The sequence below is a fragment of the Sturnira hondurensis genome, unplaced genomic scaffold, assembly GCF_014824575.4.
Source record: "Sturnira hondurensis isolate 20B ecotype Veracruz unplaced genomic scaffold, ASM1482457v3 Scaffold0006413, whole genome shotgun sequence".
Lineage (NCBI taxonomy): Eukaryota > Metazoa > Chordata > Mammalia > Chiroptera > Phyllostomidae > Sturnira > Sturnira hondurensis.
In genome coordinates, this window is record NW_028079044.1 from 19,326,033 (window position 1) to 19,614,390 (window position 288,358).

The 288,358-nt window shown below is 42.8% G+C and overlaps 1 protein-coding gene and 1 long non-coding RNA gene across 2 annotated transcripts; both read left to right on the top strand.

Annotated features, from left to right (window-relative positions):
- The first annotated feature begins 80,024 nt into the window (after positions 1-80,024).
- On the top strand, positions 80,025-85,085 carry LOC118988910 (uncharacterized). Its single transcript, XR_005066872.1, has 3 exons — positions 80,025-80,105; positions 84,202-84,483; positions 84,850-85,085. It is a non-coding gene; the product is annotated as an uncharacterized LOC118988910 (long non-coding RNA).
- A 4,398-nt stretch (positions 85,086-89,483) lies between these two features.
- On the top strand, positions 89,484-193,928 carry TGFA (transforming growth factor alpha). Its single transcript, XM_037048140.1, has 6 exons — positions 89,484-89,808; positions 127,771-127,824; positions 172,025-172,145; positions 184,496-184,645; positions 188,056-188,165; positions 190,107-193,928. The coding sequence occupies exons 1-6, from the start codon at positions 89,769-89,771 to the stop codon at positions 190,112-190,114; spliced, it is 483 nt and encodes a 160-aa protein (XP_036904035.1). The 5' UTR covers positions 89,484-89,768; the 3' UTR covers positions 190,115-193,928.
- The last annotated feature ends 94,430 nt before the right edge of the window (positions 193,929-288,358 follow it).

Below are 288,358 nucleotides of genomic sequence, written 5' to 3' on the forward strand. Positions count from 1 at the left end.
TGTCAAATAGATGTTTGGTGCCATTTTCCTTCAAGACGACCCCCAAAGTTGGGTCATGGCTTTGGGAAATTGGGTCCTGAAGACACAGGAGAAGTGGTCATTAGGACTGACACAGGGAGGGACCCGGGTGCAGCCGGAGCTCAGTGCGAGGAGGTCCCAGTGGCTTTCCCAGGGTGGCGGCTCCTCGGCAGCTCCCTGTCACACCCGAGTCCCAGCAGCCGGATGAGGCCAGCTGCCATGTGCGAGTCCCCTCTCTCTAAGTCGTGTGGAGAAAATGTTGTGAGGGTTTAGGTGCTGGTGAGGGGTGTGCAACAGAAGAACCCTAAACTCCCTCCCTCCGGCAAATCACCTTGTATAACTTTAAGAAGCTCAAAGGCCAGATCTTCCCTTTCAAAGTGAATCAGAAGGAGAGTAGCAGTTGGACCAAGGACAGAGGGGCCACGTTTAAATATGTTGAAGCCCTTACAAAATGGAAATATATTTTGGGGACCCTGCCCTGACATTTCAACTCCGCCTCATTCCTCTTGGGCCTGGGCTGTGAGCGATTGTTGGGTCTCAGCAGTCAGCTCCCGGCGTCCGCCCCCAGGAGGAGGGGCAGTGCGCAGGGGCTGGCCTGGCTGGGGTGCCAGGGTCCAGATGGAGAGTGTGGTGTTTGCTAATGCTGTGGATGGTTTCAGTGGCATGTCTGTGTCTGACGGTCGTCTCCCTTGTACATACCTTGTCTGTGTTTGGGTTGTCCCAGGACTGTGGAGTTTCAAATAGGGGTTCCATGTAAATGCCCTTCCTGCTACCGAGATGCCAGCCCCCAGGTCACGCAGCCGCCCCGCGAATGGTTTGCCTTTCTCTATGCTGACACTTTTTGAGCCACTGATGTGCAGACTGATGATGAGTTTATTGGGCTTTTATTTTGCAATTTTATATATATATAAAACACACATAATATATCTATATATATATTTATGGGTTGGTTTTGTATAGTTTTCAGTTTGAATCTCTGAGCACCAAAGCTGCCCTTGGATTTTCAAGAGAACGTCCCAAAGCCACTTCCAGACCCTCACTTCTGCTTTGGTGTTTGTGATGCCGGGTGGTGTCTGCCCGTGGATTTCTGTATGTGTGTGCCGTTACCTCACCCACGGATACTACCCTAGTAAACCTGCCGTTCTTGGCCTCCCAGTGTGTGACCCGTCTCTGTCCACCACGAGGTCTGCCAACTCTCTGGGGAGCAGAAGCCAGAGCAGGGCTCCCTTTACGGAAACATCCCACCACACCTTTACCCTTGAAACCATTCCCTGCACACGGAAAGCTGAACATATGAATCACAGTTCTGATTGGGGAGGGAGGTGATAAAATGCTCTAGTCCTCCAAGAAGGCCAGGCCACGTGGACCTGCAAACAGCACTGTGGAGGAGGGTGGATTTAGGTGGTGGGGACCGGGGAGAGGGTTACAAAAACACTCATGCAGATGGTCCTGGAAGGGAAGTGGCCGGGACAGACTGGGGCTGGAAGGAAAAGGGGTGTCAGGCCAGAATCAGAGGAAAGGCAGGAAGAGCTAAGCAATCACTTCAAAGGGTGAAAGAGGAATGGAGATAGTAGGGAAGAGAAAGAAGAGGAAAGAGTCCATCTTGCTCCTCTCAGATCTTCTTTTCGCAAACAGGAGCCCAGGACTTCTTGCGGACCCACGCATGTAGGTCTGGTGTTCGTGTTTCACACATAGCACCACCTTCAGTCCCCCTAGACCCCCTCATCACCCATGTTACAGGCGAGGAAACAGGCTCTGACACACGGAGTTTCATGGGTTGCAGGTTAATATGTGGTGAAGCCCAAAGTCAACCCAAAATCTTCTTGGTAACCAAGCCCCTTACTCTTTCCCCTACTTCCCACTCACTGCCCACATGTGCTGTGCAAAGCCCCCCAAATGCAGTCTCGATCATCACTCCCATTACTGCCAGGTGACCCACTCCCCCAAAGCTGCCTCCTACACCCAGGTGCCCTGAAGCTCCCACAAGGAACCCGGCCCTCCCCAGGCCCAGGGCTGCCAGTGTTTCCTCTCCTGGAGTCGTGGAGCAACCGACCTGTAGACGACACCCCTTCTCAGCTTTGGAACCTCATAGCTGTGTGCACTGACCAGGCCAGGGACCCTGGTCGGTGTGCTGACCCCTTTCATAAAGCTGCATTGGGAGTGGCGATGCAAACCTGCAAGTTGAACTCTTCCTCCTCATCCTCCTAGATTCCCACTGCAGAGACCAGTGGAACACACACATGGGAGCGGGGTGCCCTCTACCTGCCAGAAATGCCAAGGAATGTTTTCAGAGTATGTAGCAGAGTGGGGACCAGCCCCACGCAGCGCTGGGGGTAGCAGGGCAGAAGTGGGGTGAGGCAGGGACACTGGAGACACGTGGTGGGCCTCAGTCCTGGCCACAAGAGCAGTATGTAAGGTGTGGGGCTCACACTGCGGGAACCCCATTTGCAAGGGATGGGGGATGGCTCAGCACCAGGGGCCCGACAGGCATCACAGAAGGGTGCCATGACCCCGAAAACCCTGGCTACCCTAATAATCATGAAAAAGGACCCTTCCAGCCGAGTTATTGTTGATTCTGCAGCTGCCACACAGATAATTAAATCTCCAATCTGATAAGATATAACCATTGGAAATAAAAGTCCTTTTCTCTTCCTCTGGGCCTTTTGGGACAGTGAGTCACATGTCTCTGGTGGGAGCCATTTTTAACCTGACAGAGCTGTCACTCTGTAAGGAATGAGCATGGAGGAAAAAATGTGGGAGTGATTCGGTCACTCAAAAGTGGGAGGCCAATTCGAGAAACTGGACGACGTGCTCCTCAATGAAGCTGAGTTACTGCAAGGAGCAAAAGGAAGGTTAAGAACATTTCTATCATTAATTTCGCAGGGAAGACCAGCCAGTCATGAAAAGGGAGCACTTTAAACCAAGAGAATTTTTGGCGATATATTTTAAAATGAGGCATAGGCAGTCAACAGCAGGTTGAGTAGTGTTGATGAATGAGCAGATAAAGATATGTTTAGACATGTGTAGATCCCAAGTCCACTTGAAAACAAATGAACCAATCATGTATCAGTATAAGTAAGTAACTTGAAGAATGGGAAATACATGGGGCTAACAAATGTCAGCGAGCAGTTAAATCAAATAAATGGATAGCTAAGTTTAGTTTTTCATACCCAATTTAACAAACTTAATGCAATTAGAATGCACACACATTTGGAGCAGCAGAGAGGCAAAATGCGCTAAATGTATCACTATTGACGAAAGGGACATAGCAGATTATTTAATTTTATTAAATTAAATTGTTAGATGAATGCATGTTCAATTATATATAAAGTTGTGAACTTAGATATGATTTATGAAATTTTAAAGAAAACTTCATTAAAAGGCAAAATAATTTCCAAACCATTGAAAAGTAACAATAAAAAACAAATCAATAGAAATCCAGCTAAGACGGAGTAATAGAGACTATATTTACCATACTTCTTAAAATAACCCCCAAATTGATAAAATATATGAAACGACGATATTTTAAGACACTTAAAACAGATCGTCCACCCAGGAGGCAAAAACTACCTGTTTATTTCCTCAGGCTGCCAGGCCACCTACTGCCACTACCAAAGAATTCCACAAGATGGCGACAATTACCTTCTTCATTTCCACTTCAGAAACAGTCCAGAACAGCAGTTACTTTCTTTCTTTCTTTTTTTTTTTTNACCTTCTTCATTTCCACTTCAGAAACAGTCCAGAACAGCAGTTTCTTTCTTTCTTTTTTTTTTTTTTTTTTGGCCCCAGCAGCGCTCTCATGGACCTGAGTCTCTTTTTGTCACCAGCAAAGGGATCCAGGATGAGCAGTGAGCCTCCATACTCACCCAAGACCTGAGAACCTATCTGATTTCTGAGCCCCCCTTTCCAGCACTCTCTACCCGGCTTTGAGTCTCCTCTCCTAGCCCGAGGCCGCGAGCGCCGGCCCCTAGCGCACAGGGTTCCAGAACTCCGCAGCCGCCCTGCACGCTGCGTGGACTGAATCCCGGCCCTCGGCTCATGATCTCTGTGCCCTTGGGCCAGCCCCTCAACTTCTCTAAGCTACAATTTCCTCAGCTGTAAAGTAAGGAAATAATCGATAAGGGGAAAACTTCAGAATTTGGGGAAAACTTCACTAATTTTTTATTTTTTAAGATTAATTTTGGGAAACTAAAATTTTCACTTCTTCAGACTTCAAATCTTAAAACTAGTGCCTGCGCATACACACAAGCACACACAGACACACCCACACACATAACACACACAACCGCATACATCCACAGACACACATATACTGTCATTCTAAATAAACTTTAAATTTATTCTCTCCTTTTCCAGTGTTTGAGCTGTTCAAAAGACCCTGTCTTCAGAGCAAGCAGCAGGAGTTCCTCTCTCCGGGGGGTGGGTGGGGGGGTGGGGGATGGGGGGGTGTCTTTCCCTTGTACAATGTCGGCATGCAACAAAGGTCACCCTGACAAACATAACTTTCTAAACTTTTGCAGGTGCAGGGCCAGAGTATAGTTGGAAGCTCACATACTATATATCTAAATACCAAGCCCTGGCTGGTGTGGCTCAGTGGACTGAGTGCTGGCCTGTGTACCAAAGGGTCTCTGGTTCGATTCCCAGTCAGGGCACATGCTTTGTTTACTGGCCAGATCCCCAGTCAGGGGCACATGAGAGGCAACTGCATATTAACGTTTCTCTTCCTCTCTTTCTCTTTCCCTTCCCCCTCTCTAAAAGTAAGTGAATAAAAGATCTTTAAATACCAAAAAGTTTTAAATCAAGATAAATGTTTTAAGTTAAAGATGCTCTATCCTCCTTCCTTTACTCATATAGACTCACAATGAGGTGGAAGGCCAGGTTCAAATTTAGAGTTCTTAGACTCATGGGAGGTCTGCAGAGAAAAGCGGCAGGGAAAGCTGATCCCCAGCCTCCAACCACCAGCCTGAGGCCTGTGACCTTTCTCTTCCCAGTGCCAGATCCATTCCTGCCACAAGGGGCCTTGTGTGTAACTGTGTGGACACCCGGAACTCAGGTGCAGACTCTGTCCATACCCTTGAGGCAAACAGCTGCCCTTTAGCAACTCTCAGTCCTTGGGAATATGAACTTGGCCAAGAACCTGTGCAGACACTAGAAGCAGGCTAGGAGCTGCTTGGGCAGGGCATTCTGGGACCTGGATAGACACAGCATGGGGCAGCACCACTGCGCATGTCCCCTTAACACTGCTGACTCCACCCCCATGGAGGGTGTGGCCAGAGACAGGGTCAGAGCAGACCCTCTGTGGTGCAGGGCCCAGGCCCGGGGAACCTCTTGGTGTCTGTGGCAGTATTGCCATCAGAAGTCCTGAGGAGGATCTGGAAAGCGATGGCTCCCCTCTGTGACGTTCCCAAGCTGGTGGTACAGTAGCCTCATTCCCAATAATTAAGCAACAAAAGCTTGCCCTGGGCTTGGGTGGGATGTGTTTTGTTATAACAGAGGAAGACAAACACTTAAGAAGATCTGGTCCTAGATGGCTGGTTACTTTGCCAAGTTAAGGGTGTCTGAGAGACACCAAAGCCTCCTTTTTCCCTCTCTGGGATCCAAACACCACGCGAGTCTCTTTCTGGGGCACTGAATGTAGCGGGACATGGATCCCACTCACCGAGCTAAAATCTCACTGGTGAGCAATCTCTGGTTTCCCCCCTCATTCTTGGGGGAACATGATAAATACAGGCAGGAATCTGGCCCCTCGGTTAGTTCACCATCCATCTGGCTGTCCCAACGCAGGGCCAGAAAACGGAGTTTATCAGATCACCTAGGAGCGATCCCGTGGAGAGTGCAGCTTATTTCCCACAGATTGCATTTTCAGGCGGCTACTTCCTGGTGAGATGAAGGGAGGCACCTTCGTCTTATCCTTCAGCTATCTCCCAAACACTGAGGCCACTCCTGGGAAAATAGCCTGGGTCTCTACTACCAATCTGTACGTTGCAATTCTCATTAGTGCCACTCTCAACAGTGGCGTTTGCTGACCTGCCCTCTAGTTCTGGGCCTGAAGCCTTACTGTAGTTGTAAATATCACCCGTGAACCATTACTAAGCTTGGGGCGCAGACATGGTCACATCTCTTATTTTCTTCCCATTGATTTTCTGTCTGCTTATGGCTGTGTTGGCAGGAGGGCCAGCATTCTGCACGTAAGGCCTCTGCCCCCACCCCCCACCCCCCACCCCCATCTCTAGACATGTCCCAGCACCCAGGGCAGGACTAGGTCTGAATCTGGCATTGGAACACTTGGAAGACAGACACGAATCCACCTCTGCCATTGCGCCCTTCACTGAGGCTCAGCACGGCTGTGAAACAGATCCCGGGGGCCCGACTGACCCTTGGCGACAGCTGCAGTGGTGTGCTGACGGAGCCTGACCCCCACAGGGACTCAGGGCTTCCCAGGGCAGCTCAGCCCCCATGGTGGAGGGGATCAGATATTTCTCAGACTAACTCAGAGAAGTAGAATATGAGAGCTGGAGGCAGTCCCTGGGGTCACATAGCTTACTGCCACCCCTCCTTATTCTACAGATGAGGAAACTGGGGCACAGAGGAGAAGCAGCTTGCCCAAGGTCACACTGCTACTCAGTGACGGAGATCCGGCAGGTGCCGAGAGTAAAGACGGCCTCCAGAAAAGTGCACATGTACACAAAGCCTTGCACAACGATGCCCACAGATGAAGAACGCGCCTGTACTTAGTGTGTGGTGCCCCTAAGTGCGGGTCTGCGTTGAACATGTCAAGTGATGAGCTGGCTGCCAAGTGCTTGAGAGGGGCTCTGGGGCCAGGCTTCTTCCCAGCACTTCCATTCCTAGCTGCCTGGTTACTTAACGTCCTCGCCGGTCAGCTGGAGGCCATAACTGTGCCCACCTGGTGGGCTGTTGCGAGTATTAAATGAGTTGATTTATTGAACGCTCCTAGGACCCTGCAGAACATATAGTAAGTGTCCAAGGTTGTCGTTCTATCACCAGGTGAACCCCTAAGTGGAGAACAACAGCATCCACAGTTTTTTAAAAGGATTTTAAAATCCCCGGGAGAATGTTTCATTTCATCTATTCAAGTTTGCAATTCGAAACCCTTCAAGCAATCACAAAGCAATTTACTTTTAAAGAAATCTTGGTTTGTGTCTTAAATTCTTACTAACGGCATTGCATATTCTGTAGCTGCTTTTGCAGAAAGTTGGACAAAAATATTAAAAGCAGCACGTGCTTCTGGATCCCAGGTCAGTTGATGGAGCTCTGTCTCCGGATTGGGGCAGCAGCCCACCCCTCCGAGACTTGCTGCACCTCCCCAGGCCTCGGGGGCACCTGCCACACTTGAATGCAGTCCCTTCATTCACATCCTTGTCTGAGTCGCTTCCAGACTGACTGCCCATTCCTCATGGAGCATACCGCTTGTTTCACACGACTTACAAGGATGTCTTTCGGGTCTGGCCCTAACAGAGCTGCCAACCTCCCAGCTGGACCCCTGACACCACCCTGTGTCCCTGTGCCCGCGCAGCCTACTCCACACACGTCCTTCAATGCTCGGAGCAAGTGTGGGCTTCTGCGGTTTGCCGCCCACAGCAGGGGTCTCCCCACCCTCCATTCCCTGTAGCTGCAGCACAGTGCCCAGTCAGCCCGAGTGGAGGGAGGAAGACCTGAGAACCCCAGGTGCTTAGACGGGCTGCCCCTGGGCTGACTTCTCCTGGCTGGTTACCCACAGGCACTCAGCTGAGAACTAGTGGTGCTGTGGGAGCCTGACGTCCCGGGTTGAAAGTGCACCGTCGTCAATTACACAATCAACCACGTTTTCAATAACAAAAGCCGAAAAGACACTTTGCATTCCACCTCCAGTTTTTTCCCCCCGCTTGTCCAATAACGTGTCTCATAGAATGCAACATGCAGCGTGGTAATATTTGCCTATTATCTTCCCACTTTGATGATTGCTTTTCCAGAACTGATTAAGGCTAGAATGGGTTGGCTTTCCTAGAATGAAGGGTTCAGAAGCCATTTGGAGGGGTTTGAAAGGAACAACTCTTTAATCTGTCTATGCTGTTCCTCCCACAGCAGCCAACGGAAGCCTGACTGAACCTTACCCAGGCACCAGCAGCTGGCAGCTGGACCCAGAGATACAACAGGCTGTGGCCTGGGGTGGAGGACAGGATGGCAGCCTGGACGGGCGCGGGCCCTGAGACTCCCCTTTACTTCTGTGGGACGTAGGACTTTTCCAGGTTCTTCTGCATGCTGGGTCTCATTAGGTTTTCTTAGTCTATCAGCCCTGGCTTTCTCATAGCAGCATCTCAACTTTCTAGGCAAGTCCGTCATTCTCTCCAGGCCTTGGTTTTCTCTTCTGCACCATGGGCCCCGCTGCAGCAGCAGCCCCTCCTGGCTAAGGCAGCCCCCGTGCACAACCTGGCCTTGGATGTGCTCCCTAAAAGCCACTATTATTATTACTACTTCCCTCATTTTTAACATAGTGAAACCAAGACTCTGCTTTAGGAATTTGCCTCAGAACCACCACCTGCACAGGGCTGAGGCCATCTCCTGCGTCCAGTCACCCAGTGCTTTTCCCAGTGAGCTGAGATGCCCTCGCATGGTGACAACCACACGGGCCCTTCTCCGTCCAGAGGGAGGAAGGCATAATTAGTGCTTTCAAGAGATTCCAGATGTTTAGATGAAGGGAAGCTCAGGCATGTCATTACCCAGCATTCTTGTCTTATCGCTGCCTTTGAAGTTTGTTTTGATGGATGAACATGGTGGTTTGCTTACGTCTGGCCCGTGGGGCCAGCCTTCTGGACTCTGGGCTCACCCTGCCTCTTGCCAGACCCTGGGTCTCCCCTCCACACCCTCCTGCAGCGAGCCACTGGGGCTCCTGCCTCGAAGGCCCACTATCTACATCAGTGCTGAGCACGGGTAGTGGTGGGCCAACTGGAAGCCCTCCCACTGCCCTCAGTGGCCTTTTTTGTACAAAAGGCTTTGCTCCCCTTTGCCCCTCTCCCTGCTGTGCTCTTTAATAGGGCAGAGCTGCCCGGGAGGGTGACACCAGTCCACAAAAGGCATGGGCTCTTACTTTTAGGAGGAGTGGAGCGACTTACGACACTGGGGGAGAAAGGAAGCAAGGGGTGGGGAGTAGGATTCTCAACACAAAGTTCTCCTCCCTCACAATTATGGGGAAGGCTGAATCATATAAGAGGTGAATCAGATATATTCTCGTGGCTTTTAAAATAAACACCAAAGGGCCAGCATGACCTGACAGCCTGTTCTTACCCACAGAGGTTTGTGGTCTCAAAAAGAAAAAAGAAGACAGCACATTCCAGCCCCAAAGATTATGTAATTCTAAAAGGGCGAGTCCATCATTCTTGCTCTTCCAGGGCAAGAGAGGGACCTGTGACCCTGGGCTCCTGTTTCTGAGTCATTGTGGGTCTGTTTGGGTCATTGTGGCAACTGCAGGGGACCAAAGCATGGGATGCAGGCCAGGCACCAGACGTCAGGACAGAGGTGAGCACGATGGGAGTGCTGTGCTGCCACCTGCTTTCCCGGCCTCCCGGCCACAGCTGGGGTCTTGGGATGTGGGGGACGCTGAGGCGGGAAAATGTGCCAACGCCCTTAGGCGCAGATGAGTGTTTCTGCGCCCAAGCACCTGCCCTCACCTCGGAGCTCGCGAGCACAGAGTGGAAGCTCACGGAGTGTGATGCAGGGATTTCAGGAGCCATGCATCTTTCACACTGACCTTCACTGACATTGAAAGCCTGCCTCTCATTTCTCACTTATTGTATTTGGCTCTCAAAGGAATCTTTGGTTTTCAGAGCCTCTTTTAAAATGCAGACTCACCTGTAAGTGGCAACATTAAAGTATCCTGTCAGCAAGCTGGAAGAGCTGTCTTTCTGGGGACGGGGCTGGGTGGAGCCAGACCATGCAGCCGGGACAGAGGGGCAACGCTGTGACCTAGTGTAAACCTTGGCTCAAGCTTTATCTGAACGTGGGGTCATTGCAGAGGTAGTTAGCTATCATCGTCGAGTCGTACTGGAGTAGGGTGGGCCTTTAATCCAATATGATTGCTGGCCTCGTAAAAAGAAGATGTGCAGATACAGGGGAAACATGTTATGCGAAGACACGAAGACTCCCAGACACAGAAGGAAGAGGGCCGTGGGAAGGTGGGGGCAGAGATTGCTGTCAGGCTGTCATAAGCAGGGAGCTCCTGGGCCATCAGAAGCTGGAAGGGGCAGGGAAGGATCCCCCCCCCCCCAGAGCCTTTGGAGGGAGCCCGCAATGCCCGCACGCTGATTTTGGACTTCCAGCCTCCAGAACCGCGAGAGAATAAATTTCTGTTGTTTGGCAACCCCCCTCCCCCATGCGTAGCACTTTGTTACTGCAGCCCTACCACACTGATGCGTACACCCACTTCAGTGCCCGCTCACCAAGGGACCTGAACAAATGCCGGCTCCTCCCAGGGATTCTGGAAAATGCGGTGGTTGGACTAAATAAACTAGGATCCTGCCAGCTCTGTTTAAGGGTCGTTCTGAGGTTAGGAAGGCAGATCATTCACTCAACGAGTTATCTTTGTGTGTTCTGTGCTGGGCTTGGGGAGGCGAGCAGGACACTGCTCTCTGGGAACGTACGGCCTTGTCTCTCCAAGAGAAGGTGAGTGTATTAGCAAAGACTGGCCGTGGGCTAAGGCTGGGAGGAGCCTGGGCCCCTGGAAGGCCCCCAGTCAGGTCCTGAGGAGCTGGGAGGTCATCCAAAGACTGAGAACTGGACTTCCACCCAGGAAATGCAGGCAGGGAAAACTAAACGGAAATCAGCTACGTGAAAAATTAAGATCCCTGTTCAGAAAGGTGTTTAACTTGCATTAAAGTGTCTTCAGCAAACACAATAATTATAGTTCTACTTTTCTTGCCTGTGATCCTTCTCTTCATTCTCCCATATATTTTATATAGGGTGTAGTTCTTTAAAATAATAGCACGCTTTAAAAACACACACCCGTAGAAAAATAAGAGCTGGTTTTTGGGGGGTGAAGGGAGGCAGGACTGTTGTTTTTTCTAAGCCTTACCATTGGGCCAGGGCAGCCAGGAGAAGGCGCCACCGTGTAGACAGGCAGCCAGGAGACCTGCAAGCACAGGTGCTAGGAGAGGTAGGTTTTAAATTGAATTTCTGTCTTAGCAGTAACATAGTTTCAACCATCAAACCGAGCTTAAGTATTTACAACAAAATACGATTCCCTGTTCCACTTCCCCCTTTGCACGGTTCCCTCCCCAAAGGCTACGTCTGCCAACTGCTGTTCACCTGGGTTTGCTCATTTCCAGGTTCCTAAATACCAAGCATGTGCTGTCACATTTTGCTCTGTTTCTTGTAGATGCTGCTGTCTACTGGCCTCCTATTATCGTTGTTGAGAATCTATATCTCCTACCCCACCACCACATCCCTGCTTCCTGTCCTCTTCATCTGCCTGCGTAGGTACGATACAGTCCTTAGATCAATAGTCACTGTTTACACAACGTGCTTACACAAATATTATTCACAGTTGAGCATTCTAGTGCACTGAGATTATGTTTCCTTTCTTAATTTATATTTTATCACTAGTTAATAATTGCCTTGCTTTTTCATTTACTTTTTTTGTGCTTAATTGTTCATTCCACCCACAACTTCCAAAAGTCTCTCAGAACATTTTTCTACAAGGCCAACAACATCAAGAAATCTAATTGCTCCTTTAAAAAAAACATTGCTGCTGGAACCATCCCCATGAAAACATGCTTTCTCGTTTCCGAGCTGGTTGCTCTCTAGACCTGCTGCATAGCTATCTTCCTGGGATTGGCTGTTGAGAGTGCCCCTCACCTTTAAAAAGGGTGCTTTGCCTCGGCCGGTGAGGCTCAGTAAGATGGGTGTCATCCTGCAAACTGGAAGGCCATTGGTTCGATTCCCAGTCAGGGCATAAGCCTGGGTTGCAGATTTGGTCCCAGGTCAGAGTGCATACAGAAGGCAACCAATTGATATTTCTCTCTCACCCCAATGTTTCTCTCTCTCTCTCTTTCTTTCTCCCTTCCCCTCTCTCTAAAATAAAAAGTTAAACAAGAAATTAAAATGGTGCTTTGCTGACTTCTTCTGAGAGCTGTGGCCATGGCACCTTGTCTCTGAAGATCCTGTCTCTAAGCACCCACCCCCCCAAATGCCTGTCTGGCAGCCCTTTCATTTACCATGTGACCTGGTGTTTTTGTTGTCTCTGTTTCTCTTTGAATAGAGTTTACATTTTTTGTTTCTCATTCTCTTTGTGGCTTTTGGACAAATGCCAGGAAGAAAGAGGGGAAAGGTGACTGAACAACCACCTTCACCCCAGACCTTTTTTAGGCCTGTCATTGCGCAACCTCATGTTTACTGAACTCCAGTCAGGTCTTCCATTTATATCTCATGTTTTGCTCCTTCTGATTTTTTTCTTTCCCTTTCCCCCCTGTTGTTGCTGGTTTTTCCTCAAGAATGTGCATAAGAGGTAAACTTTCTATTAGTCTGATTCTGCTGAGAAGTAGATTTCAAGGTAGGATTAAGTGTCCCTGCATGAGGAAAACTAGGGAAGAAGCGGGGTGAGGCCTGGGGAGCCGTCAGCCCGTCAGCCCGTGGTGCAGTCTGGAGCTTGAGTGACGGAGGGAGGGAGAGAGAGCAGGTTGGGTGGGAGTGTTCCAGACTGCCATTTAGTCAAAGGATAGGCTTGGCAGGGATGTTGGCGAGTTCCCTGTCTCCCCAAAACAGGCTTGCCTTAGTGTTTCGCTACATTCAGTTGCTGGCTGAGAAGTGAGTGTGTCGTGGATTTTAGGCTCAAAAGTAGGGCCCATGTCAATTGTACTTCCTGTAATCAGAGCTGTACAAGATGTATTCTTGTGGCAGACACACTTTCTTTGCCGGGCATTTATAAGAATGTTTTATGTCAGCCTGACATTCGATTGATAGTTTAGCAAGGTACAGAATTCTAGATGCAAAATCATTTTTCCTTATAGGGGTGTCCAACCTTTTGGCATCTCTGGGCCACCCTGGGAGAAGAAGGGTTGTCTTGGGCCACACATTAAATACACAAACACTAATGAAAACTGATGAGCAAGATAAACGGTTTTAGGTAAATTTACGCTTTTGTGTTGGGCCACATTTATAGCCATCCTGGGCCACATGCAGCCCACGAGCCTCAGGTTGGACACCCCTTCTCAGATCTTTGAAGGAGTTGGATCCGTTGTCTTCTAGAACCCCGTTGTTGGGGAGAAGTCTGGTGGCAATCGGACTTGGAGTTTTAAGAATGTTACTTTCTCAGTCTTGCCCCCTCCCCTTCTCTCCCCTTCTCCCTCCTTCTCCCTCTTCGTTCTGCTTCCCATTTCCCTCTCCCGGCTTTAGGACGTGGGAAGGGGAGAGGGGAAGAGAAGGGGAGGGGGAAGGTTGAGAATCTTTCCCCACCCTGTCTCCAGTGTGGAGAAATTCATGAAAGACGTGTGGCAGTCCTCATCATGTGACCTTCTTAAGTCTGAAAACTATGTTTCTTTTGGACCCTGGGAAAGTTTCTTATACTATTTGTTGGATCCACTCTTCTCTGGATTTTTCCCCGCTTCTGGAACTTCTATTAGATAACTCACTTTCTGAATCGATCCTTTAAGGCCTTTTATCTTTTCCCCCAACTTTCCAACTCTTAGACTTATGTTCAATTTCTCTGGCTTTATCTTCCAGCTATTCTATTAATGTTTTTCTAATTACCTCTCTGATTGTTCCTTCACAACAGCATCCTGCTCTTGATTGTGTCCACACCCATCCGATGTCTCAAAAGCTCTGAGCACATTTATTAGAGAGTTGTTTGCTTTTATGTTTCCTTCTCTTCACTGAGTTAGTTACCTGGAGTTTTTTTTCTGAGGGATTTGTTGTGTTTGTAGAGCTTTGTCATTTCATGCTCAGGTGTTTGTCTTCTCCCCGATGATTGTCAGTTCCTACTTAATGATGGGAATGGTGCTGGTTTCTCTCTGCAGCTGCTGTGGGTTTCCTTGCTTCTGTAGAGGTGTGTCTATTTTCCTCCCCAGGTGTCTCCTAGGAACGGGTGCTGCCTGCTGCTCTGCAGCCTTGGTGGGCCTCAGCGGCAGGCAGGCTGAAGCGGCACATAGATAGCCAGATTTGAAGCCGAGATTCCTCTAGGGCCTAAGTGAAGGGCCTTACTCACCAGTGCGGGACCCACCCTGGGAGCTGTATTTGGCCCTTGGAAGTTCAATATCTTTAGAGAAAAGGCCTGTAGTTGTTTGTTTTTGTTTCCAGCCTGAAGAAAAATACTGGGCTTCCTATGATCTCTTTCTTGGCAATAGAGCTGAAGAGGGAATGGGAGAAGGAACCCCTGTGAATCAACTCTTTCATTTTGTGAGTCTGCTCCTCTCCCCTGCCCTCTGTCATGCCCGCCAGCTGTGGCCTCTTCCTGGAGCCCCTGGGTTTTCTTGCGGCCATTGGTCTTCTCCTTTGCTGCCGCTCCCTCCTGCATATTCTGGGATGCTTTACTTTCTCTTTTCACCTACAAGAAACTTGTGAAACCTCTCACCTACCAGTGGTCCTACCAGTGCAACACCTCTGGCAGGACCACTGGTAGTTCTGGTAGTTCCTTGTTTTTGTCCCTTTTGATGACAATGTTCTCCAATGTGCCTTGGCCACTCACTTGACCTCGTTACCACCATAATGTCAGTTCCAAGCATCTACTTCTGACCACCAGCTGAGTATCCAGCTTCCTTCTTCTAGGACTCCAGCTCCGGTCATTCAGAGCAGGCCTTCCAGGCCACGGACCCTACCACCTTCGCACTGCTCCCCAAGTTCTTATTCCTCTTACCCAGCTGAAAGGCCATGATCCAACCCTGTAACCCCCTAAACTCCCTTGTCCTCTATCTCTTCACACTGTTCAGCTGGAAAAACCCCAAACCTAGTTAAATCCAATTCTCTGCCTACTTTAACTGAACCCACGTGAAAGGTTTAGACTGGATATAAACAGAAAACCATGCTGACTTGGGTTACACTTATAATTTTGATTCTTTCACACTTGTTAGTTTGTTTCATAGTCCAGACCGTGATGTATCTTGATGAACGTCCCTGTCACTTGGAAAGAATGTGTGATTTGCTGTTGCTGGATGGAGTTTCCTATCAATATCAGGTCAAGTTGGGCATTTGTGTTAATCGAATCTTCTAGACTGTAGCTGATTTTCTGTTTACTTTTTCCATCAATTACTGAGAGTGGAGTATTAAAATCTCCAACTATAATGTGGATCTGCCCATTTCTTCTTTCAGTGCTATCAGTTTTCTTGGCATTTCCTTTGAAATTTTGTTGTTAGGTGTGTACACATTGAGGGTTGTTATGTCTTTGTGTTGAATTGATCCTTTATCATTATGAAGTGTCTTTCTTTATTGGCCTTACTGATATTCTTTGCTCTGAAGTCTTTGATAATAATATAGCCACTTAGGCTTTCTTTTGACTGCTATTTGCCTGGTGTATCTTTTCCCACCCTTTTACTTTTATTCCATCTATATATTCATTTTAAAAATGGATTTCTTGTAGAGGGCATATAGTTGAGTCTTTAAAAATTAAATCTGATAATATCTCCTTCTTAATAGAGATGTTTAGACTCCTTATATCTAATCTAATTATTGGTATGGTTGAGTTTAACTCAACGATCTTGCCAATTGTTTCCTGTTTATCCTATCTGTTCTGTGTTCCTCCCCTCCCCGCACCTTTTCCTGTCTGCCTTGGGAATTTTTTTTTTTAAGGATTTGATTTTATCTCCACTATTGGCTTACAAGGTCTGTCCAGAAAAAGTCAAGCCATTGTTAATAAAAAGAGAATGGTTTGCACAACATCAGTGTAACCTGGAAGTGAAGGAAGATGGACTGGAATGCACAAGTGTGAACAATGATGACTTCTCTGTGTACGAGTCAGTGGGGATGGTAGATGCCGCTGAGTGAGCACGTGCACTGTGTGGCCATCACATTCAAAATGACTGAGTGAGTCGAGCAATGAATCTGCATCAAATTTTGCATTAACCTTGAACCCTCCTCCCCAGAAACTATTCAGATGATTCAGAAGTCTGCAACTATGGGCAACTGGTGACTGGCAGCTTCATCACAATAATGCACCCACTCACACATCATGTCTCGTGCATAGGTTTTTTTGGCAAAACATCAAATTACCCAGGTGACTCAGCTCCTACAGCCCAGATTTGGTGCCCTGTGACTTCCAGCTTTTCCCAAAACTAAAATCACTTTCGAAAGAGAAGAGATCTCAGACTGTCACTGAGATTCAGGAAAATACGATGGGGCAGCTGATGGCAATTGGGAGACCTGTGTGAGGTCCCAAGGTGCCTATTTTGAGGAGGACTGAAATGTCATTGTCCTATGTACAATGTTTCCTGTGTCTTCTTAAATAAATGTCTCTATTGTTCCTACTACATGGCTGTATACGTTCTGAACAGACTTCACATACTTCTCTTTAAAAAGTATTTAATGGTTGCCCCAGAGTTTACAATGTATGTTTTTAATTTATTGTAATCCACTTCTAAGTAACATTATACCACTGCATGAATGGTGTAGAGCCTTACACCAGTGTACTTCCAATTCCTCTCTCTGATCCTTGTGCTATTTTTGTCTTACATTTCACTCTTACACATTTTATAAACCCTAAAATACAGAGGTCAGCGAACTACAACTCCCAAGTCAGCCACGCATTTTTGTAAACAACATTTTGTTGGGACAGAGCCATGTCTGCCTGTTGACGTGCATCTGTGGCTGCTTTCACGCTACAATGTCGGTGTGGAATGGTTACAGCAGAGGCCAGCTGGCCTGGGAACCCAAGGTGTTTACCACATGGCCCTTTAATAGAACGGTGAGCGCACTGCACTCTAGAAAATTATCCTGTAGAGCAATTAAGAATAACTTTAGCTTTCTTTTAGCATTTCTGGAGCTCTTGTTTATTTTTTGTGTTCCCAGAGTTTCTATCTGGTATCATATTCCTTCTGCCTGGAGAACTTCTAACATTTCTACAGATCTGTTGGCAATGAATTCTCTCAGCTATTGTTTTCTGGGGAAAAAAAAAGTTTATATTTTGCTTTTGTTTTTCAAAGACATTTTCACTGGTAGAATTCTGGATCGACAGCATTTTTCTTTCCGTATTTTATTATGTATGTATGTATTTATTTTTCACTCAAGACCACTGCATTTACATTCCCCCCCAATTTTTAAATTAAGTGTATTGGGGTGACATTGATTAATAACATTATATAGGTTTCAAGTGTACAACTCTATGCTACATCGTCTACATATTATGCTCACCACCCAAAGTCAAACCTTCCTCCATCACCATATATTTGGCCCCCTTTACCTTTTCTACCTCCCCTCCCCCCCTTTTCCTCTGGTAACCACCACACTGTTGTCTGTGTCCATGAGTTTTTGTTTGTTTGTTTTTCTTGCTTGTTTATTTGTTGCTTTCAGTTTTGTAGCCACGTATGAGTGAAATCATATGGCCCTTGACTTTTTCTGTCTGACTCATTTTGCTTAGCACATATACTCAAGGTCCATCCATGTTGTCACAAATGGCAGTGTTTCATCTTTTCTTATGGCTGAGTGGCATTCCATTGTATACATGAGCCACATCCTTATCCAATCATCTACTGAGGGACATACACTTCAGTTGTTTCCATGTCATAGCCCCCGTGAATGCTGCAATGAACACAGGGGTGCATATATCTTTGTGAATAGACATTTTCAATTTTTATGGATAGATATCCAGAAGAGAGGTTGCTGGGTCATATGATAACTCAGGTCTTAATTTTTTGAGAAATCTCCATACTGGTTTCCATAATGGCTGTATCAGGCTATAATCCCACCAACTTCCAGTATTTTAAAGATGTTGCTCCACTGTCTTCTGCTTGCATAGTTTCTGATGAGGTTCTATTGTAATCCTTCCCTTTGTCCCTTGAATATAACACGCCCTTTCCCTCCCTTCCTCCCCATCAGCTGCCCCATCCAGTTTCTCTCTTCAACAATGGTTTTCAGCAATGAGACTACGATGTGTTCAGGTGACTTTGTTATCATTCATTTGGTGTTTATCCTGCTTGGTTCTCTGAGTTTTTGGATCTACAGTTAGATGTGTTTCATTATTTTTATGGAATTCTTGACCACTGTCTCTTAAAATATTTCTTCTTCCCTGTTCTCTCATGCTTCTTCTTTTGTACAAAACAGATGTCTGGGGACCTGTTCACACACAGCCCCTGGTCACCTGCCTGCATGGAGATGGGCATTCTTCAGTCTCTCGCTTGCCTTTTCTCTTTCTCAGGACCATCCAGTGGAAGCCTGTGGGGAAAGCTTATGAGTGAGTGCAGACTTCCCTTGGGTCTAGAGCACCCAGCTAATGTGAAGTGATACATTAGCTTGCACTTGGCCTTTGGCAGTTGGTCAAAACTTAAGCTTATTTCTTCCCTACTTACCTGTAGACCCCTCTTTTCCCATGTCCTGTCTCAGGTGATGCAGTCAGTGAGTCCTGCCTCTTTTCAGAACACCTTATCTCTTTTTGGAATGGCAGTAATCTGCTCCTTGGGATCTCAGCTCTCTGATGGTTTCAAGGTAAGTTGTGACCATGTAGCAGGTTAGGATGGGTGACGTCTGTAGCTGTCTACGTCCTAAGCGGAAGTGGCATCTCCACAGACTATTCTTTAAATCCATAGCCTTTACTGCTGCTGGACAACCCTGCTCTGTCTCCTTGGGGTAATCATTCTTTCATTTTCCTAGATGACTATTTCAGACTTCTTCTTCTCTCTCCCTATGAAGTCACCCTGATGAATTTGCTTCCCAATTTGCTGATAAAATCCAAAGACATCTTCCACCGCCAACCATGACACCTCTCCACCTCCCTGTGTCTTCCCTCCGCCTGCCCGTCTGCTACAGGATGAAGGGCCTGTGACCCGAACACCACCGTATTGGTCCATCGGATCTCGTCAGCTCAAGGATGCCACTCCAGCATGTCTCCTTTCTCTCTCTCGTCGTCAGTGTTCCCCTCTTTGCTGGACCATTCTCACAAGCAAACAAACATTTATGAATTCTTCCATTAAAAATCCCGAATATTGTTTTCACGTGTCTCTTTAACTACTTTCCCTTTTCTTCTCCCATTTACATAAAACTTTCTCCAAAAAATCCACAAAAAACAACTTTGCCTATATTTACATCCCTCTCCTTTTCTCTTGAACTCAGTCCTACTGGGCTAAATTCAAATTCCAGGTTCATGAAAACTGCTCTTGGAGAGATCACCAGTGCCCCCTGAGTTGCTAAATCTGGGTTCAATTCTCAATTCTCATTTTACTTAACTTCTCTGAAAGGCGAATATATACCTCAGTTTGTCCAGAACATCACTTAGTTTATACTTGTTGTCTTGGCCTAGTTATTAAGAGCGCCCCCTTCTGCTCTCAAAAGGACTCAACATTATATGAGGAAATACATGGTCACTCTACTGTGATACATTTGATACATTTGATTGCTCCCTCTTTCTTAACACACACTTTCTTTATTTAGCTTCTAGACACCATTTTCCTATTATTTTGCCTTCATTGTTGGCTGTAAAATCTTACAAAATCTGGCCCCTCATTACCTGTCTGATCCCATACACTATTACATTTAGTTATGCGATTATTTGATTAATCCGTGTGTCAGCTCTCGCCGTAACAATGTTTACTGTGACTTACAGCCCCAGTAATTTATTTCCATGTAGAGTGGTTATGGTTTGGCGAGGGTCACTGGGCCAGGCTGGACTCCAGACTTCTGGTTGGCTTCAGAATTGCTCAATCTGCATCTTGCTCACTCCTCGGTAGTCACACTAGCATCCCTGCTCTTCCTCAATATGTCAGGACTGCTTCCTCCTTATGGCCTTTGCATTTCTGTGCCTTCTGACTTGAGCAGTTTTCTCTCGGGTATCTGCTGGGCTCACTTCCTCACCTTTGACTCAGTGAGCATGGATTGATTCAGAGGGGCGTGTGTATGTGTGTGTGTGTGTGTAAATGTTGGCTAATCTTGGTGCTTCGCTATTTACCTGTTTGTTGCACAGCAGTGATTAGCTCCTTACTTATTAGATTATGTCAATGTCGATAATCCTGCCTTCAACCTCATAAATTCTTTAGGGATAGCAGTGTGCCCCCCAAAAAGTGTTTTCAAGACACCAAATTGGATTTGGATGAAAAGTAATGCAAGCAGAATTTATTACTCTGACAAATCTAGGGTAGACATTTCTAATTGGTCAGTGCTTTTGTAAAAATAATAGTTTATTTATTTATCTTTAGAGGGAAAGGGAAGGAGAGAGGGAGAGAAATATCAATGTATGGTTGTCTCTTGTGAGTCCCCTGCTGGGAACTGGCCCGCAACCCAGGCCTGTACCCTGACTGGGAATCGAACTGCGATCCTATGGTTCGCAGGCCCGCGCTCAATCCACTGAGCTACACCAGCCAGGGCTTAATTGGTCAATGCTTTTAGTTAAGATGCATTTACCTGCCAAATAGAAAGAGATGAGAACATAAGTACCAAATTAAGTACAATTGACCAATCTGCCATTGCTGGTACTAGAATTTTAGCCTCGAACAGCAGCATCAGCTCCCTTCCAAATTATGCTAGGTATACTACATAACAGACACTATATTTGTGTATTTCACTTTCTCGTAATAGTTGGGCTTCATTGCCATTTTTTAAGATGGAGGCAGGCCCAATAAACTTCTTTTGAACTTTCTAATGCTCTCAAATTCTGTTCCTATACACTCCCCAAAGTTGGCAATCAAATAACTAAAAATATTCCTTGATACCAGCAGAGGGCGCCCTCATTGTGCTTCTCTTCAGGAAGTGCATTCCAGAGCTCAACTTTGAGAAGCATTTGCCTGGGGTTTCTGGTTATCGTATTTCCCCAAGAGGCACCTGTTTGACTGGCATTTCCTGGCATGCACCCATCTTAGTATATTTTTTTGTTGGTTGAGTTTGGCTTGAAGGGAGGTTTCAGTTATTCATTACTTCACACTATCAAGTAAGTTCAGGTTTCCTTAGCTTGGAAACCAACCTAAGCAGAGAGATGAAAATAAACATGATCTTGAGTAACTCTACATGGGTATTGCTGTTATACTAATAGAGTGTTAATTAGTAAAGAGTGCTTAACTTTTTTTCTGCCAATTTAAACAAGCTGGCTTTGTTTTTGGCAATGGGCCCTACAATTGCACCTCATAGTGACTTGCAAACGTTAATTAAATACTTCAGTGCACATCTAAGTAGTCGGTATCCTCAAGCCCTTTTCCAGGAGGTGGAAACAGATGCCTTCAGCCAGTCTACAACTTACCTAAGGTTAACACCCAGCTAGAGTCAGAATTCTGAGAAGGGCTCTAGACTCTGTGCACCCTCTTCCCCAGATCTCTCTAGCAAGTCATCGTCTTTCGGAGGACAAGTACACCTCTTCCTTTGCCAGCAACTCCAGCATCAGAATTTTCCAGGACAGTGCTGGTGTCTTGAGCCCTGCCTACTTGTCCCTATTGATACATTATGACCTGTCAGGTCCCGTCTGCTCCTTTCTGTTTCAGAAAATGTGATCTTCAAGAGATCACAGCATTTGGTGCCCAGACCTCACCTGGACTTTTCACAGTAACTACTGCACTTTGAGTGCATCCCTTGCAGCTGTCTAATGTCCTCTTTGAAAAGAGAGGCTTGGTCTTTCTACCATGGTGAGGCCCAGGTTCTCATGCATGGAGCTTAGTGCTCGAATGTGGGAAATACTCAAGCTCTGTGAGGACTATAGGGTTTCTTTTCTGAGTCGGTTATTCTCAGAGAACAAATAGCATAGGGATCCCAAATCAAGGAGGTCCCCCATGCATTGCACGATGGTGTGACCAAGGGCAACTGCTTGTGCTCTGCCCTTCCTGGAGTGCAGTGGCTGACAGGCAGGCTTGGCCAGTTTTGTAGAGAAGGGGGTGGAACCACCTCCCATGCCCAGACACCAGGCAGCCTAGCTGCTGGGAATGAGCCTTGCAGAGTATCGGGCTCAGCACTTCCGTTCTGTCTACCTGGACACGTGCTGCAGCTGCAAACCCAGAGACTGAAACAAACCCTGGACTTTACTGCCTGGTTTCCAGGTGTGATGTCAGGCTGACCTATCCAGCCGTGACAGGCATCTGAGAGCAAGCTGATCATTCCATTCTGCTGAGTTAGTAGAATATTCCCAGAAGAGGTTTCACACTAGGTGAATCGCATAACCTCAGGATGTGGTTAGTCAGGTAGAGCTCACACCTGGTTCCTCTCCCAGGAAAGTGCCCCATGAGGACCCCTCTATCTTTAATTCTTGAAGCAAGGGGAAGTCTCAGGGGAATCCTAACCTCCAGCCCAAGGCTCAGCAAGGCCTGCAGAGCTGGAATAAGAGATTTTCTCTTCCTGGAGAGCCATGTGCCTGCTGTTAGCTTTCTTTCACCTGCTCTCATTGCTTTCCTTACTTTTCTAAGGCACAGCAGAACCCCATGAGTAATTAACCCTTCATAAACTGCATCATCAGATTACGGCTAATATGGGATTAGAGCATTTAGCTGAAGCAGCTCAGGTGTGTAAATATGCTTTATGGGTCGTGGAGCTTTGGGGGTGATATCCTGTATGGATTTCCTGAGTCATCAGCAAAACATGCAGGTAGATAAGAGATCCTTGGGGTCCTTCCCGCCACTGGGTGCCTGAGCCTTGCCAGAAATGGGAAGTAGCTGACACACTCTGAGTGTCTACACAGACAGGGGCTGGACTGGGGGGTACAGTACGAAGGATTGAACTCATTGTGGAGGTCATCGGACAACAGCTCAATGGCCAGACACCTTCCTCCTACACAAATTAGGAGCAAGTTTTGCTGATACCATGTCACTCAATTGTCCCCCCTAACCACTCTGGAACCACAGATTCTTTGAGTGTTAATGACACAGAGGGTTGGAATGTGTCCCATTCATTCTGCTACTGTGTGTGTTGGGCCAGAAGGAAGGAGGGAAGAGAAAGAAAAATAGGAGAGGAAAAGAGAGGCTCCTGGAATCTACTAAACAGAATATTGAAATCCCGAACTTGGATATCACCTGACGACAACAGGTAGAAACAATGACAGATCTAGGGGTGGTCCCTGGGATATACCCAACTGCATAAATAGTGTGTGTTGACTTATAATCATGGTTACTGTGTAACACAATTCATAGTGCAAGTCACCATGAAATGCTGGATCAAAAATATTTTCAAATGCATGCTTTCAAGAAACTTTTTAAAAAGCCTCTAGAGGCCCCAAACAAACAGCAGGAATCCAGAGAGGTGAGAAGTAACATTATAGTGGCCCCAAGGGCTTATGATGATTCCCTATGACCTGGAACTTCATTTGTATGGCCACATTTAGATCAGAATGTCCCCAGACTGGAATGTGATTATGGTGTTGGAGACCTAAATAAAGTAGCAACTCCCAAGGGCTGCACCATTAGTTACAGGAAGAACAAGAGAAAATTTTGATGCCACGAAAAAGACAGTGCCCTGACGGGGGTGACTCAGTTGGTTGGGTGTCATCCTGCAAAGCAAAAGGTCTCAGTTTTGATTCCTGGTCAGGGCATATGCCTGTGTTGTGGATTTTGTCCCTGGTCATGGCAAGGCACAAGACAACGAATCAATGTTTCTCTCTCATATCAGTGGTTCTCTCCCTCTCTTTCTCCTTCCCTTCCCCCCTCTTTAAATAAATAAATAAGTAGATAAATAAAATCTTTAAAAAAAGAAGAAGAACACAGCAAGAACATATGTCTATCTGTTTTCGGCTCTAGGCAGAGGGAAAAGAAAAAGATTTGAAGAAGGAGGAGGATAAAAAGAAGGAAAAGAGAAGAAGGAGGAGGAGAGGAAGGGAGGAGGAGGAGGAGAAGGAGAAGAAGGCAAAGAAGAAGAAAGTCTCTCTCTCCTAAGAATTTATAAATAAAAGCTGGCCTGAATACAGTTTGGGGCCAGAAATCACACTATCCCGATGGTTCAAAGATCCTCAAGTAATGATGCATAAGTATTTAGGGGAAAATTTACTGATACCTGCAACTGACTGCAGTGCATGTAAAAAATAAGATAGATTCATGGATGGACAGATAGCTGCATAGATATGCATATACATAGATGTATAGATGCATAAGCATGCACCAAGCATGCTTTCATTTCAAATGCAATTCATTTAAAAATCTTTAAAGATTTTTAAATCTTTATTATATTTTTCTATTACCATTTAGTTCCCTTATATCCCCCTCCCTCCGGCAATCACTACACTATTGTCCATGAGTCCTTTTCCTTTTTACTCAATCCCTCCACGCTCTAACCTCTCCCAACCATGCCACTAGCTGTCATCTGTTCTCCATCTATGAGTTTGTTCATTAGATTCCACATGAGTGAAATCATATGGTATTTATCTTTCTCTGACTGGCTTATTTCACTTAGCATAGTGTTCTTCAGGTCCACCCATACTGTCACAAAGGGTAAAAGTTTCTTCTTCTTATGGCCAAGTAGTATACCATTGTGTAAATGTCCTATAGTTGTTTTATCCACTCATCTACTGATGAACACTTGGGCTGCTTCCATATCTTGGTGATTGTAAATAATGCTGAAATGAACATAGGGGTGCTCATGTTCTTTTGAATTAGTGTTTTAGGTTCCTTCAGATAAATTCCCAGAAATGGGATCACTAGGTCAAAAGGCAGATCCTTTTTTAATTTTTTGAGTTCTCTCCATACTGCTTTCCACAGTGGCAGCACCAGTCTGCATTCCCACCAACAGTGCAAAAGGGTTCCCTTTTCTCCACATCCTCACCAGCACTTGTTTTTTGTTGATTTATTGATTATGGCCATTCTGACAGGTGTGAGGTGATATCCCATTGTGGTCTTTGTCTCTAATGATTAGTGACATTGATCATTTTTTCATACATCTATTGGCAATCTGTATGTCCTGTTTGGGGAAGTGTCTAATAGGTCCTCGACCCATTTTGTAATTGGACTGGTTTGTGTGTGTGTGTGTGTGTGTGTGTGTGTGTGCTGAGTTTTGTAAGTACTTTATAAATTTTGGATATTAACCCCTAATCAGATGTATTGGTGAATATGTTCTCCTATTCTATTGGTTGTCTTTTTATTTTGTTGACAATTTCCTTTGCTGTGTGAAAACTTTTTAGTTTGGTGAAGTCTCATTTGTTTATTTTTCTTTTGTTTCCCTTGCTTGGGGAGACATATCTGATAAAAATTTTCTGTGAGAAATGTTTGAGTTTTTGCTGCCTATGTTCTTTTCTAGGATGTTTGTGGTTTCAGGTCTAACATTTAAGTCTTTGGTCCATTTTGAATTTATTCTTGTGTACGGTGTAAGTACACGGTCTAGTTTCATTTTTCTGCATGTATCTGTCCAATTCCCCCAACACCATTTATTGAGTAAACTGTCTTTAGCCCATTGTGTGTGCTTCCTTCCTCTGTGGAATATTAATTGACGGTCACTAATATAAAGGTGTGGGTTTAGTCCTGGGCTCTCTATCCTGTTCCATTGATCTTCATATCTGTTTTTATGCCATTACTAGGCTGTTTTGATTACTATGGCCTTGTAGTATATTTTCATATTAGGTAGTGTGATTCCTCCAACTTTGTTCTTCTCTCTAAGGATTGTGGTTGTTATGTGGGGCCTTTGTAGTTCCATATAGATATTTGAAATATTTGTTCTAGTTCTGTGAAATATGTCATTGGACTCTTGATAGGAATTGCATTGAATCTATAGATTATTTGGGGTAGTATGGAATTTTAATTATGTTAATTCTTCCTATCCATGAACACAGTATGTTCTTCCACTTATTTTGTATCTTCTTCAATTTCTTTCTTTGGTTCATATAATTTTCTGAGTAGAGGTCTTCAAAATCCTTGGTTAGGTTTATTCCTAGGTATTTTACTCTTTTTGAAGCAATTGTAAATGGGATTGTTTTTTAATTTCCCTTCTGTTAGTTCATTTTGGCATACAAAAATGAAGCTGACTTCTGAATATTAATTTTGTAGCCTTCTCTGCTGAATTTATTTATCAGTCCTAGTAATTTGTTGGTGGAATCTTTGGGGTTCTCTATGCACAGTATCATGTCATCTGCAAATAAAAACATTTTTTACTTCTTATTTTCCAATTTGGATGCCTTTTATTCCTTCCTGTTGTCTGATTGCTGTGGATAGGACTTCCAGTACTATGTTAAATAAGAGAGGTGAAAGTGGTCATCTGCATCTTGTTCCTGACCTGAAGGGAAACACTTATAGTGTTTGACCATTAAATATGATGCTGGCCGTGGGTTTGTCACATATGGACTTTATGACATTTAGGTATGTTCCCTCTATTCCCACTTTGCTAAGAGGTTTTTACCATAAATGAGTGCTGGATTTTATTAAAAGCTTTTCTGCATCTATTGATATAATCATATGCTTTTTATCCTTCCTTTTATTTATGTGGTGAATCACATTTATTGACTTGTGAATGTTGTACTGACTTTGCATTCCTGGAATAAACCCCACTTGACCCTGGTATGATCTTTTTGATGCATTGCTCTATTCAGTCTGAAAATATTTTGTTGAGGATTTTAGCATCTATGTTCATCAGTGATATTGGCCTATAATTTTCTTTCTTCATAGTGTCTTTATCTGGTTTTAGAATTAGTCTGATGCTGGCCTTGTAAAATCAGCTTGAGAGTCTTCCCTCCTCTTGAATTTTATGAAACAGTTCGAGAAGCAGAGGTGTTAGTTCTTCTCAGAATGTTTGGTAAAATTCACCTGTGAATCCATCTATCTGGTCCAGGGCTTTTGTTTGTTGAGAGGTTTTTTTTTTTTTTTTATTACTGCTTCATTCATTAGGTAAAATGTGTCTATCTAGATTCTCTGATTCTTGTGTCCCACAGAGTTTGGATTGTTGTATTCTCATTTTCATTTGTTTCAAGGTATCTTTTGATTTCTTCCATGATCTCATTGTTGACCTATTCATTATTTAACAACATGTTTTTTAGCTTCCACATCTTCACATGTTTTTCAGTGTTCTTCTTGCGATTGATTTCTAGTTTTATAGCATTGTGGTCAGAGAAGGTGCTTGATATGATTTCAATTTTCTTAAATTTATTGAGATTTGTTTTCTGTCCTAGCATGTGGTCTATCCTAGAAAACGTTTCATATGCACTTGAAAAGTATGTATATCCTGCTGCTTTGTGGTGAAATACTCTGAAGATATCAATTAAATCCCTTTGATTTAGTGTGTCATTTTAGGCCACTGTCTCCTTGTTGATTTTCTTCCTAGAAGATCTATCCATTGAAGTCAGTGGGATGTTAAAATCCCTAACTAAGACTGTATTTCTGTTTATCTCTCCTTTTATGTCCATCAAGATTTGCTTTCTGTATCTAGGTGCTCCTACCTTGGGTCCATAAATGTTTACTAGGGTTATATCCTCCTATTGGATTGTTCCCTTTATCATATGTAGTGTCCTTTTTTGTCTCTTACTATAACCTTGGTTTTAAAGTCTATTTTGTCAGATATTAGTACTGCTACCCCTTTCTTTTTTTCTTTTCCATTTGCATGAAATATCTTTTTCCAACCCCTTACTTTTAGTCCATGTGTATCTTTCAATCTGAGATGTGTCTCTTGGAGGTAGTATAAATAGGGGTCTTGTTTTCTTATCCATTCAGCTACCCTCTGTCTTTTGGTTGAAGTATTTAGGCCATTTATATTTAAGGTCATTATTGATGGATACGTATGCAGTGCCATTTTATTCTTAGACTATTTTCCTCTCCATGCCCTACCCCCTTCCTATTCTTTTCCTTAAAGCAAGGCCTTTAGCATTTGTCGCAGTACTGATTTGGTGTTAACAAACTCCTTTAGCTTTTTCTTGTCTGGGAAGCTCCTTATTTCTCCTTCAATTTTAAATAGTAGCTTTTCTGGGTAAAGTATCCTTGATTGTTCATCCTTGCTTTTCATCACCTTGAATATTTCATGCCATTCCCTTCTGGCCTGAAATGTTTCTGGTGAGTAATCTGATGAGAGTCTAATTGGAGTTCCCTTAGAGGCAACTAACTACCTGTGTTTCTCTTGTGGCTTTTAGGATTCTCTCCTTATCTTTAAGCCCTGTCATTTTACTTATGATGTGTCTCAGTGTAGTCCTCTTTGGGTGCAACTTGTTTGGAACTCTCTGAGCTTCCTGGACTTGTGTAATTTTTTCCTTCACCAGATTAAGAAAGTTTTCAGTCATTATTTCTTCAAATAGGTTTTTGATTCCTTGCTCACTCTTTTCTCCTAGCATTCCCATGATAAGGATGTTGTTATGCTTCATGCTGTCCAAGATGTTTCTTAAGCCTTCCTTGTTTTTTTTTAATTCTTCTTCTTCTTCTTTTTNTTTCAGTCATTATTTCTTCAAATAGGTTTTTGATTCCTTGCTCACTCTTTTCTCCTAGCATTCCCATGATAAGGATGTTGTTATGCTTCATGCTGTCCAAGATGTTTCTTAAGCCTTCCTTGTTTTTTTTAATTCTTCTTCTTCTTCTTCTTTTTTTTTTTTTGCTGCTCTGCTTGATTATTTTTTTCCACTTTGTCTTCCAAATCACTGATTCAATCCTCTGCTTCATCTAACTTACTGTTTATTCCTTCCAGTGTGTTATTTATCTCAGATACTGCATTCTTTATTTATGACTTATCCTTTTTTATAGTTACTATATCTTTTTCATGCTGTTGAGTATCCTTATAACCATTATCTAAATTGTTCATCTAACAAATTACTTACCTCTATTTTATCTAGTTCTTCTGAAAAATTCTCTTGTTCTTTCATGTAACGTCTGTTTCTTTGTTTCCCCATTTTGGCTGCTTCCCATTTTGGCTGTATTTCCCACCTTAGATGTTGAACTAATCAGACTGACTAATTTGAACTAATTTAACTGAACAGCTGTTAATCTAATCAGATTGTAATCAACAGTCAGGCTTAAGCACTACAGGGCCGGGCAGAGTAATTTTTGCGGGCAGTGCTATTGCTTCCCCTCAGGCTGATCCCATTCAGAGAGGAGTGCTCTTCCTGAGAGAGATGGCTTCTGTGCATAGATCTTGGTGGCTGTTCCCTCAGTTCTCTCTCCAGAGCCACCAACCCCAGACTCTCCTCAAGCATCTCTATTCCACTCTGTGGTCCCTTTGTCAGCACGCAAGGTAAGTAGCTGCAAACAAAATTTTGTGCTTTATCCCTTTAGGAGTCTCTCTGACTCTATAGCCATATGTCTCTGGCCAACAGAACCCCTGCTGCTTTTCACTGCTGGATGTTATCTGGGTTCCTTTCTAGCTCTGGTGCTGTAGGCTGGGGAGCTCAGCTTGGGGTTTAGACCCCACACTTCTCAGGGAGAAGAAGTAGGGTCTAGAACTTCCGCCAAGATGGAGGCATAGGTGGAAACACTGTGCCTTCTCCCACAACCAAGTTTGACTACAACAAAGGTTTGGAGAATAAAGACACAGCCAAAGAACAGAAAATTGAATTATATGGAAATCCGACAACAACGAACTGTTCAACCGAGATGGTAAGAGGGGCAGAGCCAGCAGCAGAGCTAGGTCGGGCAGGAAAGATCCCCAGACCTAGGCACAGAAGTAGCCCAGACCCAATCAGGGTGTGGGGAAGACTGACCTCGGTCGCACATTTGCGCACAGTGAGACAGACTGCGCAAGCCCCAGGGGGCTAACCCAATGGTGGAGGGCTGACGGCAGTGGCACACTCGCGTGCAGTGGGACAAAACGCATGGGCCCCAGTGATGGTGGCAGCTGTGGTACCTGTGGGGGCTGCGGTGGGAGGTGGCAGATGGGACGCCATTGCTCCTCTTTGACCCCGCCCCCACATACAGCATCACAACCCAGCGACTGAGTTGCCCTGCTCTGGTAAACACCTAGGGCTCTGATCCTGCTATGTAACAGGCACGAACAGCCCAAAAGATGGCGCAAGAAGAACTCAAAGTCCCAGAGCCCATAACTCTCAGTGACCAAGAGATTGCCGGCCTCTCAGAAGCACAGTTAAAGACACTGTTTATCAGGATGCTCACAGAACTGGTTGATTATAGTCATAAATTAGAGGAACACATGAAGGCTAAACTAATTGAAATTAAGGGAGATGCACAGGAAACCAATAGTGATGGAAAGGAAACTGGGACTCAAATCAATGGAATGGACCAGAAGGAAGAACAAAACATCCCACCAGAAAGGAATGAAGAAATGAGAATTCAAAAAAATGAGGAGAGGCTTAGGAACCTCCAGGACATCTTTAAACGTTCCAACATCCGAATTATAGGGGTACCAGAAGGGGGAAAGAAACAGCCACGAGTGGAAAACTTATTTGAACAAATAATAAAGGAGAACTTCCCCAGTCTGGCAAAGGAAATAGACTTCCAGGAAATCCAGGAAGCTCAGAGAGTCCCAAAGAAGTTGGACCCAAGAAGGAACACACCAAGGCACATCATAATTACATTAGCCAAGACCAAAATGAAGGAGAGAATCCTAGAAGCAGCAAGGGATAAGGGGACAGTCACCTACAAAGGAGTACCCATCAGACTGTCAGCGGATTTCTCAAAAGAGACCTTACAGGCAAGAAGGGGCTGGAAAGAAGTATTCCAAGTCATGAAATCCAAAGACCTACATCCAAGATTGCTTTATCCAGCAAAGCTTTCATTTAGAATGGAAGGACAGATAAAGTGCTTCTCAGATAAGGTCAAGTTCAAGGAGTTCATCATCACCAAGCCCTTATTATATGAAATGCTAAAGGGACTTATATAAGAAAAAGAAGATGAAAAATATGAACAGTGAAAGGACAGCAAACTCACAGTTATTAACAACCACACCTAAAACAAAAGCAAACCAAGAGGACAGCTAGATCAGAAGTGGAACCATAGAAATGAAGAACACGTCGAGGGTTAGCAACAGGGGAGTGGGAGGAGAAGAGGGGAGAAGGCACAGAAAATAGCATAGACAGTAGGTAGAAAATAGATAGGGGGAGGGCAAGAATAGTAGGGGAAATATAGTATCTAAAGAACTTGAGACACGTGGTTATAAACTAAGGGGGGAGAGTGGTGGGGGAGGGAGTGTGCGGGTGGAGGGGAATGAAGGTGGGGAATAGAACAACTGTAATGGTATAATCAATAAGATATATTAAAAAAAAAGAAGTGGGGTCTATATCTCCCTGGCTGCTGAAATATTCCTCCAGCACTTCAGCTGCCACCAATGGCAGCCTAGCCAGCCCTCTCACATCTCCTCTGCAGTCTGTAGCAGTCACATTGTGATGTAGTGTTTTCTTCTGTCTGTCCATGGTTATAATGCTTCTCTCCAGCTAGTGTTCAGTTGGTGATTCAAGATGATTTGTCTACAATTTAGTTGTAACTTCAGATTGGTCCTGGGAGGACGTTAGTGCAGCTCTCATCTACTCTTTCTCCATCTTGGATCCCAAGAATGCATGTATTTTATTATCCCACAGATCAAGTATGATACATGGAGATCTTTTTGGTATTTTACAGATAAATACTCAATCATTATTGACATCCATGCTTTCTTTTTCTGCTGTTGTGTTTCAGGATTAAATTCTGCTACCTATAGTCCAGGGTTTTGAGATGTCAAGCATCTTACTTGCTTCTCTGTCTGTTGCCGAGTTTGTTATTAAGCCACTCTCTCCATTTCAAATCCACCTTTTTGTTCTCTGCTGTGTTGTGTTAGGACTTATTCATGATGCTTTAAATCCCCATTTCTTTAGATCTTCTTTAATGTCTTTCTATAGAATTTAATAACCTTCTCCATAGATATCTTACATATCTCTTTTATTGGATTTATTCTTAGAGACTTAATATTTTTAAATGCTATTTTAAATGTACTATGAGGATTTTTCCAAATATCTAGTTTACCAAATTACCAAAAATTAATGTTTTAAGTTTTGAACTTTTTTTCATAGATTTGGCTGCAAATATATTTTGTCTGTTTGAGTATACCAATTTAAAAATCTATTTTCTAACTGATCATCCCTTTTATAATTGTAACTGGTATGTCCCAGGACTCAGCCCATGATATATTTCTACTGATGCTCAAAATTAAAATGGTCCTCTGTCCCCATGATGCTTTACTGCAGGAAGTCCAGTGTTTATCTGGTTGTGTTCCTTCCTGCAAGCACTTCCAAGGCTCAAGCAGAGATAATTTCATGTTGCACAGATGTCTCCTGGGTGCTGATTGCTGTGGGCCCATGTCTCCTTCCAGTCAGCTGATGTGCAACAATCCTTCACCAGGACACTGCCCATAGGCTGCTAGTCTCCCCAAATTGGTTCCTGCTCTTGCCTGAACCACCTTTTGTCAAGTGGGAGCATACAGCCATCCTTTAATTTCTTGGAGTAGTGACTAAGCCTGGACTAAAGTTTCAGATATTGTAGTGGGTGATGGATTGGGGAGACAATGTAGAGAGCTGTGGTCAACTGCCCCCAGCTATGGCCCAGACTCAGAATCATACCTCCGTGACAGAGGCAGCGTCTCTCCACCACAATTTTACTGTTCAACTTTTTAGTTCAAACAACTATAGCAAGATCCAGAGAGAGGAATGGGTTCTTGAATCTCTTCTCTCTGAGATCTGCCTCCCTATTACTCATTTCCTATCCCAAGATGGTTGACAATGGAAAATTCTGCTTCATTTAGTGAAAACCTTATCCCATACCAGAGGTTGTGTTCTTCTGCAGTGGGCCCTAAGCAGACAGTCATGTCAGAACATAATGACACAGTGTAGGTATATGAGGCCTGTCCAGGAGGTAGCCAGCCATGTAATTTGAAAAATAGAGGCATTTATTAAAGAAGATACAAGAAACATTGTGCATAGGACAATGATGCCTCAGTCCCCTTCAAAGTAAAGTACCTTGGGACCTCACACCGTTCTCCCAATAGCCGTGAGCTGCCCTGTTGTATTTTCTTGAATCTTGTCAATAGACTGAAATCTCTTCCCTTTCAAAGGTGGTTTGCTGTTTTGGGAAAAGCCAGAAGTCACAGGGTGCCAAATCTGGGCTGCAGAGGGGCTGAGTCACCTGGGTGATTTGATGTCTTGCCAAAAAACTCTGCATGAGATGTGATGCATGAGCAGGTGCATTATCATGATGATGTTGTCCATCACCAGCTGCCCATAGCTGCAGCCTTCTAAATCATCCAAATAGTTTCTATGGAGGAATGTTCAAGCTTAACAGAAAAACTGATGCACATTCACTGCTCTACTCACTCAGTCATTTTGAATGTGTCAGCCACACAGTACACATACTCACTCAACAACGTCCACTGCCCCCACTGACTAGTACTGTGAAGTCATCTTTGTTCACACACGTGTATTCTAGTCCACTCTCTTTGGCTGCTAGTTTATATTGATGTCACGCAAACTGTTCTTGTTACATTAACAATGGCTGGATTTTTTCCAGATAGACCTCGTATTTTGGATTATTCTGTCTTAAATAATTCTGCACCGATGTGATGCATGTTATGGGGCATACTGAAGACTGAGATCAGTCTTCACTGGACAGTTCCAACCTGTTCCCTCACAATTTGTCCTGTTCCATTTGCCTGGCCCTCAGAATGGTCGGCTCTAGGTAGAACTATATTTGAAGGGAAGATGCTAAAACCCTGGGGAGAAGCTTGTTGTGATGGAGTCTAGAAACATGGATTGTAGCAATACCAACTGTGCTTGGACCATCTGTAAGGGGATGACACTGGAGACTGAGGCTGATGGGCTGATCTCATCAGGTGTGCATAGTGTCCACCACTGCTCTGGTGGTCAGAGTGCCCAGGGCCAGGGCAGCCCACCAGAGTCACTGCTCAGCCATGACCCAAAATGAAGGGCCACAGAACCAACTCTTAGAGACAGACAGAGAGAGAGAATCCAAACTCCCCTCTGGGCAGAGTGGGGCTCCTCATGGTCGGATACATACACAGGTTGGTGGGAGGATGGAGACAAGGTGCCTAATGACAGTTTTCAGAGTTCAGAATTGAGAAGGTGACACAGCCCAAGAGACCTTGCATTTTCCAGAAGCTGAGAAGAGTACTGGTCATAAGTGTCCTGGTACTCAGCATGGCTGACAGAGTGCTTTCCAGGTGTTCAACCCTTTCCTTCCACAGTGCTAGAAGGAAGGCACTGCTTTATTCCAGGATAAAGAGGAGCAAAGGCGGAGGGTGGCAGCCAGGCCGTGGCCCAGCTCTAACTCCAAAGCCCTTGCTCTTAATCCCTGCCGTATTCACTTGTCCATACAAACAAACAAACAAACAAAGGCAAAAACAATGAAGTGCTATTTTTAGTTATCGTATTTAGTAAAATTTTTAAAAAGAACATTTACTGTGGAAAAAGAAGCCTCGTATAATCATGAGCCCAAGCCCCCTAGAAATTCTTATATCCCAAACTTTGAGTCAGCAATTATGTTCCGGTGATTAAAGCCCCTGAAATTTACTGAAAAAAGAAAACCCCCTGAAATGTGGACAAGGTATGACTACTTTATATAATATCGTTTCCATTAATTCTCTCAGATATTTTAGCCACAAATAGGAATAAAAATTTTCTCAAATACTCATGCCCATCTCCATTTCATGTTTGCGGCATTGTCTTAGAACTTCCAGCTCTAAGTTACGTGGGTGTCATTGTTATCTGCATTCTGCCTACTTTTCGGCCAACCTACTAGAACTTAATTCCTCCAGAATGGAGAAGTTGCTCATTTGACTGGTCAAAACGCAGGAAATCTGTCTAGGCCTCGTGTGTTAATGGGCATGGTCACTGTCTGTCAAAGGGGTAGGCAGCCCTGCTCTATCTCCTTCACTTAATGCACCAGGATCTTAAGCTGTACCCTGCCCCACCCTCACTGAGGATTGGCCTGAGCATGCTGCTCATCACTTGGACTTCCCATGTGTGGAACTCATCAGAAAAGACAAGACCCCAAGACCAAGCCTCAGGCTCAGGGAGCACCTAAGCTGCCCGCTCCAGTCAAGCCTTGTCTAAAAAGGTCTGTCCTGGAGCATATTAGGCTCTGGTCCAGCTGTCAAATGATGCTTAAGTGCCCACTTGCTCTTTCTCCTTGTTTAACCAGCTCTTAGGAGCCTCATGGGGAGGAGTGATTGGTGAGATGGGACTCAGGCATCCCTTGGATATTCTGGCCAACACTAGCAATTTCCATTAAACCCCACTTATTCAGCTCATTTTGGTCCTGCCTGCAGGATTTCACTTTCGTCCCACGTGGCAGGATCAGAGCTGAGTCAGAGCCCCCTTCTGGCTGCAGCCATCTCTTCAGCTTTCTTCTGAGTGGGCACCACGTGGCAAGGTGGCTCAACTCCTGCAGCATCAGGCCTTCTCGGCACATCCTCTCCGGCTCTCCTCTCCCACAGTGAGTCCTGGAGCCATCACCATAGCTCAGGCTTCACCACGCCAGGGTGGCATCGGGCACTGGGGGCAAACCAGATCTTTTTGGCTCCTGCCCTCCCTCCCTCCTTTCTCTATTTTGGCAGGAATGGCCTGGACTTTCCTCCCTTGGTTGGGGGAGTGCAGGGGGTTAGAGGGAGATGGCTGCAGATTAGATTAAGTCACAAAAAAACAGACAGTCTGTAAAAGCTGGGCATGGTAATACCCCTCTGTCCGCATGCTGAGTGGGAGGGGTGGAGAGAGGGACCTGGGTGGGGTTCCTGCTCATTCCATTCCCTGGGCTGTGCCTAGGGTTGTGGCTACAGCGGTGCCCTGGTCAGTGTTCTGAGAGCATCATCCAGGGTTTAGAGGTGGTCGTGGATGTCTATTCCAAGTGTCTCCCTTACCCAATCCCACCTCAAAGGAAACAGGGGTACAACACTAGGAGAAAAACTAAAACTTAGGGGGGGAATCTTCAGAGGCTATCTAGACAGTTTCAAACAGCATGAATCACTATAAATTTGTCTTTGAAAGAAAAAGGTCTGGGGATCATAATGGCCCTGTGCATGCAGGGAAGGACAGTACCATGGCCTGCTCATTCCTGGCCCACCAATTGCAAACAGCTTGGAAGAAGCCAAGGCAACACTTGAAACGTCCAAAAGTGTGGGTCATGTCACTAGGCAAATTAATTTTTGGCAAATTTGTTCTCCTTTGGAAAGAAGCTCAAGTCTCTGGAAATCCTAAACACCTATTTTGTCCTGATTTTGGCAGGAATGTCTCATAAGGTTTTCTATTATTTTTGCTGTATTAAATAAATTCTATATTTAGATTTTTAAAGCAGTTTAATTAGTATTTTTATTTTTAACAGCATTTCTAGTTCAAGTTTCACTTCTCCAAATCTATTAAAAGAAATTGCTCTAGCATAAGGGCTTTCTTCCCCTATTACCAGAGCTTTGCAAGTGAGTCTCTCGGGAGGAGTGCGGGCATTTTGTGTTGGACCCCCCACTTGTTTGCTGTAACAACAACGTGACACGATCCGAAAGGAGCTAGTTCTATTTCTGTTGTGTTTGGTACATATTTCAGGGACCAGAAATCCTAATAAAGACCACCATTTTTGGACTGAGATTTAAATCTTAATTATCTCTGATATTGCAAGGGCAAATTTTTAACTTATTAATTTCTGTTACCTAGGAAAATCCAATAATAGTGTACCTATCTGGAAGCTGTCTACTTAGCAGATTATCATTCTGACAAGTAACTCATTGAAATTCACCATGAAGGAAAATTAAAATTAATGGCAATTTTCCTTTCAGCAGATTATGATATGGAGTTGAAATATCCATTTTCACTTCTCATAGCAATGAAAGCAAATCAAAATTTCCCTGAAGTTTGAGAAGGAAGAGTTTTTCAGTATTTGTCCCCTTTTCTGTGTTTGTTTTAATGCTTTCTACCTAGAAAATACTTCCAAACTCCTTTGTTCTCAATGACAGATTATGCCGTCATCCCGGCATACATTTTATGCCATTGGCCTGTGTCGTGTTCTTGAAAATAATGACTGCACCTCTTCCTTTTCCTGTCATCTATTACCAAGCATCACACAATGCCCACTGCCAAGAGGACCTTCTCTCCTTCCATGAAAGCCCAACAGAAGCCCCTGGGAACTCTGGGGTCTCTGAGCCAGGACTGGATATGTTAGAGCAGCATCACGTGTGAGCAAAATAGCTGGGCGCTCACCGTGGAGCCATGAGGCCCCTTAATCCACCAATGTGTTTTATTTCTTTGGGATTTTTTGTTCTCCTGGTCTTCTTTTTAAGATGCATGGGCTTCTGGGCACAGTATATTATGCTTTGAGGCTTAGTATGAACACCAAAGCCCAACCTGGTATACCTCGAGTCTGATTGTTTCCTCTATGTTCCATTCTCTAAGGTTTGCTAGGATTCCAAGAATGCCAGTCCTCCCAAGACTCCGCCCAGGAAGTTTCCGTCAATCTTGTCCAAAGGTTAGACAGTCAGTACAATACTCCCTGTCACCCACTCCCCGTTATCACAGGGCATATGTTCCAAGACCCCCGGTGGATGCTTGAAAGCAGAGAGAGTACTGAGCCCTATAGATACTATGTTTTGCCTTATGTATATGGTACGTATCTTTTCACTTAAAGAACACACTTCATAGCTTCTCATGGGCATATCCAAATTGNGGATTCCAAGAATGCCAGTCCTCCCAAGACTCCGCCCAGGAAGTTTCCGTCAATCTTGTCCAAAGGTTAGACAGTCAGTACAATACTCCCTGTCACCCACTCCCCGTTATCACAGGGCATATGTTCCAAGACCCCCGGTGGATGCTTGAAAGCAGAGAGAGTACTGAGCCCTATAGATACTATGTTTTGCCTTATGTATATGGTATGTATCTTTTCACTTAAAGAACGCACTTCATAACTTCTCATGGGCATATCCAAATTGCCAGTATCACTATTTTTTTTTTTTTTGCTTGGGGGTCATTAGTGGTAAAATAAGGAATATTTGAACACAAGCACTGCGATGCCACAGACCTCAGTCTGATAACCCAGAGTGCTGCTAAGTGACTAATGGGCAGGTGGAGTATACACCATGGACATGCCGGACAAAGGGATGATTCACGTCTCGGGTGGCATGGAGCAGAGGGCACGGGATTTCATCACACTGCTCAGAACAGTGTGCAGTTGAAAACGTATGAATTGTTTATTTCTGGAATTTTCCATCTAGTATTTTCAGATCACAGTTGACCATGGGTAACTGAAACCACAGGAAGCAAAACCACTGAGAGGGGGCACAAATGTACAAACCCTAACCCCGCGCAACACCAGACCCTGTCCTTGAGCAGCCATTACTCCGCGGCATATTCTCTTCCCCTTCTGTGCACACAACTCTATTTATGGGTGCATTTGCCAATGGCATTCCTAACTGCAATTTGCCTCGATGGTTTGAAAAGAATCTTTGATGGCAGAGTTGGAAACAAGTGGTCTTATTTAAAAAGATAAACAAGCATTTGGAGACTGCCTAGTATCATAGACATATGGCAGGAGCCATATAAAAACTTTGATCGTGGATGCACAGAACAGACTGACAGCTGTCAGAGGAGAGTGGATTGGGGTCTGGGTGAGAAAAGTGAAGGGACTAAGCAAAGAAAACATTCATAGACACAAACAACAGTATGGTGATTGCCAGAAGGGAAGTGTGGTGGGGAAGGTGGGGAGGGTACAGGAGGGCTAAGTGGTGATGGAAGAAAACTTGACTTGGGGTGGTGAACACACAATATACAGATGATGCATTGAAGACTTGTATACCTAAAATCTATATAATTTTTTAACTTTATTTATTTATTTTTAGACAGAAGGGAAGGGAGGGAGAAAGAGGGAGAGAAACATCAATGTGTGGTTCCCTTTCATGCTCCCTGTACTGGGGACCTAGCCTGCAACCCAGGCATGTGCCCTGACTAGGAGTCAAACCAGTGACCCTCTGGTTCACAGGCCGGCACTCAGTCCACTGAGCCACACCAGCCAGGGCTGAAACCTATATAATTTTATAGCCAATGTCATCCTAATAAATTCCATTGAAAACAACTTTGACCAAATCACCTCACTTATTTCACCTTAGAAACAAGTGTGCAAAGTTGATCGATTTTTACAGAAGCATAAAGTTCTAAACCTGCCCAAGTTCACTTGGATAATCAGGAACCAGGATCTGTGCTCCACAGCCCATGCTCCTACCATCACCAAGCTGGGGAAGTATTGGTAACTGCTCTGCCTGGTTTCAGGAATTGTAACTACCCCCATGGCTAAAGATGAGCGAGCGACCTCCAGAATGAGAGCCACAGGAGACAAAGCTTGTCTCTGGTAGCAAATGCTGCCTCAGTTTCCTCCTCTTGCCCCCAAAGCATGGTCGATGTTGATGATGGGTAAGACTCCTCACAGCGAGGAGCAACCTAGGCCAGACTCAATCACTTGGGAGGCCATCATGGAAGGACTCGGAGGGGCTGCAACAAAGAGCGAGCAATGGACCCTTGCCCCCTGGCTATGTGATATAGCTCAAGTCCTCATGTCCTCTGGGAGAAGTGCTTCCTGGCTCTAATCCACTTAAGCCTGAAAACCTGATGGGGAGGGGTGCAGCTCCTTGCCTTGCTAGAGTGGTATCCAGTATCCAGGGAGAAATCTGTCATAAGAAAGAATTCCTAAAAATCCTGTGAAACCTGCTTTGCTAAGAGTGTTTTCATTCATATGTTAAGGGTCCAAACAGGAAATGAGTATGTCTCCCAAAGTTTCTGCAAACCCCCTTTCCTGACAGACTCTGGCTCAGACTAAGCCCTCAGATTTCTTTGAAATGTTATCTACTGTTTGATTCTTGCTGCCCTGTATTCCCGTGTATTACAACCCAATAAAAGCCCCTGAAGGAAGGGGCTCAAGGCCTTTTTCCTCTGAGAAACTGGCCACCTCTCCTCCCCAAGCAGATCATGTCTTGGTAGTATTTACTTTCATCTGTGGTGGACGGGGGGACTTGAGGGCAAAGTCGCCCCCACAGGGAAGGTTAGACCTGTGAGTATAAGGCAAAAGTAGCCAAAATATCAAAGACTCAAGCAGACTGCTTTGAAGTAAAATCCAAAAAACTATGGACAGTTATAATGATGTGAATTCTTGCAGTAACAATAATAATTGTAAAAAAACAATGAAAAATGAGTGTGTGCCATGCCCTGTGCTAATTACATCATTACCATAAGGTGGGTGCTATTGTTTTTACAAATGACACTGAGAATAGGCAGGTTTAGATGCCTCATTCAGGGTCTCCAGTCTGGGTCTGTCTTTCTACCTGCAGAGGCTAGTGCTCCCCACCACTCTGCTCTCTGGCGTGTGGCTGTATCAGAGACACTACTGGGAGCACCCTGTGTGCGGGTGGGATTTCATAGGGAGCAAAACCGTCAGGGCTGGAATTTAAAGGGCTATTCATATCATAAGACCTCTCTGTTTTTTCTTTTTTTTTGAGGGAGGTGTTATTTTTTTAATCTTTTAATTTTTTTCATATTCTTTAATTGTTGTTCAACTACAGTTGTCTCCATTTCTGCCCACACACTCCCCCTGCCCCAGCCATGTGATATGTCTTTCTTTCCACCTGACATCACCACTAAGCCCTCTTTCATATCAAAGAATTAAGGTAAGAACTTCTGAAGAACAAAATTGATTGAACCCAGGTGAGTTTTCAGTTAAAAAACAAACAGATTTCCACTTTGGATAAGAGAAAATCCAACCCTTTAACTGAGGACTAGAAAAACTCGATAAGGCTTCAACACACAAGTTTTTTAAGGATACTTCAGTGAAAGATAAGAAATCCTCATTGGTCATTTTTTGGAAGATGCTAGGGAATCAACTCATTTCCTTTGCATTACAAAGTAACCAAACAGTTAACAAAAAGTTTCTCTTTTTAGAACTATTCCAGCTAGTAAGTGAAGAAGGCATGCAAATTAGAATATCATCATAAATCTCCATGGAATTAATGGATCTGGACAATAATTATGAATGGCCACTAACATCACAAAAAGAGACAGAATCAAGGTAAGTTTAAATGCCATAGACCTTACCATTCTTACTGAAATTCAGCCAATTTTTCTTGCATAGATGCACCCAGAGTTCTCAAAAGTCCTTGGTTTATTTCCAGAGTTTTAAAAATGTTAATTCTAATATTTTGTGTCCTTTTTGTCATCATTTTAATGGAAGGTTGAATTTTCTGAGGTCTTTATTCCCTTGGTTTCACTGATGTTACTCAGATTTGTTTTTTTTTTAACATGTTTTTGTCTAGATATTTCACAGTGAAGGAGATACGAAGTGCTCATATGAAGAGATACTCAGTCTCAATTAGGAAATGATGTCAAACACTTTTTATAGGCATTTATCATAAAACAATTATTTTAACTTGATATTAATATAATGTATGGTTCTAAAATGAATGAAATAAACATTAATATGCAGTCTCAAAAAGAAAAAAGGTGAAGAAAAAGTGCCTATATCTCTTCAGCCCAAAAACAGCTGCAGTGAATACTTGTGTATCAGTAAATTCCCTACCAGCAGTTTTCTTAGGCAAATAGATGAATGGGCTGATAACTGACTATAACAGAATATTCTAAGGGATAATAGCTAAAAACTTTTCAAATTCAATGAAAAATATAAATCTACACATTTGGAAAGCTCAGTGAACTCTGAGTATAATAAATTCAAAGAGTGCTACAACAAGGCACATCATAATTAAAGTGTTAAAAGATTTTTTTTAAACTGTTGAGGCTGGGTCTCATGTTAGGTGTTCCTGCTACAATAAACATTTTAAAATATTATTTATTTAGAATTAAATTTTTAAAGGAAAAATTAACATACTTGCCCTACAAGAAATACTAAAGGGAGTTCTTCAGGCTTAAAAAAAAACCCACAAACCCTAAGTATTAACACAAATCAACATAAAAAAAATAGGATTACCAGTAAAATTAACTTTGTGAGTAAATATAAAGGACAGTAAAAAATTTTTTATTTGTAGCTCTTTTTTCTTATTGTGTTAATAAGACAACTGCATAAAGCAATACATTTAAATCTATACTGACAGACACAAAATGTATAAACAGGTAATTTAAGACAGTAACAGTACAAGGGAAATATGGGAATGGAGTTTCATAGGAGCAAAGATTTTGTATGCTATTGAAATAAATTGGTGTTAATGAACTAGATTATTATAAATTAAGTTTCTAATTATAATTCCCAAGGCAACCACTAAGAAAATACAAAAAACTATTGTAGAAGAAATGCCAAAGTAATTAAAATATTACACTAAAAAATATCCGACATCAAGGTAGTAATAGAGGAAAAAAGAACAAAAATGACCCAAGATATAAAGAAAAGAAATAAACCGACAGACATAAACTTTACCTTAGCAGTAGTTACAGTAAATGTAAAAGGATTAATTCTCCAATTGAAAGACAGAGATTTAACTATATGCTGACTAAAAGAGACTCATTTTAGATTCAAAGACACAAATGGGTTCAAGGTACAGGGATGGAAAAAGATATATCATGCAAATGGTAACCAAAGAGAGCATGAATGGCTGTACTAATACCAGACAAAATAGACTTTAAGGCCAAAATTGTTATTAAAGACAAAGAACATTTTATAGTGATGAAAGGACAACCCATCAAGAAGAAATAGCACATTCACATATGAGCCTAACCACAGAGCCCCAAAATACATGAAGTAAAAATTGCTGACATTGGAGGGAGAAATAGATGATTCAATAATAATACACAGAGACATCAAACTTCCACTTTTAATAATGGTGTGGTATAATAAGAAATGTCTTTGGTTTTGGTAAAAAGCTAATAAAATTCTTGGAATTTCCTAGGTGATAAGACCGTCTTTTCTTATTAATAAGGAGCCTCATTTAAGAACACCTGAATGTATGCTGATGAAGTAGCTTGAGGCGGGATCCCTACATAGCCTCCCTCAGGATGACATTGGCCATCAGAAAGACCAAGTTATTATAGGGTTTGAATTTTCACCCCACTCACCAACCCCAGGCAAGGGGATAAATCCTAGAGATTAAATTTATAAAAACTCTTGAGCAACAAGCTTTGGTGAGCTTCTGAGTTGGTGAACAGATCCATGTGCCAGGAGAGTGGCATGCCCCAAATCCATGGAGGATGAAACTCCAGCACTTGGGACCCTTCTAGACCTTTCCCTATGTACTTCTTCATTCAATTCATCTACATTCTTTATAATAAACTGTTGAAAGTAACTAAATATTTCTCTGAGTTCTCTGAGCCACTCTAGCAATCTAATCGAACCCAATGGGGAGGGCATGGGAACTTCTAATTCTTAGCTGGTTGGTCAGAAGCACAGGATTCTGAACAGAAGACTGGACTTGTGATTGGCATCTAAAATAGGAGCAGTCTTGTGGGACTGAGCCATTAGTCTGTGGAATCTGACACAGTCTTCAGAGAGAGAGTGTCAGAATTGAGTTAAATTTGCAAGACACCCAGTCAGTGCCCGCTGAGAATTGAAGAATTGCTTGTTAGTGTTAGAAAATACTCCAGAAATGATTAGAACAGCTAGATAGGACAAGCATCAAGGACACAGAGACTTGAACAATACTATAGACAAACTAGACCTAATAGACATCTGTAGAACACATTACCCAATCATAGCAGAATACAAAATCTTCTCAAATGCACATGGAAAATTGTTTAGAAGGCACCATATGTCAGGCCATAAAAAGCTTAATAAATTTTTAAGGATTAGAATCATACAAAATATGTTCTCTGACCATAATGGAGCCAAATAACAGAAGGAAACTTGCCTATGAAGTTTTGGGATCCTCTTTCTCCCCACCTGCATCTGCCCCTAAGGTTCACCCTACCTCTTTGTCCGAAGGCAGGGCCTCTTTGGGTCTGCTGACCCTTTTGCATACTTGTACCACACTGGGGGGATGTGTCTCTATGAAACTGTCTTCAGGTCCAGCACCAAGAAGACTCACTCAGCCATGATCACAGCACTTCCCAGGTATCATGTTGGAGGTAAGTCTTCCATCCTCCAAGGCTACACTTGGAAGTGCCAGGCCCCAGCTTTCCCAGAGAGAGGCAGCTATTCAAGGCAGGATGTAGAAACATTCTGTGAAAAGTCTGAAGACATGGGGATATAGAAAGGTGATCTATCAATATATATAAGGGATTATTCCCATTATTGGAAAGGGTTGGGAAGGACATCAACCATGGAGGGTAGAATAAGAGAAGAAGTCAGAGTGGTACAGGAGGGACAGGTATGGAAGTTTTTATTGGCAGAGACAACTGGACCATGGTAGGGCCAAGGCTAATATAGGAGCATCAAGGCTTTGGATAGGCCTAAGTAGCAGAGGCCTGTCAAGGCACACGGGCCATGGTCCTGGTCAGCCACACGAAGTCCTTGCTCAGGGTTACAAATAGATTGTCATCTGGTGTCCCAAAGAGATATACTTGGAGACCACGTTGCAAGGGGACCAGCCCCAGGCCCTGATGATTGGGAAACAAGGTTCAGTAGCTTCAAAGAGTCTCACTTTCTGAGAGAATAAGCAATGTTTCTGAAGAAAAACTTCCAACACATCACCCACTTACAGTTATGAATAGAAACTGGTTTTAGACCTCCATCTTTCAGCTGTGGCTGAAACAAAAAGTCCACATGAAAAGCCAGCAAGGGCATTCCCATGTGTCTGGTAGTTGTGTAGCTTGATTAAAATTCCTCTGTTCAGTAAAGGTGTCTCGAGCACTTCCTTATCCTCAGCACGATGCTATCACTGGAGATGCAGCAAAGATGACTCAGAATTGTGAATCCTTCCTTAAAAATCATTGATTAAATATGAAAATAAGTGGGCTTAGTTGTTATTCCTTTTACTTGTACACATTTATAAATTAGAAAAAGGCCTTGGTCAGATCGGGTGTCCTGACTTTTGACTCAGAAAAAGCCAACACTTTCACACCCTCCTATGTAAATGATGTGTAAGGACTGAGGCCCAGCCTCCCGAGTTACCCGAGTCAGGGCAAAACCAAAGGTAAAAATGAGTGCTATCAGCAGGGAGCACCAAAGTTCAAAGTCAGTGAGCTGCACCTAGTCTAAAACCCCATAAAAGTTACAAACACCCCCCAGCCCCCAGGCCACTGGGCAAATATGCATTTATCCTCTGAGGTCATTTAGTCTCGAGCTACAACATTCTATGATGTCTAAATAGGCACTCTGAGTAGAAGGGAACATTACTTTATGAATTTCTTTGGCTATAATGGGAAGAGTATTAATAGGCTTCCATGTCACAAAGCCCAGGTTCTTATCCTAGCCCCACTGCTGGGATTTGTGGGGCCACAGGTAAGCTCCTTAACCCACCTGACTCCCACTTTACTATCTATGAAAGGGGAATGTTCAGACCTGTTTCACAGGTGTTGTGAAGATTTGGGAGGGGCTACTGGAATTTTCTCAGAAAACTAAAACTGTCTTTTGACCCAGCAATTCCACTGCTAGGATTATATCCTAAGAACCCTGAAATACCAATCCAAAAGAACCTATGCACCTCAATGTTCATAGCAGCACAATTTACAATAGCCAAGTGCTGGAAGCAACCTAGGTGCCCATCAGTAAATGGATGGATCAGAAAACTATGGTACATTTACGCAATGGAATTCTATGTAGCAGAAAGAAAGAAGAAGCTCCTATCCTTTGCAACAGCATGGATGGAACTGGAAAGCATTATGCTGAGTGAAATAAGCCAGGCAGTGAAGGACAAATACCGTATGATCTCACCTTTAACAGAAACCTAATCAACAAAACATACATATAAGCAAAATATAACCAAAGACACTGAAATTGAGAACAGGCTGACAGTGACCAGAGGGGAGAGGAAAGGGAATTTTAGGGGAAAAGGGGAAGGGTTTACAGGAACAAGTATAAAGCACACATGGACAAAAACTAGGGAGGGTAGAAATGGGAGGGAGGTAGGGAAGGAGGGATGGGTGGGTGGGCTGGGGTGGGAGTAAAAGACAGAAAACTGTAATTGAACAACAATTAAAATAAAATTAAAAAGCAAAAAGAATGTGTAGATGGCACATTTAAGAATAAATAAGTGCTATTCTTCTTCCTTCTTTAGTGGAAAGAGGAGAGGACCCTAGCCAAGTTAGCACCAATAGAGGACTCTTCACACTACCTGGGGAGAGACAGACCACCCTGGGCTCCTCTTACTGGATTTATTTTGATGACAAGTATCAGGGCTTCATCTAAGTAGAATGTAGTTGTACAATGGAGCTTTCAGCTGGAAAATACACAATTTGCTTCCCTCTCCCTCTGCCATCTCAGCCCTTCCCAGCAACCTTCTGAATAATGCATGAACTCCTCAGAAGGCTGTCTTCACTGTTCCTCCAGCACAATCCATGCTCCAGCAGAAAGCGGGTCATATATCTTCTCTCTTTAAAAACTGTCGTGTCTTGGAACACAGCCTGCCTTTTCTGGGTCTGGGCCTTTCACCTCCCAGGCTGACGTCAGTCCTGTTCTTTTTGGGGCTTTGCACAGACTGAATAGGGGTTCTGCAGTGAGTCCCCACCTTAGGGTTTTCAATGGCCATTTCAATGGTGTGGGGAGCAAGACAGCGGATGTGTCCATGGCACCAGCTGTCTTTGATTATGTGGTCCGAGAAACCTCGGGTCACCAAGCCATGTGCTGAGTTGGCAGGAGTTCATATAATCTAGAGTCCTGCCCCAAGTGGCATAAAGAGGGGCATTGTCTTGGCAGCAGAAGTGATGATTAGATGAATAAGGCTGGTATTGGCACTGCTTATTATTACCTGACCTCAGTTGGTTCTGTGCCCAAACAGTGAAATATAGGCAATTCATGGAATTCTTTCTTTCTTCCTCTCTTTCTTTCTCTCTCCCTTTGTATTTCTTTCCTTCTTTCTCCTTCCTTCCTTCCTTCCTTCCTTCCTTCCTTCCTTCCTTCCTTCCTTCCAATAATTATACAACACCAGCTATATAAGCATACTTGCTACCAGTGGTATTTGCAAATGGATATCTTACAGAACAAATTTTACATTAACATTTTTTTCTGTGTTGAAAGACCAATGTTTTCTTTCACCAAAAGTTTGTATCTGTCCTGGCCCACAAGTCACAAATTAAAATATGGCAGAGACTGACCTGTGAGTTCAGTTGGAAATCACCTTAGTTCTTTACAGTGGGGCTGCCACTGAAGGTTCCATATGTCCATCCTGAGCTGAGTCCTTAGAACAACCTTGATTAGCACCTACTCTCTTTCCAAGTCTTCAGCACTGTCTGCAAGCTTCCTATTCAATCAACCCCCTAGGTGTTATGCCAGTAGAGGACCTACCACTAACTTTATCAAGATAATTGAGGTAGATACCCATAAACTACTTCCCTTTTTTCCTACCTGTGAATTTGTTCACATATGCCCCCATCTTTACCTCCATCCCTCCAGACTCAGAGAACCAGGTATCTGGATTCGGGCTCAAAGCCAATCCTCCCTCTACATTCCTCATTGATTGTTTGCCTCTTGCATCTGGGAGCTTTAGTCCACTAATCTACTCCCCTCTCTCCTGTATATTCCAGCTCCTCTCTACTGGCTCTTTCCTTTCATCTCATAAGAATGCCAAAGTCCCTCCTACCTTAAAAGAAATAAATACAAAATCCAACCATATAGCTTCTTTCCCAGCTTCCTCCTTCCCTCTGAAGCCAAGCTTTGAGAAACAAGCCTTCACTTTTTCTTTCTACTCTCTCCCTCCCCACTTACTTCTCTGTGTTCAAGCTCCTGCCTTGACACTACGCAGCGACTGCTCTGGTAAAGGTTACCAGGCTTCTGGAAGGTTAAATCAAGAAGGTATATAGTCCCCATCTCTCTATGGCCTTTCCACAGAATTTGATGCACCAATCACTTCTGTCCTAAATTTTAGTTTACTTCTTGTTTCTACCAAGACAGCCCTCTTCTCCTCTTGCCTCTAATTAATTTCTCCTTTTCAGGGTTCCTCTTTTTCACACTGCTCTTCCACCTCTGTTCTCACCCATGTTATCTCCTTCTTTCACAATTTTACTACAGTGTGTGCTTAGGCCATTCAGACAAATAGAACCAGCCCTGGCCTCCCCCCATACTTCTTTATCCTAGTATGTAGAACACCTTAATAGGCACCCCAACTTGGATGATTATAGGGACTTCAAACACAGTGTATCTAAATCTAATCTTCTGCCCTAGCTGGTGTGGCTCAGCACTGGCCTGCGATTGAGCACTGGCCTGCGAATCAAAGGGTCACTCTCTCAATTCCCAGTCAGGGCAATTGCCTGGGTTGCAGGCCAGGTCCTCAGGAGAGGGGTGCATGAGAGTCTACCACACACTGATGTTTCTCTCCCTCTCTCCCTTCCCCTCTGCCTAAAAATAAATAAATAAAATCTTAAAAAAAATAAAACCAATCTTCTTTCTCCCCTTTCACAGACCTGCTCTTTTTCCTACATTCCCAGTCTTATAATACACCCACCATGTTAGGATCCTAAAGCCATAAACTTGACAGTCTAGATTGTTTTTCTTCGTTCACCACATTCAAATAATCACATAGTCTTGTCAATTTTATCTCTTAACTATCCCTAAAATTTTTTCTTTCTCACTATCTATCCTACCACTATCTGTTTTTGTCTCTACCAATCACTTTTTAATTTATTTGATTCCATTTAGGTCATGTTCATATATACCTGCACATTACTCCTAGGACAGTTTGCATTAAAAAAATCTTACTGTTTGGCTTCCATGTATGACAAGAAGAAAGCCTTTTTTGGTAAATATTCTGAAAAAGTTAGATATAATAAACAAAATCTTTAAATGAACCACTATATAAGTTTCACATCTTACATAAAAATTAACTCAAAATTTAATCATGGATATATTTTAAATACAAAATAAAAAACTTTCACCAACACACACACACACACACACACACACACATACATGAAAATCTTTGAGATCTAGGTCCAGGCAAAGACTTCTAAGATTTCACCCCAAAGCACAATTCATAAAAGAAAAAATTTATAAATTTGACTTTATCAAAAGTAAAAATGTTTGCTCTGTAAAAGACCCTGTTAAATGGGTGAAAAGACAAGCTACGGACTAGGAGAAAACATTTTCAAACTGCATATCTGACAAAGGACTACTATCTAGAATATATAAAGAACTCTCAAAACTCAACAGTGGGAAAGTAAATAATCCAATTAGAAAATGGTCAAGAACAACAGTGTGGCTATTACCAGAAGGGAAGGGGGGCTGGGGAAGGTTGAAGAAAGCAAAGATGTCAAATATATGATGATAGAAGGGTGTTGAGCATGCAATGCAATATGCAGGTGATATTATAGAATTGAATACTTGAAACTTACATAATGCTATTAACCAATGTCACTGCAATAAATTTAATAAACAAAGAAAAAGGTCAAAAGATATGGAGAAGCATTTTATTGAAGAGGACGTACAGATGCTACTATGAGAAGAGCATGAGTAGTTGTTCAATATCACTAGCCATTTGGGAAATGCAAATTAAAACCACAATGAGATGTCACCATCCACTTATCAGAATGGCTAGAGTAAAAAATAAAGTAACACCACAAAATGCTGACAAGGATGCAGAGAAAATGAATACATTGCTGACGGGAATAGAAAATGGTATAGCTACTTTGGGACAGTGTTTCTTTAAAAGTTAAATGTTCAACTGTCATCTGACCCAGCAATTATACTCACAGGTATTTATTCCAGAGAAATGATGAATTATTTTCATGCAAAAACTTGTACACAAATATTTATAGGTGCTTTATTTGTAATAGCCAAAAAACTGGAAACAACCTAGTTGTCTTTCAAAGGGTGAACGGTTAGACAAACTGTGGTGCATACTTACCATGGAATACTACTGCTCCTGCCTGAACATCTGGGTCCCCCGACAATTTGTATTAAAATCCTAACCCCCAGAGGTGATGGAGATTAGTAGGTGGGGCCTTTAGAGGGTACTGAAGTGATGAGAGTGAAACCCCATAAATGAGATTAGTACCTTTTAGAAAAAGGCCCCAGAGAGATCCCTAGCCTTAGTCCCTTCCACCATGGGAGGACACAGGGAGAAGGCACTGGTGTGGATGAGGAAGTGGAACTTCACGGGAACACAACCATGCCAACATCCCAGCCTTGGACTTCCAGACTCCATAATGGTGAGAAATAAATTTCTGTCGTTTATAAGCTATGCAGTCTTAAGGTATTTTGCTGAAGCAACACAAATGAACTAAGACAATTACTCAACAATACAAAAGGAATTATTAATACAGATACATGCACCAACCTGGATGAATCTTCAAAGTATTATGCTAAGAGAAAAAAACAATCCAGCCCTGGCTGGTGTAGCTCAGTGGATTGAGCGCGGGCCTGAGAACCACACAATCGCGTTCGATTCCCAGTCAGGGCACATGCCTGGGTTGCAGGCCAGTTCACAGCAGGAGACTCATGAGAGCCAACCATACATTGATATTTCTCTCCTTCTCTCCTTCCCTTCCCCTCTAAAAGATAAAAAAATAAAAATAAAAAAAAACAATCCAAAAAAGTTACATACTGTAGGATTCCATTTATTTCATAGCCTTGAAATAGCACAATTATGGAAATGGAGAGCATACTAAGAACAGGCTAAGGAGGGTGCTATGAAAGGGAAAATGAAGGATCCTTGTATTGATGGGGATGTTCTATATCTAGACCACATCCATGACAATATCATGGTGGTGACATTGTGCTATAGTTTGGCAAGATGTTACAATTTTGCCAATTTGGGGAAGTGGGTAAAGGGGATCTTTATGCATTTTTTCTTATAACTGCATGGGAATCTACCATTATTTCAAAATAAAAGGGTTAATTGAAAAATAATTGCAGTAAAGAAATTGTCTCTTCTCTGAGTCACTTTGGGGAAGATGGTTTCAATTTGTTGATCAGAGAAGTGGATGTGATGAAATGCTAAGGAAATGTAATAAAACAACAGAGGGAGGGAGGGAAAGAAAAAGAGGCAAAAAAAAAAGGCTAGAAAGAGATGGAGGGGCACAGAAAAGGAAGGAAAACTGGAGATATTTAGATTTAGAGCACTTGCCAAGGAATGGATGAGACATCTAAGTTTGGGCACAAGAAGAATTGTTTGGGGAGGATTTTAGAGATATTTACATATGATGTATTTTATAATCTTCTCTCTCAGATCTAGAAGAATACGTAGTAAAGACCTGCACTACTTATCAATCTTTTTTTTATGGTGGGGTTTGTATTTATTTGGGTGTGACATCATGACAATGGTATGCAAAGTGGCCTGGAATGTTCAAGTCATATTTGGTGGTTTGTCTTGTTTTCACTCTTGAAGTAAATTACCTCCCTCGAACTGTGATGAGGATAAACTTTCACAATGACCATGCAGTCGTTATACTCATAGTGAAAGGGAGAGAAGGCTGGCCCAAGAGGCTTTGTATAGTCCCTGGGAAGTCTCCTTCAAAAAGAAAGAAATGGCCCTGGCTGGCGTAGCTCAGCGGATTGAGCACGGACCTGCGAACCAGAGGATCGCGGTTCGATTCCCAGTCAGGGCACATGCCTGGGTTGCAGGCCAGTTCCCTGCAGGCCAACTCCCAGCAGGGGACACACAAAAGGCAACCATACATTGATGTTTCTCTCTCTCTCTCTCCTTCCCCTTTAAATGTAAATAAATAAATAAAATCTTTAAAAAAAAAAAAAAAGAAAGAAAGAAATGGTGGGGGCTATTCTGAAGCCAGGATCAGAACCATGGAGGAGTATGGAATTTTGGGGCCCAGATATGCGAAATGGTAAACCACACTTATGTGGCTTTATGTAAACTAGGCTAAGAGAAACTAAAGAAGTCTATCAGAAGGTACAGGCTTGGAATTAGTGTTAGCTCATACTGGGCATTAGTATTGAGTATATAAATATGCAATTTCTGCAGATATTGGGATATTCCATGGATGAGGAGGTCAATAGCAGACATTACTGGACATGTTCAGAAACCTTTTCTGGCTGCTGGGAAGCAGAAGGTCATGGAGGGACCGGTGATCACGCAGACCACCTGCTATCCCCCAGGTGTTCAGTCTGTGGTCGGACACTCCTCCAAACACAGCAGGCATGGCAGACCTGGAGGCTGGAAGTAGGGGAGGTTAAGAGGGTGTGCAAGGCCCAACCCTAATAATTAGCTGTGGGCACAAAGCCACAGAGACCAGCACTGTGGCAGAATGCCCACCAGCCCTAGAAATGCTCCACAGCAGAGTGGAGACGTGCTGGAATTCAGAGTTCATGGTTGCCTGTCAGGGGGAAGGGAAGTTGGGAACAGGGCCTGTGGTCAGCACCTACGGACTTCTGCTGCAGTTCATTCCAGGGCACAGCTGAGTGCTGTTTGGAAAGGCAAGAACAGCTGGCTCAGACAACGGAGGGACAATTAATGGTCAAATTTAAGAGCTAACTTAAATTTCCCCAGGGAGCCTGGTTTCTTGCTGTTGGGGAATCTAATTCAGAAGGTGCAGGAAAATCAGCTCTCCGGAGGGAATCTGGATGGAGTTAACCACGGGGTTGGAGCCCGAGGCGGAAGTGGGATGCGGACCTGAGCCCAGAGATGATACACAGTGATGTGACTCAGCCTGCTGAGGTCAAGTCCTGACAAGACAGGTTTGTTGGGTGAGAATGACAGTGGTAGATTGCTTTCATAAGAAAATACAGGGAAGAAAAAGATTTAGCAGGTAGTGGACAAGAGCAGGCATCTGAGCACTTGCTGGGAGGAGAAAGATTCTAGGGAACATTTTTAGGAAGTATTTTTGCAGTGTTTCATGCTGTGTAATGAACATCCTCCTTCCTGTTCTCGATTAGCCACCAGCAAATACTTATCAAATTAGTTTATTGAGAAGGCCCAGCTCACTGGGGTATAGACATAAGGGTTTTTGCTTTTTTCAGTAACTGCTCTCCAGCTATGTCACACTCCCCTTTCCACAGCTTGTCAAGACTCCAGAAATGTTAAAATATCACTTTAAATCATTGAAACAGTCTTGTTCCAGTACTGAAAATTGCAGAGCATGCTCAAGTTGTATGCCCAGCAACACGGAGTTGGGAAGTGAGCTGGGAGGGCTGGGGGACGGAGCCCACCTCTAGAGTACATTCTGACCCTTCACATTCTGAGCCCAGGCCCTGATGGGAAACAGGGAAGAGGTCCTTCTTGTGTCCTCTCTGTAGGTGTTGCTGCTTTTCTAGGTAACACTGATGGGAGGGTCAGGCACCCAAATGCTGTCCTCTCTCCTGTCTCTAAGGCTTCACCCATGCAAGTTCCCAGGTGATTCTCTCCTAAGAAATGTGCAGGGGGTCCCCTCCCCCAAAAGACTTCTCAAGCCCAGCCACCTTCTCTGGTGTCTACTGACCTTTGGGAAATTTTTCTAAGACAAATGGTAGGGGTGATGCTGTCTTGCGAGCACCTGTCTAGCTGTTCTGCATCTCTCTGTCACCCTTTCTCTTTCTCCAGGCTCCATCAGGATTAGAAGCTCTGTAGGTCCAAAGACACAGCAGAACTCAAAAAGAAGGAGAGGGACCCACCTTGGTGGAGGTGGGGATGATTCACATTCTCTCAGGTACCCTTGTCTCTCAAGAGGTGATCTGGAGGCTCAGCAGCCTTGGCTGCCCTGGCTCTGCCCTGTAGTGCATGGCCTGCTAACAGCAGAGGGCTTCGATTTCCTATTCACTGTGAGCTGCCACATTTCTGGGTCTGTGTGGCTTCCTTTCCATTGGACATCTGGAAAATGGTTTTCTTTTAAAATAAGGTCAATCCTTATTTCTCTACCTCTTTGATAGGCTAAGTATCTATTTCCTCTGTCCCATCCCACCCTGGGAATGTACATGTTTCTAGCATGTGTCTCATGATAGTAAAACGACACCTTTAAATATCTAACTCTCCCACATCAGACTATACATTCCCTGAAGATAGAAATTTGCTTTTTGATTGTCATGTGTTATGCCTACAATGGCTTCTGATTTGCGAAGACAGTCTATAGTGCTTGTTGATCCTTCACAATGAGGGGTATGAACAACAGATGCTTCAGTTTGGGGCACCAGCCTCTGACATCTTTGTACATTCAGGGCATGGGAGGTGAGGCCAGCCTTTATCCACTGAAGTTAAAGCCAAATACTATCCTGCTGGACCCTGGTGAGGAGAGCCCAGGTGGGTGGCTTAAGTTCAGCTATAAGGATGACCTACCCAGGATTTAAGCTAGAGGAAGGGAAGTCAACGTGGGGAGGCCCGCTCCCCGGGGCCTGGTGGCAGCAGCAGGACACAGGTTGGTCCTGTGTGTGATCTGGGCTAGTTTCTGGTGTCATGCCCCCTTCCCAAGCCTCACTCACGAGGCCTCCCAAGTCTATAATCTACCAAATATCCCTCCAAAAAAGTTAGCAGAGGGCTTCTCTTATGAGCCTGACTAGTACCCTTGTCAGTGGATGCTAATTTATCCTTGACTTTGAAAATATATAGGCATATGTATGTATATATGTATAAATATAAGCATATATTTAACTTAAAATTATATATAATCTAAATATATATTCCTTTATGTAGATTTAAATTAAAGTTAAACAGTAGTAGAATAAAATAGGATCTAAAACTTACGAGTTACAAAACAAAAAAGAGCAAATAAAAGTTGATCGGTATGCCAAAAGATTGGAAAAGGAGAGCAGAAATACAAGTTAGCACAAAATTAAAAAGCTAGAGCAACAGTATCTGCTATCCTAATAAATGTGACTGGACTACACTCCCCATTTAAAACAGAAGGGCTCCCAGGATTCAAAAGGATAAATCCAGCCTTCTTAGTGTGTGGTCCATTCTCAGATTGGCCTTCCTAACTTCTAACCCATCCTCTTTCAATTTGGAGAGGTTGAAAACTGAAAGTTACCTTTTTTCAAAGGCCTGCAAAGTGAGGGTGCTGTTCTGTAAATTAGGTTGGTCCAGTAAGATGCGCCTGAGGAAGGTGCACTTGAGGAAAATGACTACTCTGCTAGGTTGAGGTGAATTGGAGGCCACTGCCTTGCCGCCGGTTGATGGGAAACAAGTTTGGACAGACAGTGCTATTGGCGGCAGTGGAGCTGTGTTCCTGTGTCTGGTCACCAACTAGCACAGGTGAGCGGTGGCCCTGCTGGCAGCAGGAACACTTAGCTTCCTGACCCCACGCAGTAACTTGGAATCAGTAATGCAGTGAAGGCCCCCATCCCCACTCCTCCAGCCACCCATAACGTATCACTAAGCATCGAATTCCCTGCATTAAATCCCTTTCCATCTGAAACACATAAGGTGATTTCTATTTCCTCCACAAATCTCTGAGTGATGTACACTGTTCACAAAAGGCAGGCCTAAAATAAAGTGACCCATAGAGCTCTTTTTCAAAAGGATGACGAAAACATAGTACATTAATGAAAGCAAAGCAAAAACTAAAGTAGGGATGGCTATATTATTATCAAACAAGGAATTCAAGGAAAAAACATACAGAATATTATTTCAACACAGGATGCAAATCCCAAAGAAGATATAAGCTCTTGAATGCTTATATTCTGCATAAAATATCACCTAAATGTTAAAAATAAAAATCTTAGAAATCAAAAAGTAATTGAGAGAACTGTAATCTTATTGGTAACTTTTATCATTTCTTTTATGTGCACTTTGATGAATCAAGTATATATAGGAATTATTAATATAACTAATAAGATTTTCAAGATTTATAGTCTACAAGTACCTAATTAATATTCCTTGAAAATAGCCACAGGAAATTTATAAACTAGTTTAATATATTAGATCGTAAAAGAAACTTCCTTACATCCCTAGATGTAAACTCTCTTTGACCATACTCCAGCACAGCAAAAAATTAGTAAGAAAAATATTAAATAGTAAGATCTCAAAACCAGGAAATTAAGCAATGTTCTTCTAAAAATAACCCCCTGGTCAGAAAGGAAATAAAACATGTAATTAAATAGTGTTGAATGTAACAACAATAACAATACTAGGTTTCAAAACTTCTGGCATGTGACAAAGCTATACTCAGAAAAAAGATCATATTCTAAAATGAGATTATTGTTATTTTTACAAAAGGATCATGAAAAGAAATGAATTAAGTATTCGTCTTACGAAGGAAAGTTTAAAAAGTTATTTTCTTTGTTTGTTTATTTACTGTGCAGTTAGGGAAGGTGGTTTCACCTCTTTCCTCACCTGCTTCTACCCAACAGCCTTCATGGTTTGGATGTTCTTTTTTCTAGCTTCACTGAGATATCATTGACAAATACAAATTGATATATTTAAGTTATAAATTTGATGTTTTGATATATGTATACATTGTAAAATAATCACCATAATCCGGCTAATTAACATATCCATCAGTTTACATAGTTCCCATTTCTGTGTGTGTGTGTGATGAGAACACAAGACCTGACCTCTTAGTACATTTCAAGTGTACAATATGATATTATTAATTACAGTCACCATGTTGTGCACTAAATCTCCAGGACCCATTCATCCTGCATAATGGAAACTTTATACCCTTTGACCATCCCCCCAACCCCCCTCCCCCCAGCTCCTAGTAACCACCATCCTACTCTCTGCTTCTATGAATTTGACTATTTTAGTCTCGGAAGAAATGTGGGCTTTTTCAAATGTAAAGCAAAGCGGTTAAAAGTTACATTAATATGAAAGCAGAAATTAATTTATTGAAAAACAGAAAAGTGTTATTAATAACTCAGTCCAATCTGGTTTCTGTAAAACAAACAACAACAATAAATTAAAGAACATTCTAAAAGTCAAGGAAAGAGAAAAAAAACAATGCTCACCTATTTGAGGATCCTGAAAAGGGATTTTTAAAGTTACTGGAAAGAACTCGATAGAAGGAAGAAAGTCTGATTACACTACTAGTCCTTAAAGAAATTTTAAAAGTGTAGAAGAAAACACCCAGCCACAGCATTGGGTGGCGTATCTGAGACTCCTCTTGGGCATCACTTGGAATCCCCTGGCTCAGGTCTTCCCTCAGTGTAGGATGCCAGTGGGGTACTGCCTGCTCCACCAGGGTGAGAAGTAGTTCATGTCCTTAGGGCCAAGCCCCACCCAGAGTAGTGGGGAGCCAGGGGATATACGCTTCCCCATCCCCCACCCCTCTAGGAGCAAGGCTCTGAGCTGCAAGTTGTAAAGCTTCTCAGATTGTCCATCCGGTGCAAGCACCCTGTAGTGATCAGTCAACTGGATAACACAGCCTTCTTTGGACTCCTTTCTGTTTCACTTTCCTGTCCTTCCCTCATTCCTATCCCAACTCCTAGATCTACCTCCCAAATTAACAACCATACATGAACCTTGGTCTTAGGCTCTCTCTCTCTTTTTTTCCCAGTTGGCCTTTGACTTTATTTGTAATCTGAAAATCTCAGTTTTTACATTGGAGTATTTCATTTATTTAAGTTTACTGCAATTACTAATATATTTGTGATTCTATCAATTTAATAACTGTCCCATCTTTTTTTATTTTGGGTTTTTTTAATAATTATTTTTTTAAATAATAGTTTTAGGCTTATTGCAAAATTGAGAGAAGGTACAGAGATTTCCCATATACTCCTTGCATACCTGGGATAAGTCCCACTTGGTCACGCTTATAGTTCTCTAATGCATTGTTGGATTCAATTTGCTAACATTTTCTTGAGGACTTTTCCATCTATGTCCATGAGAGATGTTGCTCTGTAGTTTCCTTTCCTTGTGATGTCTTTGTCTGGTGTTAGTGTTATGGTAATGCTAGCCTCACAGAATGAGATAGGAAGTATTCCCCATGCTTTTATCCTCAGAGAGATTGTAGAGAATTGGTATTATTTATTCTTCAAATATTTGGTATAATTCATAAGTGAATTCATCTTGGCCTCCTGCTTTCTGTTTTGGGAGGTTATTAATTATTGATTCAATTTATTTACTAGCTATATAACTATTCATATCATCTATTTCTTCTTGTGTGAGTTTTGGAAGATTGCTGTCTTTCAAGGAATTGGTCCATTTCATCTAGATTATCAATTTGTTGGCATGGAGTTGTTCATAGTGTTTCTTTATGGCCTTTCTAACTAAATCCATGGAATCTGTAGTGATGTCTTCTCTTTTATTTCTGATATTAGTAGTTTGTATCTTTGCAATTTTTTTAGTTAACCTGGTTAGGGATTTATTGATTATATTGACTTTTTTCAAAGAATCAGCTTTTGGTTTTATTGATTTTCTGTTTTCTGCTGTAATCCTTATTGATACAGGGTGCAGCCAAGGGGGGGCCCAGAAAAGATTTGGAATGGTGTCCAGAACTCAAAGTGTACAGGAATATTGGAGGAAATATTAAGATGTCCTCACCCCCCCCCAAGGTGTCAGTTGGGGGAAGGGATGAATGGAGCAGGGCCATTGAGAGCTGTTTTGCATAGCAACAGTTTTGCAGCTAACCTCTGGAATGGTCATTTAACATATCTATAACCTTTAACTGGTTTCATAGATATGTTAAATAGCTGTGGCCAAGTTTTTGGGCCAGGGAGAAGTGAGTGGCGGCTACCCAGGCTACCCAGGCGGCTACCCAGGGAGAAGTGAGTGGCGGAATTGGGGGCTGCTTCTCTGAGAGAGTACCTTCAGGAGAGACACGAGGTTTCAGCAGAGTGAGGACCCCCTGTAGCCATTAGGAGAGAGAGCTACGAGGGTTTCAGCAGAGTGCAGACCCCCTCTTGGCCAGATGAAAGGGAAAACCATGCAGCTTTGCTAGAATGGAGATCCCTGAGGCTAGGTGAAGAAGAAAGACACATGCTTTCAGTGGGCCTGGAAAGCAGGAGAGACTTTGACTGGAACTTGGTACAAAGAACTCTTGCCAGTGGAAGGTGCCGCACGACTTTGGATTAGCTGGAGATCCTTCCTGGACAGGCAGGCGACACAGCTCACAGTGCCAGCAACCTGAAAAAAGCGGACGTGTGCTCTTTTCCTGATTTACGGTACCCGGAGTTGGGACAGTGGGAGAAGGGAGCGCTGTGTGTGTGTGTGTAGGTGTATACCCTTAAAGACTTTAATATTTTAAGGAAGGCATTAGGCCTGAATAGCATTAACTAAACATTTTGTTTCCTTTTCACAAATCTCTGGCATTGAGAGATGTCTTTCCAATTGGTGGCGGACAGAAGAGCCCAATAGATTTTAGTGTATCGTCCTTGGGAGGGACCCCTGTTTTCTGTAGCAGTTTTTGGCATCCCTTGGTGGGCCAAGTATTGCCCCACCTCGGACCCTTGTTCGGTAACATTATTTCTTTTCTTCTGCTCACTTGGGGTTTAGTTTGCTCTTCCTTTTCTAGTTTCCTCAGCTAGGAACTTAACATAGATTTTAGATCTTTCTTTTCTAACATTGCTCTCAATGATAAAACATTCCTTGTAAACACTACTTTTGCTACATCCCACAATTTTTGATAAACTGTGTTTTCACTTTTGTTTCATTCAAAATATTTTTTAATTTCTATTGAGATGTCTTCCCTGACCCATATGTTATTCAGAAGCATGTTGTTCAACCTCCTTGTATTTGAGGACTTTCCAGTTATCTTTCTGTTACTGATTTTCTAGTTTAATTTGATTGTGGCCTTAGAGCAGAAGGGGTATGATTTCTATACTTTTAAATTTATTTAGGTGTGTTTTATAGCCCATAATGTGGTTTATCTTGGTGAATGACCCATGTGAGCTTGAGAAGAAAGCATATTCTTGTTGGTTGAGATCTTATAGATGTCAATTATACCCAATTGGTGGAAAGTGTTGTTGAATTCAATTATATCCTTACTAATTGCCTGTCTGCTGGATCTGTCCATTTTTGATACAGGAGTGTTGAAGTCTCCAACTATGATAGTGGATTAATCTATTTCTCTTTTCAATTCTAGGTTCTGATTTTAGAAGAACCCAAGCTAAGACAATTGGCACTAGGAGTGGTTTTATTTATTTTATTTTTTATTTTTTGATTTTTTAAAATATATTTTATTGATTATGCCATTACAGTTGTCCCATCCCCACCCCCCGCCTTCATTCTCCTCCACCCTGCACATCCCCTTTAGTTCATGTCCATGTGTCACAAGTTCTTTCAATTCTACATTTCCCATACTATTCCCACCCTCCCCCCTGTCCATTTTCTACCCACCATCTATGCTACTTATTCTCTGTACCTTCTCCCCCGCCTCCCACTCCCCTGTTGTTAACCCTCCATGTGATCTCTATTTCTATGGCTCTGCTCCTGATCCAGATGTCCTCTTAGTTTGCTTTTTTTTAGGTGTGGTTGTTAATAACTGAGTTTGCTGTCCTTTCACTGTTCATATTTCTTAACTCCTTTTTCTTAGATAAGTCCCTACAACATTTCACATAATAAGAGCTTGGTGATGATGAACTCCTTGAATTTGATCTTATCTGAGAAGCACTTTATCTGTCCTTCCATTCTAAATGAAAGCTTTTCTTGGTAAAGCAGTCTTGGATGTAGGTCTTTGGATTTCATAACTTGGAATACTTCTTTCCAGCCCCTTCTTCCCTGTAAGGTCTCTTTTGAGAAATCAGCTGACAGTCTGATGGGAACTCCTTTGTAGGTGACTGTCCCCTTATCTCCTGCTGCTTCTAGGATTCTCTCCTTCATTTTAATCTTGGTTAATGTAATTATGATGTGCCTGGGTGTGTTCCTTCTTGGGTCCAACTTCTTTGGGACTCTCTGAGCTTCTTGGATTTCCTGGAAGTCTATTTCCTTTGCCAGGTTGGGGAAGTTCTCCTCTATTATTTGTTCAAATAAGTTTTTCACTTGCTGCTCTTCCTCTTCCCCTTCTGGCACCCTATAATTAGGATGTTGGAACGTTTAAAGATATAGGAGTGGTTTTAGAAAGTAGATTCTCAGGGTGGGACTTACAGATGGTCCATGCACTGGTCATACGGCCATCAGGTCCCCAGAGCTGGCTGTAAGTAGGTGGTAAAAACTTCTAACATGCATTGACATCACAATTACTAAAATTTTTACCTGTGGTTGACTAATGTGAATACAGTGGAGGTGATATGTTGGTTTAGGAATAGGGGTAGCACTTGAACTATTGAAGCCAATTGTAATTATAAATATTTTGAAGTGGTCTAGCTTTTTTTAACTGCATTTGAAGTCTTGAAAAAAGAAAATTATGGAATCAGGAAAGCCATCTCTCAATAAAGAAAACATGCTGCAAAAGCCAGATTGCTTCTATTGAAGCATTTAGTGAGATCCCCTCACTTCCAGCAGCTATAGAGCACACAGTGTAAAACATCAGGCCAGAATCTAATTGTAAAGATAACAACATAGGAAAGGAGACAGCACACATCCACAATAAGTGTCACATGTTAGAATCAGGACCCCAATATAGAAAGAATGACTCTGTCAGACACAGAATGGGGACATTTGGATGTATAACTCTAAGAATTTTGAAACCCTAGAATTCCCCTGGATAGTCTCCACTGGGAGAAGCAGCCACCTCCTGTTTACCACAGAGAACATCTCCTCCTGCCTGGAGACCTGGAAAGACCTTACTCGAAGCCAGTACCTTGCAATATGGACCCTTGTTAGAGTTATATATCGGCTGACAACCATAATCATGTGTCAGACGGCCAGAGGATGGAAATGTGGCTCTTCCCCCAAGAGGAATTGAAGACCCTGACTCATAGGTACTGACAGGAGCCAGGGAGCACACCTGGGAGTAGACTTTGAAGATATTAGACCTGGGGATGCAAAATATAAGGATGAATAGGGAGAATACATTGATACAGGGACTCACCAATGACTTCGGTTGTAATATTCTGAAAGGACACAATCAAACAATGTACTAGAGACTTATTTCAAGCCTTTAAGAAAAAAATAATGAAGAAAAAAATTTTAACTGGAATTTATAGTTCAGAGAATATAAATTGGAAAAGATTTTTAAAGTATAAAATAAAACTCAATTTATAAAATAAAACTGGTATGTCCTTGAAGGCAAAAATGACAATAAAAATTACAGACCAATTTATTTCATCAACACAAGGAGAAAAACCCCTAAATAAGGTATTAGCAAATATTTTGAATAGTATGTTTTTTTAAATATGCCACACCATGTTCAGATAAAGGTTTATTCCAGTCTCCAGTAGGACAATCAGAAAAAACAATATGTCCAGAGGGAAGATTTATTCCTGTGTGGTGGAATAACAGTAAACTCTGTCTTCAGAATGAATCTCTCATCTTTGGAGATAAATTGTTTTTCTGCTGTCTGTGACAAGGATACTTGAACTAATAACAGAGTGGTTAGCTGTGATGTTCTAAAACATATGTTTAAAAGTCTAGGGTTTCACTATATATAAGCAATAACTAATTCAAAATATCTGATGGAGAAAAGATTCCCAATGACGGAGTTACAGAAATTGTGACTCTATTTAAGAGTAAACTTCATATGAAATAAGCAGCTATTTGCCCAACTAGACAAAACCAGTTAAATAAAGGATACAATTTTTACCCTGGCTGGTGTGGCTCAGTGGATTGAGCGCAGGCCTGCGAACCAGCGGATCGTGGTTTGATCCCCAGTCAGGGCACATGCCTGGGTTTCAGGCAGGTTCCTGGCGGGGGACCCATGAGAGGCAACCACACACTGATGTTCTCTCCCTCTCTTCTTCCCTTCCCCTCTAAAGATATATAAAAATTAAAAATAATAAAAAGATATGGTTTTCAATAATTGGTCAAATGGCTAACCATTTGGTGGAAAAATCTTACTTTGCATGATAAATCAACATCATCACCAGATAGATTAAAGATGTGAATATAAAAAGTGAAACTATAAAAACCCTTAAGGAAAATAAACAAATAGCCTATGTATATGAGTATTTCTTTTGGGCAGGGAAGTACTTTCTAAGAATGATACCAAACACAGAAATTATAGAAGAACTAGATCATTAAATTTTGACAATATAAAAGTGTATCTTATAAAATAAGATGAATAGGCAAACAGCCATGTGGGGGGAAATATTTGTGACTTATACAGAAAGCAAAGACTTGATATTGTTTATATATATATATATATATTTATATATACACACACACACTCTTACAATCAACAGGAACAAGACAAATGATCCATCAGAAAAACGAACAAGGAGTATGAGCATACAATTCACAAAAGAAGAAATGCAAACAATTACTGATGGTAGAAAAATGGTCAAGGTCCTTAATAACCAGCAAAATACAAATTTAAAAAAGTGAGGTGCTATTGTGTACCTACCAATTTGATAAATACACTTTAGAAATGATTATAATAGCTAGAATTAAGGAACACGCGGGGAAATGAGTATGCTCATGGTCTCTTGGTTTGAGTATAACAGGCACAAACTCTTTGACGAACAATTTGGAAATAAATATAAAAATCCTGAATAATTGCTACAAATTTTTGAACCAGAAATTCTATATCTAGAGTTCATATCTAGGCCATTTGTATTAAGAATATATACTTTGACTTAAAAAAAAGATATTGCCCTAAAAATTATATTGTCAACGCAAAAACAATTAGAAGCAATCTAAAAGCACAACAATAGGGAATAAATTAACTCTATTAATATACATTGTATATGATACAACCCCATGCAACCATTGAAAATAATGTTTTAGAATCATACTTAGTGACTTGGAAATGCTGCATTATATTGGCAAATAGAAACTGGTTTAGCAAACAACATGTACCAGCTTTTTATTTTTGTAGAACAATATAATAAAATATGTGTTAATAGTAGTTATCACCAGCTTGTGGAATTCCCTTTTAATTTATATTATCTTTCATTTCTTTCTGCCTTTTCTAATTTGTTACAGGCAACATAGCACTTTTATAATCTAAATAAAACCATAAATGCTAAAAACAAACAAACATAAAAATGCTAGTTCAAAACCCCAAAGTGGTGAAATTCTCTGTGTTGGGGTTGTGTGCTGCCCAGGACAAAAATGGCAATAGGCAATTGAAATGAAGTTATTATTCTTGCATTAATTACTATTATTATGGAGGTACAATTGCAGTCTGTCAGTTGCCCAGTTCCTGTTATTATGTGAGTGTAAGTCTTCAGGGAGTCTTTGTGCCCCTCTGGCCTCTTTCATCAGCAAATCTCTGAGCAGCAGACAAACATCCCCTTCCGGGTGGATTAGAAATGGGGCAAAGACCATCTGGCTTTCAGATGGACAAACACAGTTTCCGAGAGAAAGGGAGATTTTGCATCCCAACTGCGGATTCTCTGGACATCATCTCAGGAAGCATCTGTCACCCAGCGCACTGATGTGTCCCTGGTACCCTGTCCTGGTGGAGTGCTATGCTCTACTTCTTTCTTATTGGGCCTTTCTAACAGTCAGCAGGCCCCTCCTGATATCAAGGAAAAATCTGCATCCCTGAGAGTCCCCTCACTGGCCTTGGTGAGAGGAATTGGGATTTTTTGAGTTGTTCTGATGCAGCTCTGGTTCTGCTGGAATCACCAGTAATTGTCCGTCCAACTGGACAATAGGAGCTATCAATCACTCTTTGGATCTATAGTAGTTCTCTGTGATCTGCCTTTTTATCTTTGTTTTTTTTTTTTTAAATTTAACAGCTTCATTGTGGTAAAATTTATATACCGTAAGTGTGTAATTCAATAAGTTTAGTAAATTTACAAAGTTGTGCAACCATTATCACAATCTAATTTTAGAACTTTCCCATCACTCCTCCCCCCCAAACCCTGTACCCACTTGCAGTCACTCCCCATCCCTCCACTCTCCCCTTCCTACCTGCACCTAGGTTTCTCTTTTATACAGGAGTCTACCGCTAGGCTGTCTCTTGATCATCTTTGAGGCTAGCATTTACCTCTACACTTTCCTTTTTTAAAACCATTTATAACACTGTTTCCAGTTCCTTCCAGCCCATTTTCTTAGGAATCCAGGCTAACCCAGGTTTAGAGTTTGCAGAGAGTTGAAGGTCAAGGAGATAACACGCCCTCACTATGCCTGACTTCTACTGAGCAAGGTCAACCTGCACCCACACGCTGTGTAAGCATCTTTTAAACTAGGTGGCCAACGTGCTCCTGAATGAGCATCTGATGTGATTTAGTCCAGTTTCCCGTGAGGCATTAAAGCCTAGTAGAGAGTGCGACCCTGATCTACCTGTGAACACTGCAGATAGTTGTTCTCTCTTTTTTTAAAAAGAAGCCCTCGCTTCTCACTCACCATAGTGATTTGAGGATAATGTTAGCCTCACATCACACTGAACTGTGAGGGTGTGAAAATTGAAGGCCAACAAAAGCCTTTCGAAGCCCATGTCCAGGGCATTTGGGGATGTGGTGGAGGCAGGGAGAATTTTGTAAGGATGCAACCATTGGGGTGGGTCCTAAAATGGAGATGTGTGACATAGCCAGTGCTTGCTTTCCCCCTAAGGTCTTTCGGGGAATGAAGCTGGTATCCTGTTTGCTGAATTCATAACGTGAAACAGGAGCCACCGAAGAAATGACTCCGTCCTGAGGAGTTACTTGTACCCTAGCTCTCTAACCAGAGACAGAAGTCTTAAACTGCGGAAATACAACTGTAGTATACTACACTAGCCATATCTTTCTAATTAATTCTGCACACCCAAGTTTCACGTTAATATCATCAAACTAATTCTTAATCAGCTGTCCACTTTAGCCCACCCCCACAAATAATTTTTGGTTATTTTTTTGAATTCTTATTCCACAAATAAGCCTGAAGCCATTATGTTTAAACTAAACCAAGACATTTAAGGTCTCTTACCCTCTTAATTTGTTGAAAGATCTTACCCCCAAATTACCATTACCCAACCTATTTCTCAGAAAATGCTTCACCCCTCTCCAAATCTGAAATTACTATTTCTGGGAGTGGAGTGGAGGTAAGTGATGAGGAAAGACTGTGAAATGTAGAAATAAAGCCCAAGAAAAGGCTTAAAATTCCTCTGGGGTTTACATCCGAACCAAGTGTCACCAGCCTCAAACCACCTTCCCTTCCTGTCTCTCTCTCCCCCCTTTCTTTCCTTTTCCTTTCCTTCCTTCCTTCCTTCCTTCCTTCCTTCCTTCCTTCCTTCCCTCCCTCCCCCCGTCCCTCCCTCCCTCTCTTTTTCTCTCTGCTGCTCGATGACATGTTTTTTTACAAAAATAAAGAGGCTTCTAAAAGAATGGAGAAACAGGAAATGATAGATCTAAAACTCTCAGGAAAACATGCGACACCAAACCTGAAGCTGATTTCCAAACAAAGTGTGTGACTGCTCAGCCCTACCCTCCTCTGCCCCCTCCTCTGCCCCCACCCTGCCCCCCACCCTGCCCCCACCCTGACCACCATGGAGCCTCCCTCACAGGCATCCCTCTTTCTCAAAGAGAGGAGAAAACCACTGCACACTCCTAATGTAAAACCACAGATTCTGATTATTTTAAAATGCTCAGAAAAGTGAAAATAAAGAGAATTTTACTAGTCCCCTGAGGGATTTTTAAGCCACTAGACTCTTACTTCTAGTTCCTAGCCAATAGAGCCATTACTATTGGGTGCCCTGATGCACACACACACACACCACACACACATGCACATGTGACAGCACCTACCCACACACTCTTCGTGCAGATGTGTGAGAATGAAGTGTGAGGACTTTCAGTTTTCAGTTGTGCATGTAGGTATCTTGGAAGTAGCCACTGCATCCTAACAAATAAAAAGTTGAACAGATGGAAAAATCACCAACTCTTCTTGGATCTCATAAGAGAGGGGAGGACACAGGGCAGCAGGCTGCCCCCCAAACTGGAGAGACAGACAGGCGATGCAGGGAGCCCTCACTTCCTGAGCAGACTCCCCAGCCAGAACCACCACAAGAACCAATGCCAGGGGAGCCTGAACTGTTGTTGACAAACTGCCGGAGGCTCAGGGTGGACAATTCTGAGACTTAAAAATCTCCGAGGGGGCCCTGTCATGGAAGGGGTGCACAATTTTGGAGATTTACCTCCTCCAGGCATACAACCATGTTCTCAGAGTAAATATTGGCGAAAAACACCCTCCTGCTTCCGGCAGGGGAACATGCCCATTTTTGAAATAGCCAGAGCGCTCTGTTCTTCTTAGCAAGACCTGTCATCAGGGGAAACAAGTTAATTGGCGGGGTATAATCAGAGCCTAACTAACCTGGGGGAAGGGAAGTACTCAACTCCAGTCAGCTCCAGACATCCTCTCACACCTAAAGTTAGAGAAGAAAATTTAAAACACTTGTTAGGTTCACAGTCCGGAGGCACAGGCTCACCAGAAAATGGAGACCTGATCGTAGGACAACAGAGGCCTCTTCTCCCCCTGCACCTCACCACCATGTTAACAAAGGCCTGTTTACAGTGGCTCCTTTTATTCGATACATCGTGTCCAGCTAGCAGAAAAATTACCAGGCATAGTAAAAGGCTAAAGCACAGTTCAAAAAGGCAGAGTAAGCATCAGAACCAGACATGGCAGTTGGGTTGGAACTATCAGACTGAGAATTTAATACAACTGCAGGAGACCAACGTTCTGCCATCCTAAAGCTGCCTTTCTGGGATATTGGCTTAAAGCTGTTTATTAAGAAATAGCAGACTCAGAATGAACCTTTGACCTTCCCCTCTTTCCTGCCCAAGAAATTCAGACAGAGAAACCTGCTTCATGGACTTGCCTCATTCTCCACATGATACCATAGCGGACTTAAAAACATAAAACCACTCCCAGGATTTCCAATGTCAGGCTTGGGGCTACCCTTTCCAAAGACATATCTAGAGATGCACCTAAATTCTTGCTCTCTGTCTTCCAGCTTGGAGTTTTCGGATTCTGCTCTTCACCAAGAACTCTATATCCAGTGCTGCCGAATCAGCTTGCTCATAGGAAGGAGAAGTTGTGAGTGTTATGCTTCCCATTGGACTACTGTGTTTGGGTGATGTATGGAGATAAAACAATTTACAAACTTTAAATATTCGCTTAAACTTTGGCAGGAGACAATTTTATTATTTGTTCATACACATGCATATATCACAGTAAGCATGAATACATGTTTACATACACACACACACACACGCACACACACACACACATATATATATATATATATATATATATATATATATACTTTCTTCATTGGCAGAGAAGCAGATACGAATAGTAGGACAATTGTTTCCAAGCTGCACAGTAAGACACAGATCACCTTTACGCAGCTGGATTAAGTGACATTATTTTTGAAACAACAGAATATGGGGGCAGGAGGATGTGGTAGAGAATTTATCACTGGACTTAGTGGACTGAAGAGGTTCTCTGGGCCCCAGTGATATGTCTCAGGGCATCTCTAAGTGTCAGCTCCCAGAGTGAAGTGACCATGAATTTTGATTATCAACTACTTTTTTCCCCTCTCAACACCAGTTACACGGACAGTTTAATAGGGAACTTTTCCCCATTAAAGATTCTAATACCTCACCCTTTCTGCTGTCGGGGGTCAAAGCAGGATTCTGTTGTAGTTATTCAGTTGCCCTTTGCATGCTAGCAAGCACAGTACCGCTACAGCATTACCAAAGTTGTGGCATCGGGGCACCCGCAGTTGAGACGGCTTTATGTTGGCAAGCACCAAGGCACGAGTATCTATAACCCCAGCAGGACTGTGGAGCTGATAGGAAATGTGCAGCACTGTGTGGACTCCATGTGGAAGTCCACATGGAAGCTAGATTATTTTTGCAACTATCCCACCTGAACAAAGACAAGCCACAACTCTAAAAGAGCTTGTCGGGTTGATGATAGCTTGCTATTAGCTGTCTGGGAAATACTGAAGTTGGAGTGACAGCAAGGGTATGATTCATCTGTTTAAAATAGCTTTTTATTTCCCCCAGAAATCCTGAGTCTGGTAGCAGTTATAACCTTGAGGGCCCTACTAGTCACACCCTCATCATCTAGCCCCACATGTACCCATCTGAATGCACAGAAGATGTAAGAAAGTTGCAGATAATGAGTTAGGTGTTTGACTTCAAGCATTCACTTTTAAAGATTATGCAGAATTCTAAATGCCAAAAAGTTGACAAGAATAAGTAGTATCGTGCAGATACATCTTGTCATGAGGCCACACCAAGAAGGATATAGCCACGGACATCTCGGTTGGCTTATACACACCCAACAAATGGAGCCAACACGTCGACAACGGAGGAGATTGAAAAAGGTTTCTTCATGTACTCCAGGTGGCCATTTATGAGGAGGGGTTGACAAGTTTGCTTGTTTAAAACATCAGGACACATGTAAGTCCACTGCCACCAGAAATGGAACAAAAGAGAGTACTAAGGTGTATTCGTAGACCAGTTAGAACAGGACAGGACACACTGAAGCTCTCACGAAGTAGACAAATTCAATTCATGCTCTACTAGCAATAATACCAACAGACTATGAGTTTCAAGAATTCTGGTCAAAAGTGACAGGATATAAAGAAGAAATAAGAACAGCCAATGACTATATTGAAGAAATGATCAACTTCATGAGCAAACAAACAAAAAAAGCAAATTAAAAGTTGACAAAGCTGAAAAAGACTGAAAAAAAGATCACAGAGTGCTGGTAGGATACAGAAATTGGTTGTTTATGTTTCGGGTGATAGCACAGCCTCCGTGGCTACCAGATTGTTGTTGGGGTCACTCTCAATTGCAAGCTACCATTGTGTTCAGGAAGCCCTAGTATTGCCCTTGGTACCCCAAACAGGCTTTAGAAGCCAGAGATGGCAAAACAGACTGGAGATACCCACAGGCACAGCCATCATAACCACCACAGACTGTTGGAGGTCCTCTGACCTTTACCTTGACCTTCATTTTTTTCTTAAAATGGAAAAAGTCTCAGAAAGGCACACAAACAATTCTAGAACCGGTGAGTAATATTTTTTTTTAAATTCAGTTTCTTTATTTGATGGTCCTAGTATTATCACAAAGGCCTATAATGTCTATGGTGATTTCCCAGAATGCACTGGTCTGGGGGGTATTTTTTAGCTTCAGCTGCATCACTCTGACTTAGCTCACTGATATCCCATTAGTTACAAACTAGATAACGATGTGTTTCTGTATCACATTTCAATGCTGTACAGAGCAAGCAGGCAGTTCCTGTGGGTGCTGAGGTTGACACAGTTGTGGTCTGAAGCACAGGTGGAGCCCCAGATGGGTGCAATCTGTTATTTACAGCTGTGTGATTGAAACTAAACCACCAGATCTAAAAACTTTAATTACAGCAGTGATAGTTTATCTTTTCCTGCTTATTTTCTGTGTGCGTAGGACAAAATGCTAGCTAATGAAGGAGATCTTTTTATTTCATGAAGGTTCAATTTTATACCCCCAGTTTAGGCTAGTATATTTAGCTGTGTACATGACATCCTTGCTTAGAAATCTAATATTAAACTTAGCTTGTTCAAAACAGACCCCCCCTCACCCCTCAAAAAATAGCTTGTTCTAATTCCTAAGCAACTAGAACAATGCCTGGTACATAATTGTCATTGTCTTCCCCATGCTAGTAAATGGCATTTACAAACTCCCAGTTTGCTCAGGCCAAAAATCTTTCTCAGACACTCATCAGCTGGCTGACCCCTATAATCAAAATTTCTCCAAACTCAAGCCCTTCTCACCAGCTCCACAAGATCACCCTGCTTCGAGTGACCATCTTCTCCTGCCAGCACCACTGCAAGTGCTTCCCACCTAGTCTCCCTGGGTGCACTTCTGTGGCCTATGTTTTGTTCGCCACACTGCAGCCAGAGTGAACCTTCTCAGATACAAATCAGGCATGTCACTCCTCTGCCTAAAGTCTTAAATTCTCCCATCATCTCACTCAAATAATGGCAAAGTCCTTACAATGGCCTAGAGAGCCCTACAGAGCCTCCCCCCACCCCATACATCTCTACTCCTCCCACTGCTTCCCATTCCTCTTCTGCTATTCCCCCATAGAAGGCAGGCATGCTCCTGCCTCAGGGCCTTTGCACTTACTTTCCCTTAACCTGGACCACTTTGTCCCACATATCGGCAAGGCTTACTTCCTCACCTTCTTTAGATCTTTGTTCAATATCATCTCTTAGTGAAATCTTTGCTGACCACCCTTTACTTTTTAAAAAGATTTTATTTATTGATTTTTAGAGAGAGGAGAAGGGAGGGAGAAACAGAGGGAGAGAAACATCAATGTGTGATTGCCCCTCCCAGGCCTCCTACTAGGGACCTGGCCTGCAACCCAGGCATGTGCCTGGACTGGGAATCAAACCAGCAACCCTTTGGTTTGCAGCCTGTACTCAATCCACTGAGCTGCATGAGCCAGGACTGACCATCCTTTTAAAAATAGCTATTCACCTCCCTTGTTTCCCCTCTCCCTTCCCTGTTTTACCTTTCACAATAGTACTTTTCACCATCATTTATTTACTGTGCCACTAAAATGTAAGCCACATGAGGGCAAGAATTTTTGTTTTTTTTTTCTTTTCTCTGCTGTGTACTAAGCAGCTAGAACAATGTCATGTACATAAGAGAATGAATAAACTTTAATATTTTCTCCACAGTAGTACATCAAACTGAGAGTAATCACCCTCTTTGAGTGATATCACCATGCTTTCAAATAATCAGAGTTCTATCATGGATTTATGTCTAATTTTATCAAGTTTCTTTCTTCATCTATTGAATTTTGTTTCTTTATCTTGCTACTACATGAATCATATTGATTTTTACAATGTTAAACCAAACTTACATTCCTGGAATAAATCTCATTTTGTCATGATATATAATTTTTTAAACACTTTCCAGGTTCTATTTACTGATTATATTTAAATGCTTTAATCTATTTTTGTCATAGACATTGATATAATTATCAATAGTACCCTCTTCACTCTAAATAGAATAAATTCACTGAGTGCCCAAATAAACACTACATTTTCTTGCATTTCACAGAATTTTTCATCTTTCTAAAATTTCCTCCTGGTTCTGCAATAGATTGTTTGAAAGAATCTTCAAAATCATGTTCTGTAAGTATTTTACATATGCCAGTTTTGAAGCATGAAGAATAGAATTTTTTCTTATCTTCAGCTAAGGTGAAAGCTTTCCAGACCAGATGTCGGCCATCAGTCCGTGTAAGTGTGTTGCCCTTGACCACACTGTCAATTCGCTGTGTGACAAGCATCTTTTCAGATTCCGACTACAAGGTACAGTGTGTGCCTGGTGTACAGGCACATGTTCAGTTTCTAGCAGGCGTGCACCTAACGTGGCTCCATGCAACCGAGGCAGCGCATCCTTCCTCCCGGTTGTCTCTTCCTCTGAACCATTAAAGGACCTGCAAAACTGCAACTGATAGTGCGCACTGCTTATTAGAGATCTTCCTGTCCCCACCCTGCCTGTAGTGCTTCACGTGTAAATATTGCACCTCCCAGGGTATAGTACAAAATTGCTGGTTCTCCTTCCTCCCACCCCTCCCCATGTATACACACTTCCTGACCAGTTATTTCCTGGGAGGTGCTACTTTCAAATAGATAGAGTATTAGCATCCTCCAAAAGCAGCACTGCTTAATAATACTGTATTGCATATTTGAAATTTGCTAAAAGAATGCATTTTAAAAGTTCTCATCATAAGAAAAAAATTTTTTAACTATAGAAGCTGACAATGTCAATCAAACTTAAAATCTATTGCTGTGATCATTTCACAAGGTATACAAATATCAAATCCTTCTGTTTTACACCTGAAACCAATATATGTGAATTATACATCAGTATATATTTTTTAATTTTTAAAAAGCCGCACTTCCATGGCATATGGCTAGTGTTCTAGTTCTCATGAACACTAGTGTTCTAGTTCTCATGACCTTGGATCTTGCTGTCTGTAATGAAAGGTAGAGGCAGCTGGCTTCCCGTTGACATCTATTATATGAGACATACTCTGCATAGGTTTGTACAATCTGATGTGAACCACTTTACAACTAAGAAAACTGCCTCCCAGAATCTGGTTAAGCCATTGATTGGGATGAAGTTTCTAGCATCCTTTTGAGTTCCTGTCTTTTCCTGTTTTCATAAATATCTTAAGTTGGGAGAGCCTGCCTCATACACTTTGAGCCAAACGGCACTTAAAACCAGACCTCATTTCTTTGTGGCTACCTGTTTTATACGTGTGATTAGATATGTCAGGGAGAAAGGCAAAATTCCAGAAGTTTTTGAAACCAGACTCTTTGTTTTGGGGTGGGCATGAACGGCATAAAGACAGGGAATCCAGACCTCAGAGAATGCTGTGATCTTGCTATTTACACAGGAGAGGTCACGACACTGATTTCAGCACAAAGAGACCCTGCCCTGGTCCCCTCATGGTCCTGTCTCTCCTGCCCTGGTCCCCTCATGACAGGGGGCCCTTTTTTAACGGTTGGGCCCCTGTTTTTCCCAATTATTTGAAACTTCCTAGGATGCACACCTCCACTTGCTGTGTTCTCGACAAAGTGAAAACTTCGGTCTTGATTGCTTGTTTCTCAAGTCTCCTTCCTGAGTTTATTCTTTCAAAAAGATTTGATAAGTTAGTTAAATCTGGAAAAAAATCAAGAGAAAGGGTGGTCTTTTAGGACCCACCAGGTATAGAAGTGAGCACTTGATTAAGGTGCCTAATCTGCAGGGGCTGAGGCCCACACCTGGTAGAAGTGCCTTTATTCTTACCTTGGAAAAAACCCTATTTTTCAGTAATTGAGATTTCAGACTTGCAGGGCTGATGTAGATTTTTCAAAAACATATTGGGCAGTGGAGTTTTCATGATTTTGCTTTGATAAAAGTTTCTGACAAGAGGGTTTGAGATTATTTAAGATTTAAGGAATCTTCATAGATTAATCCACTCATCCATTCAATGAATATTTATCGGGCATCAAGTACATTCTAGACTGTAGTAGGTATGTAAACTTCTAACAGGGGAAGGTATACATAAAACCAACAATTTTGGAAGTTCTGATGTAATTATAAATGTGGTATGGTACAATAGTTATGAATTTAGATGAAAGAAAAGTAATGTTACTTTTCCTAAGTTAAATATTGTTTACGAAGCCACTCTCCCAGGTTAATGATGTTATCCTTGAGCTGGTATCCAGGAAATGAGGGTCGGGCCCCATTCCTCAGGCTGGGTACCTCCCTCTTTACCTGACCTTTCTCTTGGCCCACATTGCCCTGCAGCGGGAGCCCTTCTTTCTTGGGGGTCCACTCTCTCTATCCAAGCTTGACCATTAGAGTCCACACCGAGGGGCCCAAGTTTGCAGACTTAGTGCCTGACCTCCACAGACACCTTAACAACTGTCTATTGGAGGTGTTGCCACGCGGGAGATGATGTGGCATGGTCAGGCTCACAGAATCAGCAACCTTCTCCTCTACGCCTGGTCCTTCATGGTTCCAATGCCCACCTTCACTCCCACTTCTGCCCAGGAGACCCAAGGCCTCCACATCTTCTGGAGATCCTTCCACTTAACACCCCCAGATACTTGTAAGCCCAAGAGAACCTAGTGAGGGGTGGGGTGGGGTAGAAGGGCATCCTTATCTTCTCTTTGGTGTTAGACAAAACTCCCTATGATGGGGACAAAGGAAATGCTGTGAGGCCCCTTTAGAAGCCGGTAGGATACTATCAGAGTCCATGTTTCTGTGTGGGAAGAATCAGAGGAGTCTGCCTGGAGAAGAGATATTTTGGCTGAGCTCTGAAGGGGAGTAGGAGTTAAGCAGGAATGTTTTAGACATAGTGGCTTGGAAGGGCATGTGTGTATGTGTGTATGTTTTGAGACAAAGGTGGGAAGTTCATTAATAGAATTAGGAGGATGACATTTTGATTGCGAGTAGAGCTTGGTGAGTAAGGCTACTTCACTCACATTTAAATATTGCTTACCTTCTTGGGACTTCTGGAGACACTCCTAAGGGAACAGGTCTTGTTTTTTACTTTCTAGCTGAATTCTTCAAGAGCCAGAAAATTCAGAGATGTCTCCCCAATTTTCAGTCATTTACAATGATCCCCAGAAGCAAATCATTAAATGTGTTCCAGACTCTCCTTTATTCTGACTTTGATGTCTTTCAAATCATTTACCACCAGCATACCTGTGAGGGCATGTTTGGTGTGTGACGATCTACACAGGTAGCACCCCTCCCAGAAGAAGGACATACTTGTCATTCCTCCTTCTCTTAGTCACTAGGTTCTCTAGCTCCTCTGTAGCTTCTTCTGGCTGTAATGGTTTCAAACAGTAGTTGTTGTTTTTTTAAAATTGTTCCTCTCTCTTTTTCTTACAAATTTTTAAAAATAATAAATGAGCAAAAACAGCTTTATCTCCAGAATTAAAATGTAGAACAAATGGGAAAATCATGGTAGTTAATTTTCCCAGGTTTGAGCCCCCACAAGTAATGTGCCCAAGCATTACATTTTCAACAGCCCTGCTGCATACACTTCATCTCCTCTAACTTGGTTCCACGTTTTATCTTCATTCCCAATTATGCCAATTCCACTGTTATTTAAGAAGAAAAGGCTTTCATGGTTATTGTTAGAAACCGCTCTTTAGCTTCCCCCAATAGCTAGCAAACTACACAGAGGGTGACGTGGAATAGAAGCAGTGTGATACAATTCATGAGAACCACTTAGCCCTTACAGGAATCTGGTTGCTAACATTTCTGTCATCTGTGACAATGACTCTTAACTTTTACTTACTGTAAGAAATGGGGGGATTCCTTTTTTTTATACAAGTAGTAAACAGCAGTCTCATCAGCCGAGCTGGCAGGGAGACTCCAACGAGGCCAAGGAGCTCTGAGATCTGAATAATTAAGAACCTAACAGGACCGTGTCTTTAATGCCTCTTTGCTGAGGGTTCTAGTAGTGTCCTCTCCTGGAAAGATAGCCCTGCAAGAGAGAAGCAATGACTTCTTTCTCACTTGTGGCGGATGCAATGGTCCTGGACTTGGAGTTCAGAAGGCCAGAGACACTTCCTAGTTGTGTGACTCCAGACAAATCATTTAGTCTCTCTGACTCTCAGATTATTCACTTGCAAAATGGTGATACATTAGTAGCTTCACCACATGTAATGTCGGGATCAAACAGTATAATGATTCAGAAGCTCTTTGCAAGTGGTACCAGGAGAGGGAAATGCTGGTTATCTCATTCAGTGTGATCCAACAGCAATACTGCCGAACCTGTCTCACCTAAGAGGTTCCGTCCTGGGGAATTCCAAGGTCTTGCCCAACTGGAAAAGTAGATAAATTGGCAGATGCCTACATGGCACCTGAATGGCTGTGATAGCTGGCAGGCCAGATTGCTAGGGATACTTAAGTCCAGGACACCACAGCAGGCACATTTGCCTTTAGATCTGGGGTGTGGTTTCAGAACACAGGTAAAGGCGGGGTCATGGGCAGACAGAGGATCATGCTGAGCTGTTTACTCCTATATTTGTAAACATGTGCCATAAGTTTATACGAATGCTCACAAGAAAAACTATTAACAACCAAAAGTTTAGTCATATGAGAGTAAGAAATAAAATGACAGCATCAAATATATTTTAACCAGAAGTCAAAGGATTTTTGTTGTTGTTGAGAATGTCATACACTCTAAAAGGAAAAAAAATCACATGAATCATATCTGACCAAAGGCCAACTAAATTTAACTTTTTAAATTAAAAAATGATAAGCCCTAGCTGAATGGCTCAGTTGGTTGGAGAGTCATCCTACGCACCAAAAAGTTTTGGGTTCAATCCCCAGTCGGAACACGTACAGAAGGCAACAATTATATTCAATATTTCTCTCTTTTTCTCTCTCTCCCATCCTCTCTCTAAAAATCAATAAACATGTCCTCAGGTGAGGATGGAAAAAGAAAGGGAACACAAAATGTTAATATACTCTCTTAAAACTAAGGACAAAATATGAAACCACACTCATTAAAATTGAATTAAAAATTCATTCGAATGCTTAGTTTCTCATAATATTGCTGGGTAAACAGAGGGAGAAGGGGAGAGATGGGGAGAGAGTAAGGGAAAGAGGGAGGCCAGTTCAGGGGCACCTGCAAGGCCGCATGGAGAGTAAGCTGAAACAGACTGAACATGGGGAAAGAGGACTCAACAGAAATTTCTAAAGCTAGTGCGGAGCCAAAGAAACTGCTCTTCACCAGAAGCATTGACCTTCAAATAAGGTATTACTGCCTTTGGTTTTCTGATTGTTTCTTAGAGGAATCACTTCTGCTCTAGAAATATCTCATCTACCTATTTTAGGAATAAATGCTTCCTTCCATTGGAACTTTGAAAAATTTTGGTGTAGGAAGGAATGGCTTAAGTTCCAAGAATTTTCGGTGTGTGACCTTAGATATATCTTAAAATCCATTGGCTTCCTTTTTTCTCCCTCTGTTCTTGCTGGTGACTAATAAAAACTCAGTACATAAAAAGAAGTAGAAATGCCCAGCCTCTCTGGACCGACTGCTTTGTGTCTGATCCTCAGAGATGCACCTCTAAACGGCATTGCTGGAAGGAAGGACTCAGGAATCCTTAGGGTCTGAAATAGGACAAACAAATGTCACTTCAGATATTTACCTCTGATGTGGTTAGTAACATATAAGATTTGACAGGACAGAGGATGATAACATGGATGTAGATTAGTGGTCTCACCTTTCCCCTTCCCATACTGTTCATATATATACCACACCCCCATCGGGGACATCTCTCATCACAAGGGGCCATTTTCAAACTTACCCTGCTAAAAGACTACATGAGACTCTGAGGGTAGAGTCAGATGTGGGGTGCAAAAGCCCCTCCTCAAAGTTTCTATGTCCACCCCTTTCAAGATTTACCAATACTATGGTAGTCACTCAAGAACAAGCCAGAATCATGGAGAGTGTTACGCTAAGTGAAATAAGCCAGGTGGCAAAAGACAAATACCATATGATCTTACCTTTAAGTAGAACCTAATGAACAAAATAAACAAATGAGCAAAATAGAACCAGAGGCATGGAAACAAGGAGTAGACTGACAGTGACCAGAGGGGAAGGGGGGGGCAGGTAATAGGGGAAAGAAGGGGGAGGGTCTAGTCAAGGAACATGTATAAAGGGCCCATGGACACAAGCAATAGGGTGGGGATTGACTTGGGAGCTGGGGCATGGGGTGGGGGAAAGCAATGGGGGAAAAATTGGGACAACTATAAAAAACATAAACAAACAAACAAACAAAAGAACAAGCCAGCACCCAACAGCAAGTCACTGGCCCTACAAGCTGTGCTTCCCAGTCCTGCACCTGCACCAGTTCAGCCCCCTCTTCCGGAACTGGGCCAATGCTACAACTGTCTTATTCCACATCAGGGGACAACTGTGGCAAGTCACAGCAGTGACAGCCATCAGGCACTGAGTGGTTTTCATGTATCAGGCTCTGATTACGCCCTTAATGCATTGTCTCATTTAATTTTCATTAGTGACTCTATGTGCTGAGTGTTACAAGTATCCCTATTTTATAGCTAAGAATCTTGACAATCAAAAAGGTTCAGAAAGTTGTCCTTGTGCCAGAGTTAATTGATAAATTGATGAATTGACCCTGAAGCCATGAAAGTCCATACAATTTTCACCACGGGCCTTCGCCAGTGGCCTTCTAGAGCCTATTCCCTATAGTTTCAGGCACAGTCTTCCAATGTAGAACCTTGACCTTGACCTTTATGATTTAAAGACTCCTATGTCTGATAAAATTCTTTGTAGGTCGAATTTCCTAATTTTGAATGAGCATCTGAAAGGCAAAAGAGTATCCAACTGTGTGGGAGTTTGGTAAGAGGGGAGGGGAGAGATGGCATGGTCAGGAACATGTGGGTGCTTCCAGCCTATAATGAGCTTATTGCAAAAGGTCAAAGGTCACCTGTTCCAGCTGACCAAGGTACGGGGAATGCCCCATTTCCTGGGAAATGAATGGACAATTCAGGGGCCTAGTCAGTCACTGCTACTTCTTAACCTTTAAGCCATAAATCTTTAAAAAAAGTAATAATAAACAAGGGAAGGTCTTTAAGACTCCATCAACAATCTAGTCTGGTTTTTATTCAGGGAAGATGCCAAAAAATCCCCAACTCACTACAATTTGTTTTTTTGTAAGAAACTGAAAAGAGGGAAAACTCAAATGTTTTTGCTGTCCTTCATTTGAACGTTTCTAATCCAAAGTAAACAGGGGACCTCTGTCCTTTGTGTTGGACAGTGGCAGACACAGGGCCCTTGTTGTAGGAGCCTGCTGTCGGCCTATCACAGGCTCCAGTGCACACTAAGGGCCCTGTGTCCAGGCGAGGAGGAGATGGGCCCAGGCAGCTTCTGATTCCTGCCCACGCTGGTGCGGCAGCACAAACAGTTGATGTTCAGACTTCATCTCTCCCCAACCCCCACGATCATCTCTACCTCTACAAAAGAAGAACATCCCTCTCATCTCTCATTCTCAGCAACTCTGAAACCCACCACAGTGTACTCTCGGCCTTTCTTTCTGAAAGAAATCAGTTTGTTTCTCATTATAAAAATAAAATAAATTCATTGTAGAATATCTGAATAGGAGAAGAAAAGTGAAGAATGGACAAACAATCACTCAAACCACCCAGATCTGTGTTAAGAATTTTGGTACATCTATAGCGTTTATCTATTTCTCTATGTGTGTATATTATATTTATGGGGAAGGGACAATATTTGGATCATACTGTACATTTCTTAGGGATGTATTATAAATAACCACCAAAAATTCAATTGGATTAAAGAATTAAGTGTAAAAGATGGTTCAATAAATATAGATGAAAATGGGATAGGCAAAAGTAGGTTTACAGTTGTTTCTATGTTCACAAGATTAATAAATAATAACACAAGAATAAAATCTGTGTTTTGTGTACTCACAACTGTCCAAGATTCTTTAAAAACTAGAAATCTATTGTTTCTTTCATATTCAATTTGCTTTAACAGAAATTCTTTACTTATTTTGTCAACTTTGTCTTGAGAAAATAGATTAACTCCAGGAATAAAAAAATTACTAAGACGCTCCTCCCTGAGGTGCTGAAGGAACCCTCCAGACACCGATCAAAGCAGGGCTCCAGGTTCCCGGGCTGCCACTGACTGTCATCTGGGTACTCGGCGCACATGTGAAAGAAGGCAGTTTTCACATGGTAAGAACAAAATTTTTTCAGTCCTTTTAGTTTTCCATACTTCTTTTTCAATTGTTCTAAAAGATACTTCATTAGTTTTAAACAATCTATCCTGCAACATTTCACTTCATCAGTTTTGCAGCATGTTTTATATTGTCCATGATTTTTCAAAATGCCCTTTTCAATTTTACCCACCCCTGTATTAGTTAGTATCAGATGTTTTTAACCTGGGTTCCATGGATAAGTTTTAGAGAGCCTATAAATGCATATCATAATATGCACAATTTGGTGTGTTGATATATATATATATATATGTATATATATATATGTATAGATGTAGATGTAGATATAGACATAGCTATAGGGGAGCGAGGTGAAGACTGTTTAGTCTTCATCAGATTCTCTAAGGCATATGTGACCCAAGAACTAACGTTTCATATGAACTTGCCTGGGAGAGAATAACCAATGCAGAAAACCACCTACTACACAGCTAGTAGGAATGATGAACTATTCTGTAGGGCAGTTTGGGCACTCTCATGTTAGTGTATCTGTGTGTATGTGAGTGAGAGAGAGAGAATTTAAATAGCCATAAAATATTATGAAATTAAAATAATGCAGAGAGCCTGGGGATTAATCAGGAAAAGAAAATAAAAAATTGTGATATGATAAAGCTATTATTTCAAATCAGTAGGGGAAAATAGCTAAAAATAATGAGCATGAAAAACCTTAAGATTCTTCACCATCGAATCAAATTTTATGAGAAAGTTATAGAATAGTGGTTAGATTAACATTCTTGTTTAGTTCCTGTCTTTAGTAGGAATGCTCCTAATATTTCCACATGAAGAGTTGTATCAGTCAACAGTGCAGTGAGTGTGGTGGGCAGGGGGTAGAGGAGGGTATAGGGGAAATAAATGATAATGGAAAAAATACAACAAATAAAAGAATTTTGTCCATGCTAATTTGACATAGGTATTCACTGTATTAATGAAGTCATGTATTTTTATTAACTAAGAACTTTTCTCACATCTATAGAGATAATTAAGTTTTATCTTTGATTTTAAAATGTTAAAAAATTGTTATTATGTTTGAGATGGATGTTATCTAGATTTATTGCAATAATAATTTTGTAATGTATACAATAACTAACCATATGTTGTATACCTGAAAGTAATATACTGTTATATATGGTCATTTATATTTTAACTTTTTAAATGTAATTATTTATGTTAATAAAATACTACCTGCACTAGTGGAAAAAACTGAACTTGGTCATAATATATTACTTTTAATAACATTTTGGATTTGATCTGTTATCATTTTGTTTACTTTTTTCATCTATTCTCTTAAATTTGATCTTTAGTTTCATTTTTACTTTTTGATCATTTTGCTACTTTTGTTAGTTTGAGATACCAGGGCTGCTTTCATTTGAAAAACTGAATTGGGGTACTTTTTATCCTTTTTTATGTTCTAGAACATTTTAAATAGCAAGAACATTAAATTCCTTAAGGACTAAAAGAAATATACTTTACAATGCATGGAAAAGGCATCTTTTACAGAGTAATTATTTAATAACTTTTCTATTTCTTCTCTGATTATTAGTGTTTTCAAGATTCTACTTCTTGAGTCGACTTGGCAAGTACATTCTCCTAGTAAATTTATTCATTTTAATGAGCTTTTCAAATTCTTTAAGAGTTATACACACTCCTTTCTTATACAAAACCTCACCCACAGGTTCTGACCCACTTCTCATTGCCCACACCGCACCTGTTAATCTTCTCTTTGTTCTTCACGATTAGCCTCACCATTTTTATTATTCATTTCAAAGACACTCACATTTATTCTCTGATTATTGCCTTTTCTAACTCATTATTTTTTGTTTTAATTATGACTCCACATTTCTGCTTCCTTTAGATTTACCTTTTCTTTGTATTTAAGTTAAATTGTCACTTCATTTAGTTTTATTATTTCTAAATAAGAAAAGAAAATTTGTGGCTACAAATTTCTCTTGGAATACCTTTGGCTGAATCCCAAACATTTTGATTTGAAAGAAATGTATTTATATTTGCAGAGTAGAAAATCTTGATTTGTGTATGTTAAATTAATTATATTAGATAAATTTTTGAATTCATCATAACCTTACTGAATATTTGTTCTTTTCAGGTGTCACAGAGAAATGCTTGGGTCACACAAACTGTATCCATTATCTATTCCTGCATAACAAAACACCCCCAAGGGTGAGCCCCCAAAACCACCCCCAAGTGGTTTGACACAGTAACATTTCCTTGTTATTCGTGGTTCTGTGAGTTGGATGGATTCCTTCTTACAGTCAGATTCAACTGGTGGGTCGGATGCGGGCTGGGTTCAAGAATGGTGGTTTGTCTCGCCTCCACGTGGCCTCTCTCCTTCTAGTAGGCTACTTTGGGCTTCCGCCCAAGATGGCGGAGGCAGTCCAAGGGAACAAGCCCTAATGCTCAACAGTCCCTGCTTGTATCATTCGCTTTGCTGAAGTCCTACTGACCTAAGGAAGACACATAGCCAAACCCAGACTCAGTGTGGGAGGGAACTGCACAAAAGCATGGGGACCATTAATGTGACAATCTGTCACACAAGGGGATAATTCACTGTTGTGGATTTCCCCATATTTCTAACAGTTTTGACCAAAATGATCCTGTTCATATATTAATTCTTTTTTGTTGTACATTTTTGTTTTCTCATAATTATACTACCTCACCAGATTTCTTTTGGTTTACATTTACAGGACAATGTACATTTTTTGTGTTTGCTTTTTATATCACTGTCAGGTGTGTTTCTTAAAAGTCTCTAGTTGGACCTTGTATTTTTAAAGTGGAGTCAAAACTATTCACTTTAATGGAAACATGGGGGTCTTTGTGCTTATTTCTACCATGTGATCATATATATGTTTTCTGACTTTTCCATTTCTTGCACTTTTTCTCCTTCTCTCATTATCTATTTATCTATCTATCTAATCTCTGTCTTTATCTCCTCCTTTTCTTCCTCAAGGAATCTGGATGTTTTAGATTCTGTTTTTATTCTATTACTAGTTATCTTTAAAATTTTTAAGTAAGTTTGTATATCTATTAAAAATTTTTACAGTAGCTATTAGTTCTCTTTAATTAAAGATGACATAACAAGTACATTTTTTCTTCCCTCCTCCGATACCACCCTGTCCTCCCAGTTACTACAATAGTAATTGAGGCCTTTAGATTTAGATTATTGTGATTTAATCCCAGCTCCTAATTTCTGTATGTACGTTCTCTTTCAAGAACCATCTTCAATGGTTTTATTAAATATCCAACCATACCTTCCACCTCACATAGCAGACCACCAACCAGCAGTAGCTCAGACATTAAGGACATTTAATAATGCTGTACAGAAAAGTGGGTGAAGGGAGGCAGGTACATTGTTGGATTAGCTGCTCTTCAATATGTTTCCAGGTCCTCAGTGGGCATCTCTCACATTCTTTCGACCTTCTCACCATCACAAGGTGGATGTCACATTCCAGGTATTTCATCCTCAGGCAACCACCTTCAAACAGGAAGAAAAGCCAGGCAACCTCACTTTCTATCTTGATCAAAAAGCAGACTTCTCCCCAAGAGGTCTACAGGAGACTTTCTCTGACTGTTCATTGACCAGAACTCAGTCACATGCCCAGCCCTAGGCCAATCATCAACAGTGTGTCAGGGCATGTTGTCAACCACACAAAACTGGAATCCTGTTGGTAAGGAGAAAATAAAAATTCATCTATTGGCATCCAACAGTAAGTGCCACAATATATAAAAAATGAAGAGTCAGGCTCAACATTAAATTTTACTGCTTTTATCAGTTCACTGATGTTCCTTTTATTACAATTTCCTTTACATTATTGAATTTATTTCCTTGACTAGAATATTTTCTGTGGAGCCTTTTTTTCAGTCATGGTGGTACATGAATTATTTGCTTTTTAATAGATGCTTGCCTAAAACATCTTAATATGAAAAATATCTTAAATATGAAACAGAATTTTAAGTCATAATTATTTTCCCTCAAAATCTCATGGATGTTGCTTTGTTTCTTTGACATTTATGTGACAAATGTCAATGTGACTTTTTCCTTTCAGAGGCAACCTGATACCTCTGCCTGAGTGACTCCATGAAGCAGACTTGGGCACTGCAACACTTGTGCATTTTGCATCCCTCAGCCTAACTCCGGGCCAGGAACATAACAAGCTTGTCATGAACCAATTGTCTGTGGAAACTCCTGAAAGAGCAGAGTTTTACCTTCAGATTAAATGATCCCCCCCCCTGCCCCGTGTAATGCAACCACATAGAGCGATCTGAGAGCTGGAGTGACCCCCTAACCATCATTGCCCCCTTGGCATGCTGTGTGCCAGACATCCAAGGTAAGCTTCCCATGGGATCCCTGTCTTGAATGCACCCAGTACCTGGGCACTTCCAGGATGCTTCAAGAAGATGGATGTTTGCCATTCCTGACTTTCCTGTGATTAATTTTTGTCTATAGCCCTTGCCACAACCAACCTTGGATCTGGTGGGGGAGGTCTTTCCCTTAAGAGACTTTTTTTTTTGTCCTGTGAAATAAATTGAAGGCTATCTAACCCTTCTTTCCAACTGGTATTATGTGCATTGAGCTGTATAGAAATTTGTTTAACCGTCTGGTATGTGGGTAAAATCCTTTTTTTTCCTCCTGTTTTGAACAGTGACAGATTTTCCGTATCATTATTATTTTTATTTTTATTTTTTATTTTCAGCTGTTTCGACGGGACTTTGGAAGAGATGCAGGATGGGAAGTCCAATATGATAGTCTGAATGTCCACCTCGAAATGGAAGTTTTCCTTGCATTTTTCATAATCTCTTTAGACAGAGCCCCTTTCCCCTCACAGACCTACAAAATGTACAGGCCCTTCCTGTCACTACTAATCCCTCCTATTTGGAGAACAAGAACATTTTCTCCTCTATCAGCTCTATGCTTCTTTTCTGGGCTCCGTATTAAAAATATTTGGGTTGTTCTGGGTTTGTCTTTCTCTGTCTCATAACTTCTCTTATATTTTTTCCTTTCTCTCTGAGCTTTGGGAAATTTTTTGGGTTTATCAGACAGACTAACCCATCACTGAAAAATAAATTATTGAGCCCCCTTCACAGCTCTCAATATTTCTTTGCTTTCTCCATCTTCAATTCTTTACATTTTCCTTTTCCTGTCTGTCCTTTGCTTCACTTGATCATTACTGGTTTTACTTGCCTAGGGATTTCTAAGCACTTGATTTTGGACTGTCCCCAAGGCACCCCTGAGGATTCTGGCGGGCAATCTTCCCAGTCTTCAGAATGTTGTGACTGTGACTGAGGCTGCTGGGAGGACAGCGTCAAAGACACAAGGACAGAATTGAATGCACAGCTCTTCCTCCTCCAGATGCGCTTCATGGAGTGGTTTGGTGGGAGCTGTGCTGAACCTGTTGGGTACCTCTAATGCACCCAGTCATCTAGGCAGTTCACGAGCTGTGAGAGAAGATAATGCCTTTAGTCGCAGCACCCTTGTGGTAACTTCAAGTCTTAGAGATTCAGCCTAGTGCCTTGACAGCCTGGAGCTGTTTGGACCACCCATGGAACTGTCAACCTCCAGACCTCAATATTGAGTGTTAGGGCCATCCTGTGATAGCCCTTGAGAATATCAAGGGATATCCAAGCCTCATATGCAACTTCGATGTGCATTCCCAAGGCAGACCTGAGAGCTGGGGAGATGGGAGATGTTAAGCAGGTCATACCAGTCTTTAGACAACAATGGCCAGGAATATCACCCCAGTTGCTGAGGACAAAGCAGATGCTTATGCCTCCTTACCCCACCCATTGTGCTGGTGATGAAAACTGTAAAAATAGACTAAGCATAAGGTTTCCTATTTTTCCTTCAGCTAAAGATAAGAGATACATTAATAGCCAAGTCTTCACAGTGAGCTGATACTTGGACAATACCTTACTTTGGATCAGATTTCTTTTCCTAAATCCCTTAACATATTAAAATCTCACTCTGCCTAAACATAGTTCTTCAGAGTCCTTTATAAAATCTCTCTCACTCTCTCTCATACACAAATGACATCTGACTTTTGCCCCCCTGCTGTGCTAGGAACCCGGTCCTGTTTTCCCTCTGAGCCCCACTGTCTGCTGCTGCCACCGAGAAACAACCTGCAGCGCACGGAAGCCCTCCCTGGTCGTGCTCTCTGAGGCTTGTCTGCAATTCCTGTAGTGCTGTGGCCCATGGCTGTCCTTCCTTCCTAAGACTGTCTAGGCTGTTACTCACCAACGTCTTGGGTAATTGCCGATCTGAACGGTGGCTGGCCTGAATCATTCAGGGAAGACTCCTGTGCTGGTTGCCCACAGTCATGTCTGCAGATGAATCGGGATGGAGGGGGAGGCTGATTACAGTGAAGAAGGGGACTCTTTAAACACACCTTTGTCATAAGTACATAGAAGAAAGGAAAGAGAAAACTAACAGTGGGACTTTACTGGCCTGAGTCAAACATAACATAGTTCTGGTTTTTTGCATGGGGAGGAGAAGCTGTGATTGGCTTGTTACAGCAGGGGTTCTCCTTGAGCTCAGAGCCAGGCGAAGCAAACATGTGTAAAGGCAGCCCGGGCAGATCCCTAGTGAGAAGCCCACCTGTTCATTATGCTCCATGTCCACACAGAAACAGGACCTTCAGTGGCCAAGCGAGACAGCTACAGTGCCCGTAGCTGAAGGAATGCACACACGTTTCTACATAGCTTCCAGGGCTACGACTGGAATTTCACTCAGCTCAGAAAGCAGATATTCCACACTGCTAAAATGCAAAAGCATCACACCACCCTTTAAGGAAAAAAAAAAAGATCTCTTGCTCTAAATCACATTCTGTAAAATTTTCCCCCACTGTTGTTACAGCACAGGCAGAGAAACGACTTCATGGCTCCTGTGGAACTATGTCTGGGAGGAAGGAGTGCTCATGTGCACGCACAGGCATACATGCACCAGCAGAGTTCTGATGTGGAGATGATAAAATAAAGGTCATGGTAGGAAATTGAGAGAAGGGAAAAGTGAGGGAGGAAGGAAGTGAAGAGAAGGAAAAACACTGAGGGAGTTTTCTTTAAACCGCAGCTAGATTTGTTGATATCGAGTACTCTGCTAAGCATGCAAAAAAGTTTTTGCAGTTAGTCCTCGCAGCAACCCAGTGAGTTTAGTTTTATCCTTATTAAAATGTGGAAACCAAGGCAGCGTAGCATAGATGCCGACACATAGGCCTCAGAACCAGCTCGTTTTGCTTTCAAAATTGGCCTCTGCCATTTGCTGGCTTTGTAACTCTGGGTAGGTTACTAAATTCTCTAGTTCTCAATTGTTTTTATGTTAAAGGGAGGTGAAATCTATCTCATGAGTTTATTGTGTGGTTTAATGGGATACACAAGGTGCCAGGGGCAGAGTGTTAACATTTTAGGATATTAGGTGCCCTCCTAGTCTTATAAAGAAATGCTCCAAATTGTTTCAGTTCACTTTACAACCAATGCTGTAGACATTTATAAAAGCCCAACCCTTGATTAGCCGTTGGACTTGAATAAATTGAAAGGTTTATAAAACTATAGATATGGACTGGCTCTTGAAAATGGTGGGGAAATCAACAATGTCCCAACATTAGAATGTGCTTTGATTTGGATGCTCTTTAGTTTACAAGATGGCAGATTATGTCATAAATTTCCAACCCTGACAGGGACATGCTCATTGGCTTGATTCTGCTGCAACTTTCCCCAACCCTTGACTTTGTGTGTAGGCAGAGAAGGGGAAACTGCTGAACCTGACTCTCACCAGCTTGGACAGCCAGACCTCAGCCGCAGTGAACTTGAGTGTGTGTCCCAGCAGAAAGCAAGGTGACAGGTTCACTCTGCAGTCCCAGTGGAGATCCTGGAGAAGAGGAGAACTTGAAGAATTATCGGTATCTTCCCTCTTGTAGCCACAGCCCGCTAGTCTATGAATGAAACAGATAAGCCATCAGAACAGGTCAAGACCAGTCTGAAGGAGATGGACATAGATGCTTGAAGGGAGACAGGGACTACTTACTAAAGAAACTATGCCCTGAATATGCATGGGTGTGGACATAGGTACCCCCAGGACTTGCCGTGAAAACCCTCGCCATGGATCATTAAGGGTTGAGGGAACAGCAAAGTATCCTCTGACATAGGTAGTGAAAGGAATGGTTTCTCAAAGTAAATTTACACTCATTTCAAAATCCCTTTCTATACTATGTCCTGCTAAAATGTTGAAGCCAATGGCCTGGTGCTTCCTGATAAAAACTAGGCCTCTGAGCCCATATGAAACAATCTTAGCAAAAGCAACCTTGAGACTCTGATCCTTGGGCTAAGGAAACAGCAGGAGATTTCCTCCTGCCCCCCACCAAGGAGAAGAGGTCTATCCAGCATAGCTAGGCTGGGTGGGTCAGGGAGAGGCTAGGTAGAGAGAATTAATCCCTGAGCTCAGGCATCTGCAGAATACCAGTGGTCACTGCCTCTTGGGGGCATACGATTCCCAGTGGACAGTCCCCAAGGAACCAAGGAACCCATGGGTCTTCCATTCTTGTTTAGGATGTCTTTCCTCTGTCCCCTCCATTTCCCTCGATTCTAGCACCAAGGGCCAGCTCAAGGCCACAGATCCTGGAAGGGCCATTCAGGTAGCTCCAGCACATCCACCCCTCTCTCAGGGAACACTTGTCAGCATGCTACCCCACTCCTGGCCTCAGCTGCCTATACCAGGGTAGGCTGGGGGTAGTGATAGATAAACAGGTGCCCCTTAAACAGAGAGCCGCCGTCATTATCAATCCCAGGCCAACATGTACGAAGACCTGCTGATCTTAATGTGCCTGCCTGAGCTTGTAGGATAGCTGTGCTCAGGCTGTAAGCGTCCCTAAAATCAAGTTATTCGATTGGATGGGGGCGCAGGTAAGCAACGTGGTTTAACACATTCTTCACTGATTCTAGGGAGCACTTTCCCTAGGCCAAGCCTTGGCAGGCAGCCGGATAAGCTCACAGGTCAGGTCGGTTCAAAACTGCTTTGGCGACCCCCTTCAGAGGCAGTGGGCACAGGTGATCCCGGCCCGGTGCTCTGCTCCGCCGCCTAGAGCCTAGAAGCTGTCACTGCGCCTGGGGACGCTTTGGCTCCGCAGCAGGCACCGACCCCTGGTTCAGAGGCCTGGGTCGCACTGCCCTAAGAGACTGAGGGTGGTGTTTGAAATCAGAAGCTTCCTGCCTTTTCCGTGGTCTGGGTGACAGGCTCCTGCGCTGGGCTCGGAGAGTCCCTGATCGCCCCGCCCCACCGCCCGCGCCCTGCTTGGTGCGTGTAGCGTCCCCGCCTCCAGCCCCAAACCCCCACCTCCTATGCCCTTAGAGGGGCACCCTCACTAGGGCTGGAGGGTGGTCCGCCGCGCCCTGTCCCCGAGTGGCAGAGAGGTGACGGCAACCGCCTTCCCATTTCCGCCTAGCAGACAGCTTAGTAGCCAGAGCGCTTGGGCCAGCTGAGCTCTTGGTCCTGCCTCCGCCCGCCCGCGTGGGGGCTGGCCTTGCCTCTCCCGCGCCTTTTTCCCCCCTGCACCGCAGCGCCTCTTCGCCATTCGGGCACCGCAGGTAGGGCAGGAGGCTGGAGCGCCTGCTGCCCGCTGCCCGTAAAATGGTCACCTCGGCTGGACAGCTCGCCCTGTTCGCGCTGGGTATGTACGCTGCCGGTTGCGCGTCCCCTGCCTTCGGCGACACCCCCCTTTCCCCTGTCCCCTTTATTTCTCTTTCCCGGGGATTTTCTTTGCCCTCTTAGAAGAGTGGAGCAAGGCGAATGCTTTTCGAGGGCTGGAGGCTGAAAGGCAAGGGGAGTAGATAGGGCTTACTAGGGATCTGGGGAGCCCATTCCAAAGAGGGCGACCGTCGAACACCCAGGCTTTGCCCGAGAAGTGGCCACCTGGGCCGTGTGTGAGAACGCTGCCCGGGAGGGGCAAGCGGTGTGTGTTCAGGCTTGAACTTTAATCTGCCGCGTCTGTGTGTGTTCACTTGCCCACACCTACCTGCTCACCGGGCTGCCTCCAAGCCCGTCTTTCCCCGCGTCAGTAGCTTGTCGACTCGCAGAGGGTGACCAGCGTCCGACCCTCCATCCAGACCTTGCCTGCTTCCCTTTGGTACCCGCCGCTTATCCCTGAGCCCCAGTAGATGTTCGCGGTCAGGAGCGGTGCCCTCAATCTTCTAACTTCTAGAGCTCTTGAGCTTTGGGGTAGATTCTGGATTTTTGTGCGGATTAATTGTTCTTTTAATTAAGTTCCCTTGGAGAAGTAGTTTAAGAGTCAGCCGAGGGCAGGAGTGAAACCCTAGACGGAGAGGTGCCAATTTCCTTTGAATTTGTTCTTGGACGGGAACAAGGTATGGGTGGGGGAAGGGAGGGGGGAGTTAACCCCCCCCCCCCCCCCCCGCATTCCAGGTCAGGTCGGCGGAGCAGGTGAGTTTTCAGCGGTGAAGTTCGCAGGTCGGTCTGTAAGTGCTGAGGGGCGCTGTGCAGTGCACCGCCTGGCCGGCTCTGAACTCTCCGGAGGCAGGTCTGTTCAGTGTGAAGATAGCGATTAACAGCCCAGGTGTCCTGATTATTGCCACAGCTTCTGTAAAATTAATTGTTCCGTGGATATTCCCTGAGTTTAACTCTGTAAAGCAAGTTGCTTAATACATCTGAGCCTGAGAAAGGCTGTGGAACACCTCCTCTTAAATGCCCAGAGGCACAGCTTTGCTCAGTTTCATGCACTGTTTCAGGGGGTTCATGGACCCGCCTGTAATCTAACCCATGAAGAGCTGTTTAAGAACTGCAGCAGACCGTGAAGGGCGGTTTGAGAACTGCAACAGACGGGCAGGAATCATCTGAGGGAGGCAGGGAGCAGTGTGGAGCGGATGCTCCTGCAGAAACTCACCAACAGGTGGCACGATTGTGGACGGTTGTTCTGATTATAGATGTGTTCGAAGCAATAAAACATTATCAATACAATAAAAGTCGTCTATATGCAACTTCCCTGTGGTAATTTTCTTTGAAAATTCTAAAAGTAAAAATAATAGCTTGAACATTTTTCTCTGTGTCAGGCACTGTGCTAAGTGCTCGACATATTAACTCACTTACTTTTCCCACCAACCTGATGAAGGGGGAATCATCACTCCCATTGTATACGAGGGGAAAATGAAGCCCACAGGGCCCACAGTGAGTTAGTAGTTGGGCAGGGATTGTTAAAATGCGGAAGGAATGTGGCTAGGAAAAGTCCACTAACTGTGGGCTCTGTACTCCCATTGCCCAGACTTGGGATTTTGCCTTGAGGAGAGATTATGTTGGATACTCTGGAACTTGCTGTTAAATTCTCTTGAATTCCTAGGACTTCATGGTGTTCTTAAATTATTCAGTGAAAAATTAGAGGCAGGAAATGACAAAAGTAAACAGTTCAGAGGATGCCTTTTGAAAGTTGTCTCCCCCACTCCCCATCACAGTGTAATTGCCCATGGAGACTGCATTCTTTCATCATTCACTTTTTCTTTTATCCTAAAAGTTCGACTTGATCTTTGTTTACTTCTTTAAGAAAAAGATGTATAAACTTAAAAGATTGATTAATATGTAAAAACTGACTCATATAATTCCAAAATATGAACAGTCTGGGGGGAAAAAGTCAAGCAAAAAGAAGGCAGGAGTAATTTACATCAGTGAGGTTTCTTTTTACTTATATTTCTTTTTTTGAAAAAGTATTTACTAGAACTTCTGCCTCCCATCTCACTTTCTACTAGACTACTAAATACACATTAGTGCCACGTGCATTTTAATTTGCACATTTCCTTCAGAGCTGCTTTCCTCTCTAATTTTCTTTTATTTTTTCTCTCTAATTTTCTTAAAGCAACAAAAGGCAGCTTCAGGCACATCTGCCAGGGTTCCATAGCTAACCAAGGTCTAGAAAACCAAGACCTATCCTTCCCCTTTGTCACAGGAACACTCTGAGAAGGAACCAGTTCATGCTCCTGAGTGCTTGGAACCTGAGCATTGATTGATGTTTTGGCAGAGAGAGTGTGGAGCCTGTTAATTAAGCAGCAGCCCTGGAAGAGCAGTCCAGGCCCCTGTGGTGGTGGCCCTCCGTGTGGTTTCCATGGCCGGCAGACCTCACAGGGGCTTGTCACCTCCAGTCCCATCTCCTCCTTCATGTCCAGAGAGTAAGATATGTAATCTTGGACAAGTTACTTCTCTTCTCCGTGCTTTGCTTTTCTTACCTCTAAAATGGTCGTATCAGTACCACTGCTGGATATATTTAATGAGCATAGAATGGTGCCTGGCATGCAGGAAGAGTTTCATCAATCTCAGTGCCATCGGGCTGTCACTGTTGTGAAATGAGCCCCACAGGATTTCATTGTGGGTTATGTCAATTCTGTAAGTTGGGAGAGGGTCTTACTTCCCTCATCCCCCTGCTCCCCACCTTCTCAAGCCAGAAAAACCAAGTGACTTTGGTGAATATCATTTGGCAGATGACAAATGCAAGTAAGTTTGGGGGTCCTTTTGGACATTTTGAATTCTTTAATTTTTTTGATGCAAAATATTTGTAGTCCCTCCATAACATTTAATGCTCAGATGTTTACTGAATTCAGTCCTAAGTTCCAGTTTTCTCATCTGTAGGGTTGGAATGAAATTGTACCCATCTCATAGCTCGTTAGGAGAATCAAATGAGATGAAAATATGGAAACTGTGTATAAACTATAAAAATAAAGGGTTACACACACAATGAAATTGATTTTATAATACAGGAATATGTTTTATAATCCAGAAATAAACATTATTATTTTTTCTGGTAGCTTTCAGAAGTAGGACTGGATGTCAGCCTAAAGAAGGACATCTTAGGACACAAAGTGTCACTAAGAACGTGTAGAGATGAAACAGGTCAGTCTCCCTGTGGCTTTGGGACTGAGACCAGTAGGGGGCATGGCGGAACATGTTTCTCCAGTACATGGAAATTATGTCTTTCCCTGCAGACAGTGGGGTTGGCCCAGGACACAGGTTTTCCTTATTGGGCAGGCATAATGAGGGAAAGTTCACTTAGAACAGGGCTTTCCAACCCCTCTCCTTCCTGTCTCTGGACTCAGCTTGAAGTACCACTAAGCTCTGCCTCCTGTCACCCTACCCGCTCTGCCCCCGAGCCCACTCCATGGAAAAATTGTCTTCCATGAAACCAGTCCCTGATGCCAAAAACACTGAGGATCACTGATAGAACATGGCCATGAACGTGTATATAGAAGGCTTTGAGTCTGAGTCTCCCATATTTGCTTTTCCAAAATTTGATTTCCTGGAGGTTTCTCTGTTATATTCAGTGTCCCCTGCACAGGGAACCTTTCTGGTAGACATAAATGATGCTTCATGTTACTATGGTAACATACAAAAAATAGGTGACTTATCCCATTAGCCCTATCTCTAAGGGCCTTTTGAAAGTGTGTTTGAACAGGGACCTACTCTTTGGGCTGCCCACTGAAAGAGGTGGGCAATGGGAAGTTGAGGTTGGGTCAGCCAAGTGGGAATAGCCTGGGACACTAAACTGGGCATTTGTACTTGGTCTCACATGCAAACCTCAGTCATATCTTCCACAGCAGTGTCCTCAAATCACGACCACCTGGAGGGTCTGGTAAACCAGGTTGCCAGGCAGGAAGAGTTTGCATGTCCAACTAGTTCCCAGGTGTGGCTTTGCTGCTGGTCGGGAGGACAGGGGAGGGACACTTGGAGAACCACTGCTCTTCATTCAGTTGCTATTAGGGAAGCTTCTCTCTTAACTAATTGCATTTTATCTAAAAGTACATTCTGACATGTTTAAATGCCACTGTGGATTTGTGAGCCATTATTAAAGGTACTTTTATAGCCTGTCTTGTTGACCAGAGCAGAGTGAGAACTCTTGCTGGGATCTCTTTATTGTTCTGAGTGTTGCTATACTTTCCCCAGGGGAAAAGTGATGATCCCATCTTCTTAGACCTAGGCTGACCAACGCTAATCATGTCACTTTTTTGGTTTTGGATTGTGAAAATTAACCACTCTTTTGCTGCCATTTGAAATACTTTTATTTATTTTTTAAAGATTATATAGATAGATAGATAGATAGAGGAAGGGAATGAGAAAGAAAGGGAGAGAAATATCAGTGTGCGGTTGCCTCTCGTGAGTCCCCTACTGGGGACCTGGCCTGCAACCCAGGCATGTGCCCTGACTGGGAATCAAACCAGCGACCCCTTGGTTCACAGGCTCGCACTCAACCCATTGAGCACACCAGCCAGGGCTCAAATACTTTTAAACACCTCATTTTAAAGTATTGCATTGGCCAAAAAGTCCATTACAGTTTTTTCCATAAAATATAAGACTTTTTACATTTTCATCAATAGCTTTATTGATTTGAATATTTTAATTATGTCTGCTATCTCCCACTATTGGGTTCTAGCAGTAAAGGGCAGGATGCTGCTAAACATCTCCCAATGCATAAGATAGCCCCACAGCAAAGAATTAATTAGACAAAATATCAGTAGTACCAAGAAACTTCGCAGACCACTTTTGTCACATTCAACTGTTCACAGCACTTCATACACTGCACAAATCGTTTTTTGCATTTCAGTTGTGTTTTTACCTTTCTTGAAATAATAAACCATAATAAGCTGAAATGTTGTGTATTTTCTTCCATCTTCAATAGTGAAATTGCTGCACAAAAATCTACCAGTTTTGATGGTTTTTTTGTTTGTTTGTTTTAATATTTTATTTATTTATCTTTAGAGGGGAAGGGAAGGAGAGAGGAAGAGAAACATCAATGTATGGTTGCTTCTGGTGCATCCCCTCCTGGGAACTGGCCTGCCACCCAGGCATGTGCCCTGACTGGAAATCGAACTGCGATCGTCTGTTTCGCAGGCCCATGCTCAATCCACTGAGCTACACCAGCCAGGGCTCAATTTTGATGTGTTTTTTTTTAAATGCACACTCATATGACAGCTACCACAATACAATCAAACAAAATTGTTTCAAATGAAGTTAAAAGATAACTAAGCACTACTAGAGCCATTACACAGGAAAAACATAACAGGCTTCTTGGCCAATCTAATATAAACTTAATTTTATGCTAAAGGCTAATATGTTTAAAATTACATCTGGATAGAGAATTGGGGTACTTTTATAGTGACTTTTGCTTTTGTTTTGATTTTATCAAACCTCCTACTCCCGTGAAATGTCAAGTATGAAAATCTTTCATAAAAAAGCCTGAAATCTAGTCTACCAGAACCATCTCTTAAGAACTCTTCAAGTACAAGGCACATGCCCTTTAGACCAACTCTAAATATCTGGGTAAAGTACTTTGAAACATTATAAATTGGTTATATCGAATATGATTAAATAAGTTATTACCTGGGCTTAGAATAATTGGAGGTTTATTGAATTGGAATTTCATGTATTTGCTAGTGCTTTTTTTTAAGTCATAAGGAACAATTTTCTTTCATATAGTCTCTCCTCTTGTCAAGTGAATTCTATATGCTCAGTACCTTTGCCTTTAATTTTTCACTGTCCCTTCACCTTGAAAAGTTTTCAGACTCCTCTTTTCTTGTACTTCTTGGGTGCTTGTAGATGGTTAGGGCTCCCTCAAGAAGGGATGTACACATAACTCCTTTGTGTAACATACTTGTACATAAAACTTTGTGGAATTCCAAACTGCTATTGCCTTGCTTTTGTTTGTTTGTTTTCATCTTTGAATATGTTAACGTTTCTGGCTGGAAACCTCAGCAGCAGAGTTCTGGCCCCTATGTGTGCTGCCATGGATTAACATTATTGGTACTTGCCCCCTCTTTTCTGCTTGTTTTCTGCTTGAGGCCAGAGACCCTGGGTCTTCGTCTCTGCCCTTGGCCCTTCTGAGCACAGGCAGAGGCTCAGCAGCGACCACTAAGCACTTCATGACACCTTTGGGTGCCCAGTGCTGGTACTCTATGGTTACACTCAATTGGAAACACTGGCCAGATGGTTACCATCAGTCCTGAAAATTACTTTATTATGATAAGGGTGATGGTTGCATTTATATTCTCATGACACCAGCACAATTAGTCTTTAGAGTAGTGTTTTAATGTTATTTTTTAAATGTTTTTAATGATTACAAAAACTTTTTTTTTTTTACTTCTAGACCATTTGGAAAATTCTAGAAAGCATAAGAGAGAAAAAATTTTAATGACCTATAATTCTACCACCCAAAGATAACCACAATTAACATTTTGTTATATAGCCTATGGATAAATGCATAGGGAGATAGTCTTTAATAGCATGTATATGAATTCCGGTGAATTAATTTGTTTTTGTAACTTAATCTTTCAGAACAAATGTTTTTTTATGTCATTAAACATTCATCCATAACATCATTCTGAGTTGCTGGGAAATAATCCCTGGACTGCATTTACCGTAATTTAGCCAGTTTTGAAGAAGCCCTTTTGACCATACAGATTTTTCTTGTTCCTCACTATTATGAACAATGTACACACTGTTGCTGGGAATATAAACTGGTAGGACTCTTTCTGAAGTCAGTGTGGCAACAGCTGTCAGTTTGAAGTGAGCATAGTTTGGGCTGCTAAATATGCAACAAAAAATGTAAAGGATGGTGACTGCTGACTTGTTTAGTGACAAGGTGCCATACACAGTGCTACAGTTACCTAAGTAATTCCCTAAATAGGATATTTTTGTGTGATACCACAATGATTTACTATGTATTATTTACAAGAATAAGAGTTTTTATGATACATTAAATTTTAAAAGGCATAGAACCATGTCTTTAGATAGTACCTTGGTGTGAATTACTTAATTTTTCATAAAAACATTTTAAATTCACAATGCCTAAATTCAAGGACAATAAATGATACAATAGACATTCTTGGATGTAAATGTTTGATATATCTTTGATTATTGAGGATGAAGTTTTAGAAATTGGTCTCTTCTCCCACCAGCAGTGTATGAATGCCCATTTTCTTGAACCTTCCATGACACTTGAGATTGGTTTTAACATTTCCCCACTTGATAGGAGAAGAATGGTCTCAGCCCAGTCTTCATATTCAGTATTTGTTAGGGGGGTACATTTGTTAGCCACTGTCATCCTGTTATTGGCATTTTAGCCTTTTCAAATTTTTTCTTATTGATCGGTCATCTTTTTTCTTTGAGCTTTGTACAACACTTCATATAAAAAGAATATTAGCCCTGGCTGGTGTAGTTCAGTGGACTGAGCCCAGGCCTGTGAAACAAAAGATCACAGTTCAATTCCCGGTCAGGGCACATGCCTGGGTTGCAGGCCAGTTCCCAGCAGGGCACGCACGAGAGGCAACCATACGTTGATATTTCTCTCCCTCGCCTTCCTTTCCCCTCTAGAGATAAACAAATAAAATCTTTAAAAAAGAATATTAATACTTTGCAAGTATTTCTCCCATTTATTATTTGTCTTTTGCTGTTTTGTTTATGGTATTTGACCTAAGGGTTTTTTCTTTTATTTTTAAGTAGCAGAAACTACAAATCTTTCCCCTGAAGCTTGCTACCTTTGCCTGTAGGTTTAGGAAAACCCTCCCTATGCTAAGATAAGGCAAATATTTACTTATTTTTTCTTCTAAATCTTTAGTGGTCTCATATATTATGTTGAACTATTCTATCTATAACATATTCAGTGTATGATATGAGGTACAACGCAGATTTCACTTTTTTAAAATAGTCAACCAGTTAATAGTCTCAATCACTATTTGTGGAATAATCTACCATACCTACTGTGGTTTGAAATTCTGTTTTTATTATATGCTAAATTCTTACAACTATTTGTATTTGCTTATGGAATTTCAGTTTGGTTCTATTATCTTACGGTTTTGCCCTTATTGTGAATTTGTTCATTCATGTATTCTGCAAATATTTATTGAGCACCTATTCTGTGATGGGACTGCTTGTGGATGTGGGGAAATCAGCTGAGAGTAAGACAAAGCCTGTCATGGAGCCCATGTTCTAGTGGGCAAGGCCTTCCTCCTGCGCCCTGTCCTCATTGGTTATTGCTGGTATTCAAAAGCCTTTTTGAGAGGTTTTAAAAAGCAAGGGAATATTTATTTTGTAATGGATTTGTTCCTTCTAATAGTCCTTCAATTGATTCTCTTAAGTTTCACAATTACATGATCATGTAATCCTGAATAATCATAACTTTGTCTCTTCCCTTTTAATATTATTTCTTATTACTTTTTCTTATAGTGCTGGCTTATTATTTTTCTCTCTTTTACTTTAATAACAGCACTGTTTAAAAGGCAGTAGATATCCTTGTAGTTTTCTTGATTTACTTATCATGTTTGTAGTAATCAACAGTTAACTATTAGGATGACTTTGTAGTTATGTATGTATGTGAGTTTGTATTTACGATGTGTATATATGCATATAAACTTACTATGTTGGTGAAATATACTTTTCTTCATAACTTACTTAAAAATTGGCATTTTGCTTTCTTTTGTTTTTTTAACGCAAAGGAGAAAATGCAAGTTTTCTTGTATTTTCTTGTCTTTTTTTTCTCCAAATGGTTTGAGGACTTCTATTAATTTGGTTATAGTAAAGCCATTCTTAAATTCCTGGAGTGAACCCTTTGTAGCTATGTGATATTATTCTCTGTATGCACTGCTAGATCTGATATGTTCTAATGCACTGGGGTCTCATTTTCTTTTTCAGGTTTTGATATAAGCATTATGTCAGCTATAAATTTTAAAAACATTTCATCTGTTCAATGCTCTGACATAACTGAAATACCATAGAAGTCAATGGTTCTGTGAAGGCTTGAAAGAAATTGCTTCTGAGTCTGGTTGCTTTTTAGTGGTCAGTTCAAGTTTTCTACCTCTTGAGTCATTTCTGGTCATTATTTTCCTCACAATCTATTCAACTCAGATTTCTAAGTATTTAGCACAGATTTACAAATGACCTCCTATTAATTTAAAGTTTTTCTTTTGCATCTTCATCCCCAGTTAATGAGACTTTACCAAATATGAAACAACGTAAGCACCTAGGCGCCCAAAATAAAATATTTTAAGTCTGTTTCTCTTGGCAATGATATTGTTTGGGGAAAAAAGTTTTTAATCATTAAACCAAATTTAAGTGAGAGCTTTTTATTTAATAGTGTTCCCAGAAGCCAGGGTAAATAACTAGTTTATTTGCATAATTGCATGTGCCAAAGTTGTTGTCGTAGTAATGCTATTTCTGATTTGAATGATGCATGACATTGTAATTTCTAGCAGAAGCTGCTAAGTATCTTCCTGTTGGTTCCTTAAGTGAGTTAAAACCTCTGGATATGCTGTTGTGTCCATTAGACTCTCTGATAGCATTTGGAATAAGAGGACCCAGGCCTGTGGGGGAGATTCTTGTTATTTGCTCATTGTTTATTTTTGTTTTGTTTTTAAGTTTAATACTTCTAGGTCAAATTATTGGATTGTTTCAAAAAGGCCATCTCTTCAGCTTGAGTTCCTTGGGCCTATGATCTGAGTTTGAATGAGGTCAGTCAGGAAACAATTCTCCTGGGTACTTAGAGGGTAGATGTACCTTGCCTCCTCTTTTGTCACTTCTTGCCAGGTCTGAGGCACTCTCTGTGTAATTAATGTACTTCCAAGGGGTACAGGAGATTAACCAGCTAAATGGTACACCTAATGTCGTGGCACAAAAGCAGCCAAAGCTGATAAATGAGAGGTTTGCAATTACACACTCTGCTCCCTTCCTCTGCGGGCCTTGGCAACCAACTGGGGAAACACAAACTTAGGATACTTTTCTTGATTGAAAGAAACAGCTCAAGGAGGGTGGGAGGAGGTAGAAGAGAGTAAAGGTGTAATAAATGGTGGTGGACATACAATGCAATATACAGATGATGTATTATAGAATTGGGCACCTGAAACCTATATAATTTTATTAACCAATGTCACCTCAATAAATTTAAAAATAGATAAATAAATAGAATTTAAAAAGAAGCAGCAGCAACTAAAGACCTGTAATTTTCACAATGGCAGTGGCTCTGAGGAACTGGCGCATGAACTGTGAAGAGACCTAAACTGTTCACCTCCTTTGGCACGAGCTCAGATAGAAACCCCAGGCTTCAGCATTTCTCACCTTGGGATGGCTCCTGGGTTATTATTTTCGCATTGGAGGAGCACATCACTGGGCCAGTGCATGCTATCCCCACCCCCGCCAGCCAACTGAAACAATGACAGATGTTTTTTGCACATAGCAGAACTTGGGTGTTACTTAGAGTCGCAGGGGATGAATCATAGGCCCCTGAACTGGAAGGAAGAAAGCGAGCCTGGGGCCTGAGCATTTTTTAGGAAGGTGACATAAACTCAGACATCACCCTGCTGGGGAATCCTTCTGGATCGGGACTCTGTCCGAACCTCATCAACCGTTCCCCTGCCCCCACCAAAACACAAAACGAGCACACGAGTCATGCCGGCCCCTGTGCAGGCCACTTAGTGCTCACAGAGCATGCACACCCTCTGGTTGCCACCTCCCTGGGCAGGCCATACGGGATACACCCCTCTGCCAGCCTCAGTCACACCCTACGTGTTCTTTTCCCAAATGAAATAGAAATCAGAATCTACAAACCAAACAATCTAAAAAACACCCCCAAATCAGACTCACCAGAGACATCCTCTTACTAGGTTTAACCAGCAGGTAGGTGTCCTACCAGATCTCATTCTGTGTACAGACACAGATATTTGTATGTTCACATTTCTCCTTCAAAAATGCCTGTCGGTAGCTTATGTTTCCAAATCTGCCTTTCACTTACAGTATATAGGGAAAACATTTCTGTGGCAATACATATAAATACATCTTATTAACCTATTACTTTTTAATAACTGTGACACATTCTATTATTTAACCATTATTGTTTATTTGTTCATCCCTCATTGATTGAGATGTAGGTTGTTTCAAACTTTTAAATATTCGAACCTGAAATGAAAATTCTTCCAGCTAAATTATTGCTAGCATCTTTCATTTGTCTTCTATAGACTATCCCCAGAAATGGATTACTAGGTGAAAGGCACACAATTTTTCAGCTACTCTCATGTTTTGACAATGTGCCCTCGCAGAGCAGCTGTGCAAATGGCTACTTCTACCACCCATGTGTGAATGCCTATTTATCACAAACTTGCCTATTTTCTAGACCCTTCTCATTATGTTGGCAAATGATATCTTACTGTTTTAATCTGTATTTCTTTGGGTAAGACAAAAGTTTGGTATCATTTAATGATTTTTCATGTTTGAGTATTTTAATTTATTTGCTTGTAAAATAGCTATTTCTGTCCTTAGACCATATTTTGGGTAGGTTGTTTTCCTATTGGTTTGTAAGCAGTGTTTAAAATGATATACTGAAAATATTTTCTTCACTTTGCCTTTTAAACTTGTATGTGTTGTGTTTGGATTAACAGAAATATGGTTGTTAGGGGTTTTTTACTTTTAAGGACTTAAAATCTGTTTATTATTCCTTTATGATTTCTACTTTTGCATAATACTTAGTCTTGGGGCAGGAAAGCATTTCAATGACTGTTTGATCTCTCATTTTCTCTTGTACTTTTACGTTGTCACTTGGGGTTTAAATTTCAGTTCCTGGGGAAGGCATTTTGGTGTAAGGTGTGAGATGATAATCTAACTCAGCTATTGTTAAATAATGATCCAGCTACTCTAACACCATTTGCTGAATAATTTATTCTCTACTCACTGATTTCAAATAGCACTTTTGCCACTTGATACATTCTTAAGAGTACCGGGTCTGTTTGTGGGATTTTTGTGCTGTTCCATTGATAGAAGGCTCACCCTGTAACGAACCGTTCTTTTGGGCTGGAAACGAGGCATTGCCCCAGGAAGTTGGGGCAGAAAACATCGAGAACTAGGAAGCAGACAGTGTATTACAGTGAATATAATTTGCTTCTCCATCTCATGACAGGACTTCATTTCCTTCCCTCCTAGGACATGTGGGAGGAAGAAACACTTGTGGTGATGGAGGAAATGAACATTTATGTGGTGGAGGAAAGAAGGAAGGATTACTTACCATGTCTCAATCCCTGGGGAAAAAGGATGTCTTATCTCATCCTTGGCTTGGTCTGAGACTGATGGGCATTGGGTCTTACTATACTGAAAGGCATGGTGAACCTGCTCCGCTCTCCTATTCTTTCTGAAACTTTGTGCTTTGCAGGATTTGGGGGTCATGAGGCAGACCTACAGTCTGCCATGTGACATTCTAGTTAATGGAGACTCTATATTTTCATGCCCCCTTCTCAAATGGGAGTGCTGTGGAGTACACTGTGGCATATCTGGAACCACAGATCAAACCTATACATCTCCTTTCATGAGGAAGAATTAAGAAATCTAGAAGGAACTTAGCTGGCGAGTCAGAACATTGTTTTTTATATTAAAACAAACTCGGATATGTGAATGAATAGAATGGAAGTTTGAAATACCAAAATTAGCTTTGTAAGACCTCAAATCCATTAGGGTGTTTTTTCCTTTGTTTTAGACTATGCCCCCAACCTCTATAGGCATGGATATGGGTTCCTCCTCTCTACCATTGTAGGGATTTTGATGAGAAAGTTTGAGAATTACTGTCCCAAATGGATGACTAATTTTTAGATTTTTAAAATAGAATAAGACATTAACTAAATCAAATATTATAACTTTATCATATTCTTCTTACTTTGGATTTAATTTTCTTTTCTTTTTGAAACTTTTTTCTAAGGTGAAAACTTAAATTATTGATGTTAGTTTTTTTTCTAATATGTTTATTCAAGGTTATAAATTTGCCTCTAAGCACTGCTCTCACAGCATCCCACACATTTGGATGAGTTGTATATCCATTTTTATTTAGTTCAAAATATTTTTTGATTTCTGAGATTTCTTTTTCAACCTATGTATTACTTAGAAGTGTGTTGCCTAATCTTCAGTATTTGGTTCCTTCGTGGCCTGAGAGCAGACACTGAATGATTTCTAGTGTTTTAAATTTGCTAGAGTATGTTTTATACCCTAACTATACCCTAGCTCCAAAATACAGTCTGTTTTGATGAGTGTTTATGTGAGCTTGAGAAGAATGTGTATTCTGACATTTTGGGGTGAGGCAGTCTATAGATGTCAATTATATCGAGTTAGTTGATGGTGTTGTTGAGTTCAGATATGTCCTTACTGATTTTCTGCCTGTTGAATCTGGCCATTTCTGATAGAGGGGTGTTGAAGTCTCCGATGATGATCATGGATTTATCTGCTTCTCCTTGCAGTTTGAGTCATTTTTGCCTTATGGATTGCAACATTCTGTTGTTAGGTGCATACACATTAAAGATTGTTATGTAACCTTAACATTCTTTAATAATTCAGAAGCTATTTCAAGGTCTCTCACGAGTAACCTGAAAGTCACCACGAGTAAACTCTCATCCCCACAGGGTACCTGTAATCATTGCAGAACTTCTATTACTATCTGTGAACGAGAAGTCCCAGTGAGTAGTTTTCTTCCTGACTTAGTTATGAAAAACTCTGCTCTGTTTTAACTTTCCTTGTGGAGAGAAAGAAAATACAAAAAGCATTACTCCCAGTTCCTGGACTACTGCTCTGTTAGGACCAGAGAGAGGGACCTCTGATTGAGGCCATCATTTAAGTAGGCCCTTATCTTGAACTTTCTGTAGGTTGTAAAAGGCTTTGGTGAATGAACTGGTTATGCCCCAGTGAGTACCTTAAAAGTTAGAGGTTTGTGCTTAGGAAAACTAAGTGTGATGTGAGCTTATTTTCTTGTGAAGTACCTCTTTCCCTACTATGGAAGAAAAAGAAAACTAAACTAAACAGGACTTTCAACCAAATTAGATTTTTCTGATTTCAAATAAAAGGCAGGACCTTTTCCCTTGAGCAGTAATAACAGAGACATTTGCAGTATCTCCACTGTCTTCCCATATACACTATACCCAAGTGACCGAACGGTGACTGTGATTTTTGTGAACTGAGCCCAATGTAACTTGGTTCTTACTTCACCTAAGGTAGCTGCTTTATTCACCTAATGCTATATTTTGTAGAGCCAGTGGTATGAACAAAAATAAGGTTTATCAGCTGAAAGTGAGGGGTGCTATTTATTCTTTCATTGAGGTTGTTTATTTTATTTTACACAGATTGTTTGGATTTTCTGCTGGCCGTGGTGATATTAATGCAGAGGGCCACAACCGAGCTCTTACCCCCCTGCCTCTGAAATTTTTATAGGTTGTGGCAGATGCAGACACACAGCTGTTTTTACAATACAATGAGATACACAGTGGGCACCTTGGGCTCCAGAGGAGCGTTCTTGGTGTGGCAGGGCAAGGCACTCTTTGAGGAGATAATGGCCACCACTTAGAACAGTGCCTGGACATGGTAATTTCTTCAAGTGCTTTATATGTTGTGAAACTCCTTTAACCCAAATCCTATGAGGTGATTATTCTCCTTTTGCAGATGAAGAAATTGAGGCACAAAAATGTAAAGTAACTCCCCCAAATTCCCACAGTCAGCAAGTGGCAGAATAAGGATTCGAACCTGGGATCCTTGTCTTCCCATTATTCTGCTTCTCTGTGTCAGTCAAGGAAGGTGCTGGGTGCTGAGGTGTCCGGAGTCACTCGAGTATGACAGCGCCACTTAGCAGCAGGCATTAGGCTAAATGCAATCAGATTTTCAGACAGCCACTCCCCTAAATATTTACCGTATTGAGAGTAATTGCCATGCAGGTAAGTGTCACGAGGGCTAAAAAGGAACTTTATTACTTCCCAGTGCTGTGAAGTATCATGAAGAAACAAGTGTGGGAGGCCATTTTTCTCTCCTGGAGTCAAGAGTTCAGATGTTCAGGATGCTTAACCACATGAGCTGTGCTACCTGACATTTTTTGCTGTGATCAGAGAGCCTCTAATAATAAATTCATTAATGGAGGTCTATTTGCATTTCTACCATATATTTTTTAAGGTGTTGTTTTTTTAAAGCTGTTGTTTTAAAGGATGATCTCTCCCATTTATGCCTGAGTGCCACAGCACTTGGGACCTCTAGTCTCTGAGGCCCTCTGCTAAGGCGCTGGCTTCATGTTCTCCTCACCCCATTCCTATACTTCCCCAGTCGATGTTTCTCCCAAATAATGGCCTTTAACATTTTTACTTTAACACATTTACTTCTTCAAAGTCCAACTAAAGATAGAATCTGTGTTAGCACATTTGCTGATAGCTGGCTTACTTTCAGACTCTTCACCCCCAACTTCAGCAATGATGTGCCCACAAACAAAACATAGGCATTTGCATCAACTTTATAGAACAGCTGATGAGGATGAAAATAGCATGTATTGTTTCACCTGTACTGGGAACTTTTTTCCTTCAGTGGGCAGCAGTTTTCATGGGCTTTGAACCTCTGACTAGATAGCTTAACATCTGGACCCTCAGGTCTGAGAGCAGTGCCACAGTGTGGATTCCACCCACGTGCATTAAAGGCGATTCCCCCCAGGTAGAGGTCAAGGAGCTGTGTGCATTGGCAAACTGTGTCACTAACACATGAAACAGCCAGTGGGATGGACCTCTTTTGCAATGAATGAGTGATTGTAAAAACACATGAGTTTTAAAAATCAATGTATTAATTAAAGGACCCTATTTGATAATCCTTTTTAGGACAGCCCATCCTTAATTTGTTTGTAAATCCAAATCATTTGCATCTCTGGTTTGCTTACTGCAGATGGCCTCCACTGCAGCGCGCCCTCCAAATCCCCCAAGTTGACTACTTGGTAGTTATGTAAAAACCCATCCTGCTGGCCCATGGGGGAGAAAATGCTGGTCTTTTAGGGAGCCAGGAAACTAAACTGTCTCCTGAAATTTGAACAAACACACAGATAATAGCTCCTTATAAAAATTCCATTGTTCTCAGAGTAGAGGGCCTGCCTGTCTTTTCCAAAGGCTTCTCCAAGCTGCCCCACAGGCTTCCTTGATCTTCACTTGCATCACCTAATCTCTAGTGACCCAGTATCAGACATTTCTTCTTCTGACTGGTGGTCTTTAATTGTAACATTCAGCAGGAAAAAGAAGAAGAAGGGTTTAACCTTTTAGAACAGAATAGTCCCGTTGGGACAAAATTTCTTCATCTTTTCAGTCTGCACCTCAGCACCCAAGGAATCAAAATTGCAAGGAGCTGGTGAGTGATCAAAAGGAAAAGACTGGTGAAATGAGCCTGCTGTTTCCCAGCAGTAAAGAAAATAAGTGTGCTTAATTGCTCATAGATGGGCTTCACCTACCAGTCAGGGAATGGCACTTTCCAGCTGTGTTCTTTTCTCCTCTGAGAGGAACCACCAGAGGCAGGAGAGGGTTCTGTTCACAGGCCAAGGATGGAGTCGGTCTGTCTAGAGGCAGCTCCCTCCGCAGAGAGCTCCCACAAGCCTTCCCTGCAGCCAGACAGTTTATCTGCACTCCTGGCCTTGAGAAGTGACCCCCAGGAGTGTGGGTATGTTTGTTAGGCCAGAAAACGGGGAATATACCAGTGAGCAAGGCAGGCAGCAGCTGCCTTTGTGATAGGAAGAAAGGGTCAGGTTGCCAAGTGCAACCCCTCCTTTGTGCGTGGTCTCCACCCCTGAGGATCCCACAGCCCCAGAGTCCGGTTCTGGCTCAGCCAGAACTGCCCTCTGGGGGCTGTGATGTCCTCTGACGCCACTGCAGAGCAGAGCAAAAGTGGGCAAATGGCCTCACTATTTGGCCTTGAAGATAAAGTCATTTAGTTTTGTGAAAAGGCATGTTTAGGCTCCCAATAGAAAACATTGAAGAAATCTGGGTTGTTCTAAACTACCTACCAACATGCTTTTCTTGGTTTTCTCCACTCTAGCCTTTCTCATAAATAGTTCAGTCACTGTTTTTACCTAAGCTGTTTATCACCTGATAATTTCTATTTTCAGAAATGACACAGGCAGAAATTTTCTGAAAATCTAGGGCTTTGTTTGTATAAAAACCTTTTGCCATGAGGAGGCGGAGAAATTGGTAGGAATAGCTATTGATATCCATAAGTTCTGCCTCCCTTCTTCTGGGGGAAAAATCCACTCACTCTGATTTTGCAGTCATACCAGCGGTGTCCCTGGATGACCTCTTGCTCCATTGACAGTAATTGTGTGTGAGAGTGTGAGTGTGTGTTTCATCCGCAGGTTCATTCCCTGCTTCATGGGCTTTTTCGTTTTCTTGCTCCTATTCTCAACTTCTGCAGTGCCTTGCACAAACCTGATATTTAATGGTTGGCAAATACATTTTAATTAATTTATTAACAAATAATTTACCCCCAAAGTCTCTCTTTACTTCTCTCTTCTCTTCCTCCTCCTTCTCCCCCACTTCATTTCCAAATCATCATGGACATAGCAACAGATATTTTATGAGCAGAAGTGGGAAGAAATAACTCCACTTTGTAGGCCAATTGTAACCACTTGGAAGTGGGTCATTAGAAGAATTTAAGATGCATCTGTGTCAGTGGGGGGGGGTGCTGTGATCGATTAGTAATGTCTGCTGTGAGCTCAGTGTGAAGGTGGTGATACATGTGCAGTATATTTAATAGTAGGACACTTTTTCTTAAGAATGGGAAAAAGACGTGTTTTCAAGAAATTAGTTGAAGATGGTCCCTCTTACATTACTTACTTTTCATGCCCTTATCAGTACACTGCTCCGATTTTTAAAAGGTGTCCCATAACCCTGATACCATAGTCGAAGTACCATGCAGTCCTGTTAGGCAAGATTAGCATCCAAGAAGGCAATGAAGGTGTGGACTGGTATGTCCTGTCATCACTTGGACATGGGTATTTGCCTCCCTCAAAGTAGGAAGCAGAAAACCACAGCTAATGCTAGTTGACGAAGCTCTGTGGTGACATTGTTGAACTACTAGCGGGAGTATTCTGGCTGCCCCCTGGTCAGAAAGGACACTGCCTTCTCTCTGTCTTAGAGGGAAGGGCCCATTTCCCAAGAGGATGGACAGCATGTGAGTGCTGCAGCTGAGTAGCCATCTCCGTGTCATTATACCCTCCTCGGGGGGGGGAGGGCACCTCTGTTCAGTTCTGTCCCACAGGCACTGTGGAGGATATGAAGCAAAGTAGAGAGCTGGGCTGTGCCCACAGGGACATAAGAGGTTGTTGCAGAGGCAGGACATTTAGGACAGAGGAACCCAGAGTGGAGAATAGCCTCTGGGTCTGTGTGTTTGCAACTTGCATGGGTTCTGGTCACAGGTCAGCACTGAGTCTGTTCGCTTTGCTCCTTGCCGGCTCTTCCCTTGACCCTTTTCTTCTAAGCCTGAATATATTAGTCCAGTCAGAGGCAGTAGCAGAGAGGACCAGAAAGCTCTGGGCACAACCATCACTATCTGAAGGCCTTCTTACCCTGGATGTCAAATGTATCTCCCAGGTAAGCCCAGGATTACCTTCCACTGAGATTCTTAGGGCCTATTGGAGATGACCCAGGACAGGACCTTCATTTCAGCTTGTAGCATCCAGAGGATCTCAGGGGTAGTGGGCAAGCCCTGGGTGGGATTTTATTAAAAGCTCTTTAGAGAACCTCAGGACCAAGATAAGACTGACTTGTGAGGATTTGACTCTTGTGGGCATTCAGCATGCTAATGGGTTTTTCTAGGCCTGTGTTCTTATATATTTATTCATTTGTTTGCTTTTTAATTTTTTGAGAGAGGTGGGAAGTCAGGAAAGATTTTTGAAGATATCCAAGTTTGAACTGGACTTGAGAGTTGAAGAAGGCCTAGGTGAAGAAAGCAGGGGAATCATGGAGATAAAGACAGGGTAAAGAGAAGAGTCCCTGAAGGAACAGGACTAGAGTGTGTGTCCCGTGTTCAGTCCTCCCAAGTTCAGCGAGTCTTCGGTTCTGACTGCATTCTACATCCAACACTTGTCATGTCCTTCCCTGCTCCCCCTCATCTTTCGCCTGGACTTCTGCAGTAGTCTACTCTTCACTCTCCAGTGTCCTGTTTTGCCTCTGGTAAGGCCTCTTCTGTTCTCAGTACCCTGAGTGGTCCCTTCTAATACATGCATCGTATACTGTTCCTCCTCTGCTCAAAACCTTCTGGTAGCTGCTCAACTTGGAATAATCTTCAGACTCAGCACTCCCCACGAGAGATGTCTGCCTTAGCCTCTCTCCAACCTCACTTCCCACCACTGTTCTGCAGCCACACCAGCCTTCTTGTTCGTCCTCAAACAGACTAAGTTCAATCCCACCACAGGACCTTTGTATTTACTGTTTCTTTAGTTATGGATGCCCTTGCTCCCGATATTTGCAGGACTGGATTCCTAATTTTATTCTTGTCTCTGTTCAATATCACCAGTTCAGAAAGAACATCCACAATGACTCTGATGATTATTTCTCAGAGAACTGTCACCACAGACACATTTTTATGGTGTCTTATTCCAGAATGAAAGACCTTAGATTCCACAAAGTCCTTATAAAGTTTTCACGTTCAAATAGGCATTCACCTGTTGTGTTCTTTGGTCCACACTCTCCAGACATCTCTGTGGAACTGCCTGGCAGGTTTGGATTGAAAAGGAACTGAATTCATTTAGCGAGTATGGTTGAGAACTGTCTATACACCAGGTCCTGTTTGGGCACCAAGAATACAGCAAACCAAGAAACACCACCTTTCTCCTATCCCCACTTGACCCCAAGAAGGCAGAAAATAAACTAACAAATGAACATACCATAAAATGTCAGGTTGCAGCAGTGCTGGGAATGGGGTATGAGCTGCTCACTTCAGTTCCCTGCTCATAGTTTTCATACTAATATGATCCAGGATATTTAAAGGGCCCCCAGTGCTGTCTTGTTCCTTTCCTAACTGAAGTATAAGGAAAGAGAGAAAGAGGAGGGTGGAAAATTTCTCTGTAGCTGTAGCTTCATTTCGATACGATAAAGGGTATGCTGGACACCTACTTGGGAGCCCATTCTTAGATGCAGCTAGAAGGTCAAGACATCAGATGAAACCATCTTTCTAGCAACTCTTACCTTCTGCTCCATCAGTCTCACAGCTGACGTCGGCTGGCACCAGACTGGAAATTGTATTGACTAGTCCTTAGCTGAGAGACAGCACGCCTAGGAAACATCACCTCTTTTACATTAGGGACCACCGGAGCAAGGCCAGTTGCCCTGAAATGGGGACACTGGATTTCTTTGATTGTTTCAAAGGCTGCTTAGATTCCTGGCTGTGTCTGTCAGCCTCTCTGTTGGAAGACCTCTCTTGAAGACCCTTCTCCCATTATTTCTCTCCTTCCTCCCTGTCAGTCCCCTCCCCTGCCTTCTCCCTGGCCTGTGATTCTCCTCTGCTCTCTCTCATTTGATGAGCTCCTCGTTTGAGAAGGAGGTGAAGGGTACCCAACCAAAGCTGGTCATTGCTCCTCCTGGAAGCCTGTCAATACTCAATGAGCACAGCCCTACAGCACATTCCACAACAGAGGAGAAATAAGTGTGCTTCTCACCCTCTAAGATTTCACCTGGCTAGAATTCCCAGTGACAGCAAGCCTGCCCAGGAAGTGAGCTCTGCTCTCCATCTTTACATTCTGCCAAGCTGATGGGCCAGTGATGATGCCCAGAGCTGTGGGACTCTGAAAAGTTGCCCAAGTGTCTCCTCTGTACTTCCAGAAAAGTCCAACCCAAGCTGTTCATGCCAGCTTGGCCTTCCTAGGAGGAGGGCACTGTACTTGATCTTAGGGAAACAGTAAGACTAGACAATTCAGAATGTGGAGAAAACTATATGGCTTCACAGTGTTGTGATTATTATCAGCTGGGTTTTTTTTTAAAGACTTTTCGAGAAGTTTCAGGTTTATAGTAAAATTAGTGGAAAGTACAGAGTTCCCATATACTACCTTACCCCACCCCATCCAATTTCCCTTATTATTAACATCTTGCCTCAGTGTCGTATATTTGCAACAATTGCTGGGCCATTATTGGTGCATTATTATTGACTAAAGTTCATGCATTTTTTTTAACTAAAGTTAAATGTAATTAAGGCCCCTAGTTTACATTAGGGTTTATTCTTTGTATTGTGCATTTAATGAGTTTTTTAAGTATTTTTATTGATTATGCTATCATAGTTTTTCCAATTTCTCCCCTGTATCCCCCCTCCACCCTGTACCTCCCAACCCTCCACCATTCCCTGCCCCCACTTAGTTCATGTCCATAGGTTGTACATGTAAGTTGTTTCAGTCCTCTCTTTCCTATACCATTTTTATCTCTCCCCATCTATTTTATGCCTACTAATTATGCTTCTTTTTTTATTTTTTTTTAGATTTTATTTATTTATCTTTAGAGGGGAAGGGAAGGGGAGAAGAAGAGAAACATCAATGTATGGTTGCCTCTCGTGAGTCCCCCACTGGGAACTGGCCTGCAACCCAGGCATGTGCCCTGACTGGGAATCGAACCTTGATCGTGTGGTTCGCAGGCCCGTGCTCAATCCACTGGGCTATGCCAGCCAGGGCTATGCTTCTTCCCTATACCTTTCCTCCCACTCCTCCCTTCCCCCTCCCCACTGAAATCCCCTGTGTGATGGCCATTTCTCTGATTCTGTTCCTGTTCTGGTTGTTTTCTTAGTTTTTCTTTTCTTTTAGGTTCATTTGTAGATAGTTGTGAGTTTGTTGTCATTTTACTGTTCATATTTTTTACCTTCTTTTTCTTAGATAAGTCCCTTTAACATTTCATATAATAATGGCTTGGTGGTGATGAACTCCTTTAACTTCACCCTATCTGGGAAGCACTTTATCTGCCCTTCCATTTCAAATGGTAGCTTTGCTGGATAGAGTAATCTTGGATGTAGGACCTTGCCTTTCATGACTTCAAATACTTCTTTCCAGCCCCTTCTTGCCTGCAAGGTTTCTTTTGAGAAATCAGCTGATAGTCTAATGAGCAACCCTTTGTAGGTATCTCTCTTTTCCCCTTGCTTCTTTTAGGATTTTCTCTTTATCTTTAATCTTGGTTAACTTAATAATGATGTGCCTTTTTGTGTTCCTCTTTGGGTCCAACTTCTTTGGGACTCTCTGGGCTTCCTGGACGTCTGGAAGTCTATTTCCTTTGCTAGACTGGGGAAGCTTTCCTTCATTTTTTTGTTCAAATAAGTTTTCAATTTCTTGCTGGTGTCAACTCCTTATGACACCCCTACAATTCAGATATTGCAATGTTTCAAGTTGTACCAGAGGTTCCTAAGTCTCTCTTTATTTTTTGAATTCTGGTTTCTTCATTTTCTTCTAGATGGATGTTTCTTTCTTTCTTTTGTTCCAAATCATTGCTTTGAGTTCTGGTTTCCTTCCTGTCACTGTTGGTTCCCTGAATATTTTGCTTTATTTCATTTTGAGTATCCTTCATCTGTTTTGGTGTTTTTTTTTTCATTTTTTGACCAAGCTCAATCAGATCTGTGAGCATTTTGATTACCAGGGCTTTAAATTCTCCATCAGATAGGTTGGTGATCTCCTCGTCCCTTAGCTCTTTCTGAGACTTTACTCTGTTCTTTCATTTGGGTATATTTCTTTGTCTTGGGTCAGCTGATTGGTTATAAGAGGGAGGGGCCTTAGGTATTCACCCAGGCAAGGCAACCCTCCTTGCTGTGCTGCCTGTGGGGTGGGGCCAGAGAGGGAATAGTGAGGCTCACCTGCTCCTCTCTAGCACACTTTCAACAAACTCTCAAACTCTGGTGTGAGATTGGGAGTATCTCCCACAAGGGCCACCTCAACTGCAGCCCTCAGTCAGCTCTGAGTGTCAGTTCCCCTTATTAAGTCAGTCTCTCGCACACAGCCCACTGAGCTCAGCACCCAGCCCCACCCTCATCATCTGCTGCATCACCATGGTCTTTCTGTGTCAACCCTCGCTGTCCTCCACCTTACTGGTCTGGTTGTTCTGCTTGACTTTTTCTTTAATTCCTTGGTTGTCAGAGTTTCCTGCAGTTTGATTTTCTGGCACTTCTGGTTGTTTACTGAGTTTAGATTGGTTGTTGTTCTCCTTTTGGTTGTGGGAGGAAGCAAAGGGTTTCTACCTATGCTTCCGTCTTGGCCAGAACTCCATTTTATGAGTTCTGATGAATGTGCAATGACCTGTATCCAGCACTGTAGTGTCCTACAGAAGAGTCTCACTGCCCCAACAACCTCCTGTGTTGCCTTTATTTAATCCCTCTTCCTTCTTTTTTCCAACCCTCAGGCAACTACTGATCGTTTTACTGTCCCCATAGTTTAGTCTTTTGCAGAATGCCATAAAACCGAAATCACACAGTCTCAGTCCATAGATTTTTCTGATTGGCTTCTTTCACTTAGTAATATGCATTTAAGCCTTCTCCATGTCTTTTTATGTCTCGATAGCTCATTTCATTGCTGCATAGAACTCCATTGTCTTGATGTACCACAGTTTATCCATCACCTACTGAAAGAAGTCTTGGTTACTTCCAAGTTTGGGCACTTATGAATAAAGCTACTATAAACATTTGTGTGCAGGGTTTTTTGATTTAAAAGATTTTGTTTATTATTTTTAGACACAGGGGAAGAGAGGAAAAAAGAGAGGGAAAGAAACATCAATATGTGGTTGCCTCTCATGCACCTCCTGCTTGGAACCTGGACCACAACCCAGGCATGTGCCCTGACTGGGAGTCAAACCAGCAACCCTTTGGTTCACAGGCCAGTGCTCAATCCAGTGAACTACGTCAGCTAGGAAAGTATGTGGGGTTTTGTATAGACATGAGTTTTCAATCATTTGGATAAAATCAAGGAGCTCAATTGCAGGACCATATAATAAGACTATGCTTGGTTTTGCAAGAAATCACCAAATTGCCCTCCAAAGTACTGTTCCATTTTATCAGCTGACTTTGGTTCCTACACCACTTTCATTGAGATGAATCTCATTTTTCTAGACAATTCTTCAACAATACACTGAATATTAATAACCAAAGACCCTTTTCTCACCGCACTCTTAAATGTGCAGGGCTTTAAATGTGCAGGGCTTCTACGCACATCCTTCTTTATGCCATCCTCCTATTCTTGCTAGAGCTGAACAATCTGGTAGAAAATGTCCTTTTTTTCCTGTTCTTTCTGTCTCTTTACTCCTCATCTCTACACTGTCTCCCACCCCCAAAGTCAAAGAGGTAAGTAAGGGCAGAGGGCAGCAGCCAGGTTTTTTTGGGAGATCCTATTCTTATTTTGCCCTGAAGAGCAAAGTGTTTTTCCTCAGGGTTTTTTTTCTGTCTTTAAAATGCTTTAAGTTGACACCACTACAAGGTATGTGATGTTCTCTGCCTCAAAACTGTGGGGACAGGTGTCCCTCCTTCCTTAAGGGTTTATCTCAGCAAGTGAGACTCTTCCTATACGACTAAGTGCTTTGGGGGCTTTTATGAACAGCTTTGCTATGTGTTGCCAGAACTCATGTTGCCCCAAGGGAAATACGTCAGCGGCCCTGAAATAAGGCAGTAGACCAAGGGAGAGTTTAATGAAACATCTCTCCTGTCAGTACTCTCCCTCCTGAGACTCCTAGGAGTCTCTCTGGAGCCCCATGGCTATAAAACACTGGGAGTGGGTTTGTTTGTGGCTTGTCAGTCTCATTACTTTGTAGGTAGGCTTTGAATTGTGCAACTCAAATACTTTGGGTTAATACAGAGGCAGACAGATGAACGTGAGAAAAGAGAACGTGAGAATTACTGAACGGCAAAGGGAGTACCTCAGTTCACCAAGGGCAGGCTGATCAGCACAGTTACTCTGCAAGTTTCCCCGAGACCATCTGCAAGGCTCTAATGAGTGGCCCTGTCTGTTTGTGTGACTACCAGCTTGTTTCATTTCCCCTGAGTTTGGGGTGCTTCTGCCCATTCATTTGGAGGTTGAATAACCTGTGGTTGAAGGGACTTTCCCTGTTGGGGCTCAGAATTTTTTGACAGAGTGCACCCTTAGCATTTCTTGCAGGACAAAGTCATGCGTACTACAGTAATTTGGCATCCCAGCTCTCACCCACTAAATACCAGGAGTACCGCCAACTCATTGTGACAATCAAAAACTACTACCCGCCACCCAGTCTCCAGATGCCCCTAGGAAGCAGTGCCAGCAGTAAGAACCCCTGGGCTACAGGCAGGCTGGTCAGGGTCTCCCAGTGAAAGCTCAGCCGGGGTGCCTCCTGCCCACTCATCCAGGCCCACTTCAGAAGCTGCTACCTGCACTTGTCACCCAGGCCCTTTCTCACCTACTCTCTCTTTCTGCTGCTGCCCCTCACTTTCAGGGCCCAGAGAAAAGAACATGGACATTGTTCCAGTCTGCAGCATGATATAGTTGAGAAATTGTGGGGATATAAAAACTTCATGGGGTTTTCCCCTCAACTGTGAAAATCTGCAGAAGGCACTGGAAATTTGTCTCCTCTCTTTGAACCCTGCTTCTCAATCAGTGTCCCTTACTGGGTCAAATAAGTTCCCCACAGGGTATTCTGTGGCCACCCCTGAAAACACAGTGCAATAGAAGCCTGACAGCAACAATCAGTATTGGCACAACACTGATCCCTCTGCCAGCACCACACCCCAGGCTGATGCCACATTGATCGAAATTCTGCCAAGTCACTCAGGTATTTATCTTGGCCCAAACCCCAAACTTCACAGTGCCTTCTGCAGGGTGGCTCTGAGGCTGACCTGAGTAACATGGTGGAAATGGGTGTTTGTCATCACCAAGCTATTCACGTGGAGGAAGTGGAGCAGAGATCAAGGATTGCTTATTTTTTTACCTCCTCCCTGCTTATAGCCTACTTCCAAGTCACTTGCAGGAAGTGATGTTTACATATGGTCTTGACAGAGGTGAGGGGTTGACCTGGCTCGGTTGGTTCTGCTGAGAAGCTACGTCTGCCAATCTGAGGTCCACACAGGCAAAGCCCCTACTGACCCTTGACCTAGATGATGGTAATTCTGGGACCCACAAGGCCAGGGGAAGCTGAGATGGGGCCAATGGGTCTCCATGTGGAGGGGGAGAGGGCTCATAATATCCAGTAGACTCCTCCAGAGCTGGAATTTGATTCCTAAATTTCCTGGCAGCTAGGTCTCTGCTCAGCTGATTTGCCAAGGGGACTGAGTCTTGAAGATGGAACCATTGTGTCTACCACTTTATCCTGGCCTTGTCTTAAGGCATCTCTCACTCCTTCTTTCCTTGGGGACTCTGGGAATGTCAAGTGTAGCCCCTTTCACAGCACCTTGATACCTCAACTCTGTGTCAGTTAGCTTGGCACAGCTGCTTGCAAACTCAGAGCTCAGCCCTGGTCGAGCCCGTTGGTGACTCAGTGGCCAGAGAAGTCCAGCCAGCTCGGATACATGCCCTGCTGCTCTGCATTCCCTGGAGGAAAGCCCTAGCCAGCCAGCACAGGAGCAGGCCCTGTGGAAGAGGAAGTCTGACTCAGTACCCAGCCCTTGGTCCAGGTCTTTGGATAAGGCTTGTTTAACTCTGCTGAAGACACAACTGCTGCCTCCTAACCAAAAAGTGTATAGCATAGGTCTGGGTGAGTGAGAGCAGACTCCAGGCCTTCCTTACCCAGAGGAGATACTCAGTGCATCCTGGTTAACTGATTGGTTGGCAGAGATATGTTGCCCCTATACACTATTTGCATTAGTGGCAGGGGTCCTCTCAGACCACCAGACCAGTAGACAACATTGTTCTGTAAGGCTTTGAAGTAGATGGGTAGTTGGGGAGAGTGGAGAGATGTGCGTTGGATCACCTTCTAGTCCTTAGAAACAGAGGTATCTTAACAAGGCAGCACCTACCTCCCCCTGCAAGGGTCTCTGGGGTTTTTTTATTTAGTCACTTATTTTTGCACACTTTCCTGGAAGTCAACAAGAGCACATGTCATCTTCTTTTACAGCTGCATTACTTCTCTGATGCCTATGCATGTGCATGTGGTGTCAACCCTGGGCATTAATTATGCTCTCAACTCTAAAGAACTCAAAGAATGTTACAAATATTCTCATTTTCCCCATGAAGTAGGGAGAGAAAGATAGTAATCAGTGCTCCTAAATCAGAGATGGTGGGAAATCAGAGGGACTGGATGACCTAGGCACCTGCCCTGATGCTGACACATGTCAGGAGATGAAATGTGAAAGTTCCATCTGCTGGAGTGGTCAGAAGAATGAGTGAGTGTGTTTAGGAGAAGCATAGTTCTCAGTATGCACTGCCCCACTGCCAACCTGCAGCTCCAACCATTCGATGCGCTCTACACCCCTTGTCACAGCCTGTCTTCTGCTCCTTGGGTATAGATCTTCCTGTTTACTCATAGTTTTCAGAAGGCCTACAAAATGAGTTAAGGATCTGAAAACAAAATGTTTCAGGGGTCCTCTAGGTGGTGACTAAACAACTCAGAATCACCCTGGCACTCTGGTTCAGCAGACGCACTCTAGGCTCAGAAGGACAACACTTCCCCACACTTCGTGGCCCTCTATCCATCCTAGTGAGACTAGTTAGTTAACATCGTTGTTGAAATTGAGGCAAATTTTAACTCACCACCCACTGGAATGATGGCACAGCTGGGTGTTTATAATGAAGTTTGGTGGAAATGGTTTCTGAGAGTTGGAAGGATTATTTTCCACAGGACAAGTTCATTGCAGATATTGTGAGAGAAGGAACTTTTACTCCTTCACTGTCTCAGCAGCACCTAGAACTGCCAAGTCGTGTTCGGTAAGCACCTGTTGAATGAATGAATGCATGGTTTCAGGTGTTCTTTTTGTTCTGCTATCAGAATAAGAACCAAAACTCAGAGTTTATAGCTAAGAGGGTCTTGGAGAGACGTGAGGAAGGGATTCCTGAGAATCCGCTGGTTTGTCGACTCCCCATGTGCACACTCTCAGTACTCAACGACCCCCCCACCCCCCAGCTCTGTGGCCTCTTAGAGAAATTCAGTTCAATGTATTAAAAAAACCTAACTAGGGACTTGTAGCCAAGATGGGGGTGTAGGTAGACACCCTGTGCCTCCTTGAACAACCAAAATTAAGGACAACAAAAATTTAGAAAAAAAAAACAACCAGAACTGACAGAAAATTGAACTGTACAGAAGTCTGACAACAATTATCCAGACTGGTAAGAGGGGTGGAGTCAGCAGCCAGAGGAGAGGGATCGTGATGGGAAAAGGCAGTGGCTGGTGACCCAGGCACAGCAGTTGGCAGACCCCAGGCATGGAGTGGCAATGAGCAGACCCAGTGAGGTGTGTAAGGCGGCTGGCTGACCAGGGACACACATTCATGTGCAAATAAAGCAGGCAATAACAGGCATTGAGACAGACTGTGTAAACCAGGGCCCCAGCCCTGGGAAATGAAGCCTAAAAGCACTGATTGAAAACACTTGTGGGGGTTGAGGTGCTGGGAGAGACTCCCAACATCACAGGAGAGTTCCTTGGAGAGACCCACAGGGTCCTAGAACATACACAAGCCCACCCACCCAGGAACCAGCACCAGAAGGGCCCAGTTTGCTTGTGGGAAGCGGCAGAAGGGGCTGAAATCCAAGAGAGCAGAGCAAGCACCATTGTTCTCTCTCTGACCTCACCCCCACATACTGTGTCACAACCCAGCCACAGGACTTACCCTGCCCTGATGAACACCTAAGGCTCCATCTCTCACTATGTAACAGGCTCAACCAGACCAAAAAAAATGGCCCAAACAGAAGAACAGATCAAAGCCCCAGAGCCAATACATCTAAGTGATCGAGAGATAGCCAACCTATCAGATGCACAGTTCAAAGCACTGGTAATCAGGATGCTCACAGAACTGATTGATTTTGGTCACAAATTAGATGAACAAATGAAGGCTACACTAAGTGAAATGAAGGGAAGTGCACAGGGAACCAATAGCAATGGGAAGAAAACAGGGACTCAAACCAATGAAGTGGACCAGAAAGAAGAAAGAAACAAAAATTCAAAAAAATGAGGAGAGGCTTAGGAACCTCCAGGACATCTTTAAACATTCCAACATCTGAATTATAGAGGTACCAGAATGGAAGAAGAAGAGCAACAAGTGGAAAACTTATTTGAACAAATAATAAAGGAGAACTTCCCCAATCTGGCAAAGGAAATAGACATCTAGGAAGTCCAGGAAGCTCAGAGAGTCCCAAAGAAGCTGGACCCAAGGAGGAACACACCAAGGCACATCATAACTACATTATCCAAGATTAAAATGAAGGAGAGAATTCTAGAAGCAGCAAGAGATAAGGGGACAGTCACCTACAAAGGAGTTCCCATCAGCTGACTTCTCAAAAGAGACCCTGCAGGCAAGAAAGGGTTGGAAAGAAGTATTCCAAAAGGCTAGGACCTAAATCCAAGATTACTCTATCCAGAGAAGCTTTCATTTAGAATGGAAGGACAGATTAAGAGCTTCTCAGATAAGGTCAAGTTGAAGGAGTTCATCATCACCAAGTCCTTATTATATGAAATGTTAAAGAGACTTATCTAAGAAAAAGAAGATAAAAATATGAACAGTAAAAAGACAGCAAACTCATAATTATTAACAACCCCACCTAAAACAAAAACAAACCAAGGAAACAACTAGAACAGGAACAGAATCACAGAAATGGAGATCACATGGAGGGTTAGCAACAGGGGAGTGAGAGGAGGAGAGGGGAGGAGAAGGTACAGATAATACGTAGCATAGATGGTTGGTAGAAAATAGGGTATGGGAAATGTAGAAGCTAAAGAACTTGTGACACATGGACATGAACTAAAGGGGGAATGGTGGGGGAGGGAGTGTGCAGGGTGGAGGGGAATGAAGGGGGAAAATGGGATAACTGTAATAGCATAATCAATAAAATATATATTTAAAAAACCTAACTAGGTGCAAGGCATTATGCCAGGTGGGAGGGTAGATATGAGTAGGCATAGTTCCTGACCACACTAGAAGGGAAGGCAGATAAGATGTAAAAACTTTCAAACTATAAAGCAGAATTGAATAAGAACCACTCTGAAGAAATGATTATTTCTGATATTTGAGTGAAGGTTTGAGAGGCAAATTTTACTTCCACGGGTAGAGGAAGGGGCCTGCCAACTTGAGAGACTGGCATAATACAGGGCAGGCAAAGTAGGTTCACAGTTGTTCAGATGGAAAGAGACAGAACTACAAGTAACAATACGATAGTTAATAAATAAGTAATGACACGAGAATAAACTGTCAACCTACTTTTGCCCTCCCCCTGTATTTATGGTAACCCTCTATAACAGCAGCTACCATTTACTTGCCACTCAACATACAACACCTTTCTCATGTGTCCCGTTATTTCACCTTTACGATAACCCTGTGCAGGAGATGGAGATCTTTATCTTGTTTCACAGTGAAGGAAACCAAGGCGCAGGCAGTGAAGCAGATGTCGCACAGCTGCAAGGACTTGAGTCAGGTCCCTAGTGGTGTGAGCCCAAGGCACCAGGTTCTGAGTGGGGGCAAGTCACATGCAGGGAAAGGGGGACAGTGCCTGATGGGAGTGGTGGGAAGAGCAGGTGGAAATGGGGTTCAGGACCAGGGCCCGCATGGTGAATCTCTGCTCTGGACTTTGCACTGGGTACTGTGAGCAGGGAGCCCATGGGGACTTTAGAGGAAAGGAGTGCTATGGTCCAGCATGTGCTTCAGGAAGGTCCCTCTAGCAGCAGGAGCAGAGGTTAAAAAGCCTTTGGCTGGAGAACCAGTTAGGCAGGCAACTGTTGTGATAGCCTGGGAGAGATGTCGGGGCCTGAACTTGGGCAGCAGCAGCCAGGATGCGGTAGGGGGATGGGAGGGGACAGAGGATGTGGAGGCGGGCTGTGTAGGAGGCCTTGGCTTGGAGACCAGGTAAAGGAGAGGGAGGGGCAGGGGATGGCTGTGGGGCCTTCATCCCTGCCCAGGAGCAGAGAGGAGGAGGTGGAACAGGTCAGGGGATGAGACCAGATGAAGTCATTTTTAAAGACGTGGTTTGAGGCATGGGCCTCTGCAGAGTGGCGGGGGTTGGAGACAGTGCTTAGGGAGCCTAGAGGCAGAGGCAGCGTCTGTGGACATGTGCGATCTTGGCACCACCCTTGGCAGCCCTTACCTTTCTGCCTTTGCTGTCATCTGGAAGACTCCATTTTTCCCTGATTTGTGTTCTCCATTTCATTTCCTTTCATCCTTGCAGCAGCTGTCTGAGGAGGTGTCATTCTTATTTATGGAGAAGGACACCAAGTTGAGTGAGACTAGATAACATAAACCAAGTAAGGAATGGCAGGGTCAGTATTTGAACCCAGATCTGATTTCAAGGCTTCTCTCTGCTCTGCCCTAACAGACCCTGAGTCAGAATTAGAAAGTGATAAAGGGTTGTGGGATAGGCACCATCTGCTTATTTCTTCTACCTGCCTGATCCCAAGGCTTCAGTCTGAACGCTTTGGTTTCTCCTAGCCACGGAGGAATTCAGATGGCTATGGAAAATACCTGTGAGCATTCAAGTAGCACTGGCTTATTTTTCATGATGTCCTCATCTTAGCCTCATTAAGATGGGCTTTGCTGCCTATGGTCATCCCATTAGGAAGGGCCTTGACCCCAGTGCATTCCCTCGTGGGTGGTGAGCTGCAATGTCCCACCAGGCCAAAATCAAGACCGCCCTGTCCTCACTTAGGCAGCACATGTACTAAAACTGGATGGCTGTGGAAAACAGAGAGAGGGGACCTAGTGCACATTTAGGGTCAGGTTTAGGATCTCTTCCATCATCTGATATTTGATGTAAATGCCATGCTAAACTGAAAGACAAGATTACCACAAACCGAGCACACTCTTTGAGATAAACACACAGCCTCCCTATTGCCTGATCCTTGTTCGAGGCAAGGGGCCCACCTACCAAGCGTTGGAAGGAGGCCAGTTTTCCCTGGTGGTGCTCCAGGGGCTAGATGGTGAGGGAAGATGGACAGCCCTGTATCTTCACAGGTGCTTGGAATTTAGGGACTGGGCAGGTCTTCTCACCCAGCTCTGGCATTTAAAGATAAAGAACCACACAGTGAGAGAGGTGAAGTAGCTTGCTAAAGATGAAACCATTCGTGGATGACCCTGGTCTCTGGGCTCCCTACTAACTGTCTTCCCCAGATCACAGAACATAAGTGGATTATATCCAGGCGAGAAGAGGAGGAGGTGGTCTTTTCCAGCATTTCTGTGTTCTGTGACTGTGTTCCACAGGATACGTGGGAACAAAGAGAGGCAAACCGGGCCCTGTCATATGAGTGGCAGATGTCTGTCACTCACAAGCTGGGTTACCTTGGGCATTTACTTCATCTTCTGTACCTCCACTTTCTTACCTCTAAAATGGGAGCATAATAGTACCTATGTCCTAGGACTTGCTTTGAGTATTGAATGAGATGGTGCAGAGCATGTAGTAGTATCAGGCAAATGTTGCTGCTGATATTACTAATAATGCCATCAGCCACAGTGACAATCCTAGGACTGAAAAATGTGAGGAGAGAGCTTAGACCACCAGTCAGGCCCCAGTTGTCTTCCCTTCACTGCCCACCACTGGCATAGAAATGTCTTCCTGGTTAGCGTGTCCCATGTCACAGCTGCGTTTGGGTGCCGGGCTCAGGACCTCACTCCTGTGGGTTTGGAGCTAAAAGCTGGCCCCTCCCTGCACAGTTGTTTTCCTTGATCCCTGCATCAAGCCCTGCCAACTGAAACACAACACTAATCCTTTCTAATAGTGTCTCGATAAGACTCCTTGGGTAGCAGGGTCGTCCTGTGTTTTGAAAGCAGTGTTCCAGATGCCGGGACGGTGAAAGAAAGAGCCCTCTGTCCAATGAGCCCATCTGCCCAAGGTGACTCATTCCTGGGTCACATGTTCCTAAACTCTCCTGGCCATTCCCAGAGTTTTCCTAATCCCGTCTGGCCAGTTCCTCGGGCCAGTTTCTCTGCTGCTTCGCCTGACATCCTCTGAGTTGAGTGTCACTGGAGTCTGTGAGCAGGAGCAAATGTGAACTGGCACTTTCCCCTTCAAGAGACACCATGATCTCTCAGAGGGCTGGCCTCCCTACACTGGTGCAATGGTGAAGGCCATGGCTGCTTTTAGCCACACTTACGGGTTTTGTCACGGGGGCAGGCTTGTGGTCTCCTGGTCCTCCCAGCTGCCCCATTCCCCTACCTGAAATGTGTTCCCTTTTTCTTTCTTCCTAATTAGATCTTACTCTGCAACCAGCATCTTTCCTAGCTACCAAAACCTCTTGCATTTAAAATACTGATTTTGGGGGGGAAGAGGGTATAAGAAGTCTAAATGGTAATGGAAAAAAATATGATAAAGATTAAACCCCAAAAATAAAATACTGATAGTCATATAATGTTGCAGTTTCTGCTATACAGTTAAAATCCTGCCATGTTTGCAAGTGAAATTTAATGTTCGAATGTAATCATAGGGAAGAGGCCTTAGAACCTGTGCCAGCAGGTCCTGGGTTCCGTGTGACCCATTTACACATGTTGGTGCCCTTGTGGCTACTCCATGGGTGTCCTCTGTGGGCCTCCTGCTGAGCTGCAGGGTTATCATCTTCTAGGGACCACCCACCACTTCCTGAGCTCCTGGCTCTGTCCCCCGTGACCCCAAAGCATGGTAGAAAGGAAGGGGGAATCCCAGCTGCCCTCCAAACACCCACACCCCTCTCTCTTGCCTGACTCCTGCATTAGTCCTTTGCCCGTATGCCTTTCCTCACCACCCCCGACATCCAGGCCATCCTTCATCCAAAAGGACCTGCTGCAACCTCTCTCCGTTCTCCCCACATCTGTGTGACACCAAACCTCACCCTCACCCCATAGTTAGAAGGCCTGCCTTAGGGCCCCCAGACAGATGAGATGTGGAGCCCTTGACTTTCTCGGGGGTCAGCTGATAACACAGTGGCATAGGTAAGAGCCAGGAAGCAAACACTGGCTGTGACAGAGGCCAGAGCCAGGCATGGTCCACTCTTCTGGAGTGACTGGGCACCGGGGCTGAGTGTCCACAGAGGAGATGGCCACCAGGCCAATGAGTGAGAGCGGACAGAGGGCGTCCCATGCTGAAGGCACAGCCCAGATCCCAATCCCTTGCTTGAGTGAGTGGCTGCATGGAGAGGTGCGGGCTGGGAGTGGGCTCCCTGCTCTGTGGTCCAGGGGACAGGGGGCCCAGCACCTCTCCACATCATTTCCCACTAACACACCTGCGAATGGGTTTCACCATGGCTCTGTGATGTGTACTCAGGAGATTAATAACCCAGCCCCTCTTTGACATTCTCTTTGCAGAAAATTCTTATTGCCTCTCTAACACCTGAATTATGAGCACTGCCACCTTTGTCCTCCCTTGAGGGCAGGCTGGGTTCCCGCTCCACTTGGGATGGGGCGATCAGCCTTTCATACTGTTTCCCCTCCCTGGTATGGGGCTTTCCCCTCACCTACCCCCACCTTCCCCCCACCCAAGTCTGTAATCCAGGGATTCCCCTCTTTGGAACTTTCTAAACAAAAAAAGGGATGTTAGCAGGAGCCACTTGAAAGGGATTCCTGCCCCAGAAGGAGGCTGTCTGGGTGGCCAGTGGCAGGCAAGGTCCAGCTTTGAAACTCGGGCAAGAGGAGCCTGTGGCTTCAGGCCACAAGCCTCCATCTGAACTGTGTGTTGTCTCCCTGGAGTCACTGGGTGTGGCAGCTGTCCCAGGGCTGTGCTGTCCCCACACAGGTGCTCCAGGGAAGGATTTCCTATGTTTCTGATGAGCCTCAGAGACTGCCAAGGCCCCGTGTTTCTGGAAGGCCTTCACAGAGCCGGCTTTCCAAGCACAGCCAGGGGGGCCAGCAGTCCAGATACCTGGGCTTATGTAGAGCAGCAGCCAGGGGTCTGAGCGCTCACACCCTTGCCTCTCAGGAGACCTTGCTCATAGTGGGGCGAACCAGAGGCAGTGGAAATTCCCACAAGGCAATGGGTCTGGCCTCTGGAAGAGAGGGATCAAGCTTCGCTGCTAGAACCCCTGCATTTGTTGTTTGGACTCATTTGTGACAGGCTGTGGTCAGAAGGACTGTTGTGTAGTGTGGTAGTAGGAGTTGGACAGACTTGAGTTTGAATTGGCTGCAGGAGCTTGGACACATTTCTTAACCTCACTAAGCCTCAGTTTCCTCATCTGTAAAATCATGTGTTTCCACAGGCTAGACCAGAAGGCTGCAGGCTGGGGTGGGGATGCCTACACCATGGGTTATTCTGAGGACCCCATAAGACAACACACATAAAAGCAGTGGGCCAGGAACTGGTACTAGCCCACTAAATGGTACTCAGCCACCTGAGAAGTCAAAGAAGCGAGCCCTAGTTTTTTGGCCTGGGGCCCTCTTAGGGAGCACACCACAGAGTGGAGGGAAGGCAGAGGCCTCACCGCGTGTCACAGAGCCCCAGCTGCGGTCATGCCTGAATGCAGGGAGTAGGCAGAGGCCCAGGGCTTTAAGAAGTTGTCTCCACGGGCGTGACAGGGTATGGAAAGGAACTCTTCTCATGTTTCTCAGATTATGAATAAAAACCCGGTGTCTTTCGTCTCTGGAACACGGTGGTTTTGCAGATTCTGATTAGCTGCCTTTACGAAACACCTTTATGATAGCTCACACAGGAGGAGCAGAGGGAGTGGCCATCCGCCCACCCTGGACAGGCAGTGGCCGTCTCTGCTCCGGCCTGGCAGCCGTTGCACAAGATGTGCTTTCTCGCCTGGGTTTAGTTCCAGCGGAGGTCTTCATGGAGCTCAGAAACTGTACTTTCCCCCACTTAGGGGATAGGCAGACAGGGAGGGAAGTGGCAGGATCTTTTATTCATTCAGGACCGGCCAGTGGCTCTTCTTGCAGAGAGGTATGCAAAGCATCCCCGTGTTGTTATGTTACTACATGTCACTGGCTGACTTTGGCCCTGAGTGGTTTGTGGCAGTGCCAGCAAAGTCAGTGTGACGGGTCCCCATCTGGCCATGCGGAACCACTAAGACTTCTTCCTTTGGCAGGAAAGCCTCACTTTAATGCTCAGTGTGCAGATCACAAACTCAGCCTTTTACATATGTCCAGGGGAGCCCTAAGAGCCGAGCTTCCAAAATCAGTGTCTACTGAGCAGCAAGAAGAATTGCACAGGGAAGTCATGGTGCTTTTACTGATTTTCTCTTCTTGCCCCCAACCCCCTGTTCCACCCCAAATATCCTGTCCAGGGGTGTGTAGGAGCCTTTGGGAAATCCATGCCAGGCCTCCTGCAAATGTGGTCAAAAGTTTTTGTGATGTTTGTCATTTCAGAGCCTAAAGAAAAGTTGGAGCATGATCGCTTCATCTGTTCTAAATGTGTTTCCCCAGTGAAAGTCAAGGGCTCATTTTCTACACCCCGAGTGGAGGGCAAAGGGGCCCTCTCAACCTGCCTGGCTGGTGGGGTTTGCCCCAGTCCTGTGCAGTGGAGGGGGTCACAGCAAAGAACGTGCTTTGTTGTTCGTATGACTTGATTCATCTGCCTTCTGGACTAACCCTTCGGTGGCCCAGACTCTGCATGGCCACCATGGCATCCTTTGCGTTTCAGTTTTAGGAAGTCATTGTAACTTAGTTCATGCTGATTGCATAACTCACAAGATGTTCCCTTTTCATTGGAAATTTGTTTCAGTGTTTCCAGAAACCTCCACTGCTGTAACGTCAGGGCACACAGGTCATCCATTGGCAGGGGCAGCTTCACGGGTGTGTGATTTGTGTAGCCACAGAGTCTCACACTCTGATGGGCCCTAAGCATGGCATTAATGCTGTGGTGGCAATCTTGACATTCTCAATAGTTTTGTCTTTAAATTTGTATCTCATAAGTGATGTGCAATGGGACAGTGCAGTGTGCACAGGAGCATGTGATCCCACCTATTACCACCACCTGCTGCCTCCCCTGTGCAGGACCTGGACACACAGAAAGGCAGAGGTTAGGTGCTGGCACCCCACGGCCTCTCAGGACAGAGCTTGGTGGCAGCTGTCCCTGTGCCAGGGTGACAGCGCTGCAGCATGCTTAGTGTATTACTATAGATAAGCACGAGCCTCTCCCCTGCCCTGATCAGGTACCTAGTACGTCCTGGTGCAGCGGTTGTGACATCCTTGGGGCTCCACAGTCGGCCTTTGGTGGGGCTCCTGGGCCCTGGGAAGAAGAAATACCTGACTAGACTTCCCTGCCTCCAGCTGGGTCACAGCATATCCACCCAGCTCCTGGCCAGAGGAGAGAAACGGCAGTCAGCGGTTCCAGGTGCACCTGCATTCTTTGTCGCTGGTGTCTCCTGTGCCCGTGAGGGGCTCTGCTCACCTTGCAGTTATGCTCATGCTGCAAAGACAGAAGCAGCATAAACACAAGCACAACCCATGACGTGCACAGTGATGTGAATGTGCTTAGTGCCGCTGAACTCAACACTGACAATGGTCAACACGGTTCGTTTTATATGTCATTGACCACAATAAAAAATATTTGTACTGTATTTAAAAACAAAAACAAGGAACATCATGGCAGGTGGAGAGAGAGACCTAGAAGAAAGGAAAAAGCTTTATCTTTAGTACCATTAAAGGCACTGGTTTCCTGCTCTATGAACAAGGGGCCCTGCATTTTCATTTTGCACTGAGCCCCCCAAATGATGTAGCCAAGCCTGCCTATTGGCCACCTTGTAAAACTGCCCAGTCTTTGCCTTTCCCCAGCCCTGCCCTCAAATCCTGAAGGTCAGGTGCTGCCGAACTGACTCTTACCTTTCTTTTCCCCCCACAGGTGTTTTGTTGGCTGTGTGTCAAGCCCTGGAGAACACCACGTCTGCCTTGAGTGGTGAGTCCCATCTCCTCATCCCCTCGCTGTGGGATGGCACATGGGGGTGCGCAGGGAGCAGACCTGGACTGGTTTGTGGGGCCCGGGGCTCTAAACTTCCTTCTGGGGCTCCCACCTGCTGGGCTTGTGCCCAGCTGTTCCCTGAGCCACCTCTGCCCTGCATCCCAGGGGCCAAGATCGTGCTCCTGGGAGGTCTAAACTGCAGGCCTGAGGGAGCTATTCCCCCCACATCCGTGTCCTCCCTGCTCACTCAGGGCCGGCCCCCTCCCAGCTCCCTATTCAGACTGTCGGTGTGGGCAAGGGTGCTAGAAAACAGAGTTGGCACAACAACCCAAGAACTCGAAACTAGCTCATCTAATAATCCATCCAAACAAGAGCTCAGATTCCTGAACCCTTTTGTCTGCCTCTGCCCAGTGATCTTTCTGTAGATACTTTCTGGTTTGTCTTTTGACATTTGAAACGTTTGGGAAACGTAGGAGGCAAACCGTTCATGGCCAGAGCCCTACAGAAGTATCCCTGTTCACATCTGCACATTGTTTTCAGCCTCTGTCCATGTGCGCTAATATTTCTACTCAATTAGTCATGGTGAGAAAGCTATTTTGATTCCTGCTTTTTAAACTCAACGTTTAGAGTCGTGTGTTTTTCCATGTTGCTAGAAAGTCTTAGGTTTTATCCTTCCAGAATGTCATGATGCTCCCTTAGAATGGACATGTGTGATTGAATTCAACATTCCCCACTGGGTATTTATGTTGCCTTCAGTTTGAGTTATGATGCTATGTCTTTGTGCCTAGAAGCTTTTTCCTTACTTTGGATACTTTCCTTAGGTTATGTCTCCAGGAGCAAGAATGAATATATTTATGACCCTTGGTGCAAATGGCCAGATATAGCTGTCCAAGTGCATATGAGCTGATTTTACACCAGAAATGCACGCATGAGCCCACCAGTCTCACTGTTCCCTCACTGACATGGGGCATGCTCCCATTTCCTGCAGTGGCCCCTGATCTGTCTTTCTCCCTAGTTATTTCAGGGCAGTGTCGGGGTGTATGTGTGTGTAAGGGGGTGTCACTTATGTATTCACAAATTATCTAACCAACCCACACACTGTCCTGGTGCTTTTCTCCTTTGCCAGACCTTTCCCTCCAAACACACTGGAGGTGATGCCTCCACTCCCACCGGCACCACTGCTTCTGCAGCCCCACAGCTCCCCTTGGAGCTATTATCCTTGGTGCACTTGAACCCTCGAGGTGCCCAGGCCACTTGGTGGTCCATGATGACACAGAAGACAATGCCTTTCTTCCTCTGTGTTGGGGCCCCAGGATGGAAGGGTGTGCCAGAGCTTCTGGGCTCCAGGACCTATTGGAGCTTCCATAAAGCAGTTTTTTCACTTTTTAATTACCTCCCACATCACAAAGGGTTCACATGTGAATATGTGGGGCAGGGGATAGCTTAGTAACAACCCCCCTATGCTGTTCTCAGATTCGTCCCAACCCCCTTCCTAGGATCCATTTACCCCCGGCCAGGTGCATCCTCAGCCCTTCCTGGTCCTCACTGTAGGACCTGGAAGGTGAAGGTGAAGGTGTCACTTACGGGTGACAGGCTGCAATGACGATAAATGCTGATGCTACCATCCGTGGAGAGGGGGTGTCCTGGCTCCTTTACACTCCTCCCGTCGTCATCCATTCACACAGATGAGAAAGGCCTTGGGGTGTCGAACCTGAGCCTACTCCCTCAGGTGTGGCTCCTGCCAAGGTCCTTTGTGGTTTCCCAGTCTTCCCTGGGCAGACATGGGAAGACCTGCTATCTAGAAATGACTGTCCCTGCTGAGGTGGTGACAACCTCCGTTTTACCTTCCCTTTCTGGACTTGCTTCTGTGAGAATGACTCTGATGTGAACAAGCTCCTGAGGTTCACTGTCCTCACTAGGATATATGCTCAGGAGACTAGTTGTCCCCGCTGTTCTGACAGGCTGAGTGCCACCCTGTGGCACAATGTGGAGGGTGAGAGCAGAGGCAGTGCCACAACTTCTAGTGTCCGAAGGACTTCAAGGCCCTGGAGTTGCTGGTCTGTGGAGAAGGGAGGTGGGGAAGCTGCTTGACCTGTGTTTAATGGGCTTCTGAGCTGTGAGAATTATGCCTGGAAAGGTTAATGGGCTGGCTCTTTCCATTTTTACTCACCCTTGACCCTGCTTCACTGGGCCCAGAGAAGGCTGGGCTAGGAGATGAATTCATGGTGTGATGACTTTGTCACAGCCACTTTGACACTGAATTGGGCTTGTTTGCTTAACTGTCTCTTCCTTTAGGGGTAGCCTTCCTGTCCTTGAACACTCCATAGGCCCTCACTACCACCACCCCAACTCTGTCCAGCTGGGTTAAAATCCTGTGGTGGGTGCCAGTTAACCAGGCGCCACCTGTACCAACCACGCTCACTGCCCCAGCACTGGAGAGAGAGAGAGAGAGAGAGAGAGAGAGAGAGTGTGTGTGTGTTACTCTTGGCTAATTCAATGAGCAAAACTATTTGAAAACATTTACTAAGGAAATCTTCATACACAGAAGCAGAGAAATATTGAATAGTAGTGAAATCAACCCCTACATACCCATCACCTGGCTTCCACAACTGGCATCCCTCTGCCATTTTTCTCTCGCTATTCTCCCATCTTTTTGATTTTTCCCTTGGCTGGGTTATTTTAAAGCAAAGCCCATTTGTGGATATTGCTTTTATCTAACAGATAGAGACTTTGAAGAACAAAACCGTAGTCCATTACACCACAAAGCAACCATGATTCTTTTTGCTGGATCCTCAAATGTAGAGGGTAGATGATGCCTCACATGGTTTTGTGCCACTTCCTTTAATTTGCATTTCCTTTAATGTCTTCATATTTTGCTTTCTACTTATGTGACTTTTATGTTGAACACTATTCTTGTAAAATGTGCTCATTTATATTCCGTGTGATTGACTCTCACACCTGAGCCCCAACTAATCCCTTACGCTCCGATATCGGTGGGCTCACTTACAGAACAAGCCATTTAGGTGTAAAGGTGTGGGATGTGTCATTTCAGGACAAAAGCTCCAAGGGCTTTACCTATGGCATAAATACGAAGGTCTCTTCACTGTAGGAGCTGATAGGAGCGAGAACAGTAGTGGATGCAGGAAGGGCCTGGCGCGTTCCTGAGTGACCGTGCAGGAGCAGGCTGCAGGCATGCTCAGGATTAAGCTCCGGCATGTTGATGGAGCAGCGTGGAGCGAAAGCTGCAAACTCCATGTGCCAATCAACGGTGGTGCCTGAGTGTAAAGAACAGGGACTGATCCCAAGCGGCTTTCTTGTGCTTTTGAAAGAAAGAAAAAGTTCCCTGGTCTTATTACCTGACAGTTAACCTTGGCCTGTGTTTTTGAGGTTTCGATGGTTTCTTCCAGTCTCCTCTCTCTTAGACCCTGAAATGTGGAGGGTAGATGATGCCAGAGGCATAGGAAACCAACATTATGGTTGTCAATAAATGTTTCTTCGACATCTACTTCGGGTGGGACTTGGAAGGAGGCACACCTTAGGCTGGAGGTCAGGAAACCTGGGTGTTGGGCCCAACTGGTCTTGGCTTTACCAAGTCCAGTTATTCATCTGGGCAAGTTATTCATCTGGTTCCTGTTTGGATCTTAAGTTCCCACATCTGCTGGACTTGAACCAGGAATGGCCTGTAAGATCTTTCATATGACCATTCTGTGAATTGTTGGAGGCTACTTGGAAAACTTTGTTGAGAAGGATTATTAGACTACCTTAGGGCTGCTAGGCAGTACAGTGGAAAGAAATAGGCAATGCCTGTCATGGACCCAAGGTAGGGAGGCGGTAGTATGACTATCATGCATTTAATTCTTTTGGAACCAGATGCTATTTTGCAAACAGGTTCTAACATTCTAGTTGACGAGACTATACAAAGAAGCATCTTCTCTATCTGTGTCCTGAAGGGGCCCACCGTACAGGTGAAAAGATAGCATGGGAACCCACGAGAGCCTCAGAATGACCTAAGCTGGGGGTTAGGACAAAAAAGGTGCATCTGTTTGGTTGTCAATTTGTAAAGCATGCAGAGAAACATTAGCTAGAGGCAGGGTGAGGGCGATGGCACCTACAGCTCAGAACACACCCTCCTGAGGAAGGACTTATGACCTCTCTTCAAAAAGCACCTTTTAACGCCCCTTAAAAGGGACAGAATGCACCCAGTTAAGTTGTTGGGTGGCTCCTTGCTTAACCCTCCTAAATATTGCACAGTTCCAAGGCTGCCCATCTGGTTCTCTTGTTTTCATGAGACTCACTCTAATGACTGAGGGGTGTGGTGAGGGCTTTGCTCAGGCACCTGCGAGCCAGGCTCCAGGCTCCAGGCTCCTCTCTGTTCTCTGCCTTGCACGATCACAGTGCTCAGCGTGGCTCTTTACACCTCTGAACCACTGCTCCTTCCTCTAGCCCGTGTCTAATGACACGGACGTGGAGTCAAGGAGTGTTTGAAGGCTTGGTTAATTTAGTGTCAGAGGTGGTGATAAAAGAACATGGAAAATTCACAGTGGTGTTATTCACAGGGAAGGTCACCATTAGCAGCTTGCTTGAAGAGGTAGTGGTCAGATTTGGTGGGGACTTTGGGCTTCACTTTGCTGAGAGGGTGAGTTTGGTCCAGAAGTGCACAGAGGGAGGGCAAAGATGATCATAGGAAAGTCTTAGGAGGTGCTACTTGTTTGGAAAACAGGTAGAACATGGGTCAGCCGGCGAGCCAGGGATCTGTTTATTGCTCATCATACCAAACAAAAGCTTCTCAGAATGAGAACTGCTTCCCCATTCCATTGTCTGGAGTTTTCCCATGTGGAGCTGCAGTCGTTCTAAAATTAGAAGGCTCACGTGTTCTGCCCAGGTACACGGTTCACTGTTCCAAATGTGTCTTTAGCACAAGAGACTTGGTGTGTCACAGTTTGGGGATACAAGCACATATATCTGTGTGTGCCGGGACTTGTTTCTGTGCTTAGAGGAATGTGCAGCCTTTGCAAAGGAAACTGTGCCAGGTCAGAAGGAAGGTTGCCTAGGGCAGGACGGAGGCCAGAGGATACAGAATCAGGGACCATGGTTCTGACTCACTAGCTATGTGACCTTAAATCTCCCTGAACCTCAGCTCTCCCATCGATACAATGAGGAGCAGCATCAAGGCAGTGTCTTTTCAAACTGTGACTCACAAAATCACCTTAGTGGGTCATGACCAACATTTTTTAATGGGGTTGAAATGCTTAGAGAATTTCAAAAGTAAGTGAATGAACTGGTCAACATAAAAAGTATATGCTGAAAGTATAATGATACTATCATTATATCTACTATTATTCACTAACTCAAGATGGCATTAGTTGTAAAATGTTCCCCCAAAAAAGAGAGAGAGAAAGAAAAAGAAAAAAATTTTTAAAGGGAAAAATAAATAAAATCAGAAAAAGGAAAAGAGAATTTCAGAGTGCGGTACATGATGGAAGGATAGGTATCGTTTCACAATGCTCTTGCTGTCATTACTGATGGATTCATATATTGACATTCTACGTCATTTTATGTGTAGGAGCAGTAACCATGTTGCACCCTTTATAACTTCCAGATTTGATTTCTTAAACAATTGCAGAGTAAATGGCATAAATTGTTCTAGACCTGTGCATTTCACTCACACACACCCCTAGCCTCTTACAGTCCTTATTCATTCCTAATTTGACAGAAGTTTTTTTAATGTACCCACCTTTATCAAGCAAGTCTTCCCAAACACTCAGCTTATAGTAGAAACAACAGCTCTTTCCTTATGCATTGACATGTCATTAGTTTACGTAATACGTAATTAAATTACGTAAATACAATGAGTGCAACTAGCATAAACAGGCTTGGGAACAAACACAAATGTCTTTTTGGTAAATATATGACTTAACTGGTAAAAACCAGAAATGGACTGGTGAACAAGAGTAGCCAACTAACCAAGCATTTGCATGCTGAGGATCTAGATGTTTTAGCAAAGCAGAGGAGAGGACAGAGTGGGTGAAGCAGGGGCTTAGTTTAAGTCAGCCTCGGTGAAGAGAGCGTCCACCAACTTTGAAAGAACAGGCAAGTGACACAATTCATGGATTTTTTTTTAAATCCAGGCCTCTGGAAGCCTTACTGTTCTCCCACTTTTAAGTTGTGACATTTATTTAGCACACATTCATTAAGTATTACCTCATGGCAGGCATTCGCTAGGCCCTGGAGATACCCATGAGCATTGAACAGGAGGCCTGCCATCACAGGACTTAGGGTCCAACAGGTAACATTGGCAATTTTTGCATAGCAAAGTAAATCATAAGCATAGACAAAGTCAATCTACCAAGATGGATTTCTCTAAAGAAAACACCTGTTTCTGCTATACTCAGACTTCCAATTTTTAATCTAAGTGACAAACTATATACCTATAATTCTCTTTGTTACATTGCATCATATTCAGTTTGGCCCATGGTGCTGGGCTGGTTTTCCATCTGACCATCGCTCTTCGGGGCTGCGATTGTCCATCTGTGAGGTTGGCAAAGAGGATATCTCCACCAGGAACCTTTTGTTGTGAGAGCAGAACCCACGCACACATCAGCCTTTTAAGGAGTCAGCTCTTAGAGAATCCATGGCGATGCTGAGCAGCCTGGCCATGGGGAGCACAGGAGCCAAGGTGACTGCTCAGATCTCGGCTGCAGCAGCTTGTAGCCATTTACTCCGTACCTACCACAGAGACCATACCAACTCATGTCCTTTTTGTGCCTCTTGGCTCAGAGTCTCAAGAGAGAATCAGATTGGTTGGTCTTCCTTGGTTGAGTGGTCACCCAGCAACTGTGGCAGGGCTGGGAGGAGAAGGCTGCAGAGTAGCAAGTGCCAAAGTGTAGCACAGGCCTTGGGCAGGGCAGAGTCCCTTACTAGACCTGGAGGAGGCAAAGACCAGCATCCTTAATCCAGACGGGTTTTTTGAATCATTGATTCAATCACACATTCATTGAGCACTTACTACATACCAGGCCCTGGTTTCAACAGACAAAGGGCCTGTTCTCAAGGACCTTCTATTCCCCTAGGAAAGATAGACATAATATTATATTCTAATAGATCAAATTGGCATATTTTTGAGAATGTCAATACTAGTGCTAGTGCATGTGAGGCGAGATGGCTACATATACCACTAATGCATGTAGGTTCTGTTTCCTGGGAAAACAGACAACAGCATAGCCTAGAAGTCTGCACTTTTAGACCTCAACCACATTTCGCTAAGGCCCGATGGGAAGGAGTGGAAAGATGTATGTCCTTGTAGGCTAAGGTGCCTTCTCCTGAAAGCAGCAGCCTGTCCCATCCCTGGGACTCTGGCTCCTCCTCAGCTGGATGGTGCTGGGAGCCTGTGAAATGGTTGAGTTCCAGGACTGACTTCCTAGCATTCACCCAGAAGCTTGGTAAAGAGAATCACAAACCTTGGAGCATGGGCCATCACCTTAAAGCATCCTCTTTCCTGTTAGCCTTGCTGTGGTGAGTTGGTGGCTTAGGGGTAAGGCATCAGCTTTGTTATCTGAGAGCCTGAGCCAAGTCTGAGGCCCAGCCTGAACGTCTGGTTATTTACTAATGAAGGGACCTTTAGCTTTTAGAATCCTGCCAGGCTCAGGTGTTCTCCTTAGCAGGCTCCGCAACATTTGATTTACAGATTCATTCTGAATCTCTCTTAGCTTTCCTGTCTTAAAAGTTACCGCCCACCTCCTGCATCAGAGTGTGTAAAGGAGGATAACTTCACACCACTGGCCATTTTATTACCAGTTTGCCTTGGCTGAAATGTTTCCTAAATACCAAACCAGGCTGATGCTAAACAAGGGACTGGCCAAGAGGAACCAGCCTGGAGGGCTTCTGTCCCCCTCACACACCCGGGCCTGCAGCCCGGGGATCAGAAGAACGTGCCTCCTTTCAGCTGTCACTTCACAGCCTTGTCAGGAATCTTTTTCTTTCTTTCTTTTTTTTTTTAGGAATCTTTTTCTTTCAAGGCTTTGTTTCATCCTGACTTTGGGGGGCTTGGGATATAGTGAAACATCTCTCTCAGCCTTACACAGTAGGTCTAGAATTAGGAATCTTGAAAGCAGAAGGTGTTAGGTCTCCTATGAAATCTGCCACAAGTGAATCTTACGGTGCTCTGAGGCACAACAAATGAAAACATAGTCAATCATGAATCACGAAGTAGGCCGTGGAACCTCTATAAAATTTTGGATCCAGCAGGCTTTCCACTTGATATCCTATTCAATAAATACAGCCCCGCACAGTGGAAAGCGCTAGAAAGCCGGTTAGAGGCACATCTCACTGAATGATACCCAGATTGTAGTTGTCACTGGGGGCAATGATTTCCCGAGGATTTAACCCTGGGCCAGCACTTTCCAGCCTTTTTCAGAATAAAGACCAAATGGAAACATCAACAGGGTTTGGGGTTTTGCAGATAGCCATTGTACCTCTAGCATTAAATTAAATAAAATCATCAAATTAAACTGATATACAAAAGCTGCTATAAGAACTCAGTACACTTCAAAATAAATTTGTATTTAATTGATCACAGTAGAACCCACAGAGTGATATATATGCTAATGTTTATAAAACTCACTTTATGCTGGGTACTGTCCTATATATTCTCATTTAATACCTACAAACCTAAGAAGAAGGTATTGTTATCAGCCCCATTTTACAAATTAACCCCCTTCGGTTGACAAAACTGAAGCACAGAGAAGTTAAGTAACCTTTGGCAGAACTGGGGTTTGAACCCAGGTACCTGCAGAGATCTAAGCCCTTCACCCTATGCTTTTAAAAACACGCACGGAGACACACGTCTGTCTCATTCAGACCACAGGTGTAACTCAGGAGGAGATTTTCAGACACCTTGCGTTAAGTAACTCTACGAGTCTCTTCTTTCCCCTTCTGCAAGACAGATTGGGAAGTACACTTTCTTGGGTGTTTAGTCCTCCATGCCACTAAAAATTAAACATACCTCTTGAAGCAAACTATGGTGTGTGTGTGTGCATGTGCATGCATGTGCACATGTGAGCATTCTTGTGTGTACATGTGTGTATATGTAACCTTTTATTTAATATTATATTCTTAACATGAAATTGTGAAATCTTCCTTTATACATTTATTTCTCCACCCAACAAAGACTGACTCTGTTCCTGTGGTGTGCTATGTACCAGGAGAATGACTGAGACATTATTCCTGCCCTTGGGAATCTCACTGCTCAGCAGAACTGTCTCACTAACAAATAACCACACTCGTGTGGCATGCCTGCTGTCAGTTGGGGACATAAGGCATGCCTGATGTATCATGGGACGAGGAGAGGGAATCCCAGTTTGTTCTGTGGGAGGCATCAGGAAAGGCTCCTCAAATGAAGTGACCTTGAGCAGAGTTTTGGAGGGTGAGATGAAGTTGATCAGGTTGACTTTGGGGGAGGGGCTGGGCACATAGGAGCTCAGCGGTGAGGCTGGAAGAAAGTGGTAGCCAGCTGAGGAAGGCTGTGCATGGCCTTTGTTCTGAAGTGTACGTACTATTATTATTGTAAATGCTTCCCTGAAATCTAGTCACCGATATGTGCTTCCTTAAAGAAAATCTTCCTGTAGATTTCTGTAAGATGGCAGTGTTATTTGGCCCATGAAATACAGAGGATTAAACCGACAGGGCTCTGAGTCACAGGTCCGTATAGGTAATTACTCGGTCTTCCCACCCTTGCGCTTTTGTAGGCACAGTGTTCCTTGTTCGCCAGCTGCTGGGATGTATATCCAGTGGGCGTGGTTTCTAGGTTAGAAATTGTCACATTATTCTCAGAGCTTCTACTTTACTTGATTTTAGATTCTCATTAGCAGGTGAGGGAATTGTGCCTTTTTTATCTATTTAAGTTTGGCTTTATAGAAAGGTGCCTAAAAATAAAAATCATTAGAATCAGATAACACAGTGGTTACACTAAATTCTAGAGCCACATGGCCTGGGTTCAAGTCTTAGCTGTGCCCCTTGGAGACTTCGACCTTGAGCAAATTTCCTAACCACTGCATACCTCAGTTACCTCATCTGTAAAGTCGCAATAACAACAGGGCCTGCTTCATAGGGTCATTGTGAGGACTAAAAGAGATGACTTATGTAAAGTGCTTGAATGGTGTCAGGTACATAGTAAGTTCTGTTTGTTAGATAAATATTTTCCTTTAGATTTACAAAAAGAGAGAGAAAGCAGTAACACACATGGAAGAAGTGGTATCTGAAATACCAGGATGGCCTGAGCCAACTGGTGGCAAGAATATGATTGGAGTTTAAAGATACATATGTCTGTGACAGAGTAAGCCACATGACTCAGTGCTCCAGGGCACGTGTCTTTGGATCTTAAAGAATGGGTCAGAGGAAGCCTCGTTCTGCCTGCCGGGAAGTAGTTTTGTTAAATGTGCTACTCTGGTAGGTGCCAGAAAATAAAGCTTTTCTTTTAGAATGACTGTACCCCAAGCCCTTCCAGTGACAGTTATGGGACATGTGGAAATATAGTCAGCCCCTTCGGTGACAATTATGGGACATGTGCAATAACGTGCTCTCCCCTGAGCAGTGAGCCTTAGGAGGAACAGAGAGCAAAGAGAGAAAACCACTGTGTGGAAAGGCCGAAGACCTGGTGAGGCACCAGGGGCAGCAAAGGAAGAGGGGGTCTTGGCTGCCTGTGCCCAGGGCCCAGCACATCTCAGGAGCACAGAGTGAAAACGGCAGTCACTTGAGTGAGAAAGTGACCACTTGCTACACAGAAGCCCTTTGACACTGTTGTTTAAAGTACAGATAGGTGGCTCTTCCTTCATGTGAAGAGTTCAAGGGAAGGTTGGTCATCACATATGGGAACTGTTTGTAGCTCTTTGTATGAGAAGAGTTCGTTCCAAATTCCCCTTTTGATTCCAGTGAGATGAGAATCTAAGTGGGAGCACGGGTTAGAATATAAACATGGGGAAATAATTAGATAGTTAAACAAAAAATATTCCTAATTGAGAAACTAGAGTTATTTATGTTAAGTGGCTTTAGGATGAACCATCAGACGAGGACATGGAAGAAAATTCTTTTTTTTTCCTAAAAGAGAAAAAAAAGGAAAAAATGTTCTATGGGACACTTGAAAAAGAAGATATTATACTGAAGGGATTTTTGGCCCAATTTGAGTTGACTTACTTTTCTGATTTTTTTCATTTTTTTCTGATTGAAACTGAGGGCTTACTGCAGAGGGCTGTACTGGGCATCAGAGATGGGCAATGGACAGCCCCTGCCCTCACAGCCCTTTAAGTAATAGGGGTGAGGAATAGAATTGCAACCTTTAGAACAGAATCAAATCATTCAAACCTTGAGTTAGATGACTGCACACTGGAGTTATAAATCTGTCAGTGCCAGCAAGGGCCAGGCCCAGCTGTCCCCTGCCAGAGGAGACTGAAGCAGGCACCTTGGAGAGTGCATTTTGATCTCTGTTCCATCACCATGGAAGGCCTTCCCAGCTTGGGAAGCATCAGCTTCCCAACCTGCACCAGCATCAGCAATGACAGGAGGCTTAAAAATGTGTGTTTGGAGGGCCCCAAGGAGTTCAGAATCCAGGATCTTGCATCTGTGAATAAAGGAAGAGCAATAGGAGCTTTCTGAAGTAGAAGGTGTGTGACCTGGACCTTAGAACAAGTCAGCATTCCCTAAGTAGAACATGTTATAGATGCGGGCAACACGAGAAAGCAGCAAAGTATGGGATGAGACTGTGGAGAGAGGACCCCAAATATCATTGCCTTAAGAGCAAAAAGTTTAATTCTTACTTATTTAAAGTCCACTGTGGGCCCAGGGATGACTCTCCAGGGAAACTGATGGTGCAGGTTAAACCTCCACATCAGCAAGTGGGATATCAGGGCCAGTGCCAGCGGCCGACTGCTCTCACCCAGATGTATGTCAGCTTTTAGTGCTCACAGTTCATTGCCTGAAGCAGCGCATGTGGCCGTACCTAACCTCAAGGGGATGGGGAAGAACAGGCCTTCTGTGTGCCTAGGCTCTGTAGAGGCATGCACATACTGATACAGATGTCAGGTGCAATCTTTGAGCAGAGCCTCAGAGCCTACATTTTTAACTCCCTTGGTGTTAAAAGTCACACTGAAGTCCCCAGACTACTGGGTAAGACAGGAGTTCTCAACTTCGGCTGCACACTGAAATTACCTGGGGAGTTTTAAAAACTGATGCTCTGGCCCTTCTTCCAGAGATCCTGATTCACGGGTTCTGCAGGTGAGGTCCAGGCATCAGTATTTGTCCAGTCTCCCCAGGGGATTCTAGAAGGGGCCAGGGTAGAAAACCTCAGGTGTAGGGAAAAGCACAAGGGCTGTGGAATCCTGACCCTAATATCACCTGAGACCCAGTTTGCGTATCTGTCAATGGCCATGAAGATCAAACAAATGTGAGAGTACAATATCGAACAAATATTGGCTATTATACACTGGCAGGTATGCACTTTTATATAAGCTGGATTTGTGTACACTCTTAAATATGCATGGCATCTATCTCCCTCCCCCACAAAGCCAGGAGAGGGAAGGAAAGTGTCCTGCACACACCTCTGCATCTGTCTCCTTTCATAGACAGTAAATGGGTGATCCCTGCTCCCACCTGTCCACTTACCTTGGTCATAAAGGGGAGGAAAATAGAGGGGAAAACTTCTTCCCTACCTCTCTTTTCCTTATCCAAAACCCTTAGCCTTTATTCTGCTATCGCCTTTCCCAGGCCCCTTTCCCTTCACTCTCTGTTCAACCTGAGATCTGTGCCTTGCACCTCTAAGCCCCTATAAACCTTTCTCCAACCTCTTCCTATAGCCCATTCTCCACGGACACCCTGGTCCCATGCCAGACCAGACAGCGAGCATCCTGGCCCCGGGCAAGGCCCCTTCCTGCTTTCTGATGGGTTCAGCAGCATAGGATATCCATATTTTCAGAAAATTCATACCCAAGGGATTGTCCCATAGTAGTATTGTTAGGACTGGCAGGTTCAGCAGCACTCTGGGAGGTAAATTGTGCAATCGATAAGGCTAGCTTTTGTGGGTCTGCTGTGCTCACCCACTGTATAAAATATTTTGCTTCAGATTAGATCCTGAGATCTAACCAACTAATCTTCAAGTGACGTCTTCAAATACCACCATTCTATAACCTGGAAATCACCTCAGAAGTCAGTTTTCTTTAGTTACAAAAATACCACATTGACTTTCTCTCATGGACAGGAATTAATGCAGGAATAAGCTGTTTTTAATTATTTTTCCTCTCGTGTCTAACAATTTTCAAGGCAGAACAATGCGAGAGTATCTCATAAGAAGTAAATGCAATACCACTTATGAAAATACAGATTTGTGCATTTGATATGAATTATTGACTTTACAAAAGGATCAAAAGATTCCCCCACCCTAGACAGCTATGATACAGATCCTTTGAAATGATCAGCTAATACAACTGTGGTCTATGACAGGGAGGTTTTATGTCAAGCATCCTATTATAGCCCCAAAACTTGGAGCCTGCTACCTCTCTACCCATCAACCTGAGCCTCCCCTCTACCACAGGTCTTCATCAAAAGTCAGCAGGGACTGGAATTCCATGTGTCCAAGGAAAAGATGCCCAAGGAGTTCCCCTCCTTGTCAGCAGGGACCATTGGCACGGCTTTTCCGTACCTTCAGTGACTCCTGCATAGCAGGTGCAGTTGTTGTTTCTCATTGATGTGTGCATGGTGTTAGGTCTAGTCCAGACATCGGAGGTTTATCGAATTAAGCAGAAATGCTTAGCAATCTCAAAATGAGCTTCCTTAGGTAATATCTCTGCAGTCTGTATGCTCTAGCAAATGAGATAGTTGAACATGTATTTGAACTTCTGGTTTAAGCTTAACTAATGCAGCATCTGCCACGTCACCATCATTTACAAGAACAACAGCACCAGTCGCAACACGCTCTCAGAGTAAGACCCCAGTGCACTCCTGCCCTGCCTGGCCCTGCTGTGTGCAGCCCCACCCCCCTCTCCAGCTGTAGTTCACACTTCTCTCCTTCTTACTTTCTCTGCTTCAACTCTCTGGCCCATTTTCTTTTTCTCCGTTGTGTCAGACCCTTCTCTGACTCTAGGCTTTTGCACTCGCTGTTCCTTCTGCCTGGAATTCTCTGTCCCAGTTTTCCCTGTAACCCATTCATTTGTGTCCTTCAGGTCTCTGATCCACTTCCCTTTCTCAGAGTGGCCTTCCTTGAATGGTCACCTCCCACAGCCACTCTCCATCACACCGCTGTTCATTTCATTCATAGTGCTCACTGCTGTCTGTAATGATTTCACTGGGTTATTTACTTATCATGTGCCTGCCTTCCCCAGTAGACCTTAGAGTGGTGATCTTGTCTGTCTAGTCCATTCATGTATCCCCAGGGCCCAGCACAGTGCTTGACGTATAGAAGGCACCTGATATCTTGGTGAGTAAGTAAAGTGATGAATAAATACTAAGCACCATCCAAGTGCTTTAACATCACCATTGCATCTTTATAACTTTCACTATTGATACATAGGGAAGTGGAGGCCTGGAGGGTTTCAGTGACTTGCCCAAGGTCAGATTCAGTAACAAAGAGCCAAGATTTGATCTTAGTCTACCTGTCTGCAAAAGTCTGTTCCAGAGTCAGTTCTGAGGTTATGGTTCAGTAGGTTTTTGCTTTATTCTGACCTTCGCAGGTTTATTAGTAGAAGTATTTTGTTTATTCCTATGACTCAAAACTTTTTGTCCAGGGCCTTGACATAAGTCAGTATCCACAGTTTTGTATAAAAGAACTAACAAGGAGGTCCTGGTGGAAACATATTTTGGAGGGAGTTATAGATATCTGCTCCAGCATGTGAATTATAGATGATTCTTATTTGAGAAGTAATAATACACATCTTGAAGTCTAGTTTTTGGAAAACAAAACAATAAAAATAATGATGGCGTCACATGGAAGGTAGGGCCAAGCTCCAGACAACATCAATGATGTTCTGGTGACAACACCCTTCCCCCAGAGGCACCCAGACTTTCACAGGGTGGGTTAGGGCAGCTTTGCAGAGTTGCTGGGACCATGTGGCAGCCAGATGCCTGAGACTGGACACTGTCAAAGGACACTCAGTAACGCCAGTAGGAAAGGAGATTAAATCAGTGTTTTCACAAAATATATAATCATAAACCTGGAAAACACACACAAACCACCTGTTAATCTAGTAGGGTGCAAGTAAGAAAATAAACAATCAGTACTTTTCTTATAAATTATCAGTAACCAATGCAAATATACTAGGTCACCTTCAAATAATTATCAAACAGACTATAAACTATATATGAATAAATTTCTAAACATTTGAGATCTATTTGGAAAATACCATAAAACTCTGCTTTTGAGGTAATTTATTTGAGCTAGTAAAGAGGTCTGTGCCTCAATAGGAAACCACAATGTTATCAAATTGTTATTTCTTCCCATTAGTACTTTAGAACTTAAGCTCTGGCTGGTATGGCTCAGTGGATAGAGTACTGGCCTGTGAACCAACAGGTAGCTGGTTCAATCCCCAGTCAGGGCACATGCCTGGGTTGTGGGCCAGGTCCCCAATAAGGGATGAGCTATCGGCAACCACATATTGATACTTCTCTTCCTCTCTCTCTCCCTTCCCCTCTGTCTCAAATAAATAAATAATTTATTCTTTAAAAAAGGAAAGACATTTACAGCAATTCTAGTTAGTCTTTCGGATTAGAATGGGTAAGGAAGAATCTGACTAAAGGATTCTAAAGTTTTCCTTTAAGAATAAGGCACAAGAAAATGTTGGTTTAAAAGGAGGAAGCATTTGTACTGTCAAATATTAATAAATGATGGGAAGCTGCACTAATTATAATGTTGTGACAGCAGCAGAAAAATAGATTCTCTCAGGAAGCTCCAGTAGAAAACCAATTACACGGAACAGGTTGACATGACAAAAAGTGGCATTTTACGTCCCTGAGGAGTAGGGGGTGATGTCACCAATGACCCCAAGGTCCCAGGCTGAACATTGAAATAGAGATAAAGTTTGGCCCTGGCTGGTGTAGCTCAGTGGATTGAGCATGGGCCTGCGAACCAGATGATCGCGGTTCGATTCCCAGTCAGGGCACATTGCCTGGGTTGCAGGCCGGTTCCCTGCAGGCCAACTCCCAGCAGGGGACGCATGAAAGGCAACCATACATTGATGTTTCTCTCCCTCTCCTTCCCCTCTAAAGATAAATAAATAAATAAAATCTTTAAAAAAAAAAAAGAAATAGAGATAAAGTTTGATATGAAAACCTAATGACATTCTAAAAAAAGGTCTAGCTGATTGGGATGTATTTTTTAAATGGAAGCATAAAATTGCTCTAAGAAAATATAGGTGGATACTTAAATAACTTACAAAAAATTCAGCTAATCAGAACATTAAAGACAAAAGCCATAAAGGAAAATAGGTACATTAAAAATAATAATTTTCTTTTTTAAATTTTTATTGTTGATAATATTGCAGATGGCAGATGTCCTCATCCCCCACCCTTTTGCCTCCTTCCACCGAGGCCCCACACTACAAGCAAATCATAGGCAATATTCACCACTATTTTAGTCCTACAATAGATTCATATCTTTAATCAATAAAGTGCTCATATAAACCAATAACAAAAAATCTAACACACCAGTAAGAGAGTAAGCAAGTTGTTTGAATAGATAAGTCGCAAAATAACTACCTGTGACCAATAAACATGGAAAAGATATCCTGCCTTGCCAGTCATCAAAGAAATGCAAATTAATTTAAGATATCATTTTCACTGATCAAATTAGTGAAGATAAAAATAGGTGTTGGAGTGCAAAGTAGATAAGGTTGGAGACTTGTATTTTGGCGTGTGTTACAACTTCTATGAGAGCCATTTGGTAACACTTATAAGGCTTTAGAATGCCCTGCTTACCCACTGACCCAGAAATACCACTTCTAAGAATCTATCCTAAGGAAGTAAGCCTGGACAGATTTCTGTAAAGACCTAGCTACAATGATGTCCATTGCAGCAAGGTATCCATCAGAAAAACTGCAAGCATTGATCTGGTGAGAGGTGCCGGGGAAGTGTAGAATTGCTTTGGAATGAGTGGGTAGGACCTGAGTACTTATTATTAGACTACCCAGAATGCTTAGGACTTAGGTCACGCATGGAAATAACAATGATGCACTTGATGATCTACTGTTTGGGGATTTTTTTTTTCCATTTTTGATGGAAGTCTTTCAGTTTTGTATCTTGCAAGTGACTGAATTTGGGACCAAATTTCTCATTTACAGTTTTGCTCTTGAACACCTGCTTAGGTTTGGACAGTAAGTGGACACAGTCACTTGCTTGAATTTCTGACTTGTGTTGATGAGATGGGCTGAATGTTATGGTCTCCCAAAGATGTCCTAAGCCCCAGAACTTATGACTTTGTTACCTTACGCAGCAAAAAGGGACTGTGTAAATTGATTAAGGACCTTGAAATGGGGAGATTCTCCTGGATTGTCTGGGTAGATCCAATGTAATCAAAGGCCTTTTAAGAGGAATGCAGGAAGGTCAGAGCCAGAGGAAGAGAAGAGATAAGGGAGGCAGAGATTGGAGTGACACTTCCGTGAGTCAAAGAATTCTATCAGGTCTAGAAGCTGAAAAAGTTGAGAAAACCGGGTTTCCTCTAGAGTGTGTCAAAGGAAGCTGCCCTGATGACCCCTTGACTATAGCTCCCTAAGACTGATTTCTGACATCTGACTTCCAGAACAACAGAACAAAAGACTTGTGTTTTTTGAAATCAGTAGTTTGCGTCAGTTTGTTATAGCAGCAATAGAAAACTAATGCATTTGAAAAAAAGGGGGAAAAATCAAACTTACACTTGAGCTGTGGTTATACATTAGTTGGTCCCATTGAGAAGTTCAGAGACCTGAACTTCTGGTCTATGAACTTCTGGATTATGGTCATAGGCCTTGAGAGGCCACCTCTCTAGATCATAGTTTCTTCATCCTTAAGGTTCTCTTCTTGCCCTAAAGTTCTATTCCTCCTTAAACATTTAAGCATTTGTTTACCATCATTAGGTACATCATTGTTATGACATGGATAACAATGGGTTAAGGCTGATGAGTAGATTTGAGTTTGTTTTGGAAGATGGCTACACTATTGTTAGCATTTTCCTTGTCGGGGCGTGTGCCTACGTGTGTATGTTCTCATGTGGAGGATCCTGGGGCATCGCAGTGAGTCCCACAGAGACAAGTGACAATATGCACAGGTTAGAAGCCATTAGAACTATGACAAATAGATGGCAAGGTGCACTTGAGATTGGGTGTGCAAGCCTCACAGAGTCTCCATAGCAAGATCTTTGTAGAAGGATGTTCTAGAAGATCCCCCACCCCACTCCAAACTGACTCAAAGTTGTACACATACAGAATGGGAGGTTCGAGGTTATACTCTCACATCAAGGCTCTGCAGTGGAACAACCGAGGTGTCCACATTCACTTGCCCACTAGACCCACAGGACCTGCCCAGAAGAGAGATCAAGCCTTCCTCAGTCTTTTCACCTCACATGGTGTCTGCTTTCTGGCCCAGGGAAGGAGCACAGTAAAGTTGCTGAAGAAAACAGTTTGAAACAGTGGTAGTGACAGTTATCACTTAATATCATAGTGTGTGCATGTTTAATAACACGGTCTGTAGGCATTTTGGAGTTTTATCACCTGCATTCTTTTGTCTACATGTAAGCACAAGAACCATGATAAATATACTTTACTGTTTGAGTTTGAGTAGATAAAAGATAAATGTATACATGTTTTCAAATTGGTGTCATGCCTATAAGGTATCGGAACTACATTTTAAAATGTACAAAGAAATGATCACCTTTAGGAACAAACCTCTGGAGAATTTAGCATTCACACCCACAGTGAAGCCGTTGTTATCAGGGACCAACATGAGAGATACCTATGTTTTTCTGAGTAAATTTTGAGCCCAGCGATGATGGAGACACACATCGGGCAGTCGTAGTTATAAATTGTTATCTCAACATGTGGAAATTTTGTAAAATGGAACTGGAGTTTTGAAGTTAAATGTGGAAATATGGAAAGCCCCTATTTTACCCAGATTTAGTTCAATAATCAAAAGGATATTAAGGAACAGCAAAGTGAAGAAAACAATGACAAAGGGAAAAAATCCCAGCCTTGATTTACTAGACTCTCTTGGGTTCCTGCCATGGTACCATCACCAATCAGCAGAGTGACCTTAGACAAGTCACTTAACCTCATGGATCTATTTCCTTGTCTATTAAATGCGGAACATAATATATACTTATATGGTGGTGGTGAGAAATAGGAGTGATGGCTGACTCATTCGGCCACTCATCTTGTCCATGCCTGACCTCAAGGGGTACAAAATCCAGCTGAGAAGATGCCAGGGCCATACTCAACTGACCACGATCCAAGACAGAGCTCATTAATTCCTGCTCTAGAATATTCTCCCTCCCAACCCACCTTGGCTGGCTGTGGAGAAGGAAGTGGCCATGGGAGTACCTGTCCAGGCCCATGACAGGTGCTGGAGGGCTCCCATCAGTACGAGACAAGCTCTGTCACTCTTCTTCCCCTTCTCAGTCCCTTACTGTGTTGAGACACAAGGATTTGTCTTCAGCCTTGCCTTTCCTCTCCTCCATCCTAATATCTTTGTTTTTCTCTACTTGTATCACCGTAAATTAGAGTATGGGTATTAACTTCACCCAGGTATAGAATCCTAGGAAGATACAGCATGACTTGCTCATGATTTTTCTCTTCTACAGCAAGTTTTCTCTTCTATGGTACATTTCCCTGCACAGATAAAGAGCTCAGATAATATTTGGTGAAAATTTATATAGAATTGAAGGTCTTACCTACAAAACCCAGAGATACACCTTTGTGAAACTGATTTCCTGGGCTTTGTGAACTCGTAATCTGCGCCATGTGGACTGGTGCCTGGGGGCTCCCAAGGGATGAGGGTAGAAAACCCACCAACGCTTGCCACATCTTTGACCCAGCAAGGAAGCTGTATGTGAGCCTTTTCTCAGGGGGTTGGAGGACAGCAAAGAGGGCCTTTCACTCACCAGGGCAGAGCCCTTTCGAGAAGGAAAGCTGTGTCAACACTCATGTACATGAGACCCTGTTGTGCTTCCATCTCCAGGAAAGAGGTCTGGCTGGCTGGGGACAGGGCAAGAGGGAGACTTTTCAGTATACACTTATGTTCCTTTTGAAAATCAGAATGATAAAGGGAATGAATATCTTTTAAAACCAAGTTTCTTATAAGCCAGATTACAATCCAAGGAGACACCCAGAAGCACAGGTGGACGTTGGTTGTACCACCTTGAGTAGAGCAGGTCTCTTTGCACACACGTGGTAGGGTGACTTCTGGATCATGCCAAACTGGAAAGTTTGCTTTAAGTCTGGAGGGTTGTTGGTCCCCTGCATACTTAGAACTGAAAGCCACTTGCCGAAGCCAACCTCCTGACACCTCACTGTTGCCTGACTCAACATGGGTTTGTCCCGTGGTTGTGGGGCTCCATTCCAACCCCATTGCTGATGCTGCCTACCTGGGGGCTGAAAGAGCCTGAGAGAAGCATCATCCACCAACTCAGGTCCTTGTCCTCAGCCCCACTTTCAGAGAACTTGCTGGTGGAAACATGGGAGCTAATGGTGCCTTCTTTAAGAGTTAAATTAAGGCCCTGGCTGGTGTAGCTCAGTGGATTGAGCATGAGCCTACGAACCAGAGGATCACGGTTCGATTCCCAGTCAGGGCACATGCCTGGGTTGCAGGCTGGTTCCCTGCAGGCCAACTCCCAGCAGGGGACCCATGAAAGGCAACCATACATTGATGTTTCTCTCCCTCTCTCCTTCTCCTCTAAAGATAAATAAATAAATAATCTAAGATTTTTTTTTTTTAAAGAGTTAAATTAAAAGTAAGTAGATGAGTGTGTAAACTCCGTGCTGCCCCTGGGCTTGGAATACTAAATACTGACCATTTTTTTCCCACTCTCAGTTCCCACTGAATATCATCATGTCATATGTAAAACTCAATAAGACTGGGGAGACCTGAGCCAGGAGTTACTTTTATGAATGGCTTGAATTGAAAGGAAAGGCGCTAACTGCCACCCAGCCATGTCTATGCATTGTGTTGGCATGCTCCAGGACCAGATAAACGTTCAAAGAGAGGGAAACCCCATAAGTCTAGACTTGGCTTTGGGGCTGATGTGCTGCTTAGGTGGCAGGAACATTAGGGCAGATATCGTTTCATAGCTCACCTATGAGTTTAAAGCAAAGTAAGGCAGGAAGTCAGAGAGAGACCCATTCATACTCCCTTGATTCCCTTGATTATTTACTCAACATGATGCTGAAAGACATTTGTGTTTTTTGGAAGTTCTGTTCCCTGGCAGTGAAATAAAACCTCCTTTCTAGGCTAGAAAGATTGATGTCCAACTACATTAAAGGACTATGTGCATAAAAGGAGACTATGTGAGTAAAAGGAGACTCTGTATCCTCAAATGAACACAAGAACTTCCACTGTTCTTATGTAACCATAGTGCAAAGTGTTATCAAACCAGAAATTTGCAATGCAAAAAAAAGTGTTCTAATAAGACTGAAGCACAAAAATATTCCCCCTTGTCATAGTTTGAAAACTTTATAGGAGGAGCGTGTTTTTATTTATTAGTCACAAGATGGGAAGAAGATGGGAGAGAGGAGGCATTGTTATCTTTTAGCTTCATTGAAAACTGTGATTCAACCTTGTTTTAATTTTTCTCTTTTTAAGTACATCATTTCTTGATGCTGTATGGTAAAGGCACATCAAATCAGTGGTTATCTGTGGAGTTTCTTCTCAATGAATTTTGCTTAGATGTTTGCAAAACTTTCTATAATTTTATTTATAATTCAGGAAGAAATTTCTTAATTGTTCTCTTTTAATCTATGTATATGTATACTAGACCAGGGGTTCTCAAACTTGGCTCTATATTAGAATCACCAGGATGGTGTTTAGAAATCCCATTGGCCCAGCTGCACACTTTGTCCCAGAACAATTGAATCATAATTTGTGGAGGTGGACCCAGGCATAGGGGCTTGTCCAGGGTGATTCTTATGTGCAGCCAAGATCGAGAAGCACTGTACCAGAGCTGCCTTCTCAAACTGTGATGTGCACACAACCCTAGGGGTCGGGGTCATGCAGATTCTGATTCAGCAGCTCTGGGTTCAGGTCTGACATTCTGCCTCTTTAATGAGCTCCTAGGCAATGCCAACATTGCTGGGCTATGGGCCATATGTTGAGCAGCAAGATCTTAGACTATAGAAGAACACTTGTAGCTGGACACTAGATGGTAGACACTGTGGTTATAAAATGCTGCACAGGTTCTCACTTGTCCCTCAACTGCTGTCCCCTGCTTGGCAAACAAACAACAAAGCTGCTGTAGTTCTTTATCTTCCTTTTTCTATAAGATGATGATGATGATGATGATGATAACTTGCAAACCCCAAAGGAAAAGCCCCTTTTCTCAAATGTTGTCTGGTGGTATTGTTTTCCTTGAGAACATCAGTCACCTCTGAGATGGAGGTTGGGGTCCTTCCCCCTTGAGTGGGTGGCACCCTGTGTTCTCTGCTCTGGTGGTTTGCCCAGTTGTGGGAATACTCCCCAGGTAGTCCAGGAAACCCTGGTCTCATGCTTCATCTGATAGGGAAGAGAGATTTTAGTAAACACTGCGTGGGAATAGGAATGAAATGGGCAGAGAATGAGGTTAAGGAATGGGTGTGTGAAACACCAGGTTGAGGGAGGCCAGGGTGCCTGGGAGCAGCATTCCAACACCCACCTCTCTACCAGCTGGTGGGAGAGGAGCTCACCTGGCAAGGGAGGCAGGTTGTGCAGAGCATCAGGACACGTGTGGCCCTGAGGATGACAGGGCCCTGGCCACTCTAGCATAGCTCTGGGTGCACAGCCTATGGAGCCTCACTCTGGGGCCTGAGTGTGGAAGGAAGGGCAGCTCCTGCTCATGCCTCCCATTCTGGGCATGCCCCAAAAGGTCCCCAGGCCCCATCCTGTTTCCTGGGCCAGTAAAGATCATCTTGCTCTGTGCTCTCCACGCCCTCTCACCTCCTGGAAAGGTCTGATTCAAGACTGAGACCCCTAAATTAATCTACCTGGATTTTTTTTTTTACTATAATTGGACTAAGGAAATCTTAGGACTGGGCTGCACATTCTGCAGTAGACCCTGTCTATATAGAGTGAGTGGATTCTATAGACCTGCCACCCAAGACTAAGTGAGCTAAAAGAAATACACATACAACTCTGTTGTCCCGTGTTCTTGCTCTCTAGTTGAGACTCTAACATGGTTCCTGCTCTCCAGTCAAGTCAAATCTAATCTGCCAACTCCCACCCCCACCGTCTGTATTTTTGCACATACGTTCCACAATGGGGGCACTGACTCCACATATTCACTGTGCCTTTCAAGATCTCACATTCAAGCTCACCTGCAACAAGTTTTCTCAGATTAAGCTAGCCTCGTTTAAACAATCACCCCTTTATTCTTTACTCCTTCAGCATCTAAGCATGCCATTATTAATAGACATCACATGTGAATTTCTGTGGGGTTCCACCCTCCTTCAAGGGCTGTCCCATGTACCATCTCACTTTCAATAGATTGAGAATTTTATCAAGAAAGGAACTATGGCTATATAGAGGGAACCCATTTTATAAAATAGTAAACTGAGACCCAGGGAAGGGAGTGACATGTCCAAAGTCATCAAGAGTGGGTGTCCCAGCCACCAGTAGGACGAAGGCTGGCATGCCACAGTGCCTTGTGTTGCCATCCTTCCAGCCCTGTCGTGCGTGTCCTTGCAGCAGGCCAGTGTGGCTAGAGGCCCTGGAAGATCCTGTCGGGGGCTGTCGTTACAAGAAACAGGAAGCCCAGCAATGGTTGTGCATAGGAGTTGCATGGAGTTTCCCTGAACAATGCCCAAAGGAGATGCAAATAAACAAGAAAGCACAACATGTTTGCCGATAGGAAAACTTCGTCTGCAAATGGGACAGTTATCTGCGGGCTAATTTATAATGTCACTCTCCAAAAGATTTGGACATCAGGAGAGAACTTATAAATGATTCTAAAGTTCATCTGGAAAAATGAAACAGATGAGAATATTCTGTTTTTTAAAAATGAAGGGTGGTTCAAGGGAGAAGGACAAATTTGTATTACTAGCTGTTAAGCCATATGACAAGATTACAATTAATACAATGGTTTGGTACTGATACTGAAATAGACCATCAAAATGGAACTAGATAGAAAGACCACAAATTAAGTACTCAGTGTATGATAGAGATACCATTTCAAATAAATAGGGAAATGATGAACTTTTCAAAAATTAGTGTTGGAATAATTGGTTGGATGTTTAGAAAAATAATAAAGTAAATATTATATACTAAGATTATGGACAGTTTAGGATTAAATGTAAACAATAAAATAGTAGAAGGGAGCATAGATAAATAGTTATATAATCTTATGGAAGGGAAGGCCTCTAACCATAACATTGAGGTGTGACTTCTGCACAAACAAAATGAAGACATAAACCACAGATTATTTTTATATATAGTTATTATTTGTTATTTAGCTCTTATTATTTTAAAGATCTCTTACAAGGAAATAAACAGGAAAGAACATGGGCAAAAGATATAAACAGCTAGTTAACCAAAGTTGAAATACAAGTGCTAATAATCATATGAAAAAACATTTGACATCATAAGTAATTGAGAAAATGCAAATTAATATACCTCCATGATATTGACAAAGAAGGAAAAGAAAGATAATATTCAGTATTGGGGAGGATATGAAGAAATAAATATTCATTTCCTCTTTTTGAGAGTATAAATTTTATGAAAGTCCTAGCATGCAGCTTGACAATATGTCTCAGAAGTCTTAGAAATGAGTGTTCATTTGTTACACTGATTCTGCTCCCAGAAAAATGACCATAGCTGTACATGAACAACTATCTATGTAGAAAGACATTCAGTTCTGTATGACTTACAAGAGTGAGATATAGGGGAGCTATCACAATGCCCAACAAGAGAAAACTGGGGAGAGAAAATGTGTCAGTAGAAAACTGCAGCCATTGAAGATTACCTTGTAGTATAACTCCTACTGAGTTGGGGAAAGGTCCATGATAGTGTCATTTGATTCCTGTTGGGCGTAAATGAGAGCACAGAATAAAGGCTATACTCCAAAGTGCTAACAGTAGTTATCCGCGAGTGATGGGCTGACAGGCAACTTATGTTTTTTCTTCTTTCTTTGTGCTTTTCTGTTCTCTCAAGATTTCTCCTTAAACATATGCTGCTTTTGCAATTTCAAAAGTTGTTAAATTGAAAAAAAGAAAGACAGGGAGTGCCGTTGTAAGAATCTGGGTGAGATTACTCAGATGATTTTGAGAGACTGTGTAGGTGCTTCTGGTTGGGGTCTGGTGCCACCAGAGAAGTGCACCATAGAGGTGCCTAAACAAGGATCAAAGGAGGCAAAGTGTCCTGCCCTTAGGATCAAAGGATCAAAGGAGGACGCGTCCACCTTCCTGCAAGGGGCCTCAGTGGAATATATTTGAATATTCATTGTTTCACCATCTAGGACTACAGAGGACATTTATTTTTGCTATGTTGTTTGAGGGCAAAATATAAACCTGTATTTTGTAGGAAATATCTCAAAAATGGATACATGCAAAAAAGGTATATTTCAGTGGGCAGTAAAAAGCAATGGCTTCCTGATTTTGCAGGCTAGGAAAAACATATTCAGAACACACTAATTGGGAGACTTCTCTGTGTGAGCTTTTGCCTTTCAAATTCCATCTGCTTTTGAGAGTAGAAGAGCCAAGAGTCCTGATTTCTTGTTGAAGGGTATGATGTTAGCCCTGATGCAGGTAGTTAGTAGGTATCTGATTTTTCTTGACCATCTTTCTGAGACATGATGGAGAATGGCCAAGACAGCCACCAAAATGGGGTTGTCGCCTGTGTAAACACTATGTATATAGCTATGACCATGGCCTATAAAGATTCCAGCAAGAGATGAACTCTATCATGTAAAGACAGAGAAGCAAGTACATGTTTGGCAAAAGAGCTACCCAACTGCTCAGTTTGTCCTTACACTGTAATTTAGGGGAGAGATAATGACTCAAAAACACTGTCAAGCCAGATGCTGTGGAGACAGTAGCAAGTATAGTTTGAAAAAACGAAGCAGCATTCAGCCCTTTGGATTGATTCTCAGTTCTTTTATAGCACTGAATTTATTTTTAAATTTCAACAGACCGTTAAAGGAGGCCATGTTTATAAAGAAGTTATGTTTATCAATTTAGGAAGGGAGAGCTTCCTAAAAGCTCTCCTCCTAAGCTGTTCTAAAAGCTGTTCTTCCTAAAAAAGAACAATAATAATGTAAAATATAGCATTACCATAAACAATGCTTAAGACCTTGGATAACTATAGATTTTGAGCTCACATTGGGGGCAGTAAATAGATTAAATCTGACCATTTTAATCCAGTGTATGTGGTCTTGTTAGGGAAATGTTTTTGAAAAACTGAAAAAAATGGATGAGCCTAGTGAGCTGAATGTCTCTGTGGACATTGGAGACTTGGTGGGAAGGAACATTCCTGGGAGAACAGCCTTGTTCTGGAGTATATGAACTCGGGTTCTTTTATTGTAACTGACTAACTTGAATAAAAGCAACATTGTTGGAAGGCAGTTGGAAGTCCACTAAATTAGCAAGAAAGCTGGAAAATTGTATGTGCAAATGAACAGTAACCAAGGGAGCTCCAGGAAACTGGGAAATGGGAATTACAGAATCCATTTCAGAACAGGAAGCGTGCTGAACATGCCACACTGGTCATGCATGAACTCCACCTGGATTATCCCTTTGTCTCAGGATTCACAATGTAGGGAGAGAGGACAGAAGACAGGGTGGGGCATCTGTGGCTATAAACCAGTGTAAACCCATGCTGGAAAGGTAATTCAAAAAAAATCTGGGTGCTGTTAGGAGGGGCAGAAGTGTTTGCCAGGCAGCCCTAAATCATTGAGCACAAGCTAAACAGAGGTGTGGATATTTGATTCTCGATAAAAAATAGGAAATATAAAAGTAATATTATCATGGATCAATTTTGTGGATGGATGGCTTATCCAAGTAATTAATACTGTCTGGATCCTGACTACAAAGTAGTCATAAGGATAGAATGTTGTGTGACAGCCAATGTCAGATTGGTACATTTTCTGGAAATATTACCATGCCACAAATTGAACACCTAGAAAATTCTTTACATGCCTGTTGGCTGTGGTATTAATCAGAGGTAGAGAAGACAATAGGGTCATCTTTTTAAATGCAGTCTTGATAACAGGTTGGTATCCCTATGTGTCACTTTAAAGTTTGTAAGAGTGAAAGAAGGAAACACTAGGCGTAGTTCCACTTCAACATAGCAGAGTGTACAAAAATTCAGAGGAAAATCAGATGCGATTCATTGAGTAGGATTCGAAAAAGGAATATGGCCTGGGAAGGTTGGAAGGCTATGAGTTTGATTTTCAATTTATTGTCAGAGGGTGCATATGAAAGGCAATAAATAAACATTTAAAGAAGACCCAAGTGCATCTGTAGAGGGAGTTCCCTGGGGTGCCATTTAATAAGCTGTGCAGAGAAGATCAGAATAAAGACATGTCCCAAGAGGTGGAACAACCGTACTGAAGGGCACTTTGTTGAGTGAACAAGCATGCCAGTGCCACCCTGGGAGTGGGTGTGCTCTGCGGGCTGGCAGGTATTTAGTGAGTGTCAGGAAAACCGAACTGCAGAAGAAATGGAGGATTGCTCACATGGCTATTGACCACACACACACACACACACACACACACACACATGCGCACGCGAGAGCTTTTTAAAGCTGTATTTGAGAACAGACAAGTAAAAAAGGAAGGAATAACTTTATTTCTTGGGACAGATGGAATAACATTAGTGCAGAACCAGGAAAAGACTACTACTATAATTTCATTTTTATATTTTCTGCCAAGAAGGATCTTCAAACTACAGGGAATAAAAAAAAAAACATAGTAATATCAGAAATAGAAGGACTACCTAATGCCATAAATGAATTTCTTTTCAAGGGTACAGACGAATTACAACTCAGTATTTTAAGAAAACTTGTAGCAAAACAAAAACCTTCCCATCCTTGTTAGTAATTCTTAATATATAATAATAAATATAAACAATGGTCAGAGAGTGGGAAAAGACAAATAAGTTTCTGACTTTAAATGAGTAAAAACACCTGATGATTCTTTAGAATATAGAGGATAAAAGTTGATGATACTCCCAGGGAATTATTATAGCAGATAGAGAATGCATACTTGGGCCCCTGAATGAGTTCACCAAAATCAGTTACAGCAGACTAATTTTATTTCTTTTTAAGCATTATTGGACTGATAAGGGAAATACTGCCAGGGTTAAACTGATAGAATGTGATTTTAGGAAGGCACGTGACATAATCAAAGTAATCAGTAAAACCAAATGAAGAAATGTGAGTTAAAATAATGGCTGGTCAGTGAGATAGAGCAACAGTGACCTTAAGTGAATGATCCCTAGGTAAACCCTGTCCAGGTTCACCTGCGAGCTTTTGGGAAGGGCAGGGAGTGTTTAACCAGGGCATCCCCAGAAAATGTTCACTGATCTATTCATGTTGACCTGGGATGGGGCCTGTAGGGTGTGCAGGTGGGATTTGTCTTCCTTTCCTCCTGAAAATTTTATAAGCAAATTGAAGAAAGATATGTAAGGCAGACTCGTCAAATGTAGAGGTGATCCAAAGCCCAGGATCACCTGAGCTTTTGTTGAACGATAAAATACTCAAAAGGAGGGAAAATAAAGTATCCAGCTAGAATGACAAATCAAAGCCAACCAACCAGATTAAACTGAACAATGACGCATTTGATGGTGTTTAGGTTAAGAATAATAAAGTTTAGTTAGGAAGGACATGAGGCCAAGTTTGATGGCAGTTTATGTGGATAAAAGCTAGAGGCTGAAGTTGGCCACAAGCTTATATAATCTAACAAACAGCATTCCAGAACTGCTAGAAAAATTGGTGGAGAATTAAGTCTCAGTAGTGTAGACATCAGGTCATGGGAGATGGTATTCCTGCCACACTCCATTGCCATAGCCCAGAGCTGTCGAGTGTTGGCTCTGAGGACACACTGCCTGTGTTTGGATTTCTCTCTGCTTCTTTCTAGTTCTGGGCCTTTGCACAAGGCCCTAAATCCCTCTAGATTCATATGCCTCATCTGTAAAGTGGGTAGGATAATAGAACTGTCATAGGAATTTTATAAGATTAATTTCGATGGTACATGTAAAACTCAGCATAGAGGCCGACACGTAAAGCATTTGGTAAATGTTTTTGTTACTGATGTGTCGTTTTAACACTCTAGCGTGGACAATTTTAAGAAGGTCACTGAAAAAAGTCGGCATCTGAGGTAAAGAGGTTATAGACTTTCTTGCTTAAAGATCTTTTATAGGAACTTGGAGTGCATATTTGCTACTTATTGCTGTGTAACAAATCATTCTAAAATTTAGCACCTTAAGTTAATAAGCAATTATCTCATGTGTTCTGAGAGTCAGGAACAGCTTAGCTGGAGGTCTGGTCCAAGGTCTCCCATAGAGGTTGCTGTCAAGATGTGAACTGGGGCTGCAGTGTCATCATGGGTTTCAGTCACAGAACTTTTGGCTGGACGCCTCAGTTTCTTGCTGCATGGGCCTCTCCACTGAATGTCCTGATCACCTGGCAATGAGCCTCCCCAAGAGCGAGCAATCCCAGAGAGAACAAGCAAGGCAGAAGTTATAGTGCCTTTTGTGACCTAGCCTGAAGTCACATGGCACCCTTATTCTCTCAGTCGCACAGACCAACCCTGAGACAGTGTGGGAGGGGACTCCACAAGGCCATGGACACCAGGAGGTGGGGGTCACTGCAGCCATCTTGGAAGCTGGCTGTTATCACCACAAAGACTCAGAGATTTGGTGGCTGAATGCAGATACATGAAAGGACTATTGTATAGAAGAGGGAGACTTATTCTGTGTGGCTTCCAAGAACAGAATTCAAGCTAAGCAACAGAGATTTCTTTAGGGTTTCGTTTATATTATTTTACTTTTGATGGAAAATAAATATTTTGGCAAAATACAAGATCTTTGTTCCTGAACCAGTATGGCTTGGAGAAACTATTAAGAGGTAAAGTGACCTTGGTATTTTTGGAATCCTGTAATATTTCTCCTTTTAAGAACAAGGTTCTGGCATAGTTGGTTTACACTTAGCCTGTGGGGTTTAAACCAGGAATTCCCAACTGTTTAGGGGGCAAAGCCTTTAGGTCATGGAAGGAGCAGGAACCTGGGCCCTGTGTTTTCTCTTTGGGAATCCCAGCGGACCTTGGAGAGAGGGCTGAGGCTGCAGCTCCAGGGGATGCTGGCCAGATAAGACTCACACATTCACGGGCGGAAGCCAGCCTACACTCCGAGCAGCAAGAGGACATCTGACACTTTGCTGGGGATTCCCACATGGGGAACTGAGAGTGCACTTGGGTTTAAAATAGTCTAGGAGAACGTTGTTAAATGTTTGGTGGATGTGGTGGGGTGCTGTTATATTGGCCACCCTGTATACATACGATGTAGAAAACGTACACCAGTTTTTCTACACACACATTCCAGGCACACAAAGGGAGACTTGAGCGGACCACTTTTACTCCTCCTTTCCCCCATCTGCCCTTGGACGCTCATTGAAATGAGTGACCAGTGGAGTATGAAACTCTTTCTAATCTTATATTAGTACTAGAGGCTCTGAAGAATTTCTGCCCCTGAATGTACAGACAGGATTCATCCTTCCCCAATGCAGCAACCACTCTTCCAGGAGGTGGAGGGGTTGTCATGAGAAGAAACACACCAACAGCCCATTCTTGGGAGGCCAGGGTGTGGGGATGAGGGCAGGCCACACGGCAGTGGGTCTGGGGGAGGTAGAGCTGGCTCACATCAGTGCCCCAGGGAAAGACACCAGTCGTCAGGGCTGCACTGAGTGATGAACTCAGTCAGCTCTTACTCCTGACATGGCATGAGTGTCGGCCAAACAAGAAAGAAAAAAAATAACCTCTGGCCCAACAGTTACAGATTCCTCAGCAACTTAAAGTCAGTGTACTTAAACTTTTTCTTTTCTATTTCTATCTGGGCCTAAAATATTGGTCAGAGCCATGCAGTCTCTGACAGAACCTACATAACTCTTCATCATACTTGACAAAGTTATCTATCCTAAGTCTCCCATCACAGACTTCTGCCTGGTAGTTGATGGGAAAACTAAAGCTAGTTTTACTATGTTCCTGTGTAAGTAGCATGTTTTTATTTTCACCTGGATGCTATGAGACTTTTTCTTTGTAATACAAACTTGTCAAGTTATACTGAAAGTTCGCTTTCAGACTTATTCATTTGTTTGTTCTTTCCATTTTATTTTTTTAAATTTATTCTATTATAGTTGTCCCAATTTCTTTTTTTCCCTTTTTGCCCCCCTCCACCCGGCCTACCCCTGTCATCCAGTCAGTCCCCTCTCCATTGTCCATGTCCATGGGTCACTCATACATGTTCCTCGCCTAGTTCATTCCCCTTCCTTCCACTATTCTCCCCTCCAACCTCCCCTCCTACAGCCGTCATTCTGTTCCATGTTTCCATGTCTCTGGTTCTGTTTTGCTCATTAATTTATTTTGTTCATTAGGTTCCAGCTATAAGTGAGGTCACGTAGTATTTGTCTTTACTGAGTGGCTTATTTCACTTAGCATGATAGTCTCCAGTTCCACCCATACTATTGCAAAAGATAAGACTTCCTTCTTTCTTTCTGCTGCATAGTATTCCATTGTAAATATACCACAGTTTTTTAATCCACTCATCTACGGATCGGCACTTGGGCAATTTCCAGCACTTAGCTATTACAAATACCCCTGCTATGAACATAGAAGTGCATAAGTTCTTTGGAATTGGAGTCTCAAGATTCTTAGGGTATACTCCCAGCAATGGAATCACTGGGTCAAAAGGCGGTTCCATTTTTAATTTTGGGGGGAGTTCCATGCCGTTTTCCACGGTGGCTGCACCAGTCTGCATTCTCACCAACAGTGCACTAGGGTCCCCTTTTCTCCACATTCTCACCAGCCCTTGTTGTTTGTTGATTTATCGATGATAGCCATTCTGACAGGTATGGGGTGATATCTCATTGTGGTTTTAATTTGCATCTCTCTGATGGCTAGTGATGTTTATCATTTTTTCATATGCCTATGAGTCATCTGTATGTCCTCTTTGGAGAAGTGTCTATTCAGGTCCTTTGCCCATTTTTTAATTGGGTTGTTTGTCTTCCTGATACTGAGTTGTATGAGTTCTTTATGTATTTCAGAGATAAAATCCTTGTCTGATATATCAGTGGCAAATATGTTTTCTCATACAGTTGGTTCCCTTTTCATTCCGATTTCTTTAGCAATGGTTTCTTTAGCCACGGTTTCTTTAGCAATACAGAAGCTTTCAAATTTAATGTAGTCCTATTTGTTTATTTTCTCCTTTATTTCCTTTGCCGTAGGAGATATATTGGCAAAAATATTGCTACATGGGATGTCTGAAATTTTACTGCCTATGTTTTCCACTAGGACTTTTATGGTATCATGATGTATATTTAAGTCTTTTATCCATTTTGAGTTTATTCTGGTGTATGGTTTAAGTAGGTGGTCAAGTTTCATTTTTTTTTGGCATGTCCCAGTCCAGTTCTCCCAACACCATTTACTGAAGAGGCTATTTTTATTCCATTGTATGCTTTTGCCCCCTTTGTCAAATATTAATTGACCATAGAGACATGGGTTTATTTCTGGGCTCTCTATTCTGTTCCATTGATCTATGTGACTGTTCTTATGCCAATACCAGACTTTCTTGATTACAATGGCCTTGTAGTATAGTTTAATATCAGATATTGTGATCCCTCCAACTTTGTTCTTCTTTCTCAGGATTGCTGAGGCTATTCGGGGTCTTTTTGGTCCCATATACATTTTTGGAACATTTGTTCTAGATCTGTGAAACATGCCATTGTTATTTTAATAAGAATTCAAAATATTGGCAAACTGGATCCAAGAATATGTTAAACAGATCATACACCATGATCAAGTGGCATTTATCGCAGGGAGGCAAGGATGGTATAACATATGCAAGTCAATCAATGTAATGCATCACATAAACAAAGTGAAAGACAAAAATCACATGGGCATATCAATAGATGCTGAAAAAGCATTTGACAAAGTCCAGTACCTATTTATGACAACGCTCAGGAAAGTGGGAATAGAGGAAGCATACCTCAACATAATAAAGGCCGTGTATGAGAAACCTGTAGCTAACATCATATTCAATGGGCAAAAACTAAAAGCATTTCCTTTAAGATCAGGAACAAGGCAAGCGTGCCCACTTTCACCACTCTTATTCAACATAGTGCTGGAAGTCCTAGCCACAGCAATTAGACTAGGAAAAGAAATAAAAGGCATCCAAATTGGAAAGGAGGAAGTAAAACTGTCAGTCACAGATAATATGATAGTATACATAGAAACCCTTATAATCTTCACCTAAAAATTACTCCACATAATAAGGGAATTCAGCAAAATAGCAGGATATAAAATCAACGTTCAGAAATCAATGGCATTCTTGTACACCAACAATGAAGAATCAGGAAGAGAACTAAGAAAAATTCCCATTTACTATAGCAACAAGAAAAATAAAGTACCTCGGAATAAATTTAACCAAGGATGTAAAAGACCTGTACTTGGAAAACTATAGAATACTGAAGAAAGAAATTGTGACAGATACAAATAAATGGAAATATATACTGTGTTCATGGATTGGAAGAATTAACATCATTAAAATGTGTATACTACCCAAAGCAATTTATAGATTCAGTGCTTTCAGTCTTAAGGACAAGTCTTTTTCAGCTTAAGAAAGTTCTCTTCAATTACTTATTTGATAATAATGTCAACCTTAGTTTGCTTTTTCTTCTTTTGGAATTATTATCATCATCTGTATATTGGATTGTTTAGTTTTGTTTTTCATATTTCTTTTTTCTCATTTTTTAAATTACATTTTATTATTTATGTTACTACAGTTGCCCCAATTTTTCCCTTTGCCCCCTCCATATAGCAACCCCCCCTACACACACACATACACATACTTTTTTTTTCATTACTTTTGTTGTCTTTATGTCCTTCTGAGTTCTGGGAGAAATTTCCAAGTCATTTTTTTCCATTTGACTGATTTGATTTACTGTAATATCCAATCTGTTGCTCACCCGTCCATTCAAAATTGGTTGCCATATTTCTTCATCTCTGTGCATCTGCTTACTTAGAGCTCCCTGCTGTCATTTATAGACTCAATGTGAGCTTCAGTCTTGAAGACACAAATTAGAAAGTATCCGACATCTTCCTCTATTTCTTAGGAGTAGAGAAAGTCATTGGAATTACTCAAGAATGTTCTTATATAATGATTTTTTTGCATGTGGCCAGCAATTCCTTGCATAATCATCATTACAAAGGCAAGACAGTAACATGATTTATCTTAGTGCAGATTTCAATCTAGCCCTAAAAGACCAGTCTTCTATAAAATTACAATTCTATCTGTGAGTAAAACAGTAAAAAATAGTGTTTAAACATTAGTCATGTTTATAATTTTGTGGGATTTTATTTTTTTATTTAAATTTTTATTTCTTTTTTTGAAATTTAATTTATTTTAATTGTTGTTCAAGTACAGTTTTCTGTCTTTTACTCCCAACCCAGCCCACCCCGCCCAGTGCTTGTGGGGTTTTAATTATAAATCACGTTTATTTTCCTACTCTAAAATGTTTGTTTTATAACATTTGGAAAATTATAAAAGAAAAATGATTGCCCATAACCCCATCACACTTTTGGTATCTCAGTGTTTTTCTCCTGGAAGATAATTCAAATTGATGGGCTTTTTATCTACAGGAAGGCAAAAATCATCTATATAAAACTCAGACCAAAAAGGAAGTCACATTTGGTCATGGAACAAAGTCCCAACCACAAATTCACATCGATGCTTTCAAGGCTTTTGAACTTTGCCATAAATCTACCTCTGGATGCCTCAGTTTCTTTGCTTAAAAAGAAGAGTACCCTTCATTCATCCAGATTGCATCTGCAGACTGTAAATGGAAAAGCCATCTGTCAAAAGTCCTGAGGGCATAGAATATTCTAGAAAAACAATTGTACTGCTTACAAGTATTTAGTGCAGAACGTTTGAAGGGATTATGGTTCAAAGACTCAACAAGAGGAAGCATTTTTTCCTAAGGGTAAATTGCGGGTTTCCTGCCAACCATTTTACCTAACAATTTTGATATTCATAAAAGAAAGCACAGAGACCAGAGTCTTGCAAAGCCAGGTAGCCGAGGGCTCCAACGGGGTTCTTCCTCCAACAAAGCCAAAACAGAATTCCCCATCCAGCAGGACTTGGCTCCAGTTTCCAGAACTGTTCACATTCTGGTTCAGTGCTGGCTGATGAGGGCCAAACAGAGATATCCTTGTTTACCTTGTAAATAGAAATTTGAAGTGAATTTGCAAAATACTTGTTGACACTTAAGAGGATGTAATTAGAAGAAGGGGCTTTCTGGTTTGAAGATACAAAAGAAATGTATCTTCAAACTCTGTCTCTTTGAAATGAAATTATTAAATAGCAAAAGAGAAAAGAGATTTGGCATTCAGTCTTCAAAGCAAAATCATGACATGTAATTTTCTTAATTGTCTTTTTGTTTAAAATAACTAAAGCCACGGCAAGGATAGAAGGCACAGCCTGGGGGCTGGAGGGCAGTTTGGGAGGAGGGAAAGGAACTCAGTGGGGAGGTAATCATCTACGTCTGGTGCGTTTCCCTTCTGTTTTCATCTCATTTTAACGCCCAATGAATCTAAACTGCAGTCTGGGGGCTACAGGGGGTATTACACACCTGCCTGCCCTTCCTCATGCCCTTTGGGGAGGAAGCAGTGTCACAGGTGGGAGATTGGTGCCGGTAAGAAGCCAAGTTAAAATATGTATGTTTCGCATCTTTTGATGAATATGCCCAGCCTCTGGTTTTATTCCATACATCATATGATTTATTTTAGATTCCTAAAGTCTCTTTAATAATTAAAGCCATTTTGCCTTGGGACTTTTAGCTCTTAATTCCAAAATAGCCCTGAGAATTTCCTGGTGATTTCTGATTTGTTTAAATGAAAGAGTTGTCTTCACATGAAAGAGTTGTCTTAACTGTGGACGGTACCAAAGGATTTCTTTATCCTCAACTCATTCATTCATGTCCTGTCACACACACACACACACACACACACCCTCTGATGTGACAATGTGATATATTAGAAAGAGAAAAATCTTTAGAGACAGCCAACCATGAGTTCTGGTTTCAGTTCTGCCAACATTGAACAGCCTTGACCTCCCTTGGCTTCACTTTCCTCACCTGTAAGACTGGCATAGGAATGGCTACCTCACAAGATTTTTGTGAGGATTAGTTAGAATTCGCTATATAAAATACTAGGCACAGTGCTTCCAGTTGGTAGACAATTTATTAATAGTAACTACTATTACTAACAATAGTCATCATCATTCAGCAGCATTATAGTCCAGAACCTCAGAAAATCCACATCAGGGTAAAAACTCTAAGTCTAAGAACTTTAGGTGGAATGTGAACCTGGCAAAGTATTTCTATGTCCGTGCTATCTGATTCTTTTCTACCTGCAGGACTAGAAAACAGTGCCAAAAGCGATGCAGATTCTGTCTTTGCCTTCAAAATAAGCACAACAGGACGAACCCCACTGGGGCCAAATACCACTGGTAACTTTCTCTCTGAGTGTGTCTGTTTCTCCATCAGACACGCATGCTGTGTTACTAATAACCAATACCCTTGTAAGAAAGTAAAAAATATGTTGTCTGCTTCTTTACTGATAACTTTCTTTTAATTTGGTTCCCTAACACCTGATGTTCCTTGGGTTTTATCCAAACAGAAATGACCAGAGAAAATTAAATTAACTCAGATGTTTCCTGAGGCTCCCCCAGCATCTTGTTTAGTGCTACAAAAGCAATTCAAGGGTCCATTTGAGCACCGCTGTGAGCCAGAAGCTCCCGGTCTCTGGGCATGAGTGCCCATGGCCCAGAGGTTGGGGCTCTGCTAGAGTAGACTTCATGGGGCAGCCCCCACCCTCCTTCCTTCCAGCTACTCCTCAATTAACCATCATCCATAGACATCTAAAAGTCTCTTCATCATCTATTTCTGTTTTGCAGCCACGGCTCCCTTGTGGGAATAATAAGTTCCATGTATACAGTTCCCCACCCCTCCCCCAGATAAAGTAATACTTCTCTTTACCTGCCCCTTTCTGATTACTAGAAGCTGTCTGCAGGTGCTCCCCTTCCTTGCTGCCACACGATGTGTACATTTGATCACATGCCTTCCCCTCACTTGTCTTCCTGGACCTGAACAGCATCCTAATTCTCTACAGCTCTTTGTGCTCTCAAAGTCAGAGAAAACTAGGATAAAATTCCAATTCAAGTACTTTCTAGTTACATATCTGTTGGCCAGGTTATCTAAGCTTTAGTTTTGTTTTCTCACCTGAAAAGCAGAGACTGGTAATGCTTGCCCCATAGGGTGGTTAGAGGTTTAATGAGGTAACAGTATCCATGCCCCTAAATGGGGGTAGAGAGATGGGTGGGGTCTAAAGCCAGTTTAAGATCAGGGAAGGGTTAAGGTCAAATAGGGTCATAATTAGCCAGTATTGGAAAAGATTGACCAAGACTTAGAAAGACTGGGTTCAGGGATCATGTTATAGGAAAAAAGATGTGTTTTTGAAGTATAGGAGTTACTCTCAGGAAACTGAAAATCTTGAGGTAGAGGGCTGCAGTAACAAAAATGACACTGTGCTGCTCCGCACCCTCATCGAGAGGGATGGTGGGAGGAATTACAGCACTACTTCACCACTTTTGTCTTTCATTGCTTCACTGCCACGAAAGTCCCTTCTCTCTTAAGTGATGGTACTGTGAAGCCAAACTGTTTTATATCTGCTCTTTTGAAAGTACTCACTATCCTTGGTTTTAACAGTGAATGAGTTGAGTGATTACATTGATCTCATTCCACCACTGCACACACATCCCCAAAACAGCGAAATGGAGTTCTCCTTGCTGATCAGTAATCCCTGAGAATAGGATGAGCTTCCTATCCCTGCTATAACTGAGACTGGGATGACTTTTCTGTACTCATCTGACTTCCGCTGCTCATTTGAAAACTGCTCTCTTGCTCTGTTCTCTCAAGCAGCCTCGGGAAATGCCCTTATTGATTAGCTTCCTTGACAGGCATTTCCTCTCTGGGGTAAAGGTCAGCAATGTTGCCACACTCGATACTGACAATGCTCTTCCTCTTCGGGATCACTTATAAAACTTCTCAGCGTTCTTACTGCCATTCCATCCCCCGGCTGCAAAATGCCTGGGACCAGGGTGCCTGCTCATCAGTTTCTATCTGGAGAGGTTCCCGTGCTCTACACCACTGACTTCTCTAAGTTCTAGCTTAGCACTTCCGCCACCCTGTGTTATCCCTTTTTTAACAGCCTCTTCTTCGCATGCTGGCTAACTGTGAAGTTTTGCATTGTCTCATGTAAGCTTGGAGTTCCATCCCTGTAAAATGAGTCACTGGTGACCTGAAGTGAGCCTTCCATGTCCCAGAACTGAGGCTAGAACCATGTGTGACTCTCTAGCCTGGCCCTGCTGCAGAGGCCGCCTTGGCACTGGGGAGCATCAGAGTGCGGAGGTCAGCTGTGGCCACTCCCTGGTGTCACCAGGGGCTGCTTGGGGCCTCCCATCTTCATTTAATTAATCTACCACCTTTTCTCCTAGACATTCCAAAAGCATTAGTTGGCTTTGCCATTGTATTGTTTAAGAGAGAAAATATTTAGTCCCAGGTCAAAAACCTTGGCTGAAAGTTCCTACTAAAAGCCAAGCGTTGTTATTAAATTATCAGAAAGTCAGCCATGATATTTGAGGAAGTAATAAATGGCTAAAAATGATGTAAGCTTCCTATTGGTTCACAACTTCTGACATCTGGAGAAGAACGTGAGGAGCCATGGCTTCAGCCAGCTCCCATCCAGCACAGCAGAAAGTCCAGTTCAGGCTGCTCTAAAAAGGGGGCAATTGTACTTGGTGGTGCGGATGCCATTCTCCAGGGAGCAAGGCCATTGGAAGGAGCTGTCTAGATGACTGCCTCTCTAGCCCTTCTGAACTGGAGAGACCACTCCTCCTGTGAGTTGAATCTGTGGTTTCTGTGCCCCTAGATTGCTATTCCAGACCCTATTCCCATGAGTGAAGCTAGGCTCCAGGCTCTGTTAGGGGGTCCGTGGTCTCCAGGTAAAGCTTCGCAGCTTCCCTAGACAACAGTGGTGTCTATAAGATGTGTGCTAAGTTAACATGTTGGAGAGGCCTCTCACAAATTTCAGAGCAACAGGAACTGAGCAGCTCTGAACCTCCAGTTGCCGATAGGGTCAGTATGAGGTCTGTTCTGAAAACTGAAACATTCGATTGTCCAGTGAGCCCTGAGTGCTAATCAGACTTCATGCCTAGAGGAGATAAGTACAGGGTCGAGTGCCCTGGAGAATGGGGCCGGCCCTCTGCCCTCAGTCTGGGGCCTCCTTGGAGTTTCCCCGTTGACCTTCACTGCCTTCCTTTGCTAAATGAGTGTTTTCCCCCTTTTAAATGTCTAGGCCTTTCCCTGCTTCACTTGAAATTCCTTGAGTTTTCAGAAAGAAGAGAAAGGAAAATTAAGAGGAAGAGAGGGAAAGAATGAAGGAAGGTAGAGGAAATATGGGGGGAGGGAAAAAGAGACAGAGAGGCTGAGAGACTCGTTCTCTGGGAAGATGCTGGGAATTTGGGGATTTCATTGTGAAGGTCATTTTTACCTGTTACTAAGCAAATCTTCCTGTTCTGACCACCTATCCTGCCTGGATTCATGAAATGCTATAAGAATAGCATCTGGCACTCAGAAAGTTGTAACCCCTCTTCTCCCACCCCTCTCCAACCTTCCTCAGAGTCCCTTTCCTCCTGGACTTGCTGAAGCTCTGGGAACATTGATAAGGGGTGGTTTTGTTGGCCTGGCCTGGCCATGGTGCGATGCGCATTTCCTTTGCTGATTCAGGTGGTATCTGAGACAACTGCCTTTAAAATCCACAAAATAAGAACAATCGTTCCCAGTGAGAGCACGGTGATGTGTTTTGCACTTTGCACAGAGCTCTTAGGGGCATTCGTCCATGAAGCTACCCATGGACAAATGGGTACCTCAGTCATTTGTGCACTGAGGGTGGGCAAGCCCCCTGCCACTTCTTGTCTGTGGCCAGCTCCCCCTGAGCCTGTGCCACCCTGAGGTAATGCAGTCAGAGCAGAGGACCAGAACGTGGCTCACCCTCAGAACTGTTGTTGGTGCCCTGCCCCCTGTCTGCTTCTCACGTGCAGATCACATCCCCCAAAGCTGCAGAAGGTGCTGTTGGAAAGAGAACCCACCCCTCACATTACACACATGGCACTTCTCAGTGTTAAGGCCAGGACTGTACCCTTTGCAGAGTGTAAAACTAAATGCTCACTTTTAAGATGTTTGTGGTTATATCAGGGGAGGAAAACACATGTAACAGAACAGAAACAGTTAAGTTTACAGAAGTATGTACATTGTGTACTTACATAGTTCTAAGCAGTAGATTAGAGATAGATTTTATTCTAAGATGTTTTTTGTTCTACACTGTCATTTACAAAAGTTTTCTTCATGATGTGTCACTTTTGTCATCAGGAAAAAAGATACTAAAAATAAAGTCTTTTAGTTATCTTGATAATCACATAGCATCAAGCTTCCTTGGTCTCTCCTTGGCACCTTTGGTTGTATCAGAAAGATGAGCTTACAGAGGACCAGGAGCTCTTGTCCTCACCTGATCTCGACTGCAGAGAGCAAAATCAGCACCCTTAGCTGCCATTGTTGTGCCTGTGGCACTGAGGTTCCTCATCGACCGGGCTTTTTGGCTGCTTAATGAGCTGTGTGAAGGGTGGAGACGGTTTCCCTCCGTGGATGCCTCTGCATTGTTTTTGGGGGAAAGTGAAGGGTGTCGCCCACCATAGCACATGAAGTCCTCTTCAGAATCAGCCGCAGAAGAGAAGCTGCTCTCTGACTTGGGCAAAGCTGAGACTGTCCTGCATGTGCAAAATGGATGCATTGCTATCTAATGAACGGTGTGCATCCTTGCTCAGCCTGCTAGAAGACATAGAGCTGGGTCCACCACTCAGCTTCCGTACATGCATGTGACTTTCTTATGCTTGTCTTTGAATATAAACCAATAACTGACTTCTTTGTTCTTTTCAACCCTTTACTTTATTTTCCTTTGCCCAGGTACCTCTATTCCCTTCTCACTACCTGATTCTGTCTTCATTTCTTCCTCTCTGCCCCCTCCCCTCCCCTGCTTGTCTCCCTATCTCTCTTCTTCTCTCTTTCACACACACATACACAAAATATTTTCCATTTGTGTCCCCTTTTTATGGTCCCATTTTTATAAAGCCTGCTAAGTCATTTGTGAGAAGAGATAGAGTATAAATACATAAGAGAGTGACATTGAGTCTACCCCTCACCGGTTTTGGAGAGTATGGTTCCCAAAAGATAGATCCAGAGTTTTTCTCAGTATTTCTATTGACCTGACACTTTACCACAAAAGAACTTCCTTCAGCAGATTTCTGGCTTTAGTATCACACAGGAGTTTGAATTTCTGAAAGGTGACCTGCTCCAAAAAGGATCCCTTTGGGGGCCCCTGTCATATTCCATCTCTACCCTTTTCTTTGTTGTTGTTTCCTGCGTAATACAAGCCATGTCTCAAACATTAACAAATTTCCCAGAGGGCAAAGGGTACTGTATATGAAATCTATCTCATAAAATCATCTGGAGAACATGTCACCCAGATTCCTGGGCCCCACCCCAAAGATCCTAATTTGGTGGGTCTGGTGTGGGGCCATAAACTTGGCTTCCTAACACGCTTCATCAGGAACGTGAAGCCACTGGTCCATAGACCACACATTGAAGAGCCTAGCTCTAACCCCTGGCAAGGGACTCCCTCTAGCCATTTGGAGGTGGTTGTCTAAACAGCCTTTTGTAGAGCTTATTAAAAGCCTTTTTCAAAGTCTAAATCAAATCAGATCCACAGGGACAAGTCTCTAGCCCCTTCATCTTGCCATGTTCACTCCCTGACAAGTTTAATGAACACAGAGGAGCCAGTTTTGTGGATTAGAGCAGACCCTTCTAGTGTCTACTGTCAGCAAGTGGCCAGCCTGTTCATCCACCATCCAGGCCTGGGACTCACCGCCAAAGCAGTTGGGCAGCCAAGGCAGTTGGACCCCAAGTCCTGGAGACTGCTGCTGGCCAGGGACATGCTGCAGCCAGGAGGAGCAAGGCTGGCAGCGGGCCTGAGTGAAGGCCTGCAGCAGGCTCTGGGCTTCCTGTTTGTCCTCACATGTGAAAGTAGCTGTCATTAAAGGCTAATGGGGACACTTGGACTTTTAGTCACACTGTACCGAATTTATGGAGGGAGGGGAAGATTATGTACGATAGTGGTCTTATCACATGTGGGACTTCATCAGCATCATGGATTGTCAGTGATGGTAACAGCAACACTAACAGCTGAGTGGTAAGTAGCAGGCAGTTTGTTGAGTATGGTACGGATCAAGCTTTGCCCCATTCAGCCTCAGAGCCACCCACGAGGCAAGTGCGTTCCTGACCCTGTAGAAGCCCAAGCAGGCTAGAAAAGTTCAAGTACTTCTTCCAGGTGGCAGAGGCAGGGTTCAAACCCGTGTCTCTCTGCCTCCCAAAGCCCATGCACATAACAACCACTAAGTGCCATCTTGCCTCTGCATCAAGGATTCTACTATAGTTTTAGCCTCTGCCTTTTCCACTGGGTTATGAGATTCCCAAAATTATGACACTTCCAGAAGCAATTCATGAATAGGAAGGCAGAAGTGTGAGTTTAATGTTCAGTGGTGGTCTAGAACCCCACAGTCTGACATGGGCTGCCTTTTCTCAAAGAGCAAGAGCTCCAAGAACATCTTTTCCCAAAAAGTTAGTGAGAAAGACCCACTGCTCAAATACCTAAAACATAAGCGTAAGAGGACCTTTTGAAAGAAGCAATGGAAATTACGTCTACCATGCCACCTTGAAATAGCTACCATATGTCTCAGGTGTTATTTGGACAAAACAAGGCTATTGAAATTTAATAAAATAAATCCAAAGTGATGCCCTTTGGGCTGGTCCACAGGTCTCTTCATTTATTTTTCCTTACAATGCTCCTGGCTCGCTATTTTCATTCCTGTCTGAAAGCCAAGGAAGGAAACCCCTGAGAGATTTGGCAATGCCCCTGGCTCTTGAGAGTCATGGGTATTAGGGTCATGAGTAGGACTGGTCTCTGCCCCCCAACTCTGTTCTCTTTCCCTCTCCCCCATGCTTTCCCATTACTGCCTGTGCTGCCCCCAGTTGGACTTCTGTGCTTAGGTCACCTTCATGGGCTAACCATGCGATGCCCAGCACCCCAGAGAAGCCCAGCTACCCTCTTCTCGTAGAGCCTCCCAGACCTCTCCATGTTTGTTTCAGCAGAATCGTACCATACAGATCATCTTGGAAATGCGCCTGGTTTTCAGTAGCGTATTGTGAACATCTCTTTACATCGTTGGTGCAAGAGCATCAGTTTATTGGTTATATAGTACTCTTGTGGTGTCTCACATTTCAAACAGACTTTTATGAAGGCCATCTTTTTTTAAAAAAGATCGCCATCACTTTGCAAAAACGCAAAAATAGGTCACTTTAGGATAGTAGGCTCTAAATAGTAGAATGGCTCTGGCATCTCTGACTCACACAGAATCTTGTGGAAAGGTTGTTGTGTTTTATATGAAGATAAATAAGTAAATAAAGCCCTGCTGGAAAGCATGCGATGTAGGAGTTGCTAGTCCTGGGTTGGCCGGTAGAAGTGAGAGCTATGGAGGGACCAGAAATCCCAGCCCTCAGGGCTCTGCTCCTCCCGACCAATGGGGGCCAGCTGGTATATCTTTCTGGACTGTGGGTCTGAGCCAAATGTCTTTTCTCTCCTCAGCAAACCCACCCATGGCTGCAGCTGTGTTTTCTCATTTTAATGATTGCCCGGATTCCCACAGTCAGCTCTGCTTCCACGGAACCTGCAGGTTTTTGGTGCAGGAGGACAAGCCAGCATGTGTGTAAGTATCCCCTGAAGTCCTGCTGCCTGGGGTTTTGGGGCTGGGGCAGCCCGGTACCCAAATAAAAGAACATTTACCTCCACGAGGCATGCCAGAAGCCCCCAAGACTCCTGGAGCCTAATGTTGGAGGATCAAAACCCAGCTAGTGAAAAATTCAAGTTCCAGGGCCCCAACCCAGAGCCACTGAGGCAGAACCCCTGGGGGCCTGGAGACCTGCATTTTAACATGCATCTCAGATAAGTACTGGGTTCAGCAAAATCTGAAAATCCCTGGATTCAAGTTTGATTTACTACTTAGAATTTCTGGAGGGGAAGGCACTGAGTTGGATCCTTGGAGTAGCCAGAGTCTCTAAGATAAAGTCTCTGCCCTGTAGCATCTTTACATGCAGCTAATAAAATAAGTGGAAATGTACTCAGGGGTTAGTGTACACAAGTGGCAACAGAACCAGGAGCAGCCTAGATATAAAGGATGTGTGCCAGGGCACAGTGGTGTCCACAGCAGGCTGGGCATGAGCCCCCTGCAGAGGCTTCTTAAAGTATACCTGAGCCCCACCCCAATCTTCCAAACCAGAATCTGCAGAAATGGGACCCAGAGTCACATTAGTTGAGAGCCACCAGCCATGGTCAGCTAGACTGGAGAAGAAGGGCCCTTGAGGAAAGCTTCTCAGAGCAGGTGTTGGGGGTTGGCTGGTGGGAAGAACAAAGAGGTTACTCAAAGCCTGAGTGTCAGGGACCTGCTGTCCCCAGTCAGTGCAGCCACAGCAGGAAGGAGATGAGATTGAAGACAAAGGGGAAGCCAGAGCCTGCTGGAAGTGAGCCTTTTTTCTGTATGCAATGGGAGCCATGTCAGCTTGCAAAGGGGTGTTTTAAGAAAATTAATCTATCCACACCAGAAAACTATTAGGGGGCCCTATACTCAACATTAGCACTATTGACATTTAGGGCTGGATACTCATTTGTCACAGGGGCCAACCTGAGTGCTGAAGGATGTTAGCAGCATCCCTGGCCTCTACCTACCAGATGCCGGTAGCACCACCACCCAACGTCTTGACAATCCAATATGTCTCTGGATATTGCCAAATGTCCTGGTGGGGGGGATGCAGAATCACCCGCTGCCCTCATTAAGGACCACTCATCTATATGAAGTTGGCATTTTGTAGGTCAAAAATGTCAATGGGTTCCAACCTAATAGTACCAGCAAATAATACTAAGTGTTAATAAAAGGTAACATTTATTGAGCTTTTGCTCATGCCAGTCACCATTCCAAGAACAATCCATGTGTTAATTTATGTAATCTTCCTAATGATCCCATGAGATAGGCTCAGGGAGGCTGTACCCAGGTTATATACCAAAGTTTACATTCAAACCCAGACTGGCTCCTGAAGCTGAGTCCATAACCATGATGCTTAAGAATATCAAATGCATTAGCCCACGAGAAATTGAGAACCAAGAGAGCCTGTGGCAGCACACAGTGATGGGTAGGGCTTCCTTCTTCCCAAGGTGTGGCTGTGTGGGCCTGAGCAGCCCTTCGGGGTGCCTCTGAGCCTCACCTGGAGAGACACACTGGCCACCTTCCTCCTGGAGGAAGGACTGTGTAATGTTCCCAGGCCATGTCTGCAGAGCTAAGAGCCCCTCCCACCCCATAAATACAAGGCACAATGATGATGATAGTCACCATCATTATTCCTTATTATCATTCTTATTAAAACACACATAGGGGCCCTGGGGGACTGATGGGGTTGTTTTTGTCAGCAGCCCAAGGTCATTGTGGAAAAACACTGGCCCTGGAGGAAGTGCCGCCTCTTGGCCCAGATATCAGGAACGCTCCCAATGTGGCAGGCAGAAGGCATTCTCCCCTCCAGCAGCACCCAATGTTGGGACCTCAGGAGGCTGCCCCTGGCTGTGCATTGAGAGGATCCTCTTTGGAGAGAGAGGGCAAGTCTTTGCCGAGTTCTGATAAACTCTGTCCCAAGCTCAGTTTTTTCTCCTCAGGTGCCATCCCACCAGATCAGGGGGCTGGTGTAAACTTTCTAAGAGTGGGCAGTCTCCATTGTGGGTCAGCAGATGAGCCAAAGCAATAACTTCATCTGTGGCCAAGACCCCCATGACTGGTGGAAGCCTTCCGTTGTTCTCCTCAGTCTGGATCCCAGGCCCTGCTCTTGGCTCAGGGAGGTACTTGTCTATCACATTTACACACCATTACATTTTGATCATCAGGATGACTGACTGGCTGTCTCTCCTCCATTCACATTATAAATATCACTATACAGTAATTTCTCAATATAAGCTGTAGCTAGAGCCAGGCATGGCTCCCAGAACTCCACATACAGTGGCTGATGGAATCCTCACAGCTCCCCTCTCAGGTAGGAATTCTTGCCTTATTGTATAAATGAGAAAACTGAGACAGCTCAGGGAAATTAAGCAACTTACCCAGAATCCCAGAGCAAGTAAACGGTAGAGCTGGGATTCAGATGGATAATCCAGCCCCCAAACCCATGTTTTCAGCCACTGCCTCAGAGGGCATGCCAGTCTCAGCCTCACAAAGTTCACCTGAAATTACTAAGCTCTTTGGTTTCCAGGAAAGGTGTTGGAACCTTCCTCCTGCAGGTAAACTTTCTGCCAAAGAAAGGTCAGGGTCATTTCCAGACTGGTTGACCTGACCACAGACTTTTAAAGAGTCCTTCCTGTGGGCCCAGTGTGGGGTCTGTGGAAATAGGCAAGATAGTTTTACAGTTTGGAAAAGGTGATTTCCTGTGGGGAGGCACAGCCCTACAAGAAATGACCATCTCTTTACCTCAGTTTCCCCCCAGATCATGGGGCATTCAGCCCATAGACGTGTTTTATGTGGTGGTAAATGGCAATCTGTGTCATTCTTTGGTGGTTTTAATTAGTTGTCTGTGTTTTGGAAGTCAGGTTTCACATCTCCATGCAAAGGCACAGCTTCTCACAAACACAGGTTCTCCGGTTCTCCAGTCTCCATTTTTACACAACATGAGCTTGCTTATAAGCTCACCCAAGACAGGACCACATCTCACACCTATTATATGTGCAGTACCTAGAAGAACGTTCTAATTAATTAATTCCCACTAGACCAGAAACTCAGTCTCTACAGAGAAAGCAGGACATCCCATCCCTGATCTTCAGACCCACCTCATCTTTGAGGAACCAACACACACATTCTGGTCAGTAAAACTGACACACCGCACAGTAAGGCCTTGTCTTTCATGGCCCTAGAAAGAAAACCCACAGTAGTCCAATATGATAGTCTCAAAAGAGGGAGTTCTTTCTAAACTACCATCATCCTGAAGAACAATAGTCTTTAGGTTTTCAGAGAACCTCAAATGACACCTCACACTAAAATATCAAGTCAAGAAAAAAAGCCAAAACAAATAACTAGTCAGATAGCCAGTAGTGAAAATTGTCCTTAAGCATTTGTGCTTCAGAGGAACCCTATGTTGTATTTTGTGTCTCCCTTTAATAAAACACTGCTGGTACCCAACTACATCAGAGAACAAATGGGAAAAGAATTTCCCAAGACAGTAAAGCCATAGAAATGCAAGCTGAGGACTAGCACACTGTATTTTTCCTGAGGCAGATTCCACGCTGCCTGCAGAAGCCTTCAAACAAAGGAAAATAGTTGAAGGAAGCCACCCTGGCGACAAGTTTTAAGGGTTCCAGTGTCGGCAGCCAGTGGCAACTAGTTTGAAGTTTTGATAGTTTGAAGTTTCTCACCTGTTCAAAATGCTCCTGCGTGACTGAACTCCCTGGCTTAATGCTTTCCCACAGCAAAGTGTGAAAACAAAGTACCATCTGCCAAGGAAAACATTCCACATGGCCCTGGCTACAGTGTGTTCTCGTGGAACAGAGTCAAACACCCAGAGAGAGGTGACCGCCCTGTGTGATCAGGAACACACCTCCCAAGAGATCAGGGTTGAGAGGTTTTCTTGTGGGTGCTTGAGCCACTTTATGTAGATAAACTCTCACCTCAACAACCAGCAGGTGGTAGGGGCCCAGGGGTTAGGAAGTTATGACATCACTATCATCCCCATGTCTGGGAAAAGTGTGTGTCTTCATCCGCTCTCTGTCTAACGCACCAGAAGAAGATCTGAAGGTCTGCTACCACCAGGCAGCTACCACAGCCATTAAGGGCACAGCTTTGAAGGTCAGACAGACCTGAGTCGCTTCTACAAGTGACTTAGCTCCTCCATTAAAGCCTCAGTTTCCTTTTATATAAAATGAGGACACTAGTACTTCATAGGTTTGTGATGAGGACCCAGTGACCATAATTCCTGTAGAGCTGTCGCTGTTCAAGACAACAGACCCTCTGACTAAGCTGGTGAGGCTATTTAAATTAATTTCTTTAATTAAGATTGTGTTTCTCAGTCTCACTGGCCACATTTCAAGTACTCAATATCTCTAGGTGGCTAGAAGCTACTGTATTGAACAACATAACTAGAGACCGTCTCCATCATTACAGAAAGTTCTGTTAGACACCCAAGCCCAGTTCCCAGCAGAGCATAAGAGCATTTGGCATCAGGACCATCCCCGTGGTGATCAGGTCATTGTTCCTGTCACCATAGCTGAATGACGTTGAAAGATTCTGCTGAAAGGAGCAGTGAAAGTCAGGTAGACTGTGGAACTGGGGTGGTCCCATGGGGCCCGTGGGTCGGAGCTGCAAAGAAAGCCTTTACTGCATCCGGCCCACTCCTTCCCGAGCCCCAGGAGCAGAGAGGCCATAGGACTTGGTGAATCTAGTTCTTATGAGGCTAATAGTAGGTAAGCCCAACACAGATGCCCCTGGGCTCAGGGGCCTCACTCCCACCCGAACCCTGTAGATTTTCTTCATACTAAAGGCAAGTTGGTATAAACATGTTTCTGAAACCAAAGTCCTTGGCCCTTGGTCAACTTGGTCCTTGGCCCCCATGTTAAAGAGTCTGTCTTGGGACCTATGCCAAAAGCCTCAGCTGAAAATGAGAGCATTAACCTGCTGCCAGACAGCACATCACAGTTTATGAAGACAAGGTCTCCCAAGAGCCTTCAGAATGCTCCCATCTTTTATTCACATTCTCAGCACTCAGTCCTTCCTTTGTGCCAAACACTTCACAAGATATTAACTCATTTAGTGCTCATAGCAACTATAAGGTAAGTATTTTTACTATCACATTTTAAAGTTCCAGAATATATGGCACGGAGTGATTAAGTAATTTGTTCAGAGTCACACAGGCATTAAGTAGGAAATGGGATTTGAACCCAGGACAATTTGGCTCCAAAGTCTATACCACGCTGTACCAACTTGTGGGACCCTGTCCTGAGGAAATAATATCAAATGCAAAGAGAGATGTGTACACAGAAATAACCACTTGGCTTTAGGTATGGTCTCTAAATTGGATCCGTCTAAATGGTAAGGGTTCAGTGAAACAAACCATGCACATAAATTACTGTACAATTATTTTAAAGGACGTTTGCAGAGTTTCAAATAACAGTCAAAGGGTGAAGGGATGTTAAATGAGAATACAAAAGTATGAAAAATCTCAATTCTGTCAAACACTACATAGCAGTAGTCTGAAAGGAAGCATGTTTATCGAACTACCATTTGCGGGGGTGGGATGTACAACGGTGTGGGCTTTCTTATTTCTTTTTCTTTCTGCTTTATAACAATTTATGTACTTCACAATTTGCATAGAAACATTCCTTTTCTAGTCGGGGAAATTTTTCCTTAAGAAAAAAATTTAAGAGCACAGCTCTCCACACATTATCATATTTCTTTAAAATTTGAAAAGGGCGCTCACTAGGAACCACATGCACAGGGGATTTAGGGAGTAAGCCCGGCGGCCCCATAGGACTGGAAGACCCTCAAGCCCTCAGCAGAGGAGAATGAAAGACACATCATTTAATGCTTGTTAAAACAGAGACCTACAGCCACAAAGCTTGCTCCTAAGAACAGCACCAACATAACCTCCAGCAACAAAACTGAAAAGGCCTCAGGGGCCCCCTGGCTGGAGCCTTTGATCTCCAGCTGCAAGCTCCCTTTGCAGCCCAGGCAACCTCCTCACCCTCCCAGGGCTACACTCTCTTTTTATGCACTTCTTCCCTTCTGGTTTTTCGTTTGGGAAAACAGCCTGAATGTGATTCCAGAGCCTCCTTTTCAGCACTGCGAAGGCAAAACAGCATTCCAGAACCTTGTGTCTGGGAAAACCCACTCTAGTCAGATGAAACTGAACGGTCAAGTGATATTTGTAAAAGTCTCACGCATTTCCCATTTCCCTTTGTGACATAAAATAACCTCTATTTGGTTCAGGTTCCTGTCTTAAACAGGGGTGTAGCATCTTCTGTTTCTCCTGCACTTGATATGAGGGGAGCCATTTTATAGCCACCCCCTTGGGGAAATGCCTAGAGAGAGGAGGGGAAGGTGAAAAAGGAAGGGCGGAAGGGAAGTGGCAGACTCTGGACTGCAGGCCCTTGATTCTGTGTACTTCAGTGATAGTTCTATCTCAGCGGGTCTCAGGCCCGACTGTGCATTGGAATCACCCGGGCGCACAGAACAATGGGATGACCACCTCCTGGTGTGTGACCATGTCCCTGGGAGTTGCCAGAGCCCCCCAGGTGATTCTAATGTGCGGCCAGGTTGGAACAAGTGCCTGCCTGAGGTAAAGGAAAGGACAGCAGCTGTGTCAAATATTCATTTGTAACCAGGTGAAGTGACTCTTCCCTTCTTTGTGTAATTTTTACCTAAAGTAATCAGCTTCATTAAGTCTAATATTAGAAAGTTGGGATGTTTTTTTAAATATAAAAAAAATAGTCACCAAATGTTCCCCGCCCCCCCGCCCCCAGTCGTAAGAAGCAACCGGGAAGCATCCCTATTATCAGAAATGATTGGGGTGGAAAAAGGATCTNTTGGTTCAGGTTCCTGTCTTAAACAGGGGTGTAGCATCTTCTGTTTCTCCTGCACTTGATATGAGGGGAGCCATTTTATAGCCACCCCCTTGGGGAAATGCCTAGAGAGAGGAGGGGAAGGTGAAAAAGGAAGGGCGGAAGGGAAGTGGCAGACTCTGGACTGCAGGCCCTTGATTCTGTGTACTTCAGTGATAGTTCTATCTCAGCGGGTCTCAGGCCCGACTGTGCGTTGGAGTCACCCGGGCGCACAGAACAATGGGATGACCACCTCCTGGTGTGTGACCATGTCCCTGGGAGTCGCCAGAGCCCCCCAGGTGATTCTAATGTGCGGCCAGGTTGGAACAAGTGCCTGCCTGAGGGAAAGGAGAGGACAGCAGCTGTGTCAAATATTCATTTGTAACCAGGTGAAGTGACTCTTCCCTTCTTTGTGTAATTTTTACCTAAAGTAATCAGTTTCATTAAGTCTAATATTAGAAAGTTGGGATGTTTTTTAAAATATAAAAAAATAGTCACCAAATGTTTTTCCCCCCGAGTTGTAAGAAGCAACCGGGAAGCATCCCTATTATCAGAAATGATTAGGGTGGAAAAAGGATCTCCCCTCACCCAAGGCCAGAAAGTCAAAATGGTGGTTCTTAACTTTGGCTGCCCAGTAGAATCACCTGGGAACTTTAAAAATAGAAATGCTCGGGCCCAGAGAGGTTCTGATCTAGTTGGTCAGATTTGTTTTAATCTTTCCAGGTAGTTCCAATGGGCAGTTAGAGTTGATGTCACTGATGAAATCTTCATGGTGGCTGTCAATTCTGCCTTCATCAGAATTACCTTTGGCCTTTTCTTTAAAACACCTAGACCCTATTTTCAGAGTGGTTTTGATATGGGAGGCCTGGGGAAAGGCCAAGCATGTGGACCACAGGCTATCCAGCTGCATTTGGGATGCTTGAGGCTAAGACTTGGTATTCTCAGCGCCCCCGTAGGCCATGGCCCAGAGTCTCAACTATGAGGCAGCCACTCAGGTGCCGCCTGTGCCTCACTGGGTAAGTTTTCATTCAGGAGCACGCTGAGCTCCCTAATCCAAAGAAACTTAGATTTGAGTACAGTAGAGCCTTGAATGTCCCCCACCCTCTATACAGTCCAAAATCCACATATTAACTTTTGAATCCCCCAAAACTTAGTTATCCCTGGGTATCCACAGGGAATTAATTCTAGGACACACACTCACACCAATATAAAAATCTGCAGATGCTCAAGTCCCTATATAAATGCTGTAGATAAATGCATATAGTCAGCCCTACACATCGGCGGACTTCCAACCAGGGATCACAAACAATACAGGTATTTATTGAAAAAAATCCACATATAAGTGAGCCCGCAGAGTTGAAACCCGTGATGTTCAAGGGTCAGCTGTATTTGCAGCTGCAACACTGAGGTGACAGCACTCTCGTTGGCAATAAGACTTTCCTGATGGGCTAGGACCAATCCTGGGCAGCTTTGAAGCAGGCAGGGCTGGTTGGGAAGCACCCACAACGTGGTAGGAAGAACATGGAAAGTCAGCAAAATGTGACCCAGTGCAGGACCTTATCTTTCTCCAGGGCATCTGGGGCATATTTGGAATTTGCCACACTTGATGGGGCCGTCAGCAGCCCATCTCTCTTTTTGCTCTGGGGTTCGTGAGTTTGTCATTAAAGTCACTATCCCAGAGTGTCATCCAGACTAATTTGCATTAGCCCAGAAAGGTAGCCTTCATGGTTGACAGTATTTTGACATGGTTGACAGAGGTTTTTAAACCTCTAGAAGCTCCCATTTCCTAATCTGCAAGACAGGGTAAATACAGCCCTGACTTCACAGGCACTGTGATTGTTGGGATTAAAAAAGGTATTTCAAGTAGGAGTTTAGCACACTTCCTAGATAAATGGTATGTGCTGTAATTAGCACCTGGCTGCCACTCTTTTATTTAAATAGGATTTCTCAGAGTTCCCAGCATTCGCTTGTTAATTCATAGGGTTTTCAGAACCTAGTGGTGGGGGAGGTTTTAGAATCAAGCCTGCAGATTAGAGCAGCAACATTTCAAACCACATGAAATTTGCCTCAGGGGTGCTCACCCACCTGTACCCCGGACCTTGCACAAACATTTATGCTAATCCTTATGCTCATCGCAATACCTTTTTCTAGGAGGAAGTTGTCCATAGAGAAGTCTCATTGGCCTGGCTGCAACTTCTGGATAGAAATCAAACAATTCACTCAAAGCCCAGGGTCCCCAGCCCATTCTGTTCAGTGGCTCACCAGTTTTTGTAGAGCTAGGCCTCACCTGGGGAGCATGGAGGGAGACTGGCCTACAGTGAGGCCGGTGGAAGGGCAGGCAGAGAGGTACACCTAGTCCTAAGGGCATTCAGAGGAGGAAAGGTCAAGGAGATCTAGGAAAGAAGTATGAAAAAGGAATGGATGGGTGACTGGATCTGTAAATCACATCTTTTTGGAGAACGTAGTCTTTGAGATAGAGTCTGAGGCAGAGGGGAGAACAGGAGCTGAGATGGGTAAGGGGAAGGGTAGTCATTAGGCAGGTGTGTCCTGAGTGTGTGCTGGACATGAGTTTGACACTGGGCTAGTGAGGAGGGAGAGACAACTAGGGTTAGCCGAAACCTTGTTGATGGGTAATAAAGTAGAAGGGATAGCTTAGGGCCCTGCAGAGAAGGGGCGTCGGATATCAAATAAAGGAAGCCCAAAACTCAGGTGGGAGCCATCTGGGTGTAGGATGAAAACTCAGAGATGGGCTGGAGAGGGGACCCTTTGCAGGGTTCTCTGTCAACAAAGAGGGCTTAGATTTATTCATCACTTACGCCTGCTGATCATCGCCTCTCAGCCTCTAGTCCAGTCTGCTGTCAGCTTTCCCTGGTGGTAATGGGCCCATGCCTTTGTTTGCTCCACAGCCTATAGGGTGAGCTACTTCTTGACTTTTGTCTTCACATAACTGTTATTAATGCCAAGTAAAAACAAAAGAAAAATAAAAATCAGCCCCTATCCCATAGCCTCTTACTCTTCTCCCTGCCAGCCCAAGTCTGTGAGAGCCAGGGTTCTTATTCAGATTCCTGTGGTCCAGATCCTTTTCCAAGAAGGCTCTTCTTGCTAGAGATCCCCCGTCTTCTGCTTTGTTTCTTCTCCATCCAGGGCCTGCTCTCTCCTCCACGGGCCTGTAGAGAGCCCAGCCCTATGTGGCACTGTCCATCCTAGTTGGCCCTCCTCAGCTTCCTTACTTACCAAACAATGAATACCTTTGCACCCTTGTTGAACCTCTAGTCTCAAATCTTTGACACCATCATGATTGGAGGTTAAGCTAGATTTGATCAAGAGCTGAATTTGTGGCATTCTCATCCAAACCCCTGTTTAGCATGTACGGTGAGCAGCCTGGTGAGTGAGTGAGAACCTAGACTCTGGGGTCAGCAGACCTGGGTATGAATTTCTCTCTTCCCTAGCAGGGTGGGTGTAGCCAAATGACTTGACTTTTCTGTGCAAGCATTAAATGAGAAAAGGTATGCTTACTATAAAATAACCCTTCAGAGGAAAGCAGGTGCCTGGATTCAAACTAAAAAAAAAATACCTTTCTCTAAGGCGTGTAACAACCGGGCTCTGGACACAAGTATAGTGAGAGACTTCCACCACGAAGCATTGAGACAGAAGCTCGTGTCCTCGGGTGTCCATGGGGGTAGACTTAAGCAGCAATTTTTGCAGCATCTAACGTTTGCCATAAATCTTAACCCATAATATACCTATTCCTTCAACATTAAAATGATGAAATTTTTGTTAACATTGAGCAAAACCTATACTCCAGGAGAATATACTGCACCACAAATCCTCAATGTCATTGATAAGCTCTGAGACTTTACACAAAATGACATATATGAAACTGATTTTACCATAGGCTAATTGGTATAAATAAGCGTTAAGTTCATTAAGTGTGGTGATAGCTGGGAGGTGGAGGGTATAAGGGGACTAATTGGTAATGGGGAGAAAATACAATAAAGATTTATTTTTAAGATTTAAATTTTTAGAAAAGAATTCAATTCATTGACATTATAATGAAATGCTGTAATAAAACAGCATTATAACAAGACAAGGGTATCCAGCATTCGGGGACCCGGTCAAGGTGCCCTGCTGGCGTCCGGGGTCTAGCAGCCAGGGGCACAGGTGCAGGACACTGCCAGACAGAATGCCTCTGGGACCAGGAAGAACCTTCACATCCTCTCATTTTTCCGTATTCCTCAAGTGTCTTTTAAATAAAAGTGAGTGATAGGCTAGTTACTTCATCAAAAGGTAGACTTTAAAAAAAAAACAAACCAGTTCAGCTGCCATTGCCATTTTTAAGGGGAAAACAAAACAAAACTTAAAACCAGTGTGTGCCGTTGGGTGCAAGACTGCTTTTCAGGGAAGTCCCCTGTGGGAAGGAAGGCTCCCCGCCTGAGAAGGCAGCGGTTGGTGATCAAACATTTCCGTCACAATTTGAAAGTCACCCCAGACAAAGGAACCAGTGTGTAAGCTAGGTGTCTTCTATTGAAAAAAATCATAAGCTTGGAGGGGTGGAAAATACCTACATCCAAAAATGGCCATCACTTCCTTATGGCTAGAACATATCCTAAGGGATCATGTAAGAACCACTCTTGGCTGCCCCAGAGTTGGGGTGGTAGCACAGGTGAGAGTGATGTGGAAGAATCAGCACAGCCTTTAGCACATAGGAGGAGGCTATTACTAAAGTGATTGATGCCAAAGAGCCTCTGAGTAACAGCAAGACCAGTAGTGATCACAGCTTGTTTAACATTGCCCTTAGAGGCTACATGCAGCTCATGAACATGACCTTTTCTGTGCCCTTACTAATCCTCAGTGGAGAGAGCCCAGGTGTAGTTGGAAATGAGGACCAGGGTTCACAGATCCGTGGCTTCTCAAGTCCCACCACTACTAGTTAGTGATGCTGGCCCGGCCTTCAGTATGTGCCCCATGTGCTGGGCCACCAGGGTACTGCTTGCAGAACTAATTAAACTTGAAGAAGATAAGCAAACCACAGCCTGTGTCTCCAGCTGGTTCAGTGTGTTTTCTTGAGCTCATCATCAGAAATTCTGAACACACACATTTGGTTTAAAAATAACCTGAGTTTTTACAAACTGCCAAAATGAACTCAGTGCCATCAACACATTTGCTGCCTTCTTCATTCCCCCAAGTGCTGGCATGGTGACAATAACAATGAAGCGCTTCGGCAGCACCTTTCCTCCTCTCGAGATAAGGCTGATTCCTTGCCCCGTATTCTCCAAGCAAAAGGTGCCTGTGCAGGAAGTAGGAGTGACTTGACTGACACCTGGAGGGGTTTCTTTGGGCTTTTCCTAGAGCTTTGGGTCGCTCCAGCCCCGCTTTCCCTGGGGAGTTGGGGGAACAAGACCTTCTGCCAGGAGACTATGCTGATGTCCCTTTCTTCCCCAGCTGCCATACTGGGTACATCGGAGAACGCTGTGAGCACGCAGACCTCCTGGCCGTGGTGGCCGCCAGCCAGAAGAAGCAGGCCATCACCGCCTTAGTGGTGGTTTCCATCGTGGCCTTGGCTGGCCTCATCATCACGTGTGTGCTGATACAGTGAGTATTTGCTGCCCCTAAAGTCAAGCCTTCTCCTTTCCCAGGGACATCTGCAGTGTGCCCCGATAACAGGGCCACCTCAGCAGTTTATTGCTGTGATGTCTGATTGGTGTCATCTCAGCCAAGTGGAACTTTGGTGACAGCCAAAATGGCACACATCCTGGAAGGGTCCCAGCAGTGGGCCTGTGCACTGCTGGAAGCCCTGTAGACTGAAGGCAAGCTCACTCTCCGGTTATTGGGTTTGGATCCTTCACTGTTTCCTGATGGGGATGTCCAGGGGCTCCAGGATGAACTGGAAACAGCTCCCAGCCTCATTTGGGCAGGAGCTCTTTGCAAATCGTAAAGCCACACAAAGGCCACTGTTAACTGTTGTGACAGGTTAATGGCAGCCCTCCCTCTTTTTGCACTTCTCTGCCCAACTCACCCTCCAAAACTGAGTTTCTCCTTGCAACTTCCAAGAAGCCTTCCTGAGCCCAGACCATTAGAGAGACTGTTTGCGGATGTTTCTCACCCTTGTTTGCTGGCCTGTATCTTTCAACAGGACTGCTCTGCAAAGGGAGAAACTCTAGGGGTGCATTCCCAGCATCTGCCCAGACGTATTCCCTGGAAACGTTGGGAAATGTCTAAGTCACAAAGCAAGCCCTCAGAGATCTTATACCTAGTTGGATATGCATAAGGAACTCACAGTTAAAGACTGCCAATGGCTTAGTATAGATTAACTCACGGTGGGGAGACAGGAAGTGGATGGGGCCACTGTGGCAAAGGCTGGAGTAAATAGCGTGTGTTAATGCAGGAAGCCAGACTTTCACCCTCTGAGGTTGCCTAGGATTTGGGACAGATAAATAAGTGTCTCTGCCCTGTTTGTTTATTGGTTTGTTGGTACTGGGGCATCTAAAACACACACTCCTGCTGAGTGAAATAAGTCGGAGAAAGACAAATGCCATGTGATTTTATTTATATGTGGAATCTAAAAAAAAAACACAAAATAAACAAAACAGACTCATAGATACAGGGAACATTCAACAGTTGCCAGATGGGGGTCTGGGGAATGGGGGGAAAGGGGAAAGGGATTGAGGAGTACAAATTGGTAGTTACAAAATAACCATGAGCATGTAAAATATAACACAGAATATGCTCAATAATATTGTAATATCTATGTGTTGTAAAAGAAGGGTACTAGATTTATTAGGGAGGTCACTCTGTAAATTATATAAATATCTAATCACTATGTTGCTTTAAAAAGTTCATACTATATGATTGCATTGTTATAGAACTGTAGACAAACCAAACTGGGCTCTAGTGACAGAAAGTAGATCAGGATGCTGGGGGAAAGTGGGGTGGGGTGGGGGGGGAGAGAGGGAGAAGTGGGGGAGATGACAGAGGAACACTAGGACTCTGGGGGTGACAGATACGTTCATTATCTTAACCGCACTGGTGGTTGCATATATGTGTACATATCTCAAAACGTATCAAACTGTACACTTTAGTATGTGCAGTTTATTGTATGTTAATTATATCTCAGTGAAAATATTTAAATTAAAAAATTATAAATAAAAATAAAGCACAGGCTACAGGTTTTGACAATGAAAGGAGTAGCCTTTAGAGCCCCAGCCATTGACAGCAGCCACAGCCTGTTCACATCCTTCTCCTGGAATAAGCCGGTGTTAAGTGGCGAGAGCTGAGATCTGAGCTGGGCTGGCCTCCCCTTCCTCTCTAGCAATAGCTGTTCCACTCGCATGAGCCTCGAACAAACACGTTTGCGGGTAAAAGACAAGCAGCTCTGGTTCAAGCTGGGGCAGAGCTCAGGTTCTGCCACTCATGAAGACCCTCCCTGCGGAGCAGTAGCAACTGCTGGCCTAATGGACCATTGCTAGCTACCTGTGCTCACCCATCACTCCTATAGTCCTCTTTCTATGGCCAGGAGGGTCCTAGAGCCTTAGAATAAGACTGAGTGACCACGTGGTCTCTCCAGAGGGACTTAAAAGCTCATTTTCATCAGATTTCTTGGAGATAAGAACAAACCAAGATACCTGAACAGCCTCTCTCATTTCCAGGAAGGCAGCCAGTCCCACCTTTCCTCTGTCCTTTGCCACCCTGTCCTTGCCAGGTACCAGGTTCAGAATCTCTGAGCCAGTGCCTAAGCCCTCATGCCCACCAGGCTGCCAGTTCCCTGGGCAGGGGGCCCTACTGAGTTGCAGAATTGGTTGGGACCAGCTCATTCCACGCCAGAGAAATCAAGAGGCTTTGGTTTCACTTCCCTTGGGACGCTCCTGGCTGAGTCATGACAGGGTCAAGTCTCCCTGGCTAGCTGAGTGCGAGACAGCAATCACTGATGGATCTGGTATCCAGGCCTGAGGCATGAGATGAATCTGGACTGCAACTCAGGAGGGACCCTTGCCAGGCAGACTGCCCTGGCCACTGTGCCAGAAGCAAGGTGGGCAGAAATGTTGCAGGGCCCCTTCTCAGCTCTGCTGCCCAAAGATTCCAGGGCCCCCTAGCCTTCCCACAGCTGGGATGGGGATCATAAATTGCCACCAGACACCAAGAGGGAAGGAAGCACAGCAAAAGGCTTGTTTCCTCATCTATTCTCAGGCTCCTGTCAGCCACGAGATCCCTCCCAGCCCCAGTCAGCAGATGCATATGTTATACATACATTAAGGTTAAAAGGAGTGGACATGAAGTCTTCCTTCTTATCCCATGAGAAAACTGCCTTCAGTGTCTCTGGGTAATGAATGACTTAGTGCTTTCTTTTCTGACCTTTTGAGTTCTCTGGTTCTTTTTTCATGCTAATTCTGCCCATGGAGGGAGGCAGGAGCCATCACAGTCCTAACTTCAGGACTCTGGGTAACACAGGTTCACTGGGAGGTTGGGTTTGCCACAAATAGAAGATATTAATCCTCAGAGAAGGATTCAAAGCCACTGAGATTCATGACTCATTCTCTCCTTCTTTCCATGGGTCAGTTCAGCCCGGCCACCATCCCTTCTTGGCTGTTGGCAATACCCTGCCAGCCTGGAGTGGCTGCTTTGTCCTAGTCCTGAGAGCAGTTCTAAGGCTATTGCTACACTTGCAGAATTGCCCATCTGCTGCTTTATGGAGCTGGCAGCCGTGTGGTGACAGACCCCTGTGAGAGCCGGGAAAGCTGGAGCCAGGCTGCCCTGAGCAGAGCTGCACGGACAGAGCTGGGACTTCAGGGTGGCCCACGGGTGCTTTTGCTATTGGCCAGCATCTGCCCTAAAGGTCACCCTCCAGCCAGATACTCAGTCCCCCTGCAGTGTGTGTCCCTCTGGAGGGCCCCACAGGTGGGCTCGTTTTAAGCATAGAGCTGTCCAGCAGGCCCCTCGGGCAGACACTGCACCCGCTGGGTGCTCCTGCCAGGCTCCTGCCTTGACTGTGTTCTCGGTCTTTGCAGCTGCTGCCAGGTCCGAAAACACTGTGAGTGGTGCCAGGCCCTCATCTGCCGGCATGAGAAGCCCAGTGCACTCCTGAAAGGAAGGACTGCTTGCTGCCACTCGGAAACAGGTAAGGGGCTGCATCCATGAGGGGCCTTTTCCCCTTGGGAGACACTGTTGATTGGGTGGAGAAAAAGGCCACCTTTTCTCCCGGTCAGAGCGGAAGTTCTTGGAGGTTGAAGCAGGAGGAGGGACAAAAGGAAGGTGATATTTATCTACTTAGTTAGGTTAGTTTATTCTAAGCTGTGTTTTAGTCAAAAAGGAGCTCCCTTATCCTTAGCAGTGATAGTATGACTTTTAACAAGCTACACAACCTCTCTGAGCCTCAATTTTCTTAATAAAAAGGTGTTGTGTAACTTGAATAAGTATCAAAAAAGGCATTGGGAATAAAGTATCTAGTATAGTGGATCACCAACTACAGATATGCAACAGGTGCTCATTCCTTTTCCCTTGAAAAATCACCTCACTTTTCCCATCTGTGAAGTGAGGTATTTGGCCTATAGAAGGTCTCTAAGAACTCTAAGCTTTTAGATGCTATAACATCATTAAGTCTTCCGTTGTTTTGTGGATGTTTTTCCAATATGCACGAAGCAGACTGGACATCTAGACATGAGGCCAAATGCACATCTCAGGAGTCCACATCTGAGCATCAGTAGCTTGGGGCTCATGGAACCAAACTGCTCCTTTATCCAGGCAAGCTCTGGGAAATCTCACATCAGCAGTTGTTTTGGAATGTACTTAGACCAATGGAGCTCATCATAAAATTTTCTTTTCAGGAAGTAATGGGTCAGAAGGCAATTACCCTGGACTGATCCACCCCAAGGTGGCCTTCACTAGTAAACAGTTAACATTCCAGAAGCTCAAGGTTCCATGCAGAGTGTAGGAAGAAAAGTGAATGGGAAGTTGGAACACTCGTTTGTTTGTTAAACCTCATGGTATCTGGCCTGGAGGGAACTGAAGCTCCGGGAGCACCATTTATTTGGTCTTCATTTCAAGAAGCACAGTAATGGCACATGGGCAGTGCTTTTGACTTGACAGGATGCTAATCCATTAATCTGAAAAAAAAAAAAGCATTAAGGAGGAGCAGTATTTGTGGGTAATGCAAGTAAACTGAGTCTGTCACAGGCCTGCTTGGGTCCCACCCTGAGTCTGTGGGGGACCTAGGATGAGAACCAAGGCCCCTGAGGGTCTCACCCACGTCCCTTTCCCACTGCCTCTGGGGTCATCCATTGGTCTTTTAGCTCCAACATAAAAATCACTTACATCTTCTAAGAAAATTTATAGTAGATTTTGTACCAGTTGTCTGCGCCTCAGCAGAGTCATTTCAGAGTACAGGAAGTTTCTTCTTTATGCTACTTCTCCTCTACCCATGTTTGAGGGGACTTCACCCTTGAGCATGGGGACGGGTCTGGCCTTCCAGAGATGGCACTGAACCCAAAGCCTCTGTCCCTGAGATGATGCATACCTCCCCACCTCTAGAGGGATCATGGGAGGGACCAAGTAGGAAGTTGTCCAGGCTGAGGAGCTGCTGGGAATGGGCCCCATGCTGCCTCACCACGACAGCCATAAAGGATGCCCTCAGGGCCCTACCCATTGAGAAACACATGGGTCCATTCTTGTATGGCCATAGGGGAAGCCATTCTACCATCAGAATGTTGGGCCAGCTTTTGAGTTGCCCACTAAACCACTCTCTGTGGGGGAACTGGCCACAGGCTGGGTCGAATCACCTCTGGTTGAACAGAGCGCCCACACAACAGAGGCCATCCCCCATTCTTTCCTGCCTCAACCCATTTCACTTTTGGTCAGCCTTTTCTTTGGCACTGAAAGTGCAGTTTCAGGAGCTTCTGTCCCTGAAGTGGCACCAGCAACACTTGGGCTTGGGTCTGACTACCCGAGAGAACTTGGTGACCTTGGCTGATTGATACATCTCCAAGATTCTGTCTCAAGCCTGTTTTGCCAGCATGGCAAGGGTCTGGCCCACAGAGCTTAACCTGTTCTCCCTTCCTCACAGTGGTCTGAAGATCCCAGAGGAGGAATTCAGCCAGATGGACTGCGGCAGCCCTGATAAAGAAAGAACCTCTTCAGGACAGCCCAGCAAGGGATGCCCTAGATGTGCGGCAGGCCTTCCTCCTCTGCCTGCATCACCTGTGCAGCCTTTCATCTTTTGTGGGCCTTCCTTCAAAATTCTATCGAGAACTCTGTCTGCTTGGGGTTATTCGGTGTGATCTAGAAAAGAAATCAGTGGATCGCAATTTAAAGACTGGTCAAAAATGAACTGCAAGGGGTGGGCTTCCCATTTACCCACATAAGGTGTGTGCGTCAGCTGGCACCTGAGTCCAGGTGTACTTGTCTTCCACCATTCATGGATGCCAGACTGTGTTTCTTTTTAATGGACCCACAGGAGCATGCAGTTTGCCCAGCACTGGAGATTCCAGCATAGTTGTTACATCTTTTTCTCATCCACTTATTGGGGAAGAAGGTGGAGAAAGGGTAACTGCTCATTGTTATATGAGGATGCCAACTTTACAAAGAGCTGTGCCTGTCCTCTGTCCACAAGAGCCTCAACCAGCCCAACATCTTCCACAGACATACGTATGATGCTGAGGACCTTCCCAAATCATCACCACCCTTGGAGATGATTTCTTATTTATTAGCTGGATGATGGTTTTATTTTTAATCTCTTAAGCCAATGTAAAAAGCGTAAAACTCTTTCAGATTTCTACATTAATGATGGATGTGTTGCTGGCTGCGAAGTTATACAGTACTGATTAAAAATGGGTGTCCTCTTTGGAAAAGCCACCCACAAGGTACAGAGATGGAAGCAGAAGTTGAGTCGCTGATGGGAGCAAGGAGTGGGGTTCAGACGTTGTGCCATTTAAGATACAAAGGAGGTAAATGCCCCCGGGTACATGCTGGTGGAAAAGTTAGCCAATCCAGCAGCACAGATCTGTCACCTCTGTTGGGAAAGAGAGAAGGAACATGTGTGTTTCTACACAGGTTAAGCACTATACTCACTACAGTGCTCCATGATTAAACGTCTTAATTTCCTCAAGCGGCTTCCGAGAGTGTGCTGCGAAATAGAGCATTAGCTGTGAGCCACGGGCATTTGGGGCCACATCCATGAAAGGGGGACTGGTCATTTATTTTCCGTTTTGTCACTTGGTGGATTTATTACTTCGTTTTTAAAAGGAAAAATTTAACTTTTTTATTTATTTTCAAGTATGAGGAGAAATATTCCAGTGTTTGTTTGTTTGTTTGTTTGTTTTTCAAAGCTCTCACAAGCCGTCTCCACCATGAGGGTCTTACTTTTCCCTCTGAGAAGGGAGGAATTGTCCTGGGCGTGGGGCACATCCACTGTCCAGCCTGTGGAAAGCACTGCCCCCCTCCCATTTAACAGCAGGGGGCACATCCCTGGGAACTGTTATTAAAATTTGGGAATGGAATAACAATGAAATAATATATAAACTCCTGCAAAGGAAGTCTTCTTTAATAATATTTGGGGAAAATGAAAGATTTCTAGCTTTTAACCCTTCAATGCATTGAGCTTCTCATATCCTGGAAGTGACCATTAAAATATGTCAAGTAAGCTTGAAATTTCTACCAGCTAATCTTGTCCTCCCCTAATTCTTCTTTCCAAGTCTGTCTATTTCAATGAATTTTCTCTCTCATTCTTACAGCTAAGACAATTTTTGACCCATGTCTTAACCTTGGCACTTCCACCAAACCATGGTGCACCCAAAGCTCTGAGAGCAGAAATGGGATCTGTTCAGCAATTGCCCCCCCGCCAACCATGTAATTGACGCAGCTTCCAGGTTTTAATTACAAAAGAAAATAGACCTAAGTTTACATTCCTTAGACCAGTCCCACAGCAACAGATATGTGGGCTGAGGCTGGTATGCATAGCTGCTCACGCGGAGACCAATCCAATTGTTGCTGGCTTGAAGACTCCAGTGTCACTTTCCCCATCAGACTCTGAAGGTCTGAGATTCCCGTTTAGAGAGACTAATGGAAGTGAAGTAGTGTCATTTGTTAACCTGAGGTCACATTTTTACTTTAGGACAATCTCTCTCAGTCTTTTGGAGACTCTGAGGTCTGAGCGCCATTAAAGGATATGGACTGATATGTAATGTTTGGGGGGCTTTCTTCACCTAATGAATGAAAAAATCAGCCTCCAGTCTGTAGGCTTCCAAGAGCCTTTGCAGAGGTGTGAGGAGACATGAACAGAAGCAGAAGGAACCTTCTTGGTTCCCTGTGGGGATTTCAGATTTAGCATCTGTGAGCACTCTCGTCCTCGGGTCCAACAAGTCATAGGCACCAGCACCCCCTTCCTTGTGCCTGCAAGACCACGCAGTGAGCAGGCTCCAATGTGTGCAACCCTAAACATGCCTCTCAGGCCAGTCCTCTGTAAACGAGGTCTGAAAAGAGCTGGAAGCAGAGTCTGGGGTCAAGGCAGACCTGCTGGACCTTTATCCATCCACCAGGATATGACACGGCCTTACTTCTTTAGTGATTTCTTTGGTAGAAATCAGATGGCCCACAAGCTTGGGTTCCTGTGCCATCTCATGCACTGGTGCTTCTTTGGTTAGTTGTAAAATGCCCCCATCTCAGGTTAAAAATGCAACTTCTAACCCATGTCTGCATGTTCCTTGTGTTTCCTTGCTCTTTCGAAAGCCAAGTGTTCGTGATGATTAGGGACTCATTCCAAAGACCTGACTTGATAGGTAGCCACACACCTGGGAGTAGGGAATGCAGCTGTTTTCAATGTCTGTCTCAGGAGAAGTGGAAAAACTCCTAAAAATGGAGAAGGTGCTTCCACATCTTTTACAGAGCCTGTTCTGCAGGCCGTGACTCCTCCAGGCACACTGGCAGGGAACACTGTCTTCTAGATGGAAGATACACACCAGTCTCACTTGATCTGGAAAACACGTCTGGCTACAAGTGGGAAAAAGCAAGGTATGAGCTTGCCGTTGAGTTCCAACAGAAGAGGTGGGCAGAATGTCCCCCAAGTCTATTTTCCTGAAAAAGAGAAGGAGGTGGGATCGACACTCCCCCAGCCCCTTTGGTGAAGGAGGGGAAGGTGTGGTTCTAGAGCTTCTTGGGGGACTATTCTCTGCAGGTAGAAAAAAGGGTCTGGTATCTTCAACTAGGTCATCCAACTAGGTCTCGGTGCACATGGGCCACTGGCTGCTTTTCCAGGCACTTTGGCAGGAGTGGGTCAACCAGGCTCCGACACTGCTCAGGGCACACTGACCCCTTAGTAGGGTCTGGGCTTTGATTTCTTCCAACCTGCTCAGTAAAGGGGGGTCAGGAGATGATTCAAAAGCCCAGGACCATGGGGGACATCACAGAAACAGATGGACACCTATGCTCATTCTTAACGTTCTAACATAAGACCTGTTCTCTGTAGCCACTGATTTCACCAGGTTTTCTGAAAGATCCAGTGGCGAGCGCACCCACGCAGTACTGAAAAGCAACCCCTCTTTCTAATGTAATAACTGATGGAAGTGTTCAACTTTCCATTATCTTTATTATAACAAACATGATGCTTTTTTTTTAAAGAACTTGTTACTCTGACTTCTGTATATGTTGCACTGAAAAGGTTAATATTTAATAATGTTTTAATTTATTTTGTGTGGTAAGTTAATTTTGATTTCTGTAATGCATTAATGTGATTAGCAGTTCTTTTCCTTAATATCTGAATTATTTAAAAAGTAGTGAGAAATATAAAATGCGATTGCATTTTTCAGTCATGTGCATTGTTGTTCAGTTGTACTGTACATTGTTTGAAAAAATGAAGGAATGAACTCTTTTTTTTCCTAAATCAAGACTGAAACATTTATTTTGTGAGACTGGGATATTAAGATTTTCCTCTGCAAATGTGAATAATGGAAAAAATTAGATGCTCTTTTTTCAAAATGTGGGGGTCCTAAAATGAAACAGAATTGATCCCTGTCTGCTTGAAGAAACCAAATTCTTTCAAGTTCTTCTCAATGTGTAATATTTCATCTATTGTGTGTCCAACATATGCCAACTGATGTAAAGGAAAATATAAAGCACACAATCCCTGCCCCAGGGAATTGAGAGCTGGCTGGGAAGACAGACTGACATGTAGAAAATAATTCTGGATCAGTTTTAGACAAGATACAAATAGTTAGCTGTAAGGTAGAGATTATGAGTTAATAGCTGTAGTTCTCAAAGTGTTGCCCCCAGACTAGCAGTATCAGAAGTATCAGAACTTCTTAGGAATGCAAATTATCAGGCCCCACCCAAAACCTATTAAACTCTAGAGGTGCCCCATGCCCCCTCCGCCTTTCAGATTATTCTGACATACACTCAAGTTTGAAAACCACTGTGCTTTAGGACTCAGTGAGGGCCAGTTATTGTGGGGCTACAGTTTTTAGGAAAAAGCTATGCAGAAGTGAAACCTAATACAATTTACCCATTAATATGCAAAGTCAATAGCTATCAGAGAGTATGTTCTGATTAAAGGCCTGCATTTATTTGGATCTTTTCTGCTCAATTTAGTTGAAGAAAAAATGAGCCTATCCATCTCCTACCACAACCCCACTCACCCCCCTGCAGCCCAGCACTGCCCAGTTTCTAACTGTAGGGAATTGTTCTAAAACTGTCAGCCTAGTTCTTGTAAGCCTCACTGCATTTGAATTTCCGTGGTTAAGCCTCTGTACTTCTATCTCGTGTGGGGACCTCACATGTGCAACCTATGAGAAGCTCATACGGAAGCAGTGGAGAGTGAAATAGTTGCTGAATGGCATGAGATCTTGGTCCCGAGGAAGGCATAGCACTGTGTAGCCAGGAACAAGTGTGTGCAGGGACTATTGTCAGGCCCCAGAGAGCTTTGGTACCTGCCTAGCTTGCAGGAAGATGTACACCCAGGCACCTTTTTGTTCCAAGTTTCCTGGCCTGGTGTCTGTCCCTCAACAGGACCTTCCTTACCTCTTAGAAGAGAGAGGGTAAGACCTACTACCCATACCTGGTATTCCCCCTCATGACCCTATTTAGTCCTCAGGGACATCTTTAGGCCTTAGTCTCAACCCACAGAATTCTCTACTTACCCTATTTAGTCTCTTCCTTCCCGATTTTCAAGCCTTGTTCCTCCAAGACTGCCTGCCTACCAAACCAGTGTCCAGTAGCGTCTCCGGTTCTGGTCAGGGAGGTGCACTGGACTGTCTGGAGTTCTGAGGACCCATTCTAGGAAAAAGTACCTATGAACCTGGAGTCAAGCCAGACCTCCTCTCATTTATTTAGGTGACCTGCAGTTGCCAGCTTGAGTCCAAGTTCCAGACTCTTTGGGCCTAGTCTTTGTGGATGCTGTTGGCCCCAAAGCATCCATGTTTTGCCTGGCTTTTGTGTGCCCTGACTCCTACCCGGCCGAATTTGGGGGAGTTTGAGTGTGACCTAGCCTTGCCTCCTCCCTGGCTTAGAGCTCCCCGCTTTGCAGATGCCTGGCTTCTAGCACCGGCGTTCTCCCTGTCTCCTGAAACTTCCTCTCCCACAGGGTGGGCAAAAGTAGGTTTATAGTGTTCATATACAAAATAATACAGTAATTTGTAAACTACAACCAGAGACATTGAAATAAAGAGCAAACTGACGGTAACCAGAGAGGAGTGCGAGAAGGATAATAGGGGATAAAAGGGGAAGGGCCATCAAGGAACAAGTATGAAGGACACATGGACAAAGCCGAAGGGAGTAGGTTTCAAGAGTGGGAGGACAGAGGGGCATGGTGAAAGGAAAATGGAGATCACTGTACTTGAACAACAATAAAAAAAAGAGTAATACAAGAAAAAGTTCTGTTTTACATACATATCGCTGTAAGCCTACTTTGGCCCACCTTTGCTTTGTATTTGCTCTCTGCAGGACTTGCCACTCAGCAGGCCAGGCCCTGAGGTTTCTGACATAACCTTTCACCTCTAGAACTAGGGAGGGACATGCATATTGATCATACACACTGAGTCTGGAAATGCCTATTCCACTAGGCCTGTGTCTCTCACCCCAGGTGAACTGAGTTCTAGAATCTGTGAGAATGGACCCTGAGCCTATTTTTAAATTTACTTTTCAATTGTAGTTGACATAGATTATTTCTTTCAGGTATACAACATAGTGATTAGATATTTATATACCCTATAAAATGATCGCTGCAGTAATTCTCGGACCCATCTGGCACCATACATGATTATCACAATATCATTGACTATATTACCTGTGTTGCATTTTATATCCCCATGACTATTTTTATAGCCTTGGGCATTTTTTAAATCTCTCCCAGTGATTTTAATCCAGGTCCTACTGCCCTCTGGATTACACCAGGCCCCAGGGTGCAGGTGGTAGAGAGGTTTGACACCTGGGGCTGAGAGTACCGCAAACCCACCTGGGGTGTCCACCCTGGCCCATGTCTAGGAATCCTTACTATCCAGCACATGTTAGCCCCTTGGAGACACTTGGAGGCTTGCAGCTCCTTTCAAGTGGTATCATCTAAGGCAGAGAAGTGAGAAAACACATTTGGGGACAGGGACTGTGAGGAGTACCACATGGCTGATGCCTGTGGTATATACAAATGGGCAGTGACTTATTAGAAAGCCACATTTTGCATTTGGGAGTAAAAACAAAACAACATTAAAGGGAAATAAGAGAGGAGGGAAAGGCTTTTTTCAGGGATGTTGCTCCAGTGGAAGCTTCAGGCCCTGATGCACAGCTGCAAAGCTAAACTGGGATGAGAGGAGCCCTGCAGCCTTGAAATCCTCCATAGCAAGTTCAAGTCCTGTGAGGGAGCCCCTCTCTGGAAGTTGGGAAGGTGGAGTTGAGAGCTGAGCAGGGGAACACCTCCACTAACCCGGGGCTGGTCTGCCCTGCACATCCCAGAGTGGGATTCCTCGGGTCTGACAATGGGACATCCCAGAAGGACTGTGCTGTAGGAGCCAGGGTCAGTTAAACCCGGTCCCACCAGAACAGGGCAAGCAGCCGCTCACTCCCCTGCAGTGTGACTCTCCAACCTGCCTTTGTAAAGAAGCACCCCAGTCAGAACACAGGACTCTGGGCCCCAGTGGTGGGAGGAGGCTTGGAGGCAAAGACCTGGCATTGGCTAGCTTCTTGCCGATGGTGTTATCTGTGGTGTTACTAGTTCTCTCTGAGTCTCTCACACCTATTTAGCTCCCTCCTATTTAGCTCAGGGAGTTGTTGAGATAAAGCTTATAAATTCCCACTTGCACAGCCTGATGCTTAGAATAAAAAAAAATTCTAGTGTAACCCTAAATGCCACCAATGTATGGCCAAGGGAGGCCCCATGCCCATCCTCCAGTGACTTTTGTGAGTTGTATTTCAGAGAGCCAATGGCAAATGGGGCCACATCCAGAGTCATCAACCCATAACACCACCTTTAGAAGTGATTAAGGACCCAGAGGGGTGAGGAAAATTGTCCTCAGACAAAGGAAGGCGTTCAGTCTGGCCTTAGGAGCAGGGCCAGGAGGCAAAAAATTTTTGACTTCAGCTCCATAGAAAGTCTTTTCATCAGAGCCACCTCCTGGTACCGGCAGTCTCCTGGGCCAGTATGTACCCTAACACTGAAACAATCAAGCAGAGGCTAAGTGACCATGGGGGTACCAGGGTCCCCTGGTGGAGCATGAGCCAGAAAACCTCTGGGAGTTGGTCCATTTCCAGCATTCTGACCATCATCTCCTGCCCATGACATCATGAGTTATCTCCATGCTTCAGGCCTCCCCCTCCTACAGTGCCATTCTGAAATAGTCTTTGTGCACCCAAACTTTAGCCTCTGTCCTCCCCTTGTCCTTCTATGGGTGTTGGGGCTTCCCAGGACTTCACAGCTATAAAAAGGCTTCTCAGGCCCCACCCAGACTCCTCTGTACTCCCACTTGCTGGTTCTGGAGATGCCTTAGGAGGGGCCCTATACAGAGACCACAGCCTAAATCAGTCAGAAAAGGGCCTTTCCTGGCTTTCTCCATACCCAAATGCCTCATATGCTAGTGATTTGCCCTCTCACATCCACTCTGCCCTGTGCCTGGACCCTGGTCCCTGTGAATGAGCTCCCTAGGGTTCTCTCACTCTCTGCCTTCTAATTTAGCCACCCCACTCCCTTCCTTCCCCTGTGCTGTGCCTTTCAATACCTGCACCCCAGCACTAGGCTCCCAGGGCCTTTGTCTCTCGCTCTAGCCCTCAGCACACTTCATTTACACCACTACTCCTCTAGTTTAACTCTGCTGAATTCCCCTACCTATCCCCAGCTCTTTAATTTCCAAAAATGCTTAACCAGAAGCTAAAAATTAGAATGCCAAGAAACTGGTGGTCTGAATTATTACAGCTGCTTGATGAAAGTGTGAATGCCCATTGGTCTGAATCTGGACTAGGAGGTGAACACTGTGATGAACTGGAGTGCACAGACCTCTTCTGAGGGGTGGTCACTTAGTTCCAGCCAGGTGGCCGGCTTTTTTGTTTTCATTAAGAGAAGCAGGCAATCTTGGCTTTTGCATAAAACATCTCTGCTTCTAATAAAATATCTTTACTTAGAAATGTGACTCAAATTTATAAACTACTCTGGCCCTGGGAAAATCTGTCTGCAGGTCCCCATCCATTTGCAGCCTCCACTCTCAAGCTGTTTGTTCATCTTTGGCTCTACCAGGCCCCTCTCACTCCTCTCTGCCTTCAAAGTTCTCTTTGCTGGGAATGGCTTTTTCTGCTTTTTTGCCTGGGCCAACTTCTGCTCCTTTAAGAACAGCCTTACACCTCCTCTCTCTGGAGCCTACCTACAGCCCCAGTGCAGAGCCTTCCCAACACACACAAAGCACATTCCATGTCTATGGATTGGAAGACGTAACATTATTATGATGGCAGTACTCCCCAGATTGACCCACAGATTCAAAGCAATCCCTACCTGAATATCAGCTGATTTCTTTGTAGAAACTAATGAGCTGATTTTAAAATTCTTATGGAATTACAGGGTATTGGAAACAGGCAAAACAAAGTAGAAGAAAAAAGTAGAACTCACAGTTCCTGATTTCAAAACTGACTACAAAGCAATGGTACTTACAGCAGTATGGCACTAACATAAGTACAGCTAAAATTGACCTAAAGAATAAATCAGTGGAATAGAATTGAAAGTCTAGAAATAAAGCCATACACCTATGGCTAACTGATCTTTGACAAGAGTGCCAAGACAATACACTGCAGGAAAGAGTCTCTTTCAACAAATGGTGCTGGGACAACTGGATATTCACCTGCAAATGAATGAAGTTGGACTCTTATCTCATACCATATCAAAAAATTTCATAAACTTAAATACGACTCCGCCCCCGTTATTGTCCATGTGTCCTTTATATTTGTTCCTGAAAACCTTTCCCCTTTTCCCCTGAAATTCCCTCTCCTCTCCCTTCTGGTCCCTGTCAGCCTATTCTCTATTTCAGTGTCTTTGGTTATATTTTGCTTGTTTGTTTGTTTTGTTGATTAGATTCCTGTTAAAGGTGAGATCATATGATATTTGTCTTTCACCACCTGGCTTATTTCGCTTAGCATAATGCTTTTAGTTCCATTCATGCTATTCAAAGGGTAGGAGCTTCTTCTTTCTTTCTGCTGCATAGAATTCCATTGCGTAAATGTGCCATAGTTTTTTGATCCATTCATTTACTGATGGGCATGTAGGTTGCTTCCAGCACTTGGCTATTATAAATTGTGTTGCTATGAACATTGGGGTGCATAGGTTCTTTTGAATTGGTTCTTAGGATATAATCCTAGGAGTGGAATTGCCGGGTCAAAAGGCAGATCCATTTTTAGTTTTCTGAGAAAATTCCATACTGTTTTCCATAGTGGTTGTACCAATCTGCAATCCCACCAGCAGTGCACTAGGGTTCCCTTTTCTCCACAACCTCTCCAACACTTGTTGCTTGTTGCTTTGTTTATGATGGTCATTCTGACCAGTGTGAAGTGGTATCTCATTGTGGTTTTAATGTGCACCTCTCTGATAGCTATTGATACTGAGCGTCTTTTCATGTGTCTCTGGATCCTCTGTATGTGCCCCTTGGAGAAGTGTCTGTTCAAGTCCTTTACCCATTTTTTAATTGGGTTGCTTGTCTTCTTAGAGTGGAGTTGTGTGAGTTCTTTATATATTTTGGAGATTAATCCCTTGTCTGAGATATCATTGGCAAATATATTTTCTGATATGGCTGGCTCTCTTTTCATTTTAATACTGCTTTCTTTAGCTGTGCAGAAGCTTTTTATTTTAAAGAGATCCCATTTGTTTATTCTTTCCTTTATGTCCCTTGCTCTAAGGGATATATCAGTGAAAATATTGCTGCATGAAATATCTGCAATTTTCCTGCCTATGTTCTCATCTAGGACTTTAATAGTGTTATACTTATATTTAAATCTTTTATCCACCTTGAATTTATTTTTGTGTATGGTATAAATTGGTGCTCAAGTTTCATTTTTTTGTATGTAGCTGTCCAGCTCTCCCAACACCATTTGTTGAAGAGGCTATTTTTATTCCATTTTATGTTGCTGCCCCCTTTGTTGAATATTATTTGACCATAGAGACTTGGGTTTATTTCTGGGCTCTCTGTTCTGTTCCATTGGTCTATGTGCCTATTTTTATACCAGTACCAGGCTGTTTTGTTTACAGTGGCCTTGTAATACAGTTTGGTATCAGGTATTGTGATCCCTCCTACTTTGCTCTTCTTTCTCAAAATTGCTGCAGCTATTTGGGCTCATTTATGGTTCCATATAAATTTTTGAAATGTTTGTTCTGTATCTGTGAAATATGCCATTGGTACTTTAATAGGTATTGCATTGAATCTGTAAATTGCTTTGGGTAGTGTGGACATTTTGATGATGTTAATCCTTTCAATCCATGAACACGGTATTTGTTTTCATTTGTTTGTGTCTTCCTTGATTTCTTTCTTCAGTATTGTGTGATTTTCTGTGTACAGATCTTTTACATCCTTGGTTAGGTTTGTTCCTAACCAGGGTATTTCATTTTTCTTGTTGCTATATCAAATGGATTTTTTTTCTTGATTTCTGCTTCTGAGGTTTCATTTTTGGTATACAAAAATGCCTTTGATTTCTGGATATTAACTGTATCCTGCTGTTTTGCCAAATTCATTTATTAGGTCAAGCAGTTTTTTGGCAGAGTCTATTGGGTTTTCTATGTATACTATCATATCATCTGCAAACAATGACAGTTTTATTTCCTCCTTTTTGATTTGGATGCCTTTTATTTCCTTTTCTTGTCTGATCACTGTGGCTAAAACTGCCAATAGATAGTGGATCTTTCTAATGTGGCATACCCATATCATGGAGTCTTATATGGAAAAAAAAAGAATAAAGTAGTAGGATGTGCTATGACATAAATGAATCTTGGAAACATACTAAGTGAAAGAAGTCAGTCACAATAGACCACATACTGCATGATTTTATTTTCATGAAATATGTATATACAAAATAGGCAAATCTACAGGTTACTTATTGTCTGAAGTTGGGAGAGAGGAGAAGAGAGTGTCTGGTAATGGATACAGCGTTTCTTCCTGGAGTACTAGAAATGTTCTAAAATTCAGTAGCGGTAATGGTTGCACAACTTTGTGAGTGTACTAAAAGCTGCTAACTTGCACACTTAAAAATGATGAATTATATAGTATATAAAATACATCTCAATAAAGCTATTATTAAAACAAAAAAGACAACTAAAAACCATATTACATAAAAAAGGAAAAGCAATCAGATGAAAAAAGTCACTGAAGTAAAGAAATGGACTGAGATTTTGATTGTTTTTGTCGCAACACAAATGTACATTTGCTGAAATACTGTTGATTAGCATGATAAAAATAGGGTTCAAAACATTCAGGACAAATTAGTTAGAACAAATAATTTGTGATATTTTTCTTATAAATGATGAGAGCATAGATCTAAATGATATCATAGGGCTAGCTATGCCTATTCATGCAATCCAACAGGTGTCACTGGTTTTAGTTTTTTGGGTTCTTAACATAAGACTCCTTGGGCATGTGCTCATTTTAGACAACATTGAGGAATAAATTATTTTGTGTTGAGAACATTCTTGAAAAGTTTAAGACAAGTCATAATTAGCACAACTGCAAACAGTGCTGTTTTGATGTTGATGTTAACATGCGACTTACTACCTTATGAAACTTACTTCCACCGTGGCATCACTCAGCAAGGAAGAAGAATTTAAATTCTCTGTGTCATCCCCCAGGAACATCTCTGTTGCTAAAACAGCAAGGAGAGAACACGTGATAAATGTAGTAATCAACTCTCTATACTAGACGCCCAGTCTGGCTTGACCCAGACAGTTCATTGCACAACGAATTGGCAGCACAGTATGGTGGCCAGTGGTGTGACACAGAGGTTACGTGGCTACCTAGTGTAAATGCAATTTTAACTGTTGAGGAGAATTACATCGTTCATGTCATCTGAGGAAAAGTCTCTACCTCAGGTCACCAATTAAAATGGGATCAATTCTTGGCATTTTTCTTCATCAGGATAATACCTTAAAAATCATTTTGAAGGGCATTCACGAGCAGTTCCTGAAACATATGATTGGACTTGTTCATTCTAAAGAAATTATGTCTTTGGGAAACTTAAGTGACAAGAAAAAACCTGGCACACATCCCTACACAAAATCAGTTTTCTCTTAACAAAAGTGATGATCTGAAGTTCATTCTTAAATTGAGGAGGTAAAAATTGAATTCTTTAAATGAGCCCCTGATATTAAAGTTATGAAAATGGATTAACATCACTCAGTTGTCTTTCTCAATTAATACAGATGGTTTGAATGAAGAACTACAAAGAGTTTTCATAATCTGGCACTGAAAACTAAGTAAGACATTCGCGTACCAGAAATCTACATGTTCCTGTGATGAATACACTACTCATTTTTTTAATGTGCTCAAACACTAAAAGTTGAGCAATATCCCACTTTTAAACAGATCATTTTTATTCTGAAAACTATGTTTCACTACCAGGTAAAGGATTCAAGATGAATTCTGCCTCCACATCATTAAAAGGAAAATAAAACCTATGTTTGAATTCTTGATACAGGAAGAAATAAAATTAAAATTCATGTTTTACAAAGAAGGAATAAGAAACTATGAGAAGACAAAAATATCATTGCCAATATCATGTCTATTTATATCACATTAGATGTTCTTATACATAGGTCAGTAAAAATAAAGTTTGATAATACTTAGGGTAAGCTTTTTTTTCCTACCAGGCTTGTTTCACTCAATTGTGTAACTTCCCTCATTCCTGCAGGTATTTTTATCCGTTTGTAGGCATATACAAACATTTATATATATACCAGATTTTTCACAAATAAATGCATTATTATAAATGTTAACTATTCAATTTGCTCTATTTCACATAATATATCATGAACATTCCTCAACGTCAATAGATGTCAGTCTAAATCATTCTTCCTCATAGTTACATAGCATTCTATTGTATGGATACAGTCCACTTTATTTAGTTACATGGCTATTGATAGACACTCCAATTGTTCTTAGTTCTTTGCCTCCCAAAACAGTGCTATACATAAATCTCTACACACAGGTACTTTCATTTCTTAAGGATGGGGTCACACATAAAAATGGCTGGGTCAAAAGATATGCATGTACCTGGTTAGAGGTATACAGGGTGGGGCAAAATTAGGTTTACAGTTGTGAGTATACAAAATACAGCTGATTCTTGTCTTATTCTTTATTAATTATTATATTATTTCCATATGAACAATTGTAAACCTACTTTTGCTCCCCCGCTGGTATTTGGTTACCAGTATCAACACTGTTCCTGTATTATTACCAGTACTAAGAGAGGCTTAAACAATAAGAATTCGTTTTTCTTACATAGCAAGGATCTGGAGGTAAAGGGTAACAGCTATTGGTTGAGAATTCCAAGCGCTTAGGTTTTCCTGCTCTGCTATCTTAGCATGTGGACATTTTGTTCTGTGCTCGTCTCCTCATGGTTACAGGATGACTGCTACAACTCCAGGATCTATCGTAATTATACTCAAAGTAGAGGGGAAGAGGTAAGAACACCCACAGTTAGATCTTATGTCAGCAAAGCAAAGGCCGTCCCAGAGACCCTGCAGCAACCCTTGCTTTACATTGCATTGACCAGAACTGGTCATGTGACCACCGCTAGTTGCAAGGGAGACTGAGACATGGAGTAACTCGAAAACAACAGGACTGTCACGATGACTTAAATCAATTACAATTTGTCACCTTGCTTCCAGAAACAAAATGAGGATTCTAGTGGCAAGGAAAAAAAACCTGTGGATATTGGATAAGTAACTAACAGCGCTTATTAATTTAATAAATTAAATTTATTGAGGTAACTGTTTGATGACATTACATAAGTTTCAGGTATATAATTTTATAATGCGTCATATGTATATCCCACTGCATGCTCACCACCCAAACTCTAATCTTCCATCACCATATAATCTCAGAAAGATACACATTTCAAATTCGAACTCATATGATTGGTGTCCAAATGACAGAGAAAAAACAAAACTATAGCTCAATCTCATTTATAGCTAAATGGATATTTTAAAATTCTAAATACAACTTTAGATTTTTAATTTTGAAGTATAGATTTTTTATTAGAAGTATAAGAAAAATATCACAACGAATAGGGCATATCCCAGGACTGCAAGGTTAAAAATACATTATAAGTCAAATGGAAAAACTTCATGCTTTAGTCAATATTTTCCTAAAGCATTTGATAAAATTCAATCTACATTTCCAATGAAAAATATAAAATCTAGCCAGTAAAGAGTCCACCATCTTAACGAGATTGGTCTTTTCAGACCAAGAGCCACCATCATTCTTAACAGCAAAACATTAAGTTGTTTATTCTAAAAATCATGAACTTTCCACTATTGTCATAGTTACTCAGCATTATTTGGAAAGATCTGGCTAGTACAATAAATATAAAATAAATTAGAAATATGGGACAAATAGGAAATATAATAATTTAATTGTACACTTAGAAAACCCTAGCAAAGCAACTGAAATTTTTGCAGTTAAAGAGTTCAATATATTGACTAAATATAATAAACTTTTCAATAATTAGTAACATTTCAGCTCTCTGTTATTTCCTCAGGAAGTTCTCTTTCACCCCTTCTGGCCAACCTAGAGGCATTTTGTTTGTTTGTTTGTTTATAATATGCTCTCATGGTATCTGATGTCATTTCTTCAGTCCTCTTGTCCTAGACTGTGGCTGAACACCCATTACTGTGACTATCTGACTAACGTTGGTCTTCCATATTGTAAGATCCATGAGGGTGTGATGTACCCATTGTTGCACACCATTAAAATCCCAGAGCCTAGAATAGAACCTAGTATATGATAGGTATTCAACAAAGATTTGCTGAATGAGATCCTGAAGGGATCTCATTAACACTAGAGATAAATAAAATATCTGGAAATGACCTTAATAAGAAATACGTAGAATGTGTAAGGAGGAACTATTAAATATTAGTCAAAAATAATTTTAAGTGGAAGCATCATGTTCCTGATTTGAAAAGGATAATATTTGTAAAGTTTTCAATTTTTTCCAATGTATAATAGATTTGATCTGATTCTAATCAAAATCCCAATGGGAATTTGTGATAAGAGAATTTTACTAAATTTTTTATTATAAAAATGGCAAAGAAAATTTAGAATAATGATAAAAAGTAAAACTAATAAACCTTAAAACCTAGAAAACTGATAAAACAATAACTGTAAGAATAAAAGAAGAATGCAATGGTATATATCTCTGTGATGTATACATATATTAATTTAACTAGTTAATAGTGATAAGTAAATATGAAATGATAAAGTAATCAATTGAGACACAATTTTCAACAAATGGAGCTTAAAACCTGGCTATTATTTAGAAAAAATCATTTTAGAGTCTCACCTTATATACCAACACCACAACAAATTAGATACATTTTTAAATGAGATATAAAAAGTTCAAAACATGGGAAAGAAATAAGAAAATAGAAGTAAGCATTCACCAAGCTTGTAGAAGGGGACTCTCCCAACTCGGTACACAAAAATATGTGACTGAAAATATCAGAGGAAAAGATGATTTTCCTATGTACAAAAATTTAATCTTCTACATGTAAAACTAAAAATTCAAAGAATAGAAACATAATTGCTGCAGATGTAGCAAAAGGATACCATCTTTTTTTAAGAAAAAAAGATCATTTTATTTTAAATGTAACCATAAATTCAATAACCAATAACCACCTTGCATCAACCATTTGCAATATGATAAACATTTAAATTTGTAATGCTTTCCTTTTTTGTATGTATGTATGTATGTATGTATTTGTTTCATTTTTTTACTGTTGTTTAAGAATAGTTGTCTCCATTTTCCCACCACCACTTTTCCCCACCCCACCCACCCCCACCTCCCACCCTCCTTTGGCTTTGTCCATGGGTCCTTTACACATATTCCTTGATGACCCTTTCTCTTATATAAGATATTCCTACGAGTTAACTGAAATGTATGAAGATGAAAGGATAAACAGGCAAAGACTATGAATACTCTAAAAGAAATTACTATTAGTCAACAAACACATGAGAAAAGTTCAACCTTACTGATAACAATACTTTAAACTGGATTCTATGTTTTCCCTACAAAATTAACAAAGATTAAGAATAATAAAGTCCCCCCAGCCAGTGTGACTCAGTTGGTTCGAGTGTGGTCTGGTGGTTGAGGGGTTCAACTCTAGTTGGGCATGCACTTGGGTTGCAGGTTGGGTCCCCAGTCCTGCTCCCACAGGAGACAGGCAGACAATGCTTCTCGCTCACATTGGTACTTCTCTATCCCTTCTCTTCTTTTATTTTCCTCTCTCTGAAAAGCAATGAAAACAAATGTCCTCAGGTGAGGATAAAATAATAATAATAATAATAATAGTAATTAATAATAATAACAAAAGTCCACTGCTGGTGAGGGCATGATGAAAATAGTCTCTCTCATATACCCACACTTGGATTATAAATGGGAAAAACTCTTTTTCAAAACAATTGGTTATCTATATCAAGAGCATTGAATAATTTTTTGACTTCGTAGTTCCACACTGTCAAAAGCTTAATTCCCAGACATTTTTTAAAGACCTTTTCTTCAGAATGTTATTCATCATATTGTTATTTTTAAATTGAATACAAATCAAAAATAGCCTCAAGGTCCAATAACTAAGTAAATTGTGCCATATCATTTAATGGTATATAATGCAAACATTTTAAATAATATTTATGAAGACTAATGGCATGGAAAAATATTTATGGCTTAATGTAAGGGAAAAGTTAAGGTTCAGAAATGGATGCATGGTATGACAATTATATTAAAACAAGTATTCTGTAATTTTAAAAATACACCTAAAATAAAAATAAACCAACAGTCACTGTCTAGATTCTAGTTTAGATGATGCTATAAATAATTTATCATTTCTATAGTTTATTAATAATTACAATGGAAAATAAACATTTAAAAGTGATACTTGAATGACTGCTTAAAATTTTTCTTTATTTTATAGTTAATTTCTATGAACGTGTATTCATGGTCAAGTGCATAGGCTTGTGATTAAGTCCTGGCTTTGCCACACTGTGGACTTTGGACCATTTTCTCATTATTAAAATGAGAGTATTAATTTTACCTAAATTCAGAGAGATTTTTGAGGCTTAAATGAGTTAACACATAAAAGCTCTTAGTCCAAAGACTGTCACATAGCAAATGCTCAATAAATAGCTATTGTATTCCTTATTATTGGCAGTATAAACAATCTGCATTACACTTCTATTTGTCCTATTGGTTTCGCCCTCATTGATCCCTGGGAACCATGTTATAAACAAACACAAAGCACGATCTCACTCAGCCCAGGTGTGTTGTGAACAATCTTTGAAGCAGGTTCCCACTACCATGTCAAATGCCTGTTAAGAGAAAACAGTAAAGACGAGGGGAGCCAAGTGTTCGCAGGGGAGCTGGGCCAGCTAGGTTTCATCACACCAGCTGCCTGGGAAATGCATTCAGACCTGTGCCTGGCGACTCAGCAGTCATTGCACAAGGCACAGGGAACACACCCTCAGGGAGATACATGAAGTCACAAAGCAGGTATAGTGTGTCTGCCAGGGTCCCCCACCCCTAAACCAGAGGGCAGTAAGAGGTGACAGACACAAAGATGAGACAGAAGCCAGTGACTACCTTATTCCTGAAGGACTCAGCAAGCCCTCTTCACACACACCCCTTGCAGGTACCCAGGGGGGGCACCTGCCCTGGAGAGGATGTTAGAGGGCCTTGAAGTGCTAACTCACTAACCATGGGAAATCACTGCACAGTGAGCAATTTGAAGCCTCCTTCCAGAGCTGGGCATGGATTTGCCTGGATCCTTTCTTTCATTCCTAGCCCGACCACCCAAGATTAACATTAGCAGGAATGTGAAGCTTCTACCCACTCCCAGAAGCCCTAGGGAGTCCAAGAGCTTGAGGGGCTTACACCTAGAGAGGGCTCAATGCTTAATTAAACTTTCCTCAAAGGAATCACACTCAAGGCATGACTTAGATGTGATTTTAGTTCCACCTAAGGATCTGCAGTGGCTGGCTTAACCTTGGTCCTCTCCCTAGATCTCTCTCTCTCTCTCTGCTGGTTTTTATCTTTTCCTATCACCCCCCACCCTGCTCCCAAGGGTGAGGTGTGAGCATTCTACCACTATAGCAGGACAGGGGATAGATGAACCTAATTACAAGGAACAAATAGCCAAGATTCAGGAAGGACATTTATTCTGACAGAATTAGAATATTTAAAGTGACATGAGACAGGGCTCTGGCTCTGAAACTATACGTTCTTTGCCTTTTGAAAGTAATTTTGCAGAGAGCTTTTGACGATGAGGGGGAAATGCTCACATTCTAATGTCAGGAAAGAAGACTGTAAAGAGGGGGAAAGAAGACTGCAAGGAAAAACATTAAAAATTAGTGCTTTCTGCCCTGGCTGGTGTGGCTCAGTGGAATGAACGCTGGCCTGCAAACCAAAGGATCACCAGTTCAGTTCCCAGTTGGGGCACATGCCTGGGTTGTGGGCCAGATCCCTGGGAAGGGGTGCACAAGAGGCAACCACACATTGATGTTTCTCTCCCTCTCTTTCCCCCTCCCTTCTCCTCTGTCTAAACATAATTTTTTTTAAAAAGTTAGTGCTTTCCCAGTATAGCAGGATATGATTTTTATTTTCTTCTTTATGCTTTTTTGCATTCTCCATAATGTGCCTTTTAATCTCACATTCATGTTTTCCACCAAGAACACAATTCAGCACGTCCTTCGAAAGCCCAGGCTCCTGTCTCTGTCTCCCTGTATCTTCACTCACTTGCTCTGCACACCTAACCTCCAATGCCTCCGTCCCAGGTTCTGCTTCCAGGTGTATGTCTCTATAATGCACATTCGCATTAAAGGAATATATTAAAAAAATTTAATCACATTTCAGGTTTCTCTTGAGAAATCAGAAGACCAGTCATACTGCTTTAGGATTCCCATATGGCAAAAACCACTTGGTGCCACCCATGGCCAGCCCCATTAGATGGGCACTCTTTATAGTCCCCCATACCCCAGGACAGCCTATTGCATCTCCAGCCTGAAAGGTAAGTATTCGGTGGTTTATTCTTCAATAGAGAACTCTTTTTTTTTTCCATTCCTATTAGAAAAATATAAGTAACCAAGAGATCCATCTGCATCAAGGAAAATTAGAGAGCAGCTTTCTTCATGAAATAAAAATGATTCCTACATATTTGATAAGGCAATGGGGCCTATTTCATTCATTTACATCAGTGTCCTGACCTCTGACCTATATGGTGGCCAAAATGCCTTTCCAGGTTACCGGATTTGCTGGGTCCTCCCTGGCATAAAATGAGAGTGGAAGAGAGGCTCTCTGACTCATGTTCTAGCTCCTGCTCCCCCACTTCATCAGGCCAAGCTGCAGATTTGGGATTAATTATACACCCTGCAGTCTGCAGAAACGAACAAAGCCTACTACGACCCAGGACTGCACGCCAGGAAATAGCCCTCCCACCTGCACTAAGCCACATAATACTTTGGACAGCAAGTAAGTGAAGACCCAAATGAAAGTGGCCTAAATGACACAAGATTCAGCCGTCCCAAGTGTGTGAGAAAGAAAATAAATAGCACCACTGCAGCAAGAAAGAATGAGGAACGACTGCTGGGCGGACAATCAACAGCGTTTTCCTCATTACCTACATACATTTTAAGGCCCAACTCAAGTGCATCTGCCTCTGGTACCCCACCCCAGAAAGTCCCCGCAACTCCTTGGAACCAAGAGGGCTGATCACCTGGGCATCTTCTCTGTAGTAGATAACTCAGTCTTGTGGCATGTCTTGAATGTGTTTGGCAAAGAAAAGTCAGTTCTCACATAATGGCAGGTGAATGAATGAATGAATGAATGAATGAATGAATGCTTATATTACTAAGTGGACTAGAAGAAGATATGACTGGAGGAAGCCAGCAGGCCAATGCATTCATTCAGGAAAGGGAGAAAGGACTTAAACTAAATCAGAGATAATAAGGATAAAAAGATATTTCAGACATACGTGATAAGTTCTAGTCACTGGTGACATGTGGCAGAGGAGAGAGGTTGACAATGCCCCAGTCTCTAGCTTGGACTTTGTAATCCTATTCAGGGGAGAAGAAAGTCAGGGGCTTCCGGAGCTTCCTGACAGTACCCTCCTCTTACTGCCACTGCTCACTAATGCTTTGGGTACAAACAGGATAAAGAACCCAGTAATGAGACTAGAGTCAAGATTGTGGCAACGGGGCAGAGACAGAGAGCAAATGCAAAGTGGGCTGATATTTGGGTTAGATCCAATCCCTGGAAACTCCCTGAATGCACAACACTTGCTCAGGTGCCTTGGAGAGAGAGGACCTCTCAGCTACTGGGCTGGGCTGCTGTCATATTAATTCTGGTGCCAGAGTCAACATCCAGGCAGAGGATATAGCTCCAAAAGTGAGCCCTGCAAAGCTGTGGGGGAAGGAAGGACAGCTCCAAACACTACAGCAGAAAGTAAGTTGGAAAGAGCCTTAAACATTCAATTAAATAAAATCGGATTGACCTGACCACTGTATTTTAAATTTCTCTAGCTTAAAAAAAGGAACACAGTGGTGTTTGGAAGATCATGCTCCACAATCTGAAGTGTAGGAGAAACTGCACCAAAATTGCCTCCAATTTAGTTGAAATGTCTCTAAAATGGAACTGTTGACTAGAACTGTCACTTAAAATCAGAAAGACCTACCTTACACTCAATGATTCTCACCAATGGGAATTAGAGTTGGTCCACGTCCCTGGCAGAACAAGTACATATCAGCCACCCTTCTCAAAAAATTCACCACTCAGAAATTCAAGGCTTTCCTCCTTTCCGTTGCCCCTTCAAGTCTTCTTTTCTCTAGCCTAAACAATCTTAATTCACCTCGCTTTTCTAGATTCACTCTTTTAATCATTTTTGCTCATTTCTGTAGCTTGTTTCCTGTTTCTCTTCTGTGCTCCTCCCACTTGCTTCAGCGAGGTATCTGGGCCCCAAGCCATGCCGGACACAGTGAGGAATCTGCAGTGCACGTCTCTCCCATTATGGATTCCTTTTGCCTGAAAAACAGGCGAAGGGGATAAGCAGGCATCTCACAGAAATACAATGGCCAACTTTACTAATAAAGACAAACAAATTAAAATATAGCATTTTTACCTATCAGATAAGCGAAGATAAAAGTGATTCTTAATATTCAGTGTTGAAGAATTTTTCACAGTCCATTGGCAGGAATATAATTTGGGAGAAACTCTATGGCAAAGGGAATAACTTGACAGTTGTATATCATTTAAGGCAAGTAATTACTGTTACCCATCTATTCCACTCTTGTGAATTTATTCCTCAGAAATGTTAGCACAAATGTGTAAGGATCCATGAAAAGAGCTTTAGTATTTGTTTGTAGAAGGAAAAATGGAAACAATCAGAACATCCAGTAATGGAGACAGGTTGAACAAATAATGGTACAGACACACAGTGGAATTCTATGCAGCCATTAAAAAGAATGACATAGATCCTAATCTGCAGAAGTGGAAAATGTCTAGCATATTTCATTAAATGAAAACAAATTATAAGCATGGTTTCATTTGTAATACTCTGTGTGTAGACTTGCAGAGTTATAGAGATATCTGGCTAGTGTACACAGCAAAAACACTATAAAATAGTGGGTTCTTTGTTTTTCAATTACAGTTCCCATTTAATACTATTTTGTAATAATTTGAGGTGTACAGCTTAGTGATTAGACAATCTTATACTTTACAAAGTGCTTCCCCTGATATTTTCAGTGTCCCTCCAATACCATACATAGTTATTACAATATCACTGACTATATTCCCTATGCTGTCAGACTTTACATTCCTGTAACTATCCTGTAACTACCAGTTTGTACTTCTTAATCCCTTTACCTTTTTCACCCCTATGGCAACCACCCATCTGTTCTCCATATCTGTGAGTCCTATTTTAATATGTTTATTGATGTTTAGAGAGAGAAGGGGAGGGAGAGAAAGAGAAATAGAGGTGAGAAAGAAACAGTGATCAGTTGCCTCCCATAGGGGCTCCAACTGGGGATTGAACCCACAACTTAGGTATGTGCCCTGACTGGGAATCAAACCCCCAACCTTTCGGTGTATAGGACAACCCTCCAATCAACTGAACCACACCTGCAAGGGCTGTATCTGAGTCCTAAAACAGTGGTTCTTAAAGTGAGGTTCCCTTACCAGCAGCATAAACATCACTAGGAAATTTATTAGAAATGCAAATTCTCAGGCCACACCCCAGACCAGCTGAATCAAAATCTCTAGGGGTGAGGCCCAGAAATCTGATTTACAATCCCTCCAGGTGATTCTTATGCTCAATAAAATTTCAGAATCATTGCTCCAGAAAAAGCATTTATCTGGAAGTGGGGAAGAAGAGACATAGCTTAAGGGGAATTTTCTGCTCAATTATTCACTCTGTGCTACTGAAAAAAATTAATTATATTAATGAGGAATGCTTCTCAAAGTCATGTGCACATCTTATTAGGTTGAACTAACTTATCAGTTGAATCTACTTCTGTGCTCTGCTCCAGGAAAACCCAACATGGAAAAATTCATATTTGTGAAGTCAGTAATGTAGGAAGATACTTATGTTACTAAACAATTTCTGATATCACTGGAATAAAATAAAACAAACATATGCACCAGAAATTGAACTTGGTTCTGTGTAAGCTGAGAAGATAACTCAGACTCTAAGCCTTGATTGCCTTATCTGTCCCTCAGGTTGACAGCAGCCACCTAGTCTCCTCACAGGTCACAGGGAGAAGCAGTTGACAGACAGACAGCATACTAACTAATTGCCATGTTATTAGTACCAAGGGTTTCTGTGGGCATACAATGCAATACACAGATCACGTATCATAGAAATCTACCCTTGAAACCTATATAATCTTATTAACCAATGTCACCCCAATAAATTTAATAAAGAAACCAATTAAATAAAAGAACTTTAAAGCCATAAAAAAGATTTCTTAAAACATCAAAAACCTTTAACAACCTGATCAACCCACTCAGTTTTACAGAAACATCATCACTGTATAAAATCGTCCCAGAACGATTCTCTCAGTAGAAACAGCTTTGCCAGAGAACCTTAGCACATGCCTGCCCAGATCACTTTTACTACTAAAACCTGTGAAACTTAATGAGCCAGTGAATGAGTGCAAGCGATTTCTTTCCACCCATTCCCAAGCCCTCCCGCCAGCCAGCCTGTGGGCCTCAAGCCTTCTTTGTGTAGTGTGTCTCTTTTATGGCCTGTGAAAGGCCTTCTTCTTGTCTCTCACCTCCCTGTCCTCAGACAACAAAGCAGCCTTTTCTATTGGCACAAAGTGCTCGTTGCTTTCTTGATCCATGAGAAAACGGGGAGCAAAAGAACAATAATGTGCTGCTCCTTTCTGCTCCAATAAAAGAGTTATGAAACAGAGGCCTGGGGCCAAAGCAGGCTCCCTGTCATGTGTTTTGACAAAGAAATCGTTTCTATACACACAGTCGCTGAGCAGATGTCAGCAAATGAGTCCCTGTGGCACAGTTCAAGGAGCTCCTGCCCTGTTGATGGGACCCTGGTCCCTGGACCCAGCTAGGTGCCCAGAGTAGCAGGCAGGACCCTGGCCTTCCATTCAGAAGGTGCCAACCTGTATGCTGCATGGAACCAACAGCCCCTGAGCCTGGCCTCAGCTCCCAGCCCTGTCCCACCAGCCCTGTGAGGGTCTCCATTTGGCTGCAGGGAAGCTGGTGGGACAAATACAGGTGAATCACTGGCTTCCCTCATTGAACTATTGATTTGGTAGATCTGGGGAGAAGTGCAAAAACTGTCCTTTTTTAAGGTCTTTGGATGATTCTGATAGACAACCAAATTTAGGAACCTGTCTTAGAGCCATCTAAAATGTTGCTGTCTGTGAAACTTTAACTGTCCCAGGCACCACTGTGTCATCCACACTGGCCTTCTCTCTGTTCTTCACACAGGCCCTGTAGGGAGGCAGCCCATGCCAATGTGACTACTCCCGTTACACACCTTCCTCCATCACCCAAAGGTGAGTAGGGGTCAGGTCAACTGCTTCCAACTCCAAGTCTGCTACTTACGAGCCTATGTCCCTGGGAAGCTGACTTAAGCATTTGAGCATCAGCTCTCTAAGCTATAAGATTACTGTTCTTCTTTTCCTACCCTCTCAAATTATTGTACTTCTCCCCTTCTCTGCCAGAATCTTTGGAAACCCCAGACCCAAGGGAAACCTATACTGATATGCCAGCTTTTTCGTCTGAACTTCTACCAAGTGCTCATAGAGAGGACTAGGGGAGAGGTAGGAGACCCGAGAGAGTTCTCTCTGTGCTGCACAGGCGTGGAACCCTACTTAGGCTAAGTGTCCCCAAGTAGTGATCCATAAGGGCAGACGTGCGGATGTTCTACTTCTGGCTGTATAGTCAACCAGAGGGGTAACCTCGGGGCAGTTGTTCAGGATTCTGGACCTCATTTTCCCCATTTGTAAAATGAAGAGATCAAAACAGACCTTATTTGTCGTTTCCTCTACCCTCTCACCAATCTCTTCTCCACTATGGATATCTACAGGAGCCTTTGCTCTAGCCCTTGGTCTGAAAGTCCAGGACTTCACCATGCCTACCTACCTTCTCAGAACAGTGGAGGGAGACCGTGCCAAGGTATCTGTATTTTCCCTGTAGGTGACTTTTTAAAAGGGAAAGAGCTTGAAGAAATTTCAGAGTCAGATCCCTCAATGTTAGGGAGAGTTGGGAATGAAGTTTTCTGAAGCTTCCAACTATGATTGTAAACTTGTTTATTTCTTCTTTCCATTCCATCAGCACTTGCCTTATATATTCTGAAGCTCTTTTAATATATATATATATATATATATATTGACCCCTTTATCATTATGTAATATCCCCTTTTATACCCAGTTATAGTCCTTGTTCTGAAGTTCCCTGTGTCTGATTACTAATATAGTCATTCTACCTGATTTTTAAATTGCTGCTTGCATGGTATATCTCTCTTTACCTTTAACCTTCTATGTCTTTATATTTAAAGTAGGGGATTTTTTCCAGGGACCACATAGTCAGGCCTACTTTTCCTTCTAGTCTGACAATTTCTGCCTTTTATTTGGAGTACTAGGCATTTGTATTTAATATAATTGTAAATGGTTGAATTTAAATCTACCATATGATACTTTGTCCCATCTGTTCTTTGTTCTGTTTTTCTCTTTCCCTTCCTTGTTTTGGATTAATGAGTATTTTTTATCATTCTGTCTTTATATCTACTACTGGTTTAATAGTTATACCTTTGTTCTGCTTTTTAGTGATTGCACTACAGTAGCAATATACAATCTACCCTTAAATGTTATGACACCATCTCAGGTATAGTAGTAGAAACTTGTGACAGTATACTTCCATTCCTCCTGCCCATCCTTTGTGCTACTTTTGCCTAATATTTTACTTTTACATATGTTTCAAACCCCGAAGCAGGTTTTCTTCCCCTCCCCTGGTAGCAGATGGCTTTCACTTCTGCCTCTAGCTCAGTGGTAGCAGCTCTTTGCCTAGGATCAGGGGATGGGAGTGTTTCCTCACTCTCACCCCTTGCTCCAGAAGCATGGAGCTTTTTTTCATATAAAAGAATCTGGGGTTTTATGCCTGTGCAACACAGAGAGAACTCTCTCGGGTCTCCTACCTCACCCCTAGTCTTCTGCATGAGCACTTAGTAGAAGCTCATACAAAAGAGCTGGGAATAAGTACAGGCTCCCCTTGGGTCTGGGGTTTCCAGGAACTCTAAATTTTCATTCTAGAACCACCCTTGGCTCTTAAGAGTTTATTAAAAATTCAGCTGTTTTCTTCTTAGCTATTATTTTGGCAACTCCTTTCCCCCATGCAGTTCCAAAGGTGTAATCTTTGTCCAACTTTTTCTCATTACTAGTATGTGTGCAATAAGCTCATATGCATTTTTGTAGTCCATAAATAAGTGAAATTTTGTGCTATTTCTTCATTACATAGAATATAGGAATTACCATAAGCTGAAATGTATTTGACACAGCTCTACTTACATCCAAATGTACAGAATACCTCTCACACTGAGCAATCTAATAATTTGTTCTAGTAATTATTGCTTCAAATCTTCAGCAATGTTTTCTGAGCATCATTTAACAATTTTAAATACCCTTTTTCTGACAGATGAACACATCTTAGTTTTTTTGCCATCTTGTTGTCTCTGTATTTCAGCCAGGAAGTCAGGAAGTATTTTTCCAATGGTGTGTGGGTTTTTTGTCTTTTACTATTGTGTAAGAAACCTCAAGAGATTTTAAACAGTATTGAGTTTATTAAAACTTAACAAATAGGACTGATTTTTTATAACTAAACATTTCTGAAAAACTTTAGAGATATGCCTTTATATTTTAAGTGCTTGGTTTTTAAATCTGTTGCCAAATGTGATGGTTATATATATATCCATTAGCTATGATCTCAAAGCATGGTATTAACTTAGGAAAGTCACCTTACAGATTGTGGCTGTAAATTTATATTTCAGAGTCTTCTTTACTAACTGTCTGCTTTTTTACCAACTTCTCATCAGATCTGATTAGATTGTCGCTGTTTTCCCTTACAATGTGTCCAGCTGATCCAGCTCATTCTGGGAGGGGAAGTATCCCCCTACTATCTTTCTGTTGTTTGCTTATTTAAATCACAATATTATTTTCAACCCATGACCTCTTTTATGTCAGGTGTCCACTTTGTGAGGATTATTTTTACATCTATAAATCCTTTCATGCCCATCACAATTTTTTTATATGCTAAAAATGGACAAATAAAGCCTAAAGTCGCCACTATCAGCCTTCTTTGTGGTCTTAACCTCCATTCTCACGATATATCAGGTTCCAGGTATGAAGACACTACTTTCCATTAGATGTTAATTTCTTTTCTTTCTTTGATTAGAAAATAAATACAAACAGAAGTCCTAATATGTCTTTCTGCTCCACAAGATCCTTGGGGATCTTGCACCCTACTTTGGAGAGCATTAGTGCTGCACACATAGTGGGAGTTGAATTAATGCAAATACTCTTCCCACAGGGGACACGTTGGAAAAAGACCCTTGAGCTGCCATCCACTCTTCAGCTCTCTGATGAATCATGGAGGTTTATCCGTATGTGTAGGCAGGGGGTTGAGGGAAGAACATGGAACGGGCCTGAGCGAGGGGGATACTCAAGGACTCTTGAGCCTGGACAAAGCTTGTGGAAGACCAGAGCCTGAGGGCAAGGTATGAGAGTCACTAAGTTGCTGCACTGGGGCCCTCACCAAGGCTCTAAGCATGGGGATGGCCATTAGCAGGAAGAGCTCACTCAGATGTCCCTGAGTGCTTGAAGGCAGAATCTCCAGAGAAGGAGTGAAGGGTTGGATGAGAGAGCTCAGGTCCCCACCCAGGCAGTCTGACCTCCTGAATCACCTTTAGCTGAAAGGAGCTCTGAAGGTCCCATGGACAGAAGCCTCCATCAGATTGTTAGTAACATGCAATGTTTCTGATTCAAAAATGCACCTCTTCTGTTACAAGTGGTCTCTTAAAAACAAAGATGAAAACACTGCAGCCACAGCCACCAGCCTGGGGCTTCTGCACCCCTAGATGTTATTGTGAGTATTGCTTTTCTTGCCTGCTGTTTCTGGGGTTTGGACAAACCCCAAAGGCCCCTTCCTCTTCCTTCACTCTCCACCCTCCTACAGAGGAGATGGAAAACCCTGTGGCTCCTCTGAGGAGCAGCCTGACAAAGAGTCTCTGTGTCCACACAGGAACAGCTCTGTGCGTCTGGCTGCAGGCCTGTGGCCTTTGATAAAGCCACAGGGGGAACACCTCATTCAGGCAACAAGCATCACTAGTGGAGCATTTATTGGCCCGTAGCAGTCCTGTGATGGTAAGTCACTGCCACCTCCCTCGAACCCACTTCAGAAGCACAACTTAAATAACGGCTTTCATGTTAGGCTCTGAAATGAGCCAAGATTTGGGAAGGTCCTGGCTTTTAAGATGTGGCTTTCCTCCTGTTTTGAATGGTCCCCTTTGACTGATCCTTAACCAAGCTATCAATCAACAAAAATTTATTGAGCACTTACTCTATTTCATTTCACTGCAACAAACATTTTTTAACATGCTCATCTGTATCCAGCTACAAGCAAAAGCTCCACATAAAAAGAAACAAGTAGAAAATAGAGACATGAGATTCAAAAGCTAAAAGAGATAGTAGCTTCTGTTTTAAAGGTGACAAAAGAGTCCCTAAAGTTTAAGGTGCCCAAGGGCTTCCTGCTAGTCCCAGTTAATAAACAGAATTAGAAGTTGAAGTATAGGCTCTTAGAATGGGGAGGACTTGACCCAGCAGGACTCGAACTTAAGTTTTCAGATTCCTGGATCCTTCCAAAATACGCTGATATAGGAAGTGTGGGTAAGACCCAGAGATCTGCATTTGTAACAGCTCCTCCTCCCATCCCATACACAGCTGATTGTGATACAAATGACACTCTTTGGGAAACAATTAGCCTAGTCCAAATTTTCAATAAATGCAATATTTCCAGGAAGCCATACCACCTCAGTTGAAGCAAGAGTGTAAGACAATGTATGCTTCCCCTCTGGATCACTCTTACCATTAGAAAGTTCTTCCTGATATAACAGTTTTCCAGGGAGGTGCTTTCAGGTCCCAGGAAGGCACATGCTCAGACGATGCTACATGATGAGGGTGTGGTGAAAGGCCACATGCAGAAGTCAGGATTCCAGGACAGGACCCTGAGCCAAATCTGAAAGGGTCCCTCGTGAGGAACTGAAACAAGGGCCAATTGTCATTTCGGTCCCATAAGCATTTCCAGGAACCCAGTGGGTGGTCTATTTTTAGAAGCTGGCATTTGTTCTTCTCAAGAGAAAATTAGGGCCATCACCCTTGATTAATATGCATATATTAAATAATTTACTAATAAGTATTCATTTACTGGAAGAGCACTGAAAGTATTTTACTGATATAGATGAACTTTTAAAGTTTAGAGAGTAGAGATTTCAAGCAATAAAAAATAAAATTAATCCCTCTTTCACATATTAACATTTGAAGACAGTAGTCCATCCTTCCCAGATCATCTTTCCTTTGGGAGAAGCACCCTCAGGCATCTCAGCCAGACTGGGCTACGAGATCCTTCATTGGCCCTGGCTATGTTTGTTAGTTGCCATGAAATGGTATTTGGCTAAGACCCAGAGCCGCACACCTCCATCACAAGTACTTTAAGAAACTATGCAGAGGAACATGACAGGAATAATCATTCTCTTTAATTCCGGTATTCATTCAAGATATGCCTATTGAGTACCTGCATGTGCAGTCACTGTTTTAGCACTGGAGATGTAATGATGAAGACAGAAAAAGTGCTTGCTCTCTTGAGATTACATTCCAATAGAGGGAATAGGCAATGAATATATGATATAATGTTGTATACAATATAAGTGCTATGAAGAAAGATAAAGGAGAATCAAGGGATAAAGAGCCATGGAATGGGTGGCTATCTTAGATAGGATGATCAGGGGAAGAATTGCTGATGATTCTTGAGATCTGAATGAAGTGAAGGAATGAGACATGAGCATGTGGGGCAAGTGTATTCTTGTTAGGAAAAAAAAAAACAGCCCATGCAAAAACCCTGAGGAAGAAACTAGCTTGGAGTTAAAGAGAATGAGGCCAGTTGGTTAGGAGAGGAAGAAATGAGGTCAGAGAGACTGGTGGGGTTCAATCAGGTAGGCCAGTGAAATGCAGTAATGAGTTCAGGTTTCATTTCACATGTGATGGGAATCCACTAGAGACTTTTGAACAGAGGAATGTTGTATAATTTAAAGTAGGAGTTGCATTTTAAATGATAATTCTTAGTTAATGTGTGGACAACTGAACACAGAGCAAGAAAAATTAAGGAAAAGAGGCAAAGCTATTACAAGCATCTAACCAAAAATTGTGGTGTCTTGGACCAAGATGGTATTGGTAGAAGTAGTGGGAAGTGGTCAAGTTGGAGATGAATATTTTAAAGTGAGAGTCAGAAGAACTTGCCCATGGTTTGGATGTGCATTATGAAGAGAAGAGAGGAATCAGGGGTGGTCAACCGGCCCGAGCCGGTGAATAGTAGACTAATGAGTAGTAGAGCCATTTCCTGAGAGGGGAATGACAGATGAAAGAATGGGTTGGGGCTGAAGTTTTAGACATGTTAAGTGTGAGATGTCTTTAGCCATTGAGTAGATAATTGTGTATATGAGTATTATTCAGAGGAGATTAGGATAGAAATATAAATTTGGGAGTCATTAAAAATATGGTATTTAAAAGCATGGAAATAGTGAGGTTACCCTAGGAGTAATAGAGAAATAGGCCAAGAACTGAATCCCGAGATCTCCAACATTTAGAGATCTGAAAGAGAGCCAACTAGCAGAGAAGACTAGAAGCAGCTTCCAACAAGGAAGAAGGAAGGCCAGGAGAGGGCAGTGCCAAGTGCAAAAACTGTTTCAAGAAGGAGAGAATAGTTAACTATGTCCAAAGATGCCAAGGAGCTAGTCAAATGTGGACTCAAATCTTTAAACTTAGGATTTGGTAAGATGGAAGTCAGTGACAACCTTGAGAAGAATCCTCTTGGTGGAGTTTTGGTGGTAAAAGTCTGATTAAAGTGGGCTGGGGTGGAAATGGGAGGTGAGAAAATAGAGACAGTATAAAGCAACTCTTTGAGATGCTGCACCAAAAAGGTGAATAGACCCTGGCTGGTGTAGCTCAGTGGATTGAGCGTGGGCCTGCGAACCAGAGGATCATGGTTCAATTCCCAGTCAGGGCACATGCCTGGGTTGCAGGCCAGTTCCCAGCAGGGATGCAGTTCCTGGCAGGGGGTGTACGAGAGGCAACCATACATTGATATTTCTCTCCCTCTCTCCTTCCCTTCCCCTCTAAAGATAAATAAAGAAAATTTTTTTAAAAAGTGAATGGAAAAAGGACAATAGCAAGAGGGGACTTGAAGACTGTGGAAGGTTTTGTTTAATTTGGCAGGTATTCTGTTATGTGTATTTGCTGGTGATAATAATCTTACAGAGAGGGTAACATTTTAATGATGGAAAAGAGAGAAGGGGCAATTATAATTGAACAGAGGGGTTAGGATCCAGGGTGTGAGTGTAGTTGGCCTTAGACAGGAGGAAGGAATAATTCCTCTAATGTTACCAGAAGCAAAGGCAGAATAGATGGAGACAAATGCAAATAGATTGGTTGATTTGATGGCAGGATAATGAGATATTATTCTTCCTCAGTGAAATAAGAGATGAGGTTGCCAGATGAGAAGGAAGGAATGTTGTTGTTTATAGAGACCAGCAAGGTATGCAAAAGTCCTCTTGGAGATCAGGCAAATGAAAAGAAAACTGTGGCAGAATGTCTGGGTAGCAAGTACAAAATCTCTCAAGATTTGTAATCAGACATATAAAGCAAGAACATACAGTATGGCTGTAGATTTCCCTTCAGCCATATCTGCTGCTTGGAAGTGGAGTAGGTGGAGAGAGAACTTTATCCAGGGTTGTATTTTTGCCTGGACAGTACTAGGGAATGAATGAAGGATAAAGAATTTGCATTTGTCAGAGAATAGCTATAATGATGGACCTTGGAATATGTGTTGGATAAGACTGAGGAAAGAAGTGGGCAGTGTAAAAAGTCAGGTCCATGAGTTGGTGGTTTGTGTGGAGTTGAAGAATCAATGGACTTAGGGTAGTCAATCAGGTAAGAGATCTGGAAAGATAGGTGGTGGTGGAAGCCAGAGAAAAGAATGCTGAAAGCTACATTTTGGGAGATAGTCCAGTTATTGGTGATAAGGTTTCAGGTAGGGCCATGGAAAAAGATGACTGACATGGGACAGCAAGAAAGATTATGAGATCCAGAGATACAGAGGCCAAGGATGAGAAGAATCACCTATACAGATGCTGATCACCAAGAATGCTGATGGGAGCAGTACTAAAGAGAAAGACAGTAAGTTAGCTGTTAAAATCCTAGTGAAGGAGGGGGAATGACTAAAGGAGGAATAACTTTAAGGAGGGATGACCTGTGAGTAGAATCTGGCACATGGCGTCACAGAAACAGTTTTTGAGGAAGGAAGAAGGAGTAACCACCCGCAAGTGGCAAGGAGGAGAAAGGAAGATACCTTCCCAGCTTTTGGGCTCTGTGGATCAGCCTTCAGAAACATGAAAAGAGCATTGTCCTCAGAAGACAGCCAGTTTTTCATTAAGCCAAGTCAAGTTCCTCACAAATCAGAGGTTGAAGACCCAGGCAATGTTTCTGGTGATAGACCAAGAGTTCCAGAAGGCACAGGAGGAGGACTGGGGCTAGAGAGGGATGGGAAATTGGTCAGATTAGGAATACACAGAGGTGCCTGTGGAGGTAAGTTTTCTGGGTGGTAATACCCTGGGAGTCTCAGACTTCCAGTGAGGCCTGCCATAAACAGAGATGCCGGCTGGTGGGATTGGTCCTGATATCTGTGAGAGAGAGTGAACCTTCAACTTGGGACGGTTCTCTTACAGACTTTGTAGTAGTTGTCAGGCAGTGGGGAATGGCAGTCTTGCCACTTTCCAGTGACTTGTGACTGTTGTGTGACTACCAGTTTGTATTTCTTATTCACTTCGTCTTTTTCACCCAGCTCCCCGATAGAGAGCTCTCTCTTAAAGTCAAAGTAGAACTGATCCACCTCGGGTTTTCCCACTTTCTCACACATAGCACACAGGAAAAGAACAAGCTTCATCTCTCAAGAGAGGCCCAGGCCCCATCAGGAAGTGTCCTTGCGCATGACCCACATTCCTGGCAGTGGCCTGAGGTAAGAGGAGAACCCTGACTGTACCCTAGAGGACAAGAACATTCTCATTTGTTTCTGTACTAAAGACCCAGTCCCCTGGAACAGTGTATGGTGTCCCAGTGCAGAGGACAGTGGATTACATCATAGCCACACTGTGGCTGTCAGTTCAGCCTAAGATTATGAGCTGTATGCTTCTCAGTTGCTCAACTCGAGTGTGCAAGAAATCTCCTTTATTTTTTGTAACTCGGTTTCTGATACCTTGCCCCTTCCCACCAGAATGGCAGACATTTAACTTCATTATCCTTGGCACATTCTTCCCTGGATTATGTCCGAGTTTCAGGATTTGATGCAGTCAGTGCCAGGCTATCACTGGAGTAGAAGTCAGCTGTCGGTCTCCGTAGGTTTCCCCTAAAAAGCTTGCTGGTCCCTGCTCCCAATGGCCTTTGGACCCAGAGGCTCCCTGCTGAGACTGCGCCACACACACAGGGCAAGGCATTCTTTATTTGAAGCCACCTGAAGGCCCATGTGCATAGAGTCACCGCACGGTCATTCTCAGGGGTCTGGACATTTCCTGGTTAACTGCCATGAAGACAAGGAAGGCCCCAGCTCCAGCTGCTGCCTCCCTCCCTCCTCCACCCTCTGTCAGTTTGGGAAAACCTTACCCTGAAGGAGGATACCAGTCACTCCTGACTCTATCCTGAATTCCCCTTCTCCCTTTGAGCTCTTTAGATGAGTTTCCCTAAAGGATTAGGCTCCCTGAAAACTACTTTGCTACATGTAGGGAAGGGAAAGGGGGAAACACGGGGTGAAAATGTTATTCAGCTGCCAGCTAGTATATTATATAGCTCCCATTGAACTGGGTGTCATCAAAATCCCTCAGATCATTTTCAAGCCTATGGTTGTTCAGAGTTCTCTCCCACATATTACTGATTTTATTTTTCATAAAGTACATGACTTAACATTTTTCCTTCTTAAATTGCATCCTATTAGTTTCAGTTAATTACTATCTAGATGGACTTGATGCTTGATTCTGTGATCCAACATAGTACATAAACCACCATTCTATTCTACTGCCTCTATTCGAAGATACTGGATTTTTCAAATTTTAATGTTGTGGAAATCAAGATATATCTTACTATCAACATCGAAAGAAACTTCACTAACCACCAGGCAGAGAAACAAATTAAAATGCTCCTGTTATTAGCCATACAACTGGGGAATTACCCATACCTAGAAGTATTTGTTCATCCGACCTTTCTTGCAGTTAAATATTTACATTTTAGTGCCATCCAATCTTTTTAACTTAAATTTGTATCCCTAATTACTAATTAAAATACCATGGAAAAGAGGTATCATACGAAACACTGGAGCAGAAACCTGTTACCTAAAACTGTTTCTGCTCCGTACAAAGTAGCTCTGAAATAGTCTCTCAGAATAGACTGTAGAATTGCCAACGCTAGGGCAGATTGGTGTGATCAAGTCCTGTCTGCTACGAATTATCCATGAGGTTCTGAACATCTGTCTGTCAAAAGCTCCCAGCTGACTTGCAGAAGACATTGTTATGAATACGAACTCAATAAATCAGAGTTTAAACGGAGAGTAATTCATCTAAGTTATCTTTGTTGTCCTTCCCATTTTTCTTCTTAGTCCCCAAGGTCTAAGATTTCCAATTATGAATAACTACCACCACCCATCAAGGGTACATTATATCTGGCCTTAAATAATTATGGTGGTCTCCATCCTTGACAGAGCTTGGTTTCAGAGTGGGCTAGTGACCTCATTCTCAAAGTGAGAAAGAAAAAAGCCAGGACTTCTAGAAGACTCCTTCCTAAGGAAAAGAGTCCCCTTTCTATCTGGACATTTCTGTGCCAGAACTGGTCCACCCGCCTGTCAGCTGCCTGAAGGAGAAGCCACCACAGTCAGAATAGTGGGGGGGGGGGGGGAGACACAAGCTGGAACCTTGGTGACAGACATTATTGAGCAGCTAAATCAAGCAGCTGATTCAACCAACCCTGAGGGTTTTTTGACCTCAGAACTTCTAAACATATAAGATAATAAATTTCCTCACTGCTTAAGTTGGCCTGTGAGGAGAGGGAGGGAGCCCGTCACTGTGATAATAGTGATTTAGAAGAATCAGTAAGTTCTGAACGTAATATAACATTTTGTTTTGGTTTTCAAAAGCCTGCTATCAAGTTAATAATGTGGCTCATAATTAGTGGTGTCTTAGCATCAAGGAAATATGCTGCTCAGAATGAGAAGATGCATTTTGGAAGGATATCAATTCCTTCAAAGTAATTTGTAAGTTTGCTTTGATACCAATTAAAATACAAATGGAGTTTTCTGAACATTTGATGTCATGATTTGGAACAGCTGGAAAATAACGTAAAATAGCAAAGAAATATTTACAAGTGAGATTTAGTACTCACCCTATCACATATTCAAATAAACCACAAAACTAAAAGATCAAAAATAGTGTGGTATGGTAGAGAACTAGATAAATTAGCAAGACAGAATATGGAAGTCCAGAAACAGACCCAATTTGTGTACAAAAATTAGATGTGACCATGATAATCTCAAGTAAATGGTATGAAGCAGCTGGATAAACTATTGAGGGAGATTAAAAACTATGCCCTGACATCTTATGATATATCAGCATAAGTCACAAACAAGATTTAAATCTATAAAATAAACTTAGGAAATAAAAAGTAGATACACACCTATGTAATCTTGGTAGAAAATTTTATTAACATCATACCAAATTCAGAACCCATAAAGGAAAAAAGATTGATAAGGTTGACTACATTAACATTTCAAATATTTAAAATCTCTTCATAGGGAGGGGGAAAAACATTAAAGTTAAAAGTTATATAACAAACTGGGGGAAATATTTTCAATATATATGGCAGTCAATATAAAAAAGTCTAACCCTGGCTGGTTTGGCTCAGTTGATTGAGCGTCATCCTGTACATCAAAAGGTTGGTGGTTCAATTCCCAGTCAGAGCACATACCTAGGTTGCAGGTTTGGTCCCCAGTCAGGGCACATAGAGAAGGAAACTGATGTTTCTCTCTATATATGTTTATCTCTCTCTCTCTCTCTCTCCACCCCCAAATCAATAAACTTTTTAATTTTTTAAAAATATATACATTGAAAGCCTATGCCAATCATTAGGGAAAAAATAGAAAGAGGGCAAAGAAAATGAACACATAACTGACAAAAGAAAAACATCCAAATGGTTAATGACATTCAACCTCATAAATAATGAGAAAAAATACACTCTAGAACATTGATTAGGATGATACGTAGCCGGTGTTGCTGGTGAAGCCACACTCTCAATTCAAGCAGCATAATACACTCAGACTGGCCAATAGAGAGCTGCTGCCCAGAGTCTCCTGTTCCTCCACACCATCAGCTGCCCTGGCACCCCACAATCCAGCAAGTGAGGGCTGATGTATGTCCAGCAGAGGACCTCCATGACTCTGAACCCTGTTGTGGCTGACCTCTGTTCCCTAGTATTTCTACCTCTGGTTATGACAGAGTGTATAACTGACTCTGTAAAAGTAGTAAAAACAATAATACCCTGTGTGAGTTAGGGAAAATAAGTATTCTCCCACTCTACCAGAGAAGGTAATTTGGCCCTACCTTCTTGGAGGGCAGTTTGGCACTATTAACACCATAAAAAATAAGTATTTCCTGTGACTCAGTAATTTCACTTCTAGGAATGTATCCTGAGGAAATAAGATAGTCCAAGTGAAGGTCAACCTCTCCAAAAACTAAGAAATGTATATTAATGTAACAGGGAGACACTAATTTTCACTGAATTGACAGTTTAGGCAGAAGTCCACCCCTTGTGAGAGAACAAGGAGCACTAGGCCCTCTCACTAACTTCCAGTAGAAATGGGAATGGACACAACTTGCCTGAAGAACATAAGATATTGTTATTTGTTTAATCCTCACTTGAGGATATGTTTTTTGATTTGAGAGAGATATCAATCATGAATCAAACATACAACCTAGGTAGGTACTCCAACCTGCAATGGAACCCACAAACTTTGGGGGTACAGGACAATGCTCCAACCAGCTGAGCCCTCTAGCCAGGGCATGAGACATTGTTTAAATACATATTCAGCTATTCCACTCCTAGAAAGTTATCCTGAGGCAGTCATCATGAATATGGGAGAAATTTTAACTTTAAGGTTATTCATCAAAATGTCTATAAAAGCTGGAAACTACACATATGTATGTCTATCAAAAGGGAATTGATTGAATTATAATATATCAGTATAATGGCATCCTATGAAGTCATTAAAAATGATGAGAGATAATATTTCACAACAAAATGTCCTACTTTTAATAAATGAAAATGTGGATTACAATATAGCATGTACTGTACAATTCTACTCTCATTAAAATAAACATTTATCAACACACGTACAGATTTTTTGAATGAGATCATCCATGTAAGGCACTTAGAATTGCCAAGTGCTAAGAATTCAATAAATAGTAGCCATTGCTTTTTAATCTTCACATCCACCCTGAAAGGAAGATGACATTACTACCTGCATTTACAGATGAGGAAACTGAGACACAGGAGAAGATGTAACTTGCTCAAGTTCACACAGCCTGTAAGTAGCAGAGAGTTAACATGTGATGCACTGAGAAAAATGACTGCAACATACTAAGCTCTCCATTACTTGACAAATATTGTTGGGATCCTGGAAAGAAAGTTACAGATGTAACTGACTATTATCTTTTTGCGGGAATTTGTGAAAATGTTTCTTTAGAAAGTCTCTATACTTGACCATGGAGCAGCCTCCTGATAATTCTTTTGTTTATTCCTGAGCCCTATATCCTCTCTCTAATCTCTCCCCAGTGCCATGGTGACCTTCATTTTTCACAGCCTTCAGGACAGAACTTCATAAGGATCATCTCCGAAGGCCCGGGGCCAGGCACTGGCCGACTTCAGCGATAGGGCATCTCCTGGCCCTGGCACCTGGCCCAAAGCGCAGGGATGATTTCTAGAACTGTTAACTTTTCCCGCTGGATCCAAGCTAAATGAAAACCCACCGGTGTTTCTTTACACTCACTGATGCCTTTTCTAGAGCATTCCCTGGGAATAGGATCTTAGTTTCTCAGAAATCAAAAGTCTCTTTCACATTCAAAATGGAAATATAGCTGGTTTAAATAGAAAGGCAATTAGAAACACTCAAGTGAAATAAACCAAATTAGAATATTTCAGAGACAAGACTTGTTCCATACTAATTAGTATTTTATTTCTAGAGTGGAAGACTTAAAAATTGAAGATGGGAAAGAGACATTTTGAAATTTTTAATTTCTGACATTGATGCTGAGTTGGTTTTTGTTTGTTTGTTTTGTTTTTTTTTTCAGAAAAGACCTTAAATATCAAAACCCAAAACTTTCTCATAGAATGTTCAGGGTGATAAGCCAGGGCACAAGACATGCCTTCTTCTCCCTACAGCTTTGTCAGTAGCTATATGTACATTTATACAAATCAACCAAAATTATATGCATAGAACCTAGTCTATATTTTTCAAGCCATACCAGCCTAAGGCCATGGAGATGAACCACTCCAACCTAGACAATCACTTAACTCTCCTTAGCTTCTTTTCTGGTTTAAGGCAACCCTTCTCCTTCTAGGAGTTCTCAGTGGTCAATTACCTCCCAGTGACCCTCCACGGTCCCTGAGGAGGCATCGCTCCTGTTATTCTGAGGTCCATGGTGTCAGCCATCTGACTTAAGGGGATTATTGTCACATTTGGATCATACCAAGTGAGAACCTGCACTCACACTGTTGGAACAATCACTGTTGACAAAATCCAAGGAAATAGCCTCAGTCCTCCAGGTCAGTTTCTGGGTGATCTTGGGCTCCAGCCTACAGCTGCTTTAGACTTGCTTGCTCTTCCTGTTTCAGGGACTTATTCCCAGGGGTCTAGCTTTGGACTCCCTCATTAGGAGAGTTTCGTCAGGCCTTTGCAGTAGACCAGCTCTGCCAGTGTTGAAATTATAAATACCTTCCAATTCTCTGACCATATTCATTCCAGGACCTAATTTAGAGGCCATTCTTAACCAACACATTCTAACATAATGTCCATTTCTTTAAGGCAAAAAACTGGTGCCCAGATCCTCCCAGACTCAGTTTACTCTCCAATTTACCTGAGCTCAAGCATCATTTCCTCCTGAGACTAACTCAGTCTTCCAGATCAGGTTGACTTGTTTATCATTTTTATCTTCCGGAATTTATTCCTCATATACATCACTTGCTTTTTTTTTTAGTATCATAATCCAAGTGACCAGTACCTGATTTTTGGTGATGTTTTCACAGCAGCAATGCATCAAGTTGGACAGAAGGATTTGGATTAATTGTATTTAAAAGAACGTTGATGAAAGGAACATTTCTCTTCCTCTTTTTCAAGACAGCTTTTTTTAGTCACCTCAAATGTGTCACAAGGGCTATAATCAATAAATCAACAAACAACAAGTGTTGGTAAGGATGTGGAGAAAAGGAAACCCTCACGCACTGTTGGTAGGAATGTAGCCACTATGGAAAATGGTACAGAGGCTCATCAAAAAATTAAAAATAGAACTGCCTATGACCCAGCATTTCCACTTCTGAGTGTAGAGGTAAAGAAACCCCAAACATTAATTCAAAATAATATATGCAAGCCTATTTTTATTGCAGTGTTATTTACAATAGCCAAGATATGGAAACAACTCAAGTGCCCATCAGTAGACAAGTGGATAAAAGCTGTGGTACATATATACGTACACAATGAAATATTACTTGGCCATAAAAAATGAAATCTTATGGGGAGAAAATACAGACAACTGTAACTGAACAATAATAAAATAACTTAAATTTTAAAAAATGAAATTGAGCCCTGGCTGGTGTAGTTCAGTGGATTGAGCGTGGGCCTGCGAACCACACGATCAAGGTTCGATTCCCAGTCAGGGCACATGCCTGGGTTGCAGGCCAGTTCCCAGCAGGGGACTCACGAGAGGCAACCATACATTGATATTTCTCTCCTTTTCTCCTTCCCTTCCTCTCTAAAGATAAATAAATAAAATCTATTTAAACATATAAAATAAAAATAAATAAAAAATAAAAAATGAAATCTTACCATCTGCAACGGCATGGATTGATCTAGAGAGTATTATGCTAAGTGAAATAAGTCAGAATGACAAATACCATACTATTTCACTCATATGTGGAATATAAAGAACAAACAAAACTGAAATAGACTCATAGATACAGAGAACAGACTGATGGTTGCCAGAGGGGAGGTGGGTTGAAGGACTGAGTGAGAAAGGTGAAGGGATTAAGAAATACAAATTTGTAGTTACAAACTAGTCACACGAATGTAATGTACAGCATAGGTAATGGAGTCAATAATATCGTAATGACTATGTATGGTGCCAGATGGATACTAGAAATATTGGGGAACATTTTGTAAAGCATATGATTGTTTAACCATTGTGCTGTATACCTAAGACTAATACAAAATATTGAATGTAACCTTTATTTGAAAACTAAAATTTAATTTTTAAAAAAGACAGCTTTCTTTTGCTCTAGCATTATAGTCTTGACTTGGGTGTAATTTGTTTGCATTTCTGCTCCCTGTGGGAAGCAGGGTCAGGTTCCACGCCTGCCTCTTAAAAGTAGGCTAGGACAGCCCCATGCCTTCCCCTCCGCCCTCACCAACTGCCTTCTCTCAGCCCCAACACTCCACTAACGCCATCACCACACAGCTTCCTCCACTTTGCAGTTTTCTCATTCCTGGGTTTTTAGTACCCAATTGCTTGCTTATTGAACTGAAGTGAATTTCCACTGCTTGTTAAAATGCTTCACAAATTCTAAACATTCATGTATGGGCAGCATCTGCTTGTTGATTTTTTTGCCTCTTGACCACTCAAATATGTGGCAACAGGTCAAAGATAGGAGAACTCGTTTACCAAGCACCAGGGCTTCCTCTGGATGTGACTCCAGGCTGAGCTCCTCTGAGCCACACAGATCTGTATCCCTTTCTCTGAGGCGGGAACCCACAAGCAACAATCTTAAGTAAGTTATGAAGAACCCATCCAAGTTCCTTTTGGAACAAACCAACCTAAGAGTGGGTATTATTTTTCATACCACACTGGCCCAGCCTGGCAGAGGTTTTAGCTGCAGGACATTCCTACTTGATGTCCCTTTGTCTTTACATCCTGAAATTTCTACGAGCCCTAGAGAGATGGTGAAAATTCAGGCTGGAGCATGAACCACTTTGTAGCCTGTCCCACATATTCTTATACTGTAACGTAATGTTGACACTCCATCATGAAGAGTCTGTATTTCCCTCCCCTTACACTTGGGAAGACCTTGGTAACTCCCTGAGCAATAGAATTGGGTGGATGCGATACTGCATAACTTATGAGGCTGGGTCATAAAAGTCAATAAGTTACCATCTAGCTCTCTCTCTCCAGACCCATGTGCCCTGGGAGTCCTAAGTGGACCTGTAAAAGTCAAGCTACCCTGAAGCAGCCATACTGGAGAGACCACATAGTGAGGCCATATAGAGAAAGAAATCAGAGGAGCCCTCAGGTTTTTGTTTCTCCCCATCATCAACCACCAGACCTGTGAGCGAGTGATGTTCAAATGATTCCAGTCCCAGGATTCAAGTTGTCCCACAGGGATGAGTCTTCCTCTCTCTGCCCTGTCTGAATTTCTAGCTCACAGTCTGTGAGCATATAAATGGCTGTTTGTTTGTTTGTTTGTTTTTAATATTTTATTTATTTATCTTTAGAGGGGAAGGGAAGGAGAGAGGGAGAGAAACATCAATGTATGGTTGTTTCTGATGCATCCCCTGCTGGGAACTGGCCCCTGCTGGGAACTGGCCTGCAACCCAGGTATCTGCCCTGACTGGGAATCGAACCGCGATCGTGTGGTTCGCAGGCCCGCGCTCAATCCACTGAGCTACACCAGCCAGGGCATAAATGGTTGTTTTATATCACTGAGTTTGGAACTCATTTGTCAAGCAGTCAAAGTAACTGGAAGGGAAGAGAATGAGAATATTTTACATCTCAAACTGTAAAATAGAACCCACAGTTACAAAGACAACTTTGCAAATATCTGATTCATTATGTGTTGATTTTATTAGTCCTTCTGAGTTATGGGATTCTCAGAAGATGACAAGTTCACCAGTAAAGCCTTGGTTACCAGCCTGGTGTAACAGGTTCAGTTCATGGCCTATATGCTCTTCAGCCAAGAGGGACTATGGGTCTCCCAATTATTGTCATATGTCACTGAGACTTTAAGTAAAATAAATGAGAGATGGCAACCCTGCCAAAAATACCAGAAGAAGGCGATCAAAGAGATTTCTTTATAAAAAGTCTTTGCTAATAATTGGATGCATACATTTTAAGTTTTTCCCTTCATTAATCAACTAGGAACACATTATGTGCCCAGAATTGGATGCTGTGGAGGATGTATGTTTCCAGACCTCTTTATGAGTTTTAATGTATTCAGCTGCAAGGAACAGAAAACCCAACTGAAAATGAATTTAAACAACGAGAAATGTAGCTTATATAACAAGTCCAGAGTCGGTCAGCTCCACTGGTTCATTCAGTGGCTAAACAATGTCATCAAGGATTCAGATTGCTTCTGCCTTTCTGCTCTCCCATCCTCAGTGCACCCTCTAAAACTAAGTCCCCTCATGGTTCCAACATAGTTGCCACACCACAGATGCAGGCATCAACAGGTATACAGGACAACGAGAAGGAGAAAAGAGACTATTCTTCTATAACTATTTCTTGACTTATACTATTTACGGTTTATTCTGTTGAGCCAGACGTGGAAGACATGGAAGGTGGACAACCGAAACTAGAACACAGGCATCAAGCAACAATGGTGTCTGCTTCAGACTCTCAATCTGGTTGGGAAGATAGGACAAACTGAATGAAACAACGAGCTTCTAAATACTCTCACTTAAAGTTTCTCCTGCTGCTTCCACGTTCCTCATTCTGTGGACACCATAAGCAACAGCATTTGTTCAAACTTCTTGCTATTGATACGCTGTCCTCAGCTCCTTGGAGGAAATATGTGACTCCAAGAGTTAAATCCCAAAGGCGTATCTTCTCTAACATTCATGGATACCAAGTGCCTGTGTACACCTGAGCACCTATTGTTCAGGGTGAAGTACACAGATGAATCAAGTAGGATTCTGTCCTGACTGATACTCCTTATGGTGAGAGCTGGTTGGCCAGCCATTGCCAGTGGAGAAATGAGAAAGCCCAGAGAGGGAAGAAGGGGTAGCATTTACCACCGACCAAGATGTAAACAGTGGCTGCCGCTCATCTTTTGCAGCAGAGAGCTGGCAGGCCACACCCAGCCCACCACCTTTTCGTGTATGGTACGCAAGCAAAGAACAGCTTTTACATTTTAAATGGCCAGAGAAGAGAAACAAAACTATTTTATGACGTGTGATAATTGTATGAAATTCAAATTTCAGTGTCCATAAATGAAGTTTTCTGGAACACAGCTAGTCATTTATTTACACATCGTCTAGTTATTTTCTAACTACAACAGCAAAAAGTAGCCATGGCACAGACCACTTGGCCAGTGAAACCTAACATATTTGCTATCTGGCTCTCTGAAATAAAAATGTTCCCATCCCTGTCTTAGAATTAAAGCCCTGATGGAGCCCCCAGGCATTGGTTGGGGCTGTGCCTGGAGCCTCTAAGCAGCCAGCCCTCAGCCCCTTTGCAGATAGGCTCATCCTTCCCATCTGAGCAAGAAAAGGATGTTCCGTCTAATCACTTTAGAACAGAACTCTCTGCTGGCTGCACATTAGAATCACCTGGGGAGCTTTAAAAAAAAAAAGTCTTGGTTGCTACCCAGACCAATTAAAGCAAAATCTCTGAGGATGTGCCCAGGCATCTGAGTCTTTCAAAAGCTCCCACGTGATTACAAAATGCAATCAAGTGTGACCACTAGAGCTAGAGGCTTGTTTGGCAAAGTCAGGCCTGGTTCTGGATCATTTTCTAAGCAAACACCATCACCCGCCCTCAGGCAGGTGTTTGGGGAACAGCACATGAGCATCATGCTAGGATGGAACAGGGCAAGACACCATGGAGAAGTATGCCATGGGTAACCCCTACCTGTCATTTTTACAGGTGCACAACTAAATGACCTCACCTGTGTACAGGTGAGTTCCTGAGGTTTCCCAGGCTGAGGAGTCCCTGCCACCAGGGCCCTCCCCATGTTCCCATACCATCTCTTAGCAGAAAAACCACAATGTCTCACCCTAATTGCCACTCACTGGTTTATTTTTCTTCACCTGAGAGGGGTGCAAACAGGAGCCTGGTCTCCACCTCACTTGGGGGCAATAAATGCATACCTTTCTCCCTGGCACGAGATGAGTGGTTGGAGAAAATAGTAAGTGAAGAACTAACTCAAAATGGTCCTGTCCCATTTGTTTATATGTCATATTTGGTCCTCCTCTCATGACACAATGAAGATGGAGCTCAATGCAATCCCTGAAATAGGCCATAGACGTAATACTCACAGCTCACTGATAAGGGATAGGGGGATGAGGAAAAAGGGAGGAATCAAGAATGACTTGTAGGCATTGTTAGGATGAGGAATTTGAGAAATCCCAAATAATTACTTTTTATGTATGCTTAAAAGAAGAATGACTTGATTTGTGGCTTGAAGGAGTATGTGGGATGGTGCTTTAACCATTCACCAAAACATGAAACACTGAAGAACCAGTCTGGAGCGGAGCCCTTAGATTTTTTGGGGGGGAGGTAACGTTTGAGGTGGCTTGCAGACACCCCAGTGAAGGCATCTTGAAAATGATTGTATATTGTAATCTGGAGTTCCATGATGAGGTCAAGGGTAAAGATATAAGTTAGAAAGTCATCAGCACATTGGTGACACTGGTAGTATTCAGCTGAGACCGAGAAAGGGGAGTGGGAAGAGGTTGCCAGAGAGTTTGAAAACAAACCAGGAGAGGGCAGATCAGGAAAGGGAAAATGATGACTCTTTCCCACAGGAAGAGTGAGGATACACCTGCTAGATGCTGATGAGCAGTCCAGTAAGAGCAGAACAGAGAAGCGGCCGTTGTTTTGGCAGCGTAGAGGTTATCAGTGACACAGGCAGATGTGCTTCAGTGCGATGGTAGAGGCAGAATCCGGGGAAGAGTGGACCAAAGGGCAAATGGGAGGTGACCATGTGAAGGCAGAGAGCAAAGACAACTCTCCAGAAGGTGTTCACTGAGAGGGGACAGAGAACCCACATAGTAGAAGGATGCAGGATCACATGTTAATTTGTTTTGTTTGTTTTAAGGTGAGAGATATCACAGCATGTTTTTTTATGGGGAAATGGATCCAGGAGAGAGAAGATTAGTGCATGAAAGGAAATGAGTTAACCACAGGAGTGAAGTTGTTGAGAAAGGGAGGAATCTAGGCCAAGACGGGCAGATCTCCCTCTATATTAAGAGGGAAGATAGAGAATGTAGTTTTTTTTTTTTTTAAGCAATGGGCATTTCTCTCCAAATCCTTCCATTCTCTTTGAATTACAGGGAAAGATCTGTCAGCTGAAGAGGGCAGGTGAAGACACAGGCAGGTTCAATTTACGAGTATAAAATAGCCACCCTGTTGAATTAAAAAGCAAGCTCACTAGGGAAACATAGTGTGCGGGGCTGTGGTGAATACCCACCTAAGGTAAAGGGTCATCATATATATTTCAATGAGGAAGAATGGCCCTGTCCTTCGGTTTTCCCCCAAGGTGAAATAGCTGCAACAAAGTGAATAGTTGGGTTCAATGACAACTGATTGCCAAGAAAGTGTAAAGGGGAAAGAGGGAGTGATGACAAACCACTGATTCTAAACCAAATAAGGAAGGAAGTGAGACCAAAGGGAGAGATGGGAATAATGACAGTCTTAGGGTCAAGGGATAGGCAGTCCCGAGACCAGGGAATTTTGCAGTGTGGGTGCCAAAGCCAGAGAGCCAGCACAGTAAATCACTCTCAGAGGAGGGGATTCTTAAAACCAAATGTTAGAGATGAGAGCAGTTGCTGGTGACAATGTGATCTAGGGTGTAACCAAGAAAGTGGAAGGCTGAGCTGGGTGTGGCATGGCTGAAGAACATAAGGTTATAGACTTAGATATGTGAAGGCAATCAACCACTATCTATTCAACATTTCACAAGGCAATATTAATGCCAAAGTGAAATAAAAGATGGTTCAAAGGCTCAGCTTTGACAATCTTTATATTGTTATTTCACTGAGAATTAGAAGCTGTCACCCACTGACAAAGGCCACGATAGGGTTTTAGAGGAATGACTGTTTCGACTGGCAGCAATGACAAGAGGGAATGGTAGAGCAGAGAGCCAGGCTGGTGACCAATACAGGGTGATTTTTGGTGGCTTCCTCTAAGCACACAAGAGTTGCACTGTGGTCTTTTCTGCAGCATAAGGGGACTTAATGATGTATCAATATTTGTAACAGGATCATAAAAGCTAGGCAACGCTCCAAGGGTTGTTAACGCGCTCTGCAGGATGCATGCTTAGAGGTGTTTTCTAAGTTCTTCACAAGGAACACAGACATCACCTGCATTTAAGATCACCTCACCTGCTGGCTCTTTGTGGCAGTGTTTGGGGGCTGCCTCAGGCAATCCGGTTAGTATCTCACATCCAGCAGGAAGTCAGCTCCTGCAGCCCAAGAGTGATTTAGCTGGTGTCCCATAACTTCAGGCATTCTCCATGCTAAGTGGGGTCTGTGAAAACCTCAGAAGCTATTACCTCCCTTCCTCGTTTTACACGTTCAGACAGCAGCATCCAAGCAGTCAAGAAAGTTCAGGTTTTCAGGAGTCAGAAGGTTCCCAGCATCAGGGAATAAAAGGCAGCTGACTGAGCAGAAGACCTAAATCTCTGCTCTACTGGTAAATAAGTTATGTTGATTTGAAAAAGTCCCAGCTGACAAGAATTTCCTCTTTTCTAAGATAATGTGGTCTATAGGGCAGAATAAGACAAAAGTGTGGAAACATGTCACCATGAAATGCTGGCACTGGGGTCAGGGTCATATCCTTTTGGTGACATAAATGTTGATCAGAGAAGCATTGGAATTGACAAAGAATGTTAAACCCCTGCCAGGTTAAGAGGGAAAATAATAATTGTTTTGGTTCAATTAAATTTAATTCATGACATTCCGAGTCTTAGTAGAAGAATGGCTTTTTTTAATTCTCCCCCAAGGTTATGTTTATTGATTTTAGAGAGAGGAAAGGAGACAGGGATGAAATGGGGGAGAGAGAGAGAGAAACATCAATTGGTTGCCTCTCGTATGCGCCCCGAGCAGGGATCAAACCTGTAACTTAGGTGCGTTCCCTGACTGGGGGATCAAACCTGCAACCTTTTTGTGTACAGGACAACACTCCAACCCAACCAGGGCTAAACAGAATGATCTTTAAGACTGCAAGAATACTCAAAGTGTTTTGCTCATATTTGCTAACAGTCTAGTACCTGGGTAGCACCTCACTGACAGCAGGCAGCATTTCCCAGGCTTCATAGATTAGGAGACGTGATGCTAAAGGTTCTCTAGCACCCAGCTGCAGCCCACAATGGCCTCTTGCTCCTCAGCTCTTTCATTCCAGGAATATTTGCTCTGATTATTAGAGGTTTAAGGACAAGAGCCTCCGTTTTAGTCTCCTACCGTCCAGAAAAGGAACCAGCACCATGAACTTCAAGCAAAGTTTATGGCAAGATCCATGCCCATCTCAGTTCTGCTGAGCACCTTCTTAATCTGAAACTGCCCAGAGCTTTAACAGCTGGCTCAGAGGAGGGCTGGGTGGGAATCCCTGATCTTCATCAATTCAGTGCCTGAGGAACTCAGACCACATAATCCCAAGAGGAGTTAGGGTTAGATGCAATGGCATCTAGAAGATACTGCCTGGTGCTCAGAGGCCCTGGAATGGCAGCTGCTAGTCCCAACTCCCTAGTTCTTCAGGAGGGGAACAATCTGAACTTAAAGAATATCTGTGCTCACTGTTTAGGTCTCAGGTTCACCTCTTCAATGCCCTGTGTTGCTTTCTCTATGGTTCGAAGGTTCTAATAGTTAAGCCATCTAAGTCCCATAGAAGCCAGACAGTGGTAGCTAAGAAACAGCTTTAACACAGACCTCAGTGCCCCCAGCTCCCCAACTTCAGATTCCCATCCTTTATAGGGGTCCTGCCTGCGGCTCTCTTCCAACACTGAGTTTTATGGTGATGGGAGAGTGGGCAGCTTTTGAGACCCTGTTCTATTATTCCTTCTGAAGTTGGGTCATAAGGGGCCCAGCCAGCTCCTTCCTGCCCTGTTCTTCTTTATTATTATTATTAAATTTATTGGGGTGACATTGGTTCATAATCTTCCTTTGGATAAAATGACCAAAGCTTGCCCTGGCTGGTGTAGCTCAGTGGATTGAGTGCCGGCTGTGAACCAAAGGGTTGCCAGTTTGATTCCCAAGTTAGGGCACATGCCTGGGTTGCAGGCCAAGTCCCCCAGAGGGGACCACATGAGAAGCACCCACACACTGATGTTTCTCTCCCTTTCTCCCTCCCTTCCTCTCTCTCTCTAAAAATAAATAAATAAAATTTTTAAAAACTTTAAAAAAAATAACCAAAACTTTACCTTGGCTCCCTAAGCCAAGGACGTGGTTTTCCTAGTATTCTTTTCTGGGGAAGAAAGAAAGGACTCCAAGTAGAGAAGGGTTCTTTGTGCCAAGAGGAGGCCTTAAATGGTGCCAGCAGAGACACACCAAAATAGCCTTTCACTGGCTACAGTCTCCTTAGGCTTTAGTGGGGGAAAAAAGAGAGAGAAGGAGACCCATGCATCTTCAGGAAGAAGGACCCCAGAGAAAGAGCCAAACTAGTAAGCTTGAAAACAACTGCACAGCAACCCCACTGTCCCATCCATCACAGAGCCCCCAGCAGCCAGTCCAGAACTACCAGACCCCAACCACCCTGGGGGCCTCATGCACAAGTCACCTGAGGACAGAGCCCCCAGGCAGCTCACGCCAGCCAGGCAAGGCGAAGGCCTGCCTCTCTATACTCCTGCTTTCTCCCCACCCTCTCAGTTAGATGGAACTACAACCACTTGGGCCTGTGGCCCCTTGTCTCCCCATCCCCTCGCAGCCTCCTATTGGGTTTTCTGGGCTGAGGAAGAGCAGCTGGGGCCTTCAGAGGCTGCAGCTGTGGACATGGGAAACAGTTCTCTGAGACACAGCAGCTCACCTTGCACAAGAAAACCACTCACACAAGGTCCTTACTGGCCTTGGGCATGGCCTTGTGGGGGGCATCCTTCTTGGAGAACACCTAGGATCAAGGTAGGGTGACCAGCTCATCCCTGCCTGCCTGGGATTATCCTAGTTTTTGCATTGCACTGAAAGCTCTGCATCCCAGGAGTCCCCTCAGTCCTGAGCAAACCAGGATACTTGTCACCCTAGCGGAGGAGGTATGGTAACATCACAGGGGTAGGAGCAGAAACTCCATAACACAGGTGCTCCTGGGCCAGTCTCCCACAACTGGTAAGGGTTGGATAGGGAGCTGTAAGGAAACCTTCTGTGTTAATTAAACACTCCTGAGTTTGTGTAAACCACTTACCTTTGAAACAACCTTTGGCCTATCCCAACGCTGCCTACTGAAAGACAGTAAGCATTGCCTATTATTCACATTCATATTGTTTTCATTTTTTGGTGGAAAGGCTAAGATTTTCATGAAATTTGTTAAATGTGTGCCTGTGTGCATTAGTTATAAAGTCACCAATTTTGTCAAAAATAAAAAAAAATTATTACAACAATTTAATTGATTGTAGGGGCCTGGCTTATGTTTCCCATTCCGTAAGGAAGAGGGGTATGTGCCCCAGCCCTGGGTTCACCACAAAAGCTAGTCACCCTAGAGGAGAGCTAGTTTTGAATAACACAGGCTGATGTTGGCACCCTTCACCAGCCAACCTGGCACTGAGAGCGTGTGCTGGGAAGTCAGCTTTGTGTGGGGGTGGGTGCTAATGGTCTGGAGGTGCTGTGTCATGAAAGAGCAGAAATACCTGGAGCCGAGTATTAGCACCCACTCAGGCACTGAGCAGTCACAGCTGAGAACAGCCCTGAAACACAGGGCACCTTTTCCTCTCATGATGCAGAGAACACAGCCACGCCGGTGTTGGCCCAAACGGTCCCCCCTGACTTGACTTAGCACATGCGTCATAAAGGAAAAGCGATGTGCCGTATTTGTCATGTATAAGGTGCACCTATGTTTTTGTGTGCATTATACATGCGATTATTATCCCCACGGTATGTTATCATTATGCCATGTATAATGCACATCCTTATTTTTCCCTCAAAAATTTGAGCAAAAAAGTGTGCACTATACACGGCAAAATACAGGGACATTTGAAGGTTTGAGGACTATCTACTCCGTTTACTAATTTGCTGGGTTTTCTGCCAGTCATACCGTGCCTCATTTTTGTCACTTAATTTGTGTGTGCCACTTTAATAAACAAAAATTTTAAGAATTTCTCTTCTATTCCTTTTTTTTCTTTTTTTGGAGGTGGGCTGTCTGCAGTACACAGAATTGGTTGATAACTTGCTTTTATCATTGGTCCATGGGTGGCCCTCTTTTATTTATTAAATTTTATAACAAACACCCTGATTATAGCATCTAACCCCAAGATCTAAAACATCACCAATAACTTAAGTACATTTACGTATAGTAACCTACATATACATGCTCTTTCTCACCCCAGCTTTCTGCCTCCCAACCCTGTTCCCAAAGGAGAGCTCTAGCCTCAATTTGGCTTTGTTATCATCCCTTTGTTTACATTTATAATTTATTAGATAGCTAGTTAGGCCACAACAACATATTGTTTAAGTTTTGCTTACTTTTAACCCTTAGAAAAAGGTATTAGTAAAGGTATCATAAAAAGTCTTCTTGGACTTGCTTTTTCCGGTCGACATTATTTTACTAATTGTCATTCATGGTGATATCATACATGTAGCCCATCGTTTTCACTGCTTTGTGACATTCTGTCATGTAAACACACCACACTTTATCTGTCCATTTTCACCTTCGTGGTTTCCCGGGTTGTCTTCAGTTTTTGGCTATTGCACCTAGTGCTGCTGTGAACATTCTTACACCTTCTGGTGACCATATAGAAGAGTTTCTCTTGGATGTACACCTGGAGAAAAATTGGTGGAGCATCCAACTATTCAGCTTTAAAAGAGAATATTCAGCCCTGGCTGGGTGGCTCAGTTGGCTGGAACACCATCCTGTACACCAAAAGGTTGTGGGTGCAATTCCAGGTCAGGGCACATTTGTAGGTTGTAGGTTCAATACCCAGTCAGGGAGCACACGGAAAACAACTAATCAATGTTTCTCTCAGTTTCTTTATCTGTCTGTCTGTCTCTCCCCAGACCCTCCACCCACCGGCACCTTCCTCTCTAAAATTAATAAACATGTCCTCAAGTGAAGATTAAAAGTAATAATAAAGAGAATGCCAAATAATTATTTCTGATTCTGGGTACTGTCAGACTTCCCAGATTTGTTCATTTAGTGCATAGACAAATCCACAAGGCAGTGAATTTGCATTTTCCAGAATGCTGGTGAGCTTAGGCATTTCTTCATGTACTTACTAGTCACGTAAATTTCCTCTTCTGTGAAGTAGCTGTTCATGTCTTTGGATGCGGTGTTCCTGTGTTCTATTTTTCCAAATAAACTTTATTTTTTTAGGTTTTAGGTACACAGAAAATTGCAAAAATAGTACAGAGTTCCCACATGCCCTGCACCCAGTTTCCTCTATAATTAACATTGTCTGTTACAATTAAAGAGCCAGTATGATATATTATGACTACAGTCCACACTGGACTTAAATGTCCTTAGTATTTACCAAATGTCCTTTTCCTGCTCCAAGGTGCCACGCTATATTCATTAGCCCTGACAGTTTTGAGGAGCACTGGTCATGTATTTTATAGAATGTGCCCCAGTTAGGGCTTGTCTGATGCATTTCTCATGTTGAGACTGAAGTTATGTGGTTTGGGGAGGAAGATCACAGGGTAAAGTGCTTTTCTCATCACATCATATGAAGAGCGCATAATAACAACAAGCCATCACTAGCAGTGTTAATCCTCATCCGCTGGTTGAGGTAGTCTTTGTCTGCTTTCCCCCTGTGAAGTTACTCTCTGCCCACCCCCCATTTTCACACTGTACTCTTTGGATACAAGTCCCCACACACAGATCATGCTGAAGAAATGAGGAGTGTGGTAGACTGAATAACGGCCCCCAGATATGTTCACATCCTAAACCCTGAACTCGTTACCTTGTTTGGCAAAAGTGATTCTGCAATCATGATTAAAGTGAAGATCTTGACATGCAGAGACTGTCCAGAATGATCTGAATGGACCTCAGCTGCAGTCACAAGTGTCCTTATTGGAGGCAAAGGGGGTTGACACAGAACAGGAGAAAGTGATGTGACCACAGAAGCAGAGGTTGGAGTAATGTGACCAGCAGTCATCAGCAGCTGGAAGAGAAAAGGAATGAATTGACCCCTAGAGCTGCTGACACCTTGATTTCAGCTCAGCAGTATTGGTTTTGGACTTCTGGCCTCCACAAATGTAAGAGAATAGATTTCTGTTGTTTTAAGTCACCGAGTTTCTGGTAATTTGTTACAGCAGCCGCAGGACACTAACACAGAAAGTTATGTTCCTCCACCTTGAGGCTGGAATACCCACATAAGTTATTTGGAATTCTTCTCAGGACTTTTTTTATCTCTTTGCCCCTCATAGATATTCATTTTATACTTTGGGTTATAACACATTATTATATTACTTTGTTGCTCCACATTCTTTTTACATACAGAATGTCTTTCTCTGTGCAGGTAGCCCACCACATCTACAGGTGCCTCTGGCAGGGCACTGTTATTATAATAGGGACTAGATGGGGACATGGAGGGCGAGTTTGTCCAGCCTTGCGACTGTGGCCTGAGAACCAGGTGTGCAAACTTTATAACATGTATAGAGTAGCAAATTTGCCATTGAAGCAATAATTCAAAAGACCAAGTTTCTTACATGCAATTACAAAATAGGTTTTCCATACAAATGAATACATATATAGATAATATCTGTCAAATAGTTGTCATTTCTTCTCAATAACATCGGTTATCAAGAAACTTAATGTTTAAAAAGAAAAAGTTACCTCAGGTCTTGGTTGAATCACTGAGGGATTTTAGTCACCCTGGACTGAGCCAGCACAATAGCTATGGTCAATTTTCTTCACAAATACCTCAAGGAAAAGCCACTCCACACCTTTATTTAGTTCTCACTCAAAGAATTTCATGCTCCTTACAGACAAGATTTTTCTTGTTCCCAGCTGGTCTCTTCTGCTTTAATTTCAATTTTCAGCCTGAGAGAGAGAGAGAAAGAGAGAGAGAGAATATGAATGTGTGTTTTAAAAAAATGTTCCGATGCTTAAATTGAGTTGAGGTCAAGAAGGTCTGCAAAGGTAGTGGTACTTCTGGGAAGGCTAAAAGGAAAAGGGCCCTTGTGTAAGTAAGTGCTAAATACACAAGTCTTTCACTTCCTTCAAGTGCCATTAGTTTGCTGTGAACAAGCTTGTCAAGAACATATTTCTCAGGGAAGGGGGAGATCACAGCCTGGTCCCAGTGGTTAAGAAAAACCACCTTTGGCGTAGCACAGACCTGGGTTTTAGTGCTGGCTCTGCCTCTTACCAGTGTGTGACCCTGGGCAAGTTATGCCCCTAGGTCTCATCTTTCTCATCTGTATAGACCATGTCTATGTCAAAGTTGTGTGAGGAGCAGACGAATCATGTGCTTACACAAAACATGACAACCATTTCTATTATTATTTTATGGTTTTGTTGTTATTTGTTGTTCATCAGAGAAAGGTGGTTTCAAATCCAAGTTCCACTACAACCCTGGAGCAAATTATCTAACCTCTCTGTGTCTCAATTTCCTCATCTGTAAAATGGGGATGTCTAACAGGATTATTAGCAAGATTATAATTGAATAAAATTAAATTAGATAATGCATGTAAGGCACTTAGCACAGTGCTCAGCACATTGAATAAACTCAATAAGGTGAACTGTTATTATAATATTATTGTGTATTCCCTGTCATATTTATCAATGTGCATTGGCCACCACTCTTGAGGGCCTGCAAGCTCAGCCCCAGCTCCTGAGCTGACCTTAACCAGACCTGGTTGTATATTATAGGCCCAATCTCCACTCTCCTACACCCTTCGCCCACCACACAGGAGGGCTCCCAAATTCTTCTCACTGCCTGAAATTATTATAGCCCCAAACTGCAGTTTGCAATCTTCCCTCTAACTCTCAACAGGAGCCCTCAGACTAACAATACATCTTCTGACCTGGGTTTCTGAGGATACTTTTAATGAGGCTAAAACTGAACCCTAACCCACCTCGCTGGGGCCCTGACTCCTTGCCCAACCTGCTCTTGGGAGCCTGGCACATCCTACCTTTACCCCCACCTGTTGGCTAAATCCCTACTTCACCTCCCACTTGCTAGAAGTAGGCCCTAGAAGTTGGGCCCTGCTCATTAGCCCCACTGCCTCACCTCAGCCACCCCCATGGACACTGCCACAGCCTAGCTCACACTGAAGGTCACTGTGACCTCTATGATTCTGACATCCTAACTGGCACTCATCTCTCTAGCCCTAGCCCACACCTTCTAATTGACCCCTGCTCTGCTGATAGCCTACTTGCTTCACAGCTGAGGCGCTGGAGGATAGTCATCACTTTGTTTTACCCCCATAACAACTCTTGAATTGTCCCATTTCACAGATGAGGAAACTGAGCCCCAGAAATATTCAGTGATGTACCCAATGTCATGTGACTAACTTCCAGAAAACTTGAGTTCCCGTGACCTAGTTAAGGGCCCACTCAGCTTCCTGCAACATAGATCTAAAGCTCAAGAGAGCCAGTTCCCTAATTTTCATTTTGGATGAAAAGTCAACTTTAAAGGCTTGGTAGGTATTGCTCTTTCTGACTCCCAGGCATTTGGCACTGGTTGGTGTAGGTTTCCAGAGATACTTTTCTGAATGGAGGAAAAAAATGGGAAACATATTTCTGTTTGACTAGTAAGCAACAAGGACTCTATACATTTTTAAGCCTTCAAACAGAACAGAGATCTGCACAAGTAGGAGACACAGGAAAATACTGAGTGGAAACATGAATTTTATTACAAAGGGGCCCTTTAGGATATGTGCTGTTAACATGATTCCAGAAGAAGGAAAAAAGGATTTTCTAAGGCTCTCCCACACTCAGTGGCACACTGTATTGGGGGCGGGGAAAGGTGGAGTTTCACAAACCAGAAGCTTTGCCCTGGAGTGCCTTGTGTACTTAGGTGGGCACAATGGAATTAGCACTGGTGCCGCTGAAAGCCACATTCAATATTATCAGGAGCCTTTGCTATGGTAAAGCCTCCACTATATGAGTCTGGAGGAAAAGAAGGTGTCCCCATAGCCCTCATCACCATTGGAAATGAACTTGTTAATTTGTTTACGAGTAGGTAGTTCCCTGTATGTTCCATGGGGACTTTGGCCGCTCACTGCTGGATCCCTGGCTCCTACAACAAAGATATGCCAAGATATGGCAGGTGACCGGTAAATATTGTTTGAATGCATATATTACAATTTCCAACTCAGACCTTCGGTGTTAGCCACCAGTAAAACAGAGTATTGTGCTCTCATTGGTCATGGAGTGGAAAAGCTAGTTAGCCTGCCTCTGTCAGCTACTCATTGGTCAGAGGTTATTGTCAGGTGTGGTGAATATAAGGGAGGTCAAGGGCATCCACCCTACTCATATCTCTACCCAATGTTTTTGATATTTATTTGTAACGTGTATTATAATACAATTTTTGCCAAATGACCCATCTCATTAAATCTACCAAATATCTTTCCTATGCAAATCTTAAATATAAATAATAATTATTACTATTGGCCAAAATTTACTGATTGACACTATGTGCCATGAGTATATGATCTCAGGTTCCTATTTTAATTATTTATCCTTTCCATCACCATTTATCCCCTCATACCTTCTTCCACCTCCACAAATATTCACCCCCACAAATCACCACTCTATTGTCCATGACCCTGAGTTCTTCCTCTCTTTTTTTCCTCAATCCCTCCACCCTCCTAATCTCAAACGTTTAAAGCAACTCTTAGATTTGTATGATTATCTCTATTTTACAGAAGAAAATGAATCTTGGAGAAGCTGAAAACTTGGACCAGGGCATACAGCTGTTAAACAAGGAACATATATATGAGCACAGTGAATCTAAAGCCCTTGCTTTTAACCACTATGCTATACTCCCTCTCACAATATCACCAAATAGTGAATTGCCTTTTTTCCCCTTATACCAAAATTCCACAAAGAAAGTTATTCAAGCCAAATTTCCCTGTCAGACCTGGATGGTTCAATTATTTGCTGCCAAGCAGCCAAAAAGCCTGTCTGAGTTGACTTGCTCACTGAAGTCATCTCTTCGTGGTGTACTATCACAGTCAGATCAGAACAACTGCAGTGGTGACCAGCCATGGCAACGCTAACTGACTACAAAAATGCAGGTGAAAGCAATATAATGAAAGGAAATTGTGTTTTCCGAAAACTTGTGATCTTCCCTTTCTGGGTCTGCCCTCCCTTCTCTAACCTGCCTGTGGAAGAGGTAGGCATGGGTGAATTAACTTACAGGTGTGTTCCAGAGCTCTGGGCACAGGTGCCCTTTTCCAGGGCCCCTGAGGTAATCGTCTTCGTCATCTTAATGAAACCCTCATTAGGTCATGGGTCCATTCCCCCTCCTAGGAAAGACCTGGGCCTACCCAGAATTCTTCCTGATTTCGCTAACAAAGCTATCATGGGCTCCTGGCATCCTCCAAGGAAGTGTTTTTCCTATCAGAGTAAAAAAGAAAATCTGTACTCTTCTGTTAGATTTGTGGTTTCTTGTACTAGCTTGACAGAGGCCATTGTTCCATCCAGCATCTCTGTTTGCCCGTGAGCCCTCAGAGCTCACCAGGTCAACCATCACAGGAACTCCCAAGTCAATGCCATCCCTGTCCCACTGGAGGGGAAGGAACCCTGGGACTCCCTCTGAAGGGAATCATGATTCTGACTGATTCAGGAAGGATGGAGGTTGGCCAGTGTCCATTTTCTAGAGCAGGTCTTGGTAGCATCCCAAATGCCACCCTCCCAGAAGAGCCACCCCACATCATCTCCATGTTCTAGTGGCCACCTCAAGGATGGCCATGCAATAACCCTCAGTCTTCCATCAGTACTGACGGTCCAAACTCAGTCTCCCATCTGCTCCATTGGCAGTGCACTCTGTTTTGAGTGCCAAGAAAGCTGTGCTTTAGCTGAGGTGGGTCAAGTGGAAAGGAAAAGATCCATAACTGCAGCTGCATGGAGTCATGACATCAGGGCTGGAAACTGAAAAAGGCCTGGGATGGAGGATGGGGAGGGGTGTTAGTTTGGAAACTATCTCACATGGTCCAAATAAAACAGGCTGTTTTCTCAAGTCCACTTTCCATCTCTGCCTCTTTCTATTAATTCTTACCTCTCCTAAGAGTTCTCTCCTTCAACCCAAGGCCTCATTTCTCTCAGAGGCTGAGGAATTCTTCCTGAGTCTCTAATTTCTTCTAATTCTCCCTGGTCCTGATCCTGAAACTTAGTATCACCTGTCCCATTTTAAAATGACAAGAACAGATAAGGCCCACATCTTCTAGTTAAGTCTTTCCTAGAAACTGTAACCATCTCCAATTTCTCTCCTTCCTCACTGACCTTGGAACTTTCTCACTGGATCATTCATTTGACCACCCGAACCTCTAATTAGCCCAACAGAGACTGTAGCTCTTCCATCTTGACCATTCTCAGATTGTTTCATGTAAGTATGTTATCATTCAGGGAAACTGTAAGCTTCCTGGAATCTAGGGCTGGGTCATATAATCTTTTTGCATGTGATACTGTGTATCCTAATGGTTCTGAATACATGGGAAGTATTTAAATTTATGGAGCTGCTTTAGCTAAACAGAATGAAAGGAAGGCACACAGCAATACATGAAGCCACTGGTACTTATCAGGACTATGGTTAGTGGCCTCCAATTTTAGGCAAGTAATGCCTAGGATGGGCTCAAGATGTGTGCCAGAATAAGACACACGTGGGTCAGTACCTGTTACAAAAGGTAACGTGACAAAGTGCTCCAAGGCTGGATCGGGCAGACTGTGCATGGAGAGGGGAGAAGGAGGTAAATCTATACTTTATTTGGACCAAGACTCAACACCAAACCATAGGCCATTCCAGGCTACCAAAATGGTAATCTTCCGTAGGACAAGTGCTACATTTGCAGGATTTGTTGATCATCAGTCCATTTTTACTTTATTTTACATCTCCATGGCCACATAATTTCCAAGGAACATGTGATTTTACCTCAACCACTGCCTATGTTGAAACAGAAAGTAGTTTATCAACTTGCTTAATCAAACAAAGTGAGTGAGAGGTAGCACTAGGAATTTAACTTCCAGCTCTAGAATTTCAGGTCTACTCCCTGGAATTGGAACTCCTCTTGTTCTCTCACTAGCACATGTGAACTCTAAAAGGACATTTTTCATTGATGACCTTCCTTGCAGATATTAGCAAGAATAAATTTTCTAGCTTCTTTTTGAGTGGGAGAAATCAGCAATCTGAGAGAAGCTAGAGCTCACCAGACTGGTCAGTATGGGGTAAATGGTGGACTCTTTGTAGTGTCTGTTAGACTTGGGAGCAACTTCAGAGCATCTGCTCACATGCTGGTTTTACAGGCCAGTGGCCCAAGGCCTCAGGAGATTTCATGAGCTCCCAAACGTCACACAGCTTGATAACTGTGTTCCTGGAGCTGGGGCTTCAGTCTCCTAACTCTCAGCCCCAAGTTTTCCCAATACACCAAGAAAAGAAGAATACAAAGAATTTTTAAAAATAAGGTACAAATCCTGTGGTTAAACTTAATGGGTAAAATTTTTTTTGAAAAACTTGATGGGCAAGAAGGACAATGTCCTTTGAGAGATCACTAAGGACACCAAAAAAAAAAGTTCCACAGAATACCTAGAGTTGTTTGAGAAGCTCATACTTGTTGCCAGTATATTAGTTTGCTAGGTCTGCTATAACAAAGTACCCCAGACTGGGTGACTTAAACAACAGAAATTTCTTTCCTCCCATTTCTGGAGCCTAGTAATCTGAAATTGAGGTGTCAGCAGGGTTGGTTTCTTCTGAGACTTTTTTCTGTGGTTTATAGACGGCCATGGTCTCTCTGGATCTTCACATGGTCTTCCCTCTGTATGTGTGTGTCCTCTTCTCATAAGGACCCCAGTCATATTGGATTAGGACCCACCCTAATAACCTTTAGGGTCATCTTCTAAAGTATTGGGATTAGGGCTTAAACACAGGAATTTGAGAAGACACAATTCATCCCATAACACCCTGTAATGTTTTCTTCTGAATACACTAGTGAGAAGTTGTCCAAATTTTCTTCCTCCCAAAAAGGGGATTTGGGCCAGTCTGGTGGGACATTGGCCTAGAAGCTATGGTGTGACTGGGGTCCATTAGCCCAGCAACAAGAACAGGACTGCAGGACACCCTGAAGTCACATTCCAACCTTTCAGGAGCTACTGCTCATAATTGTTTCATGCACTCTTGTCAGATTATCTTCACCAGTCTCCACAGATCTCCACATGCAAGTATAAAAGAAACAGAAGAATTTCTACAAGGAAATGTTCTTTCTTTAGTCCATTCATATGGAACAGAACTCCTGAGCTAAAAGTGAGAGGCAAATATCAACAAGATGCTGGTTCTGCTGTAGTCCTGGCCTGGGCCCAAATAATCAAAGCCCTCTGGTCCTAGGTTGGTCACACTGCTGCCAACCCAGCCAGCCTACATTGAGCAGGGGAGCCAGGGGTCGGGCACTTTGGCTTCACACTTTCTTCATATTCTTTCCACATCTGCAGCAGCTTCCTGAAGACAAACCTGTTAATGCCTGCCTATGTTTGGAAAACCACCAAAGCAAAGAGCAAAACATATCCAAATTGGTAGGAAATGCTGTTTTAAGTCTTGAAAATGGGAAGCCTTTCAATTCTATAAGAAACTGGCCATAAAGATAGCACAGAAGTTGTATCACTCAAGGCAAAGTGTATGTTGGGTTTTTTTAAAAAAATACAGGCAGTAGGAGCTGTGTTATGAATTATGCCTGTCATGGGAGAAGAGCCAATAAGAATACAAAAACACAAACTGAACGAAAATAAAACAAAATAAATAAAAACCAATGTGTACCCTTTTAACAGGGACCTGGGACAGAGGCAGGTTTGCCTAGCACCTACTGAGACAACAAAGTTCAAGGTAATATCAAAAATGTTGCTTTAACCTTCCCTAGACTCACTGACCATTTGCAAATCAGGCTTGTCTACCTAAAAATATGCAAGTTTCTTTGGGTAAGATGAAACTTTGGTTATTTATTTTACTACACCTAAGATCAAATAGACTCTTGGCTCACTTTTGTCAGAGATAACACTAGACTCAAAGCAAAATGACAAAACTCACCTTGCATTTATGGTAACTTCCTTAACAAATTTAATGCAGCAGACCAGTCACACAAGATACCCTCACACGAGTTAAGGTGCCTTCCCAGCTCAGAGCCTAATAGCTCCTTAGCTTCCTGTTGATGATTCAGCATCAGCCATACCTCAGAGCTTTTTACAGGTTTGGCACCAAGCACTATCTCCATGGAAATCATACACTCAGGGAATAGCAAATGGCTCCTCATAGCTGGCACCTCAGGTGTAGAAGGTGAAATTTTCCTCTTGATGTCTAACTACACATGAACTCTAAAGAGGGCTGGTTAACCATGTGTGTGCTATATAACTATTTCAAAATTAGGAAATCCAACATCAGTATGTGGAAAACAAATGGAATATAAATATAAATATAAAGCATTAATGGAATATACAGATATAAATGTTGTATTCTTATATGAGTGCTTAGTAGACTTATGACAAAAACAAATGAGTGAATAACTGATCCTGGCTTGTTTGTCCCATCCTGGTTCCTATCCTTGGTGGGAAGGAGGAACGTGCATGGGGCCTGCATCTCCTTGCAGCTGGGTTCCCAAATACCACTCCACAGGCTTCCCAGGTAAGTGCAGAAGGTGAATACTCTAGTTCTTGAATGAGTTTTTTCTGCTAGAATGTGGATAATAACTAATAACCACACTGGTTTAATTTTTTTTAAAAAGTAAGCTCCCTCCCCCAAAAGAATCAAAATGCAACTTGATGCCAAAATAAAGAAAATCAAAAGTGCTCTAGTATGTCATTNACCACACTGGTTTAATTTTTTTTAAAAAGTAAGCTCCCCCCCCCCAAAAGAATCAAAATGCAACTTGATGCCGAAATAAAGAAAATCAAAAGTGCTCTAGTATGTCATTGCAGTTAGACACCTTCATGACACTGGTGGCTTTCACAGCAACAAAATGCTAATTGCTCCACAAAAATAGAACAAGGTCAATAAGCACTAGGTTTTGGTAATGTTACAGTTCTTTTTTTTCCCTTCATTAAGGAAAGGCTAGCCACCAGCCAAACTCTAATGTTATCCTAATCAGAGAAAAGGTCCAGCCCTGACACATAATAACTGTAGGGAATGAGCAGAGCAGGATGAATCAAACCAATCTGTTAGGGTATCAAATCGAACAGGGTGTCAGGTAGTTTTTGTTTGCTTGTTTGTTTTTTATTTATTTTTTAATATATTTTATTGATTATACCATTACAGTTGTTCTATTCCCCCCTTCATTCCCCTCCACCCACACCCTCCCTCCCCCACCATTCTCCACCCCCTTAGTTTATAACCACGTGTCTCAAGTTCTTTAGATTCGATATTTCCCCCGCTATTCTCACCCTCCCCTCTATCTATTTTCTACCTACCATCTATGCTATTTTCTGTGCCTTCTCCCCCCGGCTCCTCCTCCCACCCCCCTGTTTCTAACCCTCCATGTGTTCTTCATTTCTATGGTTCCACTCCTGATCTAGCTGTCCTCTTGGTTTGCTTTTGTTTTAGGTGTGGTTGTTAATAACTGTGTGTTTGCTGTCCTTTCACTGTTCATATTTTTCATCTTCTTTTTCTTATATAAGTCCCTTTAGCATTTCATATAATAAGGGCTTGGTGATGATGAACTCCTTGAACTTGACCTTATCTGAGAAGCACTTTATCTGTCCTTCCATTCTAAATGAAAGTTTTGCTGGATAAAGCAATCTTGGCTGTAGGTCTTTGGATTTCATGACTTGGAATACTTCTTTCCAGCCCCTTCTTGCCTGTAAGGTCTCTTTTGAGAAATCCGCTGACAGTCTGATGGGTACTCCTTTGTAGGTGACTGTCCCCTTATCCCTTGCTGCTTCTAGGATTCTCTCCTTCATTTTAGTCTTGGCTAATGTAATTATGATGTGCCTTGGTGTGTTCCTTCTTGGGTCCAACTTCTTTGGCACTCTCTGAGCTTCCTGGATTTCCTGGAAGTCTATTTCCTTTGCCAGACTGGGGAAGTTCTCCTTTATTATTTGTTCAAATAAGTTTTCCACTCGTGGCTGTTTCTTTCCCCCTTCTGGTACCCCTATAATTCGGATGTTGGAACGTTTAAAGATGTCCTGGAGGTTCCTAAGCCTCTCCTCATTTTTTTGAATTCTCATTTCTTCATTCCTTTCTGGTGGGATGTTTTGTTCTTCCTTCTGGTCCATTCCATTGATTTGAGTCCCCGTTTCCTTTCCATCACTATTGGTTTCCTGTGCATCTCCCTTCATTTCAATTAGTTTAGCCTTCATATGTTCTAATTTGTGACTATGTTCCTCTAATTTATGACTGTAATCTACCAATTCTGTGAGCATCCTGATAAATAGTGTCTTAAATTGGGCTTCTGAGAGGCTGGCAATCTGTTGGTCGCTTAGAGTTATTGGCTCTGGGACTTTGAGTTCTTCTTGCACCATCTTTTGGGCTGTTTGTGCCTGTTCCATAGCAGGATCAGAGCCCTAAAGTGTTCACTAGAACAGGGCAAAGAAGACGCTGGGTTGTGACGCTGTATGTGGGGGCGGGGTCAAAGAGGGACTATGGCGTTCTGTCTGCCGCCTGCCACCTTGGCCCTCACCAGTGCCGCAGTTGCTGCCGTCACCGGGCCCACGCGTTTTGTCCCACTGCACGTGAGTTTGCCACCGCTGTCATCCCTCGCCCCCTGGGGCCTGCGTGGTCTGTCTCACTGTGCGAGAATGTGCCCCCGCAGTCAGTCTGCCCCACACCCCAACTGGTTCCAGGCTCCCTGCATGCCTGGATCGGGGGACCTGTCCTGCCCGACCCTGCTCGCTGCTGGCTCCGCCCCTCTTACCGTCCCTTTGAACGGTTAGATGTAGTCGGACTTCCGTATAATTCAATTTTCTGTCCTTTGGTTGTGTCTTTGTTTCTCCAAACCTTTGTTGTATTCAAACTTGGTTGTGGGAGAAGGCACAGTGTTTCCACCTATGCCTCCATCTTGGCGGAAGTCCCAGGTAGTTTTAAATGTAACCTCCACAGCTGGATGAGGACAGGAAGTCCCAACCCTGTACAGGAACTGGCCAGCGCAGGTGAGGAAAACATTCTACCAGAGCAGCACTTCCCCGTGCACCCAGCCCAAGCCCCCAGGGGGAGCAGGCAAGGTAGATAGCACAACCTCTGCCCTGCCGCTGTGGAAACGGCACTCCTCTGGGAAAAAGAGAATAATTCCTGTGGAATTATCAGAAAACAATCTGGGCCGCATGTGAGAAAGTGCTGGGTAGAGGCCCCAACCACACAGGCCAGAAATACAGAAAAGGTAGAGATGAGTTGACCTGGATTGGTCAGAGAAGGTTCTTGAAGGGATACACCAATAAGCTAGAACTTGGGGACAGATGAGGAAGAGCATCTGAAAAGAGCAGAAGAGGAAAAGGGGAAAGAAGAGACTTTTTTATAAAATGAAGTCACATCTAAAGAGTTGGTGGCAGTTTTTCTATGGGATGGGTTATTAAGTATTAAAAACCTCACGAAGGCCTGGCATGCTCACTCGCTCTCTCTCTCTCTCCCCCCCCGTTAATGTGCGTTTTGTCTAGTTATGAAACCAGAGGATAATCGGCACTTTCAGGAGAGTAAAGCCAGACCTCTGATGTGGTTCACAGTAATTTAAAAAGAATCATTAACAAATAAAGGTGACTCTCCACAACCTTTCATGGGCAGGTAAATCAGGTGGAGAGGGGGATCATGATTCATTCTTCCTCACATTAGAAACCAGGCTTCCTGACTGTTTAGGACATAGCCCCTGACTTCCTGAGAACTGTTGGCCAAGACATTCTGGCAGGTTCAATGAGCTTGCTCACCCCTCCCCTCCTGAAGATTGCTGAGATTTACTGTAAAGGGTGCAGCTCAGAAAGGGAGTGCCTAGTCAAATTTGGGGAATTTGAGAATGAGACATCAAAGCCAGAAGTCACTGCACTCTTCACCCACCTTCCAAGAACTTCTTCCCCTAAATGTCTCATAGGTTCAAAATGTAGGTCCCAGAAGGTTGGTCATGGGCTAAATATATCACTTGCTTGTTTCACAGACAAGGACATAAATCATGAGTTCAGTGATCTGCTTAAGGCCACATAGCTAATGCCTATCAGACTGAAGCCCAGGCTTCCTGGCTCTGAGTAATGACTCTCCCAGCTGTGTCTGGTAGTAGGAGCAAGAGTCAGCAAAATTTTCTAAAAAGGACCAGAAAATAAATATTTTAGGCTTTTCAGCTGTTGCAACCACTCAACTCTGCCGTTAGAACATCAAAGAAGTCATAATTTATGAATGAATGGTTGTGGCTCTATTCCAATAAAACCTGATTTATAATAACAGGAAGCTGGCAGGATTTGGCTCACCATCCATAGTTTGCTAACCTCTAAGTATTGATCATTTATGGATCCCTTAAAATGTTTCAGAGCCTGAACCAAGCACTTTGTAGGCATCCTCCCATTTAATTTTCAACAATCCTAAAAGATTAGTATTATTCCCACAGTTCTACAGATGTGAAAGCTGATGCCCAGAATGTTAGATAACTGGCCCAAAGTCTGGAAACTGTAACTGGCAGTACTGAAAGTCTGTCCTAGGTCTTAAAATTTTAACTCTAAAATCTCAACTAATCAACAATAGATCATAGTCCTCCCCAGATGCATCAAAACCTTTGGTTCTGGGTGTTTAATGAAACTCCTTTGGAGATCGCCCCTGTGTAGGGCATATTGAGAAAGTGAGCAACCATTTTAATTTGCCTGGAACTAAGGGCCTTCTGAGGGATGCAAGACTAACCATGCTAAAACTGAGATGCTCTCAAGCAAACCAGGATGTATAGTCTCCCTACAAAGAGACATTTTGATAGTATATTTGGGGGGTGTTCAACAAAACAAAATAAAGTCTTGTTTGCCTAAGGCAGGATCTGAACAGAAGCCGCCCCGCCCTGAGTAGAGCAGAGCTGCACAGAACGAAGTCACATTACAGATAGGCCTAGAGAGGAGAGTTGCTGGGAAGAGAAGGATGACAAGGATGGGTAATTGATTTCTCTCAAGAGGAAGTTGATTTTACATTTCCTGGTTGGCCCCAGACCCGTTTTCTCTCTGCTTCTCCTCTCTTAAGCTCACTCCACCCTCCAGGGTCCTCTGAGGACTCCTGCCGGGGCATCTGCGCACTACTGCTAGCACAGTAGCCACATAGGGAAGGAGAACTCACTGGGAAACTGGTCATGGTGAAGGGCCACTTGGGGCTTTGGCAAGTGCCTGAAACACACTTGGGCCCCCTACCCACTTTTCAAGATGTTTCAATCCAGTCTCCTTTCTCTGAGAATATCTTCCCCTTCTCCTCCCCCAACTCCTCCTCTCTGATGCTCCCATATCACTCTGTATATCCATCCCATAGACTATGTGGTTCTCATGAGCATATAACTATCAATTTGTCTTGTTAATCTCCCTGGCTAGGCCTTGAGCTCAGTGGTGGCCACTCCACTGAGTGTTTAGAAAAGACTGTCAACTCAAATATGGAACAGGCTGACAGGGTCCAGAGGGGAGAGGGGAGAGAATCATAGGGGAAAAGGGAATGGACTCACATGAACAAGTATAAAAGACACATGGACAATAACTAAGGGTGGGGGGTGGAAAGGGGAGGGAGGTGGGGAGCATGGGGTGGGGGGTGGGCAGGGTTGGGAATATAAGACAGAAACCTGTACTTGAACAAGAATTAAATAAAAATTATATTAAAAATAAGTAAATAAATAAAACTTGAAAAATTTTATTTTGGAAAAAAAAAAAGAAAAGACTGTCAAAAAAGGGGGGAGGGGCGGTGCTCAACAGTATTCATTCAGAAAGATGTTCAAGAAGAGAAGGGCATTCCCATTAGTTTTTTAAGACACAATGAATGCTCCTTATGCTTTGTTTTCTTTTGTTTTCGTAAATGAATGTATACATGATCACCAAGTACAATGCTAAGCACACAGTGGATATACTGTTGAACTTCTCTCCAGAGGTTGGTCCAGTACGTTCTGGTCATTCCAGACTTTTAAAACATCATTCCTCAGGACAACTGGGTAAGAAAAAGAAATAAAAGTCACCCAGATTGGAAAGAAAGAGTAAAATTACTTCTATTTGCAGATGACTTGATCTTGTATATAGAAATTTTGAAGATATCCACCAAAATATTAGAACTAATAAATGATGTCAGCAAGGTTGCAGCTTACAAGATCAATATACAAAAATTAATTGTATTTCCATACACTTGCAATAATCTAAAAATTAATTTAAAAAACAATCCTATTCATAATAGTGTGAGGAATTCCATCCCAAGGAGTCCTTCCGGTTGCAGATGAAATGAGTGGTCCAGAGCCCAATCTGTTGTTCCAGCAGGAAAGGGGGTGGCAATTCGTTCCAGTGGAGAAGGCCCCAAGCCCTTCACCAAAATTGCTTTTATTGGGATCAGTGTGTGCAAGGGCATACAGTATGCATGCAAATCTCATCAATCAATGCACAAAGGCCATAGTTACAGAAAATAGATATTGTTTATAGGTAACAGCGAAGGAACACAGAAATTTGCCCCAGGTCAGGGTCTGTTAGATGTGCTGATGCCAGATAGTTGTTAAGGCACGCTTCATGAGATAAGGAGTTCACTCCTTCTGCTTTTGGACTTAGATATCTGATTCATGGCAACAGGGCTATACAAATTAAAGTAAGCCTCGGGGGGTATAATGAATTCTTTAGGCCTGATCTCCCACAGGAACCCTCAGTGCTAGTATAGGGTCATGTCTGCCTCCAGCATTCCTGGGCTTCTGGTCAAGACTTACAGGCCTCTTTCAAGGCCTTGCTCTCTTGGGGCTACAATCTCTGATACCACACAAAGTGGTCCCCAACATCATAACATCAAAAACAATTAAGTACTTAGAAATAAATTCAACAAAAGAAGTACAAAACTTTACCTTGAAAACCACAAAACACTGCTGACAGAAATTAAAGAAAATCTAAGTAAGTGGAAAAACATCCCATGTTCATTTATCTGAAAGTTTAATATTGGTAACATAGTAGAACTCCCCAAACTGATCTATAGATTCAACAGAAAAACAGAATCCCAGGTAGGATCTTTATAAAAGTTGAAATAATTGTAAAATTCATATTGAGTTTCCAGGGGCCAGAATAGCCAAAACAGTCCTGAAAAAGAGCAAAGTAACAAAACTTACACTTTCCAATTTCGAAATTTACTACAAAACAGTAGTAATTGAAACAGGGTGATACTGGCTCAAGGATAGACATATAGATTGATGGAATAAAATTAACCCAGAAATAAATCCATACATTTATGGTGAACTGATTTCCACAAGGGCAACAAGACCATTTGATGAGAGAAAGAAGTCTTTTCAGCAAATGGTGCTGGGTACCCACATGCAAACAGATGAAGTAGAACACTTTCCTTATACCAGATGCAAAAAATAATTTAATTGGTTATTAAGAAAATGCAAATCAAAATCACTATGAAATATCACTTAATACCCACAAGGATGGCTATAAAAATATTTCTTAATGAAGAATAACAAGTGTTGGTGAGGATGTAGATAAAATAGAATTCCCATGCATTGTTGGTGGGCATGTACAATGATACAGCTGCAGTAGAAAACAATTCAGTGAGTCCTCAAAAAGGTAGGCATAGAATTACCATACAACCCAGAAACTCTATTCCTGAATATGTACTCAACGAACTGAAACACATGTCCACTTAGAAACTTGTACATAAATGTTTATAGCAGCATTATTCATAATAGCCAAAATGTAAAAATAACCCAAATGTCCATAAATTGATGAATGAATAAACAAAAAGCAGCAAATACATAAAATAGAATATTATTCAACCATAAAAAGGAATGAAATACTCATACATGCTACAACACGGTTCAAGGATGAACCTTGAAAACATTATGTTAATGAAAGAAGCCAATCATAGAAGATCACACGTTACATGATTCCATTTATATGAAAGTCCAGAACAGGAAAATATATAGAGGCAGAAAGTACATCAGTGGTGGTTTAGGGCTAGGGTTGGGTGGGGAAAGCAGATGATTGCTAAGAGGCGTGGGTTTTTCTTTTGGAACTGTAAAATGTCCTAAAATTGTGGTAATGGTTACACAATTTTAGGACATGCATGTATACTAAAGTCTAGTGCATTCGTACACTTTCAATGGATCATTTTATGGTATGTGAATCATATCTTAATAAAGATATTTTTTAAATAAAAGCCTCCAATCCTCCCCCATACTTCCACATACGTACACCAAGCCAGTTCTCTCCAGACCTACACCTGGAACTTTTAAAAAGTGGGTCAGTTCATTCCCTGACTTAAGGAACTGAAATTTGAGAATTCTGGGCCCTTTTGACAGTTTGAAGTAATTGGCCATTTACATACAAGGACAAAGTAGTATTCAGATAATTACTGAATCCACAGTTCTGAATCACAGGAGTCTGGAGTTTGGAAAAACACACCAACCAACCCAACAACCAGATTTCCATGAGAGGAGGCCTCAGCTTCTGATAACTCTCAAGTACATTCCAAACACTGCACCCTTCTCTCCTTGCTCCCTTTGCATTCTGGCAAATTTCCTCCCTCCCCTCACCCTTCATTCAAGGAACCCTTGACTCTGAAGAAAAGCAAGAACATTCCCACCATCCCAATCCAACCAACCTTGACTGCCTCCAGTCACAGCTCATACTAAAGGCCAATTGAGCCCTCTGATCTAAGTTGAAAGCTCTGTGTTCTGTGTGTTAAGAAGCTGAGATTTTTTTGCCTTTTTCCTCCAGCTCAGATTACCCAGTTTCCAAGTGGGCCAACTCTGGGAGACACCCTTCCAATCAATGTTTCCTGTTGAGATCTAAATGTCCGTGCCCCTTACTACAGAGGAATAAAAACAGACCAGAAGAAAAACATATTGCAACACAGTTATTGCATTATTTCTTTATAACCAAGGTCTCTGGATGGGGGGTGAAAGGTTTTCATATTTGATGAATAAATGCCTTGTAGTCCACTTTGGCTTTCCCTGAAAGAACTCTGAACACGCTGCAAATGTTCCCTCAGTCCTCCATATGCCACCCACTCCTCAAGGAGGGAGTTGGAACAGTGAAACCCATGTCACAGATTCCGAAATGAAGGCAGCAAGCAACCTGATAACTTTTCTGATCCCCAAACAATTTCTGAAGTTACAACTTTCACCATCCAATTTTATTCCTATGTTTCTTTGAATGTTCTCCTAGACTCTCACTACTTGCTTTCCCAGGCCTAATCCTACCTTCCCACTCAAACTCTCTTCTTCCATGATATGACTACCAAAACCTAATCCATACTGATCTTCACTTTTCTGGACCACACAAAATCAAGTCACTATTTATACGACTGTATTTTGCTATGTATAATGTAGACCCATGTTTATGGCCCACACTTTCAGGGAAAAAATCTTTCATTTTAATTTTTAAATTTAATTTTATATTTATTTCTTAGATACCTGTTTTTTGTATGATAAAGGAATTTTAGAATTTATTTTTGGACATATTATGGTACAAGAAATTTTATGTACAAATAATTATAAAACACAAGAACAGTTACAAGGTATATTAGGTACTACCCGTGTATAATGTGCATCCTTATTTTTCCTTCACTAATTTGAACAAAACAGTATACTTTACACATGGAAAAATATAGTATATCATATTCTGTAGTCATTTTCATGCTCTGCCAGAGATGAAATTTGTGGGGATTTTGTTTGTTTATTTGTTTGTTTTCTATGGAGGAAGAATTACCTACTTCTTCAAGGCTTTGGCTATGACATGAGGTAAAATACCCTGGAAAATCTTTATATGAAAGAAATACATAGGATTTTTAAAATAATTTATTGATTATGCTATTACAGTTGTCCCATTTTTTCTCCCCTTTATTCCCCTATGCACTGTACCCCCCCATCAGCATTCCCCAACCTTAGTCCATGTCCATGGGTCATACACGTAAGTTCTTTGGCTCCTTCATTTCCTATACTATTCTTAACCTCATCCTGTCTATTTTGTACCTACCATTTATGTTTCTTATTCCCTGTACCTTTTCCCCCATTCTCCACTCCCCTCCCCACTGATAACCCTCCATGTGAACTCTATTTCTATGACTCTGTTCTTGTTTTAGTTGTTTGCTTAGTTTGTTTTTTTGTTGTTGTTGTTTTCTTTAGGTGTGGTTGTTGATAGTTGTGAGTTTGTTGTCATTTTACTGTTCATATTTTTTATCATTATCTTTCTGTTAGATAAGTCCCTTTAACATTTCATATAATTAGGGCTTAGTGATGAACTCCCTTAACTTGACCTTATCTGAGAAGCACTTTATCTGTCCTTCCATTCTAAATGATAGCTTTGCTGGATAGAGTAATCTTGGATGTAGGTACTTGTCTTTTATGACTTTAAATATTTCTTTCCAGCTACTTCTTGCCTGCAAAGTTTCTTTTGAGAAATCAGCTGAGAGTCTTATGGAAACTTCTTCGTAGGTAACTGTCTCCTTTTGTCTTGCTGCTTTTAAGATTCTCTCCTTATCTTTACTCTTGGGTAATGTATTTACCATGTGCCTTGGTGTGTGCTTCCTTGGGCTCAAATTTTTTGGAACTTTCTGAGCTTCCTGGACTTCATGGAAGTCTATTTCCTACACCAGATTGGAAAAGTTCTCCTTCATTATTTGTTGAAATAAGTTTATGATTCCTCACTCTTCCTCTTCTCCTTCTGTCACTCCTATGATTCAGATGTTGTAATATTTAAAGTTGTCCCAGAGGTTCCTAAGCCCCTCCTCATTTTTTTGAATTCTTGTTTCTTCATTCATTTCTGATTGAATGTTTATTTCTTTCTTCTGCTCCAAACTGTTGATTTGAGTCCCAGTTTCCTTCCCTCCTGTTGGTTTCCTATACATTTTCCTTTATTTCACTTTGCATAGCTTTCACTTTTTCCTGTATTTTGTGACCATACTGAAACATTTCTGTGAGCATCCTGATTACCAGTGTTTTGAACTGTGCATCTGGTAGACTGGCTATCTTTTCATCTCTTAGTGGTATTTTTCTGGAGCTTTGGTCTGTTCTTTTATTTGGGCCATTTTTTTTTGTCTTGGTGTGCCTGTAGAAAGGGGTGGAGCCTTAGGTATTCACCAGGGCAGGGGAACTCACACCACTGTGTTGTGGTACTGTATGTGGGAGATGGGTTTGAGAGGAAACAATGTCACTTGCTCAGCTCTTGGCCCATCTTCAGTCACTTCCCCAGCTACCCAGAAGCAAATTGGGCCCTTCTGATGCTGGTGACTGGGTGGGTGGTTTTGTGTATGTTCTAGGACCCTGTGAGTCTCTCCAACAAACTCTCCTTTGAGGCTGGGAGTTTCTCCTGCTGGCCTGGCTCGATCCCCACAGGTTTTCTCAATCAGAGGTTTTGAGGCTTTATTTGCCCAGTGGACTCCTGGGTTGTGCAATCTGTCTTGCTCCCCAGTTATTCCTCCCAGTTTATCCACACACAAATGTGGGACTGCCCACTCTGCCACCAACCACCTTGCCACAAGTCCTTCCTGCTTCAGCTGCCTGTCTTTGCCCCTTCTACTGGTCCAGATGAATGTTTCTTCTTTAACTCTTTGTTTGTCAGACTTCCATACAGTTCAATTTTCTGGAAGTTCTGGGGTTTTTTTTTTAATTTTAAGTTTGTTGTTGTCCTTCTTTTGGTTGCACAAGGAGGCAAAGTGTACCTATCTACACCTCCATCTTGGCTGGAAGTCCAGATTTTTAAGATATGATAAAAGAGAACATCTGTTGCACTAAAACCAAACTGAACTGAAACTCAAATAAATGAAAATGGAAAAGAATAATCAATATAGAATGTTGGGATGATCGACTAATTATTTGTAAAATAAATTAATTTAGATCCTTACCTTATACCATATATCAAAACTGATTTCAGAGTGACAAAGAGCTAACTAGAAAAAATCAAATTATACCTTGTGTGATGGTTCATTTTTATGTGTCCACTTGACGGGGCCATGGTGCTCAGTCATTATTTGGCCAGATATTATTATCAGTGTTTCTGCGATTTTTTTGGATAAGATTAACACTTATAGAAGACTAAGTAAAGCAGATTGTATGTAGATGAGCCTCATCCAATCCATTGAAGGTCTGAATAGAATAAAAGGTTGACCTTTCCCCAGAGCATGAGGGAATTCTCCTGCCTGATGAATCGACTGGGACACTGGCTCCTCCCAGTTCTACAGAAGCCTGCCAGTTTCAGGGTTTAATATGAAATCCTATGTCTGAATATTTTGAACTCACTGGCCTCCATAATCATGTGAGTTCATTCCTTATTTAAAAAATATATCCTATTGCTTCTATTTCTCAGAGATACACCTGACTGATACACCTGGGAAAAAAGGAAGGTAGAAAAGAAATATAAATCTTGGATTTAGAAAGGACTTTCTAGCCTTAAAAGTGATGATAGGAAAAACTTATGGTAGGAATTATCAAACCTCACACAATCTGTGCCTCAAAATTATCTGGGGCCCTAGCCCACTACTAGGGCTCTGACTGAATTAGTCTGGGCCAATGCTAAGGCACTGGTACTTTTTGAAAGCTTCCCAGTGATTCCAGTATGCAGCCAGGTTGGCAACCATGGCCTTAAGGAGAAAGACTCACATATTTGGTGATATAAATGTAATGCCTAAGAAACTTCCACATTTAAGATAGTGGACTAAAGCCATTTCTTCCTCCTTCTCCAAATCACCTTAAAACAGAATGAAAAACAGAACTGCAAACTCCACTTTTGATTAAATTAAGAGCCATCTGTAATCCATACTAGAGCAGGTGGAATAAGATAACTGATTAAGCAGAGGAAAAGAGTAAGCAGAAAAAGGACCAATGAGAAGCAAGGTACTTTCTTCACAGAACTCTAAAATGCTCAGAGACTGAAAGCACCTGGAATCTCAGACAGAGAAACAAGGTGTGGGGCTGAAACAGATTAGTTGAAAGTCCATAAATGAAATCCTTTAAATCTGCACTGGCCCCTTCCTTAAACAGGCAAACAGATGATGGATGGCCCTTCCCCATCTCCAGGAATATTAGTCTCTAGAGAAAAATGAACCAGATAGACACCAAACTCTAGGCACCCGCCAGAAGGGGTGAATGAAATGCATACCCCCAAATCAGAGGGCCAAATGGAAGTGTGCACTTTGAATCAGTGTGGGAACCTTGGCCCCTTTCCCTTGCCCAACTACCAGAGTGCCAACAGCCTGGCTTAGAACCCCAGACAGGGAGCTGGCCACTTGACGAAGTGTCTAACTTGGGGTACAGAAGGCGTGGAGTGCACATGCTCTTTGATAGAAAAGTAATTCAAAAGAAAGACATGAGTCTATACAACTTCCCTCCTAGAGTTTCAGATGCAGTGGAAGCTCCTTTCCTTGTAGCGTGTAATTAGACAAGGGAGCCTCCACTGAGTAGAGGCTTTAAGCCATTTCAACTCCATCTGAAAAAACTTAGGGAGGAGAAGGTTTATCTGATGAGACAGCTCTCAATGCAGATACAAGTGGCCTTTATGTAAGAGAGGAAAATGGCTCACCTTGATCTTAGTTAAAGTACTGAAAGCCTCAAAGCCCCTCCATGATCTGACACTTCAGCCCCACTCTCACCCCAGAGGACCCCCACCAGCCACGTGGAAATCCTGTCAGCTCTTCTCACACACTAGCCCTCTGGTCTTCATCCAGCTGTCCTCTGCCCTGGAACCATACCTCCACCTGCACCTACTACTTGTTCAAAATGGCCCAGAAGCAGAGGAACAGCTACTTCTATGGTAGAATATAGAGAAAGTCAAAGCAATGCTCTTAGAAAATAAAACTTTGCATTGCTCTTCTACACACCGTTTGGGTCTCAGCCACCCGGAAGCTTTCTCTGTCTTCTCCCCTTCACCCCTCAGAGCTCCTCCCCTGACATATCTCCTAGCAACCTCTCATCATGCAAAGAGCTCATCCTACTGCACCTGAAGTTCCACAGCAGAATCTTTCTCCTGTACTCAAATGTATAGATAAACCTCATTTTGCTTTATTTCACTTTATGGATACTACTTTTTTTACAAATTGAAAGTATGTGACAATCCTGTGTACAGCAAGTCTGTTGGTGCCATTTTCCAACAGATTCAGTTAGCATTTTTAGTAATCAAGTATTTTTAATTAAGATAGGTACTTTGTGGGTTTTTTAGACATAATGCTATTGCATACTTAAAAGACTATGGTATAGTATAAACATAACTTTTATACACACTGGGAAACCCAAAATTTCATGCAACTCACTTTATTGCTATATTCACATTACTGGTCTGGAACTGAACTCACAATATCCCTGAGGGATGTGTATGTAAGGAGACGTGAAGAAATGGGGAAAAGGCTCAGAGTGACTGCTCTGACTGGGGTGGATGTAGTGAGCCACCTGAGACACTTCTTGGGACGGCATTAAAAACATTTGTAAAGCCCTGGGAAATCAATTAATCATCTTATTGGTTCTGGTGGATCTTCAGAAGTTGTTTCAAAGATGGGAGTGGCCCCATAGAGACCAGGAGAAAAATCTCTGGGTGCCTGCCTGGTGGCCCATGGGTCTCATTGTTAATCCACTGAATGTACAGTGAGACAAAAGGCAACAGGCAGTGAGTGGCAGGCTCCAATCACTAAGGAACTCAATTCTTACTCCCTGACTAATACTGCTTTCACTTTTCTCTTTTTTTACAATTAAGAAGGTTTAAAACTTTTAAAGAAATGTTACTTTGGGGAAGGCTATTTATTTTTGTTGTGATGAAATACACATACCAGTAACGTAAAATCTACCACTTTAACCATGTTTACATTGTACGACTCGATGGCATTTAGTGCAGCCACAGTGCTGTGCGACCATCACCACTGTCGAGTTCCAGAACATTTTCATCACCCCAGGAGGTGTCATTTCCTTTGGAGAAGCAGTCACTTCTCGTTCACTCATCCTCCCAGTCCCCTGCATCATTCATCTGTTTTCTGTCTCCACGAATTTGCCTATTCTTGATTTAAATTTTGTATAGATGGAATCAGCATTTTGTGTCTAGTTTCTCTCAGTTAGCATGTTTTCTAGGTCCATTGATGATCTGGCATGTGTCAGTTTTTTGTCCTTTTTATGGCTAAATAATATTCTATTTTATGGATATATTTCATTTTGTTTGTCTAGTCATCATTCATCACTTTATGAACATTTGGGTTGCTTCCAAAAATATTACTTTGGCAATCAGAAAAAATAAAAAGTTTTGGATTGTTGCTTCTTTTGTTCTATTTGGGTTACCAATCCCTTCTATCTATAAGGCAGGAGGAGGTTCATGTTCTAGCTCTTTCTTTATCCACCAACAAAAGGCAAATATTATGTTTTCTTAATTCTAAGTCTCATGGTTTTTGTTTGCTTCTTGGTTTAAAATTTTTTCAATGTTTCTGAAATGGGAATGCATCTTGTAATCTGTTTACTTTTATAGTGGTATTTCTTTTTCCTTTCTGTAAAGCTATCACTATATTTCAACAAATTTCAACATCTTTCATGTCATGGTACACAAACTAATTAGTAGAATTCTATAGCACACCAAAAAATATACTATATTTCTTACCAATCTGACAAAAAATTGGAACAATTTTTGTTCATTCATACTGGACAGCTATCGTTGTGTTAGCTGTTGTCATTTTCTTTATTTGACAATGTAAGGAAAAAGAGGTTAGTGTCCCTGACTGAATAGTCAGGTATTGCATGTTTTAAAAATTCTTGTGGTGCACTGGTTGAAAAGTCACTGCTATATTTCATCAATCTGAAAATATTGACAATGATAAGATGTACCATAATTTTATGTACCACTAAGAAAGGAAAAACAATAGCAATTAAACTATGATACAATGTTCTTCTACTCATAATTCTTATTTAAATTTATTGCAAGATCTTTTTTCCTAAACTCTCTCAACATCCAGAGTCCAACCCTTCTGAATCACTTCTCAAATCAAAGTCATCAATGTCCATATTGTCACATATTCTCTTCTGTGGCCTCAAGAGTGTTGGTAACAGGAAACTCCTTAAAAGAGAGCTTCATTATTTTCCAAAGTTTTACAGCGCTTCACCTATTCTGCAAAGTTTAAAACTGGCCTTTCCAGAAGTTAATACACGGTTTTAAGACAATAACCAAAGGTCTGTATTCCTTTCTTAAGTGATTTGGTGACTGCAGACAGGAGAGTAGAAGCTGTCCAGGAATGCCAATCAAGTGTATATGCGTGTGCGACCATGCACCATGAGGATGACTACTACTGCTCGATAGCCATTGTAGGCCCCATGTTTGGTAAGAGAGCTCCTCCCAGAGTTAACACAATTTTTTAAAATCTTAGAATCAATGAAATGTGATCTAAAATTTATGAGGTCTTAGAATCAAATAGCCTACCTGTATGATCTTGCTAAAATAAATGGTAAAAGAAGAGATACACAAAGAAACGGCTATGTGTCCCATGAGGACCTTTCCGTGTGGTAATTCGGAGAGTTGTGGACATGAGAGCTTTGGGAAAGACTTGTAGAAACCATCCAACCTGCCCTCACTCCATAGATGAGGACCTGTGGGCTCTGGGAGGTTCAGCGACTTGATGCTTCTTTCTCAAACGAGAAGAAAGCCCATCTGACAACATGCACATTCATGTAAGTGTAATACGCTCACAGTCCTAACAGCTAAGTAAAATTCTATCACATCTTTCCAGAAAAATTGTAAAAGACTTTCAAACAGTCAAAAAAGATTACTGGTTATAAGTGCCTTGCATTGTCTTTGAGTAGGTTGTAGAAACTGATTTTTTTTAAAAAAGAAAATTTCTTGTATCCATAGAAATGCAAATAAATTTCATCCAGTAGAACACAATTGATTTTGCAATATGGCTTCCTGGACGGTTTACAAACAATTTGTAAATTCATTTCAGCACTCCCCATTTTGTACATATGTGCAGTTCTTTAAATTCCTCCATTGAACCAATTGCAGCATCTTATAGTCCCATCATTCATTAACAATTTCTTCTTTTTTAATATTTTATTTATTTATTTTTAGAGAGAGGGGAAAGAAGGGAGAAAGGGAAGGAGAGAAACACTGATGAACAAGACAAACTTCAACCGGTTACCTCTCACATGGTCCAACCAAGAAACTGACCTGCAGCCCAGGCATGTGCCCTGCCTGGGGATTGAACCAGCAAACTTTCTTTTTTTTTCTTTTTAATATATTTTATTGATATGCTATTACAGTTGTTCCAATTTCCCCTCTTTATTCCCCTCTGCCCTGCACACCCCCTCCCACCCACATTCCCTTTGCCTTTAGTTCATGTCCATGGGTTGTATATATAATGAACCAGCAAACGTTCCGTCTGCAGGTGGGTCCTCAATCCACTGAGCTACATTAGCCAGCGCTCATTCATAATTTAAATAAAATCTTTGACATGTGCTCATTTTATACTTATATGAGAGTCGTAATTTTACCTTTGAAAAATTATTCGTACACTATCTGCAAAATAGAATATCAGTCAGCCAGCAAAAAATGATGCACACAGAGTTCTTTGCTCATGACAAGAGAACTGCTTTAAAACATAATATCAGGTGAAGAAAATAAGACACAGTATTGAAAAACACAGTGTGATTCAACTATGTCAAAAATATAAAGAAAATCAAATGGAAAGAAGTAAGACAAAATATGAACAGGGATTGCCAACACCTGGTCCTTAGATACAAAGAGTATGTATGAGTGGAAGGTTTTTTTGTTCCTCCTTCCTTATATCATTCTGTACTTTTTTCATATCATTCAGCACATTTTTCCAGTAAACGTGGATTGCTTTTATAGTCTTTGAAAGAGCCTTTGAAAAGGAAAGAATACAATATACTCTTTGAAAAAGAATATAGTGTATTTCAATATAGTCTTTGAAAAAGCCTTTGAAAAGGAAAGAATACAATATATTCTATACTCAAAGCAAGACCTAAGACACCAAGAAACAGGTAAAGCAGAGATTAAGAAACAAGCAGCACCTGCAAGACAATAACTGACCAAACACCTCTGCAGGGAAGATGAAGCTGGCAGTTTGCCAGGATCCTGAAGGGCCCCTTGCATTTTGTGGTTATTTTTGTTTTCCCCTTTACAAGGGAAATACGTATGGCTCAGTGTTTGCTCCTATGAAAACAATTTCTAAACTAATCAGCATAAAATAAATAGATATTTAAATTTAAATTATATGTATGGCCTGGAAAAACACCTACCCGACCTTTAATCCCCACCAAGATGCTCATTAGTCAGTTTAGTGAATGCTTATTATCTGACCCCGTCAGAGATAGTACCAGGGCCTTTTTTAAATCTGGGAAAACTATCAGAAGTATATTATAGGATCTCCTAAAATTACACAAACCAGAACATTCCAAAAGCTTGTGCTTAGCAGAGGTCAGTCACTGGTACAAAAAGACAAATGCCACATAAAGGTGAAATTTAATGCTCAAGGTCATAAAATGGGCTTGTTTGTTCCCATTATTATATCTTCCTTTATAATAATAATATACATGTGTGTTTGTGGGATGTTTTTCTTGGGCCATAGCTCAGCTCCCTCCTGCTTCCCCTCTTCTCCTGGGACTGATGCGAGGCTGGTCTTTGATGTTAGCACAACATCAAGAGAGAATGAAAGAGCTAGGTAACCACTCATGCATGTGATTCCAGATCCTCCCCAGATTGCTGTTGTGGGCACATGTTTACTAATCCCCAGAGTGGTCACTGTGCACACCCAGATTCACTAACGGGGACAAGGGAAAAAGAGTCTTCTATTATTCTATTGGTGGATTTTGCTGAGAAGAGATAGGCACATCTCTGGAATTAATTGTTAAAATACGTCAAAGAGTTTGAAGAATACTAATTGTGGAAATATGTTCCTGATTGACAAAAAATAACTCAGTTATACCTAGATGAGTTATGCCTAACTCCCTGCTAGATGGCTATGTAGTGTATTATGGAGTGTGTAAGAGAAATTAAAAAGTAGAAAACAAAAAAAAGAGAGAAAAGGAGGGAAGGCAGTGGTAAAGGGACTCTATGGAGTCCCTCCATTTGTCCCAACTCCTGCCTCTGGGCAGGGAGAGGAAGGACAGCAGTGGAATCAATTGTGATCCATTTATGGACAGTTAAAGTGATTCCTTCCTTAAGTAAAATTTGATTCACAAAGAGATGGAGAGGACTCCGGGTGGGGAGTGCAGTAATAAGACTTAGAAGAAGATATTTGGGAGAATGAGCAGCAAGGTCTCAGGCTGCTGAGAGAAAGGGCTCATACTTACCATGTCTCATTTTTGGCTACATTTGCAATATCCGTGTGTATTATTTGCACCACCTGCGGTGGACTACCTTGCATCCTCCCAAAAGTCAAACACTGAAGCCCTAATGCCTAATGTGACTGTATCTGGAGATGGAGCCTTTAGGAGTAGTTTTAAAGGTTTTAAAAGTTGAGTGAGGTCATCAGGGTGGAACCCTGGTCCTACAGGATTAGAGTCCTTGTAAGAGGGGACACCAGAGAACTCACTTTCTCTCTCCTTGTGCATACTCAAAGGAGAGGGCTTATGAAGACAAAGCAGCCATCTCTAAGCCAAAAAGAGAGCTGTCACCAGAAGCCAAACCTGCTGGACCTTGACCTTGGACTCCCAGCTTCCAGAACTGTAAGAAAATAAATTTCCGTTAAGTTACATAGTCTGTGGTATTTCATTATGGCAGCTGGAGCAAACTAAGACACCACCCCTTGTGTTTTAAAAGAATGTATAACTTCTTCCGAAAAAAATTGTACACCTATTCTTATTTCACTTTAAAACACTCACACGGGTACTTTATAGAGAAAGATTTTTTAATTATTTGATTTTATAAAATCAAATAAACTAAAATACTTTATTAAGCACTTATCATGAGACAGATACACTATATACTAAGATCTGGAGATATAAAGATAAATAACACACATCCTTTGACTCTACAGCTTCTAGTCTAGTGAGAAATCTGCACAAGCAGAGAATTATGACTCAAAATGATAAATGCCGTAACTGGGATGTATTAGAGGGTCTAGAGAGTTCAGAAGAAGGAGCCCATGACTTTGCCTGGCAGAGAAAGGCCTTTTTGGAGTTGCAGATAATTAAGTCGAATGAAGACGAATGGCTTTCCCACAGGGAGAAAGGGAAAAGGACTTTACAGGAGAAGGGTATAGCTTGAGCACTGACGTAGAAGAAAAGGACTGAGGTTGTGGACCCTGCAGTTCTATAGGGCTGAAGTGTAAGAGGTGAAGGGCCAAATAACTAGAGGTGGCTGGGAAGGGAGGCAGAAGCCAGATGATCACCTGGTCAGGGTCAATGTGAAGGCTAGGAGAGACTCGACCCAGCAGGCCCACTAATGCCCTTCATCACATCACTAACTGTACCTTGTCAAGAAGAGTCATCTGAGGACACAGATCAGCCACTATGACAAGTATCATTTTGATTTATTAAATGTATAAACTTTTATAATTTATCAGTATTTCCAGTGTGATGGTTAATTTTATGTGTCAAATTGATTGGCCACAGGGTGTCTAGATTAAACATTATTTCTAGGTGTGTCTGAGGGCATTTCCACATGAGATTAGCAATTGAATTGGTGGACTCAGTAGAGAAGATGGCCCTCCCCAAAGTACAAGTGCACCATCCAACCCTGAATAGAACAAAAGGCAGAGAAAGAAATTTTCCCCCCTTTTCCTACCTCACCAATTCAGCTGGCCCTCATGACTGGAATCACATCTCATCTTCTCCAGCCTTCTGACTGGGATATCCACCTTGACCTCCCCTCATTTTCAGGCCTCCAGGCAGGGTCTGAACTACACCACTGGCTTTCCTGGGTCTCCAGCTCACAGGGGACTTCTCAGTCTCCATAACTGCACACTGCATGAGCCAATTACTCATAACATGTGAGGAATAGAAATATATTTTTTGCGCCCTGGCTAGTGTAGCTCAGTGGACTGAGCACAGGCCTGTGAAGCAAAGGGTCACCAGTTCGACTCCTAGTCAGGGCACATGCCTGAGTTGCAGGCCAGGTCCCCAGTGGGGGACACATGAGAGGCAACCACACATTGATGTTTCTCTCCCACTCTTTCTCCTTCCTGTCCCCTCTCTCTAAAAATAAATAAATAAAATTTTAAAAATATATATTAAAAATTATATATATATATATATATATACACACACACACACACACACATATATATATATATATTGCTGTTGTTTCTCTGGAGAACTCTGACAATATGTCCAGTTAGCACTACAAACTGATCTGTATATGCCATAAACTATTTTTTTAGAACCTGAGAATTCTGGACTGAAGTTTTCACAGTGTCAGTGTCTTGTCAGCTACCCCCATTCTTCTGCTCTGGGGGCTAGTATCCCTGACCTGGCTTCCCAAGCACTGCTGAGGAGACTCACACAAACATTTGGACTGGTGCCAACACAAACTCAGGGACTCCATCCCAGCTACGCCCTTGCCACCATCTTGCATCTCAATAGAGGTTCTTCTCAATCATCCCCATTTCCCTCAAGCCCCACCTCAATTGCCTTTCTCTGCATGCACATCCTCATTCTCAAGTTAGAGAGATACAAGGCTCACAGGCCTCACCAGTGCCCACTGCCTTTTCCTCCCTCAAGGACCCTTCGAGACGCCAAATCCTTCTGCCCCTGAGCAGACTTGGATGCCTCAGTCATCTCTGGTATTTTCAGCCTTCTCTTTCACCCCATTTGCCCTTTATTTGACAACAAGGTGGAGAAAGGCTGTTGGTATTAGAGTTGTCCCTGCTGAAGTGGCTGATTTAAATTAGTGTTGCTAAAAGAGGGAGTGTGTATGAGTGGGTGTCCCAGTGAGAGCCAGGACAGGTCTTAAACTAGGGCTGGAAGGACCAGTCTTCTCAAATAGGGGTGAAAATGCCTGAGGTTGTGGGCTGACCCAGCCAAAGTCTGGAGGAGCAAGGACACAGCAAATTGAGCATTGATTTAGAAAAGTTTATGAGAATTAATTAAAATTTTTCTAGAAAAGTTTAGTAACTCAATTCCTAATGATTCTGCTCCTAGAAAGGTTAGGGTAGCCCCATGAGCCTCCATTGGTGGGTTTGGGAGATGTGAAACCCAGGAGCATAATAGACAGCAGTCAATGGCCCTCAAAGATTTAGAATACCGTTGTGCTCCTTACACATCCATTTGCCCTGGGCCCTGCACATGCACGGGCTCACTTACACAAAACTCTTCCCACTCACCTAGCAGCTTCCATTCAGCCTGCCTCAAGACTAGCACATTCCCTGGGATTTTTAAACTGAGTTTGCATTTCAAGAGAAAGTTGAGTTGCATTGCGTAGTTTACTTATATTTACCTCTTCCACTGGCTGGTGCCAAGCTGCTGGAGCCCTATTCACAACAAGCCTCTTTTCTTTGAAACAGGAAGGCCCATTTGGCCCAGCTTTAAAGGAGTGGTCCTTCTAGCCCCCTGGAGAAGTGCCACCCAAGGTTGGCTCTGGAGCCTCCTTCTGCCCACTCTGGGCTGAGAGGGCCATAGGGTGGGATTTTGTAATCCCCAGAGACAGCAGGGAATGCGTAATCCTCACTTGAAGCCTGTCTCTAGCTGAAACTGGCAGAACTGGGTCATGATTGCTGGGGAAAGACCAGTGTCCTGTCTCCATCCCTTTCAGTCTGAAAGAGATTGTGTCCTCTGCTACGCATACTGAATAAGTGGCCATGGGCTTACTGTGACTATTGTTGGTATATGAAGAGTAAGGTTGAAAGGAGAGGGCAGGAGGGACAGCTTTCCTTTGCCTTGGTGACATTGGGAGTTGATGGGTCCATAGCAGCAGCAGCTGGTGGGGACTCTTCATTCACCCCCAGTCACTGCCCAGTTGCCAAAATTGTAGCCCTGATTAAAGAGAGTTCTGCCCAGTTTCTCCTCCAGGTGGTATGAGGGCAGGCCAAGGGCACTCTGCAGAATTCCAGACTTGGCTTTGATTCTTATGTTGCCAGTCCCACTGTCCCTTCCTCCAACTCCACCAGACCCGAATCCTTTGCTCTGAAGGACAAAAAGCTCAGACACCTCCAAACAATGGTGGACTTTCTGATGGGAAGAAGAGACAGAATTGAAGGGCAGGAGGACCTCCCCTTCCTCCTTCCAGGCCCATCATGACGACCCAGGCCCAGAGCTGCCTACTGCTATGGAGACATGCCTTGTCAGTGGAGCCTGAACTGCTCTGGGTTCTAAACTCAGCTGGAGGGCACCTCAGCTCAGGAAGAGGCCCCCTTGAGCCCCAACTGCAGCAAAGTTAAGCCTGACACTCTGGGGACAGGCAAGCAGGAAGGACCATGCGGCTTGGGGAAAACATTAGTCCTCTCATTCTGGTCTTCTCACCTTCTCACCTTCTACCAGGGGCAAAACTGAGTCAGGGAATTTGAATTTCTAATAGGCAGCCTGAGAGCACTATCTGGTTCAAGTTCATAGGATTAAATGGTTTCCATTCTCAGCCCAGAGACTGTTTTCTGACCCCAGGGCTCATACATACCTGCTTGGATCTATGTGGCAAATTTTTACACTAATGATCTAAGTTCTCCCTGCAGTGTGATGTTACCTCTCCTCTCATCAAGAGGTGGAGTCTGTGTCCCCAGCCCCTTGAATCTGGGCAGGCCTTGTAATCAACAGAATGTGGAGGAAATGACACTGGGAGTTCCAGAGCCTAGGCCTTAAGTGACATTACAGTTCCCACTTTTGTTCTCATGCTGTCCAGTCTATTTACTCCTGGGTGAGAGACTACGTGGAAAACCAAGATGCCCCAGCTGACAGCCTGAGGCCTCTGCCAGATGTATGAATGAGACTAGCTTGGCCTTTCCAGCTGTTTCAGTTGCCCTCTGACTGTTCAAGGCATTATAAAGCCCTGGTAAGATCCCAGAAGAACTGCCTGGCTACTCACAAAATCATCAGAAATAATAAACAGTGTTATTTTAAGAGCCTCAGTCTTGGGGTAGTTTATTATTATGCCACAATAAATAATCAAAATGATCACCTTTGCTATTGCTGAAAGTGGAACTCTAGGCCCAAATGCTCACCCCTAGGCTCTTACCTTGCCCAGTGTGCCTCACCCCCAGGCCTAGCTTGTTCCTCCCATCCTGGTGACTCTGCTTTGGTCTGGCACACCCCTGCCCAGGGCCTGAGGCCAAACCAACTGACCCATTCCTTGTCAAGCCCATCACTATTTATTAATCACCAAGTGTGGCAAGATCACCTATCCCAGACTCAATCCCTGCTATGTTCTCTGCCTTCTACCCTGGGGAAATCAACCTGGTGGCCAACTTCTGCCTGAACCACCTTAGAGTCCACTACCCACTTCAGTCGAAGAGCCTCACCCACTGGCTTTATTTAACATGTCAGCCTATGGATTGGCCTTTAGTGTCATCTTAGTAGGCCTTTTTCAGGCCATATCCACAATTTCTTTCAGTGTCATTCCTGCCTATCCAGATAGTTATTGGCTGCAGCCTAAAGTTAAAATTATTGCAAGGCAATTACAGATTGTCTGTCTCCCAAACTGAAATTTTCAAAGTCAGGAACCAGGTCTTACTTAACGTTTGAATCTCCAGGGCCTAAGTAGTGCCTGAAAGTGAGGGGGACCCTGTCCCACAGCGTCCTCCAGCATCTTGGATGAAATAAGACTGCCAAGACATAATCTGCTTGGGGAGAAAAGGCTGGCTAATCTCTCAGAGGAGAAGAGCCCCGAGTACCTTTTTCCTTAGGCTTTTATTGAGTTTAGCTTGCATAGGGATGCATATCAAAGAAAGGAGATATGGTTTACAGATAACATTTCTGGGATCTCGAGGATCCTTTTGAATCAGGGTCTGGCCAATCGGCCATAAAACCTGGGGAAACAAACTTATTTTGTGCTTGGACCCTAAACATTTAGTATACATTAACTTGAGGGCATTCTTAAGAAAGCAGATTTCACAGGATTTAATGCATTCTTTCTCAGGCCTAATTACCACCACCACCCCGCCCCAGCCAGTTCCAGCACAAGGCTGCACCCACCTCCAGCATTGTTTCAGGCCTGAATCAGGTTGGGGAAGTAAGACAGCCAAGAGATTAGGAGACTAATCTACAGATAAAATGAGGACTCAGGCTATAGCAAAGCCAAGGGGTGAGGCTCTTTTTGCCCTTTCTCTATAGTTCCCTAAATCCCCTCATGGGCCCTTCAAGACTGTGCCTGTCTTAGGTTGTTACTTCCTTGAGGAATCTGACCCATCATGGGCTACCCAGCCATCCTCCAGGGGGCCAAGAAGGGTGAAGTAAAGGGGACAGAGGCTGTGCCCCTGCCAGGATGATAAGTTTTATCTACTTAGTGGCTTATTGTCCCAAGGTCTCTACATAGCCCTAGCTGTGGGACCTTCTCACCTTTTGGCAAGGTTACAGCTCCTGAAACCAGGCAGGACGGTTTTCAACATGAAAGGATGAATGTATGAAGGCAAGAAGGAAGGAAGGATGAATGGAGGGAAGGCAGGAAGGGAGAGAAGAAGGAAGGAAGGACAGAAGGAAAGATACAGAAGGACAATAACTTTCCATTAGTGTAATCCCCCCTTATCTACAGGGGTAACTCCAAGACCCCCAGTAAATGCCTGAAGCCATGGATAGTACTGAACCCTACATATACTATGATATTTCCTATATACACATATCTTTTTGCTTAGGGGAAATACTTTATGGCTTCCCTTTGGCATGTCCCAACTGCCAGCATCACTACTCTTGAGCTTTGGGGCCATTATAAGTAAAATAAGGGTTACTTGAACACAGGCACATTGATGCTGAGACTATCAATTTGATAACCAAGATGGCCACCAAGTGACTAACAGAGCCGAGAGTGTCTACAGCATGGAGATGCTGAGCAAAGGGATGGTTCACATTCCAGGCAGAGGAGCAGGATGGCATGAGATTTCATCACACTACCCAACACACAATTTAAAACTCATGATTTGTTTATATCTGGAAATTTTTATTTGTTACTTTCAGACCGCAGTAGAACATGGGTAACTGAAACTACGGGAAGTAAAACCATGAATAAGGGAGGACTGTTGTATCTTCAGACCCACCCACTTCTCTCAATAATTTTATGTTACAATAGATGAAGGGGGTTGACATCCTTCTATCCAATACTGGTTTCAAAATGCCTTGGGACATGCGTGCAAAGTTGGGTGCAAAGTAATTTAGCTGAAGTACAGAATATTCATATTACTTCCCCAGGGATGCCCAAGTGAGGTTGTGTGGGGTACAGAACTGAGACAGGAAATTTCAGAGAGACCGCAGAGCTGTCAGTACCTGCTGCGGCCAGTTTGCTTGTGGGAATCAATCTGACAGGGTGAAATCAGTGATGTAGGCTTTGTTTTATTCATTCAGTCAAAAGAGACCTTTTCACAGAAAACAGTCTAATTACGTTTTTAATTAACTTTCTGAAACATGTTCAAGCAGCTCAAGTTGCCATCACTCTTGGGGACAATATTATATGTGAAAATAGTTTTGTCAGATTGTCATGTTCTATAAAAATGTTAGCTAATTAATTTTTCTGTTATATCATAGGCAAGAGTAGAGTCCATGCTCAGTATATAATAGTAGTTTTAAATAACTATCTTTGAATTTACACAGACCTTTGGTTCAAGTCCTGGTTTCTCCTTTACTAGTCATGGGACTCTAAGCTGCTTTAGTTTCTATGAGTTTTAATGCCTTTATTTGTAAAATGACCTCACAAGTGGTAGTGACCATTAGAAACAATGCATGTAAAGTTCCTAGCAGAGCTCCTGGCCCAGAGTAACTGCTCAAAAACATTGGCTATCACTAATAATAAAAACATCAATAAATACAGGATGGGACAAAAGTAGGTTTGTGAGTACACAAAACAATGAGTTTATTCTATTATGATTATTTATTAATTATTGTATTATTTTCCATAAAAATAACTCTAAACCTACTTTTGTTTCTCCCTGTACTAGTGATTACTAACCACAGTTTATTACATACAAGGAAATTAAACTGTCTTGAGAAGAACATTATGTCTACTCCTTCCTCCCAGACAAGCTGGGGACTGGGGTGCCAAACAAAGTTGTAGCTTTGGTTCCCCTCAAGAAATCCACTGCCAGGCATACTCTGAGCGATTCAGCGACCCAAAGAGGGAGATTCTGAGTTTGAGTCAGCTGGACGGTCACCATGGAAACCAGATGAGTTTAAAAGGTTCCAAGGAGAAAGCAGAAGATTAAGGAAATTTGAGAACCAAAAAGGAAGGTTGCAGCTTTGTTTTATTGGATGCTGGAGGCCTCATGTTACCTGCAGCCAGGAATCTGTAAAGGCGCCATCAAGGCTTGGCTCTCTTCCCCATCCCTCTCCAACCCAGTGAGAAACGTTTAACAACCAACTTGCGCAGAGTGGCCTATTTGTATATATAGTTTACTGCTATAAAAAATGTGTGATACACAATTTACAAATAATAATAAAATATACAATACTCATTATTTTAAATTTCATATAGTCAATCAATTGATAAACCAAAGAAGATTTTTATTGATTTTTGTCAAATTCTTTTACAGGCGGCAGCCTAAGTTGCAACTGCCATGTGAGTATAGCTCTGACATGAATATTGGTTAATATTTTGTTTACAGTAACAAATGACTTATTCATTATGATACTAGAAGAACTTTTCTCATTTTTGTGCTATTTATAATGTAACAGCTATGATACAATACAGTCATAAAGGTAATAATCATTATTAATATTTTCTCCATCACTTTAAGTCTAAGTAGTCAAAAATAAATAAAGAAACCAAGCCCTGATCTGTAGCCTTTGCTAATTTCTGTGGTATAAATACTAACACCATGCCAATTTTCAAGTTATCGATATAAAGTTACTACACAATGAGTCAGGAAATTTTTCAATACTACATCATCAGATAGCATTTTCACCATATAAAATAGACATAATCTCAAAAACACAGATAATTATAAAAATGTTGTAAATAGTTAAGATATGATGTTTTAGCATGTATCACCTGTGTGTGATATAATTTATTTAACTATAAATTGAAATAAATTAATGTTTAATAATGGCGATAACAACCAGGTCACAAAATTCCTGAAAATTTATCGGTTGGCTATGGCAAGTCACTATGAGTCAGCCTTAACGCACTGCTGTCCCAGTCCTCCCTTCTCCGCCAAGACCCCACGGCTGCCCTCACTGAGCCCCACGGTGTTGTTTCCCACCGCATCTGGTAGGGGGGCCTGAGAAGGACTGGCAACTCTTTGGAGATGAGTGTCCATCCCACAGCCACTCCTCTGACCCCTACTAGAGGCACTGAGAAGCCAAACAAAAAAAATGAAATGAAAAATTCCATGAGGTTGGCAAATGTGTAGCCTCTTATGAATACAAGCAATAATATAACACTTGTCAGTGCTTCCTAGATGTCAGGCAATTTTCTAAGCACTGTTTGTGTGTAAACTCCTTTAATCCTCAGACCATCCATATGAGGTAGCTACTATCATTAATCTCCACTTTATAAATAAGGAAGTTGAGGCACAGGAAAGTTAAGTACTTTGTCAAGCATTACACGTTAATGAATGGCAGAGCCAGGATTCGAACCACAATAAGAAAGGACCCTCAGCTCTCAGCAAATAAGGAAGGTGGGTTGGAGAGAGCATTATTCATGTTTGTGCCTGGAAAAGGTTTAGAAAGCATCTGCCACCCAAAGGGCCTCCTTAGGGCACAGTGCCAGCCAGTATGAGTCTTCACTGGACTCAGAGGTGTTTTGGGGGAGTGGTTACTGAGCCCTCACACTGTGCCACACAGGGCGAGCGAGAACGGGCCAGCGTCCCCATGCTCTTCCTTTACAGAGACCTTCATGCATTAGGCTGGTGCTCTCCCTCCTCCAAGACAGAATCAGCACCAAATTCCATACACACCTCAATCCTGTTCCCGTTGGTCAAAACTCGAATTGGGCCCATTCCCACCCCTTCCCAGACAACAGCTCTTTTTGTTGACCTTCTCTTTTCAGACTCACCTCCCCCATATACAACCCTTTTCTCTTCCACATCACTTCCCTTTCCTGAATTCCTTATTTATTAAAGAATTTGCCACCTGGATCAACCTTTCTCTGCTTCTTGGATGAGTTAGATGTCTACCCACAAAGCTAACCCATCCAAAACCTTGGCTTCACAGTTCCTGAACAGCCTCATCTCCACCTCAGCCACCCATCCCCACAGACAGCCCCCGGAACTTGTCACCTCGTTCCACCTTGCCAATGTCAACATCCCACCCTCCAACCACAACACTAACTCTCCAGCTTGTTTGCCCAGTTATTCACACTTAATTTTGACAGTCCTTAACCTCTTCAAAACCATCATTACATATTATATAAACACTTACTATGTAATGGACAATGAAACTGGTCAGTTATAATAAATAAAATGTTCAAAATTTAATGGAAACTCAGAATATCTTACAAAGATGGGTTATTTGTGGAAATGACCATTTGTAATTAGATCTTATAGACAATTTTCATCTGTGAGGAAAAAATATATATTGTGCATGAAGTTTTAAAGTACATTTTAACATTTCATGATTTGTAGAAATCTACTTCCTTGTAGCTTTATTTCTTCTGTTAGAATAAAATTAAATTTTTTGAACATTTAAAATATTTTAAAGAGCCCTGGCTGGTGTAGCTCAGTGGAGTGAGCATGGGCCTGCGAACCAGACGATCGCGGTTCGATTCCCAGTCAGAGCACATGCTTGGGTTGCAAGCCAGTTACTGGCAGGGGCCAGTTCCTGGCAGGGGCCAGTTCCCAGCAGGGGATGCACGAGAAGCAACCATACATTGATGTTTCCTTCCTCTCTCCTTCTCTTCCCCTCTAAAGATAAATAAATAAAATATTAAAAAATAATAATAAAATAAAATAAAATATTTTAAAGAGCATTTTAATGGAAATGATAAATAATGATAATTGGAAAATTTTCTTCAATTAGAAAAATAACTTTGTCTTTCAAAAAGCATATGAAAATTTTATTCAAGGTGAAATAAAATATTTGGAAGTTCAAAAAAACTTCTATTCCATTGGATTTTTTTTACCATTAACCCCCTCTATGTTTACTTTCCTCTCTTTATTGCTTTGATTTCACATTCCATCATTTCTATTACACTCTTGCCAATATCCTAAACCAGCTTGTTCCTCTATTCTTCTGTCGGACCTGCTTGGCAACATGCCAATGCTATATAAACTCATCACATGAACTGTCAGAGAACTCTCACCTATTTTATTTAGGTTTATTTTTTCAATTCCAGCCAAAAACTAAATACAATTTTAAATTGGTAAGCACTGGTTTTACCACAGGAGCAGGATCATTCAGGTTTAATCCAATAAAAGTGTGCTACCCTTAAGCAAAGCTTTACTTATTTAAAAAAACCTAAGCAATAGTCTTTCATTATGTTCATTATGCAAAATAAATTAGAGTTTTGATATCCAATTTTTTTCTCAGAATTTAAGATCTTAATCATATAACTTTTTCTGTTCAAAAAAAAGAATGGGATTTTCCTTGGAATTCCATAGAAACCAGTATTTTGGCCAATATTTCTTTTTCATGTAAGTGTTGGCTATTTAAATATGTGTTTTTGTAATGTGTCTATTCAAGTATTTTGCCCACTTTTCCACTGATTGTCTTTTCCTTTTCTCCCCCTGCCCCCACCCCACATGCACAAGGTCTGTCCAAAAAGCATCCATCCAGCCATGTACTATGAAAAATAAAGACATTTATTGAAGAAGATACAAGGAACATTGTACATAGGACAATGATGCTTCAGTCCCCTTCAAAGTAAGCACCTTGGGACCTCACACAGTTCTCCCAGCATCTCTTCCACTGTTCTTCCTCTGTGCTCCAGGCATATTCACAACTGCCTAGCAGCCCTTCACTTGGATGTCTTTTAAGCCCCTTGATCTCAACATATCTCTAAATGAATTTCCAATGTCCTTGTTCCTCTCTGGAGTTTCCTATCTCAGCGAGGGGCACCATCATCCTCTCCATGCGACAGCCAGTCAGTCTTGACTCCTTACTTTATCAAGAGCTACATGTAATCTACAGGGTCCTAAACACTCTGGCCCTCTGGCCCCGCTTTGACTTCATCTGCTAAAACTCTCACACTTCCTCACTCTTCTCCAGACACACCGTCCTTCTCTCTTACCCTCAAACAACTAAAGTATGCTTCAACCTCAGTCATTGTACTTGTTTCTTCACTCATATAATGTTCTTTCCTGGGGTATCCATTCAACCAGTTCGCTCACTGCCTTTACATCTCTACTCAAGTCACCTTTTTAATACTGCTTCCCTGCCCACCCTATTTAAGATTGCAACACCCCACACTCGTTCACACATGAATACTTTGAGTCTTCCTTCCATGATTTATTTTTCTTCTTAGCATTTGTCACTTTCTAACATTCTATACATTTCACTTCTATATAGTAGTTATCCTGTCTTCCTCATATAAGAGAAACTCCACAAGGACAGGGATTTTTGTCTGTTTTCTTCACTGTTGAATCCCTACTGTTGAACTTGAACAGTGCCTGGCATATGATAACTCTCTTCAAGAAAGGACTTGGCCTGCAGTCAACTCTCGTCTCAGCTGCAGAGAGCCACACATCCAAGGCAACTCATGTCCAAAGACCTACCAAGAAAGGAGTATATATATTTTTTAAATAAAATTCAACTGAGTAAAACTGGAGATCTAATTGGCTTTGTAGCTGAGGAGCTATACAAAATGGAAGGCTTTTATAGAAATGAGAGTGAGTGAAAGAAGTCATTAGCAAAAGAAAAATGAAAGTTTGTTGGAAGAAAGTAAGAATTCAGGGTGACAAAAGCTTTCACTAGCTCAGCTGCTTTTTGCTTGGCAAAAAGAAAATTTCCTTTCTCCTGCAGAGATCATAAAGTAAAAACATTATTCTGTGGAAGATGCAAGGTATATATTTTTCTGTTTGTGGTAACTCTCAACCAGTGGCAGGGTGTGAGACCTCCTTCCAGCCTTCTCAACCCCAATGTTAATTGAGGTTTCCTTTATTAATTTTCACTAAATGCCTGGTCATTTTGCGCTAATGAGGGACATCTGTCAGATCAAATGCACTCCAGAGCTGCCGGTGGGGTTGGCCATGGTTTTGTCACAGCTGCATTGCAATTTGGCTTTTCCCTCTGTCCTGTCCTGCTTCCTCTCCTCCCTTACATGGGGAGGCATAAATGCCCTGCCCACCAAACTCCATCCCATCATCCGTTCCTGGGAACCCAAACTACAACAACAAGCAACTATTATCTCTCACCAGCTTATTCCATTAGCTGATCTCCCCAATATCCTTTTTCCCTTTCTAATCCCTTTCTGCTCACTTCAGGCAGAGAACTTTTCAAAACCAAATTTAATCCCATGCTTAAAACCTTCAGTAGTTTTGAGGTGTTCTTAGTACAAAACCCTAAACTTTTCATATAAACCAGAAGTTCTGTCATGATCCAGCCCCTGCCTATTTCACCCACTTCTCGTCCTGCCACTGTCCCGGTGCACGGGCCCTTGACCCTCCATCCGGAGAAGTCATTTTCTAACGTATCATTGTCCTCCCTTCCCACTTCTGGGTTTCACTCATACTATTACTCCTGCCCAGATCAAGGGTTCTCAACCCCAGAGGTACATTAAATGCCCTGGGGAGTTTTGTTTTCTTGGTTTTTTTTCTTTCAATCCCAAAGCCCAGGACACATCCAAGATCGGGCAAATCAGAATCTCTGTAGGTAACACTGAAGGCATCCGTACTTTTCAAACCTCCCAGATGATTTCAGTATGAAGCCAAGTTTAAGATCATGGTGTAAAGCCTTGATGCTTCAAATGAGGTTCCCTCATTTGACCAGCAGCTTGTTAGAAATGCAGAATCTTGGACCCCATGCCAAAACAAGATGTCCAAGTGAGTGGGATGCACATTAGAGTGCTGACACAGAGCACTTTCCACTGCATCCACTTCACTTTGCTTACCTACCTCACACTCATCCTCTCTCTGTGTTCTCAATATGCCTAACCACCCACCCAAACTCAACTGAATCCCAGGATGCTCTCATGGCATGTTGTACTTTTCTTCATGACTTTTATCATGACTGAGATTCATTCAGTCACTATGTATTGATTCTGTTGATGTCTGAATCCCCCAACAGAAGGTGAGTTCCATTAAGGCAGGAATCAATTCTGCCTTGCCCATTATTGTGCCCCCAGCACAAAGAAAGTGCCTGACATATGGTAAGACTTTAGTAAATATTTGTTAGATTTTTTAAAATTTTTATTTAACTCTTATTCAAGTACAGTTTTCTTTCTTGTCTTCCCAGCCCTACCCCCCCCGTGCTCCCCACCTCCCTCCCATCTCCGCCCCCCACCTTAGTTATTGTCCATGTGTCCTTTATACTTACTTGTTCATGTGAGTCCTTCCCCTTTTCCCCTGTGATTCTCTCCCCTCTCCCCTCTGGACCCTGTCAGCACCTTCTGTATTACAGTGTCTTTGGTTACATTTCGCTTGCTTGTTTGTTTTGTTGTTTAGATTCCTGTTAAAGGTGAGATTATATGGTATTTATCTTTCACCGCCTGGCTTATTTCACTCAGCATAATGCTTTCCAGTTCCGTCCATGATGTTGCAAAGGGTAGGAGCTCCTTCTTCCTTTCTGCAGCATAGAACTCCATTGTGTAAATGTACCATGGTTTTTTGATCCAGTCATTGACCGATGGGCATCTAGGTTGCTTCTAACTCTTGGCTATCGTAAATTGTGCTTCTATGAACATTGGGATACATAGGTTCTTTTGGATTGGTGCTTCAGGGTTCTTAGGATATAATCCTAATAGTGGAATTGCTGGGTCAAAAGGAACGTCCATTTTTAGCTTTCTTAGAAAATTCCACACTGTTTTCCATAATATTTGTTAGATTTTGAAGTAACTTCTGGGAGGCCTAGAGCTCTCCCAAGTACTGCCCACCCTGGTGGCATCTATGGCACTGGAGGAGGTGATAAGGTAACAGGGATAAAAGCTTACTTACTGTGAATAAAATGTTCTGGGAGTGGGTGAGAAGCCATTTGGCAGCTCCTGGAGACTGAGGATCTCAATGATAAAGAGGTTGGTTCCAGAACCTGAAGAATGAAAGAGCTGTAAGGGATATAATGTGCCATCTTGGAAGCCACCACTGGCAGGATAGAATTGGGTAAAGGAGAAAAGAAATGAAATCTAGAATGATGGAGGCTCAGGGGTGCTCAGGGAGCAAAAGAGGATGAAACACAGACAGGTACCAGGACAGTTTGGACACATTGTACACTCTTCTCGGTAGATTTATTGATCTTGAGATCAATTTCTCTCCCTCTCTCTCTCTCTCTCTCCATGTAGATAGATACATGTAGATAGATACTTATAGGTATATATATTCACACACATATGTGCACATTCTTCTGCACTAATAGTCCAAAGTCCTTATCTCTCGCTTAATAGAAAGCTCTCATTTCAGCAACACACCGCCCTGAGACAGGGAAGACACCTGGTCATAGTGGAGAACTGGGATGGTGCCTGTTACTGATCTCAGGCCTGGGTGGAGGACTGAGTTTGCAACCTGGAGTCCCCAGGTCCTTGGATGTCAGCAAAGTGATAGGTGCAGGGGGTAGGCCAAAGGGGTCTCCCAAGTCTCTGGAAAGAATAGGCTATTAGTGGTGGTCCTGAGAAGATGGTAATGGGGCTGCAAATGAATTTTCCTCCTCAGATGAGGATTATGCATTTGGAAGTGCTATGGGGTTGGAAGTACAACCTACCATATCAAGCACGGCTTCCCGAAACTATGTCCACTGATCCGTTCATTCTGCTCAAATTTCTAGTCAAGAGGCTGCAATCCCACAATACAGTGGCCACTAATCTAGTCTTCTCTCTCCCAATCACCCCCAGCTTAAAGATTCACTCATTATTCATGCACTCATGCAGCAAATATCTGCTCACTGTCTACTACATGCTCAGGCACTCTGCTAAAGTCTGGTGACAAAGCAGTGAGATTAAGAGTATTCCTGTCATCCCAGAATTGAGTCAAGTGGAGATGGGTTTTAGACATTACTGAAAAAAGCCACCAATCACATAGCCAGGGCTCAAGAGGCTAGAGCTGTCTTCTTTCAAATAAAGTTTCTTAGGATTTTCCCTTTACAAAAGCAATATGTATTTATTTCATTTAAATATATAATATAATTTTGTATATAATTTCATTTGTACATATATTTTTGGTTTGCTTCTATTTATACAGCTATAATCATATGTACAGATATAATCAATGTTTCCATTTATTATTATGATATCTTATAATAAGCATTTCTTTTATTTTACATTTTTGCGAACATCACTTTAATGACACAACATGCCATAGGAATGGACATATTTGAGTTAGCCATCTTTTGAGTACAGAATATTTTGTTCCTTTCAGTTTATCAATATTAGCTATATGACTATAGAACATTTCTGTGCATAAAACTTAGTTTTGACATCCAGAATTTGGATTGGGGGAGTCAAAGGAGGAGGGAGGGAAAAGGGAACATTTTCAGGGAGCTCATGACATTCTGACTCATGCTGACATACGTTTAGAACACACACAATTTCTCAGATTCCAGGAGATCACACCTTTGTAGAAGGCACATTTCATTGTCTGACCTGCCCCTGAAGTTTTGGGGGGAACTACAATACCCACAGACAATGGAAAGGGGCCTGCCCTTCACCTCAAACTAACAAGTTGATTGAATCAGGTTTGAATACATGACCCAAAAACCAGCCAGTCCATAGGCTGGCTAGAAACCAATCATATTTTTATCCTCTTAAAGGATAAAGTCATGTGGCTCAATAAATTGGGCATCATCCTGCAAAAGGAGAGGTTATCAATTTGATTCCCAGTCAGGGCAAATGCCTGGGTTGCAGGTTTGGTCCCCAAATGGGATGCATATCAGAGGCAACAAATGTTCTTTCTCTCTCTTTCTCCCTCCCTTACCCACTCTCTAAAAATAAATTAGTGAAATCTTTTTAAAAAATTGAACTAATGGAAATAGATGGTGGGTACTTATGGAGAGAAGACCTTAAATCAAAGAAGGGATGGCCAGTCTAGGCCACATACAAGATAGGTAAAGAAAAAAAAGATAAGCAAGCAGAAAGAGCTGGTCAGGAGGAAAAGGGATAAAAGAAGAAAATATGCCTAGAAAATCAGAGAGGGGAAGAGAGAACGAGACTGCCCTTTGTTTCTGCCAGCATTCTAGTTTCTACTCCAGCCCAGCTCTATTTTCTGCCGTTTTCTGGGTGATACCCTCCGCATGCCCCCTCCTCCAAATAAATCCCACTTATCACTTGATCTAGCTTGAGTAGGTTCTTTGCAATCAAAAGACCATTTATTGAATAAACAGGATGTCAGCACTTCTTATATGCAAGAACATCAGAACTGGGACGGGTCATTGCATAACAAGCACACCTAACTGCCACTCAGCAGCAGCCACAAGGACTGTGGGACTGACCCTGTCCCCTGTCTGGGATGGTCTGCAAGCCAGTCAGGGGGATCCCAGTCACCTCCCCACAGTGCACTAGGTTCTCCTGTCTCCTAATGATGGCAGGTTTAAGAGTGACGTAACCCTTGACTTAAGTTGGCCCAATCAGAGCACATAATCCTCATCAACATGTTTGTGTCTGTCTTAACAACACAATGAGGAAGAGGAGAAAACTTCTTTCAATATTATGAAAATAGCCTGTGTTTCTTGAGGAAAAAGTTAAATACAGGAAGGGATGAAAAAATAAGTAAAAATAGTCTCCCTGGTAATCAGGGAAATGCCAGAGAAAACCGAGACATTTCTTTTCATTCATCAGGCTGGAGATTTTTTTCCCATAGAAAGTGTTGACAAAGTTGTAGAAAATGGATACTTTAATACTGCAATGGGAATATCAATTATTAATTACTGCAGCCCCTATGGGAGGCAAATTGCCAGTATCTACTTAAATTTACAACCTTAGACTCACTGTTCCATATCTGCCTTGAGGAAACTCATGTACCTGTGCCCAAGAACTTGTGTTCAAGGACGTTGACTGAAGCATTGTTTGCAATGATGAAAAATTAGAAACAACCTAAATGTCCATGAAAA

Excerpts from the sequence above, each read along its gene's own strand:
- TGFA (XM_037048140.1), top strand. The coding sequence starts at position 89,769 with ATGGTCACCTCGGCTGGACAGCTCGCCCTGTTCGCGCTGG. Across the intron at positions 89,809-127,770 it reads GCTCGCCCTGTTCGCGCTGG|GTGTTTTGTTGGCTGTGTGT; the intron begins GTATGTACGCTG and ends TTCCCCCCACAG. Across the intron at positions 184,646-188,055 it reads ATCACGTGTGTGCTGATACA|CTGCTGCCAGGTCCGAAAAC; the intron begins GTGAGTATTTGC and ends CGGTCTTTGCAG.